At 34.8% G+C, this 268,425-nt stretch overlaps 6 protein-coding genes across 11 annotated transcripts; 3 read left to right on the plus strand and 3 right to left on the minus strand.

Moving 5' to 3' along the window:
• Positions 1–12,297: 12,297 nt before the first annotated feature.
• On the minus strand, positions 12,298–144,002 carry LOC106672803 (homeotic protein ocelliless-like). Of its 5 annotated transcripts, XM_024226477.1 has the most exons (6): positions 143,906–144,002; positions 143,706–143,820; positions 91,271–91,306; positions 28,254–28,405; positions 17,144–17,298; positions 12,298–13,121 (listed from the first exon to the last, which is right to left on the minus strand). In XM_024226477.1, coding segments are annotated over exons 2-6 (873 nt in total). In that variant the 5' UTR covers positions 143,708–143,820; positions 143,906–144,002; the 3' UTR covers positions 12,298–12,593. The 5 variants fall into 5 exon arrangements, with proteins under 5 accessions (XP_024082245.1, XP_014260000.1, XP_014260001.1 ...); XM_014404514.2 differs by lacking the exons at positions 143,706–143,820; positions 143,906–144,002 and adding an exon at positions 143,604–143,620; XM_014404515.2 differs by lacking the exons at positions 143,706–143,820; positions 143,906–144,002 and adding an exon at positions 139,987–140,053.
• Positions 144,003–148,993: 4,991 nt separating this feature from the next.
• On the plus strand, positions 148,994–156,660 carry LOC106672801 (DNA helicase MCM8-like). Its single transcript, XM_014404509.2, has 14 exons — positions 148,994–149,268; positions 151,992–152,090; positions 152,214–152,446; positions 152,504–152,618; positions 152,678–152,940; positions 153,009–153,113; positions 153,198–153,350; positions 154,561–154,789; positions 154,847–155,007; positions 155,063–155,275; positions 155,344–155,483; positions 155,915–156,140; positions 156,202–156,348; positions 156,404–156,660. Exons 1-14 carry the CDS (start codon positions 149,160–149,162, stop codon positions 156,599–156,601), a joined length of 2,391 nt encoding a protein of 796 aa, XP_014259995.1. The 5' UTR covers positions 148,994–149,159; the 3' UTR covers positions 156,602–156,660.
• Positions 156,661–159,949: 3,289 nt separating this feature from the next.
• Positions 159,950–166,729, plus strand: LOC106672802 (ubiquitin-like-specific protease ESD4). The gene is made up of 15 exons (XM_014404510.2): positions 159,950–160,347; positions 160,725–160,807; positions 163,303–163,340; positions 163,414–163,617; positions 163,696–163,807; positions 163,870–163,991; positions 164,055–164,185; positions 164,258–164,325; positions 164,396–164,519; positions 164,597–164,801; positions 164,859–164,981; positions 165,180–165,320; positions 165,840–165,977; positions 166,128–166,214; positions 166,291–166,729. The coding sequence occupies exons 1-15, from the start codon at positions 160,262–160,264 to the stop codon at positions 166,450–166,452; spliced, it is 1,824 nt and encodes a 607-aa protein (XP_014259996.1). The 5' UTR covers positions 159,950–160,261; the 3' UTR covers positions 166,453–166,729.
• A 1,703-nt stretch (positions 166,730–168,432) lies between these two features.
• On the plus strand, positions 168,433–173,844 carry LOC106672827 (BUD13 homolog). Its single transcript, XM_014404563.2, has 6 exons — positions 168,433–168,695; positions 170,341–171,621; positions 171,680–171,791; positions 172,809–172,963; positions 173,317–173,504; positions 173,562–173,844. Exons 1-6 carry the CDS (start codon positions 168,580–168,582, stop codon positions 173,747–173,749), a joined length of 2,040 nt encoding a protein of 679 aa, XP_014260049.1. The 5' UTR covers positions 168,433–168,579; the 3' UTR covers positions 173,750–173,844.
• A 4,050-nt stretch (positions 173,845–177,894) lies between these two features.
• On the minus strand, positions 177,895–207,196 carry LOC106672818 (protein timeless). 2 transcript variants are annotated; one of them, XM_024226478.1, is made up of 24 exons: positions 207,073–207,196; positions 192,938–193,056; positions 192,777–192,871; positions 192,556–192,617; positions 192,211–192,394; positions 190,793–190,948; positions 190,363–190,545; positions 190,082–190,294; positions 189,896–190,023; positions 189,695–189,832; positions 189,396–189,635; positions 189,209–189,335; positions 188,370–188,469; positions 187,888–188,071; positions 187,570–187,768; positions 187,363–187,484; positions 187,157–187,283; positions 182,849–182,926; positions 182,710–182,779; positions 180,694–180,828; positions 180,224–180,436; positions 180,047–180,164; positions 179,927–179,983; positions 177,895–179,028 (listed from the first exon to the last, which is right to left on the minus strand). In XM_024226478.1, exons 2-24 carry the CDS (start codon positions 193,035–193,037, stop codon positions 179,004–179,006), a joined length of 3,054 nt encoding a protein of 1,017 aa, XP_024082246.1. In that variant the 5' UTR covers positions 193,038–193,056; positions 207,073–207,196; the 3' UTR covers positions 177,895–179,003. The 2 variants fall into 2 exon arrangements, with proteins under 2 accessions (XP_024082246.1, XP_014260027.1); XM_014404541.2 differs by having other exon boundaries at positions 180,224–180,424; positions 207,073–207,194.
• Positions 207,197–210,180: 2,984 nt separating this feature from the next.
• LOC106672761 (RNA pseudouridylate synthase domain-containing protein 2-like) lies at positions 210,181–233,124 on the minus strand (the record flags this gene model as incomplete). The annotated part of the gene is made up of 9 exons (XM_024226479.1): positions 210,181–212,151; positions 212,280–212,548; positions 213,042–213,239; positions 213,301–213,497; positions 214,316–214,536; positions 218,466–218,553; positions 219,079–219,179; positions 219,280–219,401; positions 233,031–233,124. Coding segments are annotated over 9 exons (1,362 nt in total), but the record flags the coding sequence as incomplete, so codon positions are not given.
• Between the last annotated feature and the right edge of the window lie 35,301 nt (positions 233,125–268,425).

The following is a 268,425-nucleotide window of genomic DNA, read 5'->3' on the forward strand; positions in this document are numbered from 1 at the left end:
GACAAAAAAATTTGATTTTAAAAATGAAAAATTTCTCACAAAAGAAATAAATTGTCTAAAGTTAAAAAAAGGTTAAAAACTCTGAGAGGCAAAAGAATTTGGCGTTTTTTTAATAGCAAATACTAAATAGTAAATAGCAATCGTTATAATTTTCTATTGTTTATTGGCTACTTTTGAGAAAACTATAGGATATAGCTAAATAAAAAATGAAATAAAAAAATTAAACTAGTAAAAAAAATGTACCAAAAATGTTTCTATGGATACAATGAAGAAAATATTCAATTCAGCACAAAGTATTCCTCCTTGTTTTTAAAATCTTTTATTTTAGAAATTAATTTCTATTACTTTCTAATTATTCCTCCTCTTGCGTTGATCACAGCATGCAGTCGACGTGACAGCGATTTTATGAGGTTTTGACTTAGTGCTGTAGAATATTTTCATACTTCCCCAACAGTGCCATTCTTAATTCCTGCAATTAATCATCACTGGGTAACTTTTTACCTCTTTAACAATTCGCACAAAGGTGTTCGATAGTGTTTAAGTCGGGACTACATGCTGGCCACTCCAAACTTTGAAGTGAAGCCCGTTCCAAGTAGTAATCAACGATCTTAGTTGTATGGGGTCTTGCATTGTTACGCATACAAATAAAAACGTCGCCGTTTAACGTAGTGGAATATAAGAAACAACTTTATCTGTTAACACATCTTCTATGTAGCACGCAGCTGGAACCCTCCATGAAGATCAAGTTGCTGGGCGTTCCATTGGAAAGCCTGCACATACCATAAAATACGATCCTTATTGAATTAAACAATAGATGTAATCAATTTGTTTCGATTTAAGAAAAAGACATTTTCATAGGACTTGGCAAATAATTGCACACATATACCTTAAAAACGGAAGTTTTTAGTAGGACTTAAAATTATATTTGGATGGAACTTTTAAGTTGGTTTTCTTTCTTTTAAAACAAGCATTCTGCCAATATATAAAAATTAAATTGGCCGAGAAATATGCCGGCGGTAAATGTTTTAATGAGTTAGGCTTTTTAAATAATTCCAAGTCCATGTGATGATTATTAAAAAACAAAATTACATTGGTAATAATTTGTTATTCTGTAATAATTTCATTGTACTTTGATAGATACTAAATACTACTAGAGAAGACTGAATTTCGATTGTATAAATTACGATCAGTCAAGATCGTCATCCTCCCCCGATTAAGGTTACGTACCTAATTGAAGGGTGCAACTCCTTGGCTCTGTATAGAGAGCGTGTAGGAATGCCACACGATATGAGAATCATGCACGACGGCGAGTATATGGGTCCCCTGTTCTGATTTTTGAAAGAAACAGGGCTGTTTTATTGTTTATAATACTAATGTGTCCTTAGCGAATGTTGAGACTGATTGTATTTATTATCGTGAATGTATAGTACCTCATAAAACAGGTTAATTATATAGTATGTATAATAAAGAATGTGAATTTGAATGGGTTTGGATCTAAAAACTGCGTTGGGTTGCTGAAATCACGTAGCTGTTAGCTAGGTGGCTGCACGGACAAAACCGAGGTCTGTCCCTGGACTGCCAACACCCGAGGTGGGTGATTCTCGAGGCCTGCCGGTAATTTATTGTAAATTAGAAAAGCTTGAGTTGTCGGCGGACTGCGAGAAATGATAGTCTCAACTCTGCATATTGTATAGATAGATGTGCAGATTTGTGCTTATATAAATCCAAATCCAAAACAGTAAGATTCCTGTGGTTTTACTTTATTGATGTGTATATGTTCAAATAACCAAATGTTGGTTTGTACATAACATTATATTAATATAACATATAACTATATATATGGCATTAATTAATTATTCAATGACTACTTTTTGAGCTTTGGTGTAACTGAAGATAACCATTTTTTTTTCAAATGGACATAAGTTCAGCTTAATATGAAGATTGTAGGATTATTATGGCCATTTCGAAACATGTTGTTTTTTCTTATGATTTAAAACAATAACTTGACATATATTCGTAAATAGAAAACATTTAATGGAGTTTTACGTCGTACTTCTTATTCTATTTTATATTTATCTTTTATCATTTTATATTTAACTGTTATTTTAAACCATACGTTTATTCCCAAACTTATGGAAAACAGCTAAAGTTATTGCTATTACCAAACCAAGGAAAGATCATACCATCTCATTGCTAAATATTCTATCGAAGATAGCCGAAAAAATAATCCTAACTAGACTTTCGCAATTTTCAAACGCAAATAACATTGCATCCCCCTGCAATTTGGCTTCATGCAAAACGGTTCTACAGTTTAACAACTTGCTAGAATCACTGACATGATCTTTGGCAGCTTTAATAAGAACAAACACGTTGGTCCAGATTGATATCGGAAAAGCTTTTGACTGCGTTTGGCACAGGGGGCCACTCTATTTACAACTAAACAGCTTTCTTAAATATCTCATACATCTCGTAGACAACTACTTAACAACTTATGTCAATGTCTTTCAATCAAATTGAAGTATGAAAAAAATTACAACTGGTGTTCCACAAGGTTCCGTCCTCGGCCCTACACTTTTTAACTTATTCATTGCGGATAATTGTACAATTAAAAGTAAAGTTGAACTTGGATTATTCGCTGATGATACGGCATTCATAAAATCCTCCTACATAATTGACCCTATAGCTAAAGATTTGAGTGAAGCCTCAAATAAATGTTTCAATTATTTTAATAAATGGAAAATCCGTCCAAATAAAGTTAAAACTGAAGCTATACTTTTTACCAGAATGAGACCTGACATTAATAATTTAGTCAAAATCAATAGGAATCCTCTACCCTGGGTCAAGAATGTCAAGTATCTGGGAGTCTATCTCGACCAAAAACTCAACTTCACTTATCACTAATGTCCGACAACTGCAAGGGCTATATAAAGCTTGTTTCCTATTTTTAATAAAACTTCGAAGTTAAGCAGTAATAATAAAAAGCTCATTTTTTTAATCTTTTTCTAAGGCATATTCTTACATATGCCGCCCCAGTCTGGTCGAACACATGTGCTACCAATTACAAATATATGCGGACGATTCAAAACAGCGCTAAGGATTATCGGTACCTATCAAAGATGGACGCATGCATTGCGCATTACATATTCCCAGTACAACAACCCACGTTTTTAACTAAAACTTGAGCTTTATTCAAATGTGAGAAGAGTTCAATAGAATACATAAAAAAAAACATTGTAAATTATGAGCTCAGAGACTTAAATTATAAGAAATATAAACATAGAAGGCTTAAGCATACACTTTTTGTTAAAGATCTAACCTAACAATTTATTGTTAAACAGTGCATCTACTTTTCTTCCATAGGTAACTAAAATGAGTGGTTTTAAATACTGTTCATGATCCAGGTCAAAAATTGTTTTGGAAAATCAATTTAAGTTAGTGATAAAAAAAATTGTAATGTTTAAATCCATTACAGTTCGTGGTCCGATTGACCAATTAACTTTTTTCAATTAATTAATTTTTATGAAAGGTATTGGTTGAGATAAAAAAGTCAGTGCTACGGCGGGATCCGAACCCACGATCTTCGGTTCAATACGCCGCTCTACCACTTGAGCTGTCGTGACTTTTTATCTCAACCAATACCTTTTTTTCTTTTTTTTTTACCTTACATAAAGATTAATTAATTGAAAGATATTATTTGGTCAATCGGACCACGAAATCTAATGGATTTAATAAGTTAAATGAAGTATATGTTCTCTAAACCTCTCCGTGGCCATTTCATCTGTCGCCGAGAATCGAATTCTGATTACACGACATTTGAAAAATGGCAAAAGAAGGGAAAATTCGAAAGATTGGGTTGAGATGGGAAGTTTAAAGTTGGTGTCCGAGTGGATCGAAGTCGCTCAAGTATTTAGCCGAAGGTCGTGGGTTCGAATCCCGCTCGTGGCACTGACTTTTTTATCTCAGCCAATACCTTTCATAAAGATTAATTAACTGTAATGCATGTAAGCACTCTGCAAAAGTTTTTGTAGATTTTGTCAGCGAGGGTTTTTTTTCCAATTTTTCCCTCTTTCAACTGGTGACGCTTATATTTAAACTTCCCTTTACTACTATAAAATTTGTTAGGTGGCATAGGTCATAGTTTTGACCTGAAATTTCCTTTTAATTCTATGTCTAATAACACTTTTTGTTAAAAATTTTATTTTATGTTGGAAATAAAGGCTCTTATTATTGTATTGGAAATTAAAACGATCAGTAAATATAAATCAATAAATCTTGATATGATATTGAAAAGATGGATTTGTTTTGAGTTTAAGCGAATAAACTTGAAGAATTGTTATGAGTTATTTTTCCCATAATAACATGATTTTTTTCGTAGAGATTTCCCGTAGATAATTGTGCAAAAATGCTTCAAGAGAAATTATGTACTTGAGTTAAATTGTTTATGATGGCTGATTTTGTGCTAATTTGTAATCAACTAATGATAATGGAATAAATAATTCAGTTCAAATATATAATCCATTAAATGTTCCGACTGGTCGACAGGGAAATTTTCCTAAACTCTGGATTCAATTACATTATTGACCTGGAAGGGGAGCCCGGATGGAAGTCGGCTAAATGATGTCGGGGGCACAAAAGGCCGCTAAGTAATTAGATACATTAATAGACACGTGTCGAACGCGTGTTTCTCTGAACACAAACACTGATTGAGATTTCCTCGAGGATTGCGAACGGCCCTTTGCGGATGGATGGCTTCAGGTTCTTTTCATTGTGACCCGTCTAATCAGCCCGGGATTACAAACTATTTAGGGAGCGTGTACACGCAAACTGAAGATGAGGTCTCCCATTAAAATCCATCCCGCTTCATTTATCCAGAATAACTTTGGACACGAATTAAAAAAAAAGCTTTCTGCAGAATTAAACGATGACTTCTACTATATTTTTTTATTTTATTTTACTGGGGCTTCCGACATCTAGGTTCACCTACATTCCGACATTTCACCCCCAACTAAGTTTATATTCTATTTACCTTTTCAAACACATAAACAAATAACACATTCATACAAATAAATACATTCATACACATAAATACATCCATACAGTACACTCATTCCGTTTGGTCGGTAGAGTGCTTGATATTCCTCCACCGACCTATACTTGAACTAATCTAGACTGGGGGGTCGATGGGGTACTTTTATAAATATTCCGCCATCGACCCCGAACACACACTCTTACGCTCTCCACGTTCGAGGGGCGATGATGACGTTATATTTCACCCTCACCCCTTGCCATTCACGCTAATAAATACATGCACTCAGACAAAACATATAGACACAACACATAAGACATATTATATACAGTAAAAAACCCAATTTCCCCTAAAAAGCGGAACAGGGGACTCTGAAACTCGCTACCGTGTTCGAGAACTCTTCATAAGTCCGGCGGCATGCCTGCACGCTCTCTGTATGGAGCCAAGGCATGACACGCCTCTATTATGTGGGACACATCGAGCAACCTTTCTCTGCATAAGGGGCACCTGCGCGGGCTTTGGCCCAAAAGCAGGTGCACATGTGTCACCTTTTCTACCGTATTCTTGAGCGATTAAAGAAAAATCCATCAATTTGCTTGTTCTTTTGAGGTCTTTGGGGTGGTGAATGTATTTTGGTCGTTTCCGATCATCCTGGTCGGCCTTTCCTAAGTGAAATCTGTCAGACGCGTTTCAGTGTGGCCATCCATGTGCCGGTGCCTTACCTTGCTTATAACCAGATCAATCTCTCGTCAACCAAATTATAGTTAGTCCAAATAATTATTCTTTTTTCTAAGGTTTTTGGCTGAGACGAAAAATTAGTGTCATGAGCGGGATTCGAACCCACAACTTTCGGCTCAATACGCCGCTGCTTTAACAACTTGAGATATCGTGACTTCAATTTTTTGTCTCAGCCAAAAATCTTAGAAAAAAGAATAATTAATTAGAATAACAAATGTGGTCAATTATGACCACTAAGCAAATATGGATTAATTATAGTTAGTGTTATACAGTGTTATTTTATTTATTATTAATTATGATTAATAATAATTAATTAATCAATTTGCCAAGTGGGTTCTGTCAAAATTAATTATGGACGCCTAGTGTAACCATTTTATAGTTATTTGCATTGTAAACAGCTTCAACTAAATATTACAATTTTTGATTAAATTTATCGACTCTATGAAAATTCTGGGCACTTATTTAAATCACTTATTGTTTATGTGAATTATTAATGATGTTGCCGCTCTATTTCGTAATATTTACTTCTTGATCAAATGCTGAAGATACAATACGTCAAAAAGCGTAATTGTATCCCTCGGTCCACCAATAATGTCCTTCATATAAGTTAAATAAATCCTGTGCAATGTCAGTTTTAAGATATCAATAAAAAAAATAGGGACAACGGTGCCCCATTGTAATGAGCCGATTAAAGCCCGTCTCCTACTAGTGGACTGTAGTTCTTTAAAAGTCCATAGAGTACGGTGTGGTCTACCTTCAGACCAGTCAATCTGAGAGTAGGGAATGCATATAACCAACCCCTCGTCTCATATTTTATGTTTTATAATTACAGATTATGTATTTATTAGTGAGAATGTTGGTTGACTTTGTTTGAATGAAAACAGACCTGTCGACGGAGTACCAAATACCCTGACTGTCCGTGGTCTCGTTTAGTTATAGGCGCATGGCACCCTGTAAATTGTAAAGATGAAATATAACTGTATTTATCTGCGAGAACGATAATGGATACGGGTGCTTTAGGTTATAGGTATTATGTGGATGGGTGATCGTTTACCATCGGAATATGGAGTACGATGGTAGCCCGTTATATATGTAGTATGTTTACTTACTTTGTTTACTTTTGTACCGATTAATCCCATTTGCACAAAAAGTAGCATTGCGCCCTTCCATTCTCCTACGCGTGAAGATCGCTTTCTGTTAATTTTTTTCCTTTGTTCATTTCATTTGATATTAATCTTATTCTTATTCCTTTTTTAATGGCTCCAGTCAGGCTTTTGAGTGAGTATGACAGTGTCAGGGTCATAACATTGTATTGGGAAGGATGCAGCCGGCGCGAAGTCGCCAGGAGGTTGAGTACAAATCACTCTACAATATAAAGGAAACTTCAGAGAAACATGGCTTCACACTAGAAGGCCAGGACAGAATCGACCTAGGTCTCCAGATGAAAGAGAAGACAGATTCATCCGTCATCAGGCTCACTGTAGCCGCAGCTTTACTGGATATGAGATTAGAAATCTGATAAGACAAATCCGAAATCTGTCGATTTCCTCCAAGATTGTAAGAAGAAATAAAAATTCCCTCAGAGCCCGGCACCTGGCTCGTAGACCAGCTCAGAAAACGGCCTGGATTCAATTTGCAAGGGAACATGTGAATTGAACATTGGAAGGTTGAGGACGAGTACTCTTTACAGATGAGGTGGGAGCTGGCCTCAAATCTTCAGATGGGCGAAATTCCATATGGAGACGCTCAGGACAACACATGCTTTATGGTTCCTCAAGTGGCATTTCACGGTGGGTCATTGATGTTCTGGCGTGGCATGTACTTGGACGTACGCCCCAAATTGGCTGTTGTGCGGGGAAGATCTCTAACCTCCCAGACGTACTTACAAGACATAATCGACGAACATGTAGTGCCATTCACCCCCACATCGATGAGATTCTTACTAATGCAGGATAATGGCAGGCCCCTATACAACACGTATTGTAGGTTATTACCTACAAGGTTCTTCCCACCTCATTAGGGTGGAATTTAGTGGCCAGATCGAAGTCCAGATTTGAACCCAATCGAACACATTTGGGACCGACGTAAGCGACGAGTACGATGGCGAAACCCAAATCCTACCTAATACCCTAAAAGAGTTGGAAACAACTATTCTTGATGAATGGGAAAAAATTTCGCAGGGTTTTACCAGAAATTTATTCCATGGAATGCAAAGACGTTTAAAGGACGTGATTCGTGCCAAAGCTGGAAATTTACTCGGCATTAAAAGGGCCAAAAATGAATCTATTGATTCATAAGATATATTGATATACATGGGCACTCTCGACACGACACGCAAGAATGGCACAATTACACAGAAGACACTTTGACGGACACTGTGAGTCCTGAAGATGATCTCAATAAAGATCGAAACGTTGGCACGATAAAGAAAATGTTTTTCTGAAACCTACATCACACCAGACCGCATCTCACGATTTCTAAATNCCTTCCGAAAACCATGGTTTTTTCTTGAGCTCAGGGAACAGTGACCTGTAATAATTGCCAACCTTTGATGCGTTGTATTTTTCTTGCCACAGATTTCTACAAAACTTTTCCAAAAAGTTTTTCCCGTCATCTTTAGGAATTTTAATGTCAAGAGTTGGACCTGATGTTGCAGCCTCCTTTGCAAGTGCGTCCACCGTTTCATTTTGCCATAAACCTGCATGCCCTTTCACCCAACACAATGCCACCCTTTTTCCCATGATTTTTGTCTCAAGCATTTTCTTACAGATTTGGGCAAAATATTGTTTCTGCATTTATATTCTGGGGTAATGTTATTTATCTTTCTACAATGCTTCGACAGTCTGTGAGGATACAAAATTTAGAATCACCCAATTTTCGTATGTAATAAATATACATACATTGATTTATCACATAATATGTAATAATATATATTTATGATATAATAATTGTATAAACCATTGTTTGGATCTGCTGGAATTATTTAAACACGGATAGATGTGACTTAAATTAATGCTACCTACCCCCGTTGCTACTCGGAGGCTAATTTGATACGCATAACGTATCACGCTGATTCTCCTAGTTTGGTCTATCAGAAGAATTGCGCCTTCTTCGGTGAAGTCATAAGTTATTTTGTAAATAGTACTGTTATAAGTAAAACTCGGAGGATAGGCCACTCAAGATGACCGAGAAAGGCTACCGGTTCACCATCCCGCAGACCTCAACAAGAAATTTCATACTTCGTTCTAGACATCTTGTGGGCGGTTGTCCTGTTCTCGGTGTCGTGTGGGGTGAATGTCTTGGTGCTCTGGGCGACCCGAATAATGGGAAGAATGTGGACTTTTCCAGAGCAATTTAAGAGATGTAAATGGTTTTAATCCACATCTCCCGATACGTTCGAATAATAAAGACAGGTATGGTGTATAACTAATAAATGATACTTTGGCTAATATCTAACCCATAAAGCCAGGAGAAATACATATTTCCTGTATGTTTAGATTCAGGTATAGAAAACGCAATGACGTACAAATATCGTTAAACATTGATTTATTAGTACACCTAAAAAAGTCCACTTTTCAGACTCTTCTGGAATGTCACCATTAAAGAATCAGCGACACTGTTGCCTTGCTGGATAATCTCTCGTTCATATTCTCCAAACACAAAACGGTCGTATAAATATATGGTTATTAGCTAATGGCTATAAAAACTGTTTTAAAATCAGATTTGCCCCGGCATTAAAAATTTGTATGGGCGAATAGGATTAACGTTTTATGCTAAATATGACCAGCTGTAAACAGAAATACTCTTGCGTCGTTCTTTAATAAAGGAAACGTAAATTCTTTTTCTAATTGTAGGTCTAAAATATTAGTTTTAGGTTATTCGATCTTTACCGAATCTATCGATCTTTTGGTCTGCCTAAACTAGCTGTTTGGCAGGTCAGACAATAAGCATAAATCAACACACTTTATTCTGTAAGTGCAAATCTGATAATTGTAGTTACCTATTTACTTATACTTATCTTCACCTGTTTTATCAATCATTTCCTTACTTTTCCCTGAACCATCACTGAAAAGATGATCCCTGAAATGCCGAGAAGCATCTGACAAGCCAAATCAGCAAAGATTGACAGACCAAATTACTGGTCTGATTAGAAGTAGAAGAAGTAGCCTGTAGAAGAAATCTCACAATCGTTTTTAGGTGGATTTCGAACAGTTAATTGGGTTGTATATGGTACGTTGTATCTCCCGTACGGTCTTTGACTTATATCCTGACTCGTTTAGCGATTTTTACACTTTTCTACCTCATTAAATGTACATTATCCTGTTAATGAAGTTAATACGAAATGTTTGACTTCCAATGTTTCCCGAAATGGTAAAGTTTCTACAATTTTTCCAAGTATACTATTTTGAGATATAGCGACTCTTACATACACCGTATGGCGTAAAATAGAAGTATGTACTGTATATGTTCTAATTATTGTTCAACTGAGTCAATACTGTACATGTAGCATACTACAACCTTCAAATTCTGTCTATCTAAAACAGAGTTAAAATTATGAGATATGTGTGGTGATTAGTGACCGTTAATCGATAATTATTCAGAAATCGTGAGATGCGGTCTGGTGTCAGGTAGGTTTCAGAAAAACATTTTCTTTATCTTGCCAACGTTTCGATCTTTATTGAGATCATCTTCAGGGCTCAAAGTGTTTGTCTTCTGTGTAATTGTGCCATTCTTGCGTGTCGTGTTGAGAGTGCCATCGAAACGTCGGCATTATAAAGAAAATGTTTTTCTGAAACCTACATCACACCAGACCGCATCTTACGATTTCTGAATAATTATGGGATATCTAAAATATCTATCTTTGTGTCCAGTACCATAGTAAAAATTGCCATACCGTTTGTGCACTATTCAATGATGAACATAATTATACAACCATCTCATAGTACAATGTGTGTGTACGATTCTATTTCATACGCCCATAATACGCTCCTAACAGTGTGTTTTTCATCGGCGAATATTATATTAATTATATGAAAAAGTGTCACGAGCGGGATTCGAACCCGAAGGTAACTTTTTACTAACTTGTTAACTTTTTAATTTCAACCAATAACTTACATAAAGATTAATTAATTGTTTAAATTGCCATATTTAGTATGATTCAAAATCTCTTATAAAATATTAAGTTTTCACTTCATATTTTCAGCAAAATGGATAAAATATATTGAGTCTGCACTTACATTCTTTGCATAAAAATTAATACTTGACGACGTAATTGCCCGCATTAATTGTTTAATTATACTTTTTATCTACGGTCTTGAGATGAAAAATCAAGTGTCAAGAGCGGGATTCGAACCCACGATCTTCAGTTGAATACGCTGCTGCTCTAACCATTGAAGTAACGATAGCTCATGTGATTAGAGCAGCGGCGGATTTAGCGGAAGGTCGTGGGTTCGAATCCCGCTCGTGACATTAACTTTTTCATTTCAACCAATACCTTTCATAAAGATTAATTAATTAATTATATTTCCATATTTAGTAATGCTTCAAAACCTCTTATAAAGTATTACGTTTTCACTTCATAATTTCAGCAAATTGAATAAAATGTTTCAGTCTGCACTTACCTTCTTTGCATAAAAATGAACACTTGACGACATAATTGCCCGCATTAATTGTTTAATTATACTTTTTATCTAAGATCTTGGTTGAGATGAAAAAGCAAGTGTCACGAGCGGGTTTCGAACCCACGATGTTCAGTTGAATAAGCTGCTGCTCTAACCATTGAAGTAACGATAGCTCAAGTGGTTAGAACAGCGGCGGATGTAGCAGAAGGTCGTGGGTTCGAATCCCGCTCGTGACACTGACTTTTTCAAATCAAGCAAGACGATAGATAAATGGTATAATTAATTTAATTAATACTTACCTTCTACATGTTAGAAGAACACAGCACAAACATAGTAATAAATCGGGAGAATGGTAAAGGTAAAAAAATATCACAAATCTTTTTTTTTACTTTTTTAATAAACCAATTTAAACTGATTTTTTTACTTTGTGTGATTTAAATAAATTAGCGTCAACTTCTCATAGAATACATCTTTTGAGGCGAATCGTTTGAGATATTTTTTTTTCACATTTTCATATAAAAATTTTATATATTTATATATAGTTAAATTTTATTTATAAATCAAATATATTCTTGTATATATATTTTTTTTTACATTTACACAATATTTACTTCGAATGTTACACTTCTCGTTTTAAAATATTTAAATTGCAAAATATCATCAAGAATTAGGCCTAATATTTGCAGTAAACACATATTAAGTTGAGGCCTTGATTTTCGAGTGTCAACAGTACCGTCATTGATACCGTTGAATCTAGGCCGTAGTAGTATATTTTCTAAATTATATATATGTTTGTTATTGACAAATGATAGGCCTTTAAAAAAGTAACACATGGTTATTCTTGAATCTTCATAAAATAAAATGAATTTAAAATAAAGAAAATCGTTTTTTTTTGTTTATGTTTTTTTGTCTTTTTTTTGTCTTTTATACTTTTCGAAACATCTAACCGTATTTACATATTTTATTTATATAGTAATAAAATTATTTACAACTGCTTCACATTTAAATAAGAAAGTCACTTGACAAAAACAAAATGAAATAACTTGTCTTGTCGACGCGAAAAACAAACTAAAAAATTACGATTTCCTCATCGTCCTATTCCACTTTGTTCAGTGCCTCTTTTACACAACAAATATTGTTTGTCCAGATAACATATCACAAAAAAGGACAACAAAGCAGAATTATTTACAGGATATGTTTATTGAGGACTAGACGACAGGGTACTTATCGTGCATGTAAGTGTGAGCCGGCGGTTCGTGAGCACAGTCGGTCTGCCTGTTCGGCGGAGGAGCGTAGCTGGTCGGATGATGGCCGTGATGGTGGTAATCGTAGCCGGAAGCGGCACCGCCTCCGTAAACCTGCTGGGACGGTCCAGGAGGAGGGAAGTAATCGTGCACGTTCCCGTAGTACGAGTAGCCCTGGGGGTAGTTCTGCCCCTGGCTCCAGCACCATGCCGGCAGGTCGGTGCTGTGCTGCGGATACGCCGGAGTCAGAGGGGGACTCGGAGTCCCGACGCCCGAACTCGCTGCACTTCCTCCGCCGATCGGGGAGCACGTTTTGACCAGCGGCTCTGTTTTGACTTCGTCCAAGCCGATCGGGGAGCACGGCGAAGACTTTATGGATTTGTTGGATGACTTGTTACCACCGGCGCTGTTCTTCGTGCCCGCAGCCGCCTGCTGTTGCTGTTGCTGTTGGAGCTGCTGGCGACATTTGGCTCGTCGGTTTTTGAACCATACCTAAAACAAAACAAATCACTCGTGAGTTTCTATAGAAATAAATACATAGAATTTTATTTTATTAAGCAGGCTAACAAACAGACAATTTGGCACCCTAATGCAACAAAAATATTGGGTTGTTTCACATGAAATGTCCGATTTTATAGTTTCTGAAATTCAGGGAGTATATAGCGATTTTCTGTTGTTTACTTCCAATTGTTTACATATTATAATTAAGCAGGTATTAATCCTTCACTTTTGTTTATAATAATGAGCTCCCCAATCCATTATATACTTTTTAGTATAGCACCAAATATGAACACGGAAACACGATTTTCGTGTAATATTCCTTGACGAGTTTAAATTCGGTCATTCGGTAGCTGAGGCTACAAGAAACATCAGTTAGCCGTTTGGGGAAGGAAGTGTAAATGAACGGACCATTCGCCGTTGGTTTGCAAAGTTTTCGGAAGGGAATATCAAATTGGAAAACGAGCCCCGCGGAAGACCTCCAACTTTACTTGACAACGATGACCTTATGTCCATTAGATTTCGTGAACCGATTGACCAAATAACATCTTTCAATTAATTAATCTTTATGTAAGGTATTGGTTGAGATAAAAAAGCCATTGCCAGGAGCGTGATTCGAACCCACTACCTTCGGCAAAATACACCACTGCTCTTTGCACTTCCAAATGTGTCCGAGTGGATCGAAGTCACGATAGCTCAGGTGGTAGAACAGCGGCGTATTAAGCCGAAGGTCGTGGTTTCGAATCCCGCTCGTGGCACTGACTTTTTTTTATCTGAACCAATACCTTCCATAAAGATTAATTAATTGAAAGATGTCCTAAAGCTTCAGGTGGAAGAAAACCAGTATCAAACAGTCAGAGGACTGCCAGCACTGTGCAGCTACAGTGTCAAGACAATTAAGGAACATAGGAAAAGTCAAAAAGCTTGATGTATGGAGCTTACTGAGCGACAGTGGCAAGACCGCTTTGTGACATGCGTTTCGTTGCTCGCCAGGCAAAAACCGAGCCTTTTCTTGAAAAAATAACTACTTGCGATGAACAATGAATTGCATATGACAATCAGCCTCGGTCAGGGCAGTGGTTAAACATCGACGAAAGATCACACAAGCCAAAACCAAATTTACACCCAAAGAAATTTGTGGTGACCGTATGTTGGTCCATGGTTGGAATTATTGACTACTCCTTTTTGCCTAGGGGTGAGACCATTACCTCTACATAGCACTACAAGGAAATTGACGAAATGCATAAAAAAAACAACCCGCATGTTAAATCGGAAAAGTCCTATACTCCTCCACGACAACGCCAGGCCTCATATTTCAAAACATACTGTGAACAAATTGAAAGATCTAAGCTACGAAGTTCTTCAGCATCTACCTCATTCTCCAGCAGATTTTCACCTGTTTAAAAATTTAGACAACTTCGTCAAAGGAAATTTTTTTGAAAATGGTGTTCAAGGCCAAAAAGCGTTTTCAGATTTTGTTTAATTTAAAATTAATTAATTAAAAATAAATTAAATTCTTCAGTTCCGGCATAAAAAGTTGGTCAAGCGTTGGGAAAACTGTGTAGAAAATTAAGCCAAATGCTTCGAATAAAATGATTTTGTATTTATATAGTAATTTCACTAAAAAACCTGTACCTTGGAAACGTACTATTCATGTGAAGCAACCCAATACATCACTAGTACTCCACCATGATGTAAATATTACTTTTTGTGTAATTCTTTATTAATAAATCTTAATGAGGAGGCACCAGAAAAATGTGTGAGCCTACAGAAGAGATAATATGCAGAATACCTCACAATGTGAGGGAGCAAGCCTGAAGAGATGAAGGGGAACAATCGGGAAAGCCAATTTGTTAAAGGCATTTAAGAGTCTCGTCCTAATCGTCGGAGGGTGTGCGTACGTTGTTAGCGGGGTTGTTAGTTGTTAGCATCTCTTATCAAGCGACGGCGCACTCCCTCGCCAATTAGCAGGAGTACTTTGAGCGGGCAGGTGACCACCCTACCTGCACAATAACTCTTCTTATCATGCCCCATTAATATCAAAGCCTCATCCCATCAGGGAAAAGACCGCCTTTCATCAGCATGATTAGATCAACTCCCTTTTAAATCTCCCTTTCATTGTTCAGACGCTTTATGACGTCAAATGCGACTTCAATCCGAACGTTTGATCCTGGCGATTTAACAGTAGGCGTGTTTACGGCCGACGAGTTCACAAATGGTTGTTTAAGGCAGGGTCTAATTTCTCTGCTTACCAGTTGAGAATTTTTTATTCATAATCAAATATATTCCTTGAGCAGGGTGATACAGGGTTTATTCCAAAAATATTCTAAATATTCGTGCTTCAAATATACCAAAAACTGCCATCGCCAACATTCATGAACTGTATGGCAACTCATAATTTTCAAATCAGGTGACCAGACCAACTTGTGAAATACTACCTAAAAATTGATAGTTTACTCTCAAAATTATAGAAAACTAGTGACTGGGGGAATAAACTGGGAGACTAGTCATTCCATTTACAACTTTACCAAAACATGGCAAACAACTATTGCATTTTGGAAAAAAATATTTCTTATCCAATTTAATTATACCTTTTTGGTATAAATACATAATTATTCAAATTCTCAGAGAAACCATGTCCGCTAAGTGACAAAAACAATAATAGATGTTCTCTTTGCTTCTAGTGTTTTGGGATGGTTATAGCGCAGTATGAAATATTGTAAGTTACAAATTAAAAGTTTGTTTAAATGTGTGGTGTTTAGTGACAGTTAGTCAATGATTATTTGGAGATCGTGAGATGCGGTCTGGTATGACGTAGGTTTTAGAAAAACTTTTTCTTTACGTGCCAACGTTCGATCTTTATTAAGATCATCTTCAGAGCCTGGGATTTACAAACATTGTTTAAATTTTACAAATACATGTAGGATGTGAAAAAATGAATTTATACAATGCTAGAATATTTTAGATTAAAAAAGATGAAGTTGAAGTTATACAATGCTAGAAAAATTTTAGATTAAAAAAATGAATTTTTTCCAATTAATTAATCTTTAATTAAGGTTTTGGTTGAGATAAAAAAGTCAGTGTCACAAGCACGATTCGAAAAATGGTAAAAAGGAGGGAAAATTCAAACGGTGGGGTTGAGATGGGAAGTTGGTGTCCTAGTGGATCGAAGACCAGCCGAAGGTAGTGGGTTCGAATCCTCTTGTGGCCCTGCTTTTTTTTATCTCAACCCAAACCTTAATTAAAGATTAATTAATTCAAAATAATTTATTTGGTCAAGCGGAACTAATAAAAGTAAAAATGAATTTTTTTTAGATTAGTGAAAATGAATCTAAAAATTTTCTAGCATTCTATAAATTCATTTTTTTTAATCCAAACTTTTCTAGCATTGTATAAATTCATTTTTTAATCTAAAATTTCTACCATTGTATAAATTCATTTGTAAAATTTAAACAATGTTATAAATCCGAGGCCCTGAAGACGATCTCAATAAAAATCGAAACATTGGCAGGATAAAGAAAATGTTTTTCTAAACCTAGGTCACACCAGACCGCATCTCACGATCTCCTAATAATCAAATTGTGTTTAAACTTAAGTTAACCTTCTCTGGGGAGTGTTTAGGACTTAAATTTTGGCTAAAGTACTATTACTCAGTGACGTTTTTCTATAAATTCCTCATTTGTCGTAATTGTGTTCTTGTACGAATCGATTATAACAGACGGGAAAAAAATAAGCCGGAAACCGATGTTGGACTAAAAATCCCGTTAAAAGGAAACCACCGGCAGCATAAAGGGATTTATTTGTATTCGGAACCTCTGCCGACATGAGTTTGACAAATGGAACGGTGTACAACGAGAATAGAAGAGGCTACTGTTTGGTTAGGATGAACACATCAGGGGCAAACACGGGCCACAATGGCAGACCTGTGTGTGCACTAATGATTGGGGCTCGTCCTGCCAGTCGGAGGTATATATGACCGATCAAAAGGTGGCTACGGTTCAAATCCGTCTTCTTACCTGAACTCTGGACTCCGGCAGGTTGATCTTCAGCGCCACCTCCTCCCTCATGAAGATGTCCGGGTAACGCGTCTTGGCGAATAAAGCCTCTAAAACGTCGAGTTGTGCCCTCGTGAACGTGGTCCGTTCTCGTCTCTGCTTGCGTGGATTCATACCTGAGAGAAAGAGAGAGAAAACAAAGGTTAACAAGATGGGGACTGAATTCAGGGGGCCCTGGTATTTATAGTTTGGGACCGGTTCAGCGGCAGCCATGCGCCTGTTCCCGGCCATCCCACAAAGACACCCACAACACAAATTCTTACTCGGTGCTAAATTAACCCTTAACACTGGAACAATTATTAATAACATTTTTAATAGTACATAATACCACAAATTGGGAGTTTTTGTCCGAACAACTATGAAGGAATTAATCTACTCAACCATTAACATTTACAAAACTTAAAATAAATGCTCTAAACTTATAAATAAAGCAATAAAAAATTAATAAAATAATATATAATACTGCTATCCTTTAATATTTCGAAAATAATTGCATAAACTTGAAAATAAAGACCATTAAGTTCGACTAAATTTTATTTAACCGATAGTATTAGTGAGCCAATTTTGGTAAATAATTTGTTGTTTATATCGGGTTTGTTTATTTTGGGTGAAGTTTTTTATATTTTATTTATTTATGGGGAAGGAGCCATCAATAATCAACTCTTGCCGATTGTTTCAAATTGAACATTTGATTATACAATTTTGATTTTTTTGGAATTTAAATATTATGAAATAAGATTATATATTATATTCGAAAGGTTGTAGATTGAAATGGGTAGTTGGTGTCCGAGTGGATCGAAGTCACGATAGCTCAAGTGGTAGAGCAGCGGCGTATGTAGCCGAAGGTAGCGGGTTCGAATCCCGCTCGTAGCACTAGCTTTTTCATTTCAACCAAAAACCTTACATAAAAAGATTAATTAATTGAAATAAGTAATTTGGTCAATAGACAACTGAATATAATGGATTATGAAATAAACTAACGTAAACCTTTATGCCGTCCGACTGTTGTCAGGAATCTCTTGTAGTATGGAATAAAATTAAGTTTTTAATTTTTTTTTTAATTTTATGTTTAGCGGTCAGAATTTCATTACCCATGGGAGCGATTCCTCATGGCATGGTCAAGTTTCTATATACTTCTGATTTATCGATTTGACATTTTTTTTTTTTTTTTACAGCACAAGGATGAAATTGATGCATTTTATAGTACATTTCTGATAGTAGTGCAACTTAAAAATTATTATTGCGGTATTAATTATTATTGGGGAGAGTGTGTCATATAACTCGATAGGAGCACAGGAAAATACCGACAAAACAAAACGTATGAATTTCTTATTTTCTTCCCATGATGTATGATGATGATGATGATGATGGATACTAGAAAGGAGGGGTTTATGTTCCCAAGCCCTGCAGCCTTCTGGCTTACTATACTTTCCTTCTTAGTTCAGTGCAATCGATACGATCTTTCTCCAAAGAAGTTCTAGGCATTGACTGTCATTGCTACAATTCCTATGCGTGGAACTTCGTATCCCAGGTTGTCTTCATTAAGGAGTTACTTCGTATTCGAAGATTGATATTTCTTCCTACTCTTGCATAACTTACAAATGGGGTCATCATTGAATAACCCATCTGGGAAGATTTTTTCTCAGGTGGCAATGACCAATAGTCTATCACTCCTCTGAATTTAACCCTTCCTAAATGAAGTAGCATAGTTTTATCGTAAAATTTTGTGTAATAAAGATTCGCGGGTATGAGGTACTTCTGCACATCTGACTCCCAAAAAGAGCTCGTCAAAATTGAACAGGCCGAAATGGAATCCATTAAAAGTTTATTGCATTCATAAAGAAAGAGGCCAACGCTCGTCTCCCTTCTGATTGCCTTCCGTTGATAAATGTTTAAAAAATAAAATGATACAACGATGGGCGGAGGGCATAAATATGTAAAAAGAGTTATAAAGTAATGTTTGATTGTACGTTAGCCTGGGTGGGGGCTTCTCGAGGTGGCCCTATCTTTTAATCCGGCTTCCAAGAGATTTTCATACTAATGCACTGTCTGCTCCATCTTGGTGTTACGTGACACTCACACGCCGCATGCCATTGGAAAAACATAAATACATAAACAAACGGCCCTTTTATTTTAACGTCAACCCGCTTTTTATGAATCGTCAGCCGCTTGACACTCCGTCCGATTATCCTTATTGATTTAGCGTTTCAGTTCCGATCGGGTTTTATAACTTTATTAATTTGCTTTCACTTGCTTCCTTTTCTTCTTTCTGTAGTAAAATGTGCATCATTGGATCATTTTCTCTAATTAGGGGCGTCGGTGGCCGATGCGGGTTAGGCGTTGAAACGGCGCTCATCGCTGTAAGGGAAATGCTTCGGGTTCGAATACAGCGGTCCTGCTGATACGAATGTTTTTTTGTTTTTGTTTTTCAAAAACATCATAACCTCGAGGCTTCGTATAACCTCGTCGTTGAAATACCCTCGGGGAAAAAAATACATTTTCCTAGCTTCAGTCACTGATTAGTAAATTCAAAAATTCTGGGAGGTGTCAATTTGCGCACTTTTTCCAAAAATTGAGCTGTGTGTAGTAGCTTTCAGTAAAGCTCCTAAGCTTTCAATTGATCACCTTCCACTTTGCCCGATTTCCCAACCGTTTTCGAGTTATTTGCGATTTTTGGGCAAAAAACGCGGTCCCGATCGATCACTCTCCCGATTTACAAGAATACATAAATCTTGAACCGTCGTGTTTTCGCAAATTTTACTCTCTACAACTTTTTTCAGAGGGCTTTTTCAAAAAGGGAAGCGACAATTCTCACTTTTTTTTATTTTGACCTTTTGGATGAGGAAAGTTTCTGCTGTCGATAACCACATGTTTACCTCATCACGGCAATTTAACTTTTCCTTCCCGTTTCACAGGTGTTATGTGGCAATTTAGCTTCCAATAACGTATTGAAAAAATAGGTTTATGTATAGGAAAATCAGGGATAGAGAGAAAGAGAGAGAGAGAGAGAAAGAAAGAAAGAGAAAGAGAAAGAGAGAGAGAGAGAGAGAGAGAGGGAGTGAGAGAGAGAGAGAGAGAGAGTCATAACCACGATTTTTACCAAAAAATGACCCCCACAAAAAAAAGTGTGTGTGTGTGAAGATATTTCACAGTTGTCAGTGCACATCACTCCTCATGAGGATATTCTATCCAAGTCTCATGATTGACTGAATCTAATTATAGTACACTAAAGTTAAATCACGTGATCGTTTTAACACTTAAAAATCAAGTTAAGCTTGTTGGCAAAGTATTATTCGGCAAATCGACAATCGATGATGATTTAATCATAATTCTGACAAACATTCTTCTACGACAGATTATTTCGAAAATACAAAAATTGATGAATATGATAATAACATTAAAATACAAAAACCCAATGATTGAAAAATAAAAAACCGTTGTTTTTACTAAATCTAGCGAAATACCATCAAAATATACATAAAATTGAAGATAAACTGTCAAATGTATTATTGGTTTATAGTACAAATTTCAACCAATAATTTAAAATTCAACTAAGAGTAAAAGAAATAGAGAAAAAATGAAATAGCACTAGCATGAGAATGACAATTTATGAACCTTACTTTCTTGAAAATGTACCACCTGCTGGAGCTGTTATGTTATGAGTATAAAAGACTATTTTGGATATTTGGGACGAATAAATTTTCTTGCCTCAGGATTAAATAGGCGAAATTCTACGTTTGGCGAATTGAGGAAAATCACATGGCAGAGAGGCCAGTATAGCATCATAGCTCAGTAGATAAGTTTCATCGGAATTCCGTCCCCGGTTCGTCCCATTGGCAATTCATGAACGGGAGGGAGGGAGAAGAGGGAAGGAGAGATAGGAGAGCGAGCCGGAGGGTGAGCCCGGCAGCTGTAGCTTTCCCACTGTCTGCAGGCTAATCCGACGAACAACAACACCCCCCCAAAACAATCACCGTTCCACCATTGTGTCACCGCACTCCCTGCCCTTTCCTCTTTTATGCCCTCCCTTCCAGGATAAAAAAAACAGTGGTCCCTCGTCGGGTTGTCACTCTCTGAAAGAGTAACTCTTTCTCTATTTTCCACCGGGCCCCTTGCTTTTTCCCGTCTTCGCTCGGCGGTGATATCGCTTTACGAGATGATTTCCTCTTTCCGAAGTCACCTATTCTACACGGATCCGGTTACACAAGGGCAAAAGCTAATTCCTGCTTCCTACCATGAAAAAATCTTTTCTGGAAGCTAAACTTTATCTCTTGGGATTTAGAGATTTTGTTTTAACAAAACCAGACACATTTTGCCATAAAAACATGAAATAAAGCATTTAAATACTTCTCCAAGCTTGAACCACTGCCATTAACGTTATGGATTTTTGAAACGTGCAGTAATAGCCTCACGACAGAAGAAGCTTGCTTCCTTCCCTCCCCCCGGAAAAGCTGTGTTTGTAGAGAGAGAAAGTGCGTGTGTGTGTGTGTGTGTGTGTGTGTGTGAACGAGCGAAGAATGAAGTAGAGATTATAAGGATAAAGTACTTTGAACCGTATCTGCAATGCAGAATAGTACTCCAGCAAGATCTGCCAAACAGGATATATAATTTATCAGTCCTACCGCATATTTCTAATCGAGATTTAGAAAAAAAGGCAACTTATGCTTTATTCAATTTATATCACGAGAGAAATAGAGAAGGGGAGGAGAGATTTTCTGATTAAACTGTGTAATTACATTTTTCGATTTTCAACGTATACCACCCAAGTCACGATTTTGAAATGTTAGGCCGCAATTTGGACATTACTAAATTTTAAAAAGAACCACTATTCGACAGCCTCACCCACAGGAAACACTCCGTTTTATGTCAAAGAAGTACACAGCATTAGTTAGAAGGTAAAAGCACAGAAATAAATAAATACATGCATCAGATCTAGAATCTTGAACCTACTTGCAAAGCAGGAACCTTAGCAACAAAGCCAATTACTGTATTTGTATATATGGAGAGAGAGAGAGAGTGAGAGAGAGAGAGAGACAGAGAGAGAGAGACTGATAATTATAAAAATTAACAGTCGAATGTTTTTTGATTCTTACGCATTTTGATGTTTGTTTATTAACTATGCAGTTACATTACATGTTATTTTAATGTAATTTCAGCTTTAAATCGTGGTTCTTTGTTAACCGGAGAAGTCATAATCGTTTTTTTCAATGGTATATACGTGGAATAAATATCTATTAAAACATTCCATAATCTTTCGCATAGCCCATCATAAACCCCATTTTACCATCAAGGCAAGCGTGCCCCAGGGCTCAATCCTGGGACCAACACTTTTTTCTATTTTTCTAATTGACCTGCCTACACCAAAATGCTGTCAAATAGCTTTTATGCTGATGACATCGTGCTTTACAACTCATCTTGGAGAATTAGTGCGATTACTAGAAACATTAGCATGGAGGTTAAAAGAGTTAAACGGTTATGTATGATGGAAACTTAAAATGAGCATCTCGAAAACTAATTTTTACTATTTTAATACTATTTACTAAGAGTAGGTCCCAACTAACACAAAGACCTCGAGGGAAAGTCGTTGGGTATCACACATGACTACCAATTGAACTTTGGTGCTCACATAAGTCACTTAGTAGGCAGCAACAAGGAGGTTTTATTAGGAAACTCTTTCTATTATTCAGAAGGCATGAGCCAAAACAATAAAATACTGATTTACAAAGTGTTTATGAAACCATGGCTGCCCATACTTGCCCAGCACAGGTATACAAAATAAATTTTGACGGCTAACCACGTCCTCTCCCAGAAGTATAATTAAACTGAATTACACATAATAACCAACGACAAATGGATTCACGAGAAAATATGCAACATAAAAAATAATGATTTTAAGAATCGCTTCATCGAACCCAATTTGAAGATAAATTAGAAATATCCTACAAACATAAGTGCAAGATTAAAGCATAAATACATGCCATCAATCTTGATCTTAGTGCTCTAGAAAATCTTAAAAGAGGTTACACTGGCAAAAAAATTCTCATAAGATCGAATAGCCAAGCAATTAAAGCATAAGCTTGTCAAAAATTCACATCAAAACTGGTCGGTGAATGCATCCAAAATCTCCAAAACGTGGGGAAACACAATAACCTGATGTTGCGTACCAGAACTCAGAGGAATTTTGGGAAGCAAAAAAAAAAAAGAACAGGATCTGCAGTTTAGTCCCTGAACATACATTCGGGATAACAAAAACAAACACAGAATCCTACATCACAGATCCAAAAAAACAAAAGGAGAAGTGGATAAACTCTAGGGGAGCTAGTAGTAGCACACATTAAACTTATGCAAAAATAATCCTCACCAAGCTCAGTGCTACAGTTCGAGAGGGCTAAACTCAGAGTTGGATAGGACATACCGGTCACCGGTACCTGAGAAAAAATCTACACAACATGGGCATATTCAAAAATAAGCCCGTTTATTGATTACGCAATGAAAAGGAAACAACAGCCACCCATATAATCTTCGAATGCGAAACAACCGGTCACTGGAGACATAACTTGGAATACAAAGAAAACCCAGGGAAAGGAATTATAGCAACGATTACCTATTGCTTCTTAAAAGAAGGATCCAATCGATTAAAATGAACAGAGGAACTAGAAAATTACAATAAGCCAGAAGGCTGCAGTGGTTGTGAAACATAAGCCCCTACTTTCATCATCACCATCATCAATAACGACAATCATATGGTATGACATGGAGATTACACGGTAAAAATTTTAAACCTATATTGAAAAAGGGATCCCAATGAAGCTGACTAATTTTATACAAGTATTTGTGTAAAAATATCTCTATTTTTATTTTAAAAATCCTCTAAATTAAGAAGTTATTCGGAAATCGTGAGTTGCTGTCTGGTGTGACGTAGGTTTTAGAAAAACATTTTCTTTATCGTGCCAACGTTTCGATCTTTATTGAGATCATCTTCAGGGCTCAAAGTGTTTGTTTTCCGTGTAGATGTGTCATTCTTCCGGGTTGAGAGTGCCTACACGACACACAAGAATGATACATCTGCACGGAAAACAAACACTTTGAGCCCTGAAGATGATCTCAATAAAGATCGAAACGTTGGCACGATGAAGAAAATGTTTTTCTAAAACCTACGTCACACCAGACCGTATCTCACGATCTCCGAATAATCATTGACTAACGGTCGCTAAACACCACATATAAATTAAGAAGTTTTTTTTTCTAAGTCCGATAAAAGATAAAACAGTTTCTCGGAAGGAAAAGAATTAATGAGATATTTTTTAAAAATTAATCTGATTTAAATCAAAGACGAGACCACCGTGGACGTGTAATCTCGCGGTTCGGTACATTTCTAATCCTCGTAAAAGGTTTTCGACGTTGGACCACCCCCGTCGCAGTAGAAAACCGGCACGGTCGCCGTATCGGAAGGCAGCGATATCACCGTGGTGAATCGTACCGTCACACCCTGCATATTATACGTTGCACCCCCTCCTGTATTCTATCAACTGCGACAATGGCGGATTAGCGGGCCGAGGGGTGATCTATCGGCAACCCCATTGGCCCTTGTATACAGCTGCATCCCAACCCCCGGATTCACTATTACAACTCAAACGACACAAAGGCCATTCCTTCCTATCATCGGCCTTTTTTTCCCTTTAAAGTTTAAAAATAAATCAATCGTATTGTAGCACTGAACTTCAAAAAAAAATTAATTAATTAAAAAAATTAAAAAAAAATTAAAAACCTTCCTTGACTTGTATTCATTACGAAAATGAAGAAAACCAAAATAGAAAACCATTTGTTAAAGTCTGAAAATTAGCGACGAAGAATGCAATTATTGTAATTAATAAATAATGTTAATGCTATCAAATTTTAACGACTAACCCACACGTTTGATAGAAACACAAGCAATATATTAATCTTTCGATCGATTTTATATTGTGATATTAAACGTTGAATTGTTCAAAATTATCGATGAAACGTTTTGAGATCTATAAATTATAATAAACGGAAATTTCTCTCTCTCTCTCTCTCTCTCTCTCTCTCTCTCTCTCTCTCTCTCTCTGTGTGTGTGTGTGTGTGTGTGTGTGTGTGTGTGTGTGTAAGAGGGAGAGAGAGAGAGAGAGAGAGTGTGAGAGAGAGAGAGAGAGAGAAATGGTGATTAGACTAGATGCATACCGAAAAAGTTATAGAATTAATTAGTGATTAAACTAGAGAAGGGAGAGGGAGGTGGTGAATGAACTAGAGAAATACTGACAAAGTGATAAAATTACATAGATGAGTGGTGAGTGAGTGAGTGAGAGGTGAGAGGTGAGAGTTGAGAGAGAGAGAGAGAGAGAGAGAGAGAGAGAGAGAGAGAGCGAAAGGGAGATGGTGAATGAACTAGAGAAATACTCACAAAGAGATAAAATTACATAGATGAGTGAGTGAGTGAGGGGTGAGAGGTGAGGGGTGTGAGAGAGAGAGAAAGAGAGAGCGAACGATATTGTTTGAACTAGAGATATGCTGACGAAGTGATAGAATTGAAGAGTGAATGAGTGAGTCATTGAGAGGGGAGAGAGAGAGAGAGAGCGAGAGAGAGAAGCTAAATGTAAGTTGACAACAACCAGTAATAATAAAATAAGTCAAATATTGACCTCTCTTACAAACGACATAATAATAAGAAAGAAAGAGAGAGAAAGAGAAAGAGAAAGGGAGATGGTAATTGAACTAGAGAAATAATGACAAAGTGATAAAATTTCAGAGATAATGAGTGAATGAGTAAGAAAAAGAGAAAGAGAAAGGGAGATACTGTGAGTAGGAACTATCTTTAAAAAAAAAAAAAAAGGATTGAACACCACACTCACTCATTCATCATTTCTAAGAAATTCCTTTGTCAAGCATTGGAGGAATTTATCCCCTTTTTCAAAAGACTGATTTTTTCTACGTAATAAAATTATTCATACTTTCAAGAACTAACAACTGTAAATTATGTATCACGTATTGAATAATATAATCCATATATTATTTAGTTCAACTCTAAAAATAAGTCACTTCGAGAAAGGGTCAAAGATTCTGTGATAGGTAAGGTCCTGATTAAACAAAAGTGACACACTTTGGTATGTTTTCAATTAAAGCCAGAATCAAGTTATTTGGTATCTAGAACCTGAAAAACCATCTGTGAAAATTAAAACAGCGTTAAGCCAAAGGAATGTTGGTATTGTTCTTATCCTACGTAAAAACTATTAAAATTAAAAAAATTCCAGCTTGTGCTTTAAAAAAAAATAATAAAAACGTAATTGAGAGAGAGAGAGAGAGAGAGAGAGAGAGAGAGAGAGAGAGAGAGAGAGATTATACAGCTAGAATTTAGAATTTTGAACCACTTGCAACATATTTTACAACTTCTTCCCTGTCTGCAAAACAACGCTTGGTTAAGTTGACTCAATAAGCAACCCCAATAGTGCCAATTGTTTTCGTTCAATGATTCTTGTGAAAATAACAAACCAGTGTCCTCAAAATGTTTGAGGTTAAGGAAAATATTGTAAAACCATAACAAAAGGTCTGAGGTCCAATTAGATTAATGATCGAAACAAAACAAAAACAGACGAACACTTCTGATAATTTGATTATCGCTTAGGAAATAACATCAACGGTCTTTTTAAGTATATCCCCAGGCCGTTTAATTTCAGGAGATCCGTTCATAAGTTATTATTTGAAAGTCAAAAAGGGTCCACATCTCCAATTATTCATACAAAACCCAGTGCTGTCTGTCGGCAATAGCCGCCGGGCAAGGCTCCCCTTTATGGAAATTTGTATTTATTGTGTTTAACGCCGTTGATGTGAATCGTGAGCTGTCTTTATGATATTAATATTTATGCCAAACCCCAGGGACATGAGAAGAGACTGATTTGTCCAATAATGGAAATTTTGCCGTTATAATATTATTGGCGTAAAAATTATTTTGTTTTCGTTTGTATAAAAATGATTTCTAATATCCAAAAACTGTTAGTAAAACCGGTTGAAACCTTTTTAAAAATTTGGGAACTGAAATGAAGGGTTAGAACTGCGTCTTTGGAAAAAATGGATGTAACCATAGAATAGAAATCGTCTAAAAAAATTTCTTTCTTGAATATTAGGCGTTTATTCAACGCACGCATGTCTGATTTAATTCGCCCCAATGTTATATTGGTAACAACAACCGATTTGTGACATGGCTGGTTGAGTTATTAGAAACCGGGGGCGTTTGAATTGGGTATCGAAGCACCTACCCCCGGGGCAAAGTGGTAACTCTTGTCGTGGCAAACAGCCCCCAATTACCGACCCCGAGTGGGGAACGAGGGAGCTTTTAGGTTTTTCAGATGAGTTGATAAGCACGAGGTGTTAAGTAACCGTCTCGTTTTTACAGTTGACACTTTTCCACGGCAAGATCCCCAAACAGTGATGCGGCAAAACGTTCGAATAACACTAATAACTGTGCCCTGCAAACGGCTAAAAGTAGATGACCGTTTTTTTTCTTGTTGTGTTTTCTTTTTTGTGGGGCGGGTTTTTCGGGAGGGGTTTTTCTATGAGAGACACTTCCGTCTGTTTTTCGGTTCGATATGATAAAATTACAGATAAGAAAGACAGAGATTTTAGCGTATGTAATTAAATTTAGTAATACTGTGTAGAGATTAGTGACCGTTAATCGATAGTTATTTAGAAATCGTGAGATGTTCAATTTTCTTTATCGTGCCAACGTTTCGATCTTTTTTGAGATCATCTTCAGGGCTCAATAAAAGATCGAAACGTTGGCACGATAAAGAAAATGTTTTTCTGAAACCTACATCACACCCGACCGCATCTCACGATATCTGAATAACTTTAGTAATACTCGAAAAATAATAAAAAAACACAACAATGAAAAGTGAGAGACAAATCGTGAGAAATGCAATTCCAATTTTCATACAGGCTATAATTCTGACTTTTTTGTATTTCTTCGTTGTTATGGCATCATGTCAAACATCTGTTTGCCACATTGTACTGAAGAAAAATTAATTAAAAATTTTGATAAAAAAGTTTATTTTAGTACCTTGAGGATATGGTATTGCAGAATCCAGGTGATGCGATAGGCCAAAAGGGGTTGTCAGCGCTGGGACGGGTCCGTGGTACTGGTGGTGCGAACCCATCATCGGCTGCATTGGATTACCTTTGAGATAACTGCTAGCCATGCCCCCTCCCAACCTGTAAAAGAACATTGTTAAAACTTCAAATTCTCGAAACAAATCTGGAGGACGAATAGTGTATTTTTACGCGGATGTGTTCATTATACGTCGCGTAGTCAGCCGGTGTCGAATCGGACAAAATTGACAATACGCCGACCTTTCCTTTTCGCGAGTACACGTGAGGCGGAAGGCTTTTGGTACGGCCCAGCGGGGGCGGCCGGCTTCAATGCCGGGATTAGGAGGGCCGGGAATTTAAATAAAAAGGGGACAAAGAGAGCCAGGCCCGGGATTGGATTAAGGTGTGCCCCGTATAGGAACAATTATACACTCGACTTGTGCCCTCCGGCCCGAGTTTTTCCGAAAGGACCAATAATATAGCTCGTTATAGACATCTGTAAGAAGTCTAAGAGGATTACGTTCCTTGCCCTTCCCATTACGTTACAGAGCAAACCCTCGTATGTCAGTGAAAAACCCGGATGAAATGCCGAAGAAACTCCCTACTTCAAAGAACGACCGGATCTTCAACAATCATATAACGTATTCGTTCTCCACCAAAAAGAAAAAGAAAAATTCTCCATTGGATGTAATACATATAACGAAAAGACCTTTAAAAAATCAAACCTCAAATTAAAAAAAAATGTTTGTTTTATACAATGCCATCGTTTTCCCTCAAGACGGCGACCCGCCCGAACATCAATTATTACGTATATAAATAAACTAATAAGAATACAAATTTTATTGTATTATAGCAACATATTACATATATAAGGTGTTGTCGCCAGCCATCATTATAATTTAAAATACAAGATTTTCTTATTAATTTGAAAAACAAATAAATAATAGTTTCGCTACTGCAAACAAACAAAAGAAACTATATTTGAATACATAAAGAAAGTAATCAGGTTTTACAGATTATATTTAAATACATCTAATAACTAAGCATATCGCTAGTTAAATCGTTGTTATTACACAAAGGCTTTCAACCTCAAAACCTCAGAAAAAATATAAATTTATCATTTGCCATATTCTGGTTTTGGTCAAAATATAACATCTCCTCTAAAGTTTTATAATTTTACAAACTCACTTATTTACAAAGGAACTGGCCAAACAAATTAATATGAGCAAACATTTCAATCAATTATTCTTTTTATGTACAGTCTTGGGTGACAAGAAAAAGTTAGTGTCAGGAGCGGGATTCGAACCCAAGACCTTTGGCTCAATACGCCGCCGCTGCTCTAACACTTGAGCTATCGTGGTTAGAGCAGCGACATATTGAGCCAAATGTCATGGGTTCGAATCTCGCTCGTGACACAAACTTTTTCATGTCAACCGCTACCTTACATAAAAGGAATAATTAATTGAAATAATTAATATGGTCAATTAGACCACTATACGTAAATGGATTAGTAAAAATGTTTTGCAAAAAATAATAAATGAAATATTTCGAATTTTGATCTACAAACACTGACAAATAGTTTGTAATATATTAATACTATCAATTTTAAAACATTTGGTGCTATGACCAGTTAGAAATTCTAGGTTAAATTTTTCTCATATAATCTACCGTTTCTCTAGGTCCAAATTAACCTGTTTAGAATACACTAGACTCTAGATTAATTGGGTCATTTTCGATCATTTGGTCTGTCAAACATGTTTTCCGCTTCTCGCCATCTTCAATTATTCTGCCCGGTATAGTGAAAATATATATAAACCAAAATGATCGGAAATGATCAAAGTATTAGTTCAACACACCGCAGACCAATTTGAAACGTCACAATTGATCATGGCAATATGTCTGAAATATTCTTTTCATTCTCTTGGTCCGTTACAAACGTATGAAAAATTATGTTTATGATTTTCATAGGGTTTGGCGCTTAGGCCGAAATATTAAATTGCCAACTGATATCTGATCTCTTTGAATGTTGTAAAAGTTCCGAGGTTAATTATTCAGAAATCTGAGATGCGGTCTGGTGTGATGTAGGTTTCAGAAAAACATTTTCTTTATCGTGCCAACGTTTCGATCTTTATTGAGATCATCTTCAGGGCACAATGTGTATGTATTCTGTGTAATTGTGCCATTCTTGCGTGTCGTGTTGAGAGTGAGTTCTGAAACCTACATCACACCCGACCGCATCTCACGATTTCTGAATAATTATCGATTAACGGTCACTAATCGCCACACACGTTCCGAGGTTAATTCATCGTGAACCACCTTCAAGTTTGCGGTTTTCTTGCGTTTTTCGGATCGTGCCAAGGCCGATTTCAGGTCTCCGAGTGTTTTCCGAGGTGGTGTGGCCCGATTGTATCTGTACGTCGGTTGCACGCCTCTTCCCATTACTCGTGCACCGCTGGAGCACAAAAAAGACTCCATTAGTTCCCAGGCCACAAAGCGCACACCCGACATTGTCCGCAAGTTTCCGAGAAGGAAAAAAGGGGCCGAACGCAGCTCCAACGCCCCGACTGTAAAATTCGCCAGCGGAGCTTTGAGCCACCATGGATCACGTCATGTGGAAAACCACCTTTTTCACTTTCCTCGTGTACCAGGCGTGAAATCTTCACCACCGCACGTTTAAAGAACTGTTTACCTCGATCTAAAATCGGTGGAAGTAGTATATTGGAACGAACGAGTTTAAAACTTAAGATAATAGATCTGTCGGATCCGGGAATTTGCATAATGACCGTACTACATGCTTCTTGATTCGTTAATTTCTTTTTATGCATTATTTATACGGTTTTTACATGGAAAAACTGGTTTAATAAAATTATCCGATTACCACGTTACAGCTGAAGGCTATTTATTGATCTCTAATAAATCAATTTATCTGACAACTGATGTAAATTCTTCAATTACCGGGCTTGTTGAAAAGTTACAATATGTATTTATTTAAACTTTTGTACTATGTTTCTTTTTCTTAACGTATTCATAATAATATCAGTTGAATAAACATTACAAATGAATAATTCAAAGAAGTAAAGGGCAAAAATGATGTTAAATTGCATAAAAATTTGAGTCATTAATTTGTAATTTATATGAATAATAATAATAAATGTAATTTATATAAATATGTATATAATGGGAAAACGGTTTATTTCTTTATTCTTTATTTGGTGGTAATTTTTGAGTTTATTCCAAGAAAAAAAACATCAATCTAGGCTACAAAATAAGTTCAGAACCGATTAACTTTAATTATATTTTAGACCTAATTAAATTTCGTATTTTGGCTAAAAGGCTAATCAAAAGACAAAAAAAGATTTATTATTTTATTACTTATAAAAATTAAGATAAAAAATATTAAATTTTTATATAATAAAAATATAATATAAAAATATACATTTATAAATATAAAAAAAAATCAGTTTGTTGTTGGGAGACCGTGTGGAACTAACAAATATACACTACTATAAACACTAGCCGGGGTCAAAAGTCACTATTAGAACTAGCATGATTTATTTGCCATTTAATTTTACAGGAAATATTCAATCAAAATCTACGAAATATATATCTAAAATGTATCTAAATATTCTATAAAATACTGTAATAAATGCAACAAACAAAAATCTAATTGGCTATATTTTTTAGAAGCCTACGGCAATATTTTTGACAAAGGATAGGAAAGGGAGCGTATTTCAGCCCCACGACCGGCAAATTTGTTCTATAATTTTTTTCGTTCACAACGAATATTTTGGAACATTCTTATAATAATTTGTCAGGGTTGGATAAGAAAGCGGATTTTTAAAAGATAATCTTAGATTTAGATCTGCCGGGAATTGTCGAAAAGGAAAGGGGTTCGATTTTGACCGGGAAAACGAGCCCCGCGATGATAGTAAATAACAAAAGGTTTCCCGTTAAAATGGTGATGGATAAATAGAAAGATCCCTCACAGGGGCAGGACCGGAGGGATGAACCGAGCAAGGGTGCATCTCCATGGAAACTCGAAGGGATACTTCCACAAGATGGCGACCTTGCCTTTCCAGTATTCCACTGGAAAAAAAGAACTCGCGAGCCAATTATTTTCCCCCTGTTGTATACTATATACAAAAACGAAACCAATTAACCGAAGACGAGATAAAGACAGTCTTACCTTATTGCCGATTTCAAGGTTGAATACAGAAACCTAGAGTTTCACAGACCTTTGTAAGGTCCTCTATTTACACATTGGCTTGTTTACATTTCAATTTGTTACGGAGCAAATTGAAGAACACAGAAAACTTTGATCTTAGGATGTAAACTATGGCCCGAAAAATTGTGAGCACGGAACAATGTAACAGAATTTTCTTTCTGTTACAGCTATTAAAAATCAGGACGTTCTGCTTTAATAGGCTAGTTTTATTATAAATATAAAATCGTATTCTTTATATAAAATATAATGAAAATCATATTTTTATTTAATAAAGTAATATTTAAATTTCAATTCTAAGGTTAACTGATAGACCCTAGTAGAAGTGTCACCACTGGATGATTCTTCTCAACCTAGTACCACTTAGTTTTTTTCAATTTGTGCAAGTCAGCAATTTTCCATATAGTAAAAAAATTAAGTTAAAGGAACATTTTTTAAATTTAAAGTTACCAATTAAAAACCTAAGCTGAGATAATGTATCGGACCCAATCCTGTCATTTAATAGAAAAAAATGACAATGTTAGAAAATTCCGACACAGAAGATTGCGAAATGCGGAAACGCTTCCGCAGGCCTACCAGCGATTATAAGCAGACCAAGATTTTAGGTCCACCACCCCGGAAACAACTCAGAGACCTATCAAAATTTGCATAATTTACAGGAAAGCTTATAGTTCAGATTCTATTTTGGACCGTAATTCTTTGTACTATAACTTTTATTGATTATTTGGTCAAAATGATTTTTTGTAAACAAAGACTTAGATTCATTTGATGGTGTCTTACACACAATGAAGCAACAATTGAAAATTCATAACGATGAAGGAAAAAATTGGAAAATTTTATCTACATTCTTATACCGGCCTCTTCAAGAATTTGTTTTAAAAAATTACAATACAAAATTCACGGTCAAGCGCGCCATTTTTAATCCTCTAAGTACGCGACGATAATTAATCTGCTACACTTCACCGAAACAATCAAGAGCATCCATAAACGAAGTCCCTTGTTCAAAAGCCCGATTAAGGGATGAGGGGTTCAAGGAGATCGAGCCCGTGGAACACGGCCGACTTTTTAATCCCGTGACGATCCTTGCGGGTTTATTAAACGAGACTGTTTCGTACAAAATTAAATTTAAAAAACGATACAATTTTACAACCGAGTTTCAAATAAGTAACAGCTGAGTTTAAAGGACATTAAGATCTGCAGAAATGTTAGTTAAATAATTATTTTCAACAGATTTGAATTAGAAAATTATAAGAGAAAATAAATATAAAAAAACCTTAATTAATTGTAAAGTATTAATTGGTCAAGCGGACCACGAAATTAGTGAATATAAGAGAAAATCTTCATCTATTAGATAATGAAATGGATTTGGCCTTTGATCTTTTTTAAAATAGTCGAAATGACTTCTTTCAGACATTCTGTGGCATCAAATAAATTGCACGTTATTGCCATGAAATGTAATCAAAGATTGATTTGTACTTCGAATAATATTAACAAATGATCATCGTAGAATCTTTTTCAATTAATCATATAATATTTATAACTAATGGTAATATCTCCTATCTCAACATGTTTTGTTTACAAATAGTAAAAACCTGAAAACAATTTCCTGAAACCTCCAGTCTTAAGCACTCTTTAAAATATGGAGGGAAACATTGAGAGCTGGTAAAAAGTAGAATTTCCCAAAAATAAAAGTCAGTTTTTTCTTTCTGAAAATTATGTTTTACAATATATATTCACTAGTTTTCGTGGTCTCCTTGATCAATTAATATATTTCAATTAACTAAGGTTTTTAGTTGAGATAAAAAAAGTCAGTGTCAAGAGCGGGATTCGAACCCACGACCTTCGGCTAGATACGCTGCAGTGGATCGACGTCACGATAGCTCAAGTGGTAGAGCAGCGGCGTTCGGGATTCGAACCCACGATCTTTGGCTAGATACGCCGCTGCTATCTAGCCGAAGGTCGTGGGTTCGAATCCCGCTCGTGTCACTGACTTTTTTATCTCAACTAAAAACCTTAATTAATTGGAATATATATAATATACATACCCACAAAAACACACATACATACACGTACATTGCATGTATACATGTAAAAAATGGAGGTTGTTTACTATATTGACACTGTTTTAGTAATGGCCCCGACCTACTAGGAATATCAAGACAATATCAACTATAAATAAATATATATCTATGTATTTGGATCTGTGCGATTATACGCGAGTTAACGACTCAGCAAACTTTCATGACAAATGGCTCATTAAAAATTCAGGAAACCATTTGTCAAAACTGCCACAGTCCAAACGTTACATGTTATATAGAAAAATTGCTCTAATTAACTTTAATTAACGCAGAGTTGATTCGTGAGCAAAAAAAGGAAAGTTTGTCTAAATATGATTCAATTCGAAAAAAAGTTAATGTTCGAATAGTGGAATTCTTGTCCGAGTTTTTCCTAAAATTTATAACCGTAGGTGAATTTCTTATGTATTAATTAAAGAATTGTTGTCCGGAGAAGGGAAAACACTGAGTTAATACTGTAAAGTATTTTCTGAACTCTCAAGATTCTACTTCAGACTTGTTTGTGTTGTTTTATTATGCTATTTTCTATTATAAAAAAATAAAACTGTTAACGTTTGCTTTTTAAACTTACAGTTTCTGGTTATTTAGCCATAAAATGGGCAGTCAATATTTGAAAAACTAAATAAACTACTTGAGTTTAAAAAAAATTTAGTTGTTCCCTTTAATTTTTACACAAAGCCGAATCCTTAAACAAAAATCAAAGTTTGTTTGAAACTATAAACAAATTGAGTTTATCGGGCTTCTAAAATTTTACTTGCTGGGTTGAAAAAGAAAAAAGTGTTGTTAAAACTTTGTTTTGTTTAGAGTTGATCCTGACTTTGCATCTAAGATTTGGGGTTTATTCTAAAAAAAATTAGGAAAAACAAGAATTCCAAATATAATATTCACGGAAATAATAATTGGAACCCGATAGTCAGTTCGAATGTCAATAAGAAATAAAGTCATAAATCAAAATATATTTATCATTATAACCTGTGTGATAACCTGCATGTATGTAAATAAAAAGTAGACATAAAAAGAAGAGTTGATAGTCTTGTTCTTGCAACATAAACGAATAACATCGTCAAGACAGTCTGTATAAACAAAGGCACAATATAAAAAAAAAAAAATTGTACGACAAAGTACTTACGGATTAGGATAGGGTAAATCCACTACAGTGTTGGTAAGCATGAGAACTGGTACGTCTACCAACTACTGTTGATCACTGACTGAGGGGAGGAGCGATAGCTCTCCACTACGACTCCCACCCCACCCTCCAGGGCTGGAAGAAAGGGTGGGAGGGGACTTCCAGTCCCCAACATCATCATCAACACGGGGTCCCTAACGGGATATTTGACCGGTGAAATAATTGTAAATCGCGAAAATGGTCATTGGCCCGATCCATGCTTCTGGCTCGATCCCCTCGAGCATGGGGCTTTGGCTCGGGGTTTGGGGATTATACAGAAATCCGCAGACTTTAAAAAGACTTTCAGAAGTTAAAGAAATCCATCTCTACTTAATAATTGTTTGTTTGTTCAAGCTGTGCTGCCGGAACAAAGGGAAAATCAAGATTTTAAAAAATATGTGAAAAAATATTTTGAGCTGAGACCAGCATTCATGGAAATACAATAAATTGTACTATGTTTACATTTTACATATTAATAATTTGATTAAATAAATAGCAGAAATATAATCACGCTTGTACCTTAGCCAATTAGCTAGTCTATTTATATTATGATTACAAATAATGATACTAAATTGGCATAGCATTTTTCTCGAAGAAATAAATTAAAAATGCTAAAACTATTATATTAATATTATGTTTTTTATTATTATTCAGAAATCGTAAGATGCGGTCTGGTATGATGTCGGTTTCAGAAAAACATTTTCTTTATCGTGCCAACGTTTCGATCTTTACTGAGATCATCTTCAGGGCTCAAAGTGTTTGTTTTCTGCGTAAGTGTGCCATTCTTGCGTGTCGTGTTGAGAGTGTGAATGGCACACTTACGCCGAAAACAAACACTTTGAGCCCTGAAGATGATCTCAATAAAGATCGAAACGTTGGCATGATAAAGAAAATGTTTTTCTGAAACCTATCACACCAGACCGCATCTCACGATTTCCGAATAATCATCAATTAACGGCCACTAATCACCACACATTACGTTTTTTATTTTATTTTTTTAATTTTTTTTTTTTCAATGGAAGTTATTACTATACAAACGCAAATGACATATGTTTAGTCTGTAATATGCATGATAGAAACCTTACACCATATAATTTTTGAAAAGGATGTGGAAAAAAGTGAATTTATACAATGCAAAATGTACTTTTTATATTCAATCCAAGTATTTCTACGCAAGAATGGCACAATTACACAGAAGACAAACACTTTGAGTGAGTAGAAATACTTTGATTGAATATAAAAAATATATGTGTGGTGATTAGTGACCGTTAATCGATAATTATTTAGAAATCGTGAGATGCGGTCTGGTGTGATAGGTTTCAGAAAAACATTTTCTTTACAAACATTTTGCATTTTATAAATTCACTTTTCTACATCCTAAATTATTTGTTAAATGTAAACAATGTTTGTAAATCCCAGGCCCCGAAGATGATCTCAATAAAGATCGAAACGTTGGCACGATAAAGAAAATGTTTTTTGAAACCTATCACACCAGACCGCATCTCACGAGTTCTGAATAATTAATAAAAAATATATTTTGCATTGTATAAATTCACTTTTTTCCACATCCTACATGTATTTGTTAAATGTAAACAATTATTGTAAATCCCAGGCTATGAAGATGATCTCAATAAAGATCGAAACATTGCCACAATAAAGAAAATGTGTTTTTGAAACCTACATCACACCAGACCGCATCTCACGATTTCTGAATAAATATTTAACTCTTGGTTGAAGAAGTTCAAGAAAATTTCGTTCATCCGAACGATTCGTTGCTCCAAATTAAAAGAATTTGCACAGGTTGAATTCTTTCAAAAATTTCAAAAGATGTACATTGATGAGTACCTTGGCATTTGAAATCGTCGAGACCCTATCCGTTATCCGAACTGTTAGATCAAATTTTTTTTGGTTTATAAGAAACTAGACTAAAAATAAAATAAATACATGTCGTGAACTTTGTCCCAAAAATGCTCTTAAAAAAGGTTTTGATGGGGACAGAAGTTAAACACAACCCGTATGGAATTATTATATTTGACTTCTGTTCTGTTCCAAAAAATAATTTTTGAACTCTGTTCTTTTGAGAAACGTTCCTTCTTGCACGAATATTTAACCAAATGAACTATTTGAACGGGATTAAAAGCGTCTACTGAAATATTTTACTTTATAAGTACGGAGTTTTACTGGTGCAGATTGACTTTTATTAGCGTGTTACCCCGGTCGGACGGCAGCATTGCAGCCATAATATCATTTATTTTCTTGTTTTTTATGCAGCTGAAATAACCTTTATAATAATCTAACACTCGATAATAATTAGTATTAGTCTTGTTTTTTGCATTGATTGAAATATCGCGTTCTAAAATTGTCAACGTGACTTGAATTTAAAAACCCAGTAGTGTGGATTTCCAGAAACAGAGGTCATTATTCCTAGGAATGGCTTTGGGATTATCTTTACAAGTGACGTCAGAAAAGAACAAGGGATAAGAGGGGGGCCCTCAGGTAGCTTTTAAAAGTAGGAAAAACCACCTTTTTTGAAAAACTAAACCAATTCCGGACAACAATTGGAAAAGGTTAAACGGAACATAAACCAGGATATTGACCCCTTGCAGGAACTTCCTCTGCCTTATTTAAAAAACAAACCAAAATCTTTCATAACAAGAACTATTTGAAGGAATAGAATATGTATCATAAAATATCTTTACTATCTCTATAAAACAACACTAATTAGACATTATTAAAATACTTATCATATTAATTGATGTAATAATTTAAAAAAATATTTTAAAAATTTGTTAATTGATAGTTTGATGTTGATGATTGTAGCATCAAGGTTCATTTGTATTATAAACCAATTAAAACTACCTTATTTTCAATTCACTAGTTTTCGTGGTCCGCTTGACCAATTAATATCTTTCAATTAATTAAGGTTTTTAGTTGAGATAAAAAAAGTCAGTGTCACGAGCGGGATTGGAACCCACGACCTTCGTCTAGATACGCCGCTGCTCTACAACTTGAGCTATGGGAGTTAGTGACCGAGTGAATCGAAGTCACGATAGCTCAAGTGGTAGAACAGCGCCGTATCTAGCCGAAGGTCGTGGGTTCGAATCCCGCTCGTGACACTGACTTTTTTATCTCAACTAAAAACCTTAATTAATTGAAGCTTATTTATTTTTTTGAATAAATCGAACTTTTTCTCGATTAAAGGCTTTATGAAGTTATGGTTTTGCTTTGAACATTATAAAAAAGGTTAAAAAAAAAAAATCACTTCAGCTTGGAAGAATTTGTACAGAATGGGCTAACAGTAAAAGTCTTTGCACAAGTTCAGAATAATTTCTTCATTGGCACGATGTAAGGCCGGCTGAAGCAATTGAGGGATCTCGAGTATCCAGTTTTACCGGAGGGTCGGCGTACTTGCTGCAACATCAGATGCTTGACAACTTTAAAGGGTTTACGAACAAAATGGAAAGAGTCGTGAGATAAGATTCATCGAGGAATGACCCGACCGCTGTATAAACAATGATAAGTTTTCAATCTTTTTGTGCCGAAGAGGTTTTTTCCGACATAATCACAAACGAAGATACTTTATATGGAAAAGAAAGAGATAATGATGATACGCATTGTCGCAACTGTTAGCGAGCGTCGTTGTGTCGGTGAATCCAAAAAAATATTCAAATATTTCAGCATACATTAATATTACAAATTATAATTTGGAGATCGTGAGATGCGGTCTGGTGAGACGTAGGTTTTAGAGAAATATTTTCTTTATGGTGTCAACGTTTCGATCTTTATTAAGATCATCTTCAGGGTTAAAAGTGTTTGTTTTCTGCGTAATTGTGTTATTCTTGTGTGTCGTGTTGAGAGTGCTCAAGTCACCATCACCTTACAAATTATTATACGCTTGCATAAATTGGTCACAACCACACACAAACATGTTGAATACTGAACTTCAATCCCAAACGAAAGAATAAGCAAATAGTTGATAGGATTTGTTAACTATTTTAATATCAGTAGTATTAATTATTATTTTTATCTAAGGTCTTGGTTGAGGTGAAAAAGTTAGTGTCACGAGCGGGATTCGAACCCACGACCTTCGGCTCAATACGCCGCTGCTCAACCGCTTGAGCCCACTTGAGGAAGTCACTACAGCCAAAATGGTTAGAGCAACGGCGTATTGAGCCGAAGGTCTTGGTTTCGATCCCCCTCGTGACACTTTCTTTTTCGTCTCAACCAAGACCTTAGATTAAAAGATTAATTAATTAAAATAATTATTACAGTAAATTATTACTACTAAGTACGTATATGGTTCAGGAGTAATATTAATGTGTGGTGATTAGTGACCTTTAGTCGATGATTATTCAGGAATCGTGAAATGCGGTCTGTTGTGACTTATGTTTTAGAAAAACATTTTCTTTATCGTGCCAACGTTTCGATCTTTATTGAGATCATCTTCAGGGCCTGGGATTTACAAACATTGTTTACATTTAACAAATANGAACCCTATTTAAAAAAAAAAAAAAAAAAAAAAAAAAAATCCTTTGTTGAACTATGTTGCTGAATAAAGACATAGCTTGCTCATTAAAAAAATATTTTAATGTCAGTTGCAAAATTTATCTATTTAGGCGCACTTTTATAAAATATCTTGGCTTAAATAAAGGGAAATTTGTATTTAAATATATCAAAGTTTTCTAACTATAAATCATAAACTTTTAAAATAACTAAACTGATCGAATATTTATAATTGAGACTATTATTAAGGTAGCAACATTTTTAATTAACTGAACCAATCTTTTAAAATTATAAACATTACTTTTAGTCAACCCTATTTAGTACTTACAAAACATTATGTTAATATATTTACTAGCTCCTACTGCTTTATACTTCTTTTTTTCAATGTGGTTTTCCTAAAATATATAAGGATAGATTCTAATTCTTTGAAAAATTATCTGTACGTGAGAACCAACGTTTTTAACCTCAAAAATTATTTATTGTCTTATTCTATCTTTATTGCTTTATTAAATTAATACAATTAAATCTCATTAGTATTTTTCATGTCAGTAATTGGATTCGAATTTTCTGTGGAATTTTATCCAGCGTAAATATTATGATTTCAGAATCATATTATTTAATTAACTATACGTGTATTAGTTGGTCCTATAACCAGAGTAATGATTTAATTGATTTACTATTTTTTTCATTCAAAATGTTGCGGATTTGATCCGGATGTCGTGGGTTCGAGTCCTGCTCAATTTTCCAACAGTCACACGATATAAAAAATAATAAATATATATTTTTTTAACGTTGGTGACAAATTTCATTTTTAACCAGAAATCAAAACCAGAATTCGAAGGCGACATAAAAATTTAGGACATCGATTTCCTGTGTAAATCAATAGTCACAAAGAGACTTTAGTTATTTGCCTGGTTTAGAATTTGGGCCATTTAGAATTATCCTCGGCTTGTGGCTTATTAGGATCAAAGAATTAACTACGAAGGGGGAAGAGCCAACGTCAAACGCGACCTGCAAAATGCTAAGTGTTGCTAAGTCGAGTCGACAACCCATCAAATTCGCGCCAAGGTGCAAAAAATGCTTTGCTAGTGACAATTGACAATTAGGCTATATATCTAATGGATCGCTATGGTCATCAGATTTTCAGGATCACCAGTTGGAATTGGATTAAGGATTATCGCCAGATGATCTCCTATCCCGGGATATACTCTATTATAGCGAATAGAAATAAAATTGTTTTGTTAGAATTGTAAACATTTTCTTTAAATATATTGCGAATTATGAAACCCACGGGCGAATAACGTACGACATTTCGATTCTTATGTAAGACGGGTGACTGACAAATACTTTTCCAGGTTGGATTTGCATTAATTTGTGCGGTTTTCATAAATAATCAGATTGTGTTTAAAAGGATCACAATCATCAACGATCAAGGATTTCATACAGATAAAATCGAAATTTACCACATGCAAAATTCGTTATTTTACGTCAAAATGCATAAATTGTTGTGATTTTCTCGAAAGAACCTTTGAAAAAATTAGTAAGGAGGATTACAACATCAACACAATTTACTTTTTATGAACTGAATCCTTGAAAAAAAAGAAGAAGAAATTGAAATCGTATATTTACAGTTTTGATTGTTTGAACAATAAAATTGTAAAGCTTCCTTAAACAATCAAAAATGTACAGGCAAAACGCGGGAATTATTACCTTCAAAAATACAATATTTGAAATGCTCGCTCTACTTATTTATATTTTCAAATCTGGATATTTTATTAGTGTTTAAAATGTTTTTTGAACTGTGAGATTTGCTCTAGGGGTTGTGGGAGAATGACCCTAAAGTTTGGTCTTTTCTGATCTGCATCTCGCCATCTTCAGTGGTGGGCCGTGGTATATGCCTTAGAAATGGGGACTGATTTCCCGGAAACAACGATCACAACTTCCTATAAAGTCTCAACGGACTATGAAGGAGAGGAAGAACACAGGAGAGAATCAGGTACAATGATATGGTACACAGATGGCTCCAAAACAAACAAAGGAACCGGATCAGGCGTTTTCTGTACAAGCCCAAAACATAAGCAATCAAACTCATTAGGGAAGTACACTTCGGTCTTTCAAGCAAAAATACATGCCATCAATGCTTGTGCCCTGGAAAATCTTAAGAGAGGTTGCACTGACAAAAAAATCCTCATAAGATTAGATAGCCAAGCAGCCATTAAAGCATTAACATGTAAAAGAATCACATTAAAATTAGTCAGTGAATGCATCCAAAATCTCCAAAACCTGGGGAAACACAACAACCTGATGATCTCTTGGGTGCCAGGAAACAGGGGGATTTTGGGTAACGAGAAAGCAGGCAGTCTGGCCAGAGGAGAATGTGCAAGACCGTACACAGGCCCCGATCCTATTCTTGGGATAACAAAAAACAAATCGCAGAATGGATCCAAACAAAACAAAAGGAGAAGTGGATAAACTCTAGCGGTGCTAGACATAGTAAACTTATGATGAAACAACCCTCATCAAGACTGGCAAAAGCACTGCTGCAACTGGAGTGGGCCAAACTCAGAGGAGTGGTAGGACTACTAACCGGTAACTAGCATCTGAGAAAACATCACGTCAAACACAACGATGATCCCATTGGCAGATTATATAATGAGGAGGAAGAAACAGCCACTCATATCATCTTCAAATGCGAAGCAACAGCTCAATGGAGGTTTAACCTAACGTACGGAAAAGACTTAGGTGATCAAATTGCAGCAGCGACAGCCAATGACCTGATACTTCTAAGGAGAAGGATTGAGTCTATTGCACTGAACTAAGAAGGAACTAGGAAGGTACAATAAGCCAGAAGGCTGCAGTGCCTGGGGAGTGCAAACCCCGCTTCCTAGTATCCTTTTTCACCTACCATATCATGGTATAAGCCGGAATAGGCAAGAGATTGACTTTCTTGGTGGGTTTGCTTGAATGCGTCTACAGGGAAAAATAGCATGTATAGGCAGACTTTTTTAAATTATCCGATGACGAAAACTCATATTTAAAAATCTCCGTATAGAGTTAAGTCTTTATACATGAAAGATTGCTTAAAAATAATTAAGTGTAATTATAATAATTAATTTTAACATAATCATATTATACATGAACAACAAGCCATCAGAAAATCTGCAATTCTTTTATAAATTAAAGAACTTTGGCTTTAATATTTCAAAATATTTTTGATTGTTTTCGAGTTGACGTAGGAAAAATGTCAACAATTTTTCTAAATCTGAAATATTAATCTAAATCTGTACAGCCCTTTGTTGTCCGTTTTATCCGAATCAACAGCGATAAAGGGCAGCATGAAAAGCAAACAACCCCCTGTTGGAAGGTGAGTTTACAACGATGCTCGAAACGATAATATAATAAACCGTAAGGAGATAACGAAGTTATCGCTGCTTTGCAAGAGATAACGAAGTAAAAGTAATGAAATATGCCAGACGGAAGATGACATCTTTTTATTAAGTAAACATAAATGTCCACCCTATTGGTAAGCCATCCGCCATATTGCACAAGAAGTACAATCTCACAGCTGGTACTGATTTACGAAATAATTTCATGTTGATCGCATCTTATTTCTGCATTATTTTTAGTTTTTTTCGTGTTTTATTTGAATATGATAAAGTCAGATATGTTTTATCGATAAAATATAAATTAATAATAATTTTTAATCTAAAATATTCTTGCATTGTATAAATTCATTTTTTTCACACACATGTACATGTATTTGTAAAATTTAAACAATGTTTATAAATCCCAGGCCGAGAAGATGATCTCAATGAAGATCGAAACGTTGGCACGATAAAGAAAATGTTTTTCTAAAACCTAAGTCACACCAGACCGCATCTCACGATCTCCGAATAATCATTGACTAACGGTCACTAAACACCACAGAAAATATAAAGTTAATCATACATTATGTTTTGGTTTTGTCGTTGTTTATCTGCATGCCTGCTGGCCAGCCTCACTCTCCTTTTCTCACTCTCTCTCCCTCTCACTCTCTCTCTCTCTCTCTCCCTCTCTCCCTCTCTCTATCTATCTATCTACCTATTTATCTCTATATCTCTATCTATCTCTCTCTCACACTCTGTCTCTCTCTCACCACTCTCTCTCTCTCTATATATATATATCTATCTATCTCTATCTATCTATCTATCTATCCATCTATCTACCTACCTATCTCTATCTCTCTCTCTCTCTCTCACTCTCTCTCCCTCTCTCTTTCTATCTATCTATCTATCTATCTATCTTTATATCTCTATCTCTCTCTCACACACTCTGTCTCCCTCTCTCTCTCGCGCTCTCTCTCTCTCTCTCTCTCTCTCTCTCTATCTATCTATCTATCTACCTATTTATCTCTATCTCTCTCTCACACTCTGTCTCCCTCTCACTCTCTCTCTCTCTCTCTATCTATCTATCTATCTATCTATCTATCAATCTACCTATCTATCTCTATATCTCTATCTATCTACCTCTCTCTCTCTCTCTCTCACACTCTGTCTCTCTCTCTCACCACTCTCTCTATCTCTATATATCTATTTATCTCTATCTCTATCTATCTATCTCTATATATCTATTTATCTCTATCTCTATCTATCTATTTCTATATATCTATTTATCTCTATCTCTGTTTTATCAATTTGTGTCCAATTGTATTTACAAATGTATCAAAATCTTCATAATTTTCTTCCTAAATCAATGAGTTCAAGTTCTTCATAAGATAAGAAAAGTGGGTAACAAGTATAAGATATGAATGAATTTGTTCATTAAAAATACTAAGATTTGCAATTTTTATTATGTTAAGACACGGTTGATTTTTTTTTTAAATTTTGGACAGTTAGATGTAATTATCTATATAATTTCATATCATATATCTGTATCGATCGGTAATGCAAGGCAAGAATTAATTCTAAAAATAAAATATTGTACTATGTAAATCGGCGCGTGGCGTCAGTCATTTACACCTGAAGGTATTTTACCTTCACGGTCCCAATTATCACATTGTGCCAAAACTTAAGGATTTTTGGCTTCTAATAGGCCTGCCCTGGGTGGTCGCACTTCACAGCCCATTATGGGAAAACGAGAGGATTTGCGGTTTTTCTGAAACCAACCCGGATTGTTACTTTTGAAGCCTGTAACCTGCTAGCTCAGCGCACCTGGGGTAAACGCACCATTGGGATTTAATAATCAATATAACAATAATAAATTTTTTTAAAAACCGAAGACACGGAAAAAATTTAAATATGTATTACAGTTAATTAAGGTTTTTTTAACTTTAGTTAACTTTTTTTCATCTCAACTAAAAACCTTAATTAATTGTAATGATTTAATTGATCAAGCGGACCACGAAATTAGTGAATTTAATTAAATATGTATGTGCAAATGCAAAAACAAACTATTGTTACATAAATAATACAAAGAAACGTTGGCACGATAAAGAAAATGTTTTTCTGAAACCTACATCACACCCGACCGCATCTCACGATATCTGAATAACTATTATTACATACTTTAATTACCCCTCAGGAGGTAATTATATTATATTTGTAATAAATTTTATCTATTACAAAAAAAAAAAAACTGAAGAACGTTTTTGCTGTTGTAATAATTGGTTCAGTTCAGTTTGAAATTCTATTTCCATTTCCCGCCATTTCTAATTTAATTCTGATTGTTCCTGCTGAAAATTCACGTTAAATACGTACCTGAGCAGGCCCTCGAGTGACAGGAAGAGAAAGACACCGGTCGTCAACCTCGAAATCTAGGTCGGGGGTGCGACAAAGGGGCTGGAAAGCCCATTCTTAAAATCTATTTCTCTTAATTAATACGAGACAAGACAAGGAGGGATAATCCCTGCGACGAAGGGTCATAAATATATCAAGAGTCTTTGGACTTTACTGCCGACCCGTGATTTCTTACTAATTAAATATATAAAATTTCTGTTTGAAAAAAGCCTTTCGGAAAGACGTTGAACCTGACGAAATAAAACGTAAATATTGTTCTAGTTAAAAAAAATCGTACATTTCGAACATTTTCTTATTCACGTTACGAAAGATTGCTAGAAAAATCATTAATGACACATTCTATGTATAAGCTAAACGTATCGGACAAGTTGCTGGGAGTTATCTGGACAAGACCAATAAGTTGCTTAAAACGTGGCAATGTAAGTGAAATATAATTCCATAAGGTTAGGTCCTTTAAGACCTTTCATTGAGAAAAGTGTATGAATGGCCCCTGTTTAGCTAAATTGACAGGTCAAGAAAAGGAATAAGAAATTTATGGAACGGTCATTGTCAAAGAGCTTTGTGTAATGAGACCTAATAGTGGGATTTACTGAAGTAATTTTTGAAAATGGATTTTCCCATAGGTCAATGGCACCCAAGTTGGAAAAGTCAATATGAAAGGATCTGTATTATTTTATTTATTTACTTTTTTCAAAAAAATTAATAGATAGTAAAACAAATAGATATTTTCGCATCGCCATCTTCGTATTTATATGAAAAGGTAATCAACGATAATAAATCCAGGATGATCCGTAAGCGCCTAATTGGCGGTTAAGTTGAAGTAGTCATTGAGAGGAGATAATCCATCCCCGGTGCTAAATTTCGTATAATTACAACGTTTTATTTTTTCCCATGGCAAAATATTTATTCTCGCTTTTCGTATCAACATAGGTATCTTATTTACCAAGTTAAACAAAACAAAAAAAAATTGAATTAACAATATACAGGGACAAATACAATTAGTATTACTAACGATTAAAATATTCAATAATAATGGTTTGAATAAAACAAAAGTAAATTCGTACTTACCAAACTTCACATACTTTAATTGCAGGTTTTAATTGCCGTTATTTTATTTTTTTTTAATATAAATGTATATTATTTTGTGTCGCTTTCCTAGAAGATATTTGCAACTCTACGTACACTACTTTTGGATTTATTTATTACACCTTAACTAATTTCGTTTTTATATGTAGTTATTTGTATGAACGGGTTTTTTAAACGAAAGATGAATTAAGGTGTAATAAATAAAATTGTTAAGTGTGTGGTGATTAGTTCTTTGAGCCCTGAAGATGATCTCAATAAAGATCGAAACGTTGGCACGATAAAGAAAATGTTTTTATAAAACCTACGTCACACCAGACAGCATCTCACGATCTCCAAATAATTAATAAATGGTGTTTAACTAATTCTTTTAAATTCTGACAAATGTTCAATCATAACTTTCCATAAAATGAAATATCTTATCTAATTTAACTACGCGATATCAGATTCCCTCCTAATTAGACCTGAAACTGTTAAAGACCTTGGCATTATTACTGGCACTTAGACAAACTTCCACGCACAAATTAGTAAAACTATTGCTAAATCATCATTGGGATATATTACATGCCATACGGAACAGTTCCATGATCGAGATACACTTAAAACTATACATTTCCACTGTAAGACCAATATTAGATTACTGTTCACCTCTTCAGGCTCACTTTCAAGGCACCTGTATTATTCCATAGAAGCAGTTAAAAAATGTGTCAAAATTTAAAATAATTAGTTAAACACCATTTATTAATTATTTGGAGATCGTGAGATATGGTCTGGTGTGACGTAGATTTTAGAAAAACATTTTCTTTATCGTGCCAACGTTTCGATCTTTAATGAGATCATCTTCAGGGTTCAATGTGTTTTCCGTGTAGATGTGTCATTCTTGTTTGTCGTGTTGAGAATGCCATTTATTAAGTTTTACCAGGCATAAGCAGTCAGAAAATAGGGTCCTTAAGGATGGAAGGGAATCACAGTTATCGTTTATAGATTTTAAAAAGAAACGGCCCTAAGTGCGACCCTCGAGAAACTGCAAAAGTTGCTACAAAACTATGTAAAACTATCGATTTTAATTTTACTTATGCATTCAACCAATATGATGCAAACCGACGAAATAAGTTACAATGCCTAATTGTTGTAATTTCTGTAGTAGAATCGTACGATCAACACAATCAAAAGCTTTTGAAAAGTCAGTGTTAATGCAATTAACTTGTAGTTTTTTTTTTTTTTTTTTTTTTTTTTTTTTTTTTTTTTTTTTTTTTTTTTTTTTTTTTTTTTTTTTTTTTTTTNAGGCATGGCATGTTTCCAGTATGTGGGACACATCGAGCAACCTTTCTCTGCATAAGGGACACCTGCGCGGGCTCTGGCCCAAGAGCAGGTGGCCGTGTGTCAACCGTGTATGGCCTATTCTTAATCGCGTTAGGACGATTCCTTGTTTCCGGCTCAGGTTCTCGGGGGGCCATCTACGAATCGTGCTCTTGACGCGCAAAAGCCTCTCGGACGACCCGGCCCACAATTAACTTGTAGTTGTAGCATGAAATGTGTATGTGCGTGTCGTATGATTGTAGCACGGGTTCTGAAGTATTGAATAATACATAAGAATTGAATCTGTAAATAAATTATACGAGTTAATGTTATTCCTCAGGGTCCGCCTTGTCTCGCTGATTGTTTTAATTTAACAAACGAATCGTGAGATTTTCTTTTGAAACCTTTGAGACAATGAACGTGTAATTTGTTCATTTTGGTCTGTCAGACAACTTCTGTGGTCTAGTCTGTGTGTTATTTTAACAATCCTGTCCATTAACAATGTTTCAGTAAGAAATTCCACAATTTGTTGAATAGGTTTAATAAGACTGAATAAAATAAAATAAATAATAAAACGGAAAAATCTCACTAGCACTAAATGTATTTGTTAAATGTAAACAATGTTTGTAAATCCCAGGCCTGAAGATGATCTCAATAAAGATCGAAACGTTGGCACGATAAAGAAAATGTTTTTCTGAAACCTACATCACACCACACCGCATCTCACGATTTCTGAATAATTACAATATATGTATTTCTTTTACAGCCCACAACATATCTTGTTAAGGTTTTCTGTGTTGTTTTGGTCTTTTCATCCAAATTTTTCATCATGGTGTTTTTCTTAAAAATGTACACGATTTACAACATAATTAAACAATGGTGGAAGATTAAGCATAATCTAATACATTAACACCAAATTAAAAACGTCGCAGTGTTTTAACTCGAAACGTATGTTCCATTCGTGTTCTAGGCTGTTAAATGTATTTAATCAATAAATTTGGGTATTGTTTATAAGTTCGACAACGATTTTTTTAATTGTTCACGGTTAGCTAATAGATTTCCTGTATTGGGAGTTTCAATTCGATTAGGTTCGTTCCACTCCGGCAGTTTTTGGGGGAGCGTGCGAGGGGGTTGCAGAAGCATCTGCTCCGAGATTTTTTTTTTATTTCCTTCCATGAGCCATTTATAAAATGGACGATTTACTTTTGTTCACATCAAGCGGACACATTGTAAAACTGATCTTAATATTTTGAAAATTTTATAAGTTTATGCACGCTGTACCTTGGAAAATTTTCCAAGGATAAGCTCAAGTATAAACATTTAATAAAAACATAAGGATTTCTCTAAGGTGGAAAAAAATCGTTAAGAGATTGTAGTCACTGCTGTCGTCGAACAATAACTTCTTCCGTAATATTTTTAGATTTTCATCACCACGAGGTCATAAAGCTGACATAATCTGTTCGCCGAGGTTTCGCAACACGTTTTAAAAATTTGTTTGCCGTAATGCACAATGGCGCGAGCTCGAAAAAATTATGTCAAAACCGAGCCTTGAAAAAAGGAAAAAATAAGGGAAAACGGTATAAAATGGAGACGTAATTTGCGATTAAAGTGAAACTTGAAACTGCAAGTTCAATGGCGTCATTTACTTTTGGGGATTTAAATCTCTAATAACCAGTAGTTGTCTATAATCTAAGCTTATAATATTTAAGGGCGTTTTATACAGACAAATCGCTAGATTAGAAGCATCCTATTTAACAAAATCATTCGTTGAACAGTTTAATTTTATTTTGTATAACTAAACAAGCAAAAAACCAGGCAAAATTTGCTCTTGAATAACTTGATCTTGAACGACATGATTTACTTTGGATAATTTAAAACCTCTAATAAACATTATCAGTATTATTCTTATTACTGATATCTATACCCTGTCTATAATCTCAGATTATAAAGGGCGTTTTAATACAGTCAAATCCCTAGATTAGAAGTTTGACGAAAATTCAAACAAAGCTTTGGATTATCCAACATCGCGGTTAAGATAAAGCATCAAGCTTTATTGATTTATAAACGACAATTGAATAGTCTTGACATCAGCATTGAATATGATAATATTAAAGATAAAGATAAAAATTGTTTAAACTATTTTTTTTTTTAAATTCTGTGCAATTAAACGTCCAAAAACCAGATAAATCATGGTAATTGAAGTTGAATCGAATTTAAAACTTAATTAGTCTATATGTTTTTAGTTGGTCCTAGTTAACCAGAGTGATTATTTTAATTGATTTATAATTTTTATGTAAATTGTGGTTGAGATGAAAAATTAAGGTCGTGGGTACGAATCCCGCCCGTGAAACTAATTTTTCATCTCAACCACGCTACATAGACATTAGAAATCAATTTAAAATTACACGTGTGGTGAGTAGTGACCATTAGTTGATAATTATTCATAAATCATGAGATGCGGTCTAGTGTGATTTAGGTTTCAGAAACTGAATATAAAAAATATATTTTGCATTGTATAAATTCATTTTTTCCACATCCTACTTGTATTTGTTAAATTTAAACAATGTTTGTAAATCCCAGGCCTGAAGATGATCTCAATAAAGATTGAAACGTTGGCACGATAAAGAAAATGTTTTACTGAAACCTACATCAAACCAGACCGCATCTCACGACTTCTGAATAATTAAACCATATTCAACGAATCGATGTAATTTCGTTAATCTATAAGTTGTCTATATCACAGATTATATTTAAAGGCGTTTTAATACAGCCAAATCGCCAGATTAGAACTTGGACATAAAGTTTAAAATACAAACAAAGAGTAAGATTATTCTAAATCAAGATCATAATAACGAAAACGTAAGCACTTATCATGATGAAGACAAAGATAATTTATTAAAAATTCATTCATTAAGAAAGTAATCTGATTTTATACGATTACACGCGTAGAAAACCTTTTAATGTTTACTTTGGCTGGCAATTATACAATACTTCATCACTTCATCACTAATCATGTGAACGCATCTAATTAAGATCTTACGACTTGTTGAGGTCTTTGGTTTTAAACGTACCGCAAAAATTGACAACATTTTATAAAGAATGACGATCATTAGGAGCTGCCCTGTCTCCTGTTGTAAAACTTACGAAAATGGATTCTTGCTTTGTGTTATCCGAAAGAGTGGCTACAGTTTGCTCGTTAGAAGTAATTCGTTCCATTTCCAAAAGGGTTAAATATTGAATATCTTCAACAGATAAGCTCCTAGGGTTTGTCTAGACAACTGGCAGATTAATGGTGAAAGTTGAGCTGCTAAATTGAATTTAATTTAAGTTGATGTCCGAGTGGATCGAGGTCACGATAGCTCAAGTGGTAGAGCAGCGGCGTATCTAGCCGAAGATCGTGGGTTCGAATCCCACTCGTGCCATTAACGTTTTTTCATCTCAACTAAAAACCTTAATTAATTGTAATGTATTAATTGGTCAAGCGGACCACGAAATTAGTGAATTTATTGAATTTAATATTGGTAAAAACGCTAATAGTTTAAGCGCAATTTTTCAGGGATTATCTATTATAAAACTGATATTTCGGTGTGTTTGGTGCCCAATCCTTGGTATTTGACATCTTGATGGACTTGTTTTGTGACTTGTGCAATGAACGAATAATAATCTACGATAAAACCAAAACCCATATACAACAATCCGGTTAAAATAAGGTCCAGGAAAAGTATTAATTATTCAGAAATCGTGAGATGCGGTCTGGTGTGATGTAAGTTTCAGAAAAACATTTTCTTTGTCGTGCCAACGTTTCGATCTTTATTGAGATCATCTTCAGGGCCTGGGATTTACAAACAATGTTTACATTTAACAAACACATTTAGGATGTGTAAAAGTGAATTTATACAATGCAAAATATATTTTTTATATTCAATCAACGTGTACTCTCAACACGACACGCACGAATGGCACAATTACACAGAAGACAAACACTTTGAGTGAGTAGAAATACTTTGATTGAATATAAAAAATATATTTTGCATTGTATAAATTCACTTTTACAACATCCTAAATGTGTTTTTTAAATGTAAACAATGTTTGTAAATCCCAGGCCCTGAAGATGAACTCAATAAAGATCGAAACGTGGGCATGATAAAGAAAATGTTTTTCTGAAACCTCCATCACACCAGACCGCATCTCACGATTTCTGAATAATTATCAATTAACGGTCACTAATCACCACACGTTCAGGATAAGTATAAAATATGAAACAAGGATTTTTGAGTGGTTCAATTTTTTCATTCCAAATCCCAACAGGGAAATAGATATTTTTCAAACATCATATACAGCGGTAAATCGCCTGGCCAAATGTCTTAATGTTATAACCTTATAAAAACTGAGCTTTTCGAAAATGGAATAACTTGCCATTCCAACAGAATCGGTGAAAAATGCTGGAAGAAAGGAAATGAGAGAATAGCGGCGGACCCGAAAACGGCGAAATAGCTGAGATTGCTTTATTTTTTTTTTTTGCCGGGTCGTTGAGGGCGATTAGGCCAAATATATTGCGGCCGATAAATAAAATTGACTTTTGACAAAGGACGTAGTGGGAGTGGTGCGTAGTGGATTGGAGGGCCGTGGCACGCCTCCTGACAAATCAGGCGGCGCTCGTCCACCTCCATGAAACGGCGGCGACCCCGCTAATCCAACGGGCCATCCGACTGGACGCCGGACGGAATCCGACCGCCGTAATTAACAGCATTTGCAATGTTAGCCGAAGGAGTTTACGACCGGTGCGTAAATAGCTCTGCCCCCTCCCCCCCAGATTCTGACGGGGTTCATAACGTTCGCTATTTGTGGGAACAGACCGACTGCGGATTCCGGCCGTTTCGTACCCGGCTGCCACTTAATGAAGAATTGTAGAAACATGCGGTTCTCCTTTGTCAGGCTGTTTCTCTTTCAAGTTCAAAACACGCAATATTTCCAGCTTTCCTCGTATTCTTCCAGGTGAAGTAATATGCAGAACATATGACGTCACTATAAAACGAGATTGCCAGAGTGTGGTATTCAAAAAGGATAAGGGCGAAATATGCCAACGATTATAACTGCCAAAGGGCAAAAAGGCAGATTAAAAGATAAGAACGAAAGAGAATTTTTTCATTTATAAGTAGATAACCTAATAAGAAGTAGATAATTTTTATCTGAGGGTGAGAAAAAGGAAGAATGAGTGGCAGTGGGAGAGAGAATGAATGGGAGATAGAGAGTGAAAGGAGGAAGAGAGGGAGGGAGAGAGAGAGAGAAAGAAAGAAAGAAAGAGAGAGAGAGAGTGTGGGAAAGAAGAGAGAGGTAGAGAGATAGAGAAAAGGATAAATGAGAGTGAGAGAGGGGGAAGGGGAGAGAGAGTGGAGGTGAGAGTGAGTGAGATGGTGAGCAAAAATTAGTGAGAGATGGCTAGATGGAAGGTGAGAGGTGGTAAGAGAGAGGAAGAGTGAGCAGGATTTAGAGAGGGGGAATGGGAGAGAGAGAGAGAGAAAGGGAGGGTGAGTAGAGGATAGAGATAATGAGTGGGAGAGTGTTTGGGAGAGGGAGAGAGAAGGAAAGAGGAAGGGATTGAGAGGTAAGGAGTGAGGGATGAGTGAGAGGTAGAGAGATAGAGGAAAAGGATGAATGGGCGTGAGAGAGGGGTGAATGGGAGAGAGAGTGGGAGTGAGAAGTGGTGAGAGAGAGGAAGAATGAGTACAATTTAGAGAGGGGAACGGGAGAGCGAGAGAGATAGAGGTAGAGGAAGAGAGTGAATTAGAGAGAGAGAGAGAGAGAGAGAGAGAAAACATTTATTTAAACATTATTTAGTCCCCTTCTGGAGGAAAAAAAGGGCACTGTAGATTGTTGCTGATGTTGTAGAATAACTGTCCAAAATGTAAGATCAATCAATGGTGTAAGAAGAAAATTATGAAGATTCTGATTCATTTGTAAATATAATTGGAAACAAATTGATAGAACAGAGATAGAGATAGATAGATAGAAATAAATAGATAGANGAGAGAGAGAGAGAGAGAGAGAGAGAGAGAGAGAGAGAGAGAGAGAGAGAGAGGAAGGATGAGTAGGATTAAGAGAGTGTGAGGGAGAGGAAGGGTGAGTGGGATTAAGAGAGTGTGAGGGAGAGGAAGGGTGAGTGGGAGTGACTGATAATGTGAATGGGAGAGAGTGTGAGGGCAAGGAAGGGTGAATGGGAGTGATAGAGAGGATGAAAGGGGAGGTTTGTGTGAATTTTGATATACATTTTTTTTGTATTTATTTATATTATTAAATTTATCGTTCTCCATTCCCCATTCATTGTACATACAGCGAACTACAACTACTATGCGCGATTTTTTTCCCCTCTCGGGGTGATTGGTGAATAAGGGGAAAAACATCCACACAAATTATCAAAAGTGGTCAAATTCTTTTGTTGATTTCTACGAAGCGATGACCCCGCAGTTTGATCATCTTGGTCCGCATATCCTCGTTTCTTCGATCTACCAGACGAGTTGACGCATTTCGCCACCGTCTGTAGTTGTTCGGTGGGTTTTACATTCTGCTTGTCCTTCTTTTAATCTAACATTTTAGCATTACTAGTAAAAGTAAAGAGAGTTGTTAATAACTTCATTTGTATTTAATAAAAAAATGTTTTTAAAATATGTTTAATCTTTGAATACCAGTTTTTGTTAATACTGACATTTCAAAACTATTAACGGTTAAGCATAGAAATCTGTTACTTTAATTAATTAAATAAGAGGAACAGATATGACAATATGTTATGTTATATATTATCTTGCGCATCAAAGTGATGGGTAAAGGTCAGTATTGAGTCAAGGCAAACATCCACATGTTTTGTTGAACTAATCGTAGGAAGTAGATTTTACCTTCATAAAAATTGCTCTGTACCAAGTTGTCTTAAAAATATAATATTATCCATTCCAGACAACGTTGTCTTAACGTTGTAGCATGTCAAACATTTTATTTATTTATAAATTTATTAACGTACTTTATGACTTTATTGACTTTATGGTTAATTATTTAGAACTTTCTAGCCTAGATTTTTTTGTTTTTCGGAAGGGCTTTGCTAACTTCAGTACTGGTCTATGTAAAGATTAAAATAAGGACATAGATCAGTTGTATTTTGCCTTAACATACTTATAAACTTTTATAAACTTGACCACGGAACAAGACCAAAATCGTGTCTCACAGAACCAAAATGACAAAATTGCTGTTCATCACCTCGCACCATGACGAGAACTTACAATTTTATCCATTATATTTCGTTGTCCGATTGACCAAATAACTCCTTACAATTAATTAATCTTTTTTATATAAGTTATTGGTTGAAATGAAAAAGTTAGAGTCACGAGCGGGATTCGAACACGACCTTCGGCTCAATTCGCCGTTGCTCGAACTACTTGAGCTATCGTGATAATCGTGGTTAGAGGAGCGGCGTATAGCCGAAGGTGATGGGTTCGAATCCCCCTCGTGACCCTAATTTTTTCATTTCAACAAATTCCTTACATAAAAACGATTAATTAATTACAGTTTTACGTTGAACATGGGGCCAAAATTGACGCTTATGGAAGTTTTTTAAACATGAAGTTTACCTAGGATTTTATGAAAAATAGGAATCAATAAGATAGAAACTTAGGGTTAACGAGTAAACAGTTAGAATAAAAGAGTAAATACTTAATACTAAAAGTACTGTTTGGTACAAATAATGTTATCTTTTTCCCATTATTTTTGTCTTTGTGTAATTTTCTGTTGGTCGAAACTTCTAGCGGGAATACATTTTCTCTGCCTTTTTACCCACGTGAATTTGAAAAGAGAGTCAAATTTCAGTTGAAAATTTCGTGTCTTCTAATTGGCGGTCGGTCACAAAGGGCGTACAACAATGACGTCTGCGGCTCCTCACACCCGTGTTTGCCCTTGCCATGAAGATGTCCGTTCCCCGGGCCTTTGTTGTCACTTTTCACACTCGACGAGCCTTCTGTTTGCCCACACACCGGGGCAAACAAACGTCCGAGACCCGGCCGCACTATTGAACCGGCACAATTCAAGTACTTTTGCCGGCGTTTTTCCGAAAAACTGCACACCGAACCGCATCTGGGCCCTCGGGTCAAGGGGCTGGGAAACGCTCAATTATCCGGGACGACATGGTTTTCAATATCTGACGATGGGCGGTTGATGATGATCTGTCAATATACGTCCATCTTTGGATTTTACGTTTAAATGCATGCAACAACATACATGATGCATGGTCAATGACAAACCAGAACAAAAAGTTGAACAAAAACTTAACCCAATAATTTGCCTCAAAAAATATTAACATTTTATTCCCGTAACTATGTTGGACGTTGTGTGGTTCCCTACTTTTTTTTATGAAAGCAAATTAAAAAAAAAAAAAAAAATACACGTTTTTCATGGTTTCTGATTTACTTTATTTTGGCTAATACATATTATTTTCAAATGGGACCCTATTAATTTTTTTTTGAAAACGCTTAAACATTTACCTAAAAATTAAGGTCTACGGAACTTGTGATCACATATCTTCGGTAGACGATCTGAAAGAACGAACAATTTTAGTCTGCCCAAACCTACAACCCGCCTCCATAAGAGCTGCAAGAAGCAGAACTTTGGATGATCAGAACTACGGCTTGGGTAATCAACGATGGTGCCCGTTTGAACAGTTTCTTTAAAAGATAAGCAATTTACAAACAATTTTTTCCAATTTTTCCACACAAAATTGAGAATAAATACTGAAAGGTATGTCCGTGTTAAAAAATTTTATTTTTTGACGTTTTCAGGAAACTAAACACTATCAAAAATGTGGAAAAAAGTAATATGGTCCTATTTGACAAAAATAATTTGGTTGGTGTATTGTGCAATATTTCGAAAAAAAAATTAATTAATCCATATTTGCTTAGTGGTCACAATTGACCGTATTAATTATTCCAATTAATTAATATTTTTATCTAAGGTTTTTGGTTGGGGAGTTGGTGTCCGAGGGGATTCAAGTTACGATAACTTAAATGGTTAGAGCAGCGGCGTATTGAGCGGAAGGTCGTGGGTTGGAATCCAGTCGTGACACTAATTTTTTATCTCAACCAAAAACCTTAAATAAAAAATAATTAATTGAAAAAATTAAAACGTATTAGCCAAAATGAAGTACATCAGAATCGATCGAAAGCGTATTTTTTAATTTGTTGAAGTCGTGAGGAGCGGCGAATAATGAGGTAGTTTAAAAAAAAACACCTTTTTCATTTTTTTGGTCGACGTTTCGACCTTTATTCTTGTGGTGTCTGTTCACAAAACTTTCACACAAAACCAATATGTCACAAGAATAGAACCGCCTTTATGCCCTGAAGATGACCCGAATAAAGGTTGAAACGTCGGCAAAAAAATGAAAAAGGTGTTTTTCTAAACTACCTCATTCTTGAACGCTCCTTAATAAACTTAACAAATTATGAAACAACAGGTCACTAAGAAACACACATGTATTTTTTAATTTGTCTTCATTAAAACAAAAAGCGGGTGGAGCACAAATGTCTGCACCTTGTACATTATTCAAGAAAAATTTCAACTGTATTGATTTTTAATTGCACCCAGAATAGGAGTCTCAGTATTTGTTCATTTTATGAATTTGGGATGGATATTGTCTTGCACCACGGTACAGTACTCGACGAAATCTGGACATTGAGAATCTTGGTTGCAGCAGGTTGCGCAGAGTAGAGTGGCGCTGTTTCTTTAGATTCTTTGGAAAATTGGCACCGTATTGGTATGGCGTGGCGCTGCATCGCGTCGCGTTGCATCAGATAAGTGAGTTACCCACTAAGACTGACAGACCAAAATGATGGCGTCTTCACATTTTTACGCATCAATTTGAGATGGCATTGAAATTTGGATATTTGATTGTCTTCAAAATCACTTCATCTCTAATAAATTTAAATATATTCGTGAAGGAACTTTACGTCACCGTATCCGAAAACTACCCCGACATACATCCACCCCCACCGTTTTATAATAATTGGGGCGGTCCTTGAAATTGGTTTCAATTTGCGGCCTCAACGTAGAAGAGAGCATCGAGCTTGTTGCCAGATGAAGATATCAAGAGAAGGGTGGGGCCTGAACAATTAGCGATATAGTGCTAATGCCCTTATCGGGAGGGTGCATGCCTCCCTCGCCCCCTTATCACCACCCCCGCCTCTCGCCTTCCCATTATTGAGACCACCTTCCTACATCTTACAGTCAAACAAACTATATATATTATCATTATTAGTATTATATTATGTTCAATTTTATCATTAAAACCGGAAAATTTACCAGGGATATTCGTATCAGCATTTCTCAGTGAATTTAGTCCAGCCAGTTGGCAATAATTGAAAATTTTATTTGAAAATTAACACTACTCTTTTATTCATTAAGAGGTAGTACTGTATAAAACAGCGTATACTAAAGTGGTGGAAAAAACTTCAATTGTTATTAAATATTAAATTATTAATAAATGTTAAATTGTTATTAAAACATTTCCATTAAGAAAGTAAAGTTAAATGGAAAAATAATTTCGAGAAGAAAAATAAAACGAATTCAATTGTTTACGAAGAGTTTGGAAACCATTGTTCTTAATTATTTGGAGATCGTGAGATGCGGTCTGGTGTGACGTAGGTTTAGACAAACATTTTCTTTATCGTGCCAACGTTTCGATCTTTATTGAGATCATCTTCAGGGCCTGAGATTTATAAACATTGTTTGAATTTTACAAATACATGTAAGATGTGGAAAAAAATTATGAATTTATACAATGCTGGAAAATTTTAGATTTAAAAAAATTTATACAATGCTAGAAAATTTTAGATAAAAAAATGAATTTATAAAATGCTAGAAAATTTTAGTTAAAAAAAATGTATTTATGCAATGCTAGAAAATTTTTGATAAAAAAATGAATTTATAAAATGCTAGAAAATTTTAGATTAAAAAAATGAATTTATACGTTAGAAAATGCTAGAAAATTTTAGTTAAAAAAAATGTATTTATGCAATGCTAGAAAATTTTTGATAAAAAAATGAATTTATAAAATGCTAGAAAATTTTAGATTAAAAAAATGAATTTATACGTTAGAAAATTTTAGATTAAAAAAAGAATGAATTTACACAATGGTAGAAAAATTTAAATAAAAAAAAATGAATTTATAAAATGCTAGAAAATTTTAGATTAAAAAAAGAATCAATTTATACTGTTAGAAAATTTTAGTTAAAAAAAAATGAATTTATACAATGCTAGAAAATTTAAGATAAAAAAATTATACAACGCTAGAAAATTTTCGATTAAAAAAAGAATGAATTTATACAATGCTAGAAAATTTTAGATTTAAAAAAAATTATACAATGCTAGAAAATTTTAGATAAAAAAATGAATTTATAAAATGTTAGAAAATTTTCGATTAAAAAAGAATGAATTTACACAATGCTAGAAAATTTTAAATTAAAAAAATGAATTTATAAAATGCTAGAAAATTTTAGATTAAAAAAAGAATGAATTTATACAATGTTAGAAAATTTTAGTTTAAAAAAACAAATTTATACAATGCTAGAAAATTTTAGATACAAAAATTATACAACGCTAAAAAATTTTAGATAAAAAAGTATACAATGCTAGAAAATTATAGATTTAAAGAAATGAATTTACACAATGCTAGAAAAATGCTGGTAAAAAATTTTTGGATCTAAAATTTTCTAGCATTGTATAAATTCATTCTTTTGTTTTTTAATCTACAATTTTCTAGCGTTGTATAAATTCATATTTTTTTACACATCCTACATGTATTTATAAAATTCAAAACAATGTTTATAAATCTCAGGCCCTGAAGATGATCTCAATAAAGATCGAAACTTCGGTATAATAAAGAAAATGTTTTTCTAAAACCTACGTCACACCAGACCCCATCTGACGACATCCAAATAATCATTGGCTAACGGTCACAAAACACCACACATTGTTCTTCATTTGAAATTCGTACTCAAGAATTTGTACACAAAAATTTCTTTCATGCCGATCTGAAACAACAAGGTGACAGGTTCCTCACCCCGCAGATCTGAAGATTAAATTTCACATTATATTAGAAGGGTCGGACGGATACAGATAAGACTTTTGCGCTGGATGTTCCGAAACACAGAATCCACCCCGAAAAATTTCGGATCAGCGCGTTTTTTAGTCCCTCTTTTCCTGCACGGCTAAAAAAATAATAAAACGGCTAATCCCGGCCCCTCAGGAATTTATAATTAAAGAGATCGATGGAGTGTGATACTGACAAATAGAGGCAGGTAGAGGTAGACTGCTTGGCTGCACAGGTAGGCTTACCCCGACCTATAACAGGATTCCAACGCCTTTGTCCCCACTCACAATCTTCTTTTTACATACCGCCCGCCTTCCCTTAAATGTTTAAAGAACTAGTTCTTTTATTCCAATTTTTTAACCGCTCCGGTTTCCATTACTTCGGATCTTCCATCACGGCTTTCTGCAATAAATTCTCGTGGTGTACACCCAGAGCTCGGAGCATGATCGTCGCTCCTTCACGATCGAAAGATGAACGATTTCGCAATAAAGATAATTAACCTGAATTTAAATTTTGCCCATTAAATAAGGGCAGTTTTCTGAGTATAGAATTAGAGTAAAAAAAAGTCATCAATAAGAAAAAAAGGAGAACAAGGTCGATTCTGACTTTTATTTGGAAGAACAACACATTTATGAGGTGTTATAAGCTGTGAAACGGTGTTTTTATTGATAGAAAGCGAGTTTCATTTATTTGCCTCTTTCGGGCATGGCCTACTTCAAGATATAGTGAAGATCAACACTGTTACTTCTAAGAATCATTAAAAAAAGCTATCTATCAATAGAAATTTTTTTTTGAAAAAAAAAATAGCGGCAGATATATGCCAAATTGTTTCGCATTAGATAGATTTATGATCATAACACGATACATATTTATATATAGAAATAATAATAATTATTACTATATGCTGTTATTACGTACCTGCTTATTTTAATGATGCTCAGCGTCAAGCAACTATGAGATGAAGGCCGATTTGCTGGTTTAGATGAAAAATATTATTAATGAACCAACAACTGCGGAGATTGCTTATGGTTTAGATCGTGAAATAGGTAGCCGTACGCACTTAGGCGGTGGTACTTTTGATATTTCAATTATTGAAATTGATAACGTCGATGGTTAGGCAATTGAAATTATTCTGCTATCTTTGCAAGGGCAATTCTTGAATATTAATTGAATTCTATTCACATACCAATCAACAAACTGATAAAGTCTGAGTTTAAAATATTTAACAGTGTTTGATAGATTCCTTGACATACATTTGTCAAAAGATCGTCAAGCCTTACAAGTCAGCTCAGTTCAGGCTCTTCACAACTTGAAAAAGCAAAAAATAATCGTGTCATCGTGATGAAAGAAATTTAATTTAATCCTTGTGAATTTTTTGTAACAATGAAAAAATCTGTTTGGTAAACTAGAAATCAGTGCGCCTCCCAGGACGAAATCTCACCATTTCTACTATTTGATAGTTACTTATCATATTAGACTGCTTATCATAGCTGATTTTTGTTTAACAACTAAGATGGTAGGTAACTATAATGGCCCCTCTACACTATGGACCATGACAGGCCAATACAGTGGTCACCACGCTGGACAAGGACTTGGCTCCACACACTTGGCCAATACAACCGAATGACAAAATTATACACATTAAAAAATCACGATTTCAACAGTAAAAAATGATTTCTTTTGCCATTAAGAAAATTAACTCTGGAAATGGCTTGATCTGATAATATTATACAAATGTACATCTCAATAAAAAGTATTGTTTTGTTTTAGCTGTGACAGAATTATAGACACATTTTGTTTACGTTTATTTTATAACTCCATAGGTTTATTCAGTATTCACTGTACCGTGCCTTAGTAAAGTGATTATTGTGAGTTCATTTGGAGCAATTCAAAGTTATTTTAAAATGCCCAAAGGAAGAAGATAAAACGAAGTTTTTCATCGGTATCGAAGATAATACGACTAGGTGAAGACTACGGAAGAGGGCATAGCTCTGGAAGACCTCCTTCCTTGACCAGAAGAGACAAATCGCACATCCTGCGCATTGCTTCAAACAGCTTTTCGACTGCAAAAACCATCGCAGAGAAGGCAGGTGTGATGTTTCTGTTCGAACTGTTCAGAGATTCCTGAAAAATACTGAAAACAGTCCGAAGAAAACTGAAACGCAAACCAGCTCTGAAACCCCACCACAAACTAGCCCGTATCAAATTTGCTGAAAACCACATTTTGAAAAATGAAGATTATTGGCGAAAAGTTATTTTTTCTGACGAAAAAAAAATTCAATTTAGACGGCCCGGACGGATACGCATACTACTTTCATGATCTAACTAAAGAAGAAAAAATTTTTGTCACGGTGCCAAATGGGTGGTGGATCTGTGATGATTTAGGGATGTATTGGGCGTAATAAAAAAGAGATTATTCGTTTTCTTTCAAAAAAAGTCAATTTGGAATATTACAAGAAATTACTGGACAAAGAAAAAACTAGTTTCAGCGAATTATGCGAAGGGACTCCAATATTCGAGCAGGACAACGCACCCAATGCAAAAGATTGGTTTTCGCAGAACAGCATTGAATAACTGGAATGGCCTGCACTCTCACCAGACTTGAACATTATAGAAAATTTATGGGGAAAATTATCGAGGATGGTATATCAAGACGGTAAGCAGTACAACTCTGTCGACGAACTTAAAACAGCTGTCACCACTGCCTGGAATAATTTGCCTCAAGATTTTATTCAAAATTTGTACAAAACCATTCCAGAAAGATTACTAGAAATAATAAAACTGAGTGATAATGCCACAAAATAACCTTGTTTAAAATTGATTTTATCCCATTTGTGTATATAATTTTGTCGCAGACAAAATCGTTTAATTTTAGTATTTTAATAATTTTTTCTCTTATTTACTGAAAAATTAAAGTTTAATGAAGAAAAATATTTATTTCGTGTGTTTTGAATAAATATTTGTAGTACAAACCAATTACATTAAAAAATCATAACAATTAGGGGTGTGTCTATAATTTTGTCACTCGGTTGTAGATGTTCCAACCCTTGGCCTAATATTGGTATAGTCGCTTAGTTTTTCTGTTCCGTAATGGATAACGAGGAAATCGCTGCTCCAGTTTTGTGTTTGGCTAAGGTGTATAATTCCTATTAACACGTTGACAGAAACCAAATTGGAACAATGGTCGACCAATGTTTACGTAGTGTGCACGACACCTACATACTGCGCACTTTGTTCGCGCATGTTGTGCTCCTTAGATGTGTTTAGTCAGACCGCTCCCCAAGCCAATGCTCCCCACACCATGTCCAACCTCAGCCGATACGGGCTGCAGGACATCCACACTCTATACAGTGGTTCAACGATGTAAGGCAATAGTTTGGACTACTAATATAAACCATTTCTATATCAACAGAGATAAACACAGCATCAATTACAGAACAGATACATGCAAACTCAGTCGCAGCTACGCCAATATCATTAATCAAATACAATACAAATAACATACATACATCATTACATTACATTCCACACATCAAATACTTTTCACATAGTCTAATTTTCCAACAATTTAGCTTTCCTTTTCCTATTTATCCCCTTTCTATATAATCCTGAAAGAATAATCCAGCCGAACTATTACCAACACATTGTTCCCCTTTGTCGGCTTTTTTCACTTCAAAGGAGCCGACGCCTTGCACAAAATTGTCTTTTATATACCGACTTCCTTCCCCACCCCCTCAAAACCAAACATATATAAACATGAAACAGCAAAATCTCACTGGCACTCTCAACACGACACACAAGGATGGCACAATTACACAGAAGACAAACACTTTGAGTGAGTAGAAATACTTTGTTTGAATATAAAATATATTTTGCATTGTATAAATTCACTTATCCACATCCTAAATGTATTTGTTAAATGTAAACATTGTTTGTAAATCCCAGGCCCTGAAGATGATCTCAATAAAAGATCGAAACGTTGGCACGATAAAGAAAATGTTTTTCTGAAACCTACATCACTCCCGACCGCATCTCACGATATCTGAATAACTATAGATTAACGGTCACTAATCTCTACACACGTAGTACATATAGCCGAAGGTCGTGGGTTCGAATCCCGCTAGTGACACTGACTTTTTCATTTCAACCAATTCCTTACATAAAAACAATTAATTTATTGAAAGAAGTTATTTGGTCAATCGGACCACGAAATATAATGGATGTACTACAATATATTTTTGAATGTAACAAAAAAATAGAAAATGGTTTGTGTTTCAATTAATTTTATAACTTCTATGTAAGGAGATGGATTGAACAAGACTACTAACTAGCCTCGTGTTGGATTTCTTGAAATTTTCTAAAAATGAAGAGCAAACGGATGTATTTTTCACACGAGGCAGTCCGACCTGTTGAGATGCCTCAGCCCTATTAAGTGGAACTGGTCCAGGAACGCTGTCACCCCTGTGGATTTCCTAGCAGAACGTTCGGAGGTAAAAGGTCCCGGATGAATTCTAAAAAAGGGTTCTCCGTGGGCCCGGCGATAGGTTATAAAAAAAATTAAATGTGGGACGGAGTGGCCGGCGAGGGGGACGTCAATCAGAGTGGGAATTATAAAAAGAGGAAAGTGCTACCCGAGATGGACCCCCGCTGAGGAAATTCTTTATCAATGAACTTCAGGGTTCACTCTCGACCCGCTTCCCACCACCTTTGACGATACTCGGACAGCGACAGTGACGACGATGACGACTACGAAATGAGATCGTGCTCTGCGGTGAGTCAATCGATTTCGTTTATGCTATACGAGAATGTGAACCGTTTACACGCACTAACCCTGATCAAGTTTTATTGCATTGTTCGGAAACACAATTTAGTTAATATTTTAGTGAAAATGTTGATGACTTTTTTGAAAAATTGACTTGAAACCTAAGAAAACCTGTTGTAAGACCTCGTAGCTCGACTGGACTATGTCCATAGTGCTGGTTATTAAATAATTCTACATCTATTTTCAGACTACGCGATGATATCGAATTTTAATTGTCGCATTTTCAAAACAGTTCAAAACAGATACCATTTATTAAATTGTATAATGGCCAACTTACTAAACAACTTACCAAAATTACAAACGGTCATTTGGTTCAAAAACCGCCAGAAACCGACAGAAACCACACAACAAACTCGGTTTGAAATAAGGAGCAGCATAGCTGAAAATTGTGTAGAATACGTATTTTCTTTAACTAAGAGTGAAAAACCGAATGATATTATATAATTTGGTAGTCAATAGAACGCACAACAACATTACTATGAGATTTCTTCTTGAGTTCTGCGTGGTTGTGAATCTTTAGTTCGATAGTTTACGAGTCTGAGCCTTTTATACTGGCAGAAGCCTTACCTCATCCTATTTACATCTCTGAACCACCATTGAAGACGAGAGAAGACATCGGACAGATCAAAATGGCAATAATTGATCAAACTACAAGATGTGTATCTTTCCGAAAGCAGCAACATTTCTTCGACAAATTTGATTTGAAATATCCAGCAAACAGACAACAAAATCGTGTCAAATATTCGATTTAACGCAAGCTTTGAATATTAATGAAGGAGTAGGTTTAAAAAAATGAGAACTTTTAAAATTGAAAAACTTTTGAAAAACTGCAAAAAGAAAAAAAATTAAAACCGAAAACTTTAACGGATGATATCATAAAATAACTTGATATTACAACTATTTCTCATTCAACTAGATGTCCTTTACTAATATTAGGAATAAAACCGTTTTATTTTATAAAGGTTTTTAATTATTTTAATAACATTCTAGAATTGAATACAAGGTAGCTTGGAGCAGTCGAATAGAAATAACTGTTGGTTTCGTCGTATTCCATGTGTACCATAAATCTAAATTAATTAATCTTTATGTAAGGTATTAGTTGAGATAAAAAAGTCAGTGTCACGAGCGGGACTCGAACCCACGACCTTCGGAAGTCACGATAGCTCAGGTGGTTGAGCAGCGGCGTATGTAGCCGAAAGTCGTGGGTTCGAGTCCCGCTCGTGGCACAGACTTTTTTATCTCAACCAATACCTTACATAAAGATTAATTAATTGAAAGATGTTATTTGATCAATCGGACCATAAAATCTAATGAACCTAAATCTAAATATCAACTTCGTTTTTTCGAATAACAGTAAAGGAATATTATTTCTTCAGTTTGTACCAGGACTGTTTTTGGATGTAGGAGGTTCTGGTTTTCCCATCGAATGTGAGTAATCCAAATTTATTATTATTCTTTGATAAGGCTTTCTTTAGAACTGTTCCAAAACGTGGTCTATTCCAGTGGGAATAGACTGATCGATCAAGTCAAAATCAAATGGGAATCATCTGATCGATTTTTGGGTGGCAACGGTTCCTACACGTACGATTTAACAGAAAATTGCTTACTTTTCGTTTGATATTTTTAGTCTGTGATTTCATAGTTACGTGCAAATCATCTTTGATTCTAACTCGGAAGCAGTCGGTTTTAACAATCTCTCAGAAATTAGGCAACGCTCAAAAATGCATTTTCTAATTTTTTTAAATAAAACATTTCTCTATTAAATAAATCTTATGGCAAACACCTTCATGGCATTGCGAGAAGTGAAGAACATGAACTTCGAATTGATTCAGAATCGGAATAAGTTTTCAAATTTAATGTGGGACGCGTGATAGTTCTGCGTTTCTCGTAATATTGAAAACGGAATCGTTGAGTGAATGCAAATTGCATGCAAGATATAATAAAACTTGGACACGAACAGTAAACATGCTTAAAGTCTTATTTATATGAATGTATTCCGTGAGATTCCTGGTTAGAATTATATATATATNGTGGTAGAACAGCGGCGTATCTAGCCGAAGATCGTGGGTTCGAATCCCGCTCGTGACACTGACTTTTTTATCTCAACTAAAAACCTTAATTAATTGAAAGATATTAATTGGTCAAGCGGACCACGAAACTAGTGAATTTATTTGTAAGATGTTGACAGGTAAGTCGGGGTGTTATGAATTAGGGTTAGCAAGATCATTTGATTGCTTTTATACAAACTACTACTATTAACTTTTATATTAGCTATCTTTAAGAGTGATTAAAATGATGAACCCGACAAACGCCGAATAAAGTAAACTACATAGTAAAGTAAGCGCTAAGTTTAGACAGGCTGTTTGAGAGAGAATGAACACTTGTAAGCAAGTGGATCATTATGGATCATCTTGGGTTCCGCCTAGAGAACTGAATGAAACTTTAAACCGATTAGAATGCAAAAAAATCAGGAAGGACTCGAGAAGTCTAATTGGCCGGTCAGCAGGTGAAGTTTCCCCCCGGGGATTGCTCAGGCCAACGAGCTTTTGACGATATACGTATTACTATCGGATTATCCTACTTGAGCGGATAGTGGATTCTACACTAATTTCCTTTCGACATCATCTTCCTATCTCTTTTGCTTTTTTTATCCCTTCTCGTTTCTCCCGGGGGATAACAAAAAAGAGATTTCCTTAATCCCGGCTGGACAAGCGATGCCTCACTATTGTCGTCGAATTAGCACAATTTACAGAAGCCGATGTTGCAGGCGGTTGACTGAGGTGGAAATATACATGCAGGACTCTACTTGAGGTATGCTTTCTGACCCACATCACTTGACAAAACGAAGCTTTACGATTACATTCCATAATATAATCCAATAATGTGTACCATTTCCGTTTCAATTCCAGTCAAAACACTCTTTTTTTTCAATGCGACTTGATATACCAAATAAATACAAACTTCTCACACCTGCTTACCTTTTACCAATAGAGCTTTTACCAATAATTTTATTGTACAATTTCCTTTTGAGGTCTGTGGGGTGATGAACCAGAGTTTGGTCGTTTTCGATCATTTTAGACTGTCGGACACGCGTTTGGGTTCTCGTCATTCTGAAAATCGGACACGATTTGCAAAATAACCTACAGAACAGAAATGGGGAGCCGTAAGAACTTATGCACCTCGACCTGATTAGAACTATTGTGCTCCTCTAATTTTATAAATCAAATAAAGCATCAGGATGTTAATCAACCTCCATAGCCCTACCAGCAGCTCTTTAGGGCAGGGCTCTTACTTGCGGGTTTTCCTCTCCTAGTTGCTAGAATCTACAGATAGACCCTCACAGAAACACCGTGTTCTGCGGTCTCCTCTTCTTCCTGGCAGTATCTGCACAGTGTTTCTTCTGTCGCCTATCCGGTGCATGTGCCTTCTTAGGCGGCCTAAGAGTCCTGGTTCTGTTGCGGTTACCCTCCAGTTCTTCTGTAAATCTTGCGGATAGTCATTCTATGAATTTCTTCGCGTGCCTCATGCCTGGGAGTATTGTTTCACCAGGTTTTAGACTAATTTGATCTATATTTGAGTATAGTATCGGCCTTCATGATAAATATTGAAGTAAAGTGATCAGGGATGCCATGTTGGTGAAAAAACCAAATTGTTTTTCTGCTGTCAAGCTTTCGGCTGAATTGAAGTCTCCAGTAACTGAACTTTGTAGTAATGTCGTCTACAAATTGCCTCGAAAGGACTGTGAAAGGGTATATTATGGGCAAACCAAACAGTTACTCAAGGACAGACGTAGACAACATGAATATGATTGTAGGGTCATTGTAACAAACACAAACATAAATTTGATTTTGAGAAAGTGGACATTGTTGATAAGGAGCGTTACCTAAAGAGGAGGTTAATTAAAGAAATGCTCTACATAAAAGCTGACGATAAAGCTTGTAATTTGAGAACAGATAAAATTTATTTGGTCTTATACACCCTCTCATCCTTTTGATTTAATTTTTAACAATTTTGTTCACTGACAACTCCTGCCACCTGTTATTGTACAAGCACTGCTTTTAGGTGACAGACGAAAATGTGCAGATTGGTTAAATGACTTACTTTTACATATAGTTTTATTATTTTATCCTTAAATTTTTTCTCTATTTATGTTTTATCTTACTGTACTACTGTTCTTTTCGCATATAAATTTATTATTGTTATTATTATTGTTACCTCTAACTTGAGTATTATTTATAGTACTATTCTTAACTAAAATAGTCATTGTTGGTTGTTTTGTTGTATTGTTTTCATTTATTTATTTGTTCATTAGAAATTTATTTATTTTTATTATTTATAAATGGTAATTGTTATTTGAATTTGTTAGCGTTAATAAATTTCTGTAACCAAAGAAAATTACTTTAAGACATATTGTAAGCCATTGGCATCATTGTTGTGCGAGATTGATAAGATGTTGTTATCTCTCCTGGTGGTCTGTGTTGAGTTATCCGGCCCCTTCTATTTGAACCACATGTCCGAACTGATTGTAAAGTTTTTTAAATAGTTATTCAGATATCGTGAGATGCGGTCGGGTATAAACTCAGTAAAACTCAGTGCTGCCAACGTAATACCTACAGACATTTTAAAAAAAATTTACACACATCGAAAAGATGCATACAATTTCCACTTTGACCAAAATAAAAACAATCATATTAAAAAATTGAACAAATTAATCAACAAACAAACACTTGTTAACACAAACAAATGGTTTCTAAACCTAATAAAAACAAACATTCCTTCAGAAATCCAGAACTTCCTAGACACCCGACCGCATCTCACAATATCTGAATAAATATCGATTAACAGTCACTAACCTCCACACGTTTTTTAAATAGTAATGTTTTTCTGAAACCTTCATCACACCAGACCGCATCTCACGATTTCTGAATAATTATCGAATAACGGTCACTAATCACCACACACTTTTTTAACTAGTTTTTCAAGTCAGTTGTTAATTTATCATAATAATTTTATACGTGTGTAGTGAATAGTGGCCGTTAGTCGATTATTATTCAGAAATCGTGAGATGCGGTCTGGTGTCTAGGAAGTTTTGGATTTCTGGAGGAATGTTAGTTTTTATTAGGTTAGGAAACCATTTGTTTGTGTTAACAAGTGTTTGCTTGTTGATTAATTTGTTCAATTTTTTGATATGTTTGTTTTTATTTTGGTCAAAGTGAAAATTGTATGCATCTTTTCGATATGTGTAAAATTTTTTTTAAAATGTCTGTAGGTATTACGTTGGCAGCACTGAGTTTTAATTGGTGTAATTTTTGTGTTAATGCCTTAATGTTTTTGATGCTCGTGGTGATTTCTATGTTTAAAATGTTTCTTTTGAAATGTATTGTGGCTTTATGTAAGTCGTTAATTCTGGTGTTGGGTTGTGTTAGTGTGACATTTGTGAAGTTAAAATTGTTTTTGATGTGAGTAGGAAATACCATGTGTTGTCTGCATTTCAACAAAAAGGTTCTCTGATTGATAGCCGATGCAAGTTTCTTCTCATTGTTGGCGATGTCCTTCAGAATACTTTTTGCACCAGACCGCATCTCACGATTTCTGAATATTATCGAATAACGGTCACTAATCACCACACACTTTTTTAAATAGTTTTTCAAGTCAGTTGTTAATTAATCATAATAATTTTATACGTGTGTGGTGATGGCCGTTAGTCGATTATTATTCAGAAATCGTGAGATGCGATCAGGTGTCTAGGAAGTTCTGGATTTCTGGAGGAATGTTAGTTTTTATTAGGTTTAGAAACCATTTGTTTGTGTTAACAAGTGTTTGTTTGTTGATTAAGTTGTTCAATTTTTTGATGTGTTTGTTTTTAATTTGGTCAAAGTGGAAATTGTATGCATCTTTTTGATGTGTGTAAATTTTTCTTCATATTCTTCATCCTTGATCACTTCACTTCAATACTAATTCCCCACCCCTTCAAAATCCAACGTATATAAACATAAAACAGCAAAATCTCACTGGCACTCTCAACACGACACGCAAGATTGGCATAATTACACAGAAGACAAACACTTTGAGTGATTAGAAATACTTTGATTGAATATAAAAAATATATTTTGCATTGTATAAATTCACTTTTCCATATCCTATTTGTTAAATGTAAACAATGTATGTAAATCCCAGGCCCTGAAGATGATCTCAATAAAGATCGAAACGTTGGCACGATAAAGAAAATGTTTTTCTGAAACCTACATCACACCAACCGCATTTCACGATCTCCGAATAATCAATAAATAAAATTAGATTTTTTAAAAATCTCCTATAGATGTTGAAAAAAGTGAATTTATAAAATGCNGAAGATGATCTCAATAAAGATCGAAACGTTGGCACGATAAAGAAAATGTTTTTCTGAAACCTACATCACACCAGACCGCATCTCACGATTTCTGATTCTGAATAATTACTAATTTGGTCGTTTGATCGAATAACCTACAGACGTAGGTATATAATATGACGAAATGCCAATTACGGCAAAAATCTTTAGTAAGAAATTAGTTTTGAAAGTATATTTCATCATTAAACGATGACGATAAATAAAAATGAGAAAAACGCCGACCATCCGACGTTTTGAATGCTAAACCAGGAAAGTGATTTTTGTTTCTCCACTTTCCTTTTTTTTGGTCACGGCTTTCCTATATTTTGAAAATACGGCGATCTTATGCATAAACGCGGACCGTAACGTGAATGATTTAAAGCGACAAATTCAGGGTTATTAACTACCAGTGACAGCCGTGAGGTCGTCCACACGGGCACTCACCCACCCCCTCCTACGGTAATCTTTCTGCTTTTAACTTTTTTAATATTCAAGCCCGAAGAAAAGGAAAGTCATAAAAGCTTCGAAGGCAGAACTTCTCATTACAAAGCAATATAGAGAAGCCGTTCCAGAAACTTTATTCTGCGTCTGATGATCGTGTAATTAAAACAAGTTTAAAGTACAGATTGTACGATAGATACGACAGATTTACAAGAATTTTCTGCTAATTTCAACATTTTTCACTGAGAACTTCCAGAATGTACGCCAGTTTTCAAGAAAGGTTTCAAGGCTCAATAATTTTAGCGTACCCAAAAATAACCCAAAATTGAATTTTGTTATTGTTTGGACTTGGAAACGGCGTTTAAACAAATCGAAAATTAGAATTCTTAACGCTGAGCTCAGGTTTATAAAGCCTTATTGTAAAACGAAACAAAGTAGCCATTACCATTAAATAACGATGACCATAATCTTTTCTGACTGTACCAGGTTATAAAGGTTCGAGATACCTAATCCACAAACCAGTTTGTGCTGAAAAACTAGATACGGTTAGCGGGGATTATACAACATTATGTATATAGCTTGATGGTCTATGATCTTGATCTACCTTCTTTTCTTTGACTTATTAGTGCAAAATAATAACATAGACCAACCACTGGATACAGGTAAATGGCCATGTGCTACTGTCAATGAAGTACAGTCAAGCTGACGTAGGATTTGGTTGATCGGAGACTTTTTGAACGCTTACGTAAGACGTAATAAGACAAAGAATAAAAAATAACGAAAACTCTTTCTCTGATTGGATATACTAAATACATCTATCAGGTAGTCAGAAGTACCAAATTATAATTTCGGATACTGGATCTAGTGATAGAGGGCTGGTTAGTTCGTTCTGGGGTAAAATCCCGTAGTTCCTCTTGGAATTTTCTCTAACAATATGCTTGTGCAAACAATATGTATTGTACAGTGAGCAGTACCTTTAAAAATATTGTCAAGTTGTAAAGACATGTCGTGGGACTTAAATTAAGTTACTTCTGATAATATTGCCGGAAAAAAAATTAAGCGATCTGACAAATCCAGGCCACTAACGAAAATTAATGTTCGGTCAAATTTATAACTTATAAACGGACCCAATTGTCAAAATAACAACTAACCACTGAGGATGGCGAAATGACGGAACCCATTTTACAGACAAAACCAGCGCGAAAAGATAAACCAAGTTTAAATTGATGTATTGGATCTTCTTGAGGTCATTCATACTACGGAGGTCGATCACTATCAACTAGAATAAACCAAGTTGTTCGTAAACAACAAAACAAGCTCATCATGTATCAGATCTCAGAATAATGTTTCACAATGATATTTAATAATTTATTTAATCATTGTTTGTGCATATTTTACTTATTATTAGATCATTTATTAATAAAATTGATCCATAATGGGAAATAGGAAAGGAAATTACAAGAATAAGACTATTTTATTTATGATTAACTAACACTAATTGTCAAAATTGTTCGTATGTGTGTGTAAATTTATGTGCGTTTAACCATTAGAATTAAATAGGATGAATAATAGTAATTAAATAAGAATATTACAAAGATTTTTCGGAGATCGTGAGATGCGGTCTGGCGTGCCAACGTTTCGATCTTTATTGAGATCATCTTCAGGGCCTGAATTTACAAACATTCAAATACATGTAGGATATGGAACAAAATGAATTTATACATTGCAAAAAAGTTTGCTTTTCATTGCAATGGTCACTAAACACCACACATTTATTACAAAGTATTCTGTACTGTAACAAAAATATCGTCCATCGTTTCAGATGAATCAAATAAATACAATATTACAACGATTCAATTTCAACAAACACACAGAACTCGAATATTCACGCACCCACGACCACGATGAGCTTTAAAAAACTCGGAGAACGTCAAAGGAGATTTTTCCGCCAAATTTGGCTCGCTAGGTTTACCCGTCTTTTACTTAACCATCAGTCACGGATTAACAGATTGTACATTCTACCCGCTACTTAACAAAATCCAAATAAATTCCCTGAGGGAGTCATTCATTATTCTACAGCCAAAGGTTAAAAGGAGTGTAGGCGTAAGCGATTTCCACGGTAGGTTATGAGCTGGAAGCTAACTGGACTTTGTCGACATTGTTGCACAATGTGATCAACCCTGATTCTCCTATTGTAGATTTCAGATGACAGCAGAAGGAGGCTAAACTAAACTCCAAGGCAAGCTTGTTTGTGTCAGACAACCAGAATTATCATTATACCCACGACAACAATACTCTACTAGAAAATAATTGTACGTCACCTTAGAAATAAAATTATTCAGAAATCGTAAGATGCGGTCTGGTGTGATGTAGGTTTCAGAAAAACATTTTCTTTATCGTGCCAACGTTTCGATCTTTATTGAAATCATCTTCAGGGCCTGGGATTTACAAACATTGTTTAAATTTAACAAATACATGTAGGATGTGGAAAAAAGTGAATACAGTGCAAAAAAATATTTTTTTATATTCAATCTTATCAGTAATCATTAAATTCACTAATTTCGTGGTCCGCTTGACCAATTATTTATCTCAACTAAAAACCTTAATTAATTGTAGCTTATCAGTAATATTAATCTTTTGTGGCACATATAAATTTATTAACTTTGAATAATGACGGAAGATTTTTATTATAATAAACCACAGTTTTTCTTAGTAAAACTTCTAAATATTTAAGTTTCTAAATTTTACTTTTAGCGAACTATATTTCGTACTGCTCTATTTGTTTATATTTATTTGCGGAAGTTTGTTATTTATAATTGCAACTTTGTTTGTTTTTCCTAAAATATTTAACTAGAACCCTATTTTAAAAAAAAAACACTTTGAGTGAGTAGAAATACTTTGACTGAATATATAAAAAAATATATTTTGCATTGCATAAATTCACTTTTTTCCACATCCTACATGTATTTGTTAAATTTAAACAATGTTTGTAAATCCCAGGCCCTGAAGATGATCTCAATAAAGATCGAAACGTTGGCACGATAAAGAAAATGTTTTTCTGAAACCTACATCACACCAGACCGCATCTCACGATTTCTGAATAATCTTCGACTAACCGTCACTAATCACCCACACATTTAGAAATAAATTAATGGAATTCCTGTAGAAGCTGAAAACTGTGAGGGTAGTAAGAATATTAAACAATTTATACAGTTTATTCATTAACGTTTACCAATTGATAGAAATAGCTTTATTTTCAGAACATTACAGTTTTATTCATAATTTCTTTATACTCCTTTTCATTTTTTCTAGTCAAACCAACGTGAAGATTCCTGCTATCCTGGATGCAATTAGAGACGTGCGATACTAATCGATATGAGTAAAGTATCGAGAATTTTCTTTCGATACCGAGTACTTTTGGTATCGAATATTGTCATTCGATACAAATACTATATCGAATACTTTTTGTAGTATCGGAAAATACACTCAAATAGTTTTTTCGTCGAGGGTTCAAATGGCAATGATATTCCATCTTTCCCAAATCATGGGCATCAAAACGATCCGATCTAAATTTGGAAAAAAGACCAAACGTATGATATCTATCGAGTTTAACCATACTCACTCTCAACACGACACCCAAGAATGGCACAATTACACAGAAGACAAATACTTTGAGCCCTGAAGATGATCTCAATAAAGATCGTAACGTTGGCACGATAAAGAAAATGTTTTTCTGAAACCTACATCACACCAGAACGCATCTCACGATTTATGAATAATTTAACTATAAATGTGTGGTAATTAGTGACCGTTTGTCGATGGTTATTCAGAAATCGTGTTTAAATTTAACAAAAACATGTAGGATGTGGAAAAAGAGTAAAACAGCAATATCTCACACGTTTTTGTTAAATTTAAACAATGTTTGTAAATCCCAAGCCCTGAAGATGATCTCAATAAAGATCGAAACTTTGGCACGATAAAGAAAAGGTTTTTCTGAAACCTACATAACACCAGACCGCATCTCACGATTTCTGAATAATTTTTAACCATAAATGTCTATTAGTCGATATTTTTGCCGTGAAAAAAAGTGTAAAACAATAACGAACGTAAAGTTGGTCGAAAGGTTGCTATCAATGTGACCGAAGAATAAAGAAGAGAAATACTAATTCAAATGAATAAAATAATCAAATCAAAAAATACAAACGGCCTTACTAATAATATCCGCGCTATTGAGATTGTTTACTTCTCAAATTAAACATGCAGCGCGCAAAATACTTCGCTTGATCGAACAGTTCAGCAACTCGTTTTTTCCAAGGAGTGCTTCAGGAAAGCCAAAATACTCCACTCCTACGACTATTCATTTTTTATCGTAAATGTACTCATCGACTACTCCCGGCTTTGCTTTTTTCCCCTTCTCGTCCAATCAAGATAGCACCGAACGGAGAAAAAAAACGAGACACAGCCCGTGTGTATAAAATTAGCATAGCTAATGTCAAAATGGGCAATGTTTGACCGGGTTCTCAAGGTGCTCTCGGGAATCAGGATCCGTCTCAACTAATAGACACATAAATATGCGATGGAGCCCGGAGAATCGCACACGCACACGCGCGCACATGCACGCAAGCAAATGGCCCTTTCCGAGAGATTTTCTCCCCGACACGAGCGAGGGCCTCGCGGTAAATATGTCACTTTATTGTTGGGCTCGGTGTAGAAACCGGTTGAGTGGCCACGGTAGCCTGGGCACTTCGCCTTGGAAACATGTGTTCTAAATTAGGTAGTTATACCACCTCACACCCGCTTCCCCCGTAAAATCAGTTTCATTGCCCTTTATTTAAATTTGATGTTTTGTAAAAGGTTTCCTGGTTAATGTCCCTTTTAGGAAGGCCGCCTTCAAAGGAGTGCACCGTCTCACCGAGGACAGCCCTTCTACAGATTCATTTTTTTATTTTTTATTTAGGCGTTGGAAGCTTGGCGACTGGTTTCGATAGTCGACTCATTTCTCGGTCCAGGTATGGCCGAAACTTCTGTGTCTCTAAGAATGTAAAGTTACCGTGTAAACATGTGCTCCAGTTTATTTTATTGACAACAAGAAGCGGGTCATTCATCTGCATAATTACAAGGACAGAACAAGTTGTTCAAACACGTTAGTACTTTAAATATTCCAGGTTTATGCTTTGTCTCCTTAAATCATTATTGGAAGACACAAATTATAAAAACAAAATTGAAAACATGTCAATATCGCTCAAAGCGAGAAAAACACCAAAAAACCTTTTTTTTTATAAATACACACTACAACATAGTCCCCAGGGTACAATATTTTGTCTTATAACTACGAATATAATAATATTCTTATTGACATGTTATCACATAACAAAAGACTTCCTCTTCTTGCCTTCACTAAAACTTATAAGGGCAAAAAACTAGGTTAAGCCCACGAATTTTGCAAAATACAACCATATTAATAATTTTGTGTGTTAGTGTCGAGAAGTTTGATGACGCAACTCAACACGATCTGTGGTCTGTTAACCTGTGTGCAAGTGTGCTATTAAGGTGTTAGTTGTATAAAATGCAAGTCTATCCCGTGTAAAGTGCATGTATGTGAAGTGTGCATCCAGGCGATAATAGCCCACCCCTGAAGATGGCCAAATGCCAAAAACCCGTCTAAATACCAAAACAGCGATGATAGATAAAATAACCATATTAATCGCGAACGACCAAAATTGAGCAATGTAGCCAAACATAATGCTTAATCAGCTCTGATCACTTTACTGTGTCCGTCTGTTTTAACTGTTTACCCAAAAGACGGAAAAACACATCCACTCATAGACCAACCAACACTATCAATTATTGTGTGTTTTGTTAAAATGTAGTTACTTTACATAGCACTATTTTACATTAGGATTTTGAATTCACAAAAAAATCGAAGGTTTCATTATAATCACTTTACAAGATTTATAATGCCTTAGTTTTTCAAGTCTTGTTTATAATAATAATAATAATCTCTTCATCTTTAAAAGAAGTCTTTAAAGAAAATCTTTATTTCACTATCATGGATTCTACAAAAGATTTTTTTTTTTAATTCGAACTGAAATAATAATTTAAAAATTGGCTGATAATTATAAAAGTAATTTATTATTGTTCTATTACAACCTGCTTTCCATAATATAAGTACTTGTGCAGGATGGCAGGAGTTGTAAAATTAATCTTTACAATATGATAAAACAAGTAAAAAATAACATTAAATTAGAATAAAAAAGGCCAGAACTATCTGCTACCCTCAAGTGGCTGATTGATAAATTTAAATGTGGTGGTCGAACAAATTTACTTTTTCGCTAACACAATAGCCCGGCCGATCATAAAATGTTCACTGGACTTTGGAAATTTGAATGGGCGTTATTGTTTCACGTATATTTGTATATCAACTCGGATTTGGTCCACATTTTCAAAACCTTCAGGATTACTGTAAACGAAACTGGTTAAGCCCGAGAGAAAGAGAGAAAGAGAAAGAAGAGAGTGAAGAGAGAGAGGAGAGAGTGAGTTAGTGAGTGAGAGAGAGAAAGAGAGTGTAGAGAAAGAGGAGATATAGATAGAGAGAGAGTGTGTGTGTGTGTGTGTGTGTGTGTGTGTGTGTGTGTGTGTGTGTGTGTGTGTGTGAGAGAGAGAGAGAGAGAGAGAGAGAGAGAGAGAGAGAGAGAGAGAGAGTGAATGAGAGGAGAGAACAAAATTATGTACTGTTGCGACGAAAAATGAAATACACGGTATGTAACAAATACAACTTTATGCCTATGCAATCTATATTTTACAGTTATACATATACATACAAGGTTTTTTAAAACCACACTGACTTACTGCTGTTTTCGGAATTAATTATAAATGTTTTATTTTTAAGTAGAGGTCCATACCAACCTTTATGCTCTTCACCATTAAATTTAATAAGCTTTTAACAAAAAAGTAACATTTCACTTTCTAAATCCTGACAATCCACTCGACTGGAATTTATTATTTGTAGTAGTTATTATTACCATCATAATAATAAATAACTATAAAAATAATTGTAACTACGCTTTTAATTTTTCATTGTGTGTCATACGACTTTAACAATTAAAAAGAAATCTTTTAATTGTTTGAATGTTTATAATGAAAACGTACGATCTACGACTTTCACAGTGAATTCTTAGTTTAATCTCTTCATACTAGTGATGCTTTGTACAAATCGTACCATATCCAAAAATATTGACAACTAATAAGATTTGATTTAGATAATAGATTATTTTAATTATAATATTATATTACACATTATAAATGAGAACCCTCATGCACAAAAATTAGAAGAGCATAGCAAGTAAGTTAGGAAACGAAAAGAAAATGACTTTCATTAAGTATTTATTAAGGAATTGTGTTGGTTGGGTATGTTTGCTAGGTATTGAATGCCTTATAGATTATTATTTATACAAATAAGATTTAACTACAACACTGGAAACTATTTGAGGTTTGTGGATTTGATAATAGATCAAAAACACTTATCTGAAAAGTTCGTAGACCTCGAATGAATGGATTATCCGATAAGGAATCGGTTTACGATTTAAACAAATTACATTGATTATTTAAAGTTATGTATTGGATATTTATAAATATTTTAATCTCGATGATAATTGTTTCTGTCTCGAAATATCCCACTTTCACGACAATTCCACAACCGGTTCTCCTTCAATTATGTCAAACGGCGGCTTGATCGAGTAAGTCGAATAAGTGAAAAGTAGGGCCATTAAAAATATCTTCATTCTCGCGCCTTTCATCCAAATCTGGTGAAAGTGTCGGATAAAGTCGTCGAGAATTTACTTCCGGTTTATTTGGAACATCAAACTGGTACAATAGACTGATATGACAAGATTTAGGACTAAATCGTTTAATGTCCGCATAAAGTACTGAGGAGACCCTTTCTTTTATTAGTTTATTATTTACTCAGAGGATTTTTTTTCATTAAAATAATCGTAACAAAACTGTTCTAAAATTATAAAAATATGCCTAATGTAACACACTCAAGTTTACAGTTAAAACAGGCGGACAAGCGTTAGTAAGAGATAATCAAATAACAACTACAAACAAAATAAAAGAAATGTATTTGTAGTTTTTTCCCAAAATTTCGTTCTGACCCTCTCTGCTTATATCCGAATTTGAACCGGGCTGACAGACCACAACAGAAATGATAATTAGACGAAAATGATCGGAAACAGCCAAATTACATATTCATCATATTGTAGCTCCAAAAGGAATTATCACAACAAAATTATTTTGTATATTTATAAAAATTCCGTTGCAATTTGCCATGTTTTTCTGCTGAAACTTGTTCATAAATATATAAGATTTTATTGGACAATAGTTATCTAAGTAAATAAAATTTAATTGCTGGATTATTGGTTGGAAAGTAGGTTGGTAATAAAAAATAACAAGAGTTAAATTTTACCAAACATATATGAATTTGAGTGTTTCGTCTTATCAAATTTATATGGTTTAAGAATGCGTTTTTGTTGAGCTGTAGATTTTATGAGATTCTCGGCAAACTGTCATTTTTCTGATGTTATAATATTTTACTTGTATTTTATGGTCAATCTGTATAGCATTTGACAAATAGATTTAACATAAACATTTCGATTTGCTTCTGATTTGTGCATACGTTTTTTCAATAAATAAATGAAAGCTTGATAACAATAAAAAATACTCCTTTCAATTAATTAATCTTTTTATGTAAGGTTTTGTTGAAAATGAAAAAGCTAGTGCCACGAGCGGGATTCGAACCCACGTCCTTCAGTTGGATACGCCGCTGCTCTACCACTTGAGCTATCGTGACTTCGATCCACCCGGACACCAATTCTCCTATAGACTGCCAACTATTGTCACTCTGCTATAGCTCAAGGTCGTGGGTTCGAACCCCGCTCGTGGCACTAGCTTTTTCATTTTCAACAAAACTTTACATAGACAGATTAATTAATTGAAAGAAGTAATTTGGTCCTTAGACCATGAAATATAATAATTTAATAAAAAATACATTCGATAATTAAGGATTTTATTTTAATCATATTCAGAGTATGAGTCATTTCAGTTTGTAGTATAACTTTGACTAATTTAATAACTTAGGTGACAATATGTTTTGTATTCATTGTTGCATAATAATATTTTGTTATAATCATTTAGGCTTCGTAAGATACATTTTATAAATTAGCTAAGTAGCTTTGCTTTATTAGTTTGTTAATGCCATGGAAAACAGAAATAGTTTGCCATATAAATTATCCATCTTCTGCACTTTTTTTAACTCCTCTATAGAGTCCCAATTTTCGGACTTAACCGGCCCTCTAAATATAAAAATAAAATATAATAAAAAACATGGTTAAAAGAAAGTGGTAGCTTCGATGGGCCACATCTGACGAAAAGCTCTCGCGTATCAAAAGTACTGTCGATAGGTGCCCCTCGGAGGACCTGACTCGGAGGAGATGGGTCATCCTCATCCGATTAAGGATATACCACGTGAGGTTGACACACGAACATTTGGGCTAAAGCCCGTATACGTGTACGGCATGTAGAGAAAGATTGATCGATAGTTAAAGGTTGCAATTCCTTTGCTGCTACACCCCACATGAGAATCATACTTGACCATGGTAGCGCATATCCGGGTGCCCTGTTACGATCTTGGAGGAAACAGAGTTGATTTATTGTACATAGTAATGATAGTTTTGTGTGCCTAGTGTGTATTGAGAGTGAGTGTATTTAATCGCGTGAATGTTTTGTGCTAGAAGGCCAATGGTGATTGAGAAATATCAACTATTCCACCACACAAACTGAGCGAATGCTATTTATATATTCACTATTTTTCGTGGTCCGCTTGACCAATTAATATCATTCAATTAATTAAGGTTTTTAGTTGAGATAAAAAAGTTAGTATCATGAGCGGAATTCGAACCCACGATCTTTGCCATCTCAAATGGCAAAAAGGAGAGAAAATTCAAAAGGTGGGGGGGAAGTTAGTGCGTGAGTGGATCGAAGTCACGATACCTCAAGTGATGGAGTAGCGGCGTATCGAGCCGAAGGTCGTGGGTTCGAATCCCGCTCGTGAAACTGACTTTTTTATCTCAACTAAAAACCTTAATTAATTGAATAATATTTATATAGTAACGGAAGAATATTTAACAGTGAGTGAAAGAGTGAATGGTATTAGGTAGTGATTGGGTTGGTGCTGAAATTACCTTGCTGTTTGTAACTTCTGGAGACCAAACTCGGCATCTTGATGTTTAAGACCGAAGTCTGACTCCGGATTGCAACACCGGTGTGTAATTTATTATAAATTACAAAAGCTGGAATTGCCGGGACTGCGAAAAGTGATAGGCTTCACTCTGTAAACGCAGATTTGTGTGCACATGCGTGTGCAGATTTGAGGTATATAAATCATTAATTAGTAGTCAATCTATAGCAACAATTACTTTAAATCCCATCGTCAGCCTTTGGAAATTATTAATTGTGGCCTTTTTTAATTCTCGAAAATTTATTCTGAAACAATTTAATAATTTTGCTTCAAGTGCAGCGAATCTAATCTCATAATGTACCGTAGATATTTATATTGATTGACAAGCTTTTCTCTTGTCTTGACCCTTTCTCTTGTCAAGTCCCTAACAAGTAAAAGTAAGCGTCACCCTATTCAAGTTCGAAAACCGCATAAAATCTCTACTACAACCTATAATGTGACCATCTTCGGAATTATTCAGAGATGATTAAACGTAATAAAACGTCGTGCAAACTGAATCAATGCGGAAATAAACGCGAGAGGCGGTTTGGTTTGTAAATCATAATCGGATAAGAAATGATCCGTAATGAAACAAGTTTGGAAAACATGAGCAAATAATACCCACCCTTAATAAAACCACACCGTTTCTTTTTCTCAAGGGAATGCGTTATTTTAATTAATCCTATAATTGACATCGGTTTCAATTTGTTAATTTACGTAAGGTTTAAAATTTTTTTAAATGGAATCTGCCCATTGTTTTCCCCCAGGAATATACAACCGCATATAATGTTTGAAATTAATTACTGTTATAACGACAATAAAAATAACACTGATCATAAAAACTTTGAAATAAAACACTTTTTTTCTTGAACGAAGGACATAGTGTTAAAATTAATAATGTCCAAAAAAATACATTATTAAACTACTTATTTCGGTACTGGAACAATATCAAAATAATAAAAATAAGCATTAATATACAGGGTGATTCACTATTCGTACGACAAATTTCTTCAGGTGATTCTACACCTTAAATGCAACAAAAACGTTCATATGAACCACGGTCCCATTCTGAGCCCCTTCGCAGATATTCAACATTTTTTTGTAAATACCTACGATTTTTGTCATAAATCTACGCGTAGTTCTAAATCTATTCAGTTTTGGCTAAATCCGAATTTCTTCTAAGACCTCTCCCCATTTAAGACGTAATTTTTTTCTTTGGTTGTTCACTGTGTATAATGCCCATTTTTTATGGTTTTGTTTGATTTTTTACGTTGTTTTTCAATTTTTCATTTTTTGTGCTTTTTTATTAGGTTAAAGTTTGGTTTTACAACTTACGTATTGTTTTCTTTTTACGTTTTGTCTGGTTTTAATGTAGATATTTTGTTCAATTTTTCTTCTTTGGTTGTTCGCTATATTGCCTCTTTTTTATGTGTTTTGTTTCATCTTTCTTTTTGTTCTGTTTTATAAAGCTAAAGTTGGGAAATTAATTTTGCCCAGGACAAAACGTTGAATTACGAGAGTTACCGCTTTTTTCCCCCATTTAGCACAATATTTCTGAACGTTCGATGTAATTAAAGAAAACTGTATTCTACTAGAAAGCTTATTAAATGAAGAATTTTTTATGAAATTGCCTAGCCCCTCCGTAAATTTTTCCTACGAGGCAGCAAATTTTTGTTACAAATTTTAAACTTAGCAGTTTTTGACAGATTGAGAATTTGTTTTTTACTAAAGAATAAATTGAATTTTCTGAAAGGGTGCCTTATTAAAGGGAATTTAACGCTATTTTCAATGCGGTATTTGGATTATCCCAAAAATGATTAGTTCAAGAGCAAACAGTAGATTTGTGGAGAAAACCACTGATAGTTGGAAAAACATAAAATGTTGAATATCAACGAAATTGGAATAGTATTTAAACAAACTTTATTGCCGAAATTGAGTTATGTAAGCTCCTGTTCAACTTCGTCGTACAAGTAGTGAATCATCTTGTATATGTTAATATTTTAAATTTGATACGGCTAACTGACAGAAAAATAATATATTAATATGTAACATTACATAAAACCCTGACACTTGCAACAATATCGAAATTTCCAAAATGTCTTAGCAGAAATGAAACCATTTTTTCGAATATGTAAACCAAAATTAACTATTCCATTTCTTCTAAGACATTTTGGAAATTTCCACATTTTAGCATGAATTTATTGTCATTATTGGGATTCAGAATTTCACGTCTCACCTAGTCAGGTGTTGTTGATAGTCTGTGTTTAGGCTTCGATTACGTCTTCCTTACAACCGAAGCGGGTCCCAGGGCTTACAACTATGTCATATTACTCTAAATAAATCACAAAATTAAATTAATAGTCCAGATAGGGTGAGTATTTAGTCTTTTTTACACCACACATTCACGCTTTTATGCATTTAGGCTCATGAAAAACACTAAGAAAAGTTAAACATAATGCTGTCTATATTTTGTCCAAAAGAAATGGAACAAGTCAAAAAATTCTCTGTTGTGATCAAGAACAATTCTCATACTGGCTATGCATATATCCGAGATTTCATAATAATTCTTTTTCTTGGACCTGACCATTCTTCGCTTCTAGAATTCCTGTGTCAACCGCGTTTGGCCTATTGAGAGTCGTGTGAAACATCTAGGGCGATACCACCCTATCACCCATATATTCAAGCCAACGATGCAGACTTCTTTTTTTACCTATTTTTATTATTTCTATGAAATTTAGTAAATTATATCAAACCAGTATATTACAGTACGAAGGAACAGTATTTCGCTGAACTTTCACACGAATTGTTGGCCACAATGGATGAGACGTCATTGTTTATCCAGAGGTAGTAAGAGTAAAATATTTTAATACATAACATAACAGTTCCAGGAAGAAAGTTAAATTTAAGAAATAATATTAAGAATTGTTGTTAGGAAGTATTACAAGAATTATTATTACAAGAACAAATTGGTGCAAGACTGTGGTAATTCTCTAAGAATAAACAGAAATTAAAAATGGTACTGTACCAAATGGTGTACTGGGTTAATTACAAATACACAAAAATATAACTTATTTGACAATAAATTATCTTTTCCATGCTTACGTGCAGATTTTTAGTGGTTTTTCTAGGGAAAATTATTTACGGATAGTTTATAATCAAAATAAAAAATTTTCCGTTAGCTGGCCATTCTGAAACATGACAGTGCGTCGTATCGCGTAGGTGGCCACAACTCATCGCTGGAAGATCTCGGGTTCGAATCTCAGCGGCCCGTAATTCTAATTCAAGTACATCGGCTTTTTCAGTTAACCCTGGAATCTAACCTGAGCAGTAGCGAAACCCGTAAAAAACCATGAAAAACCGCTTTGCTTTCATGTATAATAAATAATATACCATCTTGCACCAAAGATGACATGTTGTGATAACTACTGCGACGTGATGTACCTGTGGATTGATAGTCTCCGGTCAAGACTCAGCATGATCTGACACATTCTGGCCTTACTCTGTCAGCCGAGTTTCGGCGGATATTTCGCCGTATTCAGTCTGTGTCGTCAATGATGTCCATTTATAAGTTATAAATTTCCCAGCTTGAGTTTCTCATCTGCATTTTGTGAGGGCAACTTTTTTTATTCCAATTATCAATAGTAAGCGAAAAACAAGGATTTTAGATGACAAATTGTTTTAGGCATTTCACCATATTCTGTAGTCGGTTGGTCTGTCTGTTTTGTCAATTGTGTCCAATAAGAATAGAATACAACAGAAGAAATATATATTTGTTGAGCATTTGTTACATTTAATTAACAAAAATTAAATAATATTTAATAAGAATACATAAAAATAAATTTATGTAAATACATTACTATGCTCAACCTGCATCCAACAATCAATGCATGTAGTTTGGTCGCAGGAGTTAACACATTAAACGATAGTTGATAAACTAAATTGGTCATTAGAAATAATCTTATTTAATTTAAGATATTTGCTTAGTCTAACTTTGAAACATTTCTCAAGGGCCTTATATAATGATAAATTAAGGGATATTGGACAATAGGTATTAACGTCTGCCCTTGAACCTGATTTATACGATGGTACAATGACGGATTTTTTTTTTATAATGCCGGATATATTCCAGTTGACAAGCTCAAGTAGAAAATGTGGGATAGAGGTTCCGCAATCAAAGTGTGTAAAAAAGAATTTTCGTCTTTGAGCGAATCGATCAAATTTTTGATTTCGACGGAGATGATGGCATCAAAATTTGTTAATTAGATAACGATTAACGACCACCACCATAGATCACATCCTGAATTATGATCTTGCCCTTGAAATGTGTTTTTTATCTTTTCATGCCTTCGCCAATGTTTGCAAAAAAGGAGTTGAAAATTTCTGGCACTTCATCCGTAGTTTGTATATCTTTTATTGTGTATGCCAGGAATGTTCTTGTTGAATCTTTTTCTCTCTTGGTAAGTCGTTGGTTGTGTAAGCGGGCGAGACGGTGCAAAGGCCGAACAATCTCTCTATACACGATTGCTTTTCTCTGAGCGATAAAAGAGTAGTCGGGGTAAGCGCTTCGCTACTTATTCTTGTGTAGGGGAAGGTGAGGTTCTAGATTTCAACAAACCAGTGAGTTTGGACGAAGAACTCAAACCATTCAGTCAAAGTCTCACATGAGCTCTCTATGTTTCCGACTGAGGCTCGCAATGTCATTGATACAAAGAGGTTCTTTAGGAAAATGGCCTTATCACACGTTTAGATTCCTAAGATAGAAGGGACTCACCTCCACTCACTTGGGGGTTGTGGTTAATCCCGTGAGGTTTGATGTAGAAAACCAAATCCACAGACTAATTATACAGACAATTAGACAGGTTAATATCCATATACCTAACCGTAATGCCGCACAGAAAAGGACACCAAAAAATGGGCTGAAATGCATCAAACTGTTTCCCTCCGCGCTCGCTAGGTAGAGAAAAATACTTTATTTCCCTGAGTGTAGGGGCCCCGCTAGCGTCGAAACTACCGGACCACTTCGGCTGCGGTTTCGTATAAAGTGGAATTTCTAAACATCCCCTAGAAAGAACCTGCCTTCGGTAAAGGAAGCCTATAAAGGCACCACCGAACAGCAGGCTCTGCTCTAAGTACCCGCCAGGGGCCTCACCTACGGCCAACGACGTTTCCATTCCCACATAGCATGTTACTGTTTTGGAATTTGAAACCCTGTGCTATCCCGTCGTTTTGTTGGTGATGCACTCTCCCCCGTCTGTACAGATAGGATCTGGTTGGTTGCCTAACCCCCGTGTGCCACTGATCTGCCTGGCTCAGCCACAAGCCAACAACTCCCTGTAGGCATAGTTCTCGCATCCTCGAATGCTAAACGCTTCCTTCGTCCGATCTTCCGTATGCACGAGGAGGGTGCTTACGGAGATCATGCGCGCCAAGAAACACGAATACAGCTTGTGTTTTAGAGAGTGCGTTACGCTCTCAAGGCTACACCATTATTTTTTTGCCAGGAAACCCCCCTTCCAACCAACTCATCTCAGGGAGTGAGCAATCGACACAGGAGTCGATCCGGAAGAGAAGCAGTCACGCTCCGCCTAGAACTCGACGAGAGTACTCCGCCAGCAAGGTCCATCGAGGACCAGCCATTGCGACTCATCAGATCAAGTCGAGAGAACGAAGAGGCGCTATGATGCTGTGGACGGTAATCGTAGCGAGCATCGTTTGGGGTATGTCCCTTTCTTAATACATTCAACGCAGATTTAGATTTGTGACTGACTTGTCCGGTTATTTAAGATTTTTTGTTGGTTTATGTACATTTAAAAACGGAATTGTATTAAAATAAATTTTTGAAAATAAACACTGATTTACTGCATTCTAGAACCTCACATTTCCCTACAGAAAAATAAGTAGCGAAGCGCTTACCCCGACTACTCTCTTATCGCTTAGAGAAAAGCAAGCCAACATAGTGAGATTGTCCGATTGTTGCGCCCTCAGCCAACATAGTGATATTGTTCGACTGTTGCGCCCTCAGCCAACTTAGTGAGATTGTCCGATTGTTGCGCCCTCAGCCAACATAGTGAGATTGTTCGACTGTTGCGCCCTCAGCCAACATAGTGATAGTGTTCGGCCGTCACGCCCTCAGCCAACATAGTGAGATTCGTCCGCTTACAATTGCCTTTTGGATTAATCCCCACAGTTTTTATTTTTTAATTTTCTTATATCATGTTTTAGTAATGTTAGTTGGGATTTAAAATAACTTTCTTTGGCAATTTTTATGCTATAATTCAATTTATTACCAAATATGCTATAAAAAAAACTTTATTGTAATTTGTGAGTTTTATAAGAAGTTATATAATTTAGAGCTTCTATTTCTTACCTGCATTTGTGTGAACACTATTATTTATTTTTTTGTCCGACAGTTTTTTGGAAAATAAACTGTATATGTAACCCAGATATTTTCCCTTTTTCTATGTCAGGCGCGTTTAGGTATTTCGTCATTTTTAATGATCAGTGTGTTAATTTGTCAACGGAAACACGTCTGACAGATAAAACCAAAGGGAATAGGCGGACCAAGATAATCCAAGAATATCAAGTCTTCCCATGTTATATACGAAAGTAAAAAGAAAAAATTTGACTATCAAAGTTCTAACTGTGAATGAATTACAAAAGGAAGAAAAGGAGACAAAAGAGCGCAGATTTAAGCACTTCATCATCAATTAACTTCACTCACTAATGAGAAATTGAATGTTTCCAGGGAGCGTAACTCCGGAAGACGTTATAAGTCAGAGTCAATTTTGAGAATTTATACTTTAATGCCGCGGAGCGGGACTTGTTACAATAAATAATCAATTATGATAATTCTCCTACCTGGGGCGCAGGTGGTTGACAGCGTTAAGAGATGCCGCACTCTGAGGGAGGAAAAAAGTCAGATAACAGACTCTCGGCTTTTTATGCTGTTTTCTCCTTTTTTACTCGGCATTTCTTGTTTATTTGTCCCCCGTCTCTTATATAGATAAGGAAACGTTTCTATTAGAGAGCAGGCGATGGCTCTAATGACGGACCCCTCGAAGGAGAGAGTGAGAGAGAAAGAGAGAGAAAGAAAAAAAAACACTCCTTATCGTGGATTTTCACTTAGGCCGAAAATGGAATTATTACGAATTATGAAAGTTAATATTCTAGAAATAGAAAGAAATGTTTAAAAAGGCGCGTCAAAACCTTAAAAAACCATATTTAAGACAAAACATATATTATATGTTATATATATTGTACAAATTTGGATGAACAACGAACTTACCTTCGAAGTCAGTCTAATTCTTGATGCAGCACCTTCACAATTTGCATATAAACCGTTGAATATGCATAAAAAATTAAAACATGCACATCCTTTTTTTTGTTACAAATTGGTAATAATTGCTATATGTATACTGAATACTAATTTATTTGCTAATATTCTAATTTTGTATCACATGTAATAAAAATATATGTAAATGAATAACCAATGTATTTATGGGATGGTTTTGGAAGCTGAGAGAACCTAAAGGCTCGAGCTGAAACACCTTAAAGGCTCTTTCAGACGAGGTGATGTGGTTGATTCAATAAGGTACATGGATGACTCTCAAGCACTGCCGTGTGAATGTTTTTCTTGGCTGGTTTCACGCCAGGCAATTGTTGAATCAACTTCTGTTCCCGACTGGAGGTCAGTACGAGGAAGGCTAGGAAGCAGGAGCACTTCTTGTGCTTGCTCTTCTGCAACCCCCAAGAGAAACAAAGGAAAAGGAAACCTAGTCGAGGAAAGTGTGGATTTGGCGAAAGAATTAGACTTTTTCAAAATTACGCCATATTCAGTTGGGGAGGGGTTCATCATACACTACATACAACGTCCAGAACCTTCAGCGATGGGAAGAAAACGCATCCGCCAAACCAGATCAGTGAGGATAGGCAATTGCAAACTACTAGCTTATCACCTCGCAAACCGCATAAAGAAATCTTACAATCATATTTTAATTAACATAAAAATAAAATCCATTATGTTTAATGGTCTGATTGACCAAATTACTTCTTACCATTAATTATTCTTTCTAATGAAAAAGTTAGTGTCACGAACGGGATTCGAGAAACAAAATGGCCAAAAGGAGGGAAAATTCGAAAGGTTGGGTGAAAGGTGGCTTGAAGTCACGATAGCTGAAGTGCCGTAGTGCACTCTTGAAAATGCCTGAAGAAGAGAAGCGGCGTATTGAGCCGAAGGTCGTTGGTTCGAATCCCGCTCTTGACACTAACTTTTCTTTTCAACGAAGACCTTACATAAAAAGAATAATTAATTATAAAAATTAAACATTACTTCAAAAACTAAGTTAAGCACCAACATTCCGCGTGGTTTAATATTATTATCATTATAACAAAATTGCGCCATATATTTTTGCTTGTTAAAAAGCACTCTAGACAATAATTCTTCATAATGGTAATAAAAAGATTTTATTATTAAAAAATTAAGACATCATTTATAGCATCGGTTTAGCCTTTGACCCAGCTTTCATCATTGTATGGTAGAGGACCCGGTTTCGAACCCAGCTTTTTTCAAAAACATTGGCACCCCTAGGGTAGATACGACCTCTACTGTAGCGAACCCTCGTAAAAAAATAATGATATGTTTGTACCCGAGCTTGTCTCGTTGTAAAGAAATAGTACTACTATATATTGATCTGATTTAACTACTTACCTACATTCACACCTACTTGCATGAGCTTGATTGTGTACGTAAGATGTAGCATGTAAGATAAGTCCTTTTAACCACTAATCTACTTTTAAAGGCTATTACAGTAATGTAAACTTGTAAAAACTAATAAACTACTTACGTGTGGAATGTGTAGTTAAACAGTTTTGAGCAGGACCTGAAACAAGAGGAGAATGTGAGACAAGTCGTAAATACACCTCTCACGTGTAGTCGGAGCTATTAAAGTTGTTTGAAAAGTGAATAGGGGGATATATATCAATTAGCCAGGTGGAAAAGGTGGGATTGTCATTTTAGCCACCTAGGTAGACGTTAATCGCCAGTTTGTCTTTCACCACATCGCGGACATGATGATTGTTGACTGTAATGTAGCCCGATGGACCTTTATAAGGGATCCCCCTTCTAAGTCTAAAAGGGACGTGAAAAGTACTTGAACAAACTAAAAGCATTTTCCGAAGGGAATGTTTTGTATGGTGTGTATCGTAAGTTTAAAATGTAAGATTTAATCTTTCAATTAATTAAGGTTTTTAGTTGAGATAAAAAAGTCAGTGTCACGAGCGGGACTCGAACCCACGACCCTCGGCTCAATACGCTGCTGCTCTACAACTTGAGCCATCGTGACTTCGATCCTCTCGGACACTAACTTCCCATCTCAACCCAACTTTTTTTAATTTTCCCTCCTTTTTTGCCATTTTTCGTTCTCCTCGTTTTTATCTCAACTGAAAACCTTAATTAATTGAAAGATATTAATTGGTCAAGCGGCCCAAATTTAACTAGTGAATTTAGTAAGATTTAATATTTTACAAATTCAAACAGTGTCCATCAATGGTGTTTTTGAAACATTGGTTCTTTACAAACCAACTTGTAAAAATATCAACATACTTGTTTAAATGCTTATCAAGACTTTGCTAGTAACAATTAAGTAAATAGATATTATTTACGTGTGGTATTCTAGGATTCAAATCATTCTTTATTTATTCTCAGACATGTTAGGCTCGTTAAATCTGTTTTACTTCAAACGCCGTCAAACTTCTGTGAAGAAGCTGGATATTTTATGATTCGTTCGTAAAATATGTATCTTAAATCCAAAATATGGCCTTTCCAAGTTATGAAAAACTGATATAATTGAAAATAAACACAATGAATCGTAAGAAAAGAATCGCTTGGAGGGAGGAGGGGTTGAAACGTAAATAGAAATAACACCACATTGATGTGAAATAGACATGAGGACGACATGATTAAGTTATCGGTCATCCAACAAACCATCTGCAACCAATTAAAAAAGTACTGGAAAGATGAAAACTATCAGTGATAAGAATTATTATTGCACGGGAGTCCTCGGGATGAATCCGAAGATCTAACTGAAAAACTTAGGTATATGCGCTATATTTTCCAGTCTGAAATCATATCCACTGTACACTGCGACAGGGAAATAAAAGGGCTAGGAAGACATTCCACGAAGATAGTCATTTTTCCGACAGTGCGCATTGTCATGCATAAAAATAAAACCGTCGCCAATTAATGGCGTATAACGAACAACCTGTGAAAACACATTTTCAATGACCCAGTTGTTGGCGAACCCTAGATGAAGATCAAGTTTGTGCGACCATCCACAGAAATAGCACCACCACCAACGTAGCTTCTCCGGAATGAAAATGTTGCGGGGATATGTCGCTCCTCTATTTTATTTTATAACTTTGTGTTGTAAAGGTTATTTTGCCCCCACTGGCACCTTTACATGCAACCCCTCCCACGGCCGTCAAAAGACCTCAAACAAAACCTGCACTCATCCGAAAAGAAGATTTTATGTGATTTCTTGCGAAACTTAATCGAGCTGTTCTTGCCCTTGCAAGAAGTTCTGAAATCACGTAATCCAGCTTATGAAAGTCTTCGTAAACAGACATTAACTAATGTCTCAAGGGAGCACTCTCAACACGACACGCAAGAATGGCACAATTACACAGAAGACAAACACTTTGAGCCCTGAAGATGATCTCAATAAAGATCGAAACGTTGCCACGATAAAGAAAATGTTTTTCTGAAACCTACATCACACCAGACCGCATCTCACGATTTCTGAATAATTATCGATTAACAGTCACTAATCACCACACAGACATTAATTAACATTTAACTTGTTGAAGTTGTTGCTTGATCTCAACAGTGGTACAATGTCGATTACGAAGTACATTCGAAATAATAAAACGATAATATCTCAGAAATGAGTATCTTACATCCAGTATCTTGGTAGCGATGTAAGACCCTTCGGACAGTTGTTCTTGGGATGTTAAGCACCCTGGCCACATACGCTAGACTTCTCACATCTTCCAACAATTCTATGATTGTAGTTGAATCTGTATCACTTAAGCTGGGCGCACACTAGGGCGGTGCGGCGCAGAATTGTGAAGGTCCGTGTAGGACTGCTCTCGGCCGCGTTGGTCGAATTTTCCTCCTCCAACGTACTAGCGCTGCCGTTTAGTGTTGATTTTGCATTTCCAGGAGTCCCCACGTCACAATCGTTGGCTTCGTCTACTAATATGGCGTCCGAGGGTAGCCGAATATACCCGAACTCAAAGATTTCCTACCGCCCCGGCGCACACTAGGCCGGCAGCGTGGCGCGTCGCCCTACCGGCCTAGTGTCCGCCGGTACACTCATTTCAATTTAATTGGTTCATTTCAATTTATTAGGTTTCGTGGTCCGCTTGACCAAATAAATTCTTTTCAATTAATTAATCTTTAATTAAGGTTTTGGTCGAGATAAAAAAGTCAGAGTCACAAGTTGGATTCGAACCCACGACCTTCGGCTATATACGCCGCTGCTCTACCACTTGAGGTATCGTGACTTCGATCCATCGGACACTAACTTCCCATCTCAACTTTTTTAATTTTCCCTTCTTTTTGCCATTTTTCATTGAATCCGCTGTGACACTGACTTTTTTATCTCGACCAAAACCTTAATTAGAGATTAATTAATTGAAAATAATTTATTTGGTCATGCGGACCACGAAACCCAATAATGTAATAAGCAAAATGAAGTACACTTCACTAAAAACTCTCCGTAGCCATTTCATTTGTCGCCGAGAATCAACTAGATTACACGAAATTTGAAAAATGGCAAAACGGAGGGAAAATTCAAAAATGTTGGTTTGAGATGGGAAGTTAGAGTCCGAGTGGATCGAAGTCACGATAGCTCAAGTGGCAGAACAGCGATGTATTTAGCCGAAGGTCGTGGGTTCGAATCCCACTTGTGACATTGACTTTTTTATCTCGACCAAAACCTTAATTATAGATTAATTAATTGAAAATTAATTTCAATGAAGTCTTCTAGGGGGTTGGTTCCGCGCCGCGCCACCGACCTAGTGTGCGCCAAGCTTAAAACCATCACTCAAACAAATTTGAAACTTAAAAATGATACAACTTAAAAAAATCAAACCACTGTAACGTTAGAAAGAACCTTTCCATAAATCCAACAAAAAAGAGATTGACTTATCAAAGATTTATTTACAAAATCCAATTGTAAATACAAGTAGGAGTTTTTGTCCGTTTTATTTACTTCTAATCCTTCAAATCAAGGATATTGTTGTAAGATAATCAATGGATGATTGTCTAAGAGATAATTACAAATATTTAGGGTGGTAACTCCTTTCCGTCTCAGTGTATATGGTAACTTTGGGTGTGTGCAAAATGAATCAATACCATCAGAAAGAAAATTCTATAAAATATCGTAGATGCTGCTTGGTATGTTCGCTATGTTTCCTACACAGAGATCTGAACATCCCACACATCGACACGGAGATCACATAGTATGCTTACAAGCACTCCTTCGTTTTCAAAACCAGCCGAACACCAAGCCCAGCCGCCTTCTACATAGTGAGTACACTGAAAGACGACTGAAGAGGACTAAGCCATATGAATTAGTTCTGTAGAAATTTACGACGTGAACTCAACCATGTAGATAAATTGTGACACTAATGAGTGGATTAAAGTGTATTTATTATTTAGTTAGCACTATATAGTCATTGTAAAATTATGTGATCTCATTTGACCAGTTTTAATAAATAACTGTATTAATAAATAAAAATTGTTGAAATATTAAGAAAGCCTGATAAAACAAGAAATGCTGTCCATTGATCGTATTGGGTGGCTGATTTCCATGTTTTCAAGTAAAAGTTTCAATTACTGAACCTGAAATTGAAGATTTTTTATGGAGATCCGTCGTAAACAAGAGATGTGCCGAGCCGAACGGAACAAAGTTGTATCCTTACGATTTGATTGAATTACAATCGGGGAAAAGGAAGGGATCCGAGTCCCGATTTTATTGTTGATTCGAAAATCGGATTTGCGCCGAGGAACGAGGGCCCCCTATCCGACGAAGGGCCGAGAACCCAGGTGTGTCGGCTATCGTAAATAGATGCCGGTGTCGGTAGCCGAAACATGATCATAATTTAGAGAAGGATGTGAATGTTGGTCCGCCGGGCCGGACGATGTGTTTATGTCTCCCTCCCGCCGGCTCTCTCCTTCGTTCCTCTCCTCTCCTCTCTCCTCCGGCCGGCGGCTACTGTGTACCCCTTTTGTCCGGTCCTATCCGAAAGGCTGACCTCCTAATACCACATATTTCCATCCCCCCTTTCGCCTCGATCCGAGGTTCGGTTCCAGTTCTGGAATTCGAAACTCACACGTGCTCCTCGGAGGTAGAGATTCTCAACACCATCATTCCGACGGACCACCTGAGGACTAAAGCGCTTCTGTTCTACCACCTAACATCTCATTAACATAACCGCTCTTATCGAGTTTTATACAATCCTTGGAACGTAACATCTTTTGTAATGTGTTACTCAGGTGTTAAATATTGTCGGACCGAGTTCCTTTCTCATTTCACTACTTTTTGCATGCAGTTTTCGATATACCAGACACCGCGAAAAAGACCCTGAACGATTTTCAAGGTTTGAACATTGGAAATCTGATGCAAAACCTGTACACCATCTTCCATCTGTAAGATTCTTAATAATTAAGGGTTCGTGATGAAGGGCGTGGCCTTTTTAACCCAACCAACAGCTCTGCTTAACAGAACCCACTTATTATAATACAACTAGCCTTTACTAACTTTGTCCTGTTGTTTCGGATTATTTCAGACGTACATTTAGAGTTCATTGTTCATCATTATGCTTTCTTAATTTAAAAAGCTAAAAATAATCGAATGCACAAGAATCAAACCGTCCATATCATCACGTTATACTTTGGAGCAATCAAATTTTGCAATAGCCAAAATGTCCCAAATGTAAACACGAAAATGTAGAAAATATAAGGTTTAAAAATAATTATGTCATGAGGATTTATTGTTATATTGATAAATTTACATATTTAAGACAGTATTAGGTCAACTTCTTTATGTTCTTGTGAATAAACAACAATCACACACAACTCACTTCTTTACTGAAGATGGCGTGAAGCAGAAATAGATACGAGTGCAAGAAACCAGTGAGAATATAGGACCTAGTAAATACATCAGTATCGATCAGCTAAACACGAATTCTTCCACTTGTATTATTCATTTATTATCCGATTAATTAATAAAATAAGCAAACATTTAAATATCATGCTATAAGTTTTATTCTCTATAAAAACCATAATTCTTCAACATAGCTGATTGCCCGCCTACGTAGCTTTATGTATCGGCATGTTGAATGAAACTTGTTAACAATTCACCAGTGTTTTTCCATTTCTACAAGGTCAATTATATTTGACAAAAGACGCTGTATTTAATATTTTGTAGAAATCGTCGTCGAGAGAAATTTCTTTAGCTACCGCTTGCAGATTTCATCTCAGCGAACGAGTGTTCAAAGCCTGGAAGTTTAAAAAAGGAATATCAAGAAAGCTTTAGAAAGCCACTTTGACAGAATTCATATCGAGCTTAACGAACCGTATTTAATCAGTAATCTTCCGGGAAATATCCCACACAATTTTGAACCTGGGAAAGTACACAGCCCGTTCAACTTTGACTTTATTTTCGACGCGAAAGGTCTTCCATTTTTACTCAGGATAAGACGAGAATGGTAATTACAGGGTTCAACCAGAAGGGCGTGGCCGTTCTGCCTACCAGCAACTTGAACCTCCTATTTGGACCCTTAAGTACCCAATTCTACCTCCCTTCACACTGGTGAACTGTTAACAAGTTTCATTCAAGATGCCGATACATAAAGCTACGTAGGCGGGCAATGAACTATGTTGAAGAATTATGGTTTTTTATAGAGAATAAAACTTACAGCATCATCTTTAAATGTTTTCTTATTTTATTAATTAATCGGATAATAAAGGAATAACGCAATTGAAAGAATTCGTGTTTAGCTAATCGATACTGATTTATTTACTAGGTCCTATGTTCTTGCTGGTTTCTTCCATTCGTACCTATTTCGGCTTTTCGCTATCTTCAGTAAAGAAGTGTGAGTGTTGTTTATTCACCAGAACATAATGAAGTTGACTTAATACTGTCTTAAATTATTCAGAAATCGTGAGATGCGGTCTGGTGTGATGTAGGTTCATAAAAACATTTTCTTTATCGTGCCAACGTTTCGATCTTTATTGAGATCATCTTCAGGGCCTGGGATTTACAAATATTGTTTACATTTAACAAATACATTTAGGATGTGGAAAAGTGAATTTATACAATGCAAAATATATTTTTTATATTCAATCAAAGTATTTCTACTCACTCAAAGTGTTTGTCTTCTGGGTAATTGTGTCATTCTTGCGTGCCATGCTGAGAGTGCCAGTGAGATTTTGCTGTTTTATGTTTATATACGTTGGATTTTGAAGGGGTGGGGAAGGAAGAATAATATAGAAATACTGTGATTGAATATAAAAAATATATTTTGCATTTATAAATTCACTTTTCCACATCCTAAATGTATTTGTTAAATGTAAACAATGTTAGTAAATCCCAGGCGCTGAAGATGATCTCAATAAAGATCGAAACGTTGGCACCATAAAGAAAATGTTTTTTGAAACCTACATCACACCAGACCGCATCTCACGATTTCTGAATAATTATCGATTAACGGTCACTAATCACTACATACTGTCTTAAATATGTAAATTAATCAATAAAACAACAAAAACTCGTGACACTCGAAGTGTAAAAAAGGAATATTAAGTATGCTTTAGAAAGCCACTTTGACAGAATTCATATCGAGCTTAATGAAATGCATTTAATCAGTAATCTTCCGGGAAATATACCACACAATTTTAATTTAAAGTGATTAAATTAACAATTATGTATTGTATTTAACAATTACGTAGTGAACTTCGGTCGGTACCGGACGTTTTTAGGCTTTTCGCCATCTTCAGTCTTTCTGCCCATGAGCATGGACATTATATGTGTTAAGGATGTAACGATCCTTTTACTGTTTTTAATAGGTCTCAGAGGGTAATTTATAATAAAAACGGTTTGCATATTTTGTACCGGTGCCTAGCAATCTAATTAAGTTTTTAAAATTTAGATTGTTTTTTAAAAGTTGTCAGGTCCCATTTTTAATAAATTTAATAAAATTCTTAATTATTCATTATTCTTCTTATGACGAAATTCCATTTATTATTCATTTTATACAATCATTCATAATTCATTAGATTTCGTGGTCCGATTGACCAAATAACATCTTTCAATTAGTTAATCTTTATGTAAGGTATTGGTAGACATAAAAAAGTCAGTGTCACGAGCGGGATCGAACCCACGACCTTCGGCTAAATACGCCGCTGTTCTACCACAGGGCTATCGTGACTTCGATCCACTCGGACACTAACTTCCCATCTCAACCCCACTTTTTTGAATTTTCCCTCCTTTTTGCCATTTTTCAAATGTCGTGTAATCTATTTGAACCCGGCGACAAATGAAATGGCCACGGAAAGCCTTATTGAAGATATACTTCAAGTAACTTGTTAAATTCATTAGATTTCGTGGTCCGATTGACCAAATAACATCTTCCAATTAATTAATCTTTATGTAAGGTATTGGTTGAAATAAAAAATTCAGTACCACGAGCGGGATTCGAACCCACGACCTTCGGCTCAATACGCCGCTGCTCGAACCACTTAAGCTATCGTGATAATCGGCTAGAACCAGCTACCCAGCCGAAGGTCGTGGGTTCGATCCCGTTCATGGCACTGACTTTTTTATCTCAACCAATATCTTACATAAAAATTATTCATAAAATTGATTTATCAAATTCTTGTGAAAAACGACAGAATGGTTAAACATAAGAGGCGTGATATTTTTAGTATGAGTATTTTTTTTTAAACAAAGAAAATGTAGCAGAGTGATAAAATACTAATGTTATTGTACCAATATTTTTACACTGTGTTCATGTTCCTAATTATATGCTGAGTTATTACAATGAAACCTTCTTGATAATACAAAATTATTATTTTCATTTAGTTGCATTATATTTAATAATAATCTGAACAATTTTAAAGCTAACGTGCATCTCTTTGTTTATGAACCTTGACAAAATACTGAACATTGAAAAACTGAAAAACATTGAAATATTGAAAAACCGCATCTGACACACCAAAACAACGAGGATAGGCAGACTAAATAGACGACCAGTTTACAGGTTCATCACACTTAAAACAATAGCGTAATTTGTTGTAGATGTCTTATTTCAGTCAAATTAAACCCAGTGGCTCTTTCAATTGTACAAAATTAAACTTTTTAAAAATTGTGTCACTAATTAAAATTGTACTGATTGAAAATCTTGAAAATTTGGACAAGGAATATCTTTAAGCCGTAATAATCCACTGTATTTATAAAATTTACAATCAAATTGTCTTCAAAATCCATGGTTTGTGACTAACAATTTGACACAAATGAGTGATTGGATGGTGGTTTTATTTTTACTTATTTATTTTTTTTAATGAAGGTTCGCAACAGCAGAGGTCATATAAACCCTCAGGGTGCCGGTGTTATGAAAAAAAATACAATTTGTAAATATGTCGGTTTGGAATGCAGGGCCGCTGGATTCGAACCCGGACCTTTGCCTTATAGCGATGACGGCCGTGTCAGCCTAAACCGATGCGGCTACCGACCGCCCGACCCCCATTTTGGATGGTGTTGCAGTCAATAAATTCTAAATAGTGAATTTAAATTTTATTATTCTAAATTCAAATTTGGACTCTTTTTAAGTGATAAAAACTCTCGGCGTTGTTTTAAAAGATTGAAAATACTTTTCTGGGTGAGAATAAAAATAAAAATTGACGTAGTATTCAAAAACTAATTGCCAACGTTTTATACCTTACCCATAAAGGTTGGTCCGAATTACAATTTTTTATTTGGAATTTTAATTATAAATCGTATAACGGCAAACAGGCGTTCCAATCACTGTAAAATCTAGACTTAAATTTTAAAAAATTGAATCAAAAATCAAATCCTTCTGTTAGAAAGCCCATACGATTTATTATCGTAGAAATAAGAGAAAGGGCTTTTAATAACTGTCTGCGCGTTTATTTTTAGCGGACGGCAGTTAATTAGTTTCTATTTATATATTTACGTCTAATTCAAACTTTATCTGATCAGAACCAATCCGGTAAACATTTACAGTACTTTTACTGAGTGAATCTAGGTATTAAAACTGGTCTTTAAACGGACTTTACAAGAATTGTGTCAGAATTAATAAACGAGAATGGCCAAGAAAGACTTGAAATCTTTAAACTGGGAACAATCAGGGAGAACCGGCAGTCGGATTTTTTAAAAATTATATTACATATTTCCTCTCGACTTCAAGTACATTTGGATTGTAAGTGTGAAGTTAATATCAAAAAAATTGTTTCGGAGAACTGATGTAAGGGTTGATTGTGTATGTTATCATTGTCATTAAGCATGAGTGTTGTTCTAAGAAGACTGGTGAAGTTGATTTTATTTCTTGGATTTTTTTTAAATCTTAAAAGCGTTTTAATATTGTAATGTATCCGTTTGACCGGTGGATTTACGTTTTCGCGACCGGCCAGTATAAAATGTCTCTCCTAGATCTTTTGAAATATCAGAATAATTCTATATAAAAAATGTCAGGGAATAAATTGTCAATTCCTACACTGGATATAAAAAAAATGCTAAACCCGTAATAAGTTAACCTTCGGTTTTAATTTTCATTCCGACGCCTCCGAGACCGGTGTCAAAACGTGACAGGAACAAGTTATGCTGTTTCACAATGCGATAAGAAAAACAACGGTAGCCGTGAAAGCTGCGGTCAATCAAACCGAGTTGGTGCCAGGCCCGCGAAGAATTCAACTCCCCTTCCACGAAGCACTCGCCCCCGTACTAAATTCAAATCGTCAACATCGATTAGCATAATTGCGAAATTATGCCGAGTGGTCTACGAGTTGACGAACTGTTGTCAGCAGTTTTCATCCGATGAGGACTGGCTATTGACCGGACCATCGTTACATTCAGTTTCTGTTGCGATTGATTATGGTATGTTTGTATTGGATAGAATAGATAGATTAGATAAAGAAAGTGTAAGAGAATAGTACGGAAAGTGGAGGGAGAGAGAGAGAGAGAGAGAACGAGAGTGATAATCAAGTCGTTGTAAAAACTAAATACAATAAACTATTGCATGTCTATTTTATCAAACGCACGAACAAAATAAAGGAAATGAGAAAGTCATGGAAGATAATTTTTTTTCTTTTAGCCTCTGTTAAATGGATGAATTCTTTAGTACAACAAGCAGAACAATAAGTATTATTTAAGAGAATGAGGGAACTCGACAGACAGAAATATGCATACATTTATTGTTTTTATGCTTTTATGCATTTTTTATACGTCGTTGATTGAAAACAATAATTTACAAGAGGAATGAGTATTGTATACAGTCTGATCATTTTGAGCTGAGTTATCGTCAGAATGGGACATATTAATAGTTTATTTTTTCACTCTCCAAACCGGTATTTTTTTATATCCTTTCATCAGGAGATGGTTTACACACTGACGCATAGCTGGAGGTCCCGGGTTCGAATCTCAGCAGCCGTAAACTCAAATCCAAACTACTTCAGAATGAAGCGTATCTGGGGATAAACTTCGGAAGCCCCAGAGTTGATTTAACCTCTTTAAAAAACCTAAAAATGATTCATTATGCGTTCTCACCTAAGGTGCACTACTGTCGTGAAGTCTGCATTGTGATTAATCTGTAAGCTTGCCGTTTCTGAACTTCATAGACAGCCGCTTTTCGCTGGTTTTGTCCATTAGTTGGTTTTTGGCATTGCGTTTTCTATTCCTTGACCGATTATCATGTGATTTTCTGTTTCCTTGTGTTTGAAGTAATAAAGAGCATAGCTAAAAATTGTGTGAAATATTTGACTAAAAAAAAACTTGAAAAACTAGATATTAACTTCCAGGACTTTTTTTACGAGGGTTCGCAACAGCAGAGGATTTTTCGAGGATTTAAAAAGTAAATGAATATCTGTAGCGTGTTAGTATCCGATCACCAAAATTAGTTTATTTTAGCTGGTTTGGCCTGCCAGGTCTGTTTCGGCGTTTTGCCATGTTCGGTAATTGGTCTGCATGTTAATATGTCAATTCTGTCCATTTATAAAAGCAATCTGACGAATAAGTTTGGCCGACCAAAGCAGGGAAGAAGTTATGCAATTCCTACCATACAGTGCTTAATATCAAATTCCTGTTGGGTGTCGCGGATGAGGGGAAAAACACATTAAAATAATTTTTGTATATTATTATCAATTAAAAATTCCATGGGTTATGTCAGGATTCGAACTCAGAACCACTGGCGTGGCAAATTCGAGTCAGACGCCACAACCACTCGGCCAGTACGGTCCTCAAGGAAGAAACGTTGTGATAAACATATTATTATAATTATGTACAATTCGTTTATACATATCATTAATAAATTACATATCCATAGCATTTATTTATAATTGTTTATACTAGAACAAGCCAAAAAAAACTTACTGACAATTGGAATGAAAGTGATCAAAAAACCTTTTTTTAACTGCACTGATAAACAGATCAATGTGTAGAATTAAAAAATAAATTACACAACATAATATTATTATGACTAAATTTAGATTTATTCAAAAGAGATTACCAGTTCTTTGAAAGCGAAATCGTATTTTAGGTTATAGGACGATTCCATAGAATTTTCGGCTGACAAAAGGCTAACTTGGCCGTTATTATAACACGTTTTTTAATATATTTTTTTATGGATGCTACCAATCTCCCTGGCACCTTTTCTCCCAAACGGAGGTTGTTTGTATAATAAAAGATAATCCAGGAAAGATCGGCAGGAATTTCCGGAGGTGGAGAGAATTGACTAACGGCCCATTGGAGCGGACCAGTTGGCACGGCGGTCTTCGCTGTACAAAGTTCGAAGCCGCCTCTATGCAAGTGGTAAATATGAGTTAGTACCAGTCATTTGGAGCAAGACAGAGTTTATTATGTATTAATACGTGTTGCTCTCCCGGTCATAAGTCAGTGGGACAATCCGTAACGAAGTCTATTGTAGACCGGCCCCATATATCTGTCGCGGAGACATTCCGACCCTTGCTACCACCCCGTCTCTCCGCCGGTGCTTCCGAATCAAAATTAATTCTCTGGCGTATTTCACAACTTTATAGGCCGTGAAATTCTGTGTTGGACTAATTTTTTATTTGAAAATATGGAAAGTTTCGCCAATCCGCGTTTTACAAGGTCGAATTCGGGGTTTTCTTTAACGAATCTTACTCTCATACGTTACATACTTGAACACTATAAAAACCAGACAGAAAAAGACAGTCTATTATCATATTCTATCAAAGAAAGTGTTCATTTTTTGAAAATCAAATAAATAATAGATTTTAAAGAGACTTTTTTTTATCGTGGTGGACGAATAAAAGTGAGAGAACAGTAGGTTTATCTTTATAAATTATCCTTGACATATGAATTGTAAATGTACTTTTATCATTCGTTATATCGATCCCTTTAAAGCTTTACATAAATACATAATGCATATACAGAGTATGTTTAGTTTCATAACATATATACTTTTGTATGATGGTAGAACGGGAATTGTAGTTAGTCGATATACGGTAAGGGACACATATTTTTTGTTGAAAACTTAAGTTGTTTCAATATTTACGGGAAGTCGAAACACGTCTGACAGATCAAAACAGAGAGTATGACAGAACAAAATGATCGGGAACGACCTAATTACAGGTATATCCCTATCGCAAATCTCAAATCTATCTAATTAAATCAAGTCAAAAGTTTGATAAAAGCTATGATGAAAAGGGGAGTACGTGCAAACAAATTAGGAACTTACTTCGGCCTATTCTTATCGTTTGCCATTAGCCCATTACGTATTATTTCACTTTAATGTTTAATTAATAAGGAGAATTTTCATAACGTTGCGTGACCGGTAACGCTAAATTGATTGAAGTGCGCTTGCGCAGAGTTATCTGAAATAGCGTTCTTCGTTATTTGACTTAGAATTAGCGTTGTTGTTAACGGGTGACTGTAAAGTTAGAAAAGTGGTTTTTTGTTGGAGATGTTCAATTAAAAAATAATAATAATATTATATATGTTGGTTATTTTGTAGTTACATTTACAATTCGTATGTTAACTTTTTCATGAATTCCGACTCCTAAGAATATATTTATTTGGCGTTCCAACCTTAAAAAGTTTAGCTATTTTATTTACATACAAGCAGGAATGAAGAAATTCTTACTAGAAATACCTTACACATCTTTTCTTCAGAAAAGAAAAGCAATTGTGTAAAACAGACCCTTTAGCTAAACCGCCTAAATACAATTTAAAAGGTAAAATAGTAAAATATAGGTATAGAATGTGGTTATAATTTTTTTCGAGGGTTCGCAACAGCAGAGGTTATATCAACCCTCGGGGTGCCGGTTTTGAAAAAAGCCCAGGGCCGCTGGATTCGAACCGTGATGAGTCCCGTGTCATAATGTGTGGNTATATATATACATGTAACTGCTTTGTAATGTTTTAGTTTTTCCTAAATTGCTAAGCTAAGCTAAAAGCTTTTTTCCTTAATAGTTTTTGAAACTTTTCGTCCTCAATTTCATTTAAACTGAACTTGTCCGAATCGCCAGGTAATTAATGTTTACTTTGTACGTTAGAGCTTTTACAACTATCAGGTCCTTTTACAGGGGGTCGGTGGCACAGTAAGGCAAAGGTCCGGTGTTCCAGCGGCCCTGGATTCAAACCCGACATACTTATAATAGGCTTTTCTTCAAAACACCAGCACCCCGAGTATAACCTTGTAGTTGAAATACCCTCCTTAAAAAAATAAATAAAACTCTAAATCTACTAAAAATCTACTATCAGGTCCTCAGCATTTGCCGAACTATCGGCAGGAATAAGAAACCTGAACTACTACAAACTCCCAAGGAAACTTAGCGTTATGCAAAAAGTCTTCAAATAGCGTTACTGTTATTTGAAAAACATTAAACATAATGGTATCCTTGAAATAGAAGGAACATTATGCAAAATATCTCTATTGATTCGATGATGGTCATTTTGTCAGTTTTTGACAGTAGATAGGAAGAAATCCTGCAGAGTAATTCATTGCATACTTATTATTCCAGAGAGAATGGATCTTCAAACTCATATATTTATCAGGAAAATCGTTTAAATCCTAAATATTCATTGGCACATGTTATGAGCACTGAGTCATCATAATGATCATAATGATCAAATAAAAAATCAACGGATTTGTCTTTGTTTCCAATAACTTACAAATTCAACAGTGATATTAAAAATGTATATATTAAATTATTATCACCGACAAGAAGCGACCCATATAGCCCAAAATGAGAGATGAACAACTTTTTGTATACATGAATTTGTGACTGATTATATTTTAGATAAAGAAAAAGACATAATTTAGAAAAATTTGAATGGTCCACTTAAAAATTTAATCCCGGTTTATTCAACGAAAACACCTCACAGCCCGATTAATTCGGAACTAGTCGAGCCTCACGATAGTCATCCTAGTGTTATTAAGCCATATTTAAATGACGAAGGTTAATGGGGATGGCGGACCCCCGACTGTTCTCTCCGAAGTGCCACCTGCTCGATAGGATCCCGATGCCTGCTTTTTTCTGTTTGGCTCCCTGAGGTCTCAGCATGAATAAAAAAACTTTTATTTACAATAAATATTGAATAGTATCAGATTTTTCTGCTTGTCTTAATACTGCTCACTACGATGACAGTCTGAGGATATATTAGAATACATAATAAAGATGAGACATGTCTGATATGAGCAGTTTATTGTTTTTGTTTTTTGTTTTTTTGAAATTTATTTTTTAGTTTAACTCTTGCAATAATATGTATAACAACATATATATTTTTTTGTAAATGTGTTTTCTTTCTGTTATGATTCTTATGTAATGCAAAACAGTCTTTGCCAAGATGTAGATGTAACAGCAGCCCCTTTCCTTGTAAGGGCGTCCGCTGTCTCGTTTCCTACATGTCCTGGGACCTAGCAGTGAGTAAATTTATTTTGCAATCCTAATTTATTTTATTTTTCTACTTAATTAAATTTTTATTTGCCTAAGACTTTAACAAATTTGTAATTATTGTATTAAAAAAATCAATGAAACGCTATTATTTTTTCATCCTTTTTTACGAAGGTTCGCAACAGCAGAGGTTATGTCAATCCTCGGGGTGTCGTTTTAAGCGAAATACTAGTTAACCGTCAGATTAAGATTAAACATATATACATTTTGGTCGTTTCCAATCATTTAGGACTGCTCATCTTCACAATTTTGATCTGCGTTTCTGCTTCCCGCCATCTTCATTTGTGAACTAGGTTATTCACTTTTAAAGCAAGGAGAAGCACGTGAGTGATTGACGAAAAAACACGTATGCTTTGTGTTTTTGTCTTTAAGACCTGAAGGTCGGTTTTATAAGCAAGAAAAGTGAAGACAGCTCTGAAATGGGCACTATTTAGAATCAAGTGCCTTGCTAAAGGCATTGATAGCTCCAAGCAGTCCAAACGGAGCGACGCCGTTCCAAAAACCACGTCAATGGCAAAACTGAACTGGCGTGCCCGCCTGTACCGAATATTCCACCGGTCCAAACTCCATCGCGCCACTCCAAATATCTACGGCGCGACGACGGCATGGCGCGTTCGTGAATGGGAAAACCTGGCGTGGAGGGTGGGGATTTTGGCGCGCTGGCCTGGTCTTGAATGGGAAAACCCTCGTTTTTTTGGCGCAGTCTCCGTCTTTCTGTCACTGAGGAAACATCTCCGTCGTACATTCTCAAAAAGTCAAAAACGTTTATTCTTTATTGGTAATGATATCCAATCGAGATTTTATTGTTGAGGTGATTGAATTGTATAAAAGTTTAGCATGTTTATGAAAATGGTGGACAATGATTATATTACCACGATAGAAATAAAAGAAATTCGATCCTCAACCAGTTGGTCGACGTTTTCAAAACAAAGGATATAAATGCAACGAGAGATACGGTATTGATAACCCCTAACAACGATCAGAAATCGTAGTAGAGAACTTAAGTTCTTTGTAGTTCATCCCTGTAGCGAGAAATCGTAATGTGGTTGCCAACCTTTCATGTACAACAAGCTGGAGTAAATATAAATAAGACGTTAATCTTTTTTTTGTAAGGTTTTGGTTGAAATGAAAAAATAGTATCACGAGGGGATTGGAATCAACGACATTCGGCTAAATACGCCGCTGCCCTAACCACTTGAGTTATCCTGACATCGATAGTTCGATCTACTCGGGCACCAACTCCCCATCTCAACCTACAACCTTTCGAATTTTCTCTCTTTTTGCCATTTTTTGGTGTCGGAGAGGATCGAAGAAAGGCGGCGTATTTAGCCGAAGGCCATGGATTCAAATCCCGCTCGTGGCACTAGCTTTTTCATTTCAACCAAAACCTTACAAAAAAGATTAAATAATTGAAATAAGTAATTTGGTCAATAGAACATTAAATATAATGAACAAATAAGACGTTTCATCCATCCTTGTTCCTCCAATCAGCGGGTTCAAGGGAAAGTTCTTTCATCAAATTGATGTGGGTATTACGGCTTCTGTTCAGGAGCCACTTCTTACACCATTTTCTCTTCGATTTTTTGCTTTTAATATGTACATAAACAGAAGAGTAGCACAAGAAATCGTCATCCATTTTGAGAAGGTAATTCACTGGTTGACGTTCGGAGCGACTGGCTGTGGAGCGGTCGTGAATGCCCCTCAAATTTCAGGCACTCCAAATGGAGCTGTACGGCTTGGCGCGGTCCATTTGGAGTGATCGTGAATGGCCACCTTTACACCCCTTGAATATGGTTAAAAGCCAAAAACGTCTGTCAGATCAAATTAGCGAGACAAGTTGGATCAGGATCGGAAACGAACAAACTACACCGTTCAACGAGAAATCACTTAATTCACTAAAATGTTACTGCATAATAAAAGTACGCGCGCGCACTCACACACACATGCACACAATAATACAACAAATTCAATTCTTTGAACGTTTTTAACCTATATTGCAGATAAACGTATGCCATGTTGATAGAATTGATGATAGAGTAAAATATAATGTTTTAATCTTTGTATAGATATTCTGAATTAGATTAAGGCTCATTATAACAGAATGAGAACAGATGGTCATAATCAATTACGATTATCAGCCAACGCTGGCAAATGATTCTTTCAATATAACTAAAATATTTTTATATATATATATATTTTGACACTCTCTGGCTTTGCGAATTATGCGTTTATTCAACAATCAATAGAATTACTCAGTAAGTAGAAATGCAGACCGTTGAGATTAATTACGTTGTTTTTTTCTTCCAATTTGGGATTTGAAATTTTATTTCCTTTCTCAAGGCAAAACGCCTGTGATTGTATAATAATTTGAAAATAAATCACATTAAATAATTTATTATACATATTTTTTAATAATGTAACTGTGTTCACATACGTTGCTGACGTTTTTATTATTTTTTTAAAAAACAAGCTAGAATTTTCCTAATTTTAATATTTTTGACACAAGTACACAATGTACTTTCCGCTTAACCCTGTTTCAGTTTGCACGTGGTTTTTCAGGTTCTCCAATAGAAACTAAATAACACTCAACAAAGTTTGAAATTGGCTTACAGCTTTAATTAAAAAAATTTCAAGGTGTATTATTTTTGTTTAATATGCAGCTAACTATTCACCTGACCTCCCCGTACGGTCAAACTCTTTGTGACTAATTTTCAGGAATGAAGCTAACCTCATCTTTCCGCTTACATTCCTGAATTATACTATTGAATACGGCCGATACATCACTGAAAATGAGTGATATGCGATTAGTTCTTGAAAGTGTGAATAATTTATTATCTAGAAAAAACGGATGAGTTCCTACAATTCTTGTCAAGGGAACTGAGTAATATCTTTTCTATCCAGTTGGCATTTTCTTAATTTTGAATATAAAATTATTATTTGGAGATTGATTTTAATTATATCGAGAATTATCGATTGATTATAAGTAATTTTTTTAAGTATTTTCTAAGAATAAGTTTAACCCCGAGGGATACACAGAAAACATCTCTCTCACTCTCTCTCTCTCTTTCTCTCCTCTCTCCTCTCTCCCTCTCCCTGGATAAGGGTTTGTCAGTTAAATGGTAGGTCAAAAGTCAACAGACGAAAATATTACAAAGTCCTCATGTTTTTTTTGTTTTTTTTAAATTTCAAATTGTTAATTTACAATACTTTTCGTAAAAAGTGTTCAATTTATAATCTAGTCTAATCCCCGAACACCCTCCATTTCTCTCACTTTCTCCATCGAACATAAGTGGCAGAAAGGTCCATGAGACCAAACTTTAATATCTCAGATATAGTATTGTAAAGTGGCTAAATCAACCATACCATCATCGACATCACCATTAATCAATCTATCTGTCTTCCTGTCTCTCTTTTAGTTTTATCGAAAACTACGTGTTTTACGAGCGTAATTCATATTCCAATCGACTCAGCAGGTCGAATTACATCGCAAAAGACAATTTTTTTTCCATTTTTTGGGGGATTTTCTCGAAAACTACGTGTTTTACGAGCCTTATCCATAATCCAATCGATTCTGCAGGTCGAATTACATCGCAAAAGAAAATAAATTTTTTCCCCCATTTTTTGGTGGTTTTTTTGGGGGATTTTCTCGAAAACTACGTGTTTTACGAGCCTTATTCATATTCCAATCGACTCAGCAGGTCGAATTACATCCGAAAAGACAATAAAAATTGATTATTTTTTTCTCTAAAACTACGTGTTTTACGAGCTTAATTCATATTCCAATCGACTAAGCAGGACGATTACATCGCAAAAGACAATAAATTTATGCAATTGTTTTGGGGTTTTTTTTTCTCAAAAACTACATGTTTTACGAGCCTAATTCTTCTTCCAATCGACTCAGCAGATCGATTTACATCAAAAAGACAATAAATTTTTTCGATTTTTATTTTTTATTTTTTGGTTTTTCTCAAAACTACGTGTTTTACGAGCCTAATTCCTATTCTAATCGACTCAACAGGTCGAATTACATCACAAAAGACAATAAATTTTTTTCTCCATTTTTGGGGGATTTTCTCGAAAACTACGTGTTTTACGAGCCTTATTCATATTCCAATCGACTCAGCAGGTCGATTAAATCGCAAAAGTCAATAAAAAAATTATTTTTAATAATTTTTTTTTTGGTTTTTCTCGAAAACTAGTTTTTTACGAGCCTTATTCATATTTCAATCGACTCAGCAGGTCAAATTACATCGCAAAAGACAATAAATTTTTTTTCCATTTTTTTTTTTTTAATTTTCTCGAAAACTACGTGTTTTACGAGTCTAATTCATATTCCAATCGACTAAGCTGGACGAATTACATCGCAAAAGACAATAAATTTTTTCAATTGCTTTGGGTTTTTTTGAGTTTTTCTCAAAAACTACATGTTTTACGGGCCTAATTCCTCTTCCAATCGACTCAGCAGGTCGATTTACATCGAAAAAGATAATACAATTTTTTCGATTTTTTTATTTTTTGGTTTTTCTCAAAAACTACGTGTTTTACGAGCCTAATTCCTTCTCTAATCGACTCAGCAAGTCGATCTTCATGGAAAAAGACAAAAAAAATTCGATTTTTTTTTCTCGAAAACTACGTGTCTTACGAGACACACACTCTCTCTCGTTCTCCTTCTCTCTCACTCATTCCCACTCTATCTCATATATTCAAAATAAACTGAATTAAACATTATTACTGACAATTAATTAAGGTTTTTAGTTGAGATGAAAAAAAGTTAATGGCACGAGAGGGATTCGAACCCACGACCTTCGGCTAGATACGCCGCTGCTCTACCAGCGGGTTGAGATGGGGAGGTGATGTCCGAGTGGATCGAGGTCACAATAGCTCAGGTGGTAGAGAAGCGGCGAATCTAGCCGAAGGTCGTGGGTTCGAATCCCTCTCGTGTCTTTAACTTTTTTTCATCTCAACTTAAAACCTTAATTAATTGCCATGTATTAATTGGTCAAGCGGACCACGAAAGTAGTGAATTAATTATTACTGACATTAGAGTTTAAAAACCAACTACTTCCAGAAGAAAAGTATTGCAAAACACTAGTTGAAGGGAAAATTCAAAAACTACACTATCTCTTTATATGCGGCAGAGCTGAGAATTAGAATAGTAATAAGTTAAAAAAACTAATTAAAGTTAAAAATTAAATTTAATTAATTAATTAAAGTTAAAAAAACTAATTGAATAATTAAGGTTTGTAAATATATATATATATATATATATTTTTTTTTATATATTTTTTTAAAAATATAAGTACGTTACTTGATATTCTGATATTTATGCTAAATAATGGACATTCGCGAAAGAATAATTGTCCTACGAGATATTAACTAATTAACTATAGAAATTTTGATATCTGAAATGATTGTGTCAGCTTTTTAAAGTCATGTGTTTGTTTAGATGTATTACACTGGCCGAAGAACCATCGAAGTGGTTCCGATTAATAATTCTAAAAGAGATTGTAAAAGGTCAGTTAATCGATAGTTACGGCAGACAATAGATTCTTGGGAGACTGGAGGCCGAGCCGGGACGGAAAGCTACGAGGCCGGCTTAGCCCTGTAACCGTAGAAAAGTCATAAAGAGGACACTGGCGGCACAAACACATTGTGTCCTCTTCAAAGAAGCGAAGAAGCTTGCTCGGTGGACGGGGTAAAAAATGCTGACTCAATGAGCCGAGTCGTGAGGCAATTACCGGCCGGGGAAGAGCCAAACAGAAGCCGCCGTGAGCATCAAACCCAACCGACATCACGAGAATATTAAATTATAAAATAGGATCTGCATCACTCTCCTCTTTCTTTGTGGAAAGGGAAAATATCCAGCTGCAGCCCAGAAATCGCCTCACTCACAACATTATTTCTTCTCACCTGGTAAAATCAGGCACATAGAGCCTTTGTTTTCAACTATAACGTTAATTACTTTGATAAATTTGTGTATGTACTTGACCTAGAATTGCAATTAATCACTGATTTATTGGTCAAAGTATAACATTTATTTCAAGTCAACAGTTTCTATACAGACCTGCCACATAAGAAGACAATGGCTACAATTTCAGGACATCTAAGAATTTCTCTTTTTTCTCAGAGAAAAACTAACTTTGAATATTCACGCTTTCAAAAGAATAAAACGTGCGGTATTTACCAACTAATTTTCCTTGTTGATGTAAAACAAACAAAAAAATTGTCAAAAATTTGAATAACCTAATTAAAAGAAGCTATTGGTGGTGGTGTTCTTTTTTTTCCGAATCCTATCCTAGGTAACTCCAATATCCAAGAACACTTAACCACAAACAGATACTGACTTCCATTCAAAACAAATATTTAGGAATGTGACGAGGAATCCCCACATAAGAGTTAAGAGATCGAACAACAACACAACAGAAGACTTGGACACTACGAAGACTTCTAGTACCGAAATCCGTCTTGTCCGCCAACACTAAACGAACCTAACCATAAAACATTACTGCGACTACTGTGGGCATACCGAATTTAACTGTTGGGACCAAGCCATCCAACATCTAGCATATCCAAGTTCTAATCAAATGTCCTTAGACAAATCGTTAAACTTCTTACTACGTCACTACTAGCCTTAATACTCACAAAGACCTGAACATTCCTTTTGTTAACGAACTTATCAGTTCCAGATTCCAAAAGTTTCACGCTAACCTCATCTATCCAACCCTACTGCTCGAGCCCTTTCTACACATTGCCATCCCGGAACCCGTCAGGTCGCCTCGATGACCTCGAGACCTCCTTGCCCCTCAATCCCTCACGCTGAGTGCCAGCATTGGCAGGTTTCTAATGGCATGTGTGTTCGGGACGCTGCACCTGGCATTAGTGTAAGTGACGACTGGTTGAAAAATAACGTACTGTGATCACATTTATATAATAAGTTCAATATATGTACAGGTTATAAATGAAATAGAAATTTATTATACACTGAAAGAATTGTCCTTTTCAAACTTTTACAAATTGACCTTTTCCTAAAACTTTCTCACAACTGTAATGTACAAGGTGCGAAGAAAATCTGAACCGTTCAAGACTTCGAAAAAAAACCAGAATAATGAATTAATTGGCCTTCTGTTACACAAAAACAATATCAAAAATCAAAATCGGATATTTGTTTACTGTCCAAATCCAATTCTCCGAAATGGAAAATTAGAGAATAGTATGTTAATTCTCGGCTCTATTTACATTTTAAATCGGATTACATTTATCCCCTATACAATACAAATACGCCTTTTATACCCTTGGTGTTAACATTTTGGAAAAGTACTTTCACTGTTGTTTTTCCTCAAAATAAAGAACAATACAATCAACGCTAACCTTGATATTATTGTTTTGATGTTCGCATATTCATGAAAACGTCATTTATTAAATACATTAAATACACAGTACGGATTTAACTGTATTTGTTGAACTGATTTTTTTTATATTCTTGCCAACACTTGCAGTATATTTTTATTTTTATGGAATAGTCGGAAGAAAAGCGAGGGTAGGTGGACCAAATTAATATTTCACAATACTTCTAATACTTCAATAAGATTAATCAATTTTGTGTGGTGTTTAGGGACCGTTACTTAATGAGTATTTGGACTTATTATTTTTTAAATTTTACAAATACAGGTAGGATGTGAGAAAAAATAAATTTATACAATGCTAGAAAATTTTAAATTAAAAAAAATGAATTTATACAATGCTAGAAAATTTTAAATTAAAAAAATGAATTTATACAATGCTTTTATTCAATCTAACATTTTTTTTAATAAATTCATTTTTTTATCTGAAATTTTCCAGCATTGTATAAATTCATTTTTTTATCTAAAATTTTCCAGCATTGTATAAATTCATTTTTTTAATCTAAAATTTTCTAGCATTGTATAAATTCATTTTTTTAATCTAAAATTTTCTAGCATTGTATAAATTCATTTTTTTAATCTAAAATTTTCTAGCATTGTATAAATTTATTTTTTTCGCACATCCTACATGTATTTGTAAAATATAATCAATGTTTATAAATCCCAGACCCTGACGATGATCTCAATAAAGATCGAAACGTTGGCACGATAAAGAAAATGTTTTTATAAAACCTATGTCACACGAAACCGCATCTCACGACGTCCAAATAATAATTAATCAATTTACAATTCGTTTTTGAGTCGTGTTTTACTACACTAATTAATGATTATGAATGGGACTAATTATGATTAATAAATAAAATGTGTTTTTTGTGTGTGTCAGTCCATATGGTTACTTAAATAATTTTAATACATACAACATTGGGAAAATATAGCATCCTAAGTAAACTCTAAAACTGCGCTGAAGTGTACATTATTATAGATTGGAAGTATAATAAACAGTTCATAGAATTATGAAAACCTTATTTCTTTCAAGGCTGTTCTTTCCTCGAGAATTATCACACATCAATTTAATTGACCACATTAGAGAAATGAATTGATCTCCACTTTCCAGAGACGTTATCCGTAATTTGTTTGTTATCGAGAAAATAAATAGTTTTATTGTGGGCCCGTGAAGCTTGGACAAATCGTTTTTAGTCTGGGATATGGATGGGAGGCATTTATAACTACCACGAGCCTTTCCTAATTACCGGGCTCAGTCGCATTTATAACTCGAAACCGAGGTGGGACACATATTTTAACCGTGTCGGTATGCGTACTTCTATTATTTTTGATAAGTTCCGAATGTCAAAGTTTGCCGTTGGGGGTGAGGCCGGGATCTAAATCTCTCCCCGATATCCTCGATATAATCTCAATAACACGTTTCGCATGCACGGTTTACTCGACTTACTGACGTCTGAACAAATCAATCCATTCTCTCTCTCACTCACTCTCTCTCTCTCTCTCTCTCTTTTTCTCACTCCCTCTCTCTGTCCCTCGCCATTACTCAATCTGTCTCTCTCTCTCTCTCTCTCTCTCTCTCTCTTTCTCTCTCGCTCACTCACTCCCTTTCTCTCTCTCTCTCTCGCTCACTCACTCCCTTTCTCTCTCTCTCTCTTTCACTCACTCGCTCGCTCTCTCCCTCTCTCCCACTCACTCTCTCACTCACTCTTTCTCTCTCACTCTCACTCACTCCCTCCCTCTCTCTCTCACTCACTCTCTCACTCCCACTCACTCACTCTCTTTTCTCTCTCTCACTCACTCACTCTCTTTTTCCCTCTTTCTCTCCCACTCACTCGCTCGCTCTTTCCCTCTACCTCACTCACTCTCTTTCTCTCCCAGTCACTCTCTCACTCACTCACTCACTCTTTCTCTCTCTCACTCTCTCTCTCTCTCTCTCTCAAACACTCCCTCTCTCTCTCACTCACTCTCTCTCCCACTCACTCACTCTCTTTCTCTCTCTCTCACTCGCTGGCTCTCTCCCTCGCTGGCTCTCTCCCTCTCTCCCACTCACTCTCTCACTCACTCATTGTCTTTCTCTCTCACTCACTCGCTCGCTCGCTCTCTCTATTTAGTTTTTACAACGACTTGATTATCACTCTCTTTCTCTCCTTCTCTCTCTCTCTCTCTCTCTCTCAGTCACTTACTCTCTCTTACTCCTCTTTTTCTCTCTCTCTCACTCCCTCTCTCTTCTTTCTCTCTCTCACTCACTCACTCACTCTCACTCTCTCTCTCTCTCTCTCTCTCTCAGTCACTCACACTCTCTCTCATATTATTAAATGTGCACAACTGCAATACATTATCGATCAATATATCGGTCAATTTCTTAGAACCCGTTGCCGCACCTCACTCTGAAACAACAGTCGGTTAGATAGGATTTCAGGATAAGATAATAAGGAGTGGGCAGGAAGTGTTTAGGTTTATAAAGCATGCCAGACCCTCTCAAAACCCTGTGCTACATCTAGGAACGCACCCAAGCAATACTTTTTATTCTCTGGTGCAGAGGAGCTGGTGACATCTCAGAAACCTTGTTGGGTCGTTGAACGACGTGAACTGAAGCCGAGTTGCCGAGATGGAATGATTTTACGAGAATCTAGAATGCCCATTAATCGCTTTAAAAGGGATCTTTCGAGAGTTTGAGGAATTGCTGGAAAAAGGCTGTTGTGTCTGCAGGAGTATCTGGTTGGGACGTTGGTGAGCTTTAGAAATGAGAATAACGATGGAACATCCCGCTGTTAAGAGAAGATGGTGAGGGGTTCATAATGTGGCATTATACACTGACAGGGAAATAATTCCACCCAACTGATTTTTTGTTCATGTTCTCAATGACGAAAAATTCTGCCCTTAATTTGTCTCATTGTTTTTACCATTTTTAAAAAATTGGGAATATCAATTATAGGTAAAAACATTTAATCCTTAACCCAACACAGGGATAAAGGATTTTTCGGTGTTTACTTTTTACGGAATTTAAAATGTTTATTCAGTCTCATTTGAATTATTAAGCAATAAACCATTTAGTTTTCATTTTTGTTTTTTTAATTTCAATTTTTAAACTTAAAAATGCCACTTAGTGCTGAGGAAGTTGCGCGTGGTGTGGCACTTACTTATGACGGACGTTCCATCAGATATGCGGCTGTTGCCACCGGAGTTCCCTACGAAACTCTGCGAGACGCCGTTAGACGTTTTCGAGAGTCCTACCATCGAAGGCCCGGTTCTGGATGTCTTAGGGTAACAGAACCACAGGATGACCGTTTTTTTACTTTGAGAATTTTGCGAAACCGGCACCTTACTGTTGTTCAAGCGATTCATCAGCTCCAGGTAGTTCGAGTTGTCGAAATTTCTGAACGCACTGCTCGAAGAAGATTAAATCAGTATGGATTGAGAGGGCTTTTCGCTCCATAAGAGGACTAGAATAGAAATTTGCTCGAGAACACAGCTATTGGTCTTTGGAAGATTGATCTGATGTACTTTTTACAGATGAGTGTAGATTTGCTCTACGATCTCCAGATTGGATTGAAAGAGTGTGGACAAGGAAAATGAAAGGTACGAAGCCTGTAATTTTTCCCAGAGCCGACCTTTTCAACGTAGCTCAGTGATGGTGTGGGCGGGAATTTCAATGGAGTGTCGTACAGAGTTGGTTGTTGTTCGTGGAGGGTCTTTTGACGGCCACTCGCTATGTGGACGAAATTTTGGAACATCGATAAAATCAGCGCCAATCCTATTCTAATGCACGTAAATGCCCGTCCACATGTCGCTCGCATAGTACTAACGTACCTCGGACAGCATTAGCAATAGGTAGTGTGGTGTCTCATACTTTTTCAAATAATGCTTTAATCGCATTGAAAAAGTTTGCAACAATAAGTTCTTCAGACTTGAACCCCATCAAAGATTTATGGGATAACCTTAAAAGACGAATAATGACACGTCCATCACTTCCTGATACATTCTACGATCTTGAAAGGACTCTTCGTGAAGAATGGGCTAACCTTCAGCAAAAGAAACATTTCCAGATTGGTAGAAAAATTACGCAGAGGCGTCTTCGAGATGTAAGTAAGGCAAGAGGAGGAAATACACGATATTGATTGATGGTTAATTAAGAATCTAAAACAAAATTAAAACAAATTTTATCTGTCCGTCTTTTTTTTCATTTTCCTTAGAAATTTACCCTTTTTTAAAGATAAAATTCAATTATTAAACGTTAAAAAACGTGAGTTTGATTAATATATAAAAATATATACACATCAAGTTATATCACAAGTGGGCGTAATTTTTTGCCTGTAAGTGTAATTTAAACTTTAGAAACTTTTCGGAGGTTTCGAAGTCTGGAGGAGGTAATTCGATCATGACAGGCGATTTTCCAGACAACCAACTAAAATTGTAATGTATTTACATATAAGCCTTTAAGTTTAATTTTTTTTTTTTTTTAATTTACTGAAGCTGGAAATATCCATACACAGTTACTAACACAATATGTAGTGAACTTTATTCGTCTGGAGGTTTACAGATGTTTATTTAGCGTCAACAGCAGAAGCTATTCTCGATAAATCGCTCAATAAAAAGATCTTGGATCAGATTTCAAGATTTCTGCCCCAACGCTAGAATTTATACATTATTTCTAGGCTGCGAGGTTCGCCGTGGCATTCCACGCTCGACTTCCAACATGAGACATCAGCAGTTTAAAATAATAAAAAACTCTTTGTAATTAAATCGTCGAAATCAGGGGACCTTATTAAAGCAAAAGTTATAAAACAACCATTAATAAACGTCTGTTTTTATTATAACAATTCTAAACGAAATGTTTATTCCTTAATACGATTTAAAAATAATAAACCTAATCAACTCGTTGAATTGAGTATAATCCATTTTCGTAAACAAAAACAAACTTTTGTTTTGATTTGATATTTCCACTTGAAACAAACTAATGGAATTCTGATGGTTAATTATGATGTATCTACTGTTTTCAACTTCTCAAATTTTAATTATAACAAAGAGTAAACAGACTAATTTTTCTGGCATTCTTTGTCATTGACACAGTGAAAATAGGTAAAGCACGAGAATTCACATATCAATAAAATAAATTTAGCTCTTACTGAATCAATTTTTAAAATTCATACTATTAGTTATTAATAAATAATATTAGTTTCAAATATTTTTATGCTTTTGTTAATTTGATTTAACAATCACTTTTAGTCTTTTAAATATTAAGAAAACTTAATGTTATGATTCCCATAAGAATGTCAAGTATTTTAGTATTTTGAGATATTTTCATGGGGTCTGGTACTTGTAATTTCTTCGTTTCCAATCATTTTGGTCTACACATCATTACTATTTTGACCTGTCAGACGCATTTCTGCTTCTGGAACAATATGGATCTTGGTATGGACTGGATGAAGAAAGAAATTCAATTGTTATCAATCCCAACATCGCAAAGGACTGTAACACTATCGCCAATTACAGACAATGGTGGAACTGAGTCGGCCTTCAAAGAAATTTGAAGCCATCTTTTGCCCTGATGATGACCTTAAAACAGGTCGAAAGCTTGGCAGTAACAACAACAAATTAAAAAAAAAATACTTTTTTCAACCATCGTACTTCTTGTTTCACATTGCGCGTGAGTGAATTGGAAACATTTTATACACACTGGACACCAACGATTCTACCTCTCACAAAAAAACAAAAATCAGTTGTTCAGGTTTGTATTTATTTTATACTCTTTAACTCAATTTTCATCATTTTTTAAGATTTATTTTTTAGCTAGACATTTGTAGGGTTGTTTATAGGCATTGTTATTTATATAAAGAAAAAATTCTAAAATTAAAATTTGAAAAATACAGTTCAAACAGAACAGTTCAAACAGAGAACAAGATAAGCATGTGAAACTATTATTACTTACAAATACATAGCAGAGATTTAATAAAAAATAAGCTTTTTCTTTCTTTTTCATAACGAGATCACGTTTAACATTAAATTATGTATTAAAGCCGTCATAAAACCTTTTTTAATGATTAGTTACCAATCGGTCACTGCTGTAAATGTTTTTCTTCCGCCGTTAAATTATGCTGGGAATCAAGACGGCAGTATAAAGAGTGCGTAAGAGATTAAAAGAAACTGGTTTCCATGATCTTCAAAGTAAAGGAGTTATTGCAGGACATCAGTCAGAGTAAAATATAGTTTCTTATACATCGTTGTTCTCTTTAGTTCTTGGCCACGGGCTATTATTTCGATAAGCACCTGTTTTCTGCCCTTTTCGGACATCTTTATACTCCCAGTGAGCTTTTATAAATACGTTGTAAATAAGTTATCTAAATCAGAGAAATATGTAAATAATCATTGTAGAGGTTTTGTTCAAATTTCTCCAAAAACGCCAAATAATTGAAACAACTATGCCGTTACAAAGATGGTGTGGTTTTCAAAACTTCGAATACATATGTTTGTAAGTTAGCAGTTTTAAAATGTTGATGCACAACCTATTATTTATTAGGTGGTGTCTCATACTTTTTCAAATAATGCTTTAATCGCATTGAAAAAGTTTGAAACAATAAAATGCCATTGACCGAAAGATATGGTAGTCTGAAGGAGCGAGGTGCAAACGCCAAGGAAGCACCTACGTAATAAAAATATCTCATATTTCTCTATAAAACCTAATCAATCGTTTACAAACTACGCATTTCTAAAGAGACTAAAATAAAATAAAACTTGAATACCTAACGTAATTTGTGAAAAATACGTGATTCCAAACCACTTACAAATTAGCGATCATAACGTTACAAAATAGTGTAGGTTCTGATGCCCTGAACGTAATTTATTCTGGTGCCTTTCTGCCTATTCTAACTTATGCAGCACCTGTGTGGTCAAGAGCATGAACAAAAGGATACAACTCAAGAAAAATCGGCAGTGCTAAAAAAAGAATGGCACTAAGTATAATAAAAGGCTTTAGGGCTGTATCATACGAAGCGGCATAGAAAGGGATAGAACGTATAGATATTAAGATCCAAGAGCTGGTAAACTTCTACTCATCAAAAATACATGTAACAACTATGTATTTTCCGGTTATGGTTGTAAAATCCCCTCAACCTGTATCTCAATGACCCGACCTGCACAAAATCTGCAATTTAACAACGATGAAAAGAAGGAGAACTACAATTATTTTCTGTTCACCGATGGTAGTAAAATACAAGGAGTCGGTGCTTCTGTAATTATATATGGGAAGGACAAAAACAAATTACAATCCACAAAAATTAAATTAGCAACCTTGTATTCTACTAACAAGGCAGAGTCATAAGCTATTCAATGCTCCTTGCACTGGTTATTGGAAAATTGACACACTAACAATAAAAAACGGTAGTTATAATGACAGACTGGACAACACACAGGAACACAATATGATTGTATCAGATGTTAGGCAGAAAATGCGTTTGTTAATGGATCAAGACTGGTGGATAAATGTAGATAAAGTAAAAGTTCACTCTGGTATCCTTGGAAATGAAGCAGCAGATGCAGCCTCAAAAGATGCAGCATTGGATTATTTTAAATATATTGTTATCAAGCAGAGCATACTACATACGCATTAGGATATCCACAAGCCTAAGGATAAACTATAAAATGGCGCAGGCACTCACTAGCGAAGAAAGAATTGGAAAATATTTCATAGCCTCCGACGTATGTGTGTAGTCTGTGCATGAGAAGGAAGACTCCTGCAGACCTGGCATCACATCCAATTTCACTCCCCGAATCTCGAGAGACAATGAAGCTTTTCGTAATCGTGAGTGCTGAGTCAAGGATATAAGCAGGGGAAGGCAAGATACCAACAACAGATCAACCGATTTTAGCCTTACTCCTTCCTTTCTAAAGGTGGCGAGAAGAGTCTTACAGACCGAAACAGAGGAAATTTGCAGATCAAAATGACTCAAAACGACCAAACTTCATCCTTCCCGCAGAATCCAAAAGGAAATCACAAATAACTACTAAAATAGTTTAAGTTTTTAAATATTGTACACAGTTAATTAAAATTTATACGAATTTGAATTTAACATTCCTTTTTCCGTAATAAAATTAGAAAAATCCTGATGTTGTCATTAATAATTAGGCCTAGATTAATTAAGCGACGAATAATCTGGATCACGGTATGATCTTTATGAAAAAGCAAATGCAATTTTTACTGCTAAATTTTCGATCTATTTTAAAGTCATCATCAGGGCAAAACAATCTTAGATATGCCCACCAATTGACATAATTAAGTTTTTTAGACTATTTCAAATTTCTGTGATGATCGACTCAATACCAGCATGGCCAAGGACTGTGACAGTCTTGTGCCAACATCCTTGGCAATGGTGGGCCTGAGTCGATCTTCAAAGAAATTTGAAATAGTCTATTAAAAACTTGATTTTGTCAATTTTTAAACCCCAGACGATGACCTTAAAATAGGTCGAAAGCTTGGCAGTAACAATTGAATTTGCTTTCTCATTTACCGCCAACCAGATTATTCTTGAGTAAAAACGTGAAAAACAAAGTGAAAACTAAAATGTGAAAGAGAAGACCAATTTAAAATTTCGAAATGTTTGTTTTGTATAAATGATACAACAAGAATTAAGATCATGTATGAACAACATGTGGCGAAATCTTTCAAATCTACCGAATTATGTCAAATGAAACATTTTCAGCTGAAGCCATTTCAGGATCGAGTTATTAATTACAAGAGAAAAGGAAGAAAAAACTATATGGACCTAGGGGACAGTGCTCGCCGGTTATTTGTTGTTATTGTGAGTTATTTGTGAGATATTGTAAATCAGGCTTAGCCGCTACCGTGTCCACCTTTGTCCCTTCCACCGCTGATGATTTGTTGGGCCGCGGCCTCACAGACTCACCACCCTTTCGGGTTCTTCTTTTTATTCCCCTTTTCCTCTCCTCCCATCTCGTCTGTTACTCGGTTCTTTTTTTATTTTTTTTATCGTCCTGCCATCTGTAGTACTGCATTCCCCGGGAGTGCTGACTTGGGATGCCTTTTCGAAATATTATAATCCGCTCTTTGGATTTCACCGGTGTCCGAAACGCCTAAGGCGGAAAATTGCTCTTTTGCTGAGTTCACACCGTGACAAAACGGTTATTGTATTAGAGCGGCGAAGATGAGATATTTCGTGTGAAACATACTTTAATGACTTAGGTCCTACACGAATTCGTCATACTGTCAAGAGGAAGTTTTGGTATCACGACCTGAGCTTTGATAAGGGCTTCCACATGCATATCAATCTCCTGATAACAAATATCACAAATAAATCCACGAATTGAAGCCTCATTTAGGAAATAATACAATATTATTCTTCTAGCCAAACAGATTGCTACTCCTATATTTTATTCGTCAATATAGAAATACTCCGGGCTTCGGGGCTTAGCAGCAGAGGCAAGTAACTGCATTACAGATACGAAGATACCCTATGTAATTTCTGTCCTTAAAGCAGCTTACACCGTTCTAACTAAAAAAATAAAAAAATCATTAATTTCTATAACATCGAACCCCACCCGTCACTCCGAGCCAAGAGTAGACTATAACCTCAAGACTCAAAAGACCTCAAGACGCTCTACATTCAGCTGAACTTGTAATAGAATCTTGGTGTCTAGTATTGATGCTCTTACACATTGTATACTTCCATTATCTATTATGTATTTATCGAAACATATATATATATATATATATATATATATATATATGTATTGATACTAATGTGAAAAGTGAGGAAAGAATTGGACCCAAGAAGGATTGACAGTCATCCTGTAACCAACAAATGTGCATGTGTGAAATATGCTTGGCTTATGTATAGGTAGAACTTTGCCGCCGCTATCCATTGACAATAAAGTTTGAAGTAAATTATAAAAAAATTGGAAATCATAAAATTAAACGAATAGTTGTGTTTTGTTAATAAAATAGCATGATAGGGAGCAACGAAGATGAATTTAATCAATCCTTAGAAACGTTTTGTTTTAATCCTGCATATCTCCAAGTTGATGATTTGAAAGAAAAAACTATTAGTCATGTAAGGGTGGATAATTTTTTTCTTTAAAAAATATCAATAAAATATGATAATCCTCTAGGCTCAACATAAAACTGAAAAGATTACACCACAAATCAACAAATATTATTAATCCCAATGCGTAGGAGAAGCAAACAAAGTAAAAACATTTTATTTTTATATATTGTCACGTTAACACAAGTTTCTGTGCTTAAGGATAACCGGCCTTATCAATCTTCTAAAATTTTGCTTAAAAGTAGGTAATGATGAAATGAAAAATTATGTTTAAAAAAATGGCAAAATAGAATATGTATCATTTGGAGGTTGTGAGATGCGGTCTGGTGTGACGTAGGTGTTATAAAAGCATTTTCTTTATCGTGCCAACATTTCGGTCTTTATTGAGAACATCTTCAGGGCCTGGGATTTATAAACATTGTTTAAATTATACAAATACATATAGGATGTGAAAAAAATTGAAATTATACAATGCTAGAAATTTTAGATTCAATCAAAGTATTCGTATGTGTCGTGTTTAGAGTGCCAGTGAGATATTGAATGACACATCTACACGGAAAACATCCACGTTGTGAGTACAAATACTTTGATTGAATCTAAAATTTCTAACATAGTATAACTTCATTTTTTTTCACATCCTACATGTATTTGTAAAATTTTAACAATGTTTATAAATCCCAGGCGCTGAATCTCAATAAAGACCGAAACGTTGGCACGATAAAGAAAATGCTTTTCTAAAACCTACGTCACACCAGACCGCATCTCACGATCTCCAAATAATCATTAACTAACGGACACTAAACACCACGCAGTACATGTATCCTGTATAATATAACATCCTTGAAGTCTTCTTATGTTACCAACTTGTCGGCCAATTTCTGCTCAATCCTGGCCGGTGTCCTGTCAAGGGATGCATAATAAGGAATACTGGTAAAGACCGGATGGCCGTCGAAGAAGGGAACAATAAAAAGGAAGAAGAGAGTAAAAAATGTCGTGCCCGTCCAGCGTTTTTCCCTTTTGGTCAGGATGCCGTAGATGGAGCTGGCTCGTGCCAAGGTGAGTCGGCTCGAGGATTCGCCCTAATAGAGAACTGATGAGGTTATCAATCATCACGAACGACAGGTCCGCCCTCTCGTTAAGTTCCGACACCCCACTTAACAGACGCCTTCCTTAGTTCCCATTGAGTTGTACCAACCTATGACAACTTGAAATGCCGAAGGGTCATTAAAAAAATTAAAAAATAAACACTAAACAAACGTAAAATAAAATAGCTAAATAACTACGATATAGAGTCGGTGGCAGCAACGGTTTGGGCGTTGACACCTACATTCGAACTCGACATACTCAGACTTACAAATGGGCTTTTTTTTTCAAAAACACCGGCACTCCGAGGTTGATGTGACCTCTGCTATTGCGAACACTCGTATAAAAAACAAAAAATAGGGAAAAAAACTACGGTATATATGGCATTTGAAACGAAAACCAAGCGCGAAAGAAAAGCTCCAGAATATAGGATCATAAGGCAATTAATTTATAATAACGAAACAACATTAACAAATTATAGATAATTAAAAAGATAATTATTAAAAATTAAAGAACGTATTAACAAATTCGGTGTCAATAAAACAATTCAAAATAAATTATTATCATCAATTATTAAGTAAATGCTGGTATTACCTCATTTTTCATAATTACAGGTACGGTTTAATTATAAATAAGGATCAAAATTATCATCCATATTTCAAAATAACTATTACACAATATGATATGTACAGGATCATCAAATCATATTAGATGAATGACTAGCATAAGGGAGATGCACAGTTGGCAGACGATGTCGCTGCATTTAGCTCAGCCAATTTTAGTGCAGAAGCCCAGAAAAGAATACGGATAAATTCAGAATCCATTAGTGACGGGCAAACAATTTGGAAAAGTAGTGAATCTGCAAAAGTTTTATCACTATGCCCAAAGAAGACTTGAATTACTTGCATTAACTCTCGACGGAACTTATTCCTCCATAAGTCACGTATCTACTTGGGCCTAGATCTAGTCAAAAAACTAACAGGGTCTAATGAATTAAAGTATCTCACCACAAAAATCCTGTACAACCGATTCGCTTTAAACAAATTTATTTATTATCTATTTTATCACTAATCAGTCCAATATTACTCCTGGAAATTCATGGGGCTGAGCCACTGATCCCAACATAAAAAACATTCAGACTAAAAATAGAATTCTTCAAATTATAATGGGACGCTTTGGTCTCATCTTTGTACTTCACAGCGATATACAACAGATTCTGAGTTCATTAATCTAGCAAAAACAATTATGAAACTCTCAATCCAATTTTAAAACACATCCCAGAATATTCATCTCCGCAGCTTATGCACATGCGACTAACTATTGATAATGACTAAGGTGAATACATTTACAGTTCGAACTGAAAAATCCCAAAACAACAAAAGAAATGCATAATACATATTTAGTTTATATCTAGTTGATCAAATATAATATACATATTGAATTTCTTTTTCCCTTTTGGAAACTCAGCACAGTTAATTATCCCATAAACTACATCACGTAACTTTAATCATCATCAGCTTCTTTTAGTTTATTTAATTTTTTACAAACGAAATATTTGATGTAGAAATAACAGTAAGCCTGTTTGAGTACCATATTATCAACAAGAAAACATAATGGTGAGATTCTTGTAATTTTCCCCCTTCTTTTGATTTCCGGTGTGATGTACCAGGAGTTATTTTGGTTTTATCGGTCACACGCGTTTCAGCTTTTCTCCCTCTTCAGTGGAGGATCTAGGTTCAAAGCAGTGAAGCTCTTCCTTTTAGGTTTTTAATTTTTTTTAACACACCACTCCGCGACTGAACTTTGCGAGAAACTGAAATGCGTCTGATAAGACTAAAACAGCGAGAATACACAGGCCAAAATGATGTGGAACGGCCAAATTACAAGAAATACAGAATTGTAAGTGACAATATGCTTAGAATATTGTATTAATTCAATCAAATTTTTGCTTTTTAATTATTCTAAAAACCCTTAAAAATCCTACTTCTCTTTTTCTAAGTACAGTAAGCAAAATTCTTATAACAACATTTTTATTTATTTTGGTTAACATTGACAGTAAGGTTTCAACCTGAGGAAAGCCAGACTTCTATATGAGCTTTTGGAAAATAAAGTTTGCATTTATTTGTAAGATGATTTATAATAACATTTAGGTAGTGTCTTTCTTTTACTGTCAAAAATTGAATATTGACCGCCACATAGTGCAAACATTTGAATTATACCGTAAACAAGAGGGGACTTCATGAAATGCGAAAGAAAATGGTGCTTCTGGTGACATACATGCTTAAAATCCCATCAGGTAAAAATTTGCATAACAGTCAATCTAGACGAGAAACGATGTATGTTGCCCCCCACCCAAAAGCGAAACTTAACGGACCAAACGATTCGGGTGCAAATTGAACGATAGGGGGTTCGGTACGGCCAACTACAGGGGCGAAGAGATTGTTATCTGACCCCAGGCAGTTTGACACATACTCCCTCCCCGCAAACAAATATCGATCATGAATATATTACAAACTGCTGGAAAATATAGACTAACTGCTTTAACATTAACGCTCGTGTCCCCTTTGGTGGGCCTGAATCAATTTAGTTTATCGGATTTGTGCCTCGCCGATTCCATTATGGAAAACTAATTTCAATGAGCAAGGACATTTAAACCTCGAGGCACAGATTTTCAAGATTTAACACTTGATAGTGGGAAAAATGTTATGTTACATTTCTATTTTTCAACAACTTTGGCATAAATTTCCTATTTGGGAACGTTTTTGTTGGTTACAGGTCTTCCGTGAATCCCTTTCACCTTTTGACTTGCCATATTCATTTTCAATCAATCATGGTTTAATAAAATAATACACAATTTACGTACATTTATAAAAAAACACGTTAACTCATTTTGCTAAGTTAACAGGATGCAGAAATTATAAATAACTACTCATTTTATAATAGAATAGACAATAGAGCTTAGCAAGGATTTTTTTAAATGGTGAGATTCCATGTAGGTCAGGGTGAAACGAGACACCAACCGATCTGTCTTATCTTTACACAAGCCCAGCAATTGAAGATGGCGAGAAGCCGAAACACGTAAAAAACCCTGTATAGAAGTAGAAATCACACAAAATTGTTTACAACGGTAGTTCAATTCCGTGGTTACATGGACCCTCTGGGTGCCGGTATTTTTGAAAACAAAAAGTCCATTTTTAATAATGTCGGGTTCGAAATCAGAGCTGCTGGATTCGAACCCCGGAACTTTAGCTCACACTGATGAACGCAGTCTCACCGACTAAACTGTTTGCGGCCACCAGGTTACAGGATTTATAATAAATACATAATTACCTAATAATAGTGGTAGGATAAAAAGAAATAAAGTTGAAACAAAGGCAATTTTATGCTCACTCTAAATAGTTCATTTAAGAAAAACTTTTTTTGCGTGAAATTTGTACAATTAATCTATATAGGTATTAAGTAGTCATAATTGGCCGTATTAATTATTTTAATTATTTGCACTTTTAATCTAAGGTCTTAGTTGAGATGAAAAAGCAATTGTCACCAGCGGGTTTTGAACCCACGACCTTCAGCTGCCTAAAGATATTTACCTCCTCAATTTTTATGTCGTATCTTGTGATTTTTCACGAATAATCTGGATTTGGACTGTAAAAGTCCTTCCCAATATTGGTACTCTGTCGTTACTCAAAGAAAATTGAAATCGTCTATGAAAAACTTAATTATGTCAATATTAAGAAAATCTTTAAGATAGTTTTTCCCGATGATGACCATAAAAACAGGTCGAAAGCTTGGCAGTAACAATTGAATTTGCTTTTTCATCAAAAAAGATGAATTATCAGATTATTCGTGAGTAAAAAATGGTGGACAAAACTAACACTTACAACAATATTTTACATGTTGGCTTAAACCTGAATTATCACATCTGGTTTTTAAGTTATTTTTATGTTGGTCTGTTCGTTTGTCTAAAACTTTTTTTTGTATGTTTTTTGAATTGTACATTGTACTTTATATACGTAGTTATGTTATATATATGTAATATATATAGTCAGAAACGAGGTGAGTGCCCTACCAATTATAACACAATTTAATTATATATGTTAAATGTTTAATGTTAAGAAAAGTATTGTTATGGAATTTTTATGGAATTTTGTATTGGTTTAAGTTTTAGAAACTCAAGACTGATGGGTGGAGGCCTATGACCCCGAAATCAAGCTCAAAATAAAATTGTACAAGCAGAAGGGTCTTTTAGTTTCACACAACGATGCATATTAAATGGAATACCAGCCCGAAAAAGAAGAAGTCTTAGATTAAATTTAAAAACATATTCTGATTATTGATTATTGAATTTATTCAATCAACGTTTGTTTTAAAATCGCCATATTATTTTTATTAAATAATGTTCAATGTATATATTTTTTATTATCATTAAAATGTCTAATTAATGGAAGCAGTTTTTTATGGCCATTTTTAGTCTGATTAAGTAAAAGAATTTCTAAATACGACAAATAAGAAGTATGCAAAACAAGAAATTAATATCCTTGTAATAGTCACATAAAGTTAAAAAAAATCTCTTTTAAATGTAAAAATAATAACGGTGAAATTAAGAATCTTATTAACTGCTTTTCTGAAAGGCATTGATTTCTTCTTTAAAAATAACAAAAAATATCGTTTATGATTTTCATTTGTTAATTACTTAGCATAGCTTTTCCTTTGAAACTGTTTCCTGTAATTTAGAGTCTTGCCGCTTTAAATAACACGATTATTAAAAAAAGTTAATTATTAGAGGAATGTGTAAACTAAATGTGCTGTTTATTTGAAAAAAAGAAGTCGAGTCCTTTAATCTGGGGAGAGAGGATTAGGCCCTTTTATTTGCGTTCAATAAAAGCACAATGATCCATCTACGTCATTGGGGCATAAAAAAGCCCCGGATGAACAGATTCGCCTAATAAAACCCTTCTTTATTTTAATGTGGCGCATTTAGACCGATGTTGTTTACAAACAAAACACCAGTTTTCAAATCCTAAAAAATCTTCTATTTATCCCATTGGTACACGTTTATAAATATAGAAAACAAAATTTTTGATACTCTGAAAAAAATTAAAGTAAAGAAGTATGTCAGTTTATACATCGCCGTGTATTTTTCTCCGGGTAGATAAGTTTTGATAAATGATAACAGTTCTAACAACCAAGGGCCACCGGTCTTGTTTTGATCTGTACATTTTGATACGACTTGATTTGAATGAGTTAAGCCAAATTGAAAAACAGCGAGTATGTGCAGTCCAAACCGATTGCAGTATTTTCTATTCCGTCGGTTAAATTCCAAGGAACGTTTCAGCTCATCTTTCATCTCTCGGTCCCAATCTTTTAATAATTGAAATGTAAATTCGTCCGAGAAAAACCAGGACATTTCTAAAAGGGCGTTCGTCCAATTACGCACCATTAATGCTAATCTACAAGTAACGAAACAGTAATCAGTATGTACAGAGTTTATCGGTCACGAAGCGCCCTTTTATACTAGAAATGGTGTATCGAAACGGAAAGGACCAACCCTTTGATCATTGCGCGCAATTGAGATCGTGCTTCACCATCGGCCAACTTTTCATTCAAGCTGTTTCAAAAAGCCGTTGAAACGTGTAACGTATGAAAAACTGTAAACGTATAAAAAACTTTTCAAATTATGTTAGGTATATTGGCCCATGATCAAGCTTCATTCCTTCTCTGATCCCACGACCCTGACATTGTGTATTTATTTATTTTTTCTGTTTTGATAAATATCAGCGATTTTAAATTTAAACTAGACTAGCCTGTAATAATTACGACAATGATAATCGTAATATTGACACTTATATTTTTGAAATTAAATTGTAACAAGGTGATTTTTTTATAAATTTCTTTTCTCATAATTTACAGTTTATGTTCGTATTCAATCAACGCTTAGCATAGACCTTTACAGAACATAGCGGTCATTAAAATTTACCGAAAGTTCCTAAAATTTTAATTCGTTATTAAAAATAAATAAAAAATAAAAATAAATAAATAAAAAATAAAAGTTTATACATGGATATTTCATGAATGATAAAACTCGGGTTTTTTTTCAGGAATTCACGGAGACACGATCAAGAAGTTTAAAAATCTGTGCAGTTACTAAAATTACAAACGGTTTCAGGTCCGGAATATCATAGCTCATCATCATCATCATAGCTACAAATATCATAAACAAAATTTGTTTTAACTTATATATTGAAAAATACGTAAGTTATTATCAAAAAAAACTTCTAAAATGAGGACACACAGTTAAAATGGCCTCTTACACCGCACTTGCACGCCGTTTTTACAAAGCTAGAGAGAAATCAGCAAGACGGTAGAATTGACTTCTTAGAGAAACATTTATTACATTATAAGAAAGCAAAAGACGCGGGTGGATCATTTACATAAAAATATTACCTTTAAATATATTTCTACACTAATTTAGCGGTAACTCATATATGGCTGAAGATGGTTCGCACTTTGCCGACAAAATAGCGAGAAAAGGCAGACCGAGATGGTCAGAGAAGTCATACTGAAGGAAAATATAATGTTAAGTTTTTACGTAATTGTTTATCGGTTGTTTTAATATTATATTACGTTTCATTTACGTAAAAATATTATCTTTAAATATATTTCTACACTAATTTCGCGTAACTCAAACACGGCTGAAGATGGATCGCACCTTGCCGACAAAATAGCTAGAAAAGGAGGACCGAGATGACCGGGTAAGTCAAACTGAAGGAAAATATAATGTTAAGTTTTTACGTAATTGTTTATCGGTTGTTTTATTATTACATTACGCTATATTATTTCTTTGAAAAAGTTGGCAAATTGAATTTTTGAATTTGTAAAACCAATTTTAGAAGGTGTAGGTTGTTTTCACAAAAACTAATACATTACCATTTTTATGCCATAGATAGATTGCATTTGAGAAGAATGGACATCTAAAATAGGTTGAAAAATTAATACGATTGTTTAGGGGATGATTAGGGAATAATATGATAAAAATTCAATTGAGATTTTTCTTATCCCTCGTTAATTGGGTTTTTCTTGAGTGTGTTTAAGATAGTTTAATTATCAAAGTAATTATACAGATTTGGCTAAGATAATATTTGTTTTTTGTTTTTTTAACTGAAACTCTAATTTGATCTTTTCCCATGTTATGCAGTTTGATAGTCTCTGATCATCATGGTCTGCTATCCTATCTGTCTTTGGTCTGTCAGGCATCTTCAGTGGCTGGTCTTACGAATGGCACGATTGAAAAATAAAAGAGATTCTCACTGGCTATGACGAACCGAAACTTATCTGACAAACCAAAACACGGAGGACAAACAGATCGGAAACGACCGAACTCAGGCTCATCACCACGCATCACCCACATTAAATGGAAATCCCACTATTAAACTCTAATGTTTTAACAACGGCCTAGGGTTCCGATGTTAAATGTTTCAATCGTGGTTGGGTGAGTTTAATACTTAAAACCGATTTTAAGGCAGAAATTTCATTTATTTTATTAACGAGCTGCTATATCCACCTGGTATTCCAAGGGTCTTTTTCAATGTACACGGTGACACTGATTGACAAATTAGTTCCGACTTTTTATCTGCCGAGGCACCGGGTATTGAGCCAAGTGACAAGCCCACACTTTAAAGGGCGTTCAAAGGAGCCGCTTTAAATTGATGCATATTAAAATATTTCCTTGGAAAGCATTCTAACGACCAGACTAGCGTTTAAAAGAAATAATCGTATCGAGCGCGTTTCGGCAATAGGGAAGGTGTAGGAAGACAGAAGGGTCGGAATTTTTGACCCATTACCAATTGACTTCATTCCAAGAGATGATTTTCACAATTTAACTGCCCAAAAAGCTCAAAAACAAAACTAAAGTTTCTCAATTTTTTTTTAAATTTTTGTTTTGGAGTGCTTCGTCGGAAAGAAAGAGAATATTGACGCGATAATTACAGATTAACAATCGAATTCATGGTAACTGAAAATGCAAATGCTACAGGATCAAAACATTTCAAGAATCCTATTTTTTCACAAAATCGTTTCGATCGTTCCACAAAACTGTAATTTTAATTAATTATTGTTTTCGCCTTCTTCGAATATATCGAAAAAAAAATCAATATCTTCTGGTAACCGTACAACGTACGCATAAAGTTAAGTAGAAAAAGAGAACAATTTTTTTAAATTATTTAATTTTGTTTAAATCAACAAATACAGCAATAGTGCTATTTGTGAGTGCCTGTGTGTGTGTGTGTGTGTGTGTGTGTGTGTGTGTGTGTGTGTGTGTGTTGTGCTTTAGTTGATAAAACCTTATAAATTTGGTTTGAAAGCAGTACTGAATTAATGCATGACTTATCCCCAAACTGGAACTAAGTAAAAAAAATGTACAAATGAAAAGGGGGTTATAAGCAGGGAGAGGCACCACTACGAACTTATAAAAAAAATACACGACTAAACAGAAAATAAAATTTTATATATTACTAGAAAAAAATCGTGTAATTTAATGTGCCTAATTTATGCCATGCCTAATTACAGCATTACAACATTAATAAAGGTGTAATTGTAAGCTCATAAATATAAACAACATCGTTTATAAACAATTATTTAATGTGGTCGTTGTTGATCATTTTGGTTTTGAAAGTATTGGGTTGTCCGGAAAATAATGCAGGATTTTAAGTTTTCATTAAAAAAAATCTATATAAAATATTCTGTTTACGTTTACAGGATTACTAATCCTCTTCCAAATGATATTGTTTGTTTACCTCTGTAGCATTCCGCTACTTGGAAATAATTCAGTCATCCTTATAATGTCAAAGCGAGAATTTCGTACGATTTTCTTTTACGAGTTTAAACTCGGCCGAAGCGGAGCCCAAACGGCTAGAAACATTAACCAAGTCTGGGGCGAGGGTTGTGTTAATGAGTGCACTGTGCAAAGGTGGTTTAAAAAATTTCGGGAGGGAGATTTCAGCCTTGAAGATGAAGAAGGTCGTGGAAGGCCTTCCTCTCTTAATGATGATGTTCTGCGATCAGTGGTGGGTGCAGAGCAACTCAAAGTCAGTAAAACGACCGTCGCTGACCACCTCAAGGCGATTGGAAAAGTGAAAAAACTCGAAAATTGGGTTCCACACTCATTAAACGATCGCCAAAAAAATCAGCGCTTTGATGTTTGTGCATCACTTCTTTGTCGAAACAAAAATGACCCATTTCTGGCCAGAATTGTTACATGTGACGAAAAGTGGATTCTCTACGATAACACTAGACGTTCTGGACAGTGGCTCGACAAAGGAGAAGCTCCAATACATTTTCCAAAGCCCCCAACTCATCAAAAAAAGGTAATGGTTACGGTATGGTGGGCTTCATTTGGTTTAATACACTACAGCTTCTTAAATCCTGGCGAAACCATCAATGCTGAATCATACTGTAACCAAATTAATACCATGCATCAGAAATTGGCAGTAATGAAGCCCTCTTTGGTCAATCGGAAAGGGCCCATTTTGTTGCATGACAACGCTCGACCACATGTGTCACGTGTAACGTCACAAAAATTATTGGAGCTTGGCTATGAAACTTTGCCTCACCCACCCTACTCTCCGGACCTCTCGCCTACTGACTACCATTTTTTTAGACACCTGGACCACTACTTAGAACACATAATATTCAAAAATCAAACGGAACTGGAAAATGCATTTATTGACTTTATCAATTCTAAAAATTCTGAATTCTACTCAGACGGAATTAATAAGTTACCAACACGTTGGGAGAAATGTATTGAGAGTATGGGAAATTATTTTGATTAAAGAACATTGCTTTAAAGTAACTAGTTTCTTTTTTTTTGTTTAATACCAAAATCCTGCATTATTTTCCGGACAACCCAACAAATAATCTGAAGTCTTCACACAAATAGGGTTGTGTAATTCTTTTTGTGGTTCTGCGGAGCGACGTCCGCGTGCCCAGGTTGTAAGTAGGGAGAAGCACCACTACGAACTTATAAAAAAATACAACGACTATACAGAATTAACACAGATACATCGCCGAAAATGCCGAAATGGGTCTAACAGACCAAAACGATAGGTTACGATCAAATGCCAAATCATCATCCCGTTGATCACATGGAGAAATCACACAAAATTGTTATTTAATATATGCAGTATTATGTTAGAAAACTGTAACGTTAATTAAAAGCAAGCATTATTGCTTACAAAATTATAATTGTCTCTGTGAATTCAATTTGTACATTTTGTTTATTAATTTTTCATTATAGACAATTTTAGACAGTTATTCTACATCTGCAACAATCTACACTGCCGTTTTTTTCCTCCAGAAGGGGACTGAATAACACTTAAATAAATATTCTCTCTCTCTCTCTCTCTCTCTCTCTCTCTCTCTCTCTCTCTCTGTGTGTGTGTGTGTGTGTGTGTAAGTGAGGGTTAACCCCGTCCTTTATATTTATGATGCTTTTTAGAGACGAGTTTTAAGTTGTACTCACATTAAATCAATTTTCTCCAACAATTGTCACATCTTTGAAAAAAAAGTGTAAGTGAACATCGCGAACATTTGCACAATAAAGAATAAGCCTTGATAATTAAGGCTGAAGTTGATTACAGAAGGGGGGGCGATTGATTTATCAAACCTTTGGAATTTATCTACAGAAATAGCAGAATTTGATTTTTCTAATCGAGCATTTATCACGTTTAAACAGAACTGTTTTGATTAATTGTTTCTATGCGTATCAGTAATTCAACACCTTTAATATCATATCTTCGGGTAGCTTCGTTTCGGTTTAAAAATAGCAGAACCTGATTTAGAAGAATCAATAATGTTGTTGTTACAAACGAAAAAAGCAAATATTTTATTTGTTATTCTTATTAATGAAACAGTCTGTTTTGATACGCTTGTTGCTAAAATTAATCTCTCTTACTCACAATTTAAAACAATAAAGCCACAAAACACAAAATCGATATCGAATATTGTATTTCAGGTCTATTTAATACCGTGTAGAATGCGCGTAATCACGTTTTTATTGTAATTTTCCGTAATATAGGTCGTAAAATAGGTTTTTTCAAAATATTAATATAATAATTTTATTGTAATTTACCCATGTTGTATCAAAACATGTGAAACAATAAAAAATTATAGCATATTTTATTTAAAAAAAAAAAAAAAAGGTGAGATCCTTTTACAACATAATTTTATTAGTTTAAAATAAAAATGTGTGGTTTGCATATAACTCAGAATAAGCCGTCAATAAAGTCTACCAATTTAGATATTATTACAACATATTTTTTGTTTCTTTGTGCTTTATTTAACTGCAACAAAATTGTTATTGAAGAACGCTTTCAAATACTGTGTCTTAACTTTTTTGCGCGTTAAACACGTAATATTATATTTTATTGTTAATGAAGTTGGTAGGGGGCAAAGAAAATTGCACATCACAATGATTTTTTCCTTAAAAAAAAAACAGAATACAAATTATCCATTCCATTATTTCAAATCGTTGACCGTACAAAAGATAATATAAAATACTTAAAGTGTGGCTGTTCTTTAAATTGGAAAGTAATAAGCAATGACGGTTTATCATATAAATACTTGATTTATTCCAAATTCTTTTTATTAATTTAGTTCGGTGGTAAATCTAGGTATTTAGTTATTTTTGTGAATTAAAACATCAAATACTTTTTATGCATTATTTTTCAATCGCAACGCATTTCGAGCCATGTTGCTGGTCGGTCTTCCAAACTGTACCTATTTAGTTCTATTTAGCTAAAATAACAGTTTTGAAGAGGGACCAGGGACGTGGCCCCGAAATCCACAGCGATTGAAAAATATGGCATAAAAAATAATTGGTGTTTTAGTTCACAAAAATAACCAACAACCTAGATTATGAATAATTGTTTTCTTATTTTATTTTGCTATGAACAGATGACATAAACAACAATATTTAAGGTTCGCAATATTTGTTGACTTCAGATGGATTTCGGGCTTACTGAGTATTATCGTAAATGCCTTAAACGATTATTTAAAGAGCGGCCAAACTAAAAACGAATCGTTAAAGTATTTTCACTTTTGAAATAATATTATTTTGATTGTACAATCTGATGATACAATTATGATCGTAGAAGTATCAAATATTTTTAAAAGTAATAGTACTACCAAATCGTTTTAGATGTTGCAACACTAGAATTCGGAAAGCAAATTTACAAAAGTTACAAGATCCGATTAGTTGCAGTGATTAAGCAAAGCTGATTTTACTTAATCCGTTAAGAATTATTTGTAAACAAGAATTATTTGATTTTAATGTTTCTAACTCTGTTTATATCAACAAGCATCCATCCCTAAACATGCTAAGAAAATAAGGTGACTGACTTTGCAAAATGAAAATAGGAAATATAGCAACGAAGTAACAAAATGAAAATAAGAAATATAGCAACGAAGTAAATGTTAAGTATTCCTTTAGTTTAATATTCATTTTCTAGTATGCACTGATTCAATATTGGGTGTAGTATATGTATTAGATATAGTTAAAAATAAATATTTCTTACAAACTTATAAGATATTATATTAAAAAAAGAGAATAATCTGAATTTTGGTATGGTTATGGATGGGAAAAAATCAGTTTTAATCTATCAAGTTTCGACGTATTTTAAAGTCATCATCAGCGCAAATAATCTTACAGGTGTCTACGAATTGACCTAATTAATTTTTTAATAGATGGTTGCAAATTGCTTTCAAGTCCTAACATGGCAAGGCGACCGTACTGACTAGGCTTTTTTTCCAGTATATTTCAACTACGAGGTTATACGAACTGATATTCGTGAGTAAAAAATTAGTCGATACATCCAACACTTAAACAGAATAGTTATTCAGATATCGTGAGATGCTGTCGGGTGTGATGTAGGTTTCAGAAAAACATTTTCTTTATAGTGCCAACGTTTCGATCTTTTATTGAGCCCTGGAGATGATCTCAATAAAAGATCGAAACGTTGGCACGATAAAGAAAATGTTTTTCTGAAACCTACATCACACCCGACCGCATCTCACGATATCTGAATAACTATCGATTAACGGTCACTAATCTCTACACACTTAAACAGAATGTGAAGGTGCCAGTTGGAAAAAATCCCTTACAAAGTTATCAAAAAAACAGGAGAGCGATATATATCCGCAACTTTTTCACTCAGGAGAAGCTATGGAAGTGGTCGTGTTTTGGTTTGAATTCTATGAAGGTCGCGCAAACTTGATCTTCATCAAGGGTAGACGTGTTATCAGATGTTGTTCCTTATGTGCCACTAATTGGCGACGGTTTTATTTTTATACATGACAATGCAAGGCCCCACGCGACTAGCATAGTTGGTGTCTAATTGAAACGGGCATACTGTAGTGGCCAGCATGTAATCCCGACTTAAACCCTTTCGAACCCCTTTGGGACGAGTGGTACATTCCTCTTCAATTTGTTTTTATAATTGAATTGCAGGTTCATTACTCAGTAGATTTCATGAAGAAATCTCACAATAAAATGACATGATGCAACGGTCTGAACAGAGTTCAAATTTTCTAAGCGGATATCGCCTAAGTTCCTCTTCTTATTTATTATTGTTTTAAGATTTATATTTTTCTTAAATTTCATTGTATTAAAAGAAATTAAAAAGTAATGTTGCTTCGTTAACGCTTAGGTTAATACCTTACCGCAGCGGATCATTGTATTTTAAATTCTGTTCATTGTACTTAATATCTTCTTTAGCATAAGATAAATATAATTTTGAAAAATACGAAATTCTTTATTTTTAAAATAATCACTTAGATCATTGGAAAAAACTGAACAACTGGTCCGCAAATCTTCTTTCAGCTTCATATGAGCTGTGCCCGTCGAGGAATCCTGCCGATCAGTCGATTCTATCAAGTTAGAATTACAGTTGACAAAATAAATTTAGAAAAAAAAAGAGTAACGATACAAATAAAACATTGAATAAAAATTATCTGTTTGTAAATGCCGGCAGTTTGACATTTTCTTTTTATTTATTTTATTTTTAAAAAGAATATTTATCAAAAAGTATTTGTTTAAAAATATTTAAAGTTCAGGATAACGGACGAATATAGTTTTTACCAAGATGTGAGCTTGTTCGTACTATGTACTTTTTTTCAATAGTTATAATTATTATATTACAATTGTAAAAAACTTTTTAATCTCAGAAATAAATGTAACTTGAATATCGCACAAAAGGGGACGACATGCGTCATTTAAAAAAAAAAAGACATCTTCCAATTTTTGGCTTCAAAAACCTACACAATTATAATTAACCATAATGGAAAACAGGAAGTAAATCACAAAAGAAAAGCAACACTTCTATCAACATATTGAAATAAAAAGATTTTTTAAAACTGTTTCAACAGTAAAGTAATTACTGAAAATATATTACTATAAAATGTTGGTCTGATTTAAGAACTTGGTCAATTGGTGGCTGGAAGCACTTTTGGAAGCTTTTACATCACTAGCACCATCTCGCGGCCAAAAATTTCAGATTTTCCAGCATCTTTATTTTTCTTTGAAATGAAAAAGTGATTTTTGATGTAAATACTGGTTTAAAAAGGTAGGATTATGAGGAGACTTATCATCAGGGCTGATAGTGATCAAAAAGGAACCACCTTGTGGGTAAGAGGATGTGTCAAAATCAGCAAAATAGGTCGTAAATCGTCCCCAGATGAGGATGAGATTTTATTTCCCTCGAACATTTTGAAAAAAACCAAACTTCTCTTACCTTCAAAGTGGTTGAGGAGTAAAAGGAAGACGGAACGGAATCAAAGCGAAGGCGGCCGGGCCACTACTGGCATAGGTGGAAGAAGACTGGCGTTTAGTACGCTGCCCGTCCGCCGCGAGCGCTGTCTCCGAGAAGATGGCCGACGTCCCTCGACTCCCATTGGCCGGCCCGCCACGCCCCCGCCCCCCGTCGTTTCCCCCCTTTTTTTCCCTTTTCCACCCCCGTGAAATATTAATTTTTTATCCTGCACTTGACCACCCCCGGAGGCTGGCTCCCACCCCACAAATAACCAATCATTTTTAGACCCTCGCCTTCTCTCCGCTCCGGGGGGAAAATGCAATTACTTCACCTACCTTTTGTATAAATATTAAAACAAGGGCGGAAAATATCATTCATATTAATTTTATTTACTGCAAAGGGCATTAAGTCCTCTGCAGCGTCATTGCAGCTCAACTGGGAAATCTTTCATCCCTGCTTTGTTCCATCTCGTTCCCAATTAAAAACACATTCCTGTCCCAAACAAAGCACGATCCTCATTTTAACTCTCTCCAAACAAATAGTTTCAAATTACAAATATATACTACACAAAAATTAGGTCAATATCGATGATCACTCATGATGACTCCATAGTATCGACTTAATTGCTATTGCTTCTTTTCTTATACTTTCCTGGATTAACTGCATTCCTACATAACGAATAATAGTTCACTGTCTTGTTGAAAAAGCAAATTCAGTTGATACTGTTAACATTTTGACCTATTTTAAGGTCATCATCAGGGCAAAACAAACTTAAATATGTCTACAAATTGACATAATTAAGTTTTTAATGGTAGACTATAACCTACAGTCCTTGGCAATGTTGGAACTGAGTTAATCATCAAAGAAATTTCAAATCATCTAATAATAACATGATCTTTTTACATAATTTCCAGTTATAATTAAACACGAAGCCAGACCGTTATTTTAACATGCACCTTTCAAAAAAATCTTTTAAAACTATCTATGCACATAGATACTATTTATCTATAGATATATATGTATTAGGGCGGGTGTTCCTCAGGGATGCATACCTGGCCTATTTCTATTTTCAATATACTTTGCAGATATTCATACACACGTTAAAATTTTAACGCGATTGTATCCTTACACGTCACTCGTACCCCTTCATAAACACTCAATACTTACAGCAACATCTGGATGAATTAACAGTACGGTTCACTAAGCGAAAAAACTGAACAAAAAGCGTACAAATAAATTTCACCCTGTGAAAAGCATCTGTCTTCAAGTGTGTACAAATGGAACACCATTATCTACCTTGTGCATGATCATAGACTGTTCATCGATAAACAACTGACTTGAAATCCCCACCCAAGACAGAAAAGACAAGAAACAAACCGACTACTTGACTCACGGTCAAAATTAGAAATGGAATACAAACACAGTCATGATATCCGCCTCCCAGTTGTTCTTGAAACCCAACCGGCGGACTTAGTTTGAGAAGTCGACTTAGTGCATATTATTGACTTATTGCTCTTTTGTCTATTTTCTTTAACTTTTATGTTAAAACTGCATTCATGACACAAAGGACAATCATCCTCGACAACAGACCTCTTGTAATATAAACTTTTAAAAATACACATTATCATACTTTCTGGTTTGCATAAAGTATCTGAATTTCCTCTAGAGGTCTGCAGGTTTAATGTGATTTTGTTTCCGATCATTTCTATCCAACTATCCTCGCTATTTTAAAGACAACGAAACTATGCTCAAAATTTAATAGAAAGAGTTATGATATATATGATGAGAGCATATATTAATTCAATAGTTGAAATCGATACTCAAAAATAAAATTGATTTTAGATATCCAGATTTCGAGCATTATACGCTCATCATCAGATTGAATAGGAATCTACATGTACGTTTTACAACATAAATTGTAAACTGTGACTTGTGGTAAAAGACACACTTAACCAGACCACTTAACACTGACAATTAAGATGATATTATGATTATTATGATGGTGATGACGGGTACAACGATCAAATAAAGTGGTGACGCGTAATTACGATGTGAACACAATCAAATAAAGCTGTAGTGTCGAATGGTAATTATGATGTGTCACCACGTCATCATTCATCATGCATAGTACATTGGTCATTTTGATAGAACTCTTCTACAGTAAACAAAACTTTGTAAATTATATATTTCACATGGTATAAACAAACTTCTAACTATAGCGATAAATGTCTATGACAATAATAACAACGTAATTGTTATTACCTGTTTTCTTTAACTTTTAATTTTTCAGCAGACCTTTTCTAACAAAAACGTTTAAAACAACAAGCGTTTCATTTATTTTAATTTATATGTATACTAAACCAAAAATATATGAAAATTGATCAATGTAGATTTTTCAAGGTAACCGCATAATAACCGCTTGATTGTTATTAATCCCCTGTTATTTACTCTCTGCATGAAGTTTAGAAAAATTGATCATTATTGATTTCAATCTTTTTGACAACCCTCACCAACACTGGTAAACTCTCTGCTACTGTTAGAAGAATGTAGGACTATCGGTCAATGGCATCTGAGAAAACGTCTGCATAACATGGGCATATTCTATGATGACAAAATGAGGAGGAAGAAACTCCAGACCCATATAATCTTCGAATGCGAAACAACCGCTCAATGGTGACATAACTTGGAATACAAAGAAAACCAAGGGAAAGGCATTATAGCAACGACAGTCAATATATTAGTACTCCTTTAAAAAAACGGATCGAGTTGATTGCATTTAACTAAGGACCTAGGAAAGTACAATAAGCCAGAAGGCTGCAATACTGGGGGGAAAATGCCGCGGCTTCCTTGTATCAATTCATCATCATCATTTTAACTAGGAATGCAAACATTTCAATGGGCGATTCAATATTTTATTTGTATGTATTAGCAAACGTAATAACGTATTGAACAATTAATATAATAAGTTACGAATCGATGGATTTCATCGAATTCATATTATGATTTAGAGCTGTCTGAAACCCAATTTTACAAAATTCAATCTGTGGTGTCGCATCGGAGGCCGGTAAAATTCAATCGATCCATCAATTTTTATTATGTGATATAATGTATTTTATAGGTGGGAAACCAGGGGTATTAAAGATAATAAAGGCTTAAAGCAGATTACAAGATTTCAAATTTTTCCGTACAAACGCCGAAAATTTGAACTGCAAATATATTAAAATATTCAGGCTTCGCTTTAAAGAACGAGAAGGGTCTCGAATAGGAACAAAACTTGTAAAACAGTACATTTATCATAATTCGTATATGCTTCCTAAAGTTGATTAAATTTTTAATTATCGATTTTACAAGGTTTACTATTTATAAGTACAATCCAAGTATTAGTTGGACTTTTAACTACGCACGATTGATAAAATGCACATACCTTTGTATTGGCTCGATTTAAAAAAAAAATTTAATTTAATTTAAACAAATAAAATAAAAAACAGTATATGTAGAAGTAACTATTTTACAATGTTAAACTAGTGATAAAGTGTGTACTTTGTCCGTTCGGCGCTGATTTTGAATAAAGCTAGGTTTGGAGTTTGAATTAGACTTACATTAATTTCAAGAGAATTTACGTGCTTTGGTACGAAACTTGTAACATTCAAGGCACACTGTTTTATTAATGGCCAATGATCGTAAAGATAAAAGCTACTTACATTATACAGCGTGTTTGGAGATCTCAGACGACTAATTCTTAATTTTCAGACGTATTTGTTGTTTTGAATGGGATTAAAATGTCACACGGCCTTCTTCGACACGATAGTGGCAAAACTGAAATTCAATCAGACCTTCAGTTTAAAAACACAACACAGTTGTTTTTTATAGTTGGTTGAGAAACTTTTGTTTATTTACTCACAACGGTTGAAATTGGAAATGAACTTTTGCTGTATTATTTCCCGAGGCAAATTACTCGTTTCAATTATTTTCACTTTTGTAAAATTTGTTTTTATGATCTACAAAAAACATTGCGATAATATTTATACACTTACTTACTTCAGAGCATAATGTTAAAATTAAAAAAAATTAAATTTAATATATAAACATGTCTCAATTACAATTTACGCGCTTTCTGCTTGTGTATATTTATTAAAGAAACACCTCGAAACCCACAAGAAATATGTAATTTTTGACTAAATGATCAAAAAGGAAACGTTATTTTAAATAATACTTATTGTTCTACTTGTTGTACTAAAGAATTCATCCACTTAACAGAGGCTAAAATTTAAAAAAAAATTTATCTCCCACGACTTTCTCATTGCCTTTACTTTGTTCGTGCATTTGATCAAATAGACGTGCAACAGTTTATTCTATTTAGTTTTTACAACGACTTGATTTCTCTCTCTCTCTCTCTCTCTCTCTCTCTCTCTCTCTCTCTCTCTCTCTCTCTCTCTCTCTAAATATAAAAAATCTTTTCTTATAATAAGTATGTACCTATATAATGATTTACCCTATTAGAATGATAAATTAAGGAACTTTCAACATAGAAGAAATGAAAAAACTTTATGTAAAACTACTAATAAAGAATGATAAATAATTGAATTTATTATATTTGTTAAGTATTCAAAAATGATAGTGTATTGTATGTTATTTTGCAAATTTGTAAGTTCTTTTCAGAATAGATAATAGATTTATTACAGTTATCTATCTACATCTATAAATAACAATTATTAATAACATTATTAGTAATAATTGATTTTCTGATAACTTAAATTCATTTTTTAAATCATATCTAGGACTGAAAGCAGTGTGTAAAAACTGTACTGAAAATTGTTCAGAGTGAATAATAAGTAGAGAGGTTCCATAAGGATCAACGGTATCATACTTCTTTTTTACATATATTTCAACCAAATATTTAACATAATAAAAATAGTTCATGTGTAATGGTTGTCGATGATCTAAGTATATACAAGGATAAAAAATTACAAAACATAGATAGCTATAAAATTTAAATAAAGACTTAAAAAGTATATCAGAATTGAGTAAAAATCATAGATTAACATAGAATTCAAAGAAGAGAAAAATAAATAAAAATAATTCGACATAAATCTTGATGGAATAGATCTAAAATGTGAAAAATGTAAAAAGTCTTGATATTCACATTTTATCAAATTTGGTTTGGCAGAAACAAAATTTGATGGCATTAAACAAAAAGTATTTGCAAAAAATGTATGCTATATAACTTATTAAAATATAAAACTGGTAATATTTGGTTAATAGTTTTATATTACCCCCATCAACGCTCAGTTAGATTAGCTTGATAAATTTGTCTCTAGATTGATAGAACTGCGAAAGAGCGCGCCTATTACCTATCTTAAGGTCAAAATTGCAGGCGTTTAATGACTTTGATGTCGATAACCTAGACTTTATTCGCTGGGCAGGACGGATAAGACCGAGATCTGACCCTGGATTAGCAACAACACAAAAACAGGTGAGATCCGCTGAAAAACATTTCCTCTTAACATGTTTAACTGTATTGTTCGTAAAATGGTCAAACGCTTAAACTAAATACTTCAAATTGACTTTCAAATTATATGTACCACATATGGACTTTTTTGCTTTTATGAATGTTTTGTTTGATTATGTATACAAAGCTTAAAAAGGAGTCAGCCGCATTGTGCAATTTCCATTATTATCTAGAGCTCCTCATTAAGCGTAAGAGTAAAAAGTTACCACATCCCGAAGCTTTGTTAAGAACTCCACAGTTATCCTTCGGGGGTGGGCTTTTCCTCTCTGGAGTAGGAATCTAAGCTTGCATAGATCTTTGCACGATCATATTTCATACGAACGTGATGGTAATAAAAGACAAAGTAAATTTTGCTTATTAGTTTTTTTAAAATAAATTGTATATAGCAAAACAAGTATTTTTAATAAGGCTGCTTTATTGAATTTAATTTTTTTAATTAGCAGATGTGTTATGCCAGTTGTACGGCTAGAATTTAAAAAGTTCCTTCACTCCTAAGAGAAGTGACATTGAATTAATAATGGCCGAAGATTAGATTATATTTGTGGTATTTTTTTCGGAGCCTTTTCCCCGGCTCCCGTTATCGAAGGCTGCTGCTCCCCGGGCGGGTTGACACTCGATATAATCCCTTAAAAGAAAGTCAGGGTGATATTTCAGCCGGTGATTACGCCGGCTTTTTTTATTCGGGAGGGAGCGAGGAGAACAATAAAACGACGAGAAAGAGAGAGAAAGATGGAGAGAGAGAGAGGCTGACGCGTCGAGGTGAAGGAGAGCGAGAGAGAGAGAGAGAGAGGCTGACGCGTCGAGGTGAAGGAGAGCGAGAGAGAGAGAGAGAGAAAGGCACGGCGGCATAAAGGGAGAAGGGAGTGTTATGGAGGGATGTGGAGAAGTTTATGTGTGATAATTACCATAAAGGCGGCCCCATATCCGGATCCCCAGCTACTGGTCTTCAGCTCAGTTGATTTATTCATATCTGATTTATAAACAGCCGCCCGACTCCCTTCCCATCCACCCAAACCCAAACCCTTTCAACCTCGACTCCGACTATCTTTTCTTCCCTATTTATTTACTCAAAATACATATCTGTTTATTAACGGTGATATTATTGCCTAAATTGGGAAATGGGATACGAATTTACAACTGTTACAAATATATAACAATTAATGTGTTTGTACTTCTGTCAGTCTTGAGTGCATTTTTGTGCATTGCATATTTTCTTTTGGCCTTATATAATCCAACCTCAACGGCTCTGACCAGATTAAAGAATTGATTTTCTATTCGGTTGAACGTACCTATATCATCGACATCATCACAGGCCAAAATCTGTATCGACCTGTGGTGTATTCTCTCTGCTCTCTGGATGTCTTCCCTATTTATTTACTCAAAATACATATCTGTTTATTAACTTAACGGTGATATTATTGCCTAAATTGGGAAATAGTAAACGAATGAAACGAATTTAAAACTGTAAAACCTATAAAAATAATAATTTTTATTTATTACATGACATTTATGTAGATATTTTAGATTTACACATAGAAAAAGACGATTATATAATTTTTAAAACCCTATAACGTGTAATTTAAAATAAGATTTATTACACACATACATTTGATGGAAATTGGTCCAAATCTATGTTAGTTCCATTATCATGATCATATAATGATCATAATTAATATTCGACAATACCACTTTATTTGATTCTTTTCCCCAACGTGAAAACCGTCTAATGCCATTATTTCATTCATTGTTGTAGCTAACATCATAATTAACACGCAATTGTCGAAACGGTCATCATAATCACTTCATCTGCAGTTGTTATCGTGGTACTCGACACATCCTAAAATAATCAAGGCCCAACTCATACGTTCAGCACATATCCTCATCACTTTATTTCTTAACATCGTCATGATTGTTATGTACAAAGCAACCCCATCGCTCCAGGGGTAGTTGTTATCATCATCACAACTATTACTGTTATCTTCATCATAATAATATAAAAACTTTGAAGTTTCAGTAATCAACATACGTAGTTAGTAGCTCTTGCAGGTTAGTTATAAGAAAGTTATAACTAACAATATTTACTTTGTATATTTTTTTAAGTTCATCATATTCATCACCACCATAATTACCTTCCAGCACTTCATTGTATTGTTTTCACAATTTTCACCATCACCTTATTTGATTACTGCTAACATCATCCTCATCATTAGTATCCATTATCATTTTATTTTGTTTTCATTAGCACATACCATCCAACAACGCCATTTTATTTTATTGTTTCCATCTTTATCACTACCATCCAACAGGATCACATTGTTTGTTCGTTGGCATCATCTATAGAATCCAACGCCATCATTTTATTTTATTGTTGCCAACATAATCATAGTCATATAACACTCTTTTTTTTCTTTTTTTTATTACCAACTCATCTTTACCATTAGTATCCAACATCACCATTTTATTTTATTATTTTATTATTTAACATTACCATCGAATAGAATCACTTTTATTGTTGATATCATCATCCTTAGTTCCCGATACTAACATTTCATTTTCTTGTTGTCAACATCATCATATCATTAGCATGCATCATTACTATCTTGTTTTATTTAACACCATTATCATCCAACGTCGCCACCTTACTTGATATTTTACATCCTTATCATTACCATCCACAGAATCACTTTAGTTGATTGTTGACATCATCATATAATACCATCACTTTGTTGGTGGCTTTGATTGTAACAACCTTCAAGACCATCTTAATAATCGCTTAATCCCACCACTGTAATATTTCCAGCACTGATATTGGTCGTTTTCGTTCATCCGTCTGTCTTCTTTAATTAGTTTCACCATCATAATTATCATCCAAAAACTCTACTGTAGCAGTTGTCCAGGAAACAACATTTAACAACCATTGTTGTTGTCGACCTTATAATCATTCGATACACTATCACCACTATCTAATATTATGGTTGGGGCATCGTCATTTTACTAATGAATATCGGCCCAAACCTCCATGTATAAGTCGTCATTCCGCCATTGGCTCTCTCACAATACACATTCACGCTAATAAATACATTCAGTCTCAACATACACAAAAAACACATGGTTAAACAGCTATGTTTCCTCTAAAAATCGGAACAGAGGACCACAAGTATTTTGCCAAAGAAATATCCCTAATTTATTAATTTTAGCTATATATAAATAGTATTTTTTTACTGAACATACAATCTCGCTATTTAGACATGTCATTCGGGTTCTGTCAGATCAAAACAACAAAGCACAGTAGAGGGACCAAAATGGTCGGAAACGACTAAGCTACACATTCATCACCTCGCAGTCCTCGTGAAAAAATCTCACAACTTTCTGTTATTAACTCGTATAAAAAAATTGACTTAATAATAAATTATATAAACAATTAGAAATAAATAATTAAAAATAGCAGGCCATTTTATTTTTTAATCATCAATAATATTATGTTTTGTAATGACCATGAGAGTTATCACTGAGGTAGCATGGAGTTTCCCGCCGAGATACGGACGTGTGAACTTTTTCTTATTTTCATGAGTCGTGTTACATCCTCATACCTCATGTTGTTCATTTGAAAAAGTGATGATGTGAGTGATGATTTGAAACCTTTGTCATGTCAGCACAACCTAAGAGTAGCGGTGACCGCGGTGGCCGGGGACGCGGGGCGGGTCAGCCTAGAGGACGCTATCGCGGCCGGCCCTTCTGGCTCAACAAGCCCTTAGGTAAAAATAAGTCAAGAACAAAATAAAAAACAAAAGAATTATATATGTTATAAAATTTTAATATTGCAATAAAATAATAATAATTCGATCTGTGTACATTTTAATATTGACCTAATACTACATATATAGAATATATATCTTTAATAAAATATCTCTTGTGATGGTATCTAAGTAGGTAAAGAAGTTCACTTTACATATTAGGAGCTTCTGCATCCCTCTTAAATTTTTATGTATTGAGGTTTATTCAAATTATGCATGTCAAAAAGAGGTTTGGTTGTAAAAGTAAGACATTTAAATAGAATATTATTATTACATAATTCTAAAAAAAATTCAAAAACAAGTAAAAATGTGAAAAAAAACTTTTTGTCCTCTTTAATACTGAGTATTTCCACCTTGTTAAAAAATAAAAGATTGAACAACACACTCACTCCACCATTCATCTTTTCTATTTCCACCTTTTACACAAATCACAACCGTTAAACGCCTTTGCTTTCCCTGGAAAAGATTTCTGGTAAAATCTTGAGGACCTCTTTCTCATTCATCAAAAAGAGCAGTATTCAGTTCTTCTAAGGTATTAGGACCTAGGTTTCCCTATTGTACTCAACGCTTAAGTTGGTGCCAAATGTGTTCAAATCTGGACTTCGATCTGGCCACACCAAGCACTCAATTCCAGCCACAGGTAGTCATCCACAGTACATACTCCATGGGGCTTGGCATTATCCTGCATTAGCAAGAATCTCTCACCGATGTGGAGAGCAAATGGCACTACATGTTCTTATGTCTTGTAAGTACTTCTGTGAAGTTACAGATCTTCCTTGCACACCAACCAGTTTGGTGTGGGCGTCTAAGGAAATGCCATCCCAGAACATCAATGACCCACCTGAGGAATCATACAGCATGGAGCGTACCTTTCTCCCAAGCGTCTCCACATGAAATTTTAGCCATCTGAAGATTTGAGAACAATTCAACTCATCTGCTAAGAGATCTCGTCCCCAATCTTCCAAAGTCCAATTTACATTACATATTCTCGTGAGAATAGAAGCCTGACCATTTTCTGAGCTGTGGTAAAAAGTGGTCCACGAGCTGAGTGCCAGGGCTTGAGGTTATTTTTATTGTCCCTTCTTACAGGCCTGGAGAAAATCAAAACATTTGGGACTTGCCTTATCAGATTTTTTATTTCATTTCCTGTAAGGCTGTAGTAAGTAGAGCCTGATGACAAATGAATCTACGTTTATCATGTCCATAGAATTAGGTTAACCCTGTCCTGACCTAGTGTGAAACTCTTGTGTCTCTGAAGTGTGGAAGAACCCTTCCTATTGTGGTGATTTATATTCAGACTCCTGGTGACTTTGCACTGGCTTTATCCTTCCTTTAATAATGCTATGACCCTGACATTGCCATACTCACTCCAATGCCTGACTGGAGCCATTGAAAAAGGTTTAAGAATAACAATTATAACGAATAAAATCAACAAAGGAAAATGATTAACTGAATGTGATCTTTAGGCGAGGCAGGATGGAAGGACATAGTGCTACTTTTTGTATTAATGGGATTGATCAGTACAAAAGTAAATAAAGCATTATTTACTGTGTATTTTTACTACAATAGCTCCTAATTATCAGTAACTAATATAGAAAGATAATGGATTTATAGAATGGAATAGAAAGATAATTTTAAACTAAATAAATTGAGTGGTGCGTTAAATTTGTCCCTCAGTTCATCATGTCCCTCATCAAATGATTAGTGTGTTTGTACTTTTGCCAGTCCTGAGTACTTTTTTGTACATTGCATATTTTCTTTTGGACTTATTAAATAATAATCCAACCTCAAAAGCTCTAATCGGGCTAAGGAATTGATTTTCTATACAGTTGAATGTGCCTATAATATTGACATCATCATAGGCCAAAATCTATATTGTCTAATACTTTTCAAAAGGATAGTTCCTACTCACAGTAAGAACTCACATAACTCCTACTCACACTATATTGTCTTGTGGTGTATTCTCTCTGCTCTCTGGATGTTGTCTTTGCGTATCATATGTACCATATATGTTTCACAAAACTGCATGTTACTACTAAAATTACATGGTACAAGGGGAAATTGGCAGGAGAAACACCCAATAACTATTGTATCACAAAAGTTTTACCTCCATACCAACAGATTAATGGTCTTATTTAAAGCTTTAAAGGTAAGATCTTTAGAAGGTTCCTTCCTAATGATCCTATAAGAAGCCAAAAAAAAAATTTGGTGAGCAAAGAAAGCATTGGGGTCACATTCAGGCTTGAAGGACAAAAAAATTACATGCTTCAGAATTAGTTAAAGAGTTGGTATCACATTTGCTCTGGTTAGAGTCTCTTACAAGCTGCAAAACAGTGGTTGTGGTCCGGGTATCTGAACGCTTATGTCTGAAGGGTAATGAAAAGGCGGCTAAGGCCAGGACATACAACCTCCAGACTTAGCCAGTGTGATTTGCCCTGATGCTAAAACTGCAATAAAAAACTTGATTAAAAGTAAGCAGCAGTGTCAGTGGGCCGGATTGACAGAGAAGCTCTCATGTATCAAGAGCATTGTAGATCGGCGGGCTTCGAAGGATCTGACTCGTTGAAGAAGGAAAGGTCATCCTGATATAAATTCTTGCTAAAATTGACTGAAAATTGATTTAATGTTAATTTTTTAATCATCACATTAAATAATTACAATTACATTGTATACACTTTTTACAGCTGACCCAGTGGTTGAGGAAAGTGAAGTGAACTACTGTAACATGATGACTGAAACGACATGCCCATTGAAAGGATGGAATTTGTATTTCCCAGATGAGAGTAAGTTTTTATTTAGAATGAATTGAGTTCTGGTTAAAAACAGACTTACATTTATGGTATTTTAGTTAGAATAGTTTTTTTTTTAATTTTTTATTCTGACAGTAATTCAATTTTATTTTTTAGATTATGAAAGTAGTTCAGTGACTACCCAAAATGTTCTCCAAGCTATAAGGTATTTTGAGAGGCATTCAGATTCTATTTCTTTGAAAGAAATTGAGGCCAAAAACTATTACAATTTGGATTTAACTGTTGTCCAAGAAGATACGGTTTTTATGAACAGTTGGCCAAATTTCATTGAGGACCTGCGTGAGAAACCGGATCATAGCTTGAATTGTCTTGGTCTAGCATTTCACCATGTATGTTTTTCTTTAGGCCAAGTAAACAAAAAAAAAAAAAAAATTGAATTGTTGCAGGTTGTAAACAACATGGATTCAAATGAAGAGGATTTTGAGTTCCCTCAGCTTTACATTCGCATCAAGAACTTCAAACCAGTTGTGTCACTCAGAGATATCAAAGCGTGTTTGTACGGTAAACGCGTGATTGTAATTTTGGCTTGGGAGCATATTTTATTCTAATTTCCTACTTAGGAAAGTTGATAAGCGTGAAAGGCACTGTTATAAGAGTTGGTCCATCACGCCTTTTATGCACAAGGATGGGCTTTGCTTGTACTCAGTGCCGTACACCGCAGGTTCTCACTCTGAAAGATGGGGTGTACATAACACCCAAGTCCTGCCCTTTGAGAGAATGCCGGTCGAAAACGTTTTCCCCGCTACACTCTTCCCACCTCACGAAAACGAAAAACTTTCAGATTGTCAAAATTCAAGACATGATAGGAGATTGTGATGCACATGTAACTTTTTTGAATAATTTGGACAGGTTTTTTATACATTTTTTTTTATTAGTGATATGCCGTTTTAGAGTGCAGGAGGTAGAGTTCCTAGAAACATAGAAGTTGAGTTTGTAGATGACCTTGTTGACAAATGCTGTCCTGGTGATAGCGTAATCATCACAGGGATTGTTAAAGTAAACTTATTTTATATGCACCATGCACAAAATATTGCACAATCTCATATTTGGGAGAAAAAATGAAATTTGAGAAAATTTCAGGTAAATACAAGTGATGAAGGGAAAAGGAAGAACTCGCCAAATTTATTCACACTCTTTTTGGAGGGTGTGTCTGTGACCAACAGTAAAGGTTCAGGAGGAAGATACGCTCAAGCCAACCTGGAGTTTACATTGAAGGATTACTATGCCATACAAGTATACATTTTACATGTTTTAATCTGATAATTTTGTGTAATTATTTTTCAAATATCTATAATATTGCATGCTACAATAAAATCATAAAAAGTAATATTTAAATAAGGCTTTTCAATTTGACAAAGACACAGCCACCGGTTTGAAGCCCTCTTATAATGGTTGAGAATGCAATCTGAAATATTATGTACTCACTCATATACATGTATGTTTCATTGCTTTAGTTAATAACTACTTGACCACGTCAACCAGGCTTCGACCCTAGGCATCTAAAACTCAGATTTTTGTACTTATAAGTGCATTCTTGATTGAACAAAAAACAATAGAAGTTGTATCAACTCTTGAAGAAGATGGCATAGTCAGGTTTTTTGGTTTTTTTTTTTTTTCAAGGATTACATTTTTTTTGGAAAGAATGAATTTAATTGTTCTACTGATTCAAATCTCTTAAATCTCCACACCTATACAACTGCATTAAAAATTTCTACTTTTGTAGTTAATGGCACATTTTTTTTTTTCAAATAAAATTGAATAAGTTAAGTTCAACCCAAATTTAGCAGCAGTTTGAAGCTTTTTGTCCAAATGTCTAATAGAACTTAAGAAAGTTTAAAGTAAAAATTCAACTAATTGTACCAGACTTCTGCTTATGAACTATTAAATGAAACTATTAATAAAGAATAATTCTAACAAATGAGAGGTCAAACCACTTTACAATATTTTTTCATATTACATTACTCATAAAAGCCAAGGGGGATTTAAACCCAGAATCACAAGTGTGGCAAAAATAAGTTAGACATCATACCACTTGGCCACTGCAACTATTATTTGATTTCTTCCTTTTACTACTATATATGATGTTGATGATCATGACAGAAGATTAGGAAGTAATTCTACTACATATATCTATACAGACCCAACACTGAATAAGGTCCAGACAATGCCCAAATTACAGGTTCATATCATGTAGTGAACCATAGAGAAATCTCACCATTTGCTTTTTTAAACACTGCTTTTTTTTCTCTTTTTTTAAATTGCTTTATTATTTCAAACCCAAATTGCCACCATGGGACCTGGTCCCCTGTAAATCATTATATTATGATTTAAAATGTCTTGCAAAGCTTTTGGTACAGGACAATATATTAAGCATATTTGACCAGGACAGTTAGTTTTGGCTAAAAATGTCAGTCCTTGATGTTCAATTTGTGTTTTTATGCAGGAATTGCATGATGAAAAATCATTATGGCGTTTGCTTGTGAACTCAATCTGTCCAAATGTCTATGGGCATGAACTTGTTAAAGCTGGCCTGCTTCTGTCCCTCGTTGGTGGGGCAACACAAGGAACAGGGCAGATCACCAAACGACCATTGATCCATGTCCTCATAGTCGGCGACCCAGGTCTAGGAAAGTCACACATGCTCACTGCTTGCAGTACAGTCGCCCCAAGAGGTTTGACAACTTCCTATTGTTCAACAATTCAACTATTAATTATAACTTTTTTTAAAGGTGTGTATGTCTGTGGGAACACAACGTCAGCCTCGGGACTAACCGTCACCCTGACTAAGGAAGCAGGTGGAGATTTTGCTCTAGAAGCCGGCGCTCTTGTTCTTGCAAACCATGGAGTCTGTTGTATCGACGAATTTGATAAAATGTCTTCTCAACATCAGGTTGAATTTCAGTATAATTCTAATTGTTTTTTTTTCTGATGGTTATTTTTTAAAGGCTCTCCTAGAAGCGATGGAGCAAGAACGGTTGAGTGTAGCGAAAGGAGGCGTCGTCTGTTCTTTACCTGCTCATACCACAATAATTGCTGCTGCAAATCCTGCTGGTGGGCATTACAACAAAAGCAAATCATTGGTTGAAAATTTACGTATGTCATCTCCACTCTTGTCAAGATTTGATCTAATCTTTGTACTACTCGACAAACCGAACGAGGTTGGTTTTTATTTAATATTAATATTGCAATTTTAAATTAATTATTTTTATTATGTGATTTGTTTTAGCATTTGGATAGCCTACTTTCAGAACATGTTATGGAACTGCATGCTGGGTTGAAAAAGAAAAAAGTACCAATGTACATGTCATCGCTCTCATTGAGTTCATGTCTTGATGAAACTATAGTTGACAACAACATGACATTATTGTAAGTAGTAATAGGTTTCAAATCTTAAATTAAAAATCAATCAATGCACGCTCATATTTATTCAATCATATAAACAATCGTTTATATAATTTGGTCATTTTGAACTGAACTATCCTTGCAGTTTTCATTTCAGAAACGTTTCAGCTACTATCTTAAGTGGTGGGTTTGATGTTTATTTTCTCATTTGTGTATAATTGTATGTCTAAAGTTCAAAACCTAATTTTCATTGTTACTATAATCAGTCTTCAAGAATCAGGTGACTAGGAGAACACTAATAATGACTGAAGAGTTTGAAAAGCCAAAATGCTTCTGACCGACCAAAACAGGAAGGGTAGACAGACAGAAATGATCAATAATGACCAAGTTACATGATTATTTATTATTGACAAAATGATTTTTGTATTTCTATAATTAATTGCCTATCTGTTTAGGCAGAGGTTAAAAATTCCACCTAATGAACACATAGAATTGATACCTCACCAGCTTCTCAGAAAATATATCGCATATGTTAAGAAATACGTCCCTTCACCAAGATTAAGCCCAGAAGCAGCTAATGTCTTACAAAAGTTCTATCTGGAACTAAGAGAGAAGAGCAAGCAAAAAGACAGTACACCTATAACAACTAGACAGTTGGAATCGATGATTCGACTCACTGAGGTTTTTATAAAAATACATCCAATTTTTTTTCCTAAACTGTATTTTGTGATTCCTTTCTTAGGCTAGGGTCAAAGTCGAGCTTCGAGAAGAAGCGACAGAAAGAGACGCCAGGGATGTCATCGAGCTTATGAATTCGACGTTGATGGACATTTATTCTGATTCTGATGTTGTTGATTCGCGGAAGAAAGTTGGCTCTCAGACTTCAAGGGTAAATCTTGTAAATTTTACAACATTGGGGTGATGTAAAGTGATTCATTTTTCAGGCTAAAAAATTCATCGCAGGTTTACAACAGAAATCATCTCTTGAGAATAAAACGTTATTCACGCTGAACGAATTGAGGGAGCTTTCAAAAGTGCTCAATATTCAAGTGCCTGATTTTTTCTCTTTCATTGAAACTCTGAACAACCAGGGTTTCTTGCTAAAAAAGCCAAACAAATGCTACCAGTTGATGACTGTTTGAAAAGAAAACAAAACCTGTACATGTATATAAATTAAAAATAACAATCCTTCCTAGCTCAAGTCACGAATCTCTTTGTTTCCTCCTTTTCTCAACTTTTAAATTTAAAGCCTAAAGATCGTTTTTAGTTAATCTTTTTCCTTCGTCCATTTTATTCGATGGGCATTGGAGTGAGTATGACAGTATCAGGGTCATAACATTTTTAGAGGCAGGATACAGGGTATAGGATAGGCAGGCCAGCACGAAGTCTCCAGGAGAAAGTGATAAATCACTACACAATAGGAAGGATTTCAGAAAAACAGGGCTTCACACTAGAAGGTCAGAACAGGGTCAGATCAATCAGGCTCTATGAAACTGAAACAAAATCTGATAAGACCAGTCCAAAATATTTCAATTCCTCCAGGACTGTAAGAAGAAGACTCAATGAAAATAACCTCAGGGCACCATTATCTTTCTACATTAGTTACTGATAATTAGGAGCTATTGTAGTAAAAATACATAGTAAATAATGCTTTATTTACTTTTGTACTGATCAATACCATTAATACAAAAAGTAGCACTATGTCCTTCCATCCTGCCTCGCCTAAATATCACTTTCAGTTAATCATTTTCCTTTGTTGATTTTATTCGTTATAATTGTTATTCTTAAACCTTTTTCAATGGCTTCAGTCAGGCATTGGAGTGAGTATGGCAATGTCAGGGTCATAACATTATTAAAGGAAGGATAAAGCCAGTGCAAAGTCACCAGGAGTCTGAATATAAATCACCATAATAGGAAGGGTTCTTCCATACTTCAGAGACACAGGGCTTCACACTAGGCCAGGACAGGGTTAACCTAGTTCTATGGACATGATAAACGTAGATTCATTTGTCATCAGGCTCTACTTACTACGGCCTTACAGGAAATGAAATAAAAAATCTGATAAGGCAAGTAAGTCCCAAATGTGTTGATTTTCTCCAGGACTGTTAGAAGGGACAATAAAAATAACCTCAAGCCCTGGCACTCAGCTCATAGACCTCTTCTTACCACAGCTAAGGCAAGCTTCAATTCGCACAGGAAGATGTAAATTAGACATTGTAAGAATGGGAATGAGTTCTCTTTACAGATGAGGTGAGAGTTGGTCTCAAATCTTCAGGTGGGCATAATTTCATATGGAGATGCTCAGGAGAAAGTTACACCCCATGCTGAACGGTTCTTCAGGTGAGATTCTATGGTGGGTCATTTATGTTCTGGGGTGGCATTTCCTTGGATGCCCACACCAAATTGGTTGTTGTGCAAGGAAGATCTCTATTACAGAAGTACCTACAAAACATAAGAAAATATAGTGCCATTTTGCTCCCCACATGGTGAGAGATTCTTGCTAATGCAGGATAATGCCAAGCCCCATGGAGTATGTACTGTGGATGACTACCTGAGGCTAGAATTGAGTGCTTGGTGTGGCCAGGTTGAAATCCAGATTTGAACCCAATCAAACACATTTTGGAATAACATAAATGATGAGTACAATAGCAAAACCGTCCTTACACCTTAGGAGAATTGAAAACTGCTCTTTTTGATGAAGGAGAAAGAAGTCCTTAGGATTTTACCAGAAATCTTTTCCAGAGAAAGCAAAGACGTTTAACGGATGTGATTTGTGTCAAAGGTGGAAATAGAAAAGATGGTGGAGGTGGAGTAAGTGTGTCATTCAATCTTTTTAAAAATAAGATAGAACTACTCTATATTAAAGAGGACAAAAAAAGATTTTTTTTTCACATTTTTTTAATTTATTTATTTATTTATATTTTTTTTTAACTACATAATAATAATTTTCTTTTTAAATATCTTATTTTTACAACCAAACCTATTTTTGACATGCAAAATTTGAATAAACCTAAATATAAGGTTAATTTAATAACAATTTAAGAGGGATGCAGAAGCTCCCAATAATACCGAGGACAAGTTGGAAACTGCTGTTTTTGATGAATGGGAAAAACTTATTCAGGATTTTGCCAGAAGTTTTTTCAAGGAAAGCAAAGATGATTAACGGGTGTAATTCATGTCAGAGGTGGACATGCTCTGTATTAAAGAGGACAGATAAGTTTTTTATTTTTGACTCAATAATTTTTTTAAAATTAGGTAATAAACACTTTCTTTCTAATTGCTTTATTTCTAAAGAACCTAAATACATTAGAATTTAAGTGTAGTGCGTTGTTTCCATCAGTGAGAAATGTTTAGTGAGAAATGTTTATAAACTTATATAAATTTCCAAAAAAATTATGGCTGTGTTCTTCCTGGGGCTGGGTGGGCAGTTTTGCTTCCTGGGTCTGGAGAGGGTGTTTCGTTTCCTGGGAAACTTGTTCCTGTTTTAAGTCAGACTGGGCAATCAGGTCGGATGGTCTTACTGGCATTTGCACACAGGCAGTTCCTCAAACCCGAGCCTTAGTAACTTAACTTAAAATCTGGGGTACAATACCACCAGGTACAGGGAATTTATTTCCAGGGGGTTTACTGCTCGCTGCTTGGCCGGGGGGGGGGGGTGCCGCCCCCTCTTCTGTGAGAGCCCAATCCTGGAAATCATAGCATCGAAAAACAAGAGATTGATCTGAAGAAAACCAGTACCACTGGTAGTACAAAGGTTATGAGAACTGTTGATGTTTTTCGAGTTAAAATAAAATAAAAAATTCATCGGTGTAGTTGTTGGAGCACCCCTTTTCCAGGTTAATTAGTCTAGACTGAAAATAAACACACGTTCAGAATAGATTCTATGCTAAATTTTTTGGTCGTCTGCGAATAGGAGAAAGTGTGGTCATTAAGAGCAGACGGAATATCATTAATGAAGATATTAAATAAAAAGGGGCCTAAGTGTGATCCCTGGACTACTACACGTCATAGTTTTTCTTGTTGATTAAAGTTTATAGTTGCAAGATATTGTATTGTTAATCAATTCAGCGCATTATTTTAATTTAAAAGGTTTGCATCTATATCGTTGAAGGAAATGGAATTTTTTCTGCGTGTATGTACGCGCGCGTGCAAATTTTAGCGAATGTAAAACAGTAATCAGTAAAATTGAGACAAACTTACATCACCCGGTTACAAATTAGTTCGTTTTAGCCAATTTTTTCTGTACAAAATCTGCACTTTTGTAATTTTTTTCACCGTTAAAAAAAGTTTCATACTGGTACTTCGGAAGTCGGCTAGTGCCATATCAATCATAAATGGCGTCTTGGCATTGATGATGAAATCTCACAAAAAATTTCCCCGTTTTAATTTCTATGCTAGTCCCCATGGCGTAATGTTTCAGGGGGGAAAGATTTATTTCAGTTTCCGTTTTACTGTGTAGAATTGGTTTACATGACAAAAGATCATTTAATATTTTAAAGAAATGTAAACGTACAAGCAGAGCCATCTGGATTCGGCCGAGCTCCCCCCTCCACGAGAAGCGAAACCCCAACACCAGCCAGCATTTTATGCGAAGGTTCGACGGCCTAGTTTTCATAATTTTTCTCTTAAAATTCTCGTGGTTTTTTTGTGCTTGGCAAAGTCCGTCGTCGCGAGAAATGCGACAAAGTCCTCTCCGCCAACTCCAGCGACAGGGACGGTGAGCCTTGGAACGACATCCGCCGATTCGCCTATGCAAGAGTGAAACGGGTCAAATCAAATGCCGCCGGGCTCTTCTCGTTAAAATGATGAGTAAGATCCTCAATACGATCTGGTCTTATTTTCCCTGGACGAGAAATCACACATCCCACAATTCTGTCAAACGATCAAGGTGAGTTGCAAAACCTTAAGCACAATGTATATAAATAACATGTACCCATCAATCAAAAGAGACTTTTCCCGTTTTCCTGAGTTATTTTCATAAGAAACAATGATTTTTTAAGTTCTGCTATTACAGATTTTAAGTATTTATTTGTGTATTGTTTTTATAATTGCCTTTGAGAGGTTTCAATTGTAACCTTGTCCGGAGTAGGTTATTTGTTTATGGGGTCACAAGAGGACTGTGCCGGGAAAAAGGGTCCGTTCGAAAAAAAAGTTATTCGTTTTCGTTTTTCATTATTGGGCATGAATTATTTTTGGTCGAGCTTTTCGATCGAACGGCTCCGCCGGTCTCGGTTCGATGATATTTAAAAACTTTGTTTATTGCAGAGAAGTCTTCGGGGACGACGAGGAGCTTTTACCGGTTCCGGTGAAAAGGCAGAGGCTTACGAGGAATCCGCAGGTTTTATCAGGTTAGTTTTTCTTTTTACATTATTTTACTAAACGCCTAGGTCTAGACGATAGTCGATAATACTTTGTAAATTCGACGGTCTTGGATTATTCGTGCCTTCTATTTAGCTAGATAGATTAGTCAGACCTATTTGAAAATTAAGTAATCAACTGGGCCCGACTGACGAAGTTGGAATTTCTGAAGTTGATCAAACAAAACATCAATTTTAGGTTTTTAGTCCAGACCAACTCATCACAAACCTTGTTCCATCTCATTACCTTGTTCATAATGATGATGATGAGGAGGAGGAGGATGAGGAGAAGGATACTAGGAAGTGGGGTTTGTGCTCCCTAGCAGCCTTCTGGCTTATTGTACCTTGCTAGTTCCCTAGTTCAGTGCAAATAACTCAGTCCTTTTCAGAAGTATTATGTTATTAATTTTTGCTCCAACTTTCATTCCCTAGCTATTTTCTGTATGATGATTAATATGAATAATAAAATTTTGTGTAATAATACAGTTAAGCTGCACTAAGGTGAAACACATATTGACCTCTTCGAAAGACAAGTTTTGACCAGGCCTTAAATAACTTATTTTATTTAGTAGCCCACAACACATAGGGTGATGATGATGAGAATACTAGGAAGCAGGGTTTATGCTCCCCAGGCACACAGCCTTTTGGGTTCCTAGTTCCCTAGTTCAGTGCAATCGACTAAATACTTCTTCTCAAAAGTATTAAGTCATTGACTATTGCTGTTACAATTTCATTCCATAGGTTTTCCTCTATGCTAGGTTATTTCTCCAATGAGCCATTGCTTCACATTTGAATATGATATGTGTGGCAGTTTCTTCCTCCTCATTACATAATCTGCAAATGGGATCATCATTGATGCCAGTGACCAGTTTATATTCCTTTCACTCCTCTGAGTCTGACCTTCTCAACTGCAGCTGAGTTTGCCAGTGTTGGTGAGGGTTGTTTTTAGCATATGTTTACTGTGTCTAGCGCTGCCAGTTTATCCACTTCTCCCACCCCTTCAAAATACAATGTATGTAAACATAAAACATTAATATCTCACTGGAATTCTCAACACGACACACAATAATGACACATCTACGCAGAAAACAAACACTTTGAGTGAGAACAAATACATTGATTGAATCTAAAATTTCTATTATTGTATAAATCGTTTTTTCACATCCTACATGTATTTGTATAATTTAAACATTGCTTATAAATCAAATTAAAGATTGAAACATTAGCATGATAAAAAAAAATGTTTTTTTATTTTTACGTCACACTAGACCGCATCTCACAATCTCCAAATAATCATCTATTAATGGTCACTAAACACCACACATTGCACCTAATGCTTTCCTGAGTTCTTCTTCTACTTTATAGTCTGTTTTAGACTTTATATTATACCTTATATTAATATATACACGTGTACATAACAAGTTTTGCAAAACAGTTGCATGAGTGATTTTCGCGCAATGGAACCCCAGCTTGTGTGACCATACTTGAAACCCACCTCTGAACTGAAACACCGAACACAGAAACTGTGCAGACCTACATACCAAAATGTTTGAGAAAAAGGATCATCACCCTGCTGTCCTCAAAAGAAATCTTACAATTTTCTTTATAGTCAAGTCTTATAGAGCAACATACTCCATTTTTTAATCGTTGACTATGAATCAGCGATGTGGTCTATTTTACAATTAATTACTTTTCTGACCAATAATGGTTGACCCACAGCATAAATATTACCTTTACCAAGCATCACCACGGATTACTAGGAACCGTGGATATTAAGAAACACCTCAAATTTAAGGTTTGGAGGTATTTTCTTCCATCTGTATACCAGTCAGACAATTTCTGTATAGTGTTACCATTATTAGTTAATGTTATAAGTGAACTTATGTACACATATTTCCAGTGTTTTTCCATAAAAATTCAATTTTTTTGATTCACCATGTTCTCACTCTCCTCTAGAACTGGGCAGTGTGCAACTGTGTATCTGTGAATGTACAGATTGACATTGTTAAGTTAGATACATATAAATAGTATGTTCAATTTTATCTCAATTGAGAGAATAATCATAAATAGGAAAAAGTGTATTTAAGATTGTGAATGGATTTAGATGTAAAAACTGATGCGTTGGGGGCTGAAATGACCTAAAAACATCCTCTGGATCTTTGGTGGTAGGACAGATAAGACCAAGGTTTAACTGTCAAGCCCTAGGTGGGTGTTTCTTATTGTCTGTTGGTACTTAACAAAAGCAGGTATTGCCAGCAGGCCGTGAGAAGTCATAGGTTCTAGTCTGTATGTTAATTATCCTTATGTATGTACATATATAGGCTGAATTGAAATTATATATTATTAAATCTAATCTTGAAATATTAATTATATAAATCAGTAATCAGAACATTATGCCTTACGATGAAATTATTGAAATATGTCTGCAATGCATGAACCTATGGTCCATCTAAATATCAAGTAATTTTTGGCCTTTTGTTTTACAGACTTCAATAAACAACCAAGTGGTTTCCAAAAAATTGAGGTTTGTAGTTCATTGTTACTTTTCATTTTTTATCATAAATCAACCTTCTCTAAACAGTTTTCCTAATTCCCAGGTTATCGATTTGACGAAACAGCAATCAAATAATTTGAGAAAACGTAACTTAGGCTTATCAAATGAAATTGTATTAGATGAAATAATTATCAAAGATGATGATGATGATGAAATAGTCAAGGAAAGAAAACCAAAATTTTTCTCAACAAAATACGAAAACGTTTTGAAGGAAAACATACTTAGTGTTCAAAACAAGAGCAGCTGTGTAAGTTTTTTAAAAATAAATAATGATAATAATATTTTTGTTGGGTAATTATCCATTGTTGTGATTGTCATATTACAGGCTGACATTTTAAGCCCGAGCAAGTTTAAAAATAAACACAAAGCTCCTAGACACATCAGATCTCCGACAAAAATTAGAAATCGTTTTTGTCTACTTTCTAACAGTTCTACTGGTACGATTAATCTTTTTCTTTACTCTTCATAAAGGATTTTTTAAATTTTAATTATGTTTTAGAAATTGTTGATCCAATAGCATCTCAAAATACATTTAGAAGGGTACCTATTGGATTGAGACCTTCCAAAATGTCAGATGCGAGCAGTACAAGCCAGAATTCTATCAACATGAATTCAAGAAGGGTAGGCCAAAATTTTTGTTGTTTATCACTACAAAATTTACTAATCTCGTACTCTTCCCCCCAGTCTTATATGCACTTCACCAATGGGAAGCGTATTCAGGATTTCACCAGAGATGATTATTCCCGGCTACTCGGGACATTCATCAGTGCAAATTCTAAGATTAAAACCAAAGATAAAACTACTACAGAAATTATGTGAGTTTGATATTTTTTGAGCATATTTGTATTTTATTCTACCTAAATTATTATTTTTGGTTGTGTTTGCAGAGATTTGGATGATGTGTCTGACAGTGAAACTGAGAAAAATAAACAAGTGGAAGAAACTATCATTATAAGTAAGCTTTTTGATCACTTTGTTCATTGATGTAATTTTTCATTTATTAATTTGTTCATCTTTTATTTCAGATGATGATGACGATAGCAACACAGATAAACTAAAGTTAATTAGCACCCCAAAAGTGTCGAGGGTGAACAGCTTCTCTCAGAAAATTGAGAAACACAACGAAGCTACAAACAAAATGCTAGAATTGTAAAACTATTATATATATTTTTTTAATAAAGAGACATTTGGTTTTAAACCTTTAATAAGTAAATTTATAATTTTAGAACTGCTAAGGTGTCAGCCTCAAAAGAGAAATTTGAATTTATGAGGAACCAGTACACTGAACTTTGCTACAAGCACCAACTGCTTCGGTTCAAGTCGGTTCAAGATGCATTGAACGAGAGAATAAAAGACTACCTTAAAATCACTGAAACAGTTCTTGACACTGAAGGGATTGAAGCGTTGCCTGAACTTACTCCTAAAATGCAGGTAAATACAACTTTAAAGTGTAATGTAAAAGTTGTTAATATATTTTTATTTCTTCAGCAAAGAATTGATGAAGCATTCCGACCACAGCCAGAAAATCAAGTCATGGTCTCTAAGTTTAATTACAATGTGACGAGGAGGGACTTAAATTGTCTGACAAGGTTAAATTGGCTTAATGATGAGGTTAGTTACTTATGAATAAAATATCACGAAATTGTTAAAATAGTTACAGCAAACATTTAATCTGACAAAATGCTTTGAGCTTTAAATCTTCTTTATAATATTTAATCACTTTTTATAATTAATTGTATTTACTACTTTTATCTGTCAGTGAATAACCAATTAGCTTTGCATTGATCATATCATTATGTAATTTCCTAGGTAATCAACTTTTACATGGAGTTGATAATTGACAGAGGCAAACTAAAACCCAATTACCCCCCTGTTCATACCTTCAGCACATTTTTCTTCCCAAGGTTGAAACAGAGCGGCTACACAGGAGTTAGACGCTGGACACGAAAGGTAAGTCAGAAAATTATTTTACAAGATTGTTGTTTATGTCAAAGTAATTGGCCTAAAGGTTCATGTTTCCATTGAAATGCTGCCCACAGTCCCTCGCCCCTAAACAGGCCGATAAGCTTGGAGCTTGCTCCTTTCATAACTTGCTCTCAGGCTGCCGAGAAGAATTTCCATCTTTGCTACTTGCTTGCATTAAGACTTAGAAGTTATTTTCAGTTTAATTTTCTTTTAATTTAAAATTATGGGAGTGAAATCTGCCATCTGCCAATAGAAAAGATTCAGACTAGCAGGTGTGGTAGTAGTCTAAGCCATCATATTATCCAGGGCCTTGGTTATGTTGAGGGTATAGGTGCAGCATTGCTGGGTACCGAAAAGAAGATTGGCGAGGAGGACTACATGCCCATTCACCTCAGGTGTTGGGGTTTTATTTAATTATTGGTTTTGCAACTATTTAACAATGCCTACAATAGTTGAAAACAATTCGAGACATTTAATATAAATAAGCTTTTATTTCTCTTTTAGGTCGATGTGTTTCAAAAAGACATGATCCTTGTCCCAATCCATCTTCATGTACATTGGTGCATGGCCTGCATACATTTAAAGAAAAAAACTATCAGCTTTTATGACAGTATGGGCTCAACTGATCCAGGAGTCCTGAGTGTGAGTTTTAAATTTTCTTTTTAATCATTACAATTTGTATAGCTGGGCTATCTTGAATTATGTTATTCAGTGTACCATGTATTTTAAAGTGTTAGTATTAAAATAATCTTAAGGTTATTAGGTTACATTAAATATTTTTGACCTTTGCAGCTCCTACGAGATTATATTCAGAGTGAGCATCAGGACAAGAAGAATGCACCGTTTGATACATCAGACTGGACGCTGACTTCAGTAACGGTAACACAAACTTCTTACTTTTTTCTTTTTTTTAAATCATGTCAGTTTGTACTCACATGCTTTTTCTATTTTGTAGAACATACCGCAACAGAAGAATGGAAGCGATTGTGGCGTATTCGCCTGCACGTTTGCCGAGTTCCTTGCTAGAGACGCCACTTTCATTTTCAGTCAAAAGGACATGCCTTATTTTAGAAGAAAGATGGCTTATGAGATCTTAGAAGGCTCATTACTGACATGAATTAAAATAGAGAGAGAGTGCACACCTGGTTATTTGGGACTTTTTTTATCTGAATAAACTGTAAATATTAAAAACTTTGGTATTTTGAATACTACCGCAGTCGTAATTATTCAGACTTTTTTAAATAAATAAATTTATTACTCATTCACTTTGTAAACTATACATATTTAATATTTTTCATTTGTCTTCATGAGCTAAATAGTTTAAAATGTATATTTTGTATTTTCTATTGAAATTTTTGTATTACATTTTCGGTTTTACAAAGCTTGTAAGCATATTATTATTATTATTTTTTTTTTGTACCTATTTAATTTAATTTAAGTATCTTTTTTAATAATACTGTTGAAACTTGTCGTTCAGTCAATTGTTTTTCTGCTAACAAAAACAAAAAATAAATAATTTAAACCAAAAAAGTATATCATTAAAAAATAAAGACTGACAAATGAGTTGTATGGATTTATTTAAAATAACTTCAGGTGCAATACTCAAAAACTAAGAGGAAAAACTTTTGTCCAAATATATGCGTGCCACCAACAATAAAGATTTATTTCAGTATTTAATTTTATCTTAATATATTAAAAAAAAATTAATTTAATTTTCTCAACTTTTGTACCAGGATCTGAAGAATGTCAAGGAAACTCTTTTAACATTATCATAGTTAAAGAAAAAGGGAAAGAACAACTAGCCAAAACAATGGATCTACCCTGACCACAAACAAATCAATTACAAAAACTAAACAATCTCACTGTATTAGAGCTTCAAATAAAATCATCATATTACCTGTGTGATGTACTCCAGTAGGGGGTAAACATATGATTTAATAAAGAGACTCTTTTTGACAATAGGGAAAATTCGAAAGGTGGGTTGATATGGGAGTTGGTGAGCAGTGGCGTATTGAGCCGAAGGTTGTGGGCTTGAATCCCCCTTGCGACACTAACTTCTTTCGTCTCAACCAAGCCCTTACATAAAAAGAATAATTACTATGGTCAATTAGACCACTAAACATAAATGGATTAAGTTAATTATTACTAGTATTGACACTGGGAACACAGAAAGAAATACCTGAGAGATCAGAACCATCTATTATTGCAGTTACAATATCATAAATCAAGAGAGCAACATATAATTTTCTCCAATCAAAACAAATAATCGTGTTTAGTTCTTTTAATAATAGATCATAATCTAAGGAAGAAAATTGAATTTTTACCTAAATGCGATGGATCAAAAATTTAGACTTTTTTTAATTGCATCAATATATATAGAATAATGAGACCAAATGGGAGTACAAAATTCAAGATGAGGCTTACAAGAGAGACATGTAAGTATTAATTATAAATATTAGATTATATGTTGTCAAATTTTGGAGTGTTTCTGATTATAAAGCTTAATAATTTATAAAATTTTGCAGTGATATAATCAATATGATATTTAAATGAGAGCGTTGAGTTGAATTCCAAGTCCCTAATTAAATGGACTATTGCTAGATGTGTATTTTCTAAAGAATTCGGTATGATAGCTTTTTTGAAGTGTAGTGAATGTAATTACCTTACTCTTATTAACAATTCAACGAATTATTCAACACACCATGAGTGAAATTTTTATAAATTTTCTTCGGGTACCATCACATCATATATGGCATTGATTTTAAAAAGATTTTTAGATTATTGTCCAGCAATAAAACATTAACATGTGAAAAGTTATGAACTTCATTAAGGAGAACATGGAATAGCAGTGGACCCAAATGCGAACCTTGGGGGACCCCAGAATATAGTCATGTACTGTTGTTTGTCAACGTGCTGTTGTAATGTTTAAATAATTATATAATTTTTCAAAATAATTTTGAATAGTGTTGTTAGCCAATTTGTGGAAATATGCAATAATTCGATGAGCGGCGGGGTGGTTTTGTGGACAATTGGTGTAAAATGAAACGCCAAAATGTTGACACTTGGCAGCAGTGGAAGGATAACATGTTCGTAACCTACCCATTTCGGTTTTGTGTAAGTAAATAAAACAACGCTGGCTGGACGACTTATTTCGAATGTAAATTACGAAGTCGATTTTGGGCGAAAATTAAATCGCTTATAATTAGAATATAAACGGTTTTCTGTTGTTTATTGAAAGTGTGCGATGGAAGGCGCGCAGAAGATCATCTCGCAGAAGGAATATCTCAAAAAGTACCTCTCGAAGGACAAAAAGGAGAAGAAGAAAAAAGTCAAGATTTCCTCTTCGACCTTTGTCAAAAGGTAAAACTCGAACTGAGAAAACGTTAAACATTCAATTAATTACATATTCCCACATCGCATTTTCATAAAATCGTCTTAATTTTTTTGTAGATATTGAAAATTAATCTGTAGTCTTCTAAACTCCGAAAAGTTTCCTTATAAACAGAAGTGTAACTTTAGATTTTGTATCTTACAGTATATCATACAGACTCATATTGTCGTTTTCTGTACCATGTTGACTGGTTACCAACAAATATGAGAAAGCTATCTGTATACCACATCTAACTAATCAAAATTACTGATTTAGAATGTAATATTATTTATGTTATAGAATATGTAAAATTATGTAATAGAATATTTTATTATTTATTGATTAGTTGGTGTTTTGAAAAAGGAAAGATGTTATATAATACATTTTCTGTTTTATTGACAGTTTTGGAACACTTCTATTCCAAGCAAATTAAATGACATAATTTATGTTATTCTTAATATTGAAATTTTCAGCTGACATCATAATATGAAAGTTTTTGACAAATATCGTTGCTAAGAAATAAGTTTCAATACCCAGACAATTTTGGTCCGCATATTTTATAGATATTATCTTTTAATGAAACATTTGCATGTATATATAAGTTTTTATTGGAGTTTTGTATCTTACTGTTTTTCTTACAGACTCATATTGTCGTTACACTGTACCTTGACTTAATACAGACATGAAGGGCAAAGTAATCTGCATACCAGATTTAGCAAATTAAAATTACTGTTTTTTCCTTTTTTTTTTTTAATTAAAAATATATAACAATATTCTGGTATTTGTTCATGTTTCGAAAAACAAATTCTGTTACATAATATTATATATATATACATATATTTATTGACCGCTTAGGACTACATGGTAATAATTAATCAAGCAAATTACGTTACATCTTCATTTAAATGTTATTCTTAATTATTTCGATTAATTATACTTTTCATCTCAACCAAGACCTTATATAAAAAGTATGATGAATTGAATAATACGGTCAATTATGACTGCTAAATATATAGGGTTATTCTTAATATAAACTTGTTCAGCTGACATCACAATATAAAAGTTTTTGTTTTGGCAAATATCGTTGCTAAGAAATAAGTTTCAATGCCTCCTCTAGAAAAACATTATTTATTGTTAGTTATATTAATATATTAGTTTATTTATTGAGTCTGCTATCATTGTGCATTTTTACCCTCCCAAATAAACTAACTGGTATACAAAAATAAAAGCATTAAAAAACCTACATGTAGTATATCTTGATTAATATTAAGGTTATTTCAATTAATTATAGTTTTATCTAAGGACGTAGTTGAAACGATAAAGTTAATGTGTGATAAGTTAAGTTAGTGTCCGAGTGGATCAAAGTCACGCTAGCTCAAGTGGTAAGAGCAGCGACGTATTGAGCTGAAGGTCATGGGTTCAAATCCCACTTGTTACACTAACTTTTTCATCTCAACTAAGACCTTAGACAAAAAATAATAATATGGTCAATTATGACCTCTAAACATATATGGATTAAGGTTATTATTTAGATGTAAAAACTCTTGACCTTTTAGGTTCAGATTCAATCAGCACTAAACACACATGAGTGAATATTTAGAAACAAATTATATGAAATACAACTTTCGTTTTCAGATCAGTTATTATTGATGATGATGTACCTCTAGCCGACATTCCAGTTGTGAACGAAGAAGAGATAATTAATTTTGACTATCTTGGCGATGAGGCTCCTCAGATTGCTGGGTTTGTCGATGATAGGCCTCTGGACATGATTTGGAAACCAATAGGAACGGCCGCCACGAACGATGACAATCAGGATAGGGAAGAGAGGGAGGAGAGAAACTTGCTGATGAAAGAGCGTTACCGGAATGAGAACACACTGTCTCTCGAGGAGTGCCCGCCGACAAGCATGTTTGGCTCGAAGGCCGAAGAAAAGGAGTATAAGAGCAGGAAAAAAGACGAATCTGATTCTGATGATAATACTCAAAGGCATAGGTCGAAGAAGCAGGAACATAAAAGACAAAGAAGTGATGCCGATTTGGATACCTATAAAGGAAAACAAGATAGAGATAGTTACAAATATAACCAGAGAAAGGACAGAATGAACAGCGATTCTGATGCCGATTGTAGAAAAGAAAGAGAAAGAAGTAGAAAAGATGGGTACAATTCCGACTTAGATCGTAGAAGGGAAAGAGAAAGGCGCAGAAGGGAAAATAATGATTATGATTATGATCGTAGAAAAGATAGAGACAGACACAGGAAAGAATATGATTCTGGTATAGATCGTAGAAGAAATAGGGATAGACGCAGAAAAGACAAAAGCGATTCTGATGGTTCTCCCAACAGAAAAGTAAGAAGAAGAACTGACACTAGAAGAAGAAACGATAGTGATTCTGATGCATCAGTCGGCAGAAAGAGAAAGAAGTCGCGTGAAAGGGATTCTTATAATTACCAAAGACGAAGGAGAAGGGATGACGATTCTGATGCTTCTGTGGAAAGACACAGAAAGAAGACGGACAGGAGCAGAACATTGAAAACAAGAAACGAATCCCCTGAAAAAAAATCAAAAAGAGAAAATGGCCATGATTCTCAAAAACAAGACATATCACAGGCAAAAAATTCCCTCAGACGCGGATCAGATTCTGATCACTCCCCACCCAGACCTCAAAAACGGGATGCAAGGCAGTCGCTGGCAGAGTCAGCGGCAAAAAAGAAAAACAAAGATTCTGACTCAGACTTGTCACCTCCAAGAAAATCCAACAAGCTCAATAAGAAACCTAATTATGATTCCGACAATTCCCCTCCGAGGAAAAACCGTCCTAAGGAACGCAATTCAAACATAACAGAAAAATACGATTCAGATCCATCACCTCCTAGGAAACCCAAAGGAGAAAAACCAAATAAGAATTTCTCCAGGTAAAAATTAAAAAATAAATAAATAAAAATCAAATAATTTTCGTTTGTTTTTCCTTAGGGATCAGATGGATAAAACCCTGGATGGAAAAAAAGCTGGTTTACAAAGTGCAAAAAATCTTAAGGAGGAACTCAAAGAGCTTAAGGATAACGAAAACCGTGCTTTTCTTCAGGTATTTATTGCAAACATTTATATACCAATCACAAATACAAGAAACATAATATATTCCATTAAATTATGTCAAAGAAATACGAACAAAATACAGTATTGCAAATATATAAGTGTAGAAATTTGGACTTTATTAACATCATTCTTACGAGTTAAAAATGAAAAGTACTGTTTGTAATTTTTATATACTCTTTGATTGAGGGATCAAGGTAACAACTAAATATTTAATAATGGGTCATTTATTATTAATAATAGCTGTAATAGAAGAAACCGTCAAACACCAATAAAGTTTATAGCCATCCCTTTAGTTATGGGGCCCCTTTATTTTAGTCATCCCTTGGACATTCTTTATAATTGGATTTTTTTTTTGTATGCTTAAAATAAGTATTTTATTACTGTCCATTTTATGTTGTGCCACTAGATTATTTTAATACAGAGAATGTTGTTCTGATGGAATTCTATTCCAAATTTCAAATACAGAAAAAAGCAAGTTGAAATAAACAAAAGTTATCAAAACCATCATTAAAAACTATAATAGCAAAATATATTATTAATAAATTGCAACAACCGGTTAGTGCTTTGTAAATGAAGTGAATGAATCACAAGATTTGCATACAAGAAAAGTAACTGTTGACCGAGTGCACTGTATAAATTATTCAATACATTTTTGTTTTTGGTAAATTCTGTCTTGTAGAGTTTTGTTCATTACATTGCAGTTGTTCATAATCAATGAGGACTCCACTACAAAAAAATAGCATGATATCAACGATTCGGTTAGGGATAATAAACTTCTAAATGTTTTTTTCATTACTGTAAATTCTTTATCCTCAGCTTTTTCCATTTTGACTCTCTCATTCCATTTTATTTTTCTAAATGATTTTAAATTATTTTTCCTGTATTGTGTGCAAACAGTGGTAAAAACAAAAAAATAAGAGAAACAGTCATGCGCTCAGAAAGAAGGTCAGCGTAATTATATAAGCTAAAATTATGTCTTGATGTGATAAGATGTTTTGTTTTTCAGATGGATCCTGTAGCTTTAGGTCAGTCTGCGGCGACAGTCGTAAGAGACAGGAAAACCGGTCTCAAAAGGGATTTGGAGAAGGAGCAGGAGGAAAATAAAGAGAAGTCAGCGAGAGCAGAAGCTAGAAAGGAAAAATATGACAAATGGGGAAAAGGGTAAACAGCTATAAAAATGCTCAGTTTTTTTTCTTTAGTAATACGTATCTGTAAAAACAAGTTCAAACATCTTTGTTTCTGAAAACTGAATTTCTCAGAACAGCGTAGTTGAGAAGGTTTGTCACTAGTCTATCTTAATAACAAATAGAATTTAAACTTTTAGGTAATTGCAATAGTTTTTAAATCATTTATTAACTATTTATACCCAGCAAATATTCCTGTAGTTCTCGGTGATAACAGTGCAAAGTTCTATCAGGAACTGCTAAGTGTCAAAGTATGTTTCATACGTGGTGCCGATTACTGTGTGGATCTTTATTAATTGAAACAAAGTTTAAACTGATTACAATTTTCAGCCTGAAACAGTTAAGAGAACAAGAAGAGAGGAGGGCCGACACTTTGCATGAAATGGCAAAACCTCTGGCTCGGTACAAAGACGACGAGGACCTGGACAAATTTCTCAGGGCGAGGGAGCGGGATGGCGACCCTATGCTCGACTACATCAGAAAACACCAAGCTGAGTCGCACGATGTTATAGACCTAAGTAAGACTCTACTATAAAATATCTCAGTTGCATTCTGTAATGGGTAAATATTTACAGCTTCCTCCAGCTCCGGCAGAAAGAAGTACAATGGCGTATTCAATCCTAACCGTTTTGGAATCGCGCCTGGATACAGGTGGGACGGCGTCGACCGTTCAAATGGCTACGAGCAAAAATGGTTTGAAACCAAGAGCGCCATCAAAGCCGGTGAAGAAGAAGTTTATAAATGGAGTGTTGAAGACATGTGAGGGATTGGATTTTTATATCCTTTTATGTACAATATGTCCAGATTACATAAAATCCTATTTTTACTGTGTAAATACAAGCAACTTTTAAAAAGTGTCTTATTTTCATATTATCAATACTAAAATCTATTTATCAACTTACCTTGTACCTTTATCTTACTATGAATACAGAATGTACGTAATTAATTACATTTTTTCTTAATGATAAATTCACCCATTAGTTACATCAGGTACTATTTTAGAAATAGAAGTAAATCTAAAAAAATCCTAGATAATCCAAATAATTCATGTGACTATACAAGGGCTCATGTTGCAACTATTATTTTCCCAGTTTATATACTATTTTCCAACTGGCATTTGCTATGCTAGCAGTTCCGGGCTCGTATCCCATCACAGCCTATAAAATTTTAATTTCTAATAACCTAACACAACCAAGAACCAAACACAATAGAAACAAGCATGACATTAGTACACGAGAATCTTGAAATAGCTTACAAATAATACTTAGGAAGTTATATATATAGGAAACCTATAACCTATATATAGGAAAAGTTATAAAAAGCACAAACTCACATTGACAAACTACCTTTAAAAGCACTAAACAAAAAACAAAATTGTTCAGAAGAATACAATATTGAAATAACAAAAAAATGCAGAAATAAGTTGTTTAAAATTGTTTAAAGATCATCAAAGGAATGGTGTTGTATGTTAGAAAAACATTTTCTTTATCACGCCAACCGCCAACCTTTCGATATTTATTAAGATCACCTTAAGGGCCTGGAATTTATAAACATTGTTTAAAAAATAATAATTTTTTATTATTTTTATTACATCATTCTTAACCCGATTTTTTCATTTCGAAAAAAAATCGCGGGTAATTAAGTGAGTATTGTTTAAATAAGTTAATAACTGACAAGGAAAATAACCGTTATCACGAGCGACCAATGAGCACCATGACCACGCCCCCTAACGCAACGCCTCCAGCGACAAGCGACAGACCTAATGCTATATAAACCCTATTCGGACAGTTAGTAACAGACGGTTCTTCACTGAAGATGGCGTGGTATCGTAACTCGTTTGAATAATTCAAAAACCCGCGAGTTGAGACAGATCCTGTGCCGGTTCGACATGAATTCACCGACTCGCAGACCAAAACCCATTATCATCCTAACAGGTAAGTGAACATTAAGCTCTCCTTTATGACAAATTGCTTTAATTCTTCTTTATCCTTTTCTTACGGATGTTTTATCAATCCTGAAACCTTTACTCTTACAGAGGAATATAAATATGTACATAGTTCTCCATCCTGTTGAGTAGATGCTTCTATTTTCTACAATCTATACAATTTTTTAAAAATATAATTCTATTATGCAGTACCCTTGATAATACATAATTTATTGAAGTCGTGAGGAGCGGTCAAGAATGAGGTAGTTTGAATAAAACCTTTTTTATTTTTTTATCGACGTTCCGACCTTTATTCGGGTCATCTTCAGGGCATAAAGTGTGGTGCTATTCTCTCTATTATTGTGGTGTCACAACCAATATGACACCACAAGAATAATACCACACTTTATGCCCTGAGAAGATGGCCCGAATAAAGGTCGAAACGTCGACCAAAAAAGAAAAAAAGGGTGTTTTTCTAAACTACCTCATTCTCGACCGTTCCTCATGACTTCAACAAATTATGAAACTACAGGTCACAAAGAAACGCATATTTAATAATACATTTGTTAAACTGAGTTTGTGCTCTGCCTTATGAATTTTGATATTTTTTTTGTTCATAAATTCCACAAGTAGATATAAGCTTCAAGTGTACAGAGAACTTATTTTTCAGTGATTTCTGACTTATCCTCAGCTCAAAAATGTTTGTTATAGTGGTTTTACCCGTGTTGAGTTTAGGTTATGCTAGTAGTCTTTGCTGTTACATTCCCAAGATTTTAGAGATGTATTTAGTTTGGTATTCTAATTTATTTTTTAACTAATGAGGTTACTAATTGAGAAAGTTTAACCTCATCTGGCATATTCAGGCTAAAAAAAACATTTAAAAAAAACAGGCAACAGATAGTCTTTAACTATCATCGGAGATACCAAAATGGTGGCCAGAAGATATGATACTAAGTATACTAGGATTTATGATTCTATTACTCATTAAAAATAAATATATAAACGAATAGCTTTATTGACATACTTACAATATGCTTGTTACATATTGCCCTTGGGAGGAAATTAAGTTGCACTCTAATACATGAAATTTTCATTCCTATTAATTAAAAATTTAATTAAATCTTTGTCTTCTTTAATTATTAAAAAAATTGAAATTAAAAATCCTTCATAAGATTGACTCAAATGAATTTTACATTTAAATGTTTATTGTCGGGGCGTTGATGGCTGCAATGGTTTATGTGTTGACACAGCGCACATCACTGCAAGGTAAAGGTCGTGGGTTCGAATCCAGCGGCCCTGTATTCGAACCCCAAATACTTCCAAATTTTTTTTTCTGAAAAACATCGACACTCCAAGGGTTGTTATGATCTCTGCTGTTGAGAACTCTCGTAAAAAAAAAAAAAAAAACAGGCAAGTAAAAAATTAATTAAGCAGTAAATCTAAATCAATTAATTATACTTTGATCTAAAGTCTTTGTTGAGATGAAAAAGTTGAAAGAGTTAGTGTCACGAGTGGAATTCCAACTTCATGACCTTCGGCTGTGACTCTTCTTAAACATATAAGGATTAATAAATACATTAAGTTATAAAGGACGTAGGAGTAGAGGGAAACAAATGAAAGGTGCTGCCATACCGCTGATAGGTCCTGAGCCCTTTTGTGGTCTAGGGGTTCATGCTATCAGTGAATATCTTAAAGAAAAATACAAAACGAAAATGAGGAAACTGTGGAATTCACCCTTTGGACACAACGCATCTGCTAATAACGGTGGTGCTACATTTGTCTGCAGGAGGAAGTGTTTTGGTTTGTAAACGTAACTATAAATGAACCATTGAAAACGGGCCTGTTAATACAATTTTTTGAGGTACTAGGACTGATGAGTGTGCTATAGATACACAAAGGAGGATACAATAGCTCCCAAAGGGCTTAATATATTATTCATCTAGGCAAAGACTATTATGTTAGTCAAATTGTCACACAGCTCTTTTGAATTACAAAAGGATTTTAACAGAAAGAAAACATAAAATAATATAAATGAAGTACACATATAATTAGAAGATTTAGATTAAAAAGTAAATTTCAAAAAAAGATAAAGAAATAAACTGCTGGGTCCCAGGACATGTAGGAAACGAGACAGCGGACGCCCTTACAAGGAAAGGGGCTGCTATACAGCCCATAGGTCCTGAACCATCTGAATATTACATCTACATCTTGGCAAAGACATTATATCAGCCAAGTTGTCCCATGGCTGTTTTGCATTACATAAGAATCATAACAGAAAGAAAACACATCTACAAAATAATATAAGTGTTGTTATACATATAATTACAAGATTATAAATTTCAAAAAATAAAAAATGATTATAAATTTCAAAAAAAGAAAAGAAAAGGCATTAAACTACTCATATCGGACATGCCTCATCTTCATCTTGCATTCTGCATATCCTCAGACTGTCATCATAGAGAACAGTATTAAGACGAGTAGAAAAATCTGAAACTACTCAACGTTTATTGAAAATAAAAGTTTTTTATTCATGCTGTGACCTCAGGGAGCCAAACAGGAAAAAACAGGCATCAGGATTGTATATGATAAAGGTTTTTTTAACATCATCTTTACGGTACTTGTCGGTTTTCAGTCTTTTCAACCAAAACCAGTTTGAGATTGTTTCAGACAATAGGGCTTTTTTATGCAACAGCTTAATATGCAGTTTTGTACTTATTAGCTGTTTTGATAGATCAAAAATAGTAAGGCCGATCCTGTTTTCATCATTTCCCCTTGATTAAAGGCAAAGTTCACATGAATGTAAGATGGTTCTGTGTCTTTGCTACATCCTACTTACACCTCTGGTATTGTGCCATCTGGGTACAGAACTTTTTATAACATCAGCAAATCCATACATATTAAGCTGTAAGTTTAATGTTTTCAAATGGAAGGAGTCGTATTGTCTTCAAAACTCAAAAGCAGATGGAGAATTATTAAAAATCACATAAGTCTCACTGTTAATTTATTAACTTTTGATAAATCTACAAATTGTTTCATGGTAAAATTGTTTGCCACTTAAGATCTAATCACAAGTTTTACAAAACATACTCAACATCAATAAAGAGTTATACAAATAATGGGTCTTTCAAATGGTTTATGCCATTCATCCTTAACAAAATGAAAATGCAAACAAAAAGTGCAGCTTCATACACTTTTATTTGTAATTATTTATTTATTTTTTAAATCAACTTTTGAATGAGAATTTTGACTTAAACAAAAATTGCTCAAAATGCAAAAGTTTTTCACAAATGATAAGAGTGCACAGACAGTAAACTTAAAGACCTTTAGAAATAAACCCTTAGGGCTATTAAAAAACACAGGAAAGCCATTCATTAACATTTTTATGATTAATGATGCATTACCAAAACTTATATATACTATCTTATAAAAACATATTATCATAGAGTATCATAAATATAAATCCTAACTTTATTATCATCTATATTTCTGCTAGCAGAATTAACAAATCTTAATCTGTATTAAAATAAATTTTTAAATTGCATTTTAAAAATATTTCACTTTTTTAATGCTTTAAATAAATTTGCCTCATATAAATATCAATAGGAGGATTAAAAACAAAAAAAATTTATATCACAGTTAAACTTTTTTAAGGTGTTAAAACTACTTATTGAGAAAGTTAACAAAAAATTAAAAAAATACAATATAAAAGAAGTACAGTTTTACAAATTACTGTTTATATTTGAGCAGATGAAATGAAATCTATTTTTTTTTAACTTTCGAAAAGTGTAATAATTGTAAAAATGATCAAATTAATCATACTAGAGTATTAATTCCAATTATTTGAAAAATTGATCATCAGCAGTAATCACTAAATCTGAATCTGATCACTTTCAATCATTGGCCTTAGTGCCAACAGTAGCATGATGCACTGGTGGCACTCTCAAAAGGCCTGAAATTAGTGTTAATAATCTTTCTCTTTCACATTTGGAAGACGAGCTATGTCTTAGAAAGGGCTGAACAGCCCCACATGCATTATCGGAATGCGATGATGAATCAATCATATATAGAAGCCTCTAGAGTTGTAGAAAATTCTTCATTCTGGACTGTTCATTGTTGTCCTAAAACAGAGATTTTGAAGTTTAAGATCTTTAAGTCAACCTCAGTATTCAGTAAAGTGATGTAGTAACTGTAATGAGGTTTGCAATAAATGAAAAAATTATGATTTTAAAAATGCTTAAAACATTTATTGAATTTTTATGGTTTTACCTTTTAACCTTTAAAGCAGAAACAGTCCCAACAAAAACCTAACCATAAAAAAAGTGTAAAGTTCCAGACCATCTCCAAAAAAATTAGCCTATCACTGTAATGATATCTATACTGTGGCCAAGTCCGTTCGTTTATTAGTCCATTATCATTATCAATTATATCCTATTAATGCTTGAACCTAAATGTTTTTCTTTTTATAACTCCCAACGCTGTAATATGAGAAAGGCGGTGAGCAGGCAAATTTAGAATTTTAATGCATCCTCTAACATGAAGGCCCAAGGTGAAAACGAGAGAAGTCGAGGTCTCAAACATTAACATATAATTGTCATGGGGGGTAGCCAAAACAACTTTTTAATTAAAAAAACCCCACTGAATTCTTTCCTCCTACTCAAACCGTTGAAACCCCCAAATTGAGTGCCATAGCAGACAATTGATCGTGAAACAGATTTAAAGAGATTATATTTGGAGGAAGAAGGAACATTTCTGTCAGTAATAATGTCATCCCAGAATTGATTAACACTAAATTTCGCTATTGCTATTCTCTCGTCAAGTCCTTGACAAAAGTGGGGTGAGGGTTATACTCAAATATTGTACTGTTTAACTACATCTATGAGGCTGCCCTTATATTTATACCGATCATTAGCAGTGAGACATTCATTGTCATGTTCTATTGAACACAGTAACGCTGTAGGAAATTGATGTTTTTCTGATAAGAGACTGTAATTTTGAAATACTTTGTTTCACACTTACTCGTACTCCATGTTAATATTTGCAAACTCATTGCTCCAAGAGGTGCTCGAGTTGGGTCTATGAAGCAAAAACAAATATAGATAATATAATTTATAAAATAAACAAATTTACTAGACGAACCTTGGTGTACACGATATATAAGGAGGAGAGTGTTCAGTACCAGCTGTGAAACTGTGCTGTTGCATTTCCTTGTTCTTCTTTATCTCAATGAGGTCTGCAACATTGAACTTAACCCAATCTGAAAACAAAAGGTGTCAGAGAAGTTTGTACAATTGGGAATTGAATAGATTGAAAGACCTGGCTGTAAGGGGCCGAGCTTGCAGGCGATGCTGTAGAGCGTATCGGGGCTCCATGACTGTGGGATCCTGGCGAATACTTTCCCAGCGTCTGCTGGGAGGTGAAGCCCGAGCTTGTGGAGCAAGAGCAGAAAAGCCTGGCTCTGCATTATCGAACATTGTTCACAGCTCCATGCCACGACTGGAATTGGCTCCTGCAACACTATACAACCCCCTCCCTCTGTCCTTCAGTAAAAGTGGCAACACATTCATTCACTGGTATATTTTTCTTTTTTTTCAATAAAAACAAAACAATTATTATAATTGAATACCTTTGCATACATTTAAAACAGATTCAATACCAGCATAAATAACATCATACAAATTTTTAGTTTCAGGAAAAAAATTGATTGCTTATTGTCAATATTTTATTTATTTTGTCAATGATGAGATTTTGTTGGAGCGGTTAATTATAGGGACAGATCTACTCACATGTACAGTAATATGGTACTGGTTCAACAATATGCCTGGACTTGTTCATCATGCTTAGTTTTGCATGGCAAGCCTCAAGAAGGACTTTCTGCACCCAGATGACAAAACTAAATTTGTTTTCCCTTTTTAAATGATCTAAAACAATAATTTAAAAATCCCATATTTTAACAAATGTAATGTTTTAGCTATGTATAGAGATAAATGATTATTATATTATCAGGTCGTCCAGAAAGTCTTTTTTTTTCGGTAAAATTTTTTTAGAAAATAAGATTTTATTTATTGAGTCACCCTATTGGCTTCAATTATTCTCACCCAATGAGAATCAAGTTCAAAAATCCTTTTTGAAAAAAAAAATCTAAAATTTTTGTAAGGCTTAAAATGACTCAACTCCGATTCGAGAATAAAGGTTTTCAACTTTTCTACTAAAGCTATTATCGAGAGCTCTGAAAAGGAGATAATTTGTCAGCATCAGGTCTGGAGAGGAGAATATGGCAAAATTCTTCATCTAATGTCTATTGATGTTCTGGTGTGAGTGAGTGAGCGTTTACCTGTAGCAGAGGGCCTTTTCAATGTCCTGAATGACTTTTTGAATAACATAGGTCCAAATTGTCCAGTAGGTCTCTTCTGTGACGGTTTAACTTGGAGGCAAAAGTTCATAGTGCACTTCTTCAGCAGTCATGAACATAGCGTGTAAAACTTCTCGGATTAAGGTCAGAGTTTAGTAAATTTCCACGATCCACCAGAGCCAATTGATACGACTGGCTGCGATTATTGTACGGGAACCATTTTTCATCACAAGTGAGTCTACTCAAACTGGACCTTTTTTTTGGGGAGGGGGAGCTAGGAATAGATAAACCAACAAATTTATTGGTGTCAGTTAAATTGTGGAGTACATATTAATATATTTTTTATTACAACTTGATATGGGTAATTCCAGATGGTTGATTCCAAGATGTTGGAGTAGTTGCTCAACTATCTTTGGGTAGTTTTGCCTTTCTCAGTGAGCCCCATCCAGCCTCTTATAAACCGAGTTACTCAACCTAACCATATTGCTTTTAATGGTTTGAACACTAAACTAATGTGGGATTATAATTTAATACCAACTTTAATAACAAACTCTCATCTGACCTTCCAGTTAATTGTCGTATTCCTCAAGGTGCAGTTTTAGGGCCCTTATTGTTTTGTATTTATTAACAACCTCCCTTCTTGTTTAAATTACTCCCAATTTCACTTATATGCTAATGATACGCAAATCTAGACACAATGTCACTTCCATTTAATCCCTGATACCATTCAACTCATTAACAAAGAACTTTCTAGCTGGATTAATTGTGCTTCAAACAGTTGTCTCAAACTTAACCCATTCAAATCTCAGTCGATAATTATTTAAAACACACTTCTACCAACTGAGGATTTTCCTCTTTAGTACCATTCTCTAACCAAGTAAAAACACCTTGGTGTGATTTGTAATACCAGATTATCTTGGGATATTTATTTGGCTTTGTTGCTAGAAGGGTAAATGGGACTTAAAGTTACTTTGGAAATATCATAAATTTATCTCTCCGTCACTAAAACTTAGGCTACTCAAAACTCTTATTTTACCGTTTTTTATTTATTGCAGTACTCTTTTTCACTTAACTTATACTAAAAAAATAAGAATATTTTTTAATAATTGCACAAGATTTGTGTTACGTTTATGAATTACGAGCATATTTAAACAGATGACAAATTCATTTTAAACTGATAAGTCTCATAACTTTTTGGAGGATCTGATAATTGAATATTAATTTATTAGAAAAATGGAATCACAACAAACTTATATAATTTCAAAATATTTAGTTCAAATATAAACAATACAACTATTTGCTTATACATGCTTAATGCTTAATTTGCTTATTTTAATAGATCAATTTGCATGACTGATCCAAAAGATTCCAAAATAACACAATACGAATTGTCAAAAACAGGGCAATAATGTTGAAATGATTTTTTTTTTTTTTAATTTAAAAGCCTTACCTTTTAATAACTCGATTTCATCCTTACTTGCTGCTCCAGATTGAAACAGGTTCGATGGTAGATCTGTAATCTGTGGACCAAAGTAGAAGTCATTTTTTTTTCTTTCCTAGTCGCTACTCTAGATAATTCTAATACGAACCGTTATCGGTTCCTTTTCCATGAGCTCGTTATATTGAATGCCGGTGATGACATCTTGTTTCAGAAGTTGCTCTATGACCTGAAACAATAATAATAACAGTGCACTTGAGGAAATGTGTGATACTATTTAAGAGTCAGATTTGAGTTGAGTGTGATGTTTAGCTGTTTCAAAAATTTTTTTATGGACCTTAACTATTAAATATATGTGTGAAATGGTCTGAAGCACTAAAAAATGCATTTTAGTTTAGTCGTGTTTGTTAATTTATGATCTTTGTTTAAATTAAAAAAAAACAAGCCACATGATGCTTAATGAGAACTTGTCACTTGGATCATTGTTTTTGAAAAGATAATACCTAGACAGTTGAATCCCATTCGCGCCAATTGACCCATAGAACAAACATAGAACAAAAGCATTTTAGTTTCGACACCACAGTAGCAGTTTACTAGGATATAAGATATACTAAAAAAATAATATATATTTGAAGTTTGGGGAAAGATACTGACCCAGTTTGGTAAGATGGTAATTTAGAAAACTATTCAAAATAAATTCCTAAAGTTAGTAAACTCGTATTTTTGTGTTTCTCCTTTGATCTTACTCCCTTTTTAAGGCTGCTAAGTCTTTTGAGGCGTGATTCTTAGCCCCATATTTTTTTCTTTAAGTTTCTTCAAGGGAAATGCACTTAAGGTCAATATCAATAGGGAACTTAAAAGGGTAACGTTTGTAGATAAATACATAATCTAAAAGTGTATTTATATAATACTGGCTGCATTCTATTCACAAAATTGATTTTTCGTAAAATAGAGGTTGACAAGAATTTTTGAATGGCCTAAAACTATAATTTATTCTTGACACTAGGCCAAACTTTAATATGCACGTGAAAGAATGTCTGCTGTAAAATGTAAGCACTGATAGTGAGTTATATCAAAAACGACTTACTTAATTATCGGGTTGTCCGGAAAATAATGCAGGATTTTAAGTTTTCATAAAAAAAAATCTATATAAAATATTCTGTTTACGTTTACAGGATTACTCATTTGTATGAATGTCAACACTTATTAATCCTCTTCCAAATGATATTGTTTGTTTACCTCTGTAGCATTCCGCTACTTGGAAATAATTCAGTCATCCTTATAATGTCAAAGCGAGAATTTCGTACGATTTTCTTTTACGAGTTTAAACTCGGCCGAAGCGGAGCCCAAACGGCTAGAAACATTAACCAAGTCTGGGGCGAGGGTTGTGTTAATGAGTGCACTGTGCAAAGGTGGTTTAAAAAATTTCGGGAGGGAGATTTCAGCCTTGAAGATGAAGAAGGTCGTGGAAGGCCTTCCTCTCTTAATGATGATGTTCTGCGATCAGTGGTGGAAGAAAACCCCAAAACAACTGTTCGAGAACTTGCAGAGCAACTCAAAGTCAGTAAAACGACCGTCGCTGACCACCTCAAGGCGATTGGAAAAGTGAAAAAACTCGAAAATTGGGTTCCACACTCATTAAACGATCGCCAAAAAAATCAGCGCTTTGATGTTTGTGCATCACTTCTTTGTCGAAACAAAAATGACCCATTTCTGGCCAGAATTGTTACATGTGACGAAAAGTGGATTCTCTACGATAACACTAGACGTTCTGGACAGTGGCTCGACAAAGGAGAAGCTCCAATACATTTTCCAAAGCCCCCAACTCATCAAAAAAAGGTAATGGTTACGGTATGGTGGGCTTCATTTGGTTTAATACACTACAGCTTCTTAAATCCTGGCGAAACCATCAATGCTGAATCATACTGTAACCAAATTAATACCATGCATCAGAAATTGGCAGTAATGAAGCCCTCTTTGGTCAATCGGAAAGGGCCCATTTTGTTGCATGACAACGCTCGACCACATGTGTCACGTGTAACGTCACAAAAATTATTGGAGCTTGGCTATGAAACTTTGCCTCACCCACCCTACTCTCCGGACCTCTCGCCTACTGACTACCATTTTTTTAGACACCTGGACCACTACTTACAACACATAATATTCAAAAATCAAACGGAACTGGAAAATGCATTTATTGACTTTATCAATTCTAAAAATTCTGAATTCTACTCAGACGGAATTAATAAGTTACCAACACGTATTTTGATTAAAGAACATTGCTTTAAAGTAACTAGTTTCTTTTTTTTTGTTTAATACCAAAATCCTGCATTATTTTCCGGACAACCCAATATATAAAATTTTTATGCTTATATTCATAATAACCATCTTACTGGAAGTACCAGTTACACCAGACTGATTCCACGATAACAAACACAGAGAGGATTAAATGTCTTACACGATTACAAACACAGAGAGGACTAAATAAACAGTGCTAAAATGACTGGCAAGGCTCCTTTGACAAACATCTACTTACCCATTTAAATTCCCATTTCCAGGCCTGTAGGGAACTACTTCACTGCAGCCTTCTGGAAACATAGGCCCATTAAGCACATGTCTCAGGATTATCGCCATGTCTGATCTGGCTTTTTCTTGAAATGGTTACATTTTTTGTAGCCCATGAGTTTAATTCTTGATCAAAAAAAGTTTATTTGGAAAAACATTGAATTTCAGTACCTATTTAAAAAGCTCAGTTATGCTGATAACTTATGGATATTGGAAAGCTTTCCAAACAAAGTAAGCTCTTTAAAAACTGTGTGTGTGTGTGTGTGTGTGTGTGTGTGTGTGTGTGTGTGTGTGTGCGTGCGTGCGTGCGTGCGTGTGTGTGTGTGTGTGTGTGTGTGTGTGTGTGTGTGTATTATTACTTTGTCAATAAAGTATTTGTTTATTGTCTTTTTGTCGAATTGGCCACGTTTAGCGACTGGTAGAGCAGTCTGATTTCAGCCTAGCCATTGATTCTTGGTCTTGGGGTTTCCTAATACATCTCCTTTTCATCGCAAGTATTCTTTCACTGATCCGAAGGTCATTTGGGTTTTTTTAAAAGATATTGACAAATTTCTACTTGGCATCGTGCCTTCTCAATGGTCAACTCATGAGGAACCACTTTTAATGAGCGATTCACTTTTCCGATTTTGGATTGGAAAACTCCAAGTTCTTTGCCAATTTCTGTGTATTTTTCGTTGGGTATCCTAATCTAACCTAATCAGAGTCGCGTCAGCTTCCTCAGCTCCGAATGATGATTTTCATCCAGAACCCACTTTCCTCTCGAGGTGATGTCCCCACCTTTAAATTTCTGGAAACATCTGCACACTGTCTGTCAGAGAGAATATCCTCTTCTTCAAATTGCCGCACCAAATGGGTTGTTATGGGTGGATAACTTACGTTTCCAATAATGGCGTAATATTACCAAAATTTCAAATTTTACGAAACTTTAAGACAAAACTGAAGGCAAGACACGATCATATTTTTACACATGTATTTAGTCTACCGATTAAAATAGTATCAAATCTAATTGGATTTGAAAAACAAATAAAGCATATAGGGGATTACAATTTCCAAGAAAATGAAATTGGTCATTTTTTATATCTCTCCCTATTAAAACTAGATTCATGTTGAACTGATCGACACTGATCACTATGCTGTGAATCTGTCTTAAGATGGACCCTAGTTCTTCAGGTTACGAATCTGTAGTATGGCCTTATTGATGAAAAATGATTGGAAATGGACTAAATTATGATCACTTTCCTGGGTATTTTGCGACTTTACTCATTCCAATTTGTCCTTTTTGTCATCTTCAATTAGCAATGTAAACCAGTGAGAATGATGGAGTCTGTACAGTGATTAGTTTCGATTCGATCAACATGTGTTCTTACACTTGCAGACCAACAAACACTACCAACTACAAAATACTAAATTGTTTCTTGTTGAAGATATCAGCAGCAATTTTATTACAAATACTACCAAACGAGTAAAAAATTTCCTTATAGTTACACTTGTAGGTAATTATAATCCATATATGTTTAGCAGGCATGATTTACGGAATTGATTATTTCAATTAATTATACTTTTTATCTAAGGTCTTGGATGAGATGACCACCTCTAACCACTTGAGTTATTAGTTATTTACAATTATTGCTAGGCATAGAAAACGCTCACCCAAGAATTTTTTGAATTTTTCAATTTTCATTCTTATTTTGTCATACTACTCCATTTTCTTTGCACAGGTGAAAGTGATCAACTATGAAAAAATAGTTGGCATGAATTTATAGGTCATCAAACCAACATCACATCTCAATTCAATTTTGAGTGTCACTCGCTCGACACAGACTCATTGTTTAATTAATTAATAAAATAATTTTCATTGTTAATCATTCTAATAGACATTATTGATCAAAATTACCCCAATTCTTGTTTTATTAGTGACACCACTCGCACTGTACAATTTGATAACATCGCCGACTGGATCTCTTCCATTAGCGCTTTGCACGTAATACCAATACAGACAGTCGCAGTCCTCCTGGGACCACCTTAAAATAGATGAGACTCTTTCAGTGAAATAAGTGTTGGAATGTAAAGTAAAATAAATAAAAAAATCATATTTCTTACTCTTGCACTTTGAGGGCAGGCACAGTGGTATTGCTGGTGTCTTTTTTCTCTGGTACAATTGAAATTGTTCTTGGCATGTTTATGAATTTGTGAATTACGTATTCAATTAAATCTGACCAGTCCTGGACAAATTACAAGTCACATAAAGAATACAGAATTTTCTCATTTAATTTTTTTTTTTTAAATTAAACAATAGCATTTGCTTACATCGCACAATTCAAAATCTGTTTCCCAAATTTGACTGAATGTTTTTAAAATGTTTGGCTGGAATAGAACAGTCACACATTCGAGATCACCTGCGACGTGATGCATCATCGTAAAAACGCAATCGTTGACAAACTGTCCGTTCTGTTGGAAACATTCCAGAAGGTGGCCGTACTGTTTCATCATGTCAACAGCGACAAATCTGTATACACAAAAAAATAAAAATCCGTTTTATAAACCGAGAAAACAATATTTGAAAAATTCCAATTAAAAGACAGTATTGATGAGAATCATAATTTTCCAATCCCAGGAGCTACTTACTGCCTCATGTGCTTTTGGAGTATGGTGCTGATATTTGGAAGAGAACAACTTTCTATAAAAGACAATAGCAAGTGGTTCGTGACGATAACGTCTTGCAGATACTGAATACTATGAAGGCTTGGGTTAAACTGACGGAGTAACAAAACAAATAAACACCGAAGTTCTTCGGTCTCGCATATTTGTCCTGTAAAATTGTTTCATCCATTTCATTTGCATGTCATGACCTTTTCAAAGAAAAATAATAAGGCTCCAAAACATAAAATACAGTTTTTCAGACAAAATGGAAATGGGGGAATGCATATCAATGCAACTACAGAGAAAACAAACTAAACGAATCATTCATATTTATATCCATTTAGGGTTTTGACTGAAACGTGCAATTTCAAACAACAAACATAAACAGAACTATAAATAAAGTAAACTTTAGAAAGGGATCAAAGAGCCCTTTTAACACACTATTAATCAAAAATAAAAGTTCTTACTTTGGAGTTTTGTCAGTTTTTGCTTATCATTATCGTTTAGATGTTTGATTTTTTTGTATGAATTAATTGTTTGTATCAATTCCCTTATAGCAGTAACGACCTGAAAATTTAAATGATACTGTTTAGAAAATGAAATATTAAATAATATGTGTAATAATTTTTAAAGTTTCATTTTTTCAAAGTAAATTTAACTTTTTAACCTCCGTTGTTCATGCATTATTGACAATATCGATATACAGGGTGAATTGCTACTCGTGCTACAAACTTCTCCAGTAGATTCTTCACCCTAAAATGAACAAAAAAGTTCATATTGTCCATGGTCCGATTCTCAACCATTTCAGAGTAATTTCGCTTTTTATCGATTTTGAAAGATATCACGTCCTGGCGTCGGAAAATCGTGATATCTTTTAATCTAAACATTTCTCTGAAAATCTAATAGCACCGTTGAAATTCCCGTTAATTTTTCAATAAGAAGATGAAGGTGGCAAAACGTTTGGGTCTTTCTTCCTTGACCTTCTAGCTGTTTGTAAACTTCTTAAGCATTACATACTAAATGGGCATTAAATTAAATTAAAAAATTTCAATGGAATTATGATTTTGATTCTCTCTAAAAATTAACGGGGATATATATATATATATATATATATATATATATATATATATATATTTCAATGTATTTTGAAATTGCAAGCACAAACAATCCTTTAAAAATGAAATGAGATATGTAAATCATTCAAGCTTTGAAATAATTGTTTGAAAATTTTAGTACATTTATATAGCCCAAATTTAACCACCTATTAAAAATACAATACTTTCTGCAGATGTATTAATGTACTAACCAAGTGCGTTCGTCTCAGACATGGTGCCATATCGTACTCAGAGTGCAGTTTCGTGAGTTCGAATTGTTCGCATAGGCCGACTCCTTCGAAGGTTAGAAATGACACAATTTTGAACGAGAGGACAGAACTGTAAAACAACCAAATTATCACTAGGCAATCTCTTTACACAAAACTCAAAATTTCTTACCTTATATGTTCGAGGTCGATTTCTAGCTGCACTGCGAATTTGAGAAAGTAGGTGACAAGCCAAAAAAAATGCGATGTGTCTATGTAGAGGTTGACCTGTGAATTGTACAAAAGTTGCTCCCTTAAGTCTGACACAAGTGAGCTGTAGCCTTTGAGGAGGAAGTCGACAGTGAACTCTTTTAATAACTGTGATATGTCCTCGTCTGTTGGTGTATGGTGTAAAAGTGCCTTCATGTTCACACTGAAAATAGGTACAAAAGCTTTAAATTAGCTCAATTTTGTTCGATCTTAATTACTTACACATTGGTTCGGCTTCTTTTCATCAACTTTTTACGTCTCATTTCTTCCTTTTCTTGTGGTGTCAGTGTAGGCTTGCCATCCTTGAAACGACTTTTCTGCAACATGTTCCCTGGCTTCTGATGAACCGGTTTTACACCCCTGGAACGGACGTGTCACAGATTAAGCTGTTTTTTTAAATACCTTCAGTCACAACTTCCATACCTGTTTGGTGAATCTTCTTCATTACTGGATGTCGACACCGACTCTTGATTTTCAACCTGTGTCCCATAACCACAATCCGATACTTCAGAAGAGGTGCATTCCAACTTTGAGTCATCCGATCTTCTAATCTATAAAAGTAAACTATATTTTGTGAAATTCTCATGATATAATGTAGTTATTATTTACTGTTTTGGTTTCAGAGAACTGCTCATTCTTTTTACTATTTTGCTGTTTTGTAGATTGCTTTCTTCCACCTGTTTGCCCTTTTTTGGTTGAATTATGAACCATTTTTTGCCCTTTGAACTCCCCATCGTTTTTCCTATCGCTGATACTGTTATCAGAAGAATCAGACGTTGGATCTGATGTTACCATCGACGACGAATCCCCCGATCCTCTTTCCTTAATCGTACAAAATAGTTGATACAATAGTAAAATTACATAAACATAATTTTTGAAAGAAAACTCACAGGAGGTGATGTATTGCTCTCGTTGTCTTCCGAACTCTCGCTCATAACCGATGTTTCAAACCATGTATTGAGAAGTTTCTGTAATGTAGCGACGTGTTGATCTTTGTAGAGCAAAGAAACTAACTGGACCATGGCCAGCCTCCACTCCCCATGATTTGTACCTGTCATTAAATCGATCAAAATCTGTAAAAATACAAAATTAATTGTTTATGTATAAACTTGAAATCTTTGAAAATTAATCTTTATAAAATTGAAAACGTAATAAATATTTAAGGCACCTAATATGCCATTTTGTATGTACTTGTTTTACTATTGAAATTTATAAATGATCATTTATTGACCAGTATCTCGGTAATTATAATTGAAGTACATACAATAAATGATTTATGAAAATATTTAATTTTACAAGCCAATCTCAATAGAAAATCACCTTATCTATGTTTTGGGCGAATAAATTCCAGAGAATTTGATTTTGGTGAGATGACCCATTGCTGCTCATTCTAAGGTCGGGTATGTGGAGAATATTCCTCAACAAGACCATGCTATCTTTCAGTGATTCGTTATCGACTTGCGTCATCTTGTCGCCCTGTCAAAACAAAATTTAAAACCTATTTTAATCAGAGATCAGAGCATTATTTAAAATAAGAAGAGAAAATTAGTTAGCAAATGAATAGCGAAAATGTTTTTGTTTTGTTTACAAGTCTGCAAAGATGCCATAACTTAATTAATTAATTTGAGCTTTGGGCGTTTTCCGATCCATTTATTAAATGATTTTAACATGGCTTATTATCTCATTTACCACATGCGTTAAATTTTTAATAAAAAAAACTTATTACTGTGTATTACAAATATTGGGACTTGCATGAACTTTTACCACAAAGTGGTTTGTGAAAATTATAAAACATCATATGAAGCTGTTGAATTTAATCTGTTAACATTTAAATTATTTTCATTAGTCTTTTTAACATTAAACTTGTATTGAAATAGAGTATGAAAATGCCAATATTCAAAATCACTAATAAACTTTAAAATTCAAATTTTCTATTTTGATTCATGGGGTTGAAATCAAAGTTAAAAACTTGTTTTAAAATAATAGGAAAAATAATATCATAACAGTTACCTTACTCAATCTAACTTAGACAACTGGATAACGAATAGCCTGGTTAAACGAGTTGGAAATGATTTTTAAGCGTTTACCTATCCAGAAGTGGAATGTCGCCCGACTCCCTTATCCTTGGAGACCCAATCTGTCCTCTTCCTTGACACACAATCCTTGGAGACGAACAAGACAGTCTTGACCTTTGTCGTCATTAATACTCACATGGACACAAATTGGGTTCACTGTATGCAGGTGCGGATGAAAATACAATGGAAAAATCGAATCTTTTCGAATAAGGGATTTTTTATGTTAGCAAAAAGAAAATAAGACAAAATAATGATAGAAATATAAAAATATTGAAAATAAACTCCTTGGGAATGATTAAAAGTCATTTTTATCTTTGCATATTGTGAATTATTTTCTAATTTACCTACTGTGCTTACCTTAAAACATGAGAGAATTTTATAAATTGGCTTGTACAAAAGGGATAGTTTTTATAACTGTTTGTTTGAATATTTAAGCAATATCGGTATAAGGACAAAATTATGTTTAACAGTAAAGTTAATGAAAATACAGAAAGCTTCATGCAAGAGCATTTCAGTGACATTAAACTTGAAAACTTGTTCTGTCGCTGCTTAAATCTAAAAAGCGTGTGTGAAAAGGGTGAAAAAATGTGCTAAACTATTAACGAAAAAAATGGTTTTTCAAAATAAAAAATTCTTTTCATCTCATATATTGAAAATTCTTACCTTCTCCATTATATCCCTGATATGATCAATAATCCGCCGTGTCGATCTTGGATCTAAGAAAATTTCTTTACAAGAAAACAAAAGCCAATTCAGTTCAATAATTGTATTCCTTCCAGCTTCAGTTTTTGACATTACTTCTATTGGAAGGAGGCATTCTACTGGGGTTGTAAGGTTAGCTAAAATCCTGGAAAGACATACTTTAAGTTTGATTATTAAATAAAGGAGTTCAATATTTTCAAATATGTTCTTAAAGGAAGAAGGACAAAGAGAAAAAGTGTTTACTCAACCTCTTTAAGGTTAAACTGAAGGGCCGAAAAAAATATACTTGAACTAAAGTTAACTTACTTTAATGTTGTATTTGTTATATTCCTTTCATCTTTTACATTTATTAATAGAGGCAGTAAATCCTGAAATTAAATAGAGCCATTTAATTAAGGGCTCTTAGTTAAATTGAAACAGTCCACTTGAAAGGCACAGTGTGAACAGTTTATTGATCAATATTGTCAGTATGTATTTGGAATAACCAGAGTTAGAATATGAGATTATAGCTTATACTTTATTTTAACCTTTTTGATGATTTGCGAGAAACCAATCGCCCTTCTAAATGTTCTTAATGTCCTATCCTCGAGAGATAATTTTTGCAGCACCTCATCCAAGATATCTTGAAGACCAAAGGAGAAAAAGTTAATTATAAAAGATATTTAAAAAAATAATGAAATAGTCTTACTTTGGCATTCAGGGCTGATTAAATATTGATCGCCGACTTGTGAGCCAAGAGAAGCAAAATTGTTAGAAACCTGGGGAATGTTTGTTACAAGCCACTCCATGTTTTGTTACGAATATATGCTGAAATTAAAAAAAATCTAGTTACAATTCAAAAATGTTTTGATTATAAGGTAAATCTATAACCACTACCATCATCTTAATAAAAAAACAATAGCAACTTTTCAGAAACAATTATATATATACTTATATACCAAGTACTCAATTTTGAATGCAATTATTGATAAAAGCATCAATCTTAATAAGTAGTACAGTGAGATTTAAGAGGGAGGTTCAGTAAAATCAAATTACACTGATGGACAAAATTACACATTTAAATTTTAATGATTTAGGTTTATGCATATTTTGCATAGCAAAGTTTGGTTGTAATAAGACATTTAAAAAGAAAATAATTATTACTTAAAAGGTTTCTGGCAAAATCCTGAGGAATTCCTTGCCATTCATCAAGAGCAGCCTTTTGCTTTGTTTTAGGGTGTTAGGACCTGGGTTTTGCCATCGCACTCATCGCTTAAGTTGGTTCTTTTTGATTATATTCAAATCTCGACTTCAAGCAGGCCACACCAAGCACTCAATTCCAACCTCTTTCAGGAGGTCATCTACAATACATGTTCTATGGAACCAGGCATTATCCTTCATTAATAAAAATCTCTCATCAATGTGGAGGACAAATGTTCTTCGATCATGTCTTGTCAGAATCTCTGTGAAGTGGACCTATTCCAAACAATTCGGTGTGGACGTCCAGGAAATACCACCCCAGAACATCAACGACCCACCTAGGAATACCACCTGAGGAAACATATTTCATGGGGCGTACCTTTCTTCTGAGCGTCTCCAAATGAAATTAAGCTCATCTGAAGATTTGAGGCCAACTCATCTCATCTGTAAAGAGAACTCGTCCCCATTCTTCCAATGTCCATTTCACATGTTCCTGTGCTGAAGCTTGGCTATTTTCCGAGCTGTGGCAAGAAGAGGTCCACGAGCCGAGTGCCAGGCCCTGACATTATTTTCATTGAGCCTTCTTCTTACAGTCCTGTAGGAAATCGAAACATTTCGTACTTGCCTTATCACATTTCTTATCTCATTTCTCTTAATGCTTCAGTTTTTTAGACTCTGAAGAGGATGAATCTATCGTCTCTTTCGTCCGTAGACCTAGGTTGACCCTGTCTTGGCCTTCTAGCGTGGCCCTGTATCTCTGAAGCACCAAAAAACCCTTCCTGTTGTACAGTGATTTACTTATTTTCTCCTTCCTGGCAACATCCCCCTGACTGAATCGTTCCTCTAATAATGATACTGTCATACTCCCTCAAATGCCTGGCTGGAGCCATTGAAAAAGTTCTGAGAATAAGGATATCAAATGAAATCAACGAAGGAAAAAGATTAACTGTAGGGCATAATGCTATATTTTGTACAAATGGGATTAATCAGTACAAAAGTAAAAAAAAAGAAAAAAAAAGAAGGAAGTAAACAAAGCATTATTTACTGTTTATTTTGACTTCAAGAGCTCCTAATTACCTGTAACTAATCTGGAAAGTTAATGGATTTAATTTTAAACTATTGGGTTGTCCGGAAAATAATGCAGGATTTTGGTATTAAACAAAAAAAAAGAAACTAGTTACTTTAAAGCAATGTTCTTTAATCAAAATAATTTCCCATACTCTCAATACATTTCTCCCAACGTGTTGGTAACTTATTAATTCCGTCTGAGTAGAATTCAGAATTTTTAGAATTGATAAAGTCAATAAATGCATTTTCCAGTTCCGTTTGATTTTTGAATATTATGTGTTGTAAGTAGTGGTCCAGGTGTCTAAAAAAATGGTAGTCAGTAGGCGAGAGGTCCGGAGAGTAGGGTGGGTGAGGCAAAGTTTCATAGCCAAGCTCCAATAATTTTTGTGACGTTACACATGACACATGTGGTCGAGCGTTGTCATGCAACAAAATGGGCCCTTTCCGATTGACCAAAGAGGGCTTCATTACTGCCAATTTCTGATGCATGGTATTAATTTGGTTACAGTATGATTCAGCATTGATGGTTTCGCCAGGATTTAAGAAGCTGTAGTGTATTAAACCAAATGAAGCCCACCATACCGTAACCATTACCTTTTTTTGATGAGTTGGGGGCTTTGGAAAATGTATTGGAGCTTCTCCTTTGTCGAGCCACTGTCCAGAACGTCTAGTGTTATCGTAGAGAATCCACTTTTCGTCACATGTAACAATTCTGGCCAGAAATGGGTCATTTTTGTTTCGACAAAGAAGTGATGCACAAACATCAAAGCGCTGATTTTTTTGGCGATCGTTTAATGAGTGTGGAACCCAATTTTCGAGTTTTTTCACTTTTCCAATCGCCTTGAGGTGGTCAGCGACGGTCGTTTTACTGACTTTGAGTTGCTCTGCAAGTTCTCGAACAGTTGTTTTGGGGTTTTCTTCCACCACTGATCGCAGAACATCATCATTAAGAGAGGAAGGCCTTCCACGACCTTCTTCATCTTCAAGGCTGAAATCTCCCTCCCGAAATTTTTTAAACCACCTTTGCACAGTGCACTCATTAACACAACCCTCGCCCCAGACTTGGTTAATGTTTCTAGCCGTTTGGGCTCCGCTTCGGCCGAGTTTAAACTCGTAAAAGAAAATCGTACGAAATTCTCGCTTTGACATTATAAGGATGACTGAATTATTTCCAAGTAGCGGAATGCTACAGAGGTAAACAAACAATATCATTTGGAAGAGGATTAATAAGTGTTGACATTCATACAAATGAGTAATCCTGTAAACGTAAACAGAATATTTTATATAGATTTTTTTAAATGAAAACTTAAAATCCTGCATTATTTTCCGGACAACCCGATAAATAAATTGAGTGGTGCGTTAAAGTTGTCCATCAGTATATATTAATTGCAAGACACCTACTTAGTGCTCATCCTTAGAATATAATATATTTAAAAACGTTAGTGGATGAGGCCAATTTGAATGAAAATAATTTTTTCCTTCATCGACCTTTCAAAGAGTTTATCCCATTCAACAAGACTTTGAATCTTTATAATTTAACGTTTATAATTGTAAATATGAATATCTATTTACAATTTTGAAACATGATTTCCAATACAATGAAACGAAATATCGAGATTGTATAGATTGTAGAATATTAAAACCATAGGTTTCAAATTACTTTGTTTGCGTTTGTTAACCTTTTAAATTATTAATGAAAGTAATGAGGGGGAAGTTTACTTCAAAGATTTTTTTTTTTTGCTTTTTCCTTTGGAAATATTGCCATATAATATTTATTCATTTATTTCAATTTTTTTTTTATAATCCTTCTCCCGGACGTTAAAAGGAAATGTTGATTGATTTAAGAAATTTATAAATTAAATCCAAGACCTTCATGTTGTTACTTGCCAACAGCGTTTCAAGATTTATTGGGCCCATTATACTGGGGTGCCTATACCGATCATCCAATAATTGTTTCCTCTGGTTATCGTACTCTGGGCATTCTAATATTAGATGACTGGGATTTGATGGACTGTTGCATGTTGGACAGTTAGGGGAAGTGGTTATTCCAACTCTATGCCTATAACTCCCCCACAGGCCATGGTTAGTTTTGATTCTGAAAATAGTAGAGTAGAATTCCTTTTGCCTGCCTCCTTCCAAAAACCACGGCTTTGCTTTAAGCTTTGGAAATAAAGCTCATTGGATCACGACTGTCAAAGATTGTTAAAATCAAATGTTGAAATATAGATTTATGTATTAACGTTAATAAAATATAATAATTTTTTACCACATGTCCTGGGTAAAATGTTTTCGAATTTTCGTGAATAATGATATATTTACTTATAAGGAACACATAAAATAAAAAAAAATATTAAGTTAATTTATTGTTTAACTTGTAACATCTTGTAATTTTGTGCGAATTGAAGCACAGGGATAAATTGATTTGGTAGGAAGGCGAATAGTTGATATCCTGACTGGCTCTTTCAGGGCAACGGCCATTTTTTTGACAAAAAATCAATCAATAAAAGAAACACTACTCCACAGCTTTATCACTACAAAAATTTCATATGAAATAAAAATTAGCCGTTTTACTTTAAAACCGATCGTTTTTTTAAAACTTAATTGTACAAAATGGTGATCCGAATGGAAGCCGTACGTTTCAGACATGAACAATCCTGTTAAACAACGTATATTTTATTCAAACCACTAATCAGCTAGCTGAAAATAGAATTGAAATTGAAATCCAATAAGACCGATACATAGAGAAGCATAAACGTGTTATTTTTGAACACTGTTACACAATTACCCCCATTTGCAGATTATGCTAATTAATAATTAATTATTATAACAATTCTGCCAGTTATAACCAATGTGATCAATCGTAAAATATGTTATCGTTCAGGAGAGAGAGAGAGAAAAAAAAAACAGCTCTAGCTTTAGAATGTGATCTGATAAGGAAAGACACGAGGGTCCCAGAAAACGTGTCCCGTCGAACAACACACGTGAGGACAGTGTAGAGGGAGAAAAAAAAGTTTGATAGTTACCTATAAGTAGACCAGGATGATAGGTAACTATCAAACAAACAAAAATTGAACGTTAGTAAGCATTTTAATTTTTGATTGCATAATATCAAATAATAAAAAAATTAAGGCTACCGTGTGTTTGTCAAGTTAACTCTTAATAAAATTTATCCTATTATTAGTACATACTTATACTTATAACTATGTATAACCCATTTTTTCCTTGATATTATTTCCGTAAGCATTTCGTCGTTACGCAACGCAAGAAAAAGTGTACGAGGAAATTTATCTGCCATCAATTTGTGCATTGACCTTTGATAACAGAATTAATTTTCATTCTCCTCTCTTTTCAACGACAAAATATTGTTTTGAACTTATTTCTAACTATAAAATAAATTACAATCTTTTATTTTACGGGAAGTAGGCCACTGGTCTCTGAAATATTGGGTTGTCCGGAAAATAATGCAGGATTTTGGTATTAAACAAAAAAAAAGAAACTAGTTACTTTAAAGCAATGTTCTTTAATCAAAATAANTAATCCTGTAAACGTAAACAGAATATTTTATATAGATTTTTTTTAATGAAAACTTAAAATCCTGCATTATTTTCCGGACAACCCAATAGATAACGCAGATTCATTTTATCTAATGGATAAAATACAATTACATAGGGTAATTACAATTACAAGACTGACGAATTGAAATAAACTACTGCGTTTTTCTCCGAAGAATAATGTTGATTTTTGACTTCAATCAAAAATAATCAGAGTTTATTATTTATTTTTATTATTCTTTTGATAAAGGCCAACTTCCAACCTCGTTTAGTAAATCCATTATTTTCCTCTCTTTAAAAATGGTTACGCAAACGATGTACTTAATTACAGAGGTATCTCACGTATATTTCCAAAATTACATGTTACACCGGCGTTTAGATATGTATATCAAAGAGGATGATCAACTTAGCGAATGTCAGGCTGGGTTCAAAAGAACCTCTGCAATCGACATCTTTTTTCTATCTAACTTAATACAACTGAAGCTCTCAGAAAAACGAAATAATGTTTGATGCTTCTTCATAGACTTAAAGGTAACTTCTAACTCAGTCGACCACTCATCATTGCCTAAGTCTCTTAGATATGGGTATTTCGTCTAAGTTTGTAGGTATAGTTAAATCTTAGTATGCCTCGGGTGCATCAGCGATACGGACCTCAGAGGGAATTTCTACATACTTCAACATAGAGACAGGAATAAGACAAGGGTGGAGGCTTAGTCTTCTGTTATTTGCCCTTTTTTTGATAATATTGTAGGTTTACTAGAGAGAAGTCCTTGTTGGTATAACAAAATAAAAATTCCTTATTGCTGAGGGTCCGGCAGGTTTGCAAAATAATATAAGAATATTTGAGTCCTTTTGTGATCTTTGGGAGTTATCAGTTATTTAAAAAAGTCCAAAATTATGGTTTACTTAAGAGACAACAATTTAACAGATGACTTGGACAACTACGAAGACGTCTAAGACCGAAATCCGTTTTGACGTCAACACTAAACTAACCTCAAAACGTATTATATTATTGCGACCACTTTTGCCATACGGAGAGGAACTATGGGGTTCTGCCAAGCCATCCAACATCCTTCCAATCAAAAGTCCTCAGGCAAATTGTCAAAGCTCATTACTACGACAGTAACTTCATTATCCATAACGACCTCGACATTCCTTTTGTCAACGAACTGATCAGTTCCCGATCCCAAAAGTTTTACAACCTTGCGATCAATCCCTACTGCAAGAGGTCGCCTTAATCGACGATGGCCTTCTGCCCTTCTCGCCTCATAATCCCTCACACCGAGGCCAGCATTGGCTGGCTAGACTCATGGCCTGCGTCTCCGAGTACTGCACCGGCATTAGTGTTACTGCTATGACCACGAGAAAAAAAAGTTTTGTGATCACATTTGTAGTATGTATAGTGTATCAACAAAATAATAAATAAAAAATCTTAAGATACTTCAAAAATGAAGAAAGTACTTAAGCAGCCTCCATAGTAAACAATTAATGTTCCGTTTGCAAATATATATATATTTAAAAATATAGTTAGGTCGTTTCCGATTGTTTTAGTCTGCCTATCTTCGCTGTTTTGTCCCTCAGACGCGTTTCAGCCTTGTGTTGGATTAGCTTGAGTCTCTCCCTGCTTATAACCCTGACCAGTATCCATCACATCGCGCACCTTAAGAGGAAAGCTCAAAAAACTTAAATTATTTATTACTGTCACCATTTAGCATTATAAATTTAATGATTAAATTAGTTTGGTTTTAGTGTTTGATTATTATAAATTGTAATAATGCTTACTAAGGGTTAAATTATTTTCATAAGTATCAACTTAATATATTAAATTATGGAATAAAATAGGTAATAGAAAATGCAAGTGATTTTTTAATAATAAATATAGACAAATTACCCGTGATAATAAAAAATTTCTTGGATTAATTAATGCCCATGTTTTGAAAATAATTAAATAATATAAAGAAAATCTAACGGTGAAACTTCAAAAAATATATTAAATAAATTGCTGATCTACTTGCGTCTCTTTATGACTTGGCAAGCATTTAAAGTCCTATTTGTTTAGATTTTAAGCTATTTTGACGTTATGCCATCAACAGTGGGGTTGAAAAACCTTTGCTGCACCGTCTTCAAAACAAGTCCGATATAATTAATATAAATGTATATGTAACGATGAACTAGATTATCGACCTGCTGGATACAAGAAGTCTTTTCAGAGGATCTTCGGAAGAGGTCAAAACAGGTTTTGACCTCTTCCGAAGATCCTCTGAAAAGAATAAATGTATATTGTAAGTCGCATATGATATAAAAATCATTATCATTTAAATATAAACATGACAAAACAGGTGGAATAGGAGGTTCGACCAACTGTGTTTGTGAAAATTGTGAACATTTAATTTCCTTTTAATTTTTCCGATAGAAAGGTCTCATTCTTAAAATCCACAAGGGCGAAATAATTACTTCGTCACATTAAATCTTTGCCGCCATATGAAATAAAAAGTCCATTTAAGAGAAATCGGCATTATGCAAATGTCTTTGACAATGCCCAGGATTACATAATCTTGGGCAAAGTTTCTTGTCCCCCAAACACGAGGGTTAATCATCATCACGTGGTTCTCGTACAACGTTTGCCCCACTTTAGTTTTGCCCTCCATTTTCAAGAAAATCCTCCACCCCCGGGTTTCACTTCACCTGCCACAGATCGGCTTGTCACTACCAGGGATGGTCGTCAAACCATCAAATTCGAAAATACACCAAAATTTATTTTTAGACCGGTAAAAATACTCGACGTTATGCAACTTCGGCCGATGATCATCCACGCTTGTGGCGTGTGTACTTCACCTCGCCCCCCTTCCCATACGTAAATGTACGTTTTACGTCGTTTGTAGTAGGAAAATAGAGTAAGCGATTCATTGATTAAAAAAATAAATAAAAAAGTCAAACAATTTGAAAGCCAAAACAAACTGACATGATCCAATTTTAGCTTACACGTAAAAGACATTCCCTTTAACTGGGCCAATCTTTTCGTAAATAATGCTTATGAAGACCATATTGGAAATAATTATATGGGCCAATTAAATTATAACATTTTTTTTTTAAATGGTCTGAATTGATGCAAAAGAAGCTATGGAACATACTGTATTGCTATGGACACGTCGACCCACACTTATAGTCTGATGATGTGGGTAAAAGTAATTTATGAAAGAAAATGAAAATAAGCTGGCCTTCTGTTGAAAGTCAAGATGGTGGCGTGGCATACAAGGGGATTTTAAATTGGAACGAGTTTAAGGAACTGGGAAAAACTGATAGCCTCGTAATGACGAATGTTTTTTATATTGGCTGTGTGGCATCACTGACAACTTAAAAAAGTGACACATGTACAAAGAAATAGCTGTGCAGGATTTAATCATGTCCTTTATTTTTTAATAGTTAGGGATGGTTAGAATCATAAAAAATCATATCATTAGAACGGGATGGTTAGTTTCGTATTTAGTCAGACACATTTTATTTAGTGATAGATCTATTGACCACGTTTTTTTACTCTCGAATAATCTGGATCTCCGTATGGTCTGGACAAAACAGATCTAACTGTTACTGCCAAGCTTTCTACCTTCTTTAAGGTCATTATCAGGGCAAACTATCATAAAAATGTCTACAATGTATTACAGCCCTTGGCAATGTTAGGATTGAGTCGGTCTTCAAAGAAATTTGGAACGATGTATTAATAACTTAATTATGACATATTTAAGATTGTATTGTGCTGATGATGACCTTAAAATAGGTCGAAAGCTTGGCAGTAACAATTGAATTGGTTTTATCATCTAGAGTATCTAGACCATACCAACCAAGATCTCCAGATATTTCGGGAAAAATACAACCTCTCAGCTATGAAAAACAATTTAAGAATGCCCATTTTTTGTGTTGTGTTTGAGTTGTGAAAATCACAACGCTGGGAATCGAACCCAAGAGACTGAGAGGGTGATGTCAAATCCCACTTACTTTGAAGTCACACTATTAAGTATTTTATGCTAATAAAATAAATCAATACAGTTTTTGATTTTATTGTTTCTGTATTAATCGGAATATAAAGTGTATTAAAATTGCCAAGGTTGAAGCCGATTTCTGATAAAGTATGCACAATATTTTACAAATTTGACATGAAAATAGGAATTCACGACAAATATATTAATAGTACGGTTGGTTTTTTTAAACTTTTAAAGCCTTTAAATTATTATTAATATAACAGGATCCAAAAAAAGAGGTAAAACTAAATCAAACTTAACCAAAGGTGGCTTTATTATTATTGTGATTTAACATTCATTAAATTTTATTACATTAAAAAATAATTCATCCTGTGAGCGGTTTGAAGTTGGGGTTATACGTTGCTCTTTACTCGTTTATTAATATTGAGAAATATCGATTAACGACTAATAACAATAAAACATATTTATAACTCATCGTACAACAAAGTTATGTATATACTCACGTAACGACATAATCAGGCATTAAAGTCCGCGTAAGTCAAGTAAAGTCAGGGGAAGGTAAAGGTGTAAAAAAACTACAGTACACATCATGTCCTACTGGACATTGAGGATTTTTTCGTGCAAACCCGAAGACTCTTGATTAATATTTATCCAAGGCCTTAGATAAAAAGAATAAGTAATTGAAATAATTAATATTTAAATTAATCTCACTTTAGTAAATTTATAATATTTTCCTACAACATATATTTTATTCGTAAAGAAAACTTTAAATGACATTTTAATTTAATTTAACTTGTTTTTAAATATGAATGATATGGAATAAGAATTTTACGAACAGACTTGTGCGAAGATAGTTAGCGAAGATAATTTTAAGTCTGTGCTTAATCGTGATAGGGCGCTTTGCTAGTTTCAAAAAACGATAAAACTTAATATATTAACAACAGACCTACAATTATTGAAACATCAATACATATACCTATGCATTTTTTATAAAATAAACAAATTTTAAAATCATGTTTCATTAAACCCGTCTGTGTAAAAATCGATTGATTAACCATTTATTTATTAAATAATCGTGCATATTATTGTTTTCTTTAAAAAGTCAGAATTGAGGTAATTTTTCTTAATGGTGAGTTTGAATAGCAAATAATTAATTATCAGATTCAGAGTAATTATAGGTCAAAGGAAACGTGATGAAGGTGTCGAGACGCATGTCGAATTATTCAACCCAATTGCATAAATCCATGTATAAATTCCCCTTTTTTTTTGAGTAATTGCAAAATCGTATCGCATTTTAAAAATGTTCCCAAGTCGCTTTCCATATTGTTGAGAAAAGAAGATGGAACGATCAAATTCGGTTATGCCCTCATTTGGAGTATTGACGTTACGTCAGAAAGATATCCTTTCGAGCATGACGTTGGATTTGTCTGAAGGAGATTGTTTTAATTTTTTAGACTGGATTTCTGAGAGCTTTCGGACTTTCATTCGAATCATTTACAGTTGAGAATATTAAAACGAAATCAGGCCCATCCGGATTACACAAATCAGGGGATACTGAATTCGTGTTGACGATTTAAAAGTCTGATAGATAGGATTGCCGCGGCTCACGATTCAAGTCCATTCGTTTATCGACGAGTTAAATATGTACAAAAATGTTTTGACGACGAGGAAGGCTTTAAGATATTTCTGGTGTTAATTGCCATTTTATACATCATACCAAAACTAAATAGCACACATTTTCCCCAAAGCGTTTCTCAAATTTACATTTATACGTAAATCGTTTGAAAAACAATATATACATGATCTTGCATGTGTAATCGTGTCACGTTGTCGGAAAATATTTGCCACAGGAGGAAAATAAATCTAATCTTAACTCTGAGGAAAAACATTGAAGGATTAGGAATCCACATTGGACGGCTTCATGTTTTTACCGATACCCTGGAGTTTTTCATGTCGACAAATACAAACAAAACATTTAAATTTAAATTACAAAAAACACAATTTAAACATTGGTGGGTTCGATTATTTATGAATTGATTACAAGTGGCTGAAATTATCCTTTATAAAATCGGCGCTCTTTGCAAAATGTCGGTTCATTTTTTGAATTTCCTCGCCGCATTTCGAGTTTTACACCAAATCGGTTTCAACGTATTGACTTGTAATGGAACATTTTTTTTTTTAGTTTAGTCGAAAGTTAAAAATATAGCAAAAATATACAAACACTTGACATTTTTGATCACTTGTGCCTTTTTCTGATTTTGGGCGTTTTTAGGTTCGTCATGACAAAATTTTGTGTGGTTTTGGGTACACGATAAGCGTTTGAGTTATTTTCCGATTGTTGATGACAATCACTTGTATATTGTATTGTATGATGATTATAGCTTGTGTGGTTTCTTCCCAACTTCTTGTTTTTTTTTTCTTGTAATCCATTAATGTGGTTTTGTGCTCATGACAACTAATTGTGCATTTTTGTGATGTTTCATGACATCCACTTGTGGATTTTAGTTTAGTCATTACAATTATTGTAATTGTGCATTTTTGGGATGTTTCTATCAACCACTTGTGGGTTATGGTTCTTTCGTGACAAGTAATTGTGTATTTTTGTATTTTTAATGATAGTCACATTTTTTTATCATTTCGTTACATTTTCAAGTTAGTCACATGTTTTTTTGTATCATTTCGTGATATCTACTTGTGCATTTTTGAGATGGTTTATGTCAACCACTTGTGGAGTTTAGTTTTGTCAGGAGTACCAATTGGCATTTTGGTGATGTTTTATACCAACCACTTATGGCTTTTAGTTTGTCATGACTACTAAGTGTGCATTTTGTTGATGTTTCTTGACAACCACTTGTGGATTATAGTTTTTTCATGACAATTAATGATGCATTTTGGTAATGTTTCATGACAACCACATGTAGATTTCAGTTTTGTCATGACTACTAAGTGTGCATTTTGATTGTAGTTGTTTCATGACAACTAATGATGCATGTTTGTGATTTTTCATGAAAGCCATTTGTGTGTGTGCGTTTTTTTAATGATTTCGTGACATCCACTTGTGGGATATTATTTTCCAAAAACACCGATGACCCGAGGGTTGGTATACATAGTTTGGACCATTATTTTCAATTATTTATTGTACCCAAGATTCTACATCTTCGTAACTAAATATATGTAAGAATGTAAAGAAAGCAAAATTAATTGGATATCGACAGTATATCAATCTTAGGGAGAATGTGACAAACTAATCTTACAATTTAATTATCTAGCCATTGTCGAATACCATAGAAGTCATATAAGCTAACGGAAATTCAAATAATACGGATAAGAACGACATAATAATTAATTGATGTGTATCATCGTGGAGGTGATTACAAAAAAAGCGTAATGATCTTGCATAATCTGTTCAGTCCATCATCAAAAAATAATTAAAAATTTTTGTTGTTGTTAATTTATAAACTGTATGTCTTCATGTCCAACGTCAATACGTATTGCAAACTTTGAATTCAAGATAATTATATATTTTAAAGTTACAATAGGATTTATTGTTTAAAAAAAAGATGCATTTATATTAGGACAGCCCGCGTGATAACCACATCAAGAATCGAAGGATTAGAATAATTTTTAAGCAAACCATAAATCAGGGATTTTATTAATAATTTTGATGAACATTATAGTGTGAATGTTAAATTATTTATTTACACACACATTTATTCCACTTAGAAGGAGGAACAGTACAGATTCAACAAGTGGTCTTAAATATTTGTAGTCTGAAGAATGGCTGTTGTAAATAGCAAAATCGGGGATGTTGAATGCAGGTGCCTACCGGTTTGGTTGGTTGTTGTCGGTTTGAATTGGTAATAATGGCGAAATGCCGAATTTGTCAGAATTAACAAAAATGAACGAGGATAGACACACTAGGTTGTGCTAGGAAACTTTATGTCTATAATGTTTAAAACGAGAGGCAAGTTATTGGGATTGAATTAATAGAGAAGAAAACAGAAGGCTGTGTTCGTTGTGTATTTTACGAGAGATTGACGTTTTCCACTTCGTGTGTATTTGTCCAATAATGAAATAATACAGAATGCGGCTTAAAAAATGATGTTTAAATTATCTCGAATTGAAGGCTTAAGTAAAAGGAGAAAGTTGTCCAAATTTGGTTGCATATGTATCACACGAACTGAGGTATCGGAGCGCTTTAATTTTAGAGGAAAATTAATAAAATGAAATGGTCATTTTTATTCGTAATTACAGTTAATTAAGGTTTTTAGTTGATATGAAAAAAAGCTAATGGCACGAGCGGGATTCGAACCCACGATCTTCGGCTAGATACGCCGCTGCTCTACCACTTGAGCTATCGTGACCTCGATCCACTCGGACATCAACTTCCTATCTCAACCCCACCTTATGAGTTTTCCCTCCTTTTTGCAATTTTTCAATTCAAATATATTTATTAAAAACAAAATGTCTTAGTGTGATCTAGATTTATCTTCATTTTGTACCTGTCTGAATTGTTATTTAATTGTTATAGTTTAATTTATTAATTTGTATAGACAAGAGATCTCGCATATTTACTAAATTAGCTTTAATATTTGGACACAATTATTAAAATAAAATTGATTAGTTTAATAATTCAAAAGATTTTTATTTGTATAGCTGCTTTTGCATGATATTTAAATTTTTGTTGTTTAAATTTCTTAAATTTAATTTTCTACAGAGTTAGTTTTCGTTGATTCACATTTAAAAGGTGTTTTAATTTTTTTTAAAATCTTTAACAGTCAATGTGTCTTATATTATTATTTTTATTGATAAATAACTACGTACATTACTCTGAGGAAGGTCAAATATAGAGCCGAAAGCTTGGCATGTATAATACGGTGTATTAATTCAAGGACCACATTCCCAAAAAATTGTCAAATCCAGTGTATATGAAAGTTGGTCGATAAGAAAATAATACCGTAAATTTAAAGTTGAATATCAAGTTGCAATTAGTGTACAAGTGTTGACACAATAAATGCAAGTGTTTAAAAATAATGTATTTAACTTACTGAACTTAAAAAGTGTTCGGCATCACCTAAGTATAAGAATTCTTGCTGAAAACTCGTACACGTCCCAGTATGGTTTTGTCAGGGATGATAAAGCGTTCGAGGAGGTGGCAAGGGTTGAACTGAAATTTGTCTTGAGGGATGAAAGAGAGGGGAGCTAACCCCTTCTCTGCGGCAGCAGGTCACACTGACGGGGTCACGCGGACCGAGACACGTGACCCGACGACGTTGTGGCCTCGGTGTCAGGGGGCGGAGTGACGTTTTTATTTCAATTACACATTTTCTCCAGCACAGGTTGCTCGTTTTTTTTGTGTTATTCCGAAGCACGTGATTGGTGCTGTGAGTGGGCCGGGGAAAAGCGTCGACGGGCTTCGCCAATTTCTAGGGGTGCCTTTTCAAGGGTGGCGTTTTCCCAAAAATCAGGCCAATTTTCACCCATTGGAAACTTTTTTGAATAAATCATAAAAACAATCGTTACTTCAAAAGAAAGTTGACATGTGCTTATGGCCACTTCATTTTGAATAGTCTGGCCGGTGAAATTTATCAGCCTTATAAATTATTTGTAGTAAAAAGTAGAGAAAATACAAACCTTCTTTTTCGATCATATTGCATATGCGATTAATAATATTAAAAAAAATTGGTTTTAATTTTTATTATATAACATGGATTTTTTGTCTTATTGTCATTTATATAAAAAACCTTGTTTTTTTTTTTTTTTTCAGTCAGGACTAATTAGTTTATTTATAATTATAATTAAGAATGATATTTAAAAAAAATTAAATTAAAATAATTCACAAACACTCTAGATCAAGGTATGGTCTTGAAGACAAAAGGCAATTCATTTGTTACTGCCAAGCTTTCAATCTTATCATCAGGGCCTATATTAATGTCACTTTGCGAAAGACATATTTGTACAATTGATTTAACAATTGTTTGTCATAGTGAGGAAACGTGACTCTGGTACAGCATACAATCCTTCAATAAACAAAAAAAGTGACATCTCGAAATGTGCCATTTTTCCTGATAAATACTCACACCGATTCTTTCGTTTAGGGGCTGTACATTGGAAACGACTGACAATTTTGAACATATTTTTTTCATGACATTTTTCATTCACATTCATGAGAAGAAACAACACTTTCTTTTTGATGTCACCCAAACACTCCGGAATGATAGGAAATACATTGGCAGGCTTTCAATAAAGGATGATTTGACAAGCACGTAGTATGTAGAAAAGGATACTAGGAAGCAGGGTTTGTACTCCCCAGGCACTGCAGACTTCTGGTTTATTGTAACTTCCTAGTTCCTTAGTTCAGTGCAATAGACTCAATCCTTCTTCTTAGAAGTATCAGGTCATTGACTGTTGCTGCTGCAATTTGATTCCCTAAGTTTTTTACGTATGTTAGGTTAAACCTTCATTGAGCTGTTGCTTCACATTTGAAGATGATATGAGTGGCTGTTTCCTCCTCCTCATTACATAATCTGCAAATGGGATCATCGCTGCATATACCCATGTTGTGTAGATGTTTTCTCAGATGCCAGTGACTGGTTAGTAGTCCTACCACTCCTCTGAGTTTGGCCCTCTCCAATTGCAGCAGTGTTTTTGCCAGTCTTGGTGAGGGCTGTGTCATCATAAGTTTACTATGTCTAGCAATGCTTGAGTTTATCCACTTCTATTGTTTTGCTTGGATCCATTCTGCGTGACAAGCACATGCTTGCTTGCAGAAATTATATTTGATCTGTCTTCTTTATGTGGACATCACCTTTTTAGCTCTGCTATGATTGCTCTATACATGTAAACTCATATTGTTCTACATTCTACTTTTTAAAAGATCCTGGTGGCCTAATGCTTGACATGCCTAATGTTAGGAAATATAAGAATCCTTACCTTGTGTTTTATACCATACATAAAAAGGAAGAACTGAGTAATAGACATTGCAATTTTTTTGTATTAAATTTTTGATATACTGCCAAATGAATTTAAATAGGATAGTGATCAGTTGTAAAATTTTTTTAAAGACTGATTCACCCTACTTATCAAGTTAATACATTTCAGTTTCTTTAGAAAAAAAAAGGTTAATAATGATTTAGCATGATTGAACTGCCCACTTAGTTTATTGTAAATTAAAATGTGCAAAAAAAAGAACCAAAAAAGGAAAACAGAAATAAATCAAGTCATTTACAGGGAAATATATCTATTTATTTTGTCTCCATCATGTTATGTTACTCCAAAGGAGAGATAGACATAACATTGGTTCTCGGTTTGGTGTATATAAATACTTTTACACATATATTTACACAAAATTCATTGAATCCATTGTCTAAAGTGAAACAACGCAAAACTTTTTTTGAAAAGCATGTTCACCGTTTATGTTTTTGCTTTTTTTAAATTTTAAATATAATATCTTACTACAACCATAAATGAACACTATGCAAATCATTATTTCTAATTCGGGTTTCAACTCTTTTATTCTCTGAATATATATATTTTATATAAGTATCACAAGCACTTATATAGCAACATTTACATTTCAATAAATCATGTTCAAGACAATTGGTAATCTCATAACAAAGGTTTATTAAAATTGACAAGTTTTTCTGTGTAAATATTTTAACAAACAATTAAAAATATTTATTGTCTTCTTAAAATTTCAAAACAAAATGTATAATCTTTTTTACAAAAAAATCAGCACACAAAATTTATAAGGGAAATCAAAACGTTCTGCATTTACATTATTAAGGGTCTCTTTCACAGAAGTAAAATAAACAATAGCTGGAATATAAAACCCACAGAAAGTCAACTATCAACAATCCACTCTAAAAGCTACACTTTTACAATTGATTAATACAAACAGAATATATCAATAATAACAATTCGAATCGTAACGCAAATGAAGTTCATTAAGGCTTGGATTTTGTAATGATCATATTGTGGAATATTGATATGTACCATGATATCTTATCTGTTTGCACATGAAATTCAATTGGATCTAGTTTGGCTTACAACAGAATCAAACAAAACTATTTTGAGGCAAATTCATTTTGCCAATTTGGAACCATTTCAATAAAATAAAAATACAATGAATGCGCCTTGTTTAGTTTGTTTTTACAGCATCTCCTGTTGAGAACATGTGCGTAAATCGACCACTGAAGCTTGAATAAAATGAAGCACTAAAACCTTTTATTATATATTAAATATACCCCATGTATTATAATTGTCTAGCTCCTTACCATTATTGTCCTATATAATATATACGAATATTTTAAAAATCAAAAATAACTATGGTAAAATGGTTATAAGAAACAACTAAGTACTTCGAATTCTCTTTGTAAAAATAAACAATTAAATTAAAAAAACGAAAACAAAAACAAAGCTAATTCAGAGTTCATGGTAATCAACAAATGGTATTTTAGAGAACCGAGACCGCCATCTAGAAACAAGTTTTGGATAAAAAAAAAGCAAAACTAATGCATGACTAGGGAGATAATTTATTATTTTAAATCCCAATCGGTAACAGTTTGTCTAATTCCCAGCATTATAAAACAGTTCTGAGAATAAGCTAATTTCAGCAAAAAAAAACTCTAAGAATATTTTTACTTATTAAAACATTTTTATATTGTAAAATACAAATTTCTGTCGATTAAAGTTCTTTCGCATGATAAAAAATAGTTTCTAAAATTGTAAATTTTTGTGTATAATACATGCTTATAGGCTTAAAATTTTCTCCTTGTTAAAATATATCTTTTCTTCTTTGAATGATATTTTTTAATTTTACATTACTGATTAGTGAAAAGCAAACGGGCCCAGCACTGCACTCTACAATTATCGCTTTCAGAGAGATAGAAAAATACATCTCAAATCGCTCTTATAGATTTTATCAACGGTTCACGAGCGGTGCTGAACTGAAGGCACGGTTGTATCTCTTATTTTACTTCTTTTAAGACCACTCCTCACACAGAAGTTGTATGTCTAAAAGGCAATAAAGGGAATATTTGCCCCCACCGGATGTAAAGTTCAAACCTCGTTATTCCCTAACATTAGCATTTAAAATTAACATGGTAATCTTACTCATCTTTTGAATTTTTTTTACAAATTGATAGAATATTTATACAAATATCTCGGGCTCTTGTTATACTTTTTACATTACATTGATTTTGAGGAGAAGATTACATTTGGCATACTCTTTTTTTTTATGGTGTAGGAATGCTGGAAAGGGAAACCGGAGAGGTCGAACTTTTAAATCGATTACCATTAACAAATATAAATATTTTTTAAGTCTTAAATACTAAGAAATATTTTAAATTTTACGTCCACTATGAAAACACCGGTTAAAGCCCATCTTAGTATTAAAAATTTCTTGACATCTCAATACATATTTAATACTGACAAGAAAACGGTTCTTTCTTCTCTCAGGGAATTATGAAATTTAAAACTTTTTTTAAAAACTACATTTTTTTTACATTTTCACTTTTTTTGTGTCAAATAATTCTTTTTAATTAACAAAATAACAATTACTTAAAACTATTAGCTAGAATAAAAGGGGAAACAATTGAAACTAATTTAAGAGTTAGTGTCTTTTGGCCAGCGGCAATGGTATCTGCCGCCAAATAAAACTGCCTGTTGGACCTAAATACCTTGTCAAGTACAAGTAAGCTCTGGTATATTAAATCACACATTGATACAAGACGTTGATTCTATACTTTACAGTACCTCCAAAGGCTAACAACGACTAACTGTACATCACAATTTACAAGAGTTTTAAAATTTTTCTTTTATACATTAACCAATCTGCCAGAAATGGAACACAAAATGTTAAGATCACCCAAAAGATGAACGAAAATGAGCTCGGCTGATTTGGAATTTTGGTAAGGAAGAAATTAAAAAGGCTTTGTTTTGTGTTGTCATTTTCAATTGTTTGGTGTATGATTGTGGCCGAGCCCAGTTTCCGTCCTGTGAAGTAGCAAATAACTGGTAACACATTAGAAGTTTTTATAGGTGTTTAACTGTCTTCAGTCTTTTGGTTCGACCCAGTCGACTCTTGCCCACTCTGGCAGCTCGGTCTGGTAACCCCATCCTGGTCCCTGGAAAAATTACATTTTAGATGTGTAATTAATAATTGTACATTAAAGAATAAGTTAAAAATATCAATGGAACGTATACATTTTTTAAAAGCTAAATCAAATATATGAAGGTAAAAGGGAAATATTACCTGATATTTCCAGGCATGAAGATACATGATGAGGTCTTTTGGCTTTGGATCCCTGTATCTGACTTTGCATTCGTAACAGTGTGCATCTGTGGTCATTTTATCGCTGTCAAAAGCCAGGTCTGGTGGCTCGTGGCCGGTTTGGGTGGCCACTGTCACTTTGCTGTTTTTCTGGTGGTTCCCGAGAGGGTTCGAAGGCGGCACTGGTATGACGGTCGTCGGGTTGCTGACATTTGTTGATTCACACGGCGATGCTTCCCGACTACCTACACCTGAAGAAGTTATTTCTGTTAGAAGAATAAATATCATTCATATCATGTAAAATGGAAGAACTAATGAACAATCGTCCGAACAGCGTGTAGTCAGTTTGTCTACAGAAATTAAAAATTAGAAAACATTACAACACAAAGATGCACGGGAGGGGAACCGAAGAATTTTCGCGAAAGTGCAGAGGGCCGGCAAAGCCCACTTGATGTTTGTCGGCCCATAAATAATACATACATACTTAGAAAACTTTAAATTCTATTCGAACCGAGAAAAAGCTACTAGCTAGCATTATAAATTAACTGATTATCCATTTGATCCGATATAAAAATAAAATGTGTGGTGTTTAGTGACCGTTAGTTAATGATTATTCGGAGATCGTGAGATGCGGTCTGGTCACCTACGTCACACCAGACCGCATCTCACGATCTCCAAATAATCAATAAAAAAAAATGTTCACAAGGTTTCTATCTAGAATGAATATAAGGAAATATCAATAACCTTTCTCTTCATCATCAATGTTAAGAAGTGGTTTGAACAGATCTGGGTCGCCATCGATACCCAACCAATTCTCAGCATTGTGAATGCTTATAAGATCTCTGATCAACTCCTCGTCGGTCTTGCCGATGTTGCCACCCCGGCCTCGCTCAGGGCCGAACACTACATGATTGTAGAGAGGGTCGTTAACGACTGGATAGCCTGTAAAAAAGGGTAAAAATGATTATACCAAAACGACTTTGTAAGTTGATAAAAAATTTACCCAAGTATTGCAAGTGGACTCTGATCTGGTGCATTCGGCCTGTGTGCGGTTTGCAAGCAACGACGCTTGTGTTCGTCTCGGCGTTGTAGCCCAATTTGTGAAAGATTGTCGTACACTCCTTGCCCTTGGGGCTCACTTTGCAAACGCCGATTTTGTAGCTGACCACTTCTATCGGCTCAGAACACTGCACAACTTCACTGCAATGTAAAGTGAAATAATTTAAATTTGCAAAGCATAAAACAATCTTGCATGAAGAGCATGAGGAATGAGAGTAGCTTTTCGTTTTTCGTCTTGTTGGATGATTTTACTCCACTAGGAATAAGGAAGTTCCACTTTCAAAAATGAAATGTTTCAAAACTGAAAATCTTAATTTCATCTAGTGATTTAAAAATACAACAAGACCACTGAAATCCAGCTCATGTTGGGAATGAAGTGTCAATTTATGATTGTGATATTGCCTCTGGACACAGAAAAGCTATTGAAGATGGCAAAATGCTGTAAAGTGTCTGACAGTCAAAACCTGTAAACAAATTGGTTTCATCTACAAATGTCAACAATTTTAAAAGTAATTAGAGAATGCAAGGCAGATTAATGGGAGTATGCCACATACTAAGTCATGGTCAGTCGGTGGCCTAATCCAATCATTAAAACTGTAATTGTTGACATTGATAATTGGATATTTAAATAAGTTCTTTTGCTAAATCAAAAATGGTAATTTGTCATTCCAACAGTGAAGAACAACAACTTGTCATGGCTTTTTAATATTTGAAACATTCAAAGCCATTTCCAACATTTCTTCTAAAATATTTGCATAAACCTATAGGCAAGGAGTATACGTTCAAAAATAGATTTCACATTGTAAATAAAACTCATGAAAAATGCTAAACAAATCGAGGAAAACAAAGAATTTTTCTTTTAATTTTAAGGTAAAGAACGGTAGATTGATCGACTAGTTATAAGTTTTAACCATGAAGTGGATCAGCGTGTAAAGTTGAGCCGAGATCTTTGGACTCACCTCGGGAAATTTCCATCGACTCTGCAGATGTATTCTTTGGAAACGAGCCTGTTTCTTATCTGGTGTTCCATCTGTCTAGCTTTCTTCGGGGTCCTTCCGAACAGTAGGAGGCCGCTGGTCAGCCTGTCCAATCTGTGGATGGTCCTCAAGTTTTTCAGCTGGTACTCCTTTGCCAGGATGAAGACGACCGTGTTGTGTCTGTATCTGCCGCACGGGTGAACCTGAGTCGGGAGAAAGAATTTGAAGTCAATCAACTCAACGCGGATCCGGGAGAGTAAAAAAAAAGGAAAAACATAAAAAAAATGCAAACTGATTTATAAATTTACGGTGTTCGTGAGAGAAAAACATTTATCTGTTAGTAAAAAGTTTGAAGCGCTCAGCTTGGAAGTAAGGATTGTAAAAGGTAAGCGTAAAGGCCATGCAAAGTACTCACAAATTCGTGTTTTAAATTTTGCCAGTCCCATTGTGGCGTCTTTTTTGTTTGTTTTAAATCGTACCAACATTTCAACAACGATTAAAATCCACAACGTCCAAATGTCAAATTGGAATTTCCCTGTCGGATCGGAGACAAAAACACACACGAGGATCAGCGAGTTTTAACTGACGTTCGACTCAGTTGGGAAAAGTTTGCGACTTCATTTTCATGGCACTGGGAATTTAAAATTTTTTTTTAAAATTTGTTATATCGTTAAATTTAAACACCCATCCGAACGGGAAAAAATTTCAACCATAAATTAATTATTGTTTACCGGTATAACAAATGTACTAATACAAAAAAAAAAAAAAATTAACCGGATTGCACACGAACAGTCAATAAAATATAATTGATAAAACGTACTGTAAGTCAAATACGAATTATAAGGAATTCACTCAATTTTAAATTGGAGATTAAATTTCGATTCCTAAGTTTGATGTATATATGATGCCCGTATTGCTATGTTCCAATGTTTGAATACATGTAGGTAATCGGCTATAGAGTCGGTATACAGAGTTGAGGCAAATAGGACTTGCAAACTTAGGCCTCTTTCAGACGAGGCGACTAGTTGAACGGATGGGTGTCAAGGAGTGTAACGTGGTAGCAAAATGTATGGGAATCGCCCCAACCCCTTCACAAGCAGTCAACTCGTCTGCCCAGGCGGGTGGCCAGCAGGCATATTATCATCCCCACTGGTAGACTCGATTCAAAAGAGTGATTATTAGGAGATCGTGAGGTGCTGTCTGGTGTGACGTAGGTTTTAGAAAAACATTTTCTTTATCATGCCAACGTTTCGATCTTTATTGAGATCATCTTCAGGGCTCAAAGTGTTTTTTTCCGTGTAGATGTGTCAATCTTGCCTTCTTCTCAACACGACTCACAAGAATGACACATGTGTACGGAAAATAAACACTTTGAGCCCTGAAGATGATCTCAATAAAGATCGAAACATTGGCATGATAAAGAAAATGTTTTTCTAAAACCTACGTCACACCAGACCGCACCTCACGATCTCCAAATAATCATTGGCTAACGGTCACTAAACACCACACATCAAAAGACAGTGCTTTTTGCTTATAATTTTAATTTTCAAAGGCAACGATTGAATTTGAACCTAAGACAAATAAGTTAAAAACTTGGCAAATTCTATTAGTGAATGGCCTTAAATCATTGATCTCGGTCACAACGATTCGTATATTGAAATGGTGATGCTCAGCCCCTCGGTAATAATTGTTGATAAAAAAGTTTCTTTTTAAATTGAAAAGCGCACTTATGAGATTTTCATATAAAGAACCGATTGTTCCTTGCGCCCAGGAAGTTTTTCCCTCGAATGTGCCCATGAATAGTGAAGAGTTCGCCTTTTTTATCTTTTCCAACGATCCGAGACGCCGTTTTCTATCCTGGAATGGGGTGGTTCTCTGTTCTCTAGACGGGGGAAAACGGGAATGGGTTACTCACCGGGATAGAGCAAGGTTTGTCCAGGACTACAATGTCATCATCGACATGGATGACACGCAGTGGCTTTGCTAGCACTGGAGTCTCGTGCCTGCAACCACACACGTCCACACTCTCACATCTATTAAAAAAACGGGTCTCCAACCGCACTGTCCACAAAATACTCGTGGCTGCGATTTGTAAGTATTCCATGAACAGTAACGATCGCCCAATAATACTTTTTTTAAGAAGAGAAAAAAAACCTATTATTTTATACTAAAATGGCACAGAAAGAAGCTTTTTCCTCTCTCTCTTTCACAAAGAAAGTTGTAAATCAGCGCCAAACTAATTCTTTGTTTAAAATATTATATTTTACGTTTTTATTTCTGCCGTCTTGCTTTTTGACGTTTATAAGCATAGGAGTTTGTTAGTACGGCTGTTCAAAAATTTTTTTCCCGTCTTCGGAAAATGATAACGTGTTTTTTATGAACATACTGTACATTAGTCTGTGGAAAGAGAATGTATGCATATCCACAACATATTAATTATGTTGCTAAGCTGGAAAACAATCGCAATTAAATCCGGCCTTATGTGAACCAGTACCATTTCGTTTCAGCCTTTTATTTTCACAGATGGGAACTGAATGTTCCATTATTTGTTACTACTAGAAAATGTTTTTATTTTTATTACTTTAAGTCTAAAGCAATATGAATTTGGTCGCTTGCTTTGTTTCCCACAGCATCTCTAAATCAAGTTAAAACATCAACAAAGTAAAAAAAATATAATTATATGATTATTATGTACAATACGGTTTCATAAATAACGTGTTACTCAGAGGTTTATAAATTTACTGCAATAAATAAAATATAATACGCATTTATATGAAAACTTGGAATTTGCAAATGGTTTAAATAATACAATTAAAAATATCGAAGTTTCGAAAAATTTTGAATTAAACAGCCTTTTGTAAACAAAACCATCATAGTTGAGTTTTCATGGTACCAAATATTCAGTGAACACTGAGTTTTTATACAATGATCTATTGGGTTTAAAATCAGAGACGGCTTTTCTTGATTCTACAGACAGTACAGTATAATTTCTATTGTAAAAAATACGTCCCTAGCCCTTAATTAAACATTGAAAATATTAGCGAGAGTAAAATGTAAGGAGGATTAATATAAAAAGAACGTTTTGTAAACTTATAATTTATATACATAATTGCATAATCTAGTGTTTATGTAGCGCTTTGATGAGGTCGGTGATAAAACCAGAAATGACCAAATGACCATCGTGGGGTCAAAACACGCAAAAAGCGCAATCAATTAACGCGCGAATTATCTACCAAGTCTAAACCGCAGAGTTGAACTTTTTGCACTAGTGTATCACTAACTGTAGAGATTTCTTCTTTGTGTTAATGATATCACTGTTTGAATTAATTCGAAATAATTTTTTTTTAACGAGGGTTCGCAACAGCAGAGGTCATATAAACCCTCAGGGTGCCGGTGTTTAAAAAAAAAAGCCCATTTGTAAGTATGTCGGGTTCGAATGCAGGGCCGCTGGATTCGAACCCGGGACGACCTTTGCCTTACAGTGATGAGCACAGTGTCAACGTCTTAACCCCCTCGAAATAAATTTAAAATATTTACAATATCTCGCCTACTGGCGAACGTCCAAGGGGCAGTAAAGTTTTGTCTGTAATGTTAAAATATTAATTTAAATTTCACTGAAACTCGTCCGAATTTCATATTATACGATTCCGAGGGTGCAATCACAGATGGGCTTGCTTATTTGTTTCATTTAAAAAAAAAATGATTTATTCTTTTTTTCTTTCCCAAATTCCAAATTTTCATGTTCAACTTAGGCTTAACATGGTAAATTTAAACAATTATAAATACTTTACCTTTTTGCAATCCTCAATAGTTTTGATACAATGTATATTTAAACGCTACTTTCAATATTCCGCAAAAATCAAAAGTAATCTAGCATATTTTAATTTAAAAAAAACATCAAATACCAATTTAAGGGTGAGTCTAATTGTTAGAAGAATCATGCAACATTCTGAAGAAGAAATATATAAAAAAAGCAACCACCCAATAGAAAGATTCATTTTTAAAACTGTTAAAACTAAACAAACAACGGCATGCAGTGTTTTAATAAAAATAAACGTTTAAAATGTTAAACGTAATAAGAACAAAAAAGTACTATTATGTAGAAAAATAATGGCGTCTCTCTGCCACTTACTGGGATGGATGCGGGTTTGTTAACGACCACAACGTCTTCGTCCATGTGGACGATGGTGATTGGCTCTGCAGTGACTGGCACCTCGTGCCTGCAACACAACACATGCTCTCCACTCGGTTTTCAAACCAAAGATAACAAATAAAAATGTGAAGAAGAGAAAAATTGTCTTATGAATGTTGTAAAAATTCGTTTCAGAAGGTGCAAAATTTCACTGCTTTTGGGCAGCTATGTACGATATTTTCTCAATATTTCAAACGTCCCATGTAACTCTGCACACCTTTAAATTATGACATTAAATACTAAATTGAAGCATTACGTAGCGCTACTACTGTATTTTATATATGTTTTCTTATGGTTTTATTGCAAAATCCTTCTACGTTTCTCACGTAGGTTAACGTACAGATATAAAAAAAAAGTTTTACATTTTAGTATTACAACTCTAAATATATTAATATTTGAAAAACCTACTTACTATCACTTGGAAATATTGTTTTCACTTTCAATATTGAGGAAATTGATGAGATATTAACGGTTTTTATACATTTTGACTAGACACACTCAAATTTTAGAGTCTGGCGTAGACTAAAGGATTGCGAATGTCACAAGAACATACCTGTGTACGACGTTGGCGAGTAGGTCGTTGTGCTTGAGGCGGTAGTCGATGTCCACCTTCTCGTAGTTGACAGTGAGCGAGCCGCTCTTGATGCATCTCTCCTGAAAAATAAATAAAAAGCCAGCCGGCCGATGCAGTTTTAAATCCTGGTGTGCTTCAAAAACATAGTGGGATGAATATTTCAAACTGCTGTTCACTTACGTATTCTTCCGCCGGATGGGCTCTGAATTCCCTCGCGAATACATCCAGGATCTTCTCGCCTACCCAGCGTCCTTTTGTGAACGTCGTGAATGTGAAGTAGTACGGGTAGACTTTGCGGAGACCTGGCGACAAAACAGTCAGCGTTTTAGTTTGAGCGTCACGTCTGCCATGCAGCCGTATCAGGAAAGCGCGATTCTTAAATTGTTTTTCATAGCTGAGAGGTTATATTTTTCACGGATAATCTGGAGAATCTTGATTGGTACGGTCTGGACGATAAACAAATTCCATTGTTATTGCCAAGTTTTCGACCTATTTTAAGGTCATCATCATCAGGCCAAAACAATCTTAAATATATATGTTTCTTAGTGACCTATTGTACATTAATTTGTTGAAGTCTGAGGAGCGGTCAAGAATGCGGTAGTAATTTTTGTGCTGACGTTTCGACCTTTATTCGGGTCATCTTCAGGGCCTGGGTAAATTACAAAACATATCTTGCTTAGAAAAAATACAATTTAAGATGTAAATATAAATTCTGAACTAAGTATTTCATATTTACATAAAGTGTGGTGCTTTTCTTGTGGTGCCATGTAAAGTGTTGTGAAACGTGATTTACCCCGGCCCTGAAGATGACTCGAATAAAGTTCGAAACGTCGGCAAAAATATGAAAAAGGTCTTCTTCTAAATTATCTCATTCTTGACCGCTCCTCAGAACTTCAACAAATCAAACTTAAATAAGTTGTGTTTTTTTTAAATTTCCAACTGTTTATTGGAGTCTGATGAGTTTTATTAAAATAATATCCTTGATAAACTTTGAGTGTTTAAAATTTTTATTCTTGGACCGGTTTCGGGCTCTTCAGTTCCCCTTGTCAACAAATTTATACAAACCTTCGGCCGAAGGTCGTGGGTTCGGATCCCGCTAGTGACATAGCTTTTTCATCTCAAGGCCTTAGTTAAAAGTTACAATTAATTTATACAAATTCTTCAAAAAAACTTTTTAAAACAATTGAAACAAAACATTTGTAAATGCGTACATATCGAAATGTATTGTTCAATTGTTTAAAAAAATATTTTTTTAAGGAGTCTGTATAAATTTGTTGAGAGGAGGCAAAAGAAGAGCCCGAAACCTCTCCAAGAATAAAATGTTAAACACCCAGAGTTCATTATACTTGTTACATATTTTAATAAACGTCAGACTACAATAAACGGCCGGAAAGCTAAAAAAATACACAACATAGATTGTTTTATGGGTAATTAAATTAATTAAAAAAACTATAAGCTTATTTAAAATTAAATGTCTACACATTGACATAATTATGTTTTTAATAGATGGTTTAAAATTTATTTCAAGACCGAATCAGTCCCAACTGTCTTCAAAGAAATTTGAAAAAACCTATTAAAAATTTAATTTTGTAAATTTGTAGAAAAATTTAAGATTGTTTTTTGATTTATTGAACCACAAGTTTATAGAAGAACATCTTCAAAATTCCAAAAGAACAAAGTTTTGACAATGTTGTCCGATAAATAAAATACGTTATGCAGGAATCTAACCCGAACTATTACTTTCGAACTAAAGTTAGGACTCTGCAATGTTTGATTTAAAACAAATCTCAAATGGAAACGTTCTGAATAGCTTCAGGCTTACAATTATAACCGAATCGGCAAAATTTTCCCAAACTGATGACTACTAGGGCCTGCGTTCCCTCGTAGTTCTAGCGGAATAAATTTCAGAGAATTTTTTTTGTCCTTTTGTCTGGGTTGTTGTACGTTTATTCGCTGTTTGATTATCCTGGTTCGCCTCCTCTCGTAAACGAATCAATGAGCGTACGAATAAATCTCGACGTAAATTGTTCGGAATCCCAACAAAAATGTAATACGGTAGAAAAGGACACGAAGAACAATGTTAGGGAGCTACATAACACGAATGTAACGATGAAGATGTGACGAATTTACTAATTGGCCTACCTCTGGTGGAAACGGGCAAAAAAATCCCCGATAAACGAAAATGTTTTTCCGGTTTTGTTTCACCGTGATGCGGCCCGGCCGTAGATTTTCCTTTAGTGAGACAGATCGCGTAAAGGTATTTCGGAGAGAGGTTTCCTGGGGGGAAAAGTCAGGAAGACCCTCAGTTGGATCCGCAGGGGATGAATATTTCATGGATCGGTCTAGCGCGGGTCAACTGAAAGCAAATAGATCGCCCCTCCTGCCGAGACCTCTCAGGATTCGAGTCGTCCTCGCCGGGTTCCTAAATGAATCAATTTATGTCTCGTGTGACCAATGTGCTTTCCCCCGTGGGAACGACAATAAACAATTTCAATCGAAATCCCTCGGTTTAATCCATAAACAAAAAAACTTTTTGGACGGTAGATCCAGAATTGTTCGCTAACAGATATGATACGCTGTTAAAACAAGTTACCTCGGGTTTTTGTTTCACCTGGCAGTTAAGCTGACAAATAATACGGCTTAGAAACAACTGTACAACCGACTTCCAGCAAAAATGTTAGGGCAGTCGATAAAAACAGCTTCCAAAAACTTTATTTAAGCATATAATCTCTCTCTCTCTCTCTCATTCACACGTTCGGTTACATCACACACACACACACACACACACACACACACACACACACACACACACACACACACACACACACACACACACTTTTTTTTTAATTGTTAGCACTTTCTTGCTTTTATATTGATTTGTGAAAATTAAACATTTACATGCCTATTTAAACAACACAGATAAAAAAAAGTGAGGAAAATGTTTGACTGGTTCATTAATTAAATATTTTATTATTTATTAAATTGTGTAAAAAATAATTAATGCCGTGAAAAAAGTATATTTTTATTAGTAAAGTTAAATTTTATTGCAGTATGTTATGATTTGGCTTCATAAAATTTAACATTTATCGTTCATAAATGTGTTCACGTGATATACGAACTATCAATTTTATTGATAAATAAGGGAACAAAAACAGTACTAAAGTCAAGAAGTGTAATTGAAAACGCTCTGAGACAAAACATTGACAAAACTGGATAAATACATAGAAAAAAACATGAACATCAAGAAAAGATACGAACTATGCAAATCACCCTGCACAGAAGAACCGCGAAGTCATAACAACATAAAATTAATCGACCTGAACAAACAACGAAAAACAGAAACTAAATCTATTAAAAACACCGACTGAACAAAGAGAAAACATACACACTACTTTCACGTACTTTTAAACGGAACTCCCCTAAAGAAAATTAAACCGACAAAATAAAGATGGAGAAAGTCGAAACGCGTTTGACATAAGCCACCAAGAATAACCTGAGGAAAATCTGAAACTTCCAAAATAGAAATCGTGAAAGAAGAAAGCCCCTTGTAAGTGTGTGGGGTTCGAATACTCGCCGTGGATTCGAACTCGGGACCTTTACATTGGTGAACCACCGGAATAATCTTTCAAGTTCAATTTAGTGGGAAGGAAATCATTTAAGGAGGTATCTCATACATTAGACATACTGAAGAAATAAAAATCGCCGTATCAAATTTGTGATAACCCATTAGAACGATATTGCAATCTTAATTTTCTTCCCTACCAGAAGCTGTAATAACGTGTAAGATGAAATTACATTTTCATTGCTTTTTGAAAATTAGGAGAGAATAAGGGCAAAGTGGATTGCAATCGGCCGGGCATGACAATAACCACTTATTTCTAATAATAAGTCCCAGGGTGTGGGGCTATCGTAAATTTCTACACGCCTTCCAATCGTACTGGACCTTTTATGAAATCGTGCCCGGTTCCGGATATAAACCGTCATTCCAGCGGACCCATCTTTACCGGTCCTTCATAAAAGCAATTATTTAAGTGATATTCAAACATTATCGCCTTTGTATTGGATTTTTATTTGTACAGAATAATTGATTTTTTTTTTTAGTTCGAGTGTCTGAAAAAACTCAACCGATAGTAAAATAGGTGATTTTTGCCTTTTTCAAACGAAAAATTAATCACAACATACTCATTTTCATTTAAAAAAAATTAACCCATTGATCCTCATATTAACAAATTATTATGAACAAATTTAAACGAAATGCCTACTTCTCCCCATATAACATTAATATTGTGTTTCAATTGAAAACAAACACATTGTTTTTCATTGTGCTCATTACATAACTGACGATTACCTCCCTCCCTTGTCTTTCAAGGAATAATTGAACCGCGTTCGAAAAGCTGAATTGATTTTTCAAACCAAACTCTATGAACGACTGACAATAATTTCTGATTAATGAATCGTTCATTCGGCACCGTTGTTCACTGTGTTGATGGCTTTTACCAGCGTATGGATTTTTACATATCTGCTGTATGTCGGGTGTATGTGCCGAGGTACCATCTGCCAATGTTCTCTAACTGTCATCGGCCCCAAACGGAAAACTGCCGATATTGAACACGACTTGTTTTACCCGATTTCTACATAGGTGGTTTTCGACTAAGGAAAAATTATAAGACAGTTTATACAACTTTACAGGCGCATATACAACATTGAATTGTTACAATTAATAGTAAATAATGTTCGAATTAAATCAAAATAATCAACAGCAATCATCATTATTTATTATGGCTATTGTTATAATGGCTATCATAATTAATATTATATGAATTATGATATCATAATTACATAATGGTGCTCCTTTTCCTCTACGTCTATTGTTCCTGACCTTTTATGGAATACATTAAACGACGACTACCATAGCCAATTATTATTGAAAGTTCCATTCGTGATAGGCGTTATACACTGCTATTAGGTATAACGTAAAGAAAACCGACTGAAGAAATTTTGAGAATGCCTTGAACCTCCAAAAGATGTGGAGCGCGATGTGCGCATCCTCATTATAATAAAATGATATTAAAATTATTATTATATGATATTAAAAAAGCCGCTCAGTCCCGAAAACTGGTGGCCACCCCGTGAGAACTGGCGCGTTCAGACAAGCCCGCACCAAAGAAATACTTGAGGACAAGGGGAGTAACCCTTCCCCTTAATACTCGTCCGATGGGATATGGCAAAATGGAAAAGGCAGATACACCCCCACCAATATACGAGAATAAACTAAAGAAATTTAATGGAGGCTAAAGATCTACACAGACAGGTCCAAGGCGGCAACTGGTGTGGGTGCCGCCGCTTATTTGAAGAGACAGAAACGCTGTCATCAAGTGTAAACAAGGCGTAACTGAGAGCCATATTCTTCCCATTAATCAGAAAAATATATTAACAACGATGCTATAAAAATGAATGGAAAATCCGCGGGAACAAAATAAAAAAAAAAAAACACTAAATCATATAAATGTAAAAAAAAGACATCAGTCCCTGGCTTGTGGAGGATGAGTCTAGAAGGGAAAAGGTCATGACAGGTTGCGCATAGGAAATACCAAGATTATTCTCGGACACCTTCTTCTCATGAGACATTGAGACCACGTGTGCCTGTTGTGTGGAGAACCTATCACGGTAAAGCATATAATAACAGACTGCAAACAACTAAGTCTCCAATTAATGAATATGGCATCCCGAATGACCTTGAGGCACGGCTGCAGGCACAAATCGCTGATTCAATATCTCAGGGCCATAAACATTTTTGATTATACGTTTGTACCTTCACGTAGGTACTGTGTTATTTATTGGCACGAATGAATTTATTACCCTCCAATTACCCTGAGGAATATCGAGTACTCTGGGGCAGTGAGAATGAATGAATGAAAGTAATTAGTAGTGTGAACGAAGCTTGTCCTTCATTACCCGCCAGGACTCTTATGTTCCTGTTCCTTCGCAATTTCCTATCAGGATTGTGTTCTTTCTTTTTTAGTTTCAATCTTGTTCGTTAGTACTAGCGGTCTGGCCTTCCCCTATCTGGCGTTAGCCACGGTCTGTTCCGTGCCCAGGATGGCCCACGGGGAGGTGCCTCCTCCATTACTCCGAAGAATATCGAGTACTCTGGGGTAGTGTGATGGACGTTTCATGTATGAATGTAACTTATTAGCGTGAATGGAGAGGTATATCCTCATTTACCTCTAGGAATATCGAGTACTCTGGGGTAGTGTGATGGAAGTCTGGTGTGTGAATGTAACTTATCAGCGTGAATAGAGAGGTATATCCTCATTTACCCCGAGGAATATCGAGTACTTTGAGGGTATACTACTCTCTACTGGAGGGAATATTAACCAGACTCGTTTTTGTCTTTCTGTGTAATTTGTTTGTTATTTGTCATATTTTATTCCCAAGAGACGAGGCCCTAAGGCACAAAGATGCTAACAATAGGATAAAGAAAAGCCAGTGTTGATTACCGTTACATCATTAAGCATCATAATTTGACTGAGGAATCAATAAAAGAAATTAGTAGATTTAAAAGGCGAGAAAGATGAGAAAAAATATGCAAAGCTAAAGAAAAGAGAGTTGGCGATGACAAATGTATTTTGCCGGCCCTAAAACTAAAAAAAAAAGGTTATTTCCTACTAAACCGGCCCATTGTTGGCCATTTTATACGAAACGAGGAGATTTTTCTCATTTAATTTACAATATTCCTCGGGGGAATTTTCTTTTGTTTTCTACTATCCCTAGCTGTTGAATTGTCGAATTTTTATCTTGGATTTTAACGAAATTAGAAGTAGTTACCTGCTAAACGTACCTCTATATTTTTCTTCATATGTTTCAATTTATTAATTTTATTTTTCATTACTTTTACATTTATTTATATTATTTTTTAATTAATTTTACATTTCAATTTATTTTTATTCCGTAAGAGATTACGTTTTTCTCAAAGAAGAGTTATTGATGTGATTATGTAGATTTAGGATTCTTTTTCTCTCTCACTTTACCGGTTGGAACTCACTCCATGCATTTTTACTCTCCTTTTTCGGTTGTTGACTTTTTATATTTCTTGGGTTTCTTTTCAGGAACAAGACAAACAATAAAAAGAAAATGAGTTTGATTGTTGTCTAGTTCATTACATGTAATATTCTTCACAAGGCCGTTTTCTAAATTGAGTCTGGTTCATCGTTTCATTCTCTACAAGTATTCATGCATTCAAATTTCGAAGCGTTCTTTAAGTTGAAGTTCTCTGAAGATGATTCACATTAAAAAAAGTCATTATAGAATAGTTTGGTATCTTATAGTATTTTCCATGTTCTCAGTTGTTTTATTCACTTAAGTCCATGAGGAATTCATTACTTGGTTCTTCTTTTAAATCCTTTCAAAGGGAAGGTCCATTTAATTAAACTAAGCCCTTCTCTATTAATCATTTCTGATTAAATTGACTTTTCCTTTTCCAATTCATCACGTTCGTGTCCTTTCACCTTGTTTTGCTGATCCACACAGTAAAGTCTCACTGCTAAGTCCTCTCGACGTCGCTTTGTGTAAGGTGCTGATGCTGAAAAAAGAGCTGGTCAAAAGCCTCTCCAATCCTGGCTGACACTTTTTTTAAAAATTTTTATATTAACTAGTATAAATTCGTTAATCACCAAGGTTTCGAGTTGGGTCAGAATGAAAATAGATCATACAAAAAGCCATTTCGTGAAATTTCTATGAATTTTACGCCTACAACTTTACAAAAGTTTGAATTATGAAAACTAGTGAGAATTGCGCAAGTTAATAAAGTCAAAATAAAGTCATGTTTTACAGATTATTAAGATCACAAGAAGGAATAAAAAACTTATAACAGATAAACAGCTAAAACTTGCAGGATAAGAAGGCAGTGTAAATTAGTAAGAAACAACGAAAAGGATAAATTATTTATTAAAAAAAATATATTTTTAAAATATATATTNTATATATATATAGTATTAGAATAAGTATCGTTTTTAACGCAATATCTTTCAAAACAAATGGAAAAATAAGAATAGGGAAAAATAATTATTAGTTATGTAAAATTCATCAGAATACGAGACCGCCAAGCACTTCAAAACTGCTATTAATATCAAATGTATAATAAATAAGGTTGATGACGGACTCCTACGCTGGAATCTGGCCTGTAATTTTAGTACCAAATAAAGAGAAAAATAATACTTTATTTTTATTTAATTTATTTTTAGGTTTATTTTTTGTTTATTAATTTAAACGGTATTTCGTAACAGTAAGTTCCGGCCGGCCATAGTAACCATCATATTTATATAATCCTATCTAGATGGCCCATCTTAATTTCTCTTGAACCGATCAGATTATCAAGAAAAAAGTGTTTAATATTTTTTAGTCTAGTTTCATATTTTTGCCTTTCTTTTGGAGAAAAATTATACGGGGTCCTCAGGCTCAATTCAACTTCAAAATTAGCTCTCCGACCCCACCGTTTTCTCATCTCATGGAGGAGCTGGTTAGGGTAACTTCCTCGTGCTTAGTACATCACCGACACAGCCCGTGCTGATGTAGCTACTTTCATCTCCGAGCTTGGACTATTACCCGGTTACAGTACAATGTATAAACTGTCGAAATATGGAAACATAGATGAAAAAAAAGAAACGATTTAGAGCTATACTTTATCAAAACAATGGAATAGAGATTGTCCCCGATGGAAGAAAAGCAATAATAATAAAAAATGGCAATAATTACGTTTGTATCTATAAAAATAAAAAAGGCAATATTTTATTTATTAAGGAATGGATAAGATGATAGCTAAAGCTTTTAAACTAAATATGTTCGAAGGGAATAAATGAACCGGATAGCTTTCATAATAATACATGCACATATTGCTTTGCGAGGAGTATAAGTGGTGAAAAGTTTTTGACTCTGCTCAAATCAGCATACTTTTCCTGAGCTCTCGATAAAGCTGTTTCAGCAAGTGGATCGTCGAGTTTCGCCTAAATTGCGATGGAACGAATCCGCCCGATTGTGTCAAACTTCTCCCGGAAATCTTTACCGGTTAAAAACCTAAAACGGCTGTTCCTATTTAACTTTGTTACAAACTTTTAGGTAAAAATAATGGTGATTTAAACTCGGTCGGAGGCTGGCAGTGGTTAAAATTAGACTCTCGGTTTGACGTTCGTGTAGGGGCTTGTTGACAAACTTTTAATGTGTTAGAGAAGAAGTCGCAGTTTAATAGGCTGAAAGGTCTTTCTAGGTCCGTGCTGATCCCAGCTAATTGCCTGACAGATTCACACCCGCTATCTTATTTAGGTGTTTTACAACCACTCAGCAGTTATTTACGGGGTGGTTGCCACTGCATATAGGCAAAAAAGTCGTATTAGCTTGCCAAATGGGGTTTCTTTTTGACAACTCGGGAAAAGCGAAGAGCCGAGATAAAAGTGGCTAGAACGATCGATGTTTTCTGTATTCCCCTTTCAGAACACAACCGAATATAAAACTAATGCGAGTTGGAGCGTCTGTTTTCGTTTCATACAAAATCCATTTGCCCCTAAGTTTCCCATCCGTTTACTATTATCCACTAATGTCGAAGCGGTCCCCAGGCTGGAAAGGAAGCCGAATAAACGACTTGGCCCGCATAAATATCATTAGGAAAATGTAAGATGACAATTTAGAACGGGTGCGTTGAATTAAGTCAAAGTCCCTGGGCAATAATAATGAGACTTTTAGAGAAAAGTAATGCAAAGCTATTCAGAGTCTCCCTAGTTGCCGACTCCAAACGTCTCAGTTTACAGGAAGAAAAGTTCACAACGACATTTAATTCATCTTTTCATTTCCAACTAATTTTAAATACGAAATCATCTAATTCACTTTAACGACATCCGTTCATTGAAAGCAAGCACCTTGTTACTACAAACCGAACATTGTATTCTCAATAATATCTCAAAGTTACAATCTCAAATGTCAGGACTAGTTCGAATTAGCTTATATTCCCAAACCGATTTACGGTCGCGTGGGCGATGTAACTTACAGCCTATGATTTTATTTTGATATTATCGGCCGGTCTCGCCACCCGTGCGACAGAAGAATAGCGTGAAAATAATTACATAAAATAAACCGGGAACAGGCGGGCAATGATTAAAATAATTGAAAATGACTCTTTTTGAAGGAATTTAAGAGGGAATTTCAGAAAGAGCTGAAGCACGGAAAATCAATTAAATATATTATAACAACTGCCGCTTATATGAATTTTATACTTGAAGAGATACGAAACCAAAATATTGTTTGGGAATTATGTTTAATATTGTAATATTTATCCTTCTCTTGTTGAACATAGCAATGATAAGAAATCATCAATGATCATGATTGCAAGTACAATAGTGCTGCATAACTAGCAATGTACTTTTGTGGCAAATCAAAAGGAAACGTGTATTAATTAAATGGCTACTTGATGATTCTATATGTGTATNTATATATATATATACACACGCTAATTTCTCATCCTGTAACACCTTTTGATAAACTTACACGGAGGTAGAATTACGGACAAAGGCAAACAAATCATTTTATATTATTATTAAATGCCTTCGCATTATCTGACGAGGGAGAGAAAAGTTCCAGGGCTACGGTGGGACTCGAACCCACTCGGCCCTCATTTATATAATTAGATGATTAGATTGCAATTAACAATTTAAAGTTGAAAAATTAACTTCAAGACGTAAAAGTCCCGCAGTTTGTCCGAGATGGCCGATTTAAAGAGCGTGTGCTGGAAAGTTCGAACTAACTTCTTCCTTGGATTAACGTTCATTCAAAGTCCGGAAACTTTTTTTTGTGGACTTGGAGGAAGTTCGCCATAGGAGCACACGCTAGAGAGAATCGACGGGAAAAAACGCACCCCGAGGGCAATTTCTTCCCGCCAGAACGGATGTAAAAGAAAAAGGGGGAGTGGGAAAAGATGTTTGCAGAAGGTGGGAAATTTCGAGTCTGGAGAAATGTACCAGACGTGTAAAATTGAGGCGAATTTAAAATCGTTCGACATCTGTTCGGCCCACGTTGCATGACGGCTATCTCGAACTTGATATCGAAGGGTGGGTTTGTAGGGCGGAGGGACGGGGGCGACTCGGCCCTTATCGCCCTCTCTTCCCAGCTGGAACACTCGGCACTCCTCGCGACCTAATAATACACATTTCCTCGCTACGGCTTATTTAAAACGCGGCGTACAAACTTCCTTCCCGACGGAAACCTCTTCCAGATGCTCATTTTATGCAAATACTTTTAGAACTAGGCGAATGAATTTCACGCCCTGTTCAACCATGTGAACTCGCGGGAATTACTGTTATAATTAAGTAATTAGAAACCCGGTAGAATTTGATTACAATGTACGAAATTTATACCTACCGAGGGTAAAGCGTAAGATTAAGTCATTCCTTTAAGACTTATGAGTTTAAGTCCAAAGTGGTCGAAGTTACGGTTTACTTGCCAGCTAATCATAAAACCTCAAAACCTCTGACCGTTTATACTGGCCTAAATGAAACACAAAATTGGAACATATAGTTGCAAGACGAAAATACGAAACATTTTTAATTTATTTACTAAAATGGGAAAAATTCTCGTAAATCTGGATTCTCTAACAGAAATCAATGAAAATGCAGCAAAAAAAAAGATTACCTTCGTTTAAAAAATAAAAAAGTAAAAATTTCTAAAGTCAATTAAAAGACTAAGTAATTAGATATTTAATTATAAAAAATTGCATGCGAATTATTTAGTCACCGTTAATTAATAATTATTTAGAAATCATGAGATGAGGTTTGGTGTGATTAAGTTGTGTCGTCGTGTTGAGAGTATTAGTGAGATATTAATGTTTTTATTCATATGTTTGATTTTGAAGGAGTGGGAAAGGAAGTAAGGATAGAAATTCACTTTCCTACGAGGAGTTGGGTTTGTGAGGTGAAAGGACCGACAATGGTAAAATGGGTAATGGTTTGTTGTTTGGGACTGGTTAGCCTTTCAGGATTATTATAGAACGGATTATTAGAGAAAGGAGAGATAAAGTGTTGAAGATTTAAACTATGTAGAAGTGTAATGATTGTTTTCTAGGCAATATTATATGTTTTGTGTGTTATATGTATGCTAGTGATATTCAATTTGATTTATGATATCATATATATAACCACTGAGTTTACATGTGTCTGTAATTGATGCTGTGTTTATCTCTGTTGATGTAAACCATTTCTAAAAAGTTACGTTTATGTTTGTTTTGTTCAGTGTTTTAAATGGATTGTTGAAATCGAAATTGTGTTGGGTGTTCAAAATGGTGGGTATTTCTATCCCAACTTCCTTCCGCACTCCTTCAAAATCAAACATGTACAAACAAAAAATATTAATATCTCACTGGCACTCTCAACACGTCACACAGTAATGACACATCTACCCAAAAAAACAAACACTGAGTGAGTACAAATATTTCGATTGAGTCTAAAATTTCTATCATTGTATAAATTCATTTTTTTTTTCACCTGACATGGATTTGTATATTTTAAACAATGCTTATAAATCTCAGGCCCTGAAAATCAGTTCAAAAAAGATCGAAACATTGGCACGATAAAGAAAATGTTTTTCTAAACCTACGTCACACCAGACCATCTCACGATCTCCAAATAATCATTATTTAACGGTCATTAAACACCACATATTTAATAATAACAATAATTACCCTAAGACGGACTCAACGGCTATGAGTATGGGATGAAGAAAAAATGTATAATATGGTATATGTGTTTGTTAATATAGCCTTTTATTATTATTATTATTATTATTATTAAGAATAATAACTTAAAGTTCATGTCTAATAAATGTCTAATAAAGGGGCCGTAGATACGCTAAACCAGCAACGCAAACAAGTCTTACCGTTTTATCGGTCAACTCGCCTTTTAAAAAGTGCGTTGGGGAATTAATTTAATTATTAAATTTATTTTAATTTATTAGTTTTCTTAGATGCGATAATCTGGGTAGAGCTAAGCCACGCACTGTAAAAATAAAGCTGTTTTTAACCATTATTTTTCTAGGATTTTTTTTTAGCACATCGTAAATTTTACGTCCGGTATTAAGTGAAAATTGTTATTAAAGTAATAAATAAGTGAAGGAAAGGAAAGAGAAATAATGAAAATATTCATTAAAGCGGGAAGTGCTTTATATTCAAACAATACAACAAAAGGACTATTAATTAATTACCTTAACCTTCCAAAAACTTATGACTTTATAATGAATGGAACTTAGGCTTGCCAGATTTTGATTAAATATTTTATCTATCCAAGTTAGTGTCCTAGGGATCGAAGTCACGATAGCTCAAGTGGTAGAGCAGCGGCGTATCTAGCCGAAGATCGTGGGTTCGAATCCCGCTCGTGACACTGACTTTTTTTATCTCAACTAAAAACCTTAATTAATTGAAAGATATTAATTGATCAAGCGGACCACGAAAACTAGTGAATTTTATCTATCGTTTTTCTTATTTATCGTTCGTTTAAAAATATATCGTTTTGAGAAAGTAGCGTGCTAAGGACTACATATTTTATATTAGAATGTTTGGAATAAACACTAAATTTAAACATATGTAAAATATTTGGAATAACAATTAACAGTTCCCATTGTTTTTGGGATTTGGATTAAATTTTTCAAACAAACAACACAAGTTTCTAATTTTTGGTACTGTGTACGTCATTGTATAAATTGATTTTCATATTTTACATGTATTTGTATAATTTCAACAATGTTTATAAATCCCAGGCCCTGAACATGATCTCAATAAAGATCGAAACGTTGGCACGATATAGAAAATGTTTTTCAAACCTACATCACACCAGATCGCTTCTCACGGTCTCTAAATAATCATAAAAAATTGAATTAATTATTGATTATAACAACATTACCATTTTCGATGTAATATGACGTCTCATTGTAACGATCGTCTGTGAACCCTGGTCGTTTTGCTTTCAAAGCTTTTGTCTCTAATTTTGCCTGAAACAAAAGAAATTTCAATTAGTTTGTTTTCATTCCACAGAAAAATGCAAGAATAAAAAAAAAGCTTGTTAAAATATCTTTTATGTCTGTGACCGCATAGAAAATTATAACGGCAAACATAATGAAATTTTGTTTTACAAAAAGTTTCTAAAAATTCACTGTTCCATTTTAATTAGACAATTTTAAACTAGGTTTGGGCCATGTTTTATCAAATAAATGCTTGAATAAACGATAAAAATGTAATATTAACTATTTTATTTTTCCTGTAGAAATATTGCCTTTGTTTTTCCTCCTTTTTACCTTTTTCCGGCCATAATTATTGAAGGAAATGTTAATTCTTGGGGATGGGCCTTCGTGATCAACGTCCAATTAATGTTAGCTAAGTCGGCGGATCCAACTCGCTAGAGCATCAATTAAATCCAATCATTATTGATCGGCGTAAAACAAAAGTGAACAGTTGCCGCTATCGTTTTTATTAATTTAAATTCGTCCAATTGACTTAAAACGCGATGTCGGAATTTAAAACTCATTTACATCGAATCTTTATTTAAACTGTGTAATCCTATTTTAATGAAATCCCGACATACATTATAGAAAAAAGTCGACAAATTCGTTTTTATTTCGTACAAGCGAGTGGCTCTTGTAATGTTTTTTATTTATTGATTTAATCTATTTGTTATAATCTGTAACCTTATTTACATTATGCAATGAGCTGGATTTACAAATGACATAGATAATTTGATTTCTACACGAGGCAGCATAGATTGGAAGGTTTAGCAGTGCCCCATAGTTCTAGTCCGTACGTCCAGATTGGTTTTAGTAGTTTTTCTAGATTGTTTCTTTTTTGTGGAAACATTAAATTTGCATGAGAGTGTCTGTAGAGTGTTTTTATTTTTAACAATTTTTATTTTTTAATGCAACCACATGAAATGAGGTGAAAAAATTTATTAATTGATTTACAAGTAATTAATTCACAAATAATTGAAAACTGTGAAAACTTTTGTTGCCTGGGGTAAAATTGGGACGCCTTCGTTCAAATAATTTTAGAAAGAAACGACAATACAAATATAGAAGGGAGCCAAGTCCGACAAGGAAAAATTCTTTTAAATACAGGAAGAACCGAATTTTCCCTATCCGAAACCGTTTCTTACCTTCCATTGTACCGTAAGACATACCTAGAGAAGATAAGAAATAATAAAATTGTACAGGAAAGAAATATGATTTATTCAATTTTTAAGCTTTACTCAGCCACCGGGGACTTGCAAGTTGAATAATCGTTATTGGACAATGTTTATTACATCGTTATTGGATACTTTCCGTAAGGTTTATTGGGTTGGGATTTTTCCTCGTAAGACATACGGATTCAAGATAAACGTGTCATTAATTATGTCTATTTCTGAACACGCTTGCAAATAAAAATAGAGGGCATTGCTTTCAAGCGCCAAATTAACGGGCCAACTAAATAACTGATGGAGGCGATCTAGGGAAAAGCAAAACAAATGGCATTAATCTTTTTCTAAGGGATAAAAATCATCCTCAGATTTCACCGACTTCTAATCCCTGCTTCTTCGAAAAAGACATTCCCAACAAACAATGTTGCCAAGACGTTTACAGAATTATTTAAATTTTGAAGAAAAACTACAAGCTAGAATCAGAAATAGGAATGGCGACTTCTCCCTTCTTGAATTTTTTTTCCAACTGATTTTCATTTTAATAGTTAGTAAGATACTTGTGAGTAACGATCGACTCCAAGTTATATGATTCACATGAGTAATAAAGTTTTGTGTATTAATACATTTAAGATGCACGAAGGTGAAACACATATTGACCTCCTTAAAAGAAAAGCTTTAACTTTGGGGCCTTATATAATTTTTTTATTTAGTAGCCCACATCACATAGGGTTATAATGATGATGATGATGATGAGGATAGTAGGAAGCGGGGTTTGTGCTCCCCAGGAACGCAATCTTCTAGCTTATTGTATCTCCCTAGTTCCTTAGTAAAGTGCAATTGACTCAATCCTTCTTCTCAGGAGTATTAGGTCATTGACTGCTGCTACTATAATTTCAATCCCTAGGTGTTTTCTTTATGCTAAGCCATTGCTTCGCATGCGAAGATGATATGAGTGGCTGCTTGTTCTTCTTCATTACATAATCTGCAAATGGGATATTATATATGCCCATTATGCATATGTTTTCTCAGATGCTAATGTCCGGTTAATATTTCTCCTCTGAGTCTGGCACTCTCCAACTGTAGCAGTGAGTTTGCCAGCCTTGGTGAGGGTTGTTTTACCATAAGTTTACTGTGTCTAGCGCCGATAGAGTTGATTCACTTCTCCTTTTGGTTTATTTGGATCTATTCTGTGATGGAGAGTTCTGTATTTGTTTCTGTTATAGCAAGTATAGGTTAAGGTCCTATGTATGATCTTGCAAATCCTCCTCTGACCTGGAACACATAGGGTACCACCGTAGTATATAATTTTTATGACTCTTAAATATAAATTAAATATTTAGATTGAATATTGCATAGTGGTAGGTAGGTATTACGAGTAGAGTAGATTCGTATCGTAGGCTATTGGGTTGAGACACTGATAGTTATTTTTATTACTCTGGGGTCGTTACTTTTATTTTCTACTCTCCATCCACTGCACATCAACAAAAAAGATAGCAGTTTCTATTCAAGCCAAATTCGAAGGATTATACCTAGACAATGTGACAAGAGACAACTTAACACAAGAGTTGGACATCTCACGAAGAGTTCTAGGACATACCGAGTGGAACTGTGGGGTTTTGCCAAGCCATCCAACATTCTTTCAAACGAAAGTGCTCGGACAAATCGTCAACTACGTCATTAATCTCATGAGGTTCCAAAAGTTTCACACCAACTTTTTGATCCATATTCCATCCATTCCACAGTTCTCTACACATTCCCGTCCCGATAACCCGCTCGTCGCCTTAATCGTCGATGGTCTCATGACCTTCTTGCCCATTAATCCCTCACACTGAGTGCCAGCATTGACACGGCTCAGGGTGCAATTCTGGCATTAGTGTTGGTGCTTGACCGTGAGAAAAAAAGGTTTTGTATGTACTAATATGTGGAGTACAAATAAAATAAAAAAACACCTTTCATCTTTTCCTATGAAAAATAATTTTATTCGTCAAAGAGGATTTTCAAAACGAATAGCAGTATAAAATTATTTCGTACGATCCATCTAAATCATCTTAATTTGAAATATTTGATTTAGTGTCTGGCTCAAAATAGAACAGCGTTGCCCTAACTCGAAGCAATACCCTTCGAACGAGTTTTTCTCCAAATGCCTAGGTTGGGAAGAAAAGGATTGTCGGACAAGATTGGTTAGAAATTGGACAACGTGTTTGCACCCACTTCCCTCCTTTAATTAAGTTTACCTCTGGACAGATATTGACATTGTGTGTCGGCATAGCTGTTTTATTTCCAACTGCAGGTAGATCTAGAGTTGTTTTTAATTGCAACTTGACGCTCATTGTTGAGGAAGAACTACTGGATACAGAATTTAAAATTTAATAATTCAATTTGTTGGCAGGACAAATAATTATACACAGCAGATTCAGTATTAAGTTCACATTGTAGTGCAAATTAGTTATGTTATTTATTCAAACTCAAATTTACGATATAAGAAAAAAAAAACTTAGTACAGGAGCATGTAATGAAAAAAAAGTGTAATATGGTATATGTGTTTGTTAATAAGGCCTTTTATTATTATTGTTAATAACCATAACGTTCATGGCTAATAAATGTCTGATAAAGGGGCCGTAGATACGCTAAACCAGCAAAGCAAACAAGTCTTACCGGTTTATCTGTCTACTCGCCTTTTAAAAAGTGCGTTGGGGAATTAATTTAATTAATAAATTTATTTTAATTTATTAGTTTACTTAGGTGCGATAATCTGGGTAGCCTTAAGCCACTCACTGTAAAAATAAAGCTGTTTTTAGCCATTATTTTTCTAGGTAATTTTTTTAGGCCATCGTAAATTTTTACGTCCGGTATTAAGTGAAAATTGTTATTAAAGTAATAAATAAGTGAAGGAAAGGAAAGAGAAATAATGAAAATATTCATTAAAGCGGGAAGTGCTTTATATTCAAACAATATAACAAAAGGAAAACTATTAATTACCTTAACCTTCCAAAAACTTCTGACTTTAATATGGATGGAACTTAGACTTGCCAGATTGTGATTAAATATTTTATCTATCGTTTTGATTAAGTAGCATGCTTAGGATTATATATTTTGTATTAGAATGTATAGAATAAACAATAAATTTAAAAATATGTAAAATGTTTTGGAATAACAATTAGAGGTATCCATTGTTTTTGGGCCCAATTTGGACTGAAGTTTTCAAAAGCTTCACACAAGTTTCTAATTTTTTAGTTTCTGACTGCATTGCTCATCAATACTTTACTTAAAAGTTTTCTCAATTTTAAGTCTCGGTGTTGAGGGGTTCAATTCAGTCATATTCAAAATTCGACATTTGGCTGTACTGTACACGTACACGTGTTTCACGTTAAAAAGAAGACGGGGCAAAGAAGAAAGGGTTTATGCATAAAGAAAAAAGAAAGAGATGGATATTTATTAACGGAAGGCGATATCTGGCTCGTTTAACGGCCAATTTAGCCCAGGCCATACCTGTGACTCTTGAGGGACGATAAACGTTTTTCCGAAAAAATTCTACTACCACTTTAATGACACCCTAAAAACTTTGGCTGCCCTAGCAGAGATAAGAAAAAAAAAACAATTGATGGCTCCTACTTTGTCGCCGGTTCTCTAGAGGAATATAAGTCGATTGAAACTCTAGTATCGTAATAAAGTCAGGAACTTGCTTTAATTTTCCAACAAGATTATTATTAAAAGAGATGTTAATTAAACTATTTAAATTAGTTTTGTCTTGATAAATGAATGTCGGAGGAAGTTACAAATAAAAAATCCTCAGATTTTCAAAACTTGTTAAACGTTAATCCAGGATTATTAGGTTTCCTGTTACTGCAAAGCATCCGCCTTAATAATGCATAATTAAAGTGTCGGGGTAATCCTTAAAAACATAATTGCTACCTAGTAAAATAATAATGTTTCTTTAAAGTATTTTCCTCTTAGGTTATATAATCTGAAAACGATTTTTTTTTTAAATTAAAGGGGTGATATTTTAAATCCCACTGTTATTAACACTTTAATAATTAACAATAATATTTGTTAGCTCCGTCATAAAATACTTTTGCTTTAAGCTTTCTTGAATCCTTGCAGAAACGTAATCTCACCGCCAATACGAAGGAAAATTCTTAAACTGCCAAAAGTTGTGCAGTAAAAACGATACGAACTTTTTGTTTAAAAATGAACCTATTATACAAAGCTTCCTTGTATTATAGTTCAACTAAAACTGCAATATCCTGAAATGAATTTTTCATACATAAAATTGAATAAATAAAGTTTTGAAACAAAAAGTTTCTCTTTTCTTTATTTTATTTTTTGTTTTAGAGTCGAAGAAGTTTAACACTTAGACTTTATCGTATATTTATTTGGCAAATAAGTAAACACTAAATTTTCCGTTAAATTAGCTAGACAATTAATTAATACACAGGTAATAATAAAAAGTAATGTGATTTTTTCCTCCTAAATCTTTCCTTGGTATCAAATGTCACCAGTCCCAAAAAAGGAGAATTCAAAAATCTTTACATCTGCCTAGACAATCTAATTAAGAGGTTTAATTAAAATCAACGCCAGTGGTCGAAACAAGAGAAAGACCGAGCGGAAAATTATTTGAACATAGATTTTTCCTAACAAAGTCATTCAAATTAATTCGAAAAGCTTTATGAACTTCCGTATGGTCGTGAAAAAAATCGAGGAGAAACTTTTTTCCAGCCCTCAGGCGGATAGCTTATTTATTTTTTCCATAATATACACTCTTAATTTGTACTCGTAAAAGAGGTCGTAGGTCCAGTTAATTTCTCCGCGGCTAATGAATTCGTAAAAAATTAATCCTCGCCCGGAGAAACAAAAACACGAACCGGTGCCAAACGAAGCATATATTATGTACACCATAATTCATGAAATTCAATTTGAAAAAAATTGCGATTAATTTTTAAACTGAAAAAATTTAAACAGCGTAAACCGGAATTTTAAATATCGTTTAGATCAAAACATCCAAATATTTAACCATTGAACTTGGTAAATACCTTTCATTAATTAAATTACACCGTATTTTTACAATAATTAGTAGCTAAATTAGCCTCTAATGAAATAATCGAAATAACAGCTGCTCAAACAAAGAACTTCTAATGTCTATGGCGCCGACGAATCAAATGGTTTGTTAAAATTAATTAAAATAAAAAAATAAAAAATGTAAAAGATTAAATTTAGCTTCACTAATTTCGTGGTCCGCTTGACCAATTAATATATTACAATTAATTAAGGTTTTTAGTTGAGATAAAAAAATTCCAATTCAAATAGGTGGGGTTGAGATGGGAAGTTAGTGTCCGAGTAGAACGAGGTCACGATAGCTCAAGTGGTAGAGCAGCGGCGTATCTAGCCGAAGATCGTGGGTTCGAATCCCGCTCGTGCCATTGACTTTTTTATTTCAACTACAAACCTTAATTAATTGTAATATATTAATTGGTCAAGCGGACCACGAAATTAGTGAATTTAATGATTTAAAATGAAGTATACTTCACTAAAGCTCTCCGTGGCCATTTCATTTGTCGTCGAGAATCCAATCCGATTACACGACATTTGAAAAATGGCAAAAAGGAGGGAAAATTCAAAAGGTGGGGTTGAGATGGGAAGTTGGTGTCCGAGTGGATCGAGGTCACGATAGCTCAAGTGGTAGAGCAGCGGCGTATCTAGCCGAATCTCGTGGGTTCGAATCCCGCTCGTGCCATTGACTTCTTTATCTCTACTAAAAACCTTAATTAATTGTAATTAAATTTAGCGAGCTATCGATTAAAAGGGGGGGAACTGGACAAATCGAGCTTTTTATCTCGGGTCGCCATGGTCATGAAAATGTATAATTACCGTAAATTATTATAATTTCTCAATTTATACTTTATTTATATAATCAAAGTTTTCGTATAGTTAAATCTAATTGATGTGTCGGTGTTAATTCCGTTTTTCTTAAAAATCATAAAACAGTTTAATAGTGTGTGATATGAAAAAAGAAACTAAAAAAAAGCTTTTTGGGCCAAGCCTGCTTTTTAACATCCAGTAAACAAATTTCTTTTTAATGTAACAATATAATATTTTATATTTAAACATGCAGTTTTGCCTTTAGGAAAAATATTTGGTGAATAAGCCTGTCTACATCGTAAGTGAGATAAGCCTGATATTCCTCGTATAATTTATGTATTTTTCTACTGGAGAACGTATAAGTTTTGTACCTTATATCGTGTAACATCTTGTATAGTCGTTTAAACTAAATGAGAAGTAAGGAAAGCTCTGTATGCGTTTATTCCCGCTACAACCAACGTCATGAGGTACCTTAAGGAGCAAATTTAATTTTCCACTTCCAGCCTGCCATTGAATTTTGAATAATTTTCTAAGCTAGTGGATTAGAAAATATAATATATAAAAATATATTATTTTCTTATTTAATCATAACTTTTTGCACAACCGTTAGATTCATAGGAAAAAATTTATTTCCTGCTTCAATATTTATTCTGGTGGAAGAAAAACAAAACTCAAATATAAAAATCTGTCAAGGTCATTCTAATGAAAATTAATTCTGCAGATTTTGACAAGAAGAAGATTATTAATAAAAATCAATCTAGTGCTCCGCAATAGTGAATAAAGATTTTTCTCAATAAATTTTTTTTTGTCAATCTTCGATAGTTTGCTTGTATTATAATGGCGCCGGATACGGTTCATCATCTCACAGATCTCGCCATGACTTTTCACAACTTGAACATATTTTCTGCACTGGTTCTTCACTATTTATATTCTATGAGAATGTAATTAAGTTAAAAAAAGAGTGAACTAAGAAATAAAACTTGTCTGAACAAGGCAGAAAGTATTTACATCATTAGTTAATGAATAAATCTATATATAAAAATAAATCAGCTTAAAATGTGTGGTGATTAGTGACCGATAGTCGATGATTATTCGGAAATCGTGAGATGCGGTCTGGTGTGATGTAGGTTTCAGCAAAACTTTTCTTTGTCGTGCCAACGTTTCGATCTTTATTGAGATCATCTTCAGGGCCTGGGATTTACAAACATTGTTTAAATTTAACAAATACATGTAGGATGTGGATAAAAGTGAATTTATATAATGCAAATACATATTATTTTATATTCAATCAAAGTATTTCTACACACTCAAAGTGTTTGTTTTCTGCCTAATTGTGCCATTCTTGCCTGTCGTGTTGAGAATGCCAGTGAGATATTGCTGTTTTATGTTTATATAAGTGGGATTTGAAGGGGTGGGGAAGGAAGTCGGTATAGAAAGACATTTTTGTATCAGGAGTCGGCTTCTTTGAGGTGAAAAGAGCCGACGATGGGAAAAAGTAATGATGGTAATGTTCGGCCAGATTATCCTTTCAGGATTATATAGACGGGGATAAATAGGAAAAGGAAAGTTAAATTGTTGGAATTTGATGTGTGGAACTGATAAATGTTTTATATGTTATATTATATGTTTTGTGTGTTTTATGTATTATAACGTATATAATATGTGTATTGGAGAATTTTGGAAAAGGGCGCCAGCCTGAAAGAGGACGCCCTAAAAGATAGGAATTTTCGCGGGGAAAAAAACCTCTAGGATAAAAAAAGGATTTTTTCTCTCTCTTCTCTTCTTGGGTCGACCACGTGAATACGTGCTTTTAGATTGCTGTCTTCTGATCTCTCCTAAATTAATATTTTATTTCTCAGCTGAGTGCAGATTGTGAGTAAATTCTTTATCATAAATTTTTATTGTTTGTAAATTAATGTATATATGTTTTCTATTATTTCTTTTTAATTAGAAGGATTAACCTTATTTTAAATTTTGTGTTTTTCTTTTTCTTGATTAAACCCTTTTTTTCTGAGGAGATCCACGTATTGATTTAATTCAATTTGATTAATGGTATTGGCGTAGCTGCGACTGAATTTACATGTGTCTGTTCTGTAATTGATGCAGTGTTTATCTCTGTCGATGTAAACCATTTCTAAAAAGTTACGTTTATGTTTGTTCTGTGTGTAATATTTTTGGATTGTTGAAGTCTAAATTGTTTTTGTGTTCAAAATGGTGGGTAGCATGTGCTGTAGGATTTTATTTGGGTTCAACAATTCACATTTTCAACAATTGACTATTTGTCAGTTTTTTTAAACGATCAAAACAGAAGTTGCTATTTTTCGTCGAAATTTAAAGATTGATGTTAGTTAGTATTTAGTATTATAAAACTTTGAAATGATATTTTTCGGGCGTATGTACGCTTATGTACAAAAAGCGAGATTTTAATCGCTAGGTTTTTTTTTGCGCCACTTGTAAATTAAAGGGCCAACGTGTGTTAATCTCCCATTGTAAATGCATTGTGTTTTACCTTAATATGCCATCTAAACGAGTAATCTCTCCATTCTTTTCATTTTAACCGACCATGCGTGTATTTTCAGTGTAAATTACGTCCGCGCTAATTTCAGTCTTATGTTTCCATCCGAACGACAGCTTGCTTCTGCTTACGCCTGTTTAAGCGCTTTACGGCTCGTGGAGGAGGGGTTTTCTATTAAAGATTGTCTGGTGATAAAAGGTACGACGGTGTAAGAATATTTTTTTTACTGCTTTTGACCGTGTAAATTTTGTAAAGCCACTTCGTAACCACAGAGGCGGGTAAACCGTTAATTAAAAAATTATAGGCTGCCAGATATACGCGAAACACGCGAGAAAAACGGAAATATATTCAATACTTTTTTCTAATAAAACTATGATTAGTTTTTCAAAGTTTAAGAATTCATTATCTAACGGAGGGTTGGATCATCTCCTAGGTTAAATATCAATTTATTATGCCAGATCGCTTCAATGACCTAAAAAGGATCGATCCGTAATATTTTAATTAATAAAGGCATGAGGTTTAATAGTAAATGACTACAAATTAAAAAAAGTAATAAAAACCTAATAGCTTATCCTTACAAAAACTCCATTTGCAGGTTTAAGCTCACGTTTTTTTGTTGTATAGTCTATACATTTGAATTTAATGAAGTCATTAAATAAAAACGCCTCTAGGTTTTTTTTGTTTCAAATAGTTTTTGTTGAAATATTTAACGATTATAAGTTATGAGTAAAGTAAGTAAAAAATATATATATACATAAAGAAAAACAATTATATGAACTAATACTAATTAATTAATTAGTAGTTAATTATTGAAATTAATAAAATAAGGCTGTAGGGGCGTCGGTGGCCGCAACGGTTTAGGCTTTGACACGGCGCTCATCACTGTTAGGTAAAGGTCCCGGGTTCGAATCCAGCGGCCCTGCTTTCCAACCCGACATACTTACAAATGGGCTTTATTCAAAAACACCGGCACTCCGAGGGTTGATATAACCTCTGCTGTTCCGAAGCCTCGTAAAAAAAAAAAAACGAACTTCTTCGCAGTACTTAGAACCCTAAAGAAAAACGAATTTTTTAAAATTTATCTTGTTTACTTACCGAAATAGATAATTAATAATATATATTTTAAAAAATGGTTTACAATTTGTTAAAATATATAAAATTCACAAAACAAAACAGTTTTGAGGGACGGGTGTGTTTATAATCAGGAAGTGAGAATGAACCGAAACAAAATGATGTAAACAAATCTGAAACTGGTCTGAATGACCAAAACAGCGAGAACAGACAGATCAAATTGAACGGAAACGGGCAAACTACAGTTTCATCACCCAGCAGACCTCAGGAAGAATTTTCGCAATATTTTATGGTGTTCTTCCTATCAAAATAAAGAAGAATCTATGAGGTTTATAAAAATAAAACTTATTACTTTTGAACAACGTCAAAAACTAGTAGAACTTGAAAACTTGTTCCCCCAACAAATTTGTAAATTGAGTTTGGCTTTAATCGCTTAAGAATGATCACTGAGCTTTAATTCTCCCAAGATGTCAAATTGGTAGAGAAATCAATTCCTTTTAGGGGGCAGAATAATATTCACGGCCTTCGTTTGTAAAAAGCGCCCTGGGTTAAAAAATAATGAAACCGACCCCTCATCCCCTTGTATATAATCTGATTTTATAGGATTTAATTCATTCGGCCCAGTTTAGAAGGGATGTTATTCGGGGGGAGAAGTAAAGTAAATGTTGTTCACCCTTTTGACAAATCTTATTATGAAATTAAAATGAGAAATGGAAATTTGTTAACGAAAACGGGGACTGCAATTCCTGAATAATTTTACAAAACAAGGGGAAATTTGGGTTCACGATTTTACTTTAATACTATTAAAATTAATTGGCATAAAGCAGATAACAATATTGTTGAATAATTAAAGGGAAAATTTATAACCATTCTTGCTCATTGATGCAGTTTCGTTAAATTATGGAAAAATATAAGAGGTTTTATTAATTCCAAAGATCTAAAATTACTTTTACTTGAATAGTTTTAGGAAATAAATGATATACTTTGACTGTCGAATTACGGTTCCGGCGAATGGAAAACTACGAAATATGACGTTTTTCTTTTCTTGGAGAAAAAGATTCAATTTAACTAAACGTTAGTAGGCGTAACTTTCTCTTATTCTTTTCTAAATGTGCAGTATGTGCTTAACGAATGTGCATCGGCGGTTGAATGAACACGGTTCAATAACAAATCACAATTATTGGGTAAAGGTCAAAGAATGAATTCCCGAGAAGAAAACGTAACCCAGTTCTAAACATTGAATAGGTGTGTCATTACGTAAGTGAAAATGAAGCCGACAAAATTAACTTTTCACTTTGAAATTACAAAACAGCCAATCAGAACAGATGACTTTTGATGAATTACCCTTTTGAACAACTTATCGACAATATAAGTAATTTAACAATAACAAAATTTTAAACTGGTTTAACCAAAAGTTTTAACTTTCAATCTAACTAATTGGTTTTTAATACCGTCTAGATACGCTAGGGTCAACACCACAGAATAATACACTACAAAAACGAGTAAAGGGGACACCTACACACCTATTAACAAACTGTGGTGCCACTTTTGCCCGCAGGAAGAAGGGCTTCTAGCACACTTACCCGATGCAAAGCTATGCGACGGTACCCGATGCTACTCAACCCAAATCCAAAGTCCATTTTTCCATAAGGTTGTATTACCCCCGTTCACATCTGCCCGATGCTACGCTACCCTGTTCTACGCTCTGCGATCCCCACTGTCCAGATTTTCGTCGGGTCGCATCGAGTACAGTTGAAGACAAAAGAACCGGACCCCCATATTTTTATTCAAACTACATGTATTTTTTTACTGGGGCTTCCCGACATCTAGGTCATTTCAGTCCCTAACTAAGTCTATATTCTATTTACCCTTTCAAACACTACATTCATACAAATAAATACATTCATTCACATAATTACATCCATACAGTACACCCCGTTTGGTCGGTGGAGGAATATCAAGTATCTCCACCGACCTATACTCAAACTAATCTAGATTGGGATCGATGGAGTAGTTTTATAAATATTCCGCCATCGACCCCGAACACACACTCATACGCTCTCAACGTTCGAGGGGCGATGATAACGTTATATTTCACCCTCACCCCTCGCCATTACGCTAATAAATACATGCTCTCAGACAAAACACATAGAAACACACACACACACACACACACACACAAGACATATTATATATACAATAAAAAACCCCAATTTCCCATAAAAGACGGAACAGGGGACCCGGAAACTCGCTGCAGTGCTCGAACCATTTTCATATGGGATGGCATGCCTACACGCTCCCTGTAGGGATCCAAGGCATGACATGTTTCCAGTATGTGGGACATGTATTATTGTCGTTATATTAATTACAACAAACTTATTTTAATATAAACCAAACTAACCGTGATCAAAAATTCGTTAGATTTTATTTTAAAAAAAATTAATTTTAATGGTTTGGAAGAAAATGGATCAAAACACTAATACCATTTTCATACCAACATTTTGAGACATTTTCAACATCATACCAGGAATACTATTTTTTGATATAATGAATTTACTAAACAATTTATTACACAGTTTTGCTCATAAAATTTCACTAACAATTTATTTCATGGTTTGTTACGGTCGAAACTTCGGCCGACAACAGTTGGTCCCATCGTTCAGTGGAGAAGGTGTGGATGAAGGAGAGAGGTAGGGAATTGTTGAGCGCCACGGTATTTTTGGGAAGGGTAAATACCGAAACCCTAAGAGAAGAAAAGAAATAGAGGTAAAGGAAGGACAGAAAAAATGAAACCAACGGGGGAAAAAAGAAAGAAAAAAACACAGTAACGGAGTTTGGAATTGGGCCCGGAATATCTGTGCGGAGAATGGATTTGGGCTCCGGTTTCGTTGGCGATCCCAGGCACAAGGCGGAGAACCGGCGGGATGCGGCGAGGCTCAGTCGGCGCCTTTGGTCTAGTGGTTACGATCGCCGACCGAACCGGGGCCCAAATCCATCCTCCGGCAGATAGAGATAGAAATAGAGATAGAGAAAGATAAAGAACAATAATATTAATCGCCGGTGCCTTACCTGTGCCTCTCACAACGGGTGCCGTGGACAACAACAAAAAACTAGACAATTCGGCCTTCGCCAAATTCACCAAAGTTCACAACAAATATAAAAAAACCGCTCGACTTTACACTGTATTCAACTAGAATCTCTTCTTTAGAAAATAAATCTTATAAATAAATGACAATTAGACTACTTAGCATCTAAATCTGAACTCTTTAACCTAAAATGACTAACGACTTAATAAAACAAAGAAACCTTAAACCTAGCGTAACAATTTTGTCTTATAATTTAATCAAATTAATCTAACAAAAGGAATTAATCAAATACAGAAAGTCAATCGGCCGTTTCGGCGAACTCGCGTCGGGGCCCTGGCGCAGCGTGGTCCTCCCTCGTCCGGGAAGCAGCCTCAGTCGGGGGGAAAATGATTCGTCCTCGTAGAACCGCATATCCTCTTCTGAGTACTCTTCCCCGTCACTCGACCAGGGGAAGATGGCTGGTTACTCAGGACGAACAAACTGCCGCAGCGTGAATTTCCCCTTAACTTTGGCCGCTCGTCCCTCGCACGGCGGACACGTCTCTCCGGGCCGAGGGCCCCTAACCTTCCGCTTTCGGTCGCGTTCTCAACCACGACGCATCTTCCACGCCGAAATTTAAATTTACACGACTTAAAACTAAGATTTTTCTTTCCCGCACGCAGGCACAGGCAAAAAGCGAGGCTTGTACTAGACAGCAGTTTTTGGAGATCCTCAGAGAAATAAACGGAATATATCTTTACAAAATGAAAAACAAACAAATAAACAAACATAATACAGAATAAACTTATAGCCTGAAAAAAACCAACCAAATTAAATCTTGGTTTTAAAATATCTTAACTACAATTTAAAATGTTTGAAATTATAATTTTTTTGCCTTCTTTGTAGTTTTTGAAATTTGAATAATTATTCAGAAATCGTGAGATGCGGTCTGGTGTGATGTAGGTTTCAGAAAAACATTTTCTTTATCGTGCCAACGTTTCGATCTTTGTTGAGATCTTCTTCAGGGATCAAAGTGTCTGTCTTCTGTGTAATTGTGCCATTCTTGCGTGTCGTGTTGAGAGTGCCCAAACTCCTTTAGAGCTATATTCGAACGTTTGAAAAATTATATCGTCCATTATGTTTAAAGATCATTATTCTTAAAATATCACACTATGATTTCAAAATTGTGAATTTCATGTTTATATTGGTTAGGATATTTAATAATTATTGTTTCATAATCCTGATGAAGGTACTATCGATGATGGGACAGAGAATTTTATTTCTAATCGGCTTTATCCCTGATCGTTATATAAAATTTATAATTCCTGTCTTACCGGAAGGCTTAGCCTCCAACTACCCGTTGGGTGTTCCAGACGAGTGGTCAAACCACCACTGTACAATACATTTTTCAAATCATTATCAATACTATCAAGTTTAAAGTTAATTAATTAACTGTCCGTAGGGTCTGTTTAAATAAGTGGTACGAGCTATGTGCCCTGCCGGGATTTAAACCCGGAACCGACAGCGTGGCAAATACTATTCGGATGCCCTGACCACTCGACCACAGCTGCCCCTAAAACACTGACCACTTCGGTAGGTCCGAACCGGAGACATCCATAACCAAATGCACTGACGACGACCGCTCGACCACCGATATTTTCTATGAAATTACAAACGGTATTCACCGAGAATAGGTGACCCCAATAATGTGATCAGTGTCAATCCAACAATTATCAACAGCGCCGGTTTTTTTACAATTTTAATGTATCGAAGACTTGTTTAATTCGCTGTTCCATACTATCAACGATCAAGTTTAAAGCCAATTTAATTAACTGACCGTAGGTTGTGCTTAAATAAGTGGTTCAAGTTGGCAAAGACGATGCAAACATTTGAAAATGACAGATCGAACAAATTAACTGAAAAGGCCGTTTTATCCGACTCGATCGGTTTAAGCGGACCGTTAAAAGCTGTAAAGGAAGATTCAGTATTTCACGGCAATGAGACGTGACGGCAGTTCTCGGCTTTTGAGAGATGGAGGAGTCGGGAGAGGCGCTATTTATAAAAGGATTCCGCCTTTTGAAAGGGCTCCCTGCCAATCTGAGAAACAATATAAGAACAGCCTACAGAGTATTAATATACTGACAATGGGGGATTAGTTTAAAACAGGTGCTCAGCCCACTTGTCAGTCGAGGAGCCAATTTTAAACACCTCCGGAACTCGACAGGGCCAGTAGAATTATTGCGATCTGTTTATTGTTACATTAATGATTCTTATTAATCTGGATCTATTTGCCAACTAGAAGCAGATGCTAGTTACATTAATTTGCCGTCAGTCACATTCAACTTCATCCCATAACTCGTTCTGCGTAAATTTATATCTCTACGACACTCCGGGTCTAATTTCTGATATAACCTTATACACTGGACTTGTCTTAAATATTCCTATTTGAAAACAGTTAACAGTGTAGAAAACAATATCAACGACATGGCACATTGTGAATATAAATAGAATATCAAGGACAAAAAAGAAGGTTTTTATTTGCTTTTGTTTTAGTCTGAGTTTAGCCGTTTCCTATCATTTTTGGTCCGCCTGTCAACGCTGTTTTGGTGTATTAGGCGAGTTTCGAGATTAGAAGCCACCAGAGGGGAAGTCGACGACTTCCCTCTTCCTGCTAATAACCCTGACCCACCACTGAAGATGTCAAAATGCTCGAACGTCTGACAGACCAAACCACAGGTTAATCACCACGCAGACCTCACGTAAAAATTCGCAAAAAATATTACTGTTATAGAATATTTTTTAAATTTTTACAGAAGGAACCCCTTGAGGTGTAAACAGTAAATATAAATGATGAATGAAAAAAGAATAACAATTTTTCAATATTTTATAGGGTGGGGGTTGATTTAGACTTACGACAATCTATTCCTCCATTGCGATCTAAATATAAACCTATTGTCGAACCCTTATAAATTATAGCCGTACAGTTCGACCGAAGAGGCGGTACCGTAGCTGAGATGATAGGGGTATTGACGATCTTTCTGTTAACCCAGTTAACTCTGTTAGGTCCTGTTAGATCGAGAAAAATGTTGACGGAGATTTGACGTAAATTAGCGAGGGCAGCTGGAACCATAAGTGCAATAACATAGGTCACTCGAAAATCTCTCAACTATTGAGTAAGGTTAACGGTCAATTATTAAGCGTTAGTGATAAAAATATTAAAACCCCTTCGGGGAAAAAGCACTTTCAGGTAGTCACCCCTTGTGATTATGATTATAGTCTGGATGATGACCATCGTAACATAGACTGCTACACAGATGAATCAGTTATCAAAGGTAGAGGGAGTGGTGCAGGAATTTACATACCAAAATTGGGAATCAGCATCTCCTCCCCTCTTGGCAATAACACCTCCGTTTTTCAGGCGGAAATCTGGGCCATCAATGTGTGTTGTAGAACACTGATAAAAAATAAAATTAAGGGAAAAGATATTAAAATCTTTTCTGACAGTCAGGCTAGTCTTAGGGCATTACAAAAAGATTTGTCAACCTCACGTCTGGTGGAGGAAACTATAGATCTTATTAATAGGATCTCTTTCAGGTTTGAGAACAAGGTAACCCTTATTTGGATACCTGCACATAAAGGACACCAGGGCAATGAAAAGGCGGATGGCCTAGCCAAAGAAGGTTCTAATACTGCGTTTGTTGGGCCACAACCGGTATTACCCCACTCTATGAGCACAGCGAAAGAGAGTATCAATAACTGGGGCATGAAACAATTCCTAAGGGAGTGGAATTTATCCCACGGAAACAGGCAATCGAAAGAGTTTGTTAAGGCGATCAAACCAGCTGAATCGAAATGGCTATTCTCTATCTCCAGGAAGGGAATTAGGAGGCTGATAGGTATTCTGACGGGCTACTGCCCACTGAGAAGACACCTCTTCATAATGGGTACCCTACCAGATCCCTTTTGCCGCTTTTGCGAAATAAAAGAAGAAACGGCAAAGCACTACCTCGCAGAATGTGATAGGTATGGTAGGTCTAGATTTGAAATCTTTGAAGGAGAGGACATCACCAAATCACTCCCCGAGATAAAATGAAAATCTTGGGGTTTGTGAACAAGTCCAAGAGGTTTTTGCAGGACACGTGAGCCGACCAAGTCCCGGACCTTTTAGGGACGGGGTACGAGCCTACCCAGGCATTTAACCCCTCGGGTCTTGGTCGCCCACCCTGCATATATATATTTACTCTGTTAGGTCCTGTTAGATCGAGAAAAATGTTGACGTTAACGTAGTTAACATTGCTCAATCTAACAGGGTAGGGCCAATGTTAGATGTTAGGTCGAAAATGTCGTCACATTGCTATCCGTTAAAGCGTAGGTAACCAACATGGCAGCCATGAATTTAACAGCTGTTTTTTGTTTAAACGTATTTTTATCCTTAAATACGCATTAATTAAATCAGACCAATAAATTTCTTTTGTTAATTTCTGATTTGTCTTTAGACTGTCATTCGTAGTTTAATACATCCCCTATCCTATAGAGTTGTACGCTGTTGGACGTTAGCATACAAGTAAGGTATGTCGGCACGAATTGAATAGTGTCATTTGTTAGTGCTTTTGGAATGCATAGATAGCATTTTGAATGAAAGTGTTGATTAATTTTCCTTTTTTTATTAAATTCTGGCATCTTACAATTTAGCACAAAAGAAAGCCAAAATAAACAAGCCTTAAAGGAGCTTAAGCTTTATTTTTGGTTCTACCATTGCGGAAAATTTAACGTTTAACATGCTAAGAAAAGAAGGGGGCATTCACGGTCTTACTGGACATTTCTTTGTTGGAGTTAACACGAGCTAACATCTTACAAACGTCGTGTATACCGTTTTACATTCACAAAGAATATGTGCCGTGCGGATGTCTTTGGTTCCTCCTGACAGAATGGGCATGTTTCTGTCTATGCGTTGCCCGTCTTCCTAAGATAATGGTTAAGAATGCAGTGGCGGTTATGATAGCCTAAAATTTTCCTCAAATCCTGCCTCCTGAGAGAGACGAGTTTCTTCGCCTTCCTGTTTGAAAGATTTATAAATCAATTAGCTTGCATCATATTTGGTGCGTTTGTCGTCCAGTGCTTGAGTTTTTCTTTCTCAATCCATTTTTCTATTTCCAACTTAAACACACTCTCTGGGGCACTTATAGTTGTGGTAGTAGCGTGGTTAAGTTGGTCCGATGGGTGAGAGGGTTGCCTCCTTATTTGGCTAGTTGGTCTGTTCATTTCTTTCCATGCCTTCATGCCCGGGAACCCACTTTACGGTCATCTTGTTTCGCTTTCCCACAGTCAAGAACAGCAATACAGAAGTTGTAAAGCCGAACATTAACCTATTAAAAAAAGAAAAAAAAATTCAACTTAAAAATGAAAAAAAATACATAAAAAAGATCTCTTCGTGCGAAGGCAGAAAAATTACGTTGAATTTTTCTTTTTTGAGCTTTTTTTATTAGGTTAAGGTTGGATATTACAACTTCTGTATTGTTTTTCTTTTTTTTTCTTTTGTCTGTGTTTAGTGTATATATTTTTTCCAATTTTTTTTTTACTGTGGTTGTTCGCTATGTTCATTGTCTCTATTTTATGAGTTTTGTTACATTTTTCTTTCTTTTTGTGCTTGTTTATTTAGTTAAAGTTGCGAAATAAATTTTTCCCAGGGCAAAAAGTTGAATTATTAGTTTAACCCCATTCTCCTTTTTTCCCATTTAGTATTAAATTTCTGCATTTCTTGCGTGTAATTAAAGAAAAGCGTATACTGCTAGAAAGCGTATTATTTAGCCATTAAGGAAATTGGCCAAGCTCTACCCTGAATTTTTCCAACGAGATTGCAAATATAGTTTTTTTTTACAAATTTTGAATTTAGTAGTTTTTGAAAGATGTAGTGATTTTTACCAATATTTAAGTTGAAAGTTCTAGAAGGGTGCCTACGTAAAGGAAATTTAAGCTTGTACCAGGTTGCGATTTTTTTTACTTATTTTAAATTTAGCAGCATTTGAGATTTTTTTTTAAAAACAAAAATTAAATGGAAAGTTCTACAAGGGGAGTAAAGGAAATTTTAACGGTCTTTTCAATGCTTTTTTTGGAGTTCTCCAAATATTCAAGATTGGATATACGAATCGATTTATGACGAAAACCGTAGATTGTTGGAAAAAAACAACAACACATAAAATGTTGAATATATTCGGTAAGTGTGGTGATTAGGGACCGTTAGTCTATGATTATTCGGAAATCGTGAGATGCGGTCTGGTCTGGTGTGACGTAGGCTTCAGAAAAATATTTTCATTATCGAAGCAAAAAGTATTCTGAAGGACATCGCCAACAATCAAAAGAAACTCGCATCGACTATCGATCAGAGAAACTTTTTGTTGAAATGCAGACAACACAAGGCCCTGAAGATGATCTCAATAAAGATCGAAACGTTGGCACGATAAAGAAAATGTCTTTCTGAAACTTACGCCATACCAGACCTCATCTCACGATTTCCGAAAAATCTGCGGTACGGTTGAGAATCATCATGATTCATACAGACTTTTTTTTGTTGTATTTGACGTGAAGAAGTACGTATTTTGTCCTACGAGAAGTGAATCAGTCTCTATGTATAGATGTGTTGCAAAGGGTAGGTTAAAAGTTTCAAGTTGTATCACTGCTGTCGAATTAAATGAAAAACACCTATGTTAATTTTTCAAACTGATGAAATCGAATGGATTTATTTGTCAGGCTCATCAACTGGTTAACGTTTTTATCTCTCGATTCGGCTTGATTTTAGCTCTTAATCGCTAAAATCGATTATGTAGCGAGAAAAATTGGTTTTAATCCATTAGGACGGTTCTTTCCTCCTGAAAATAATTGCTTGAAATCAATATCCGTCAATGCCTCTACCCCGTTCAACTTGATATGTGTTGTGTTGATACAATACGTTCTTGTTGGTTGTGCACAATGATTTTCAATCAGTTTAAAAGCAAAGTCAGAACATACTCAGCTTACTAAAACAACTAATCAGTATAACGACACAGCCCGGTCGGTCCGTGTTCCAAAGACTCGAACGTGTCAGATCCATTTCGATTTAGCATAGAATTACTAAAAATCTATTTATCGTCGGTAGAAAAGGTGAAATGGAGGCGAGTTTTCGTTTCAACCTAAATTCAAACACAATATGGCTGCTTAATGCTTTCGTATTTTTCATTTACTGTTCCTTTCTATTTCTTCTCTGTGTATAGTCTTGACTATCTTTAAAATTTCTGTTTTGAACCTTTCACCTAACATAACAAAGCTCTCCTGATTGGGGTGTCAAATTACAAAAAAGTGTGACATCAAAAATGGACCAAAAGAAGCTTATAGCAGTAATGAATAGAAACGACGTGTCTGCAGAGGAACCTGCACGAACATAGCATATTTTGGACCGTCAAACTACAACTAGTAAGTGGGGTGAAGCAGATAACAATCAAACTGTTTAAAATAAAACCTGTCGTATTATCAATATTGGTGGATTTAGGATGTTCATTTTGTAAACGAATGCATACGATATTTTCCTTTCTTTCTGTCAAACTTTATAGGCTGTAGTTAACTGCTTTGCATTTCTCGCCTATCTCTCAGACTCAGAAATAATCGGATCATTACTCCTACTAACCTTGTCATAAAAGCATCTATTCTATTCATTTACAAATTTGACCATGTCAACTGCTTAACTTTAAATGTTTTATTGAAATCGATCTCCGGTCCGCCTGTTCTTGCTGTTGGTGTGGACGGTTTCAGTTTAACGCCATCTTCATACTAGGTCTTCGCAATGCATAAGCTGTGGTGTTATTTATAATATCCATTATGCTAACATCTGTATTATCTTAGGCTTTCTGTGAACGTTTTATGTATAAACATACAGAATATACATAAAACAGAAACGTTTTCCAAAGCGATGTCGTTAAGATCATAAGAAGGTCGACCGAAAATCCAATGGCACTATTTCCCATGACGTCATCGTTGACTTCTTGCACCTGTCACTTGAAGCTGGATACTATTTTTTGTACGGAACCGTTTGTCTGTAAGATTATTGCGCGTCCGTCCATTGAGCTGAAGTTGAAGTGAAGTGGTCGTTAATTTCATATGTCAGGCATTGTCACAACCCATGACATAATCTCGTATCGACAAACGTCAAAGCTCCCTTGTTGTTTTCGTCCTCGAATGGCCGTGTTGAAGTTTTATCGGCTGTCCTTTGACAAACAGGAGCGAAGTGGCCCATTGTCTCTTATCGAAGGCGTTAGTCGGCAGCTAAGGGAAAATGCCCGCCAAAGGGACGCGATAATGCGTCCCAACACAGAGGGACGCCATAGGGCCGTTGAATAGTTCATTTGGGCTGATTTAATCAAGTGATTTGCATAGTTCTGAAACATGCCGGTCAGGCGGGTCGGATGGATTCTACCGCCGGGCCAGGAATTTGCAACAAATTGAGCCTTCCTCAGTTGCCAAATTTATTTATTTTCTCTTCTATACGGAGCCCTTTCAATTTCAACGCACAACCCCTATCAAAGAGCAAATTCAATTGGCCTACGTCACTCAGTCTTTACTTAAAAAAAATAAAGAAAAATATGACAATTGATATCACAAATAGACAAAAACTCAGCAAACAAGCAATGCGCTGAATAATAATAAATGATAATTTGACACAGCACATGCAATAAGGAAGAAAACTAAAATGAAACTAAAAAAACTAAAGAAAACTAAAAAAACTGTTTCAATGTATACAATACCATATTCAATATACAATATAATATAATATCAAATGATCTTTTTAAAGTAAATCACTTCGCGATATCATATTGCTACAAAAATACTTATTTGAAAACAGTTTTAATATATACATAAGATAAATATACAAGTGGGGTTTTCAGTCAAAAGAATTTGAAAATGAGGATAACTCATTCTAATACACTTACTTATATTGTTAAGTATAAAATCTATTCATATGAAATATTTACATAAAAAATAAACTATTTAAAAGGTTAAAAATTGTCCTGAGGGATTGTAATAAAAAGCAGCATAATATGACATGACGATAATACAAAAATTTGCGAATATTAATGGTTTTATACGATGAAATATGAAAAAAATTAAATATATAACCATGAATTAATTTTTAAGTAGTAGTTTTAGTACAAAATGAAATTTCTTTTGAAGTATGTACAAAGATCCTAAAAGGAAGTGAGGTTAAGATCGTGACATAAAAATTTCATATGATGGCATATATTTCTTAAATTACATTTACTTGAAGGAAAAAAGATACATCCTATAAAAAAATATGTCATCGATACAAAAAGCCGACATTGAGTCACTAAAGATTTTCTTACGAATTTGTGGAAAGTTTGCAAGAATCGCAGAATTTAAGGCCCAGGTTGTATTCATTCTATGGTCCGTTTTAAAAACAAAGAATCAGACGATATATAACGGATAAATAATCGGACGGTCGGACGCGCCAGGCCATTTTATGATTTGCAGACGTCGTTTTAAGCGCCATCGACCCAAACGTCGCAGATGATTGATGAACTAGGCGAGCAAACAGGCAAGACTATTAATAAATGAATGGGGAAAAATGATCCCAATTGACAAACGGCACTCGCTAAAACATCTCACTAGACAAGAATTAATGCAGTGAAAATCTGACGCAAATGTATCTCGGCCAAGACTAAATTTTCTTACAACCGATTAAGACGTTTTAAAACGTTATAGGGAAATAAAAATCTCAAGCATTCATTAATATCAGCGTTTTATATTTTTTGTTCTTCTTTCTACATTTTCGATGAAAAGCAATATTAAACGTCAACAAAATGAACAAGAAACAAGAATATAATAAATTCCGTGAGATCAAATAAACGCACTACCCTTAAATTTTAATGTATTAGATTTATTCATATTTTGCATACCCGAAATAGATTTGGTTGTAAAAATAAAACAAAAAATATTAAATCAAGAATAAAAAAACAGTGCATTCCTTGGAAAAAGTTTGTGATAAAATCATGAGGAATTCATGGTAGGCCGTCCACTGGAACCGTTTTCGGCCGTTGGACGGCCGAATAGGGCCGTCTGATCCAAAAGCGAAGAAACGAATGAGCAGGCGTCCATTAGAACCAATTCGCTTGGTCGTGTTGGGCCGTACACGGCCGAAGCACTTTCTGATCCAAATAAAGTTGGATTTTCCAGTCCTATTCGGCCGAATTGTTACTTCGAATTCAGCTGTCAACCACGTGACGTCAAACGCTCACCATTGTTTAACGCCGTTCTTTACTTTTTGTTTACCTTTTAGTTTCGTTTACATTTCGATGGATTGCGAAAAATTGTTAAGTGCTGTTGAGGAGAACCAGGCTATTTGGGACATACGTGATCCTCTCTATCATCGGAGATAGTCTAGCGTAAGCTGTGGTCGAGGATAGCTTTATAAATGGAACTTCCAATATTTTTGTTTATTTATTTCCCTCCATTTGTATGTAAACTAAGAATTTTTGAGCAGCAACAAGTAAGTCTTCTATATCCATTTGGGTTGTCGTGAACTGACGAAAATCGGCTACAGTGGACGTCGGCGTTCGGCCATATTGCCGGTCGTCTGTTTGGTCAATTAGTTCGGCTGCTGAACGGCCGTCCTAGTTCGGTTCCAATGGACGAGCAGCTGGGTGTTAAGATCAGGGTTTCGACGACGTACTCGTTTGGTTTGTTGGACCCAAATATGTTTGATTGGGTTCAAATCTGGACTTCAACCTGGCCCCCCCACCAAGCAATTACCATTTCCACCTGATTCAGGCGGCCATCCACAATACGTGCTCTATGGGGCCTGGCATTAACAAGAATGTCTCACCGATGTGGGGGCAAATGGCACTACACGTTCTTCGATTATATCTTGCAATACCTCTGAACTCGTCCATAAACTTCCAATGTCCAATTCACCCGTTCCCGTGCAATGACCATTTTCTGACCTATGGCAAGGAGAGGTCCGCGATGCCGGGCCCTGACGTTATTTTCATTGAGCCTTTTTCTTACAGTCCTGGGGGAAATAAAGTTTTGTTTAATGTTATCCGTAAGTATTTGACACTTTTCGACCAATTTATGGTCCATTCAGGGTCACGTGATCTTGAATATCAGGAGGCCTTTTCGTGAAAAGAATTGTTCCTCAGTTTTGTCTGTATTGATTTTTCGCTACTATGTTTTGATAAAATCGTTAATGGATTTTTAGCTATGTTCAGATTTTGAACTATGAGCTGATTGTACATTACAAGCTGTATAGAGTGATGACATCGGACGCATCTTTTTCTGAGCATCTCTATATGAAATTACGCCCATTTGAAAATTTGAGGCCAACTTTCATCTCATCTGTAAAGAGAACTCGTCTCCAATCTTCCAATGTATCGGGTTGTCCGGAAAATAATGCAGGATTTTAAGTTTTCATTAAAAAAAATCTATATAAAATATTCTGTTTACGTTTACAGGATTACTCATTGTATGAATGTCAACACTTATTAATCCTCTTCCAAATGATATTGTTTGTTTACCTCTGTAGCATTCCGCTACTTGGAAATAATTCAGTCATCCTTATAATGTCAAAGCGAGAATTTCGTACGATTTTCTTTTACGAGTTTAAACTCGGCCGAAGCGGAGCCCAAACGGCTAGAAACATTAACCAAGTCTGGGGCGAGGGTTGTGTTAATGAGTGCACTGTGCAAAGGTGGTTTAAAAAATTTCGGGAGGGAGATTTCAGCCTTGAAGATGAAGAAGGTCGTGGAAGGCCTTCCTCTCTTAATGATGATGTTCTGCGATCAGTGGTGGAAGAAAACCCCAAAACAACTGTTCGAGAACTTGCAGAGCAACTCAAAGTCAGTAAAACAGCCGTCGCTGACCACCTCAAGGCGATTGGAAAAGTGAAAAAACTCGAAAATTGGGTTCCACACTCATTAAACGATCGCCAAAAAAATCAGCGCTTTGATGTTTGTGCATCACTTCTTTGTCGAAACAAAAATGACCCATTTCTGGCCAGAATTGTTACATGTGACGAAAAGTGGATTCTCTACGATAACACTAGACGTTCTGGACAGTGGCTCGACAAAGGAGAAGCTCCAATACATTTTCCAAAGCCCCCAACTCATCAAAAAAAGGTAATGGTTACGGTATGGTGGGCTTCATTTGGTTTAATACACTACAGCTTCTTAAATCCTGGCGAAACCATCAATGCTGAATCATACTGTAACCAAATTAATACCATGCATCAGAAATTGGCAGTAATGAAGCCCTCTTTGGTCAATCGGAAAGGGCCCATTTTGTTGCATGACAACGCTCGACCACATGTGTCACGTGTAACGTCACAAAAATTATTGGAGCTTGGCTATGAAACTTTGCCTCACCCACCCTACTCTCCGGACCTCTCGCCTACTGACTACCATTTTTTTAGACACCTGGACCACTACTTACAACACATAATATTCAAAAATCAAACGGAACTGGAAAATGCATTTATTGACTTTATCAATTCTAAAAATTCTGAATTCTACTCAGACGGAATTAATAAGTTTTTGATTAAAGAACATTGCTTTAAAGTAACTAGTTTCTTTTTTTTTGTTTAATACCAAAATCCTGCATTATTTTCCGGACAACCCAATACAATCCATATGGTCCTTGAAGCCTGGCCATTTTCTGAGCTGTGGTAAGAAGTCCACAAGCTAGGTGCTGGGCCCTGAGGTTATTTTTATTTAGCCTTCTTCGTAGAGTTCTGGAGGCAATCGAAACATTCAGACTTGCTTATCAGATTTCTCATCTCATTTCCTATTATACTGTGCTTTCGTATAGCATGATGAGGGATGAATTTATCGTCTCACTCGTCTCTAGACCTAGATCGACCCTGAACTGACCGTCTAGTGTATAGCCCTGTGTTTCTCTGAAGCGCCGAAGAACCCTTTCCACTAAAGAGTGGTTTACATTCGGCTTTATCCTTATTCTAATAATGTTATGATCCTGGTACTGTCATATTCACTCAAATGCCTGACTGGAGCCATTCAAAAAGGTTTAAAAATAAGAATAATATCAAATGATATCAACGAAAGAAAAGGATTAACTGCATGCGATCATTAGGCGTAGCAGACGGAAGAGCATAATGTTAGTTTTTGTGCAAGTGGGATTGATCAGTACAAAAGTAAATAAAGGAAGTAAACAAAGAATTATTTACTTTTTATTTTGACTATGACAGCTCTTAACTTCTTTTAACTTAATTTTAAACTAAATAAGTTGACAATTTGTCCATCATTGTATTATACTGCTTGAGTAAGAATACAACCCATAATAAACAATTTTACTAATATAAATCTGAGTGATTCCTTTAAAACGAACACGGATTCTAATTAATTTGTGCTATTTCAGATTTACTTACTAAGATGGAATGTATCATTCCGATCATTTGTTCGATAAATAGTTAACTTTAGAAGCTGTGAGAATTTAGCAACTATTGCTATTTAGATAAGTAAATTTGAGCTCTAATTCTATTACGGTACACAATGAGTTTAAACTACAATGCTTACGTATGCATCCATAAGGAAAATGTTAACTTCCATAGTTTTGCTTAAAGACCGGATATAATTATTTATAAGAAATAATTTTTAACTTATATTTCCTGGTGTAAATGAAAAATGCCCATTTTTCACTTTCCAGCTAGGTATTTAAAAAATCCCCGGTTCTGCGATACGACTCCCGTCACCGGGTACATTTACCACATAATCCATTCGAAAGCCGTGAAACGGATAATAAAAGAATAAGGGATAAAAGGTGGATTTCAGCCTCCTCCGCGACTCCCTTTTCTTCCATCCGGCGATCCGCCGAAGGCAAACTCGGAGAAATCCATCGTGAGAAAGTTGGCTATTTTACCCTTTCCGCCGGACTTATCGCACCAGTTTTCCCAACCTTCCGCCGGGATGTGGCAAAAAAAAATACAAGACATGAATATGTAAATACGACCCCCCCCACCTCTCCCGACTTGATCCAACGGGATAAAAAGGCATTGTCGACGGGGTTTTCAAGCCCGAACCCTTTCCGCGCCAATATTCGTACGGCTTTATTTACTCTATCTATTTTGACCTTAAATGGCAGAAAACCTCGACGTGAGGAACTTGTCCCGCTAATCGTCTGTTAATATAATGACAAAAAAGTCAAATTCTTACTAAATCCCGATAAACGAAAATTTGTTGAACGTTTAGTTTGTCTTTGGCTACAATTATCATAAAATAGAGTCGGAATTCATTGAGACTCCTTGACGTTGTTCTGTTCCTTTATCAGTGCAACATCTATCTAACCTGACAATCGGTTGACTTTGAAAGTTGAAGATCCTTCCTCAAATGTATTCAGACACATACATTATACCTGACAAACCGATGCCATGTCTGTCAATGGACTGAATCACCTTAAGTTGGGTACAGACACGCAATATCTGGTGTAACGCTAAATCGTTAATTGCAACATCATAACACCGGAACGTTTCATCGTTTTTCAACGTCACCTCAAAGGCTTATGGTTCATTGCATCCTACCTACCTGTCAGGTGACCGGACGGGACTGGATAACAGTAATAGTTTTAACTACATATGGCACCATTACGCTTGACACAGCTCCTTTTTATTATACAGTAGATGTATGCGAATATCCATATTTGTGCTGCACCCTATTGACTTACACACTCTTTAAGTGGCCCAAGCACACAACGTGGTGTAACCGACGCCGTACTTCTTTTGTCGAAGGTAAAGGTGGAAAAAGGGAAACACGCTTTGCCGTAATACATTTTAAACGTCAACACATACCTTCGCTGATGATGCATACATTCCTCGCACGTATTTTAGACACTCGTCAGCATCTGAGTTTATTGGTAGGATTGTACCTTGCGTATACGTTGTACTACAGTGAACGATAAGAAACCTATGTCATTTACCTACCGTTGACATTTTGCGCTATCTTTATTTTTCCCAGACAAACCAAGAGAAAGATTCAAATCTTCTTACAAGATTGAAAAGCCGACTTGACTCATGACCAGAATAAGACATAGAAAACGTTTTATTTACAAGGCAAAGACCTACTTTTGTCAGCGTAGTTTTGAGTTAATAAAAAACGTTTTAACGTGTCTTCCGTAGAAAATTTTCAAATGTTTAATTTCAAATTACTATGGCTTCTTTTTATGTTACAAATCACACTATTCTTAACGACCTTGATATCCCGTTTGTACATTACCTCATGAAAACTCGCTATGTATATAAAATCATCAATCAATGACATCCACAAAAATCTACTGGTGTGACAAGTACCATTTCCAACCCTACCAGAAAATCCTCCAAGATGATGCAATTTTCGACTGAAGCGAAAGTGACCTCAAGACCTTCTCAGTGAGTCAAATTAATAATAAGGTTTCAGTGAGAAGAAGTACTGGGCAATTTCTCCTACAAGTGACTCAATCGACACAATTAGCATATATAGAAAATATTTACTTTTGAAGTATTAAGAAAGTAATCACTTAACAACAAATAAATGTAATAAAAAATACGTATATTTGTATTTAAACCAGACAGACAAAACTGGGTCGATGTATCAAAATCGAAATGATAAACCTCGATTATCCAAGATTTTTCATTTTGGAAATTAAATTGTATATTAACGGTGATTCTATCAAAATGTTAACATTCTTGTCATTGCTGTTTTCTTCAGCCAGTACTAAAGCTTTTGAAGTTTGAAAAGCTTTAACATTTTCTCCCAGTTGCTATGTACTAACGAAACGATTTTACCCGAAATATCCAGGTTTTATTCCTTTTATTAGAACCGGGCTCTAGGTTGATGGGGTAAACAGTGGTGGTACCAGGTGTGAAATATATCGAACACGACAGAGGAACGTAAATAACAAAAGAGTAGATAGTCCACGTCAGCCTAGATTGGGAAACAATCCGCTTTTCTAGATAGCCCCCTCCCCTCACCAGATCCAAACATAATCCATTGGATATCTATTTGGCAAATTGCCTTTGATTGGTCCCGACAGTGCAAACAGAAGATCGTGCCAATTTGGCGCTTTAATTTCAAGTCATTTTCGCAAAATGAAAAATTAAAACCAAATTGCATTTGTTACTACGTTATCATGTAATTAGGTCATAATTAAACCACACCTTGCAATTACAACCTTATTAACTTCTCTAAAAAAAATAAAAGTAAAATAAATACAAAATGTAAGATACAATATTTTCTCGCATCGGATGACGCAAAAGAGCAACGTCCAATAAAGATAAGTAGTTGGTTACATTAGCAGCCTCGCTATGCCTTGACCAAAGGCTCAAATGGCAAAAACTTATAGGCAACATTGTGCATAAAGTCAAGGCTTTATTAAGCATTGGCCAAAGATTATGTTGTAAAAACAGGGTAATAAACACCAAAATGGCATACATAAGTACCCGTACATTGTGGCCAAAAACACTGAACAAGGGGACGCAAACCAAACTAGAAACACTACAAAAATAACCGTGTCTCAATATAACAGAGCCATACGTACCTGCTTGATTACAACAATGGAAACAGCACTGGACCTTCCACTGTTACATACTTATGTGCAAAAGTTGTCTTTTGAGAGTGTCGAATCCTGAGATACAAGGAAATAAGGCTAGATCTAAGGAGGCGCCACAACAATATTCTCGAAAGGATCCAAATAAATGAGATGGCCATAACGGTGTCTGACAAAATGAGAGAAGAGCTCACTTTGGCAGACCTTTCCAAGTGGAGATAGATAACAGAGACGTTTGGAAGAAATATGGCCCCAGGTTTTAGGAATGGGCCCTAATATGTACACGGACGGATCAAAGATGGAAAAGGGAGTAGGTGTTGGGATAAAAGGGCTGAACTACTACCTACAGCCCATGGACTAATACAACCATTTTCCAAGTTGAAGTCATGTGATACAATTCTGTGTATAGGAGTTATTAAAGTAAATTAAATAAAGGGCACAGATTTACGTTATTAACTGTCAGACAGTCAGGCAGCCGTTAAGACACTACACTTTCAACTCCAAAATGATTCTGGAAGTGCCTAAATTGCCTAATGCGTAAAAACGAAACAAGATGACCGTAAAGTGGGTTCCCGGACATGAAGGCATAGAAAGAAATGAACAGGCTGACCGACTAGCCAAATAAGGGGGGTAGCCCTCACACCTATCGGACCAACCTAACCACCCCAGTACCAAAACTATATGTGCCCCCAGAGAGTGTGCTTAGGTTGAAACTGGAAAAATGGATTGAGAAAGAAAAACTCAAGCACTAGACGAGAAAGAAAAACTCAAGCACTAGACGAACGCACCAGGTATGAGACAAGCTAAGGGATGATTTATAAATCATAGGCCTCTTTACCGCCACTGCCCTCTAAACTATCATCTTAAGAAAATGGGCAAAGCAGAGACAGAAACGTGCCAACTCTGCCAGGCGAACATATTCTTTGTGAATGTGCATTAGCCCGGTTACGGTACCGCCTCTTCGGTAGATCGTAACTCATACTAAAGGAGGTCCTCGAAGAGGCACCAAGGATAGTTTTCTTACAAGAAAAGCTCACATTCCAAGTATAATTATAATTTATAGGAGTTCCACTATAGATCTACTTAGCTCGTAGTGGAGGAAAGGATTGTCATAATTCTATATCAACCCCATCCCCCAACAATCTTAAAAAAGCCTCGCTTTAATCTTCTGGGGTCTTCATGTGTGATGGTCCCACAACTAATGCGTCTCAGGTTTAGGCTTTTCTGTCTGAAAACGAAATAAAAAGCTTGATCCTTGAGATCATAGGCTTATTTTGTAGTGGAATTTCTATTGTGAGTGCAAGCATTAGGTTGTTCTTATAAGTCCACCGATAGGCACTATAATCGAAACCGACCAAATTAAAAATTTATGTTTTATATTAAAGCTTTGTTAAACGACTTGCTCTTGTGATCACAAAGCCCATCTCAAGCTGCAACACATCTCAAGACGAAACTTCATACGATAACGAAGTTTTTTGTAATACTGGCCAGACTAATTATTTATAGGTTGAACAAAAATATAACAGCAGCTGCGAAGCTATCGCCCTAACTGATTCACCTTGCAAAAATAGAGAAAATACAAACAAATAATAAAATTCGCGTTAATTCCAGTAGAGGAGCATATTTTTTCAGTGACTGCTCTGGCACTCATTAAGGTCAGGCGATTGTTTTTAAGCTGAACCGGTTGAACGGGAGGGTGACCCGGCCCCGGAGTTAAAAGTTCCTAACGAGTCGTTTTTTTTTTCGGCTCTCCATTTACGAAAAAACGTTGGCATCAGGTGTCCGTTTAAAATTAATAGGACGCCATTTGTAAACGGGACTTTTGTATACTTTAAGGATGAAACCCATTTAAGCCGGTTTCCTTCTGGACTTTCTCATCTCCGTTTTCCAATTCTCCCTGGTAACTTTGGACAAACATTCGGAAATGAACTCTTCAGATTTTGTTTTAAATATGAAGTTCACAACTCCATCCTCAACCTGCCTGTATTTTTTCAAAGTATGGTAACTGTTAATGTGAAAATTTGGCGAAATTTATTTTATTAAATTTATTTTCTTTGGACTTGAAAATGTTTGGGCGTTACCAGACGTTCATAAACAGCAGGAAATAAGTAAATCTGCCGATGCCACGAGTAGCTAAAGAACGCCTAGGATAAGCTGTTTCCAAAGTTTGAACCTTGGTTGACACTAGATACAATATGTTCTATTGCTAATTGGATAATAAACCAAATTTAACGCGATTTTACATTATATAGAAAACTATATACGGGATTCAAAGGATGCTATTTGTTAAAAAGTTGCTTATTTTGAGATATACAGCACTGTACCCCTGAAAATAAATTTGCCATAAAATCCCAGACGCATTCAATTACACTGCCCAATGCCAGGAGAAAATGTTTTAGCTGTTGTAACGCGATCCTGAACTGAGGGAGAAACTGGGGAATAAGTGTAAAAAATGCAAATACAAAACACCCAAGGGCCACGGACAAAGAACGGAAAGAATCCGCCATAAAACACAATTCCACGCTCTATAAAATAAACATTTAACAACGGAAAAATGACTTACAGTTGCAGTTGATGATTTCAAGAAGGATTTCCAATAAGTGAGAGGAGCAGCAAAACCCTTGTTTTTCAACCTTTTCAATATTTGTTTATATGGTTTTAGAATAAATTGGAAGAAATTAAATAGTGTATATGTATGTACAGGGTGGCTTTTTAGATGGCCTGGCTGAATTTCTCTCCAAACAACAAGAAGTAAAAAAAAATTAAAATTAAAAAATAAATAAATAAACTGGTTATCATAAAATTACAAAACTGAACATTACTTTAAAAAAAGGATTGAACACCGTACTCACTCGACCATTCACCATTTCTATTAAACTTAACATTTTCATTTCAAAACCGTTTATCCGATTGAAAAAATGACAGTCTTTGGTTTGCTATTTATTAATCACATTTCATGTTCGAACTCCTGTCTTGCGTAAAGATGCCAAGATTTGCTCTTTTTAACCACTCTTCATCGGTGCTCAGAGCCATAGAGTCAGCAGACGGCTTTCTCCCCAATCCCTCATTGGGGCGATAATAAAATAACCCAGCTCTTCACATTTCAAAACAAGTCGATCACTCTATAAAAATCTAACAAAAGTGTAGTCCACTCGACTGACTCCATTTTTACAACCAACTACTGTCCATTCAAAATCCAGCTTCTAACCCATCACTGAGGCAATGGCCAGTGACTAACTTTAAACTGTAACTGACTCGTCACCAACTGGCTCAACTCCTCTCAATTACAAAAAAGTCCGTACTCGCCACTACTGACCAGTTTACTACCCTTTTTTTAGCACCCGCCTTTAGCATACCTTGACTTTCTTCCCCTTGGCGGCTTACTACCCTCTAGGTTCAACATTTTGCATTTCTTGAGCTTTATTTTGGAGGGGTTCAGGTTTCAACATGAAATCTATTGCTTCGACTTTTGCGTATCCTCATTCCAATCGTTAAATACAGTCAATAAACTAATCTTTTCACAATGAATTATTAATTAATTACACAATTAATTAGCTATGCACAAAAGATTTTTTTCACAACGTTTTTAAATAACCAAGCAATTATTGAACCCTGTGTGGATTTACCGAAAGTTCTGAATATAAAACGACGTTACAATTAGAATCCAAATTAATACGATTAAATATTTTTTCTGATTAACAAATCTTTTGCTATGGTATGGTATGGTATGGTGGAAAAGGATACTAGGAAGCGGGGTTTGTGTTCCCCAGGCACTGCACCCCTTCCGGCTTTTTGTACCTTCCTAGTTCCTTAGTTCAGTCAATAGACTCAACCCTTCTTCTTAGAAGTATCAGGTCATTGACTGTTGCTGCTGCAATTTGATTCCCTAAGTCTTTTCCGTACGTTAGGTTAAACCTCCATTGAGCTGTTGCTTCGCATTCGAAGATGATATGAGTGGCTGTTTCTTCCTCCTCATTATATAATCTGCCAATGGGATCATCGTTGTGTTTGACGTGATGTTTTCTCAGATGCTAGTTACCGGTTAGTAGTTCTACCACTCCTCTGAGTTTGGCCCTCTCCAGTTGCAGCAGTGTTTTTGCCAGTCTCGGTGAGGGTTGTTTCATCATAAGTTTACTATGTTTAGCACCGCTAGAGTTTATCCACTTCTCCTTTTGCTTTGCTTGGATCCATTCTGCGATGGAGGATTCTATATTTGTTTTTGTTATCCCAAGGATAGGTTCGGTGCCTATGTATGGTCTTGCAGATCCTCCTCTGGCCAGTCTGTCTCTTTTCTCGTTACCCAAAATTACCCTGTACCCTGGCACCCAAGATATCATCCGGTTGTCGTGTTTCCCCAGGTTTTGGAGATTTTGGATGCATTCACTGACTAGTTTTGATGTGATTCTTTTACATGCTAATGCTTTAATAGCTGCTTGGCTATCTAATATTATGAGGATTTTTTTGTCAGTGTAACCTCTTTTAAGATTTTCCAGGGCCCAAGTATTGATGGCATGTATTTCCGCCTGAAAGACCGAAGTGTACTTCCCTAATGAGTTTGATTGCTCATGTTTTGGGCTTGTACAGTAAACGCCTGATCCGGTTCCTTCGTTTGTTTTGGAGCCATCCGTGTTCCATATCATTGTATCTGATGCTCTCCTGTGTTCTTCCTCTCCTTTACAGTCCGTTGAGACTTTATAGGAAGTTGTGAAGATTGTTTTCGGGATCATGTAGTCAGTCCCCATTTCTAATAATGGGTGTCTGATTTTGTTGATTATGGTTGTATGCCCGGATTGTTTAGTTCCTTTCCAATTTAATTGTTTCTTGAGCCTAAATGAGCTTTTCCTAGCCTCTCCTTGTATGAATATTTCCAGTGGAGGTAGGTTTAGCAAAGTTTCTAATGCGTTTGTAAGGGTTGTTCTCATCGCCCCTGTGATACATAGGGTCTTTGTATGCTGCCTAATGTTTGGGTAGCTACTTTTTGTTGAGCTTTGCTCCACCAGATAACAAATCTTTTAAAACAAGGTATTCTTCGTGAAAAGTTATAAGTTTATAT

This window comes from Cimex lectularius, unplaced genomic scaffold (genome assembly GCF_000648675.2).
Source record: "Cimex lectularius strain Harlan isolate CLEC.00 unplaced genomic scaffold, Clec_2.1 scaffold143, whole genome shotgun sequence".
Lineage (NCBI taxonomy): Eukaryota > Metazoa > Arthropoda > Insecta > Hemiptera > Cimicidae > Cimex > Cimex lectularius.

What these genes read in the sequence shown, in the direction of transcription:
- LOC106672803 (XM_014404511.2), bottom strand. Translation starts at nt 35,749, where the DNA reads ATGCTTACCAACACTGTAGTGGATTTACCCTATCCTAATCC. An exon ending in GATTTACCCTATCCTAATCC is followed by an intron (nt 28,406 to 35,708) that starts GTAAGTACTTTG and finishes GTTCTTTTACAG; the next exon opens with GTTGGGAGGGGGCATGGCTA. An exon ending in TGCAATACCATATCCTCAAG is followed by an intron (nt 17,299 to 28,253) that starts GTACTAAAATAA and finishes TCTTTCTCTCAG; the next exon opens with GTATGAATCCACGCAAGCAG.
- LOC106672801 (XM_014404509.2), top strand. Translation starts at nt 149,160, where the DNA reads ATGTCAGCACAACCTAAGAGTAGCGGTGACCGCGGTGGCCGGGGACGC. An exon ending in TATCAAAGCGTGTTTGTACG is followed by an intron (nt 152,619 to 152,677) that starts GTAAACGCGTGA and finishes TTTCCTACTTAG; the next exon opens with GAAAGTTGATAAGCGTGAAA. An exon ending in CGATGATTCGACTCACTGAG is followed by an intron (nt 156,141 to 156,201) that starts GTTTTTATAAAA and finishes TTCCTTTCTTAG; the next exon opens with GCTAGGGTCAAAGTCGAGCT.
- LOC106672802 (XM_014404510.2), top strand. Translation starts at nt 160,262, where the DNA reads ATGATGAGTAAGATCCTCAATACGATCTGGTCTTATTTTCCCTGGACG. An exon ending in GTGGTTTCCAAAAAATTGAG is followed by an intron (nt 163,341 to 163,413) that starts GTTTGTAGTTCA and finishes CCTAATTCCCAG; the next exon opens with GTTATCGATTTGACGAAACA. An exon ending in AACTTACTCCTAAAATGCAG is followed by an intron (nt 164,802 to 164,858) that starts GTAAATACAACT and finishes TTATTTCTTCAG; the next exon opens with CAAAGAATTGATGAAGCATT.
- LOC106672827 (XM_014404563.2), top strand. Translation starts at nt 168,580, where the DNA reads ATGGAAGGCGCGCAGAAGATCATCTCGCAGAAGGAATATCTCAAAAAG. An exon ending in TCTTCGACCTTTGTCAAAAG is followed by an intron (nt 168,696 to 170,340) that starts GTAAAACTCGAA and finishes TTTCGTTTTCAG; the next exon opens with ATCAGTTATTATTGATGATG. An exon ending in GCACGATGTTATAGACCTAA is followed by an intron (nt 173,505 to 173,561) that starts GTAAGACTCTAC and finishes AAATATTTACAG; the next exon opens with CTTCCTCCAGCTCCGGCAGA.
- LOC106672818 (XM_024226478.1), bottom strand. Translation starts at nt 193,037, where the DNA reads ATGGAGTGGCTTGTAACAAACATTCCCCAGGTTTCTAACAATTTTGCT. An exon ending in ATCGACCTCGAACATATAAG is followed by an intron (nt 189,336 to 189,395) that starts GTAAGAAATTTT and finishes GTTGTTTTACAG; the next exon opens with TTCTGTCCTCTCGTTCAAAA. An exon ending in TATATATCGTGTACACCAAG is followed by an intron (nt 179,984 to 180,046) that starts GTTCGTCTAGTA and finishes TTTGCTTCATAG; the next exon opens with ACCCAACTCGAGCACCTCTT.